The sequence below is a fragment of the Ovis aries genome, chromosome 7 (assembly GCF_016772045.2).
Source record: "Ovis aries strain OAR_USU_Benz2616 breed Rambouillet chromosome 7, ARS-UI_Ramb_v3.0, whole genome shotgun sequence".
Classification (NCBI taxonomy): Eukaryota; Metazoa; Chordata; class Mammalia; order Artiodactyla; family Bovidae; genus Ovis; species Ovis aries.
This window is the reverse complement of record NC_056060.1, coordinates 4,567,023-4,849,155: the sequence shown is the minus strand read 5'-3', so window position 1 is coordinate 4,849,155 and position 282,133 is coordinate 4,567,023. Positions and strand designations below refer to the sequence as shown.

At 41.7% G+C, this 282,133-nt stretch overlaps 3 protein-coding genes and 1 long non-coding RNA gene across 8 annotated transcripts; 2 read left to right on the top strand and 2 right to left on the bottom strand.

Moving 5' to 3' along the window:
* Positions 1-78,453: 78,453 nt before the first annotated feature.
* AP3S1 (adaptor related protein complex 3 subunit sigma 1) lies at positions 78,454-149,716 on the bottom strand. Of its 3 annotated transcripts, XM_042251977.2 has the most exons (7): positions 149,552-149,716; positions 120,532-120,623; positions 117,069-117,180; positions 106,128-106,199; positions 88,298-88,405; positions 85,165-85,205; positions 80,438-80,486 (listed from the first exon to the last, which is right to left on the bottom strand). In XM_042251977.2, exons 1-6 carry the CDS (start codon positions 149,618-149,620, stop codon positions 85,170-85,172), a joined length of 489 nt encoding a protein of 162 aa, XP_042107911.1. In that variant the 5' UTR covers positions 149,621-149,716; the 3' UTR covers positions 80,438-80,486; positions 85,165-85,169. The 3 variants fall into 3 exon arrangements, with proteins under 3 accessions (XP_042107910.1, XP_014952264.1, XP_042107911.1); XM_042251976.2 differs by having other exon boundaries at positions 78,454-85,205; XM_015096778.4 differs by lacking the exons at positions 80,438-80,486; positions 85,165-85,205 and adding an exon at positions 78,454-79,170.
* A 382-nt stretch (positions 149,717-150,098) lies between these two features.
* ATG12 (autophagy related 12) lies at positions 150,099-170,114 on the top strand. Of its 3 annotated transcripts, none has more exons than XM_004010186.6 (4): positions 150,099-150,269; positions 159,454-159,590; positions 167,697-167,759; positions 168,408-170,114. In XM_004010186.6, exons 1-4 carry the CDS (start codon positions 150,107-150,109, stop codon positions 168,465-168,467), a joined length of 423 nt encoding a protein of 140 aa, XP_004010235.2. In that variant the 5' UTR covers positions 150,099-150,106; the 3' UTR covers positions 168,468-170,114. The 3 variants fall into 3 exon arrangements, with proteins under 3 accessions (XP_004010235.2, XP_060274725.1, XP_060274724.1); XM_060418742.1 differs by lacking the exon at positions 168,408-170,114 and adding an exon at positions 164,594-164,774 and having other exon boundaries at positions 167,697-167,746; XM_060418741.1 differs by lacking the exons at positions 167,697-167,759; positions 168,408-170,114 and adding an exon at positions 164,594-164,801.
* Positions 170,115-178,647: 8,533 nt separating this feature from the next.
* CDO1 (cysteine dioxygenase type 1) lies at positions 178,648-189,931 on the top strand. The gene is made up of 5 exons (XM_015096777.3): positions 178,648-179,041; positions 181,686-181,763; positions 183,308-183,462; positions 188,206-188,375; positions 189,217-189,931. The coding sequence occupies exons 1-5, from the start codon at positions 178,872-178,874 to the stop codon at positions 189,244-189,246; spliced, it is 603 nt and encodes a 200-aa protein (XP_014952263.2). The 5' UTR covers positions 178,648-178,871; the 3' UTR covers positions 189,247-189,931.
* Positions 189,932-254,044: 64,113 nt separating this feature from the next.
* On the bottom strand, positions 254,045-272,920 carry LOC132660150 (uncharacterized). Its single transcript, XR_009601398.1, has 2 exons — positions 272,751-272,920; positions 254,045-259,741 (listed from the first exon to the last, which is right to left on the bottom strand). It is a non-coding gene; the product is annotated as an uncharacterized LOC132660150 (long non-coding RNA).
* Between the last annotated feature and the right edge of the window lie 9,213 nt (positions 272,921-282,133).

Below are 282,133 nucleotides of genomic sequence, written 5' to 3'. Positions count from 1 at the left end.
CTGGTTTCAAGTACAGGGAACGGCACAGTGCGGCGGTTAGCCTTTCCACTTGAAAACAGCCGGCTGGAACTCGTTTCCAGGCGGAGCCTTGGTCAGCGAGGTCTTTGGCGTCCTGGGCATCTGTTTGCTATTTACCGGATGCTTCCGGGGGAGTTCCGCGTGCTGTGAGCCGGGTTCCCACCTACGTGACTCGCACTCGAGTGAACTGGGAAGACCCAGGAGGCGCTGGGGAAGAAGGGGGAGAGGTGGGTGAAGATTCTGCTCCGGACATACCCCATCTTTAGACTCCTTCAATGTTTTTGTGTTTTCAGAATGAAGAGTTTTTTTCTTCGCAGCCATTAAAAAGTCTTCGCTTTTCTGCTTGGAACCGTATCTCCATTCCAATGAGGAAGCCCTTTCACCAGAGGTCAGAGTCGGGGTAACCCGAAGTGATTCTCCTGGGCCTTGTGATCGTCACAGTTACTCGAACTGAAATTAATCACATTAACAAAAAGACCTCTGGAACAAGAGGGGGGACTTAACACCAAGCTTGTGCAATGGTTGTGCTGTGATTACAGGTGGGGTTTGCTTTCTTCAGAGAGGGAATAATCATATTTAAAAATAATTAGGATCACGCACACCATTCTCAGAAGATTCTGGGAAGCGGTGAGGGAGAAGCTCCGTTCCTTACCCTGGACAGGACCTAGCGCCATCAGGCTGTCAGAATTGCGAGCTACTGAGCTAGGAAGTGATGGGACCAGATGCCATGATCTTCGTTTTCTGAATGTTGAGCTTTAAGCCAACTTTTTCACTCTCCTCTTTCACTTTCATCAAGAGGCTTTTTAGTTCCTCTTAACTTTCTGCCATAAGGGCGGTGTCATCTGCATATCTGAGGTTACTGATATTTCTCCTGGCAATCTTGATTCCAGCTTGTGCTTCTTCCAGCCCAGTGTTTCTCATGATGGACCTTAGTTTGAGTGAACTCCGGAAGTTGGTGATGGACAGGAAGGCCTGGTGTGCTGCGATTCATGGGGTCGCAAAGAGTCGGACACAACTGAGCGACTGAACTGAACTGAGCTAGGAAGGCCCTCTGGGTGTAGGTCATGGCCAGATGGGGATCGCCACAGATATGGAGCTGATTAATTACTGGCCTTACCACTCACTGGACAATTTCTTGAAGCATTTTGATGGATTCCAGACTTCCAAGGAAAGATTAAGAAACAAAGGATAGAAAAGAGAAGAAAGGAAATGGAAAGAGTAGAAAGAAAAAGAAAAAGAGTCAGGAACAGAATTACTTAACATTAGAGCTATCCCTCCCCTCATTTTTAAATTAAAAACCCTACTGAAAAGTGTCTACCTGGATCTGATTATTTATTTCCAATCCTCTAATATCATTGAAGAAACAGAGATTGGCTACCACACAAAAAGCCTAAAAGTCATAAAATCATGTCAGGTGGTTGAGCAATTTAAATATCTTATTAAAGGGAAAATAGTTCTGATAAACCATTAATGTCACTAAAAAGAAGTTGCAAAATAACATACTGATTGAGTCATGCTTATGTTAATTTTTAAAGGACTGGAAAATACTATTATATGCAATATTTGACATTTCCATGAAAGAGCAGTTTTGGAACCCAGATCAACTGCTGGGAAAACAGTTACTAGAAAATTACAAAAAAAAAAAAAGTTTTAATGAGTTGCTCAGAAAATCAGCTAAATCAGATCAGCTAAAGCAGTCATTCACAACTGGGGGTGCTTCTGGTGTCCCCCTTCCCTGGACATTCGGCAATGTTTAGAGGCATATTTGGTTGTCACGATGTTTCAGGGATGGTGCTACTGGTAGCTAGTGGGTAGAGGCCAGCGATTCTGCTAAACTTCCTAGGCACAGGACAGTCTCCTCCAATGAAGAAATACTCCACCTAAAATATTGTCAGTGCTGCCCTTCAGAAATCCTAAGCTAAGCAAGAATCCAAGCCTTTTCTATGCCACCCAAGTGAAACTTCTCCCTTGTATCTGTGTCTGTTCACTTTCGTTATTTACGTTTATTGTTTGGCATGTCAATTATTTTTCCATCTTTTTTTCTTGGTATTTATTATAGGCCTCTGTAATACTTTATTATCCCCCTTGGGTCACATGTTCAGTTCAGTTCAGTTCAGTCACTCAGTCGTGTCCGACTCTTCGTGACCCCATGAATCGCAGCACACCAGGCCTCCCTGTCCATCACCAACTCCTGGAGTTCACTCAGACTCACGTCCATCGAGTCAGTGATGCCATCCAGCCATCTCATCCTCTGTCGTCCCCTTCTCCTCCTGCCCCCAATCCCTCCCAGCATCAGAGTCTTTTCGAATGAGTCAATTCTTCGCATGAGGTGGCCAAAGTACTGGAGTTTCAGCTTCAGCATCATTCCTGACCTAGTTTTTATTTTCCTTTTTTCTTTATTTACTTTGAAATTTTAATTTTTTGAATGGGAATATTCATAAGTTTCAAAATCAAAACAATATGAAAATTGTATCTTGCTTCCATTACTTCCATAGTTACTCATTTAAATAGGTTTTTTGTATTCTTTCATTATTTCCTTATGCAAATCAAGCAAATACAGTTATATACCCTTGTATGTCTCCTCTTTACTACATAAAAAGGTAGTATACCAGATATACAGTTCTGCACCTTGCATTTTCATTTAGCAATATATCCTGGATGTCTTTTCATATCAGTCCGCAGATACCTTTCATGTTCCTTTCCATAGCTGCATGCTGTTGTACTGTATGTCCATACCATTGCCAATATCTCCCAGTTAGGTCATTTGAAAGGATTCACCAGCTTTCACAGAGTACTTTCATTTAAGCTTTTATTTAAATGAAAAATAATATGGTGCAGGAAGAGAAAGACAAGACAGGCAAGCATAGGAAGTCTGATAGACCTCCCATCTGCAAGCTCCTCCAGGGCCCTTATTTGCCTAAGTGGGCCATGCCATGTCACCAGCTAGAACCACTAAGGTCTGTGAAAGGAATCTTGTTTACAGAGGGCTCAAAGGAGAAACTCTTTGGGAAGCTCTTGAAATAATCAAGCTAGGTTAGTCAGACCATAAATCCAGTTGTAAACTGTCAGTAAAGAAACTGACCCTAAGGGTCTCCCAGGAAAATTTTAGACCTTAATCAACACATCATAAATTGATTAAGAGTCAAAAATCAGATATCCAGAAAGAAGGCAGGGCCAGGATCACTGAAAGTCTCCTCCATGAAACCAATGTGAACACTGGAAACATGGTCAGAATTAACTATTTCAGAACTCAAGAAAGTAGCCAAAAGCTTGCAACCATTAAGAGAGGGTTTGTTCAAGAAAAACGGCCGAATTTCAGTTAAAAAAAAAAAAATCAGTAACCTTTATGGCATTTTAACTTGCTTTATTCTCATTCTCCTCTCTTCAGTTCTGCAGTAGACTTAAAAATCAACCTGGCATCATGGTGAAAACCAGCAGTCTGGCAGCCATCAATGTTAAATTCCTTTAAAGCCTCATTCTAAGAGAATTGTCATTTATTTGAATCATCTGGTGATTCCCTGGAAGACTCTACTGTCACGGCTGTCTTTATTGACCTGACTCGGGGCTGATTCAGTGCAAACAGCCTTTCCCCAGGGGCGGTGGTTGACAATAAAAATAGGCGATTGTTTAACATTGCAACTGCCCGGGTGGGCAAACAATTGAGGCAAACATTAAGCTCAATAGAAAGCCTAAAAGAAAAATTCAGGAATTAGGCACCTATAGGGGGCTCTGAAAGCTCCAGCATATTCCCGAAAATCTAGAGGGCACATGGGCGTATTCAGCTGTGCACATGACCATGTTCAGACAGGCAATGGAAAGGCCCTAAACACTCACATCTGGCTAATCTGGAGGCACGGCTCTCGGCAGATGTGATGGCTGTGGCAGAACTGCCGACTCTGCCTGAGTGTTAAAGGGATGCCTCGACACACGCAGAGAACCCCTTGGCAAAAAACTGGGGAACGCACCGATTCTAGCTTTTCAAGGAAACCTCTGTCCAGCTATCAGCTGACCAAAAAGCTAACTGAACATAGATGTCAGTGGCTACTTTAACAAAGAATACAGACTTTACTGAATTAGTTTAGAAAAGTCTTTAAGCAAACAAATGACAACAACAACAGCAAACCCTGAGGAAGCAAGAAAATATTTTTTTTCAGAGCTTTCACATTATTTAAAATATATTTCCAACAAAAAAGTTATGAGAAATCCAAAGAAATAAGAAAATATGCCCATACACAGGGGTGAAAATGGTCAATAGAAAATGTTCCTAAGGACTTTTAAACTTTGGCCTTAAGAGACAAATACTTTAAATTAGCTATTTTAAATATATTAAAAGAACCAAAGGAAACCATGTTTGAAAAACTAGAGGAAAGTATGGAAATGATATCTCATCAGATAGAGAATGTCAGAAATGAGATAGAAATTCTTAAAAAACACAAAATAGAAACTTTGAAGTTAGAAGTATAATAACTAAAATAATAAAAATTTCACTGGAGGAGTTCAAGAGCAGTTTTTAACCAGGAAGGAGAAAGAATCAGTGAAATTAAAGATAGGTCAAATTAGATTATCCAGTCTGAATAAAAAAAGAAGAAAAATAAACAGGGCCTAAGAGCCCTGTGGGATACCATCAAGAAGGCCAGCATACAGACTGTGAAATACCAAAAGGAAAAGAGGGGGAAAGGGACAAAGAGATTACTTGAAGATATAATATATAAAAACTGCCCCAAATTTTTACAAGATATATCTCTATAAATTTAACATGCTCAACAGAGTCCAAATAGGGTAAACTCAAAGAAATTCACATCAACATGTATTATAATCAAACTGTCAACAGCCAAGGACAAAGAGAGAATCTTGCAAACTACAAGAAAGAAGTGCTTCGTCACATACCAAGGATTTCCAGTAGGACTCTCACCTGACTTCTCATCAGAAATCTTGGCGACTAGAAAACAGTAGGTTGACATATTCAAAGTACTGGGGGGAAAAAAAAAAAGTCTTTGTGGATATAGACAACAAAAACTCTGGCGGTAGACAACAAAAACTATCTATATCAATGAAAACTTTTGATGTGGACAACAGAAGCTGTCTATACCAACAAAAACTGTCCATCAAAACTGAAGAAGAAATTAAACATTCCCAGATAAACGGAAGCTGAAGGAGTATGCTGCCATTATGTGTGCCTGTAAGAAATGCTAACAGGAGCCCAAGTTAAGATGAAAGAACAGCAGGCAGTAACTCAAAGCCATTTGAAGAAATCAAGGTCTCTCAGAAAAAGTGAACACATGGGCAATTACAAAAGCTGATATTATTGTAATTTTGGCTCGTGCCTCCGCTTTTTATTTCCTATGTGATTATGGCCACACAGTATATAAAGATGTCGCATCAATAACAGGAAGGTAGGGGGAACAGAATCAAGCTGTATAGGAAGAGAGTCTTTGTATGCTTTTGAAATTAAGTTGGTATAAATTCAAATTGGATTGCTATAACTTAAACGTAACCTCTTTTGAGATTTGTAATCAGTTTTTTTTTTTACTTTAATAACGTTTCATAGACTTCTGTTTTTAATTATTGCTTCTTCTGTTTCATTTTTTTCCTCCTTTATCAGATACATCCATAATTCTTGCGTTGAATCTCTGTCATTTTTTTCTTCTTGAACTATTATGCTCTTTCTGTTTATTTTATCTTAAGTCATTTTTCTCTTGAGTTCTTGGAGAATCTATCAAGTATTTCCTCCTCACGATAAAGATGCACAAAAGGAAAAATTGATCCACTCTTGGGACTTGGACAAGCTGCCAGCTGAGTACTGAGGAAGTCATTTGCCCGAGAGTCCTACACACCGTGGATGATGAGAGTGGCTGGAACGCAGGGATTCACAGGGCTTAAGTGAGGCCTCCGCTCTCTGCCTCCCCTACCAGTAGCCCCGCTACCTTCTCCGTCGCTGCGTATCAGCTCAGGAAACTCTAGTGCCCAAAGGCTTCGCTGCCGCTTGTCTCTGTTCCCACTTGAAAAGCTTTATCTGTGGCAATAATACTACCTCAGACGCAACATGTCACTCGTTCCCTGCATAACTTCCTCAGCTCGTTAAATCCAATGTCGGAAAGACTTTCTCCAAGGCTTTCTTCAATGAGTCTCATGTTTTTATGAGATGAAATGGGTTTAGGAAATGAATGAGTTTCATTTTTCTTCTGTTTATGTCTTTGATGCATCTTGAGGGCTTTTTTTTTTTTTTTTTTATGTTGTCAGGTAAGAGTCTCATTTTGTCCTGTTTGCACATGGATCTCTAGGCAGAGCAGAGGGCTTCTGGTGTGTTTCCAGGCAATGAGAGTTGCCCTGTTTCTGACGTCATGGAACGAGTCACTAGAAACTCCTCCAAATGCTATCAGTAGTCGTTACTCCCAGTTTTTGGTGGTGCTATATTTAACCTTTTCAAAGCTCTCCTGAGAGGCTGGTTTAAAGAAGCCTTAACTCCATTATTCATAGCTTTATATAAGACAAGTGCAAAGAGCTCTCTTCCCTTCTATATATTAAAGGCCTTTCTCATAGAAACTATGGCCCGAGTGTTAAAGAAACATTGAGTCCACTACCCTCACAGCACAATATAGTCAATAAATGTTTGTGGAATGAACAATGGAATTCAAATGATCAGTTCCCAAGCATTTTATTTCTTCTACTCTGTCATATCAGATATCATATTTTAGTCACTTTCACTAAGCTAAGGTGTTTAAAATGAAAATCAACTGTATGTAAACCAACCCTCTTGCCTATGGGGAGGTGTACACGCCACACGTGTACACCCGTGGCGGATTCATGTTGATGTATGGCAAAACCAATACAATATTGTAAAGTAATTAGCCTCCCGTTAAAATAAATAAATTTATATTAAAAAATAATAATAAACACTAAAAAAACAGAAAATACCCTTCCTGACTTTGACAATTCATGTAGAATAGCTGAGAACATCTAAGAAGAGGAGGATAAAGATGTGTGTTTTCTTCTCTGTAGTCTCTTGCACACAACGTAGTGTGGGAACCATACATATGAAAAATAGTGATTTTTTCAAAGGAGAGGAAAAAAACACATGAATGAAAAAGCACACGAATGAGAAAACTGTCCTAGAAATAATACCAAAAAACACACATTAAAATAAATGTTCATTTCTGTTTTCAGCTATCCATTTAAGCACATAAAACTAATACAAAACCTCCTTTTCAATAAAATATTTTGTTTGATCGCTTGTTCACTTAGATGGGAAGCTAGGGCTTACAGGAGAGTTTCTCAGACAAGTTTGCACAGAACAGCCCATTGTCATGTGTAACTTTTGGAAAAACCCTGATGTATCATCACTTAAGGTTCAGGCTAAACTGCTAATAACAAGGGAATTCAAAAACACAGTGGCTCAGCAAGGCAGAGATTTATTTCTTCACATGACAGCCAGTGGTAAGGCTGGGACCCTTGGGAACCTAGGTGGGCAGGTGGTTCTCTCCCACGGCGTCATCCATCCCCTGAGGGGTGGCCTTTGTCCACTTGCTCTCACGGCCTCACCAGCTCCACAACTGCACCCTGGCCCTGACCAAGGAAAAGGCAGAAAGTGGAGGGCAAGTGTTTCTATCTAGGAAAATGATACAGATGGGTTGCACATGTATGTTTTGTCCATATTCCAGTGGTAAGGAAGTCATGTGGCCATATCCGGCTCTAAGGAAAACTAGATTTGTTTCTAATATGCTAGGTGGTGATTTCTAGGACTAAAAGGAAGAAAGAATGGACATTGGAAGACAATTACTAGTCTTTTCCATTCTTGAAAAAAGAAGTTTAGTATAGTCATTCTTGCCTCAAAATTAAATTAAATAAGAAGGAAGCTACCACAAAGCTAAACCTCAGGGAGAGTGTTGTGTATGGCCAAACGTTAATACTTAAGGATGCACAGAAGGGTCTCTCAGGGTAGTTATTATTTGTCACACCGTTTCTGAGCCAATGAAGCTCACCTGAAAATGGGCCTCAGACCTGCCAAGAGCACCTTTAATTTTCCAGGGTTCCCTCTAAAAGTACAGCTCCGTTTCCTGCGCCTTGAGGAGGTGGGGGCTTCCCTGAGCCCCGCCCTGTTACTGGCATCTTGCTCAGCCTGCCCAGAGGCCACAAGCCTCCCACTGGCATCCAGTGAAGCTCAGCCTCTGCGTAAATCACCACGCAAAAGGAAGGGTGGGGGGGGGAGTTGTGAAGGTCAGGTACAGAGCTGAACAGCAGGTAGGAGCTGGAAAATTCCACTTCCTTTCCTGTTTCTGCTTCTACCTCCCTGAGAAGCTTTCCCGTGGACTGACAGTACAAAAGTAAGATCAGGAATTTTTTTTTTAAATTCCCACATCCTGGGAGCATCCCACCAGTCATCGTCCTTGCTGTTCAGTCATTAGGTGGTGTCCCAGGGCCCACAGGCTGCGGTCGGAGCTCTGTGTCTATCTGACCCAGCGAGGAGAGCCCGCAGCGGGAGGCGCGGCCCCCCTTGGTGACAGCTTTTAAGCAAAGCAACTGGGGCCTGGGCTTACAGGGTGGCTCTGGGACTCCCAACAGCCTTATCAACCCTTCCACCAGCCACAGGGCAGTCCAGGAAACCTGTACCCAACTTTCTTTCCCTCTCTCCTTCACTCAAGGTCAGATTTACGTTGAGGTCTAATGACTCTCCCATTTTCCTCCCAACTTGCCTCCCATTTTCTTCCCCACAGGCATTTCCCCTAATAAAACCCTGGCACATTTCATCTCTTCTTGGCATTTGGTGTCTGCTCCTGAAGGGTGCAGACTGAACACAGAGCTGTGACTTTGTTCCGACAGACAGATAACTTACTTGTCAAGTCAGCTGGAACATCTGAGGCTTGTTTTTAGGCTTAGGTGGGCCAGGTCTCAAATAGCCTTTTCTTCTAAGGTTAGTCAGCCCTAAAGCCAAGGAGTTTCCTTTCTGGGGTTTCTGATTAAGTGCCTCGAAGTACAGCAAGGACTCTTCACTCTGACTGGCTGGAACCTGAATATCCTCCAGAGTTTTATAAACTCTGGAATCAATCTTCTTACAGCTTCCTGTTTTTTGTTTTGTTCTGTTTTCTGGCCAGCTTCATGGCCTTTTAGCCTGTGCACGTGCAGCTAAGTATGCGGCAGTTGACCCAAGGGAGTCCTGTGCTGAAAGGACAAGAGGAAATGGTTTTGCTGACTCAGTGGTAAAGAGTCTGTCTGCCAGGACAGGAGACACAGGTTCGATCCCTGGTCTAGGAAGATACCATGCAGAAGGAAATGGCAGCCCGCTCCAGTATTCTTGCCTGCGACATCCCTTGCACAGAGGCACCGCTTCTCTCCAGGAACCACATCTCTGCCATTTCCTATTGGCCTCTTTTTCTGCAGGGAAACTAAGAGCAAGTACGTTAGCGGGATGTCCTGTAGTTCCTGACCTGGCAGTTGATCTCAAGGCCACAGCTGAAACTCAGCCCCTCCCTCCTCCACCATTTATGCTGAATTCCCTTCACCCTCAGCAGGTCTAGTGGCTTATCTGATAGCAGGAACCAAACCTTCATTCCCAAGGTTGACCGTGTGACGATCACTCGATCGCCACACCTTTCTCAGTCTTGGGTTGGTGTGCATGTTCACTCACAGTTACAACGGGGCAAGGAAGTACCTCAAGGTGCCCAGCTGGATCATGACACTGTTCTCACTGTGTAAAAGCATCCGCCTCTCCCCACCGATCAGGGTCAGCTAGCCCTGCCAGCACTGTAGCGCCTCTGTTTGCTGGCGACCCCCGAGCACAGTGAGTCCAAAGTGCTCTGTAGCCACCATAGCAATGGTTCAACGGTACCCTTGCTGGGTCCTCCAGGAAGAGTATACCCACTTAGGGCACTGGGACTTCCAACCACACATAGAACCCAGATTGCAGAGATGAGAAATACAAATTTCCCCATGAGATCCTGGAAGGAATAGTAGGTAGGGCCATCCTGGTTTTGTTGTTTTCCATACTGAACCCTTCCAACTGCAGAAGCAGCACATTAGAGGGTCTCTGATTTAGCAACTCAACCGCACTCTGAAGGGTGAGACCCCATTCTTCCAAAGTTTCCTTCAAGGCAGCAGCTGAATTACGCCTTAGATGGCCTCTTCCGCATCCTATTATAAGGGATATTATATATCCTAAAGCAAGGTCAGGATATTCTATATTCTCAAACAAGGTCAGCTGCCTCTGGATGTTGCAGTATGGGCTACAACCAGGGAATCCCATAGGCAGAGGCACCTGCCACGATCTTGTTACTGTAAAGTGGGTCCCCACATTAGACGCTACACTGTATGGGATTCTGTGTCTATGGATCAAGCGTTCCCACAGCCCCTTGATAATGGTTCTAGCCAAGGCTTTGTGCAGCAAAGGCAAACCCATACTTCAAACAGGTCACCTATCCTTGTGAGAATGGGCCTTTTCAAAATAATTGTTCACGAATGCCATTGGTGCTACTTGGTCAAATCTGCAGTACTCTAGTCATTCTCTAGGGTTCATCTGGTTTCCGTAGGAGCCAGACTGGAATTAAATGAAGATATGATAGGAACCACCATCCCTGCATCTTTCAGGTCTTTAGCGGTGGCATCACTCCCTGCCATTCTCCTTGGGGTACAGGATTGTTCTGATTTACTATTGAACTGGGGAGGGAGGTACAGATTCAGAGGCTCCCGTTTGGTCTTTCCCCCTGTGATGCTCTTTACTTCACAGACAAGGGTCTCAATATTAGGGTTATCCCAACTACCAAGTGTAACCATGCCAGCTGTGTGCACTCAGGGACTGTGAACCAGACTTTAGCCAGGACTCCATTTATTAGACTCCAAGGCTCCAGTCTAACAACCATCCATGAAGACACTTGGTCTCTAGTATTTTGTCAGCTCAGATTCTGTGTCCAGTACCCTTCAAAATTGGTGATTTCCCTTTTCCCAGTGTAAAGTCACCGAAGTAAAGGGTCACGTATCTCTTTGCAGGACAGGAAGCATCCTGTCTGTAGACACTAGAGAACATCATGGTACTCCGTCTATAATTACTTCTCCAGTCAGTGTGCTTCAGATCTAAAACTGGCTTGAGCCTGGAAACAGAACGAGGACTTGTGAGTTTTCAGTGGGATGACCACCCTAAGCCTCCTGGTCTTCAACTCTAATTTGCTGTTCAATAGATGTGAAGGAGCAACCCTGCTGGCTGCCAGTATATTTCGATCCTAGAGACACTATATTCTCATAACCGTCTCTGTAACTCCTGGGCCTCACAGGTGGCACTAGTGGTAAGAACCCACTTGCAAATGCAGGAGACATGAGACACAGGTTCGATCCCTGGGTCTGGAAGATCCCCTGGAGGAGGGTATGGCAACCCTTCTCCAGTGTTCCTTCCTGGAGAATCCCGTGCACAGAGGAGCCTGGTGGGCTACAGCCCATAGGGCTGCAAAAAGTAACACGCAGCTGAAGCGACTTAGCACATGCACGCACACACAACGGCTGGTGGGTTAAGCCCCCTCATCTACAAACAGTAAGCAAAGCCCTGTGGAGACTCAGGTGGAGTCATCGATAGTGAGGTTTCTAGAAGAGCTCTCTTTAGAAGGGTTGAAAGGGCAAGTGGAACTCAGAAGGGTGGATGCAGGGGCAGCTCCTAAGTAGCCAAGCTTTGATCCAAGTTCCAGAAAAACAAACCGTGAAGTCAAACAAAATTTAAAGGATAAGTAAAAAAGAGAAAAGATCTACAGTTAATACGGAATCAACATTTGAGAAATGATTGACTCAAAATTCAGAATAAAAAGAAATTTAAAAGAAAAAGGAGAAAAGATAAAATTCTAACCAAAGAAAAGAATCTTGTTAGTTTAAATTAAGAATATAAAATAATGGAAATTTAAAACAAAAATAAATCATAATATTCTTAAAGACAAAATATTAGAAAAACAGAAGGATTTAAAAGAAATAAATGACGAGATCATGAATAAACATCTAAAACTGTCATTAGTAAGATAGAAATAAAAATAAATTTATAAATATAAGAATTTTAACCTATAAAGGAAAATAATCTGAAAAGGAATATATTTATATATATGTGTGTACATATTTTCCACAGGACTGGAAAATATAAATATATTTTATATTTATAAATATAATAATTAAACTTATAAATTTATATGTTTATATGCCCACACACAGATATGTTTAACTGAAACACTTTGTCTTATACCTGAAACTAACAAAACATTGTAAATCAACTATACTTCAATTTAAAAAATACAAGAGTTTAAATGTAAAGATTAAGTATACAAAAATAAAGGAAAACAAGGCAGAACCAGGAAGACAAAGATTAAAGTGATAGATATTAAGTTAGGAATGAATGGAGCGAAGGATGACTCGTATGAACTACCACAAAACCTCCAGAAGCAGTACAGATATAGTCTTCGCTAGTTGCTTTGATAGCAAGCAGTCTGTTATCTCCATAATAAAGCTTTCCTCTATGCGGCACCACCCAAACTGTCCCACACTCCCAAAGAATACAGGAGTGGTAACTTGTTTAAAAATTGTGTCAAGTGACTCTATCTCCAGCCACCTTTTTCTGAAAATTCTCAGTGATGGAAGGTGGGTAGGGAGGTCACACCCCAAGAGGAGAGAGACAGAGGTCTAATTAATTCTACGACTGGCATTGCTTTCACTGTTGTATGAAGCTGCTTTTAAAAACTGCTCCTGGTATATATACTGCCCATTCTCCCAAGATGTCCTATTTATTTAGATCCTTGCACAGGCCTCTCTGGTTCTTGAAGAGTGGAGGAGCTCAGCCAGGCCCCGTGCTGGGAATCCCAAGACTGCAACTCTCAGGGGTCAGCTCTTTCTCCTCCCACACAAGGCACCCTCAGGCACCCCAGTAGCACTGGGTCGAGCACAGCCAGTGACTCCAGGAAGCCATGCCACACGTCTTCTAAAGAAGACCACTCTGCTTGATTCCAACATGCCACACACATCCTTCCAGAGGATGGCTGATGTTTGGGCATTTCTTTCTCCAGAGAAGAGGTAACTAAAGCAGGAGTTGAATCCATATTCAGGTGCCTTGACAGAATATCCATTCCATTAATATAATGGAATATATTCTAAGATATTGAAACACACAACACACACCAGATAAGGCCTTAATATAAGAATATAATATAACGTAAGCCCTTCAGTTCAGTTCAGTTCAGTTGCTCAGTTGTGTCCAACTCTTCCCAACCCCATGGACTTCAGCACGTCAGGCTTCCCTGTCCATAACCAACTCCTGGAGCTTGCTCAAACTCATGTCCTTCGAGCCATCCAACCATCTCATCTTCTGTCGGCCCCTTCTCCTCCTGCCTTTAATCTTTCTCAGCATCAGGGTCTTTTCCAATCAGTCAGTTCTTCGCATCAGGTGGCCAAAGTATTGGAGTTTCAGCTTCAGCATCAGTCCTTCCAATGAATATTCAGGACTGATTTCCTTTAGGATGGACTGGTTGGATCTCCTTGAAGTCCAAGGGACTCTCAAGAGTCTTCTCCAATACCACAGTTCAAAAGTATCAATTCTTCAGTGCTCAGCCTTCTTTATAGCCCAACTTTCACATTCATATATGACTACTGGAAATTGTGACTAGACTTTGTCAGCAAAGTAATGTCTCTGCTTTTTAATATTCTGTCTAGATTGGTCATATTTCTTTCAAGAAGTAAGTATCTTTTAATTTCATGGCTGCAGTCACCATCTGCAGTGATTTTGGAGCCCCCCAAAATAAAGTCTGTCACTATTTCCATTGTTTCCCCATCTATTTGCCTTGAAGTGATGGGACCAGATGCCATGACCTTAATATAATATAAAAGCAGAATAGAAAAAGAAAATCTAAAACATAATTAATGAAACCCAACTATAAACAGGCCAAGAGTCATCTCCTCTGAAATTCCTACTTTACTATTTCTCCCTATTTGGGGACCTTGAACAGAAAGGAAGGGGCAGAAAAGAAAGCTGCCTTCCCTGGAGCCCATGCCGAGGGACATGGCATCCTTATGATTGGAGTGGTAGGGCCGCATGCCGCCCACACACAACTCAGCATCATTCGATTGGCGGGTCATCACGTCACAGAATCCAAACCCAGATAACAAAGCACGGTTCTCATTACCTGCTGAGGTGCTGAGCGTCACAAATTACATTAATGGAAAATCAGCGATTTGTACTATGTCTCACAAGGGGGTGCTATTTATTTTCCACTGATTGTACTTGGACACGCTGAGGAGATTCTGAAGAAACACTGACGAGCCATTCGCCTCACGTGTGTCTAGAGCAGTAGGCTTATTTCGTACCTCCATCGTATATTTCCAGAAGACTAAGATGGACTGAGAAAAATAAATGTAGCAAAGCAAAATGGCAGTCTGAGAAGGCCTTACAAATAGCTGAGAACAGAAGAGAAGTAAAAGGCAAAGGAGAAAAGGAAAGCTATACCCATTTGAATGCAGAGTTCCAAAGAATAGCAAGGATAGATAAGAAAGACTTCTTAAGTGAACATGAAAAGAAATAGAGGCAAACAACAGAATGGGAAAGACTAGAGATCTCTTCAAGAAAATTAGAGATACCAAGGGAACATTTCATGCAAAGATGGGCTCGATAAAGGACAGAAATGGTATGGACCTAACAGAAGCAGAGATTTTAAGAAGATGTGGCAAGAATACACAGAAGAACTGTACAAAAAAGATCTTCATGACCCAGATAACCACGATGGTGTGATCACTCATCTAGAGCCAGACATCCTGGAATGCGAAGTCAAGTGGGCCTTAGGAAGCATCACTATGAACAAAGCTAGTGGAAGTGATGGAATTCCAGTTGAGCTATTTCAAATCCTGAAAGATGATGCTGTGAAAGTGCTGCACTCAATGTGCCAGCAAATTTGGAAAACTCAGCAGTGGCCACAGGACTGGAAAAGGTCAATTTTCATTCCAATTCCAAAGAAAGGCAATGCCAAAGAATGTTCAGACTACAGCACAATGGTACTCATCTCACACACTAGTAAAGTACTAGCCTGTAAAGTACAGCACAATTGTGCTCATATCATATGCTAGCAAGGCAACACTCAAAATCCTTCAAGCTAGGCTTCAACAGTACCTGAACCAAGAACTTCCAGATGTACAAGTTGGATTCAGAAAAGGCAGAGGAACCAGAGATCAAATTGCCAAAATCTATTGGACCGTCAAAAAAGCAAGAGAGTTCCAGAAAACATCTATTTCTGCTTTATTGAGTATACCAAAGCCTTTGACTGTGTGGACCACAACAAACTCTGAAAAATTCTGAAAGAGATGGGAATACCAGATCACCTAACCTGCCTCTTGAGAAATCTGTATGCAGGTCAGGAGGCAACAGTTAGAACAAGACATGGAACAACAGACTGGTTCCAAATAGGTAAAGGAGTACGTCAAGGCTGTATATTGTCACCCTGCTTATTTAACTTATATGCAGTGTACATCATGAGAAATGCTAGGCTGGAAGAAGCACAAGCTGGAATGAAGATTGCCGGGAGAAATATCAATAACCTCAGATATGCAGATAACACCACCCTTATGGCAGAAAGTGAAGAGGAACTAAAAGCCTCTTGATGAAAATGAAAGAGGAGAGTGAAAAATTTGGCTTAAAGCTCAACATTCAGAAAACTAAGATCATGGCATCTGGTCCCATCACTTCATAGCAAATAGATGGGGAAACAGGGACAGACTTTATTTTGGGGCTCTAAAATCACTGCAGATGGTGACTGCAGCCATGAAATTTAAAAACGCTTGCTCCTTGGAAGTAAAGTTATGACTAACTTAGACAGCATATTAAAAAGCAGAGTCATTACTTTACCAACAAAGGTCCATCTAGTCAAAGCTATGGTTTCTCTAATAGTCATGTATGGACGTGAGATTTGGACTATAAAGAAAGCTGAGTGCCAAAGAATTGATGCTTTTGAAGTGTGGTGTTGGAAAAGACTCTTGAGAGCCTCTTGGACTGCAAGGAGATCCAACCAGTCCATCCTAAAGGAAATCAGTCCTGAATATTCATTGGAAGGACTGATGCTAAAGCTGAAACTCCAATACTTTGGCCACCTGATGTGAAGAACTGACTGATTGGAAAAGACCCTGATGCTGAGAAAGATTGAAGGCAGGAGGATAAGGGGTGACAGAGGAAGAGATGGTCGGATGGCATCACCGACTCAATGGACATGAGTTTGGGTGATCTCTGGGAGTTGGCAATGGACAGGGAAGCCTGGTGTGCTGCAGTCCATGGGGTTACAAAGAGTCAAACATGACTGAGCGACTGAACTGAACTGATTGGATCATAGAGAAAGCAAGGGAATTCCAGAAAAAGAACTACTTCTTCTCCACTGGCTATGCTAAAGCCTTTGACTGTGTGGATCTCATCAAACTTTGGAAAATTCTGAAAGAAATGGGGATACCAGACCACATTACCTGCCTCCTGAAAAATCTGTATACAGGTCAAGAAGTAACAGTTAGAACCGGACATGGGACAATGAACCAGTTTCAACTTGGGAAAGGAGTACATCAAGGCTGTATATTGTCACCCTGCTTATTTAACTTCTGTGCAGAGTACATCATCTGAAACGCTGGGCTGGATGAAGCACAAGCTGGAATCAAGATTGCTGGGAGAAATATCAATAACCTCAGATATATGGATGACCCTAACCTAATGGCAGAATGTGAGGAGGAACTAAAGAGCCTCTTGATGAAAGTAAAAGAGGAGAATTAAAAAGTTGGCTTAAAGCTCAACATTCAAAAAACTAAAATCATGGCATCCAGTCTATTGCCGCTTCATGGCAAATAGATGGGGAAACAATGGAAACAGTCACAGACTTTATTATCTTGGGCTCCAAAAGTCACTGTGGACAGTGACTGTAGCCATGAAAGTAAAAGATGCTTGCTCCTAGGAAAAAAAGCTATGACAAACCTAGATAGCATATTATAAAGCAGAGACATTACTTTGCCGACAAAGGTCCATATAGTCAAAGCTATGGTTTTTCCAGTAGTCATGTATGGATGTGAAAGTTGGACCATAAAGAAGGCTGAACACCAATTGATGTTTTCCAACTGTGGTGTTAGAGAAGACTCTTGAGAGTCCCTTGAACTGCAAAGAGATCTAATCAGTCGATCTTAAAGGAAATCAACTCTGAATATTCATTGGAAGGACTGATGCCGAAGCTGAAGCTCCAATAATCTGGCTACCTGATGCGAAGAACTGACTCATTGGAAGAAACCCTGATGCTGGGAAAGATTGAAATCAGGAGGAGAAGGGGATGACAGAGGATGAGATGGTTGGATGGTATCATTGACTCAATGGACATGAGTTTGAGCAAGCTCTGTGAGGTGGTGATGGACAGGGAGGCCTGGTGTGGTGCAGTCTCTGGAGTCGCAGAGACTCAGCAGCTGAACAGCATTCTCTTTCTTCGGAAGCCGGTGAAAGATGTGCTTCTCCACACACTGAAGACAGATGATGACGTGGGGCTAGTCATCCATGAGCCCTGGGGATGAAAGCCATTTGACAGACCTAGAAAGAATCTGTCTAAGAGGGTGAAGGGCCATATTATTTCCAGGCTAGGGGAGGTGTGGGAGTGATGGTGGGATGATCTGAGATGTTCTGTTTTTTGAGAAACTTTTTTGCTGAAAGTTTGACTGATCATTGGACCCTTTACAGAAAACTGCAATGCATACGTGGAAATAAATGGATACAAACAAGTGAAGTCCCTTGGACTGAAAGGGGATCCAACCAGTTCATCCTAAAGGAGATCAGTCCTGGGTGTTCATTGGAAGGACTGATGTTGAAGCTGAAACTCCAATCCTTTGGCCACCTGATGTGAAGAGCTGAGTCATTTGAAAAGACCCTGATGCTGGGAAATATTGAGGGCAGGAGGAAAAGGGGATGACAGAGGATGAGATGGCTGGATGACATCACCGACTCAATGGACATGGATTTGGGTGGACTCTGGGAGTTGGTGATGGACTGGAAGGCCCGGCGTGCTGCGGTTCATGGGGTCGCAAAGAGTCGGACACACCTAAGCGACTGAACTGAACAAGTGAAAAAACAAGATAATTACTAACTCCAAGAAGTAGGAAAAAATTGTCTCAGAACAGAAATATACTCACAGCTACATTATTGGTTTATCAGTGAATAATGGGCATTTCAGTCATTATTGATATGAATTAAACTGTGACAAAACTATTAGGAGGATGGGAAGAAAGAGATGGAAAGGTGATGCTATAGAAGACAGCTTAATTCATAATTTTGATTTAATAGAATGTCAAAAGATACTTTCTAAAAATGACAGTGAAAAATATCTGTCTGTGCATAGTATTTTGAAATATGGAAGTATATAGTCAAGGAAAAATTGAAGTAGGTACAGGGATATGTGGAGAGGGGTATGGTAATAGATTGCTATTTTTTATTATACATTTTTTAGCATTGTTTGGTTTTCATTTAAATGTGTACATATTGCTGCTGCTGCTAAGTCACTTCAGTCGTGTCCAACTCTGTGCGACCCCATAGACGGCAGCCCACCAGGCTTCCCCGTCCCTGAGATTCTCCAGGCAAGAACACTGGAGTGGGTTGCCATTTCCTTCTCCAATGCATGAAAGTGAAAAGTGAAAGTGAAGTCGCTCAGTCGTGTCCGACTCTTAGTGACCCCCATGGACTGCAGCCTACCAGGGTCCTCCGTCCATGGGATTTTCCAGGCAAGAGTACTGGAGTGGGGTGCCATTGCTTTCTCCGGTGTGCCTATTACTCTGATGAAAATATAAATTCATTTCAGAAGTAAGTATGTAGATGAACACATATAAATGACACATGCTCATTAAGAAAAATATATAAAGGGGCTTCTCTTGTGGTCCAGTGGTTAAGAATCAGCTGCCAGTGCAGGGGACATGGGTCCGATCCCCGATCTGGGAAAATCCCACATGTTGTGGGACGACTGCGCCCACGGGCCCGTGAGCCCTGGAGCCCATGCTCTGCAACAAGAGAGGCCACTGCAATGAGAAGCCTGCATCCCACAGCGAGAGAGCAGCCCCTGCTCACCGCAGCGAAGACCCAGCGCAGCCAAAAGTAAAAATAAATAATAAAATTTTAAAAAGTAGTTTAAAAAAGAAAAATTTAGAAAATAACAGCAAAAAAGGGGGGGCAGGGGAATCAACCAGTTTCATAACCCAAATCAACTACTGTTGATTTTATAACAATGGTATTGTAACTAAAATTTTTGAACAATTTAAATCCTGTGTTTTTTAAAAAACTTTATATCATTCCAAAGCATTTTCGTCAACCATTTGACAAACACTCCCCTGATCTGCCTCTCTTTTGATTCTTTGTCCTCACATGCAAAGGATCTCCAAAGAAGAGAGGACTGAGGAAGTAGGGGTCTCCTTTTAAAAACTGAAATCTTGCATCAGGGAAAAGCCCTTTTGAAACCTCAGTCCAAACTACCTCAAGGAAAAAGGGAAACTTACTGGCTTCTGGAACTGGAAAGGGCAGGGTATCATTCCAGACATCACTAGGTCCAGGGATCAAACAACATTGCCAGGAAAACCTCTCTCTCTCTCTCCATCCTCAGCAACATTTGCTCACTTAGTGAGCTTTTAATTGGTTCTTCGTTATGGTGGCAAGATGGCAGCAGTAGTTTCAGCCTTTCTGTCTCCCAGGAAGGCCTCTTTCCCTGGCCGCCGCCGCCGCCCCCCAGGCACAGAGACAGCTAATGGATAAATTTATGATAGTGGGAACTCAGGAGTGTACCCAGGGTGATGGACAGTGAAAGAAACACCCTAGCACTCATGGCTGATTCCTATTTTCTTCTTCATACTTCTCTCTGTCTTACTTTTGCTGTTAGGCAAAGCGAAACAGGAGAAGGTAATACGACCGGGCAGGCTGGTGACAGTATAAACCCATGGGGACCAGCCTCTGCTGGGTCCTCAGCTCTACCACTTATTTGGAGCCAAGATGCTTAAAAAAGCTGGGCACTCTATTTTCTCTCCTGTTACTCAACTCTCCAAATAACCGCATTTGAAATTCCAAACTCATCTGCTGGAACTGCCCACTCTGTGGTCACTAATATGTGCGTAGCACTGAGTCGAAAGTCCTGACCTCACTTGGCCTCTCTGCAGCAGTGGTCACAGTCAGCCACTCTCTTCTCTTTGACCTCTGGGACCTAGCCGGCTCTCCTTGGTTTCTTCCTCTCTGGCCCTTCTTGATACCTTTACCCAACCTTCTCTTCCCTCCAAATATTAAATATAGCAGTTTCCTCAAGGCTTGGTCCTGGGTCCTATTTTCTCACTCTGCTGACGGACCCTGCATCTGTGTCCAGTGTCTGTGGTCTTGACCCATGTCCCCCTCTGCTCCATCTTCACTGTCTCACAGGCCCCTCAGGCTGAACTGGACTCATCCTTTCTCCCACCGTCTTGTCCCACATCTGCTCCTCTTCCAGAGTTTCCCTCTGGGAAATGATATCACCACTCCCAGCCCTAGTTGTTGAAGCCAGAAAATCGGGAGTTAGGCACACTTCCTCCTTCCTCCTCACTTCTTGCATTCAATCAATCAGCAGATTTAGGAAGTAATCTATGTTTCCCCTTCGTCTCTACTACTTACAGCCAAAAAATTGCCAAGTTGCCTCCAAAACATCTCTCTAGTTTTCTCTCTATACACTTCCAGGCTGACATCACGCTTGACCTGCAGAATTGCAAAAGCTTTTTAGTGGTCACTTGCGTGCAGCTGCTTGTTTGAGGTCTATTGTGTCTACTGGACTGTCTACTCCATACAGGCAAAGATAAGGACTGTCTCACGCACCACTTCGTTTATAATTCCTATTTTACTATTTGGCATAGTATAAGCCTAATAAATCTTCTATAAAAACTAGTGAAGAAATATAAGATTCTTGAATTCCAATCAACTACTATATTACTTTGAGCAAACATCTTTCACTCAGCCCCAAATCCAAATGTAAGAAAAATATCCTGCCAGCTGTGATAGAAATAGATGTCACAAATTCAGATACTCTGCTCACCAGCAGCCCTAGGACAATATCTTCAAGACCTAGAGACAGAGGGGGGATGGGAATCCATGTGCTTCACCCCCACCACACAGCTGGGTGGTAGAGTAGTAAGCTACTACTTACTAAATAACCTACTGCTTATTTACTTACTAAGTAGTAAGTAGTAAACTACAGCTCCCAGCTTCTGGCTCCCATTCTAGCTTCACATGGCCACAGTCAAGACCTATTAAAGCAGCAACATACATAAAAATTAATCTCACTGCCCTAACATTTACTTATCTAGCTTCCCTTGGAAACCTTGGAATTTTTGTAGGTTATAACCATAGTTCATAAGGAGCAGCTGATTATAAAAAGCTAGGAGTGGAAATGGAAATTCACACCCTGAGAAGTAAGGCGATTACAGAGCCATCAAACATTGTGCCCACTAATATTCTGGAAGTTACATGTAAACAGTCCAACACTTTCACAGTTCATTCGACAAACAGTTAGCTCTTACTGCATGCCAGGCATTGTTATAGTTCCTAGGGATGTGGCAGTGAACAGAACTGCCAAAGTCCTGCCCTCAAGAAGGAGCTATTCGAGTCGGGGAAACAGTAAACAAGAAAACAGATCAATAATATTGGGGTGAAATAAATGTTTTAGAGAAGTAGAAAGTCAATAAAGGAAGAGAGTCATGGAAGTGGGAGCAACTGCCATTTTAGACAGAACAGCTAGAGATCTCTCTGAAGAAGGGACATTTAGACAAGTGAGAGAGCAAACCACGCAAAGACCTGGGAAGAAAGCACTCCAGGAAGAAGGAGCAGTATGGACCCTGAGGCAAGCGTGCGCTGAGTTTCAGAAACAGCAAGGGATGTGGCTGGCACGGCGTGAACAGTGAGGGCAGGTGAGGCCAGGGCTGGACCATCCAGGGCCAAGTGAGGACTCAGGCTTTCCTTCTCCGTGTGATGGGAAGCCAGCGCAAGGTTGTGAGCCGGGGAGGAATACAATCAGGATGACCCTGCTGCTGATGGAGACCAGTTAGGAGACAATCTCAAGGCAACATATGATGGTGTCTTGGACCTTGATAGTATCAAGTTGAAAGTGTTGAGAAGTGCTTAGATTTTGGTTATATTCTGAAAGTAGAGTCAAAAAGAATCTGCTAATGGAAAACACATGGAATATGAGTGAAAGAGCCGAGCCAAGACTGACTCCAAAGCTTTGACTCTTGTGAGAAACAGGATAAGTGGAAGTGTCATTTATTGCCATCTAGAATTTTTGGCAAGGATTAGGCTTGTGGTGGAAAATCAAAGTTCTGTTTAAATCATTGATTTTTACATGTCTGTTGGATATTCAAATGGAGATAATAAGTAGGCTGCCTGGAATCTAGGAGAAGCATGAGGACTGTCCGTGTAAATCTGGAAGTTATCAATAGTTGGGATCTTTTTATGGCTTTGGCCATACACTTAAGTGAAGTAATCTAGGAAAGATGTATGCATGGAGAGGAGATTGTGCATGCCAAGATTTAGATTTCAGTACAATGAGGAAGGACAGAGGACGCAGAAACGAGGATGCCAGTGAAGGGAAAAGCAAGATGAGTGCAAAGTCTTGGAACCCAAGTAATGACATGTTTTGAGGAGGAGAGAGTGATCAGTTGTGTTGAATGTGCTAAAGAGGTAAGGCAGGTGAGGACATGGATTTAGCTATAGCACAAGCTTTTGAGCAGAATCCCACAGTTGACTAGAAGTAAAGGATTTCATTTCTTGAAGAACCTTAGAAACCCATCCCTAATTTTAAATGTGAGAAAATAGAGACTCGGATAAAGTGATTTGTCCAAGTACTAGAAGTAGTTATAAATAGATCTCCTGATCCTGTGTTTTTTCTATTATATCACTGCTCTACTTTCCAGATATTCTAAATGATCACCCTGAGTTACCCATATCCAAGTCAAAAAAGGTTTAGCTATATTCTGTTTACTTTGCTTACTGCTACTGCTGCTGCTAAGTCGCTTCAGTCATCTCCGACTCTGTGCAACCCCATAGATGGCAGCCCACCAGGCTTCCCTGTCCTTGGGATTCTCCAGGCAAGAACACTGGAGTGGGTTGCCATTTTCTTCTCCAATGCATGAAAGTGAAAAGTGAAAAATGAAAGTGAAGTCGCTCAGTCATGTCTGACCATCTGCTATCTCATGGACTGCAGCCCACCAGGCTCCTCTACCCATGGGATTTTCCAGGCAAGAGTACTGGAGTGGGGTGCCATTGCCTGGAAGCTGAAAATGTAATAGTGCCTCACAGAAATAAAGTTTTTTTTTTTAAGTTTTCTTGGTTCTTGCCTACAGAATCTATATGGGTATGGCAGCTTGTTCTCTGGAAATACCTGATAAATTACAAGTTATTGTTTAAAGAAAAAGGTTGCAAATTTGGTGAACAATTTTAAACAGTTCTGATTTTCCCTCTATGTTCCACTCTGTTTCCATGGAAGTTACATTCACTAGCACAGAATCAGCATCAAGGATGTTACTACTAAGGCCAAGAATCATTTGCAAAAACTAGAAAGCTGTGGAGGATGAAATTATTGCATATAATTTAAACATTCAAATCCAAACTAAATCTGCCTTTCAAGATGAAATCAATGGTCTATGATTTCCGGTGTATTTTGACTATGGCTACGTAACCAGTTTTCCAACTCTTATCCAGTGGCTTTATACTTACATTATACAACTGGCTGTTGATTTTTATTGCAGGCTGTTAAAGCTTGTTGGTTTAGATCACAGGGTTCATTTTACCCCATCCCTTTTATTTTCTGCATAATATAAATTCACCATTGCTTCAAACAGTCTTTTGCTTTCTGGGACACAGTTAGCTTTCCTGACTTCAGATAGGCTTCAGTTAGCCAGAATTAAAACCGTTAGAACTGTTTTGAGGTCATACAGTACCTACAGCCTGGGCAGTCTTTACTTTACTTGATGTACTTCGTCTGCAACTCTCTTTGAAAGTGGCAGCTGCAGCCAATCTTACAAAAGATGCTTCTGCACTGCCATGAACACTTAATTTAAAAAAAGATGCTACCTTTAAAAATGTGTTTTGTCATAGAAGCCCTTCTCCCTAATCTTTTAACTTCCTCTACCATCTCTCTTTGCATCAGACATACTAAATCTGTCTTATTCACTTCAGTTCAGTTCAGTTCGGTCACTCACTCAAGTCCGACTCTTTGCGACACCATGAATCGCAGCACGCCAGGCCTCCCTGTCTATCACCAACTCCCAGAGTTCACTCAGACTCACGTCCATCGAGTCGGTGATGCCATCCAGCCATCTCATCCTCTGTCGTCCCCTTCTCCTCCTGCCCCCAATCCCTCCCAGCATCAGAGACTTTTCCAATGAGTCAACACTTTGCATGAGGTGGCCAAAGTACTGGAGTTTCAGCTTCAGCATCATTGCTTCCAAAGAAATCCCAGGGCTGATCTCCTTCAGAATGGACTGGTTGGATCTCCTTGCAGTCCAAGGGACTCTCAAGAGTCTTCTCCCACACCACAGTTCAAAAGCATCAATTCTTCGGCGCTCAGCTTTCTTCACAGTCTAACTCTCACATCCATACATGACCACTGGAAAAACCATAGCCTAGACTAGATGGACCTTAGTCGGCAAGTAATGTCTCTGCTTTTGAATATGCTATCTAGGTTGGTCATAACTTTTCTTCCGAGGAGTAAGCGTCTTTTAATTTCATGGCTGCAATCACTATCTGCAGTGATTTTGGAGCCCAAAAAAATAAAGTCTGACACTGTTTCCACTGTTTCCCCATCTATTTCCCATGAAGTGATGAGACCCGATGCCATGATCTTCATTTTCTGAATGTTGAGCTTTAAGCCAACTTTTTCACTCTCCTCTTTCACTTTCATCAAGAGGCTTTTTAGCTCCTCTTCACTTTCTGCCATAAGGGTGGTGTCATCTGCATATCTGAGGTTATTGATATTTCTCCCGGCAATCTTGATTCCAGCTTGTGTTTCTTCCAGCCCAGCATTTCTCATGATGTACTCTGCGTATAAGTTAAATAAGCACAGTGAAAATATACAGCCTTGACGTACTCCTTTTCCTATTTGGAACCAGTCTGTTGTTCCACGTCCTGTTCTAACTGTTGCTTCCTGACCTGCATACAGGTTTCTCAAGAGGCAGGTCAGGTGGTCTGGTATTCCCATCTCTTTCAGAATTTTCCACAGTTTGTTGTGATCCACACAGTCAAAGGCTTTGGCATAGTCAATAAAGCAGAAATAGATGTTTTTCTGGAACTCTCTTGCTTTTTCCATGATCCAGCAGATGTTGGCAATTTTATGTCTGGTTCCTCTGCCTTTTCTAAAACCAGCTTGAACATCTGGAAGTTCATGGTTCACGAATTGCTGAAGCTTGGCTTGGAGAATTTTGAGCATTACTTTGCTAGCATGTGAGATGAGTGTAATTGTATGGTAGTTTGAGCATTGTTTGGCATAGCCTTTCTTAAGGATTGGAATGAAAACTGACCTTTTCCAGTCCTGTGGCTACTGCTGAGTTTTCCAAATTTGCTGGCATATTGAGTGCGGCACTTTCATAGCATCATCTTTCAGGATTTGAAACAACTCAACTGGAATTCCATCACCTCCACTAGCTTTGTTCATAGTGATGCTTTCTAAGACCCACTTGACTTCACATTCCAGGATGTCTGGCTCTAGGTGAGTGATCACACCATCATGATTATCTGGGTTGTGAAGATCTTTTTTGTACAGTTCTCCCGTGTATTCTTGCCACTTCTTCTTCTTAATATCTTCTTCTTCTGTTAGGTCCAGACCATTTCTGTCCTTTATCGAGCCCATCTTTGCATGAAATGTTCCCTTGGTATCTCTAATTTTCTTGAAGAGATCTCTAGTCTTTCCCATTCTGTTGTTTGCCTCTATTTCTTTGCATTGATCACTGAGGAAGGCTTTCTTATCTATCCTTGCTATTCTTTGGAACTCTGCATTCAGATGCTTATATCTTTCCTTTTTTCCTTTGCTTTTCACAGCTGTTTGCAAGGCCTCCCCAGACAGCCATTTTGCTTTTTTGCATTTCTTTTCCATGGGGATGGTCTTAATCCCTGCTCTGTACAATGTCACGAACCTCATTCCATAGTTCATCAGGCACTCTATCAGATCTACTCCCTTAAATCTATTTCTCACTTCCACTGTATAATCATAAGGGATTTGATTTAGGTCATACCTGAATGGTCTAGTGGTTTTCCCTACTTTCTTCATTTAAGTCTGAATTTGGCAATAAGGAGTTCATGATCTGAGCCACAGTCAGCTCCTAATCTTGTTTTTGTTGACTATATAGAGCTTCTCCATCTTTGGCTGCAAAGAATATAATCAATCTGATTTCGGTGTTGACCATCTGGTGATGTCCATGTACAGAGTCTTCTCTTGTGTTGTTGGAAGAGGGTGTTTGCTATGACCAGTGCATTTTCTTGGCAAAACTCCATTAATCTTTGTCCTGCTTCATTCCGCATTCCAAGGCCAAATTTGCCTGTTACTCCAGGTGTTTCTTGACTTCCTACTTTTGCATTCCAGTCCCCTATAATGAAAAGGACATCTTTCTGGGGTGTTATTTCTAAAAGGTCTTGTAGGTCTTCATAGAACCATTCAACTTCAGCTTTTTCAGCATTACTAGTTGGGGCATAGACTTGGATTACTGTGATATTGAATGGTTTGCCTTGGAAATGAACAGAGATCATTCTGTCATTTTTGAGACTGTATCCAAGTACTGCATTTCGGACTCTTCTGTTGACCATGATGGCTACTCCATTTCTTCTAAGGGATTCCTGCCTGCAGTAGCAGATATAATGGTCATTTGAGTTAAATTCACCCATTTCAGTCCTTTTTAGTTCTCTGATTCCTAGAATATCGATGTTCACTCTTGCCATCTCTTGTTTGACCACTTCCAATTTGCCTTGATTCATGGACTTGACATTCCAGGTTCCTATGCAATATTGCTCTTTATAGCATCAGACCTTGCTTCTATCACCAGTCACATCCAGAACTGGGTATTGTTTTTGCTTTAGCTCCATCCCTTCATTCTTTCTGGAGTTACTTCTCCACTGATCTCCAGTAGCATATTAGACTCCTGACTTGGGGAGTTCCTCTTTCAGTATCCTATCATTTTGCCTTTTCATACTGTTCATGGGGTTCTCAAGGCAAGAATACTGACGTGGTTTGCCATTTCCTTCTCCAGTGGACCACATTCTGTCAGACCTCTCCACCATGACCCGCCCATCTTGGGTGGCCCCTCGGGCATGGCTTAGTTTCATTGAGTTAGACAAGACTGTGGTCCTAGTGTGATTAGACTGACTAGTTTTCTGTGAGTATGGTTTCAGCGTGTCTGCCCTCTGATGCCCTCTTGCAACACCTACTGTCTTACTTGGGTTTCTCTTACCTTGGTCATGGGGTATCTCTTCACGGCTGCTCCAGCAAAGTGCAGCTGCTGCTCCTTACCGTGGATGAGGGGTATCCCCTCACTGCCACCCCTCCTGACCTTGAACGTGGAGTAGCTCCTCTAGGCCTTCCTGCACCCGCACAGCCACCGCTCCTTGGACGTGGGGTAACTCCTCTTGGCCGCCGTCCCTCGGGCGTGGGGTCCTCCCGGCTTCTGCCCCTGACCTCGGATGTGGGGTAGCTCCTCTCAGCCGCGCTCTGAGTGCCGTTGCAGCTGCCCGCGCTCTTACTCACTTCACTGGTCGTGAAAAAGAAGGTTATTGATCAGGTAAACACACTGGGTGGTGGAGGAGCACATATACTGCTTATCATATGTTGAAGTAACCACTATGTGATCAAACAGGAGATGGCAAGAGTGAACGTCAACATTTTAGGAATCAGCGAACTAAAATGGACTGGAATGGGTGAATTTAACTCAGATGACCATTAGATCTACTACTGCGGGCAGGAATCCCTTAGAAGAAATGGAGTAGCCATCGTAGTCAACAAAAGAGTCCGAAACGCAGTGCTTGGATACAGTCTCAAAAATGACAGAATGATCTCTGTTCATTTCCAAGGCAAACCATTCCATATCACAGTAATCCAAGTCTATGCCCCAATTAGTAAGGCTGAAGAAGCTCAAGTTGAACAGCTCCATGAAGACCGACAAGACCTTTTAGAATTAACACCCCAAGAGATGTCCTTTTCATTATAGGGGACTAGAATATGAAAGTAGGAAGTCAAGAAACTTCTGGAGTAACAGGCAAATTTGGCCTTGGAATACGGAATGAAGCAGAGCAAAGATTAATAGAGTTTTGCCAAGAGAATGCACTGGTCATAGCAAACACCCTCTTCCAACAACACAAGAGAAGACTCTACGCGTGGACATCACCAGATGGTCAACACCGAAATCAGATTGATTGTATTCTTGTAGGCAAAGATAGAGATGCTCTATACAGTCAGCAAAAACAAGACCAGGAGCTGACTGTGGCTCAGATCATGAACTCCTTATTGCCAAATTCAGACTTAGATGAAGAAAGTAGGGAAAACCACTAGACCATTCATGTATGATCTAAATCAAATCCCTTTTGATTATACAGTGGAAGTGAGAAATAGATTTAAGGGAGTAGATCTGATAGACAGAGTGCCTGATGAACTGTGGACGGAGGTTGGTGATATTGTGCAGGAGACAGGGATTAAGACTATCCCCATGGAAAAAAAATGCAAAAAAGCAAAATGGCTTTCTGAGGAGGCCTTACAAATAGCTGTGAAAAGAAGAGAAGTGAAAAGCAAAGGAAAAAAGGAAAGATATAAGCATCTGAATGCAGAGTCCCAAAGAATAGCAAGGATAGATAAGAAAGCCTTCCTCAGTGAACAATGCAAAGAAATAGAGGCAAACAACAGAATGGGAAAGACTAGAGATCTCTTCAAGAAAATTAGAGATACCAAGGGAACATTTCATACAAAGATGGGTTTGATAAAGGACAGAAATGGTATGGACCTAAATGAAGCTGAAGATATTAAGAAGTGGCAAGAATACACAGAAGAACTGTACAAAAAAGATCTTCACAATTCAGATAATCACGATGAACAAAGCTAGTGGAGGTGATGGAATTCCAGTTGAGCTATTTTAAATCCTGAAAGATGATGCTGTGAAAGTACTGCACTCAATATGCCAGCAAATTTGGAAAACTCAGCAGTGGCCACAGGACTGGAAAAGGTCAATTTTCATTCCAATCCCTAAGAAAGGCAATGCCAAAGATTGCTCAAACTACTGCACCATTGCACTCATCTCACATGCTAGCAAAGTAATGCTCAAAATTTTCCAAGCCAGGCTTCAATAGTACACGAACCATTAACTTCCAGATGTTCAAGCTGGTTTTAGAAAAGGCAGAGGAACCAGACATCAAATTGCCAACATGCTCTGGATCATGGAAAAAGCAAGAGAGTTCCAGAAAAACATCTATTTCTGCTTTATTGACTATGCTAAAGCCTTTGACTGTGTGGATCACAACAAACTGTGGAAAATTCTGAAAGAGATGGGAATACCAGACCACCTGACCTGCCTCTTGTGAAACCTGTATGCAGGTCAGGAAGCAACAGTTAGAACAACATGGAACAACAGACTGGTTCCAAATAGGAAAAGGAGTACATCAAGGCTGTATATTTTCACTGTGCTTATTTAACTTATATGAAGAGTACATCATGAGAAATGCTAGACTGGATGAAGCACAAACTGGAATCAAGATTGCTGTGAAAAACATCAATAACCTCAGATATGCAGATGACACCACCCTTATGGCAGAAAGTGAAGAACTAAAGAGCCTCTTGATGATAGTGAAAGAGGAGAGTGAAAAAGTTGGCTTAAAGCTCAACATTCAGAAAACTAAGATCATGGCATCTGGTCCCATCACTTCATGGGAAATAGATGGGGAAACAGTGGAAACAGTGTCAGACTTTATTTTGGGGGGCTTAAAAATCATTGCTATTCTTGCCTGGAGAATCCCAGGGACGGGGGAGCCTGGTGGGCTGCCGTCTGTGGGGTCGCACAAAGTCGGACACGACTGAAGCGACTTAGCAGCAGCAGCAGCAGCAGCAGCAGCAGCAGAATCACTGCAGATGGTGGCTGCAGCCGTGAAATAAAAAGCCTTTTACTCCTTGGAAGAAAAGTTATGCCCAACCTAGACAGCATATTGGAGAAGGAAATGGCAACCCACTCCAGTATTCTTGCCTGTAGAAACCAGGGACAGAGGAGTCTGGTGGGCTGACGTCTATGGGGTTTCACAGAATCAGACACGACTAGAGCAACTTAGCAGCAGCAATAGCAGCAGACATCATATTAAAAAGCAGAGACATTACTTTGCCAACAAAGGTCTGTCTAGTCAAGGCTATGATTTTTCCAGTGGTCATGTATGGATGTGAGAGTTGGACTATAAGGAAAGCTGAGCACTGAAGAACTGATGCTTTTGAACTGTGGTGTTGGAGAAGACTCTTGAGAGTCCCTTGGACAGCAAGGAGATCCAACCAGTCCATCTTAAAGCAAATCAGTCCTGAATGTTCATTGGAAGGAGTGATGTTGAAGCTGAAACTCCAATACTTTGTCCACCTGATAGGAAGAACTGATTCATTTGAAAAGACCTTGATGCTGGGAAAGATTGAAGGCAGGAGGAGAAGGGGACGACAGAGGATGAGATGGTTGGATGGCATCAGCGACTCAATGGACATGAGTTTGAGTGAACTCCGGGAGTTGGTGATGGACAGGGAGGCCTGGCGTGCTGCAGTCCATGGGGTCGCAAAGAGTATGACACGACTGAGCCACTGAACTGAACTGAACCATTGTGTATCACTTGCTATGTTGATGTTGTTGTTTAGTTGCTGAGTCATGTCTGACTCTTCAACTCCATGCACTTTAGCCCACCAGGCTCCTCTGTCCATGAGATTTCTCAGGCAAAAATACGTTAGTGGGTTGCCCTCTCCTCCAGGAGATCTTCTCCACCCAGGAACTGAAGCTATTGGCAGGTGAGTTTTTTACCACTAAGCCACAAGGGAAGCCCCTTTGCTCACTCTAGCAAGTACTTTATACACACATATCTCATTTACCCTTTACGATAGCCTGCAGGCAGTTGTTTTATCTCCGCTGTATAAACGTGGAAGCTGAGGCTCACTGAGCTTGAGTGGTTTCTCAAGAACACAGAGCTGAGAAGCAGCAGAGCTGGGATTTAAATCCAGGTCTGTGCCCTGAATGCATTGTTTAGCATGCTTCTCTTCAGAACCATTCTGCTTATTTATTAATGTTGTGAAAGAACATTTCCATGAAACAAAATCTTTTCAAGTGTGTAGAATATATTCACTTTTAGAAATGAAGATGACTTCTTGCCATTTTCAATTCTGTCATCCTACGTATTGATCTTCTTAAGCTCGTCTCATCCTTCCTTGAAGTGACATGATTGCATGGTCTATCTCAGGCTTTCTCCCCCGTCTCCAGTCACAGTAACAGCTCCTCTTTCCCGTATGTGCAGGGGTCTAGTTGGTTTTCTGCCACATAGTTCATAGGATAGGGGCAGCCTAAAATATTCTATATTACCAAAGAGGCCCACAAATGTTGTGTTCAATAGCCCTCGTAAGGGGGACAGTAGTCTTAAACCGCTGACCCCTGGATAGCAAATAGTATCTGATGATATTTACAATAAAACTTAGATTTTGCATCTTTTCTGTGGAAGCTTCAAAAAATTGCCTCACTAAGACAACCCATGCAGTTTGTGGAGACACGACAGTGTTATTACTGACGTCATTGGCGCTGGTCTTTGCCATCCTGCTTAACTCTGCCCAGGATCAGTCAGCCAGCCTGACATCTTTCTGTCCCAGCAAGGCTGCTCCCCTCCCTCTGTTCCTACCAATCCCCCTGCCAACAGCTGCTATGTGAAAAACTGCTTCTCTTCCAGTTCCTTCCAGGATTTAACATGAAGGTTACAAGGTGAGGGGCAGCTGGTTCGGCTGGGCCATAATGAAAGTCTAGGAGAAGCAAGATGAAAATAAAGAAAATTTTTGAAAAATTTTAAAGAAAAGAAGGAGAAAATATCTCAGGGGAGAGGCCCTGGTAAAAAGCAGTTTGCTCCACTGGCCAGCAGTACAGCTTGAGAGGAATTTTGCCACAAGTATTCGCTAATTATTGAATTTAATTAAAGTAACCTTGGTGACCAAAACCACAACTTACTGTTAAAGGTTTGTGTGTAAAGTACTGGAAAGGAGATCAGTATTTTACAGTAAACATACTTAGTAAAGAGGAAATTATAAATATGGGGAAAGGGTAGTTGCTGCCACCTCTACCAGGGTGAGGTTCCTCTACTAACCCTGCTAAAGTGTTTTCCTTTTTTCATTAGAATTGGAAATTTCACTTGATCTTCTTTAGATGCAACTATACATTCATTTGCCTTCCCTGCTGGCTCAGATGGTAAAACATCTGCCTGCAATGCAGGAGACCCTGGGTTGGGAAGATCTCCCGGAGAAGGAAATGGCAACCCACTCCAGTATTCCTGCCTGGAGAATCCCAGGGACGGAGGAGTCTGGTAGGCTACAGTCCATGGGGTCGCAAAGAGTCGGACACGACTGAGCAACTTCACTTCGTACATTCATTTATCCATTCAGGAATACTCACTGTTTATTTCTTATATATACTATGTCCTGGGCTAAGGAAGTTAACACAAACACATACACAAATAATCACAAGAAGGTGATTAAGTGCCATCAGAAAATGTGAACTGTTCTCTAACCAAAGAATGTACAAATGTCTAAGGCCCTCAGTGGAGCAGAGTCGTCATGGGCTGCCAGACAGCTGCCATGAGAGGCCTTCAGTTCAGTTCAGTTCAGTCGCTCAGTCGTGTCTGACTCTTTGCAGCCCCATGAATCGCAGCACGCCAGGCCTCCCTGTCCATCACCATCTCCTGGAGAGGCCTTACTGCATAATAGCTAAGGGCACATGCTCAGAACCAAGTATTAACCTAGTGCCTCCATTAGTCAGCTTGTCATCTGGGATGGTTTTCTGCCTTATTAAAGATATAATTTCCTCATGCATAAAAAGGAGACAAAATGCTACTTACTTCAGAGGGTGGTGGCAAAGCTTAACTGAAGTCACCCAGGTGAAGAAATGGGCACAGCACCTGGTCCAGGGCAAGTGCTGAAGACATACGCATACTAGGACTATTGTGCTTGATGTATCCATCAGGATGATCAGGCTTAAGCAATAAAGTATGGCTTTAGCTAGTATAGGCAGATAAAAAGGAACATGGTAATTTAAGGGGATAGCTTAGAGACTTAAGAGGTAAAGAATTAGATCGTGGAAGGGATGGAAATCAGGGATCTGCATAAGAGCAGGAAGAGTCTTTGTAGGGGACCGCTGTCTCTGTTTTCACCCTGAATATCACTGGGCTCAGACTCACATTCCAGGGAGAAAGTAGGTGATTGGCTTACATGCTGGACCCATGATTAGCCCACCCACCTCTTGGAAAGATAAAGATGCAGAGAAAACTCCTTAGAAGCTGTGGTATTTTTGGTCAAGGGGAAGAGAAAAGGGGATGTTTGCAGGGAGAAGTCTAAGGCCAAGCAGCAGTGTCACTACTGGTAGGAGGGTGGAATCTGCCGATGTGGTCAGGGAGAGAGAAGATTGTGGTGACGCGCATAAGGAGGGCCAGACTTTTCCAGGAGTTTCTGGAAGGCCAGCAAGAGGGGCTCAGAGTTGGTGTGTTAGGAATTTAGGAGGCAATGAAGGGATTAAACATAGATTAACATAGATTAAACATAGATTAACGTATGTTTCACATATAGAGTTTGGCAGGGTTGGGTAGTATAATTTGGAAAGGGGAGAAAGAAAGCAGTTTAGACTCCAGAACACTGCATAATTCTGCATTTCTGTATTGAACTAGATGGGGATGTTGGGAAAGGACAAAAAAGGTCTAGATGAGAAAGATGTTGCCTTTTTTCAGAAAAAAATAATTTTTCAAAAATCAACAGGATAGCTAACATCAAAATGTCAGATAAGAACAAGAGTTAGAGAGTATGTAAAGAAAATGGTAACCTCATACCTTACTAGTGGAAATGGAAAGTGGTACAGCTTTTGTACTTTGGAAAACAGTCTGACCACTTCTCAAATGATCCATCTCAGGGTTACTATACGACCCAGCAATTCTATTCCTTGGTGTATGCCCAAGTAAAATTAAAACATATGTACACATAAGCAGCTGTGCATGAATGTCCATAACATCCTTATTCATGGTAACCAAAAAGTGGAAAAATCGAGATTCCCACCAGCTTATGAAGGGATAAATGAAACACGCTATATCTAGACAATGGAATATTATTTGACCATAAAAAGGAATACTGCTGCTGCTAAGTCACTTCAGTCATGTCCGACTCTGCGTGACCCCATAGACAGCAGCCCACCAGGCTCCCCGTCCCTGGGATTCTCCAGGCAAGAACACTGGAGTGGGTTGCCATTTCCTTCTCCAGTGCATGAAAGTGAAAAGTGAAAGTGAAGTCGCTCAGTCGTGTCTGACTCTTCACAACCCCACAGACTGCAGCTCACCAGGCTCCTCCGTCCATGGGATTTTCCAGGCAAGAGGACTGGAGTGGAGTGCCATTGCCTTCTCCAAGAAAGGAATGAAGCACTGATATAAACTACAGCACATACGGAGCTTGAAAGCATTAAGCCAAGTGAAAGGAGACTGCATGATTTATTCATATGAAAGTCCAGAACAGGTACATCTATAGAGACACAAAGTGGAGTAGAGGGCTGGAGGAGGGAAGGACTAGAATGGGGGGGGGGGGCGTGCAGAGTGCGGGGGGATAGCTTGAGAGAGCACATTTTCTTTTTGAGATGTTGCAAGTGCTCTAAAATTGACTGTGATGATGGTCACACACATATACAACTGTCCTAAAAACCCACTGACCTGTGCAATTTAAATGGGAAAAATGGCATGATATGTGACCTATGTCTCAATAAAATGCTTTGAAAAAAGCCATCAGGATGTGGCAACTTAGGATGATGGGGAATGAAGCAGAGGAATAAATCTATGATAGTCATAATGCAAACTACTTGGGTCAGTGGGAGACTACAGGATAATGACGAAAAGAAGGTAGAGAGAAGGAACCTGACTGGGCGGCAGAAAGAAATATACACAGGCGCACCTGTGTACCTGATACACAGGCAGTGAGTCCACAGTGGAAGAGCCGTGCCAAGTGCTGAAGAACTGATGCTTTCTAACTGTGGTGCTGACTCCTGAGAGCCCCTTGGACTACAAGGAGATCCAGTCAATCCTAAAGGAAATCAACCCTGAATATTCATTGAAAGGACTGATGCTGCAGCTGAATCTCCAATATTTTGACCAACATCATGATGTGAAAAGCTGACTCATTGGAAAAGACCCTGATGCTGGGAAAGATTGAAGGCAAAAGGAGAAGAGGGCAGCATAGGATAAGATGACCGGATGGCATCATTGACTCAATGGACATGAGTTTGAGCAAACCCCAAAAGAGAGTGAAGGAGAGGGAAGCCTGGTGTGCTATAGTCCATGGGGTTGCAAAGAGTTAGACACGACTTTGTTACTGAACAACAATAACAAAAAAGTTTTACAAGTGACCAAGAAACAAAGGATGTGAGAATGCTCTTGGGTCAGCTAAAGTTCCTCTTCCTGGAGACGTGGGCTTGTTTTATAATGACAGAGGAATGCATCAGACCAGATTTCAAAAAGGTTGTACAAGTTTAGATGTAGAAGAAAGATGTTCATTTTCTTCACAGGGCTAGGTGGCAAGTTATTAAACAATACAGTGTTTCTGTTACTACAATACTGTCTTCAATTCTGTGTGTTGACTTCAGATCCTGGCTGGCTCACCTCAGTGTGCCCCTCCCCAGCTAGTTCACTGTCCTGCCCCTAAGGACTACTCAATAATTCTTAGTAATCTCAATTTTAGATTTTCACTTTCACTAACCTACCCAACATTGGAGATACGAAGATAGCCCATACGATCAGCCCATACCCGCCCCCTCCCCCCCAGCTCCATCTGCATCCTCCCACAACTCCGCACAGATATTTTGATTGCCTCTCTGTGATTCTGTGCCCTCTATAAGATTGTTCTTGTTGATTCTAAGACATGAGTGAAACAATGCCCTGCAGATGACTTCATCCTATTTCTGGCATTTCTTCCCTCCTTGTTTCTGATTTACAAAAATCCAAGGAAAACCAATAATGGATTATACCTAGAGAGAATGGTGGTAAGCCCCACCTGCTGATCTGAAGATGTTTTTAAAATCAGATCACTGACCAGTCTCTATACACCGTGAAAACACACACCTATGTCAGATTGGGCCTAATACATGAAAGGCTAAGGTCTCTCTCTCGCAGTGATGAAAATTGATTTTTCTCTCTACTGAGGAATCAAATAAATCTCTGGTCATGAATATTTCAGGTCTGAACTTGGCACTTCATGGACAATGTCTTTTTTAATGTTCACCGAGATGAGAAAACAGGCCCAGAAAAGCAAAGTGATTTGCCCTCAATCACTTAGGCAGGATTTCTGCTTACGAAGACTAGCTGGTAGCTAATATACTACAATGGTTTGGAATGTTTAATGCCCACCATTCAATAATGCCTTTGGATAGTGGCGGCTTCTCAATTCCAACCCAGTTGCGTTGCTCGGCCGTCTCCCAGCTGGGACCAGCCTCAGCAGAACCAAATTCAGAAGCTCCCGGCTGCTCAGGGATCGAGGAGCCTGAAGCAGGCCTGGTGTTCTCCCTCACTGTTCAGACACTTTGATACTGACCACCTCTCAACTAAATATTGCCAAATAATTCATTCCCACCCTTCATTTTAAAGACCACGCTCATCTAAAAGGAAATGTAATCCGTATGTTTCCAGTTCTTTTACATTCAAGTCACTAACAATATATGCTTTTGCAATGGCTACTTCATGTCCAAATGTCTTTGGAGACTTTTTTTTTTTTTTTTCACGAGGGCAGGAAGCTGTATTTTGGACAAGAGTAATCACCAAAAGGTTTAAGTTCACAACTTGAAAATTCAAACCCATAAGGTTTAAATTGTAAACTTGCCCACTTTGTATTCTGAAAGGGCTCTAAAGAGCAATAATAGCAAGGATCTGGCAAGTATTAATACATGAACATCTGGAAAAGGGAGGTGAGGTGCAATAAGAGGGGAGGACAATGACCGATGTGGATGCCCTCAGGAAGCCAGGCCAGGGCAGGGTGCTTGGACGGACCCAGAAGACACTGCGTGCTTGTACTGCTGATGTTCCTGTTATGAAATCAGCAGCGGCGGTGGCCAGGAGAATGCACCAGGAGCCACAGGGGAATCAGGGTCGAAAACAGAGCGAGTGCCTGGATCTGTGTTTTACACAAAGCTGAAAAATCCGAGGCTGGGCTCTGAGGCCCCTATTTGTTCAGATGTCCTAGGAAAGGGTCTCTCTTTCTGCTGCGTTACAGGTTAAAAAAAGTATGGAAAGCTAACTTTTCAGTCTGTGGATTAAACAGTAACTCTCTTGATGAGCTCTATACACTGCAGTGCCTTATTATGTGTTTCTTTTTATCTTGATTTAGATAGGACCAAGGATTTTCTCAATTGTGATGAACATCACAAAATGGAAATAAAATTTGACTAGCTTGGGACTTCCCTGGTGGTATAGTGGAAAAGAATCTGCCTGCCAATGCAGGGGACACAGGTTTGATCCCTGGTCTGGGAAGATTCCATACGCCTCGGGGCAACTAGGCCCGAGAGCCACAACTACTGATCTTGCATACTGCAGCTATGCGCCGCAGCAAGAGAACCACTGCAACAGGAAGCCCATGCATGGCAACAAAGAGTAGCCCCCACTCGCTGCAACTAGGGAAAGCCTGCACATAGCAGCAAAGACCCAGCACAGAAAAAAGTAAACCTATAATTTTTTTAAAAAGCACTGTTTCTTTAAAAAATAAAATTGACTGGCTTGAAAAGAAAAGAATAAATAAATTCTTCCTAAAATTGTTGACATGTAAATATTTTCTATTATTAATTGTAGAGAATAGAAAACGAAGACTGAGGGCTGTATGAAATCTGACCAGATGGGCATTTTCTTGGAGAAAAATTAAAATTACATGATTCCTAGCTAAAGGACTAGCAATGGAAGTTAACGATTTAAAAAAACGCATGACGGGTTTCTCCCATGACATCATGGGCCTCACGGAGAAATAGGGAGCACAGGAGAACGTGAAATGGCAGTCTCACAAAGTCCACACTGACGAGCTCCACCTCCTTCTGCCATGAGCAGCCGTCTTACCCACATCTGCACCGAGTCTCCCTTTGGGTCTCCTTGGCCTAGTTTCTTGTCTACTCATGGAGTTAAGACAACGAGCTCCTGCAGCTGCTGCTGCTGCTAAGCCGCTTCAGTCGTGTCCGACTCTGTGAGACCCCAGAGACAGCAGCCCACCAGGCTCCTCCATCCCTGGGATTCTCCAGGCAAGAACACTGGAGTGGGGTGCCAGTTCCTTCTCCAATGCATGAAAGTGAAAAGTGAAAGTGAAGTTGCTCAGTTGTGCCTGACTCTTAGCGACCCCATGGACTGCAGCCCACCAGGCTCCTCCATCCATGGGATTTGCCAGGCAAGAGTACTGGAGTGGGGTGCCATTGCCTTCTCCGAATGAGCTCCTAACAGTCCTCAATTCCACAAAAGGAGCCAACAGTTAGGGCAGGACATGGAAGGAATTTTCAGCACTGGAAGTACACACACCCCATCAGGTCTGAGCTCTCATACGGAGCGAATGGGGAGCTAGCTTCCTGTCAGTGTCTCTGCATCATTCACCCTGTTTCTGGATCAAGCAACACAGAAATTGAAAGGAGATGGTTCTAACCACCACTAAATTCTCCATCACCACTTCTCTTGAAAGAAGGAAAAATTATATTGATTGGGAAAGAAGACTTGTAAAGAGGCTCCAGGTAAATTGGATGGAAGAAAGAGTGAATCTCCTAAGGAGAAGGTCCCAGGGCATCTGTCCACACCCTACATGTCCTGCGTGTCTCAGGCAGCCCGTGACACTGCACAGGCCAACCTCTGACGCTGCCCTACAGTGGCCAACATGAGCAACAGAATTTGGAATCATCAGGAAAAATATTCTATTGCTGCCTAGCTCTTCAGCCTTTACCCTAAAACTTCCCATGACTCCCTAAACTGCTGTAGTTGTTTACTTGCTCAGTCATGTCTGACTCTGGGACCCCATGGACTATAGCCCACCAGGCTCCTCTGTCCATGAGATTTCTTGCCATGAGGCAAGAATACTGGAGCAGGTTGTCATTTTCTTCTCCAGGGGATCTTCCTGACCTAGGGACCAAACCCATGTCTCCTGCATTATAGGCAGATTCCTTACCACTGAGCCACCAGGGAAACCTACCCCTAAGCTACTGTAATGCTAAATGGGGCCACACTGAAGAAGCAAAGATGGGGGCAGAAAGAAGGATATGGAGCTCTCTGCCTCCTACCTGGCCTGATACATACGGAAGCCACGGCATCGGTAAGCAACTCAGACAGGAAATACAAGGGCACAGGTATTCTGCAACCATCAAACAATGAATATAAATGTGCCTATATGTCCTGACCTTTGGATAGAGCCAATCTTTAGAAACAAATGAGGTCACATGTATGGTACTGCCCCAAAGAAACTGGCACACTAAGAAGCAGAAATTGCAGCGCTTTCTGTCCAAGAGTTCTTTGGGCCCCGACAGCTTCATACGGTGTTACCAATAAGCACTGGAAATGTACTGCTGTCCCCATACCGCTGCTCTTGGAAGAGATTAGGACTAGGCCTCTGGAGACCAGTGGCGGCCAGATGTAGAAGACAAGCTGCACATTCTTGAATGGCCTAACTGTTCTAGTTCATTATACACATTTGACACATTCTGGGCGTGCAGTATTGGAAGCTGGGTGGGCCGCTCCTCCAGGAGCAGATGCTGAGATGAAGTTCGGAATATGAGATGTTTACTAGGAATCAAAACCTGTGACAGGAGGCAGGATAAAGCAGGAATGAGCTGAGGGCGAAGTCAAGCTGTGGCATAGGCCAAACCAGTGCGGAAATCTGGGCTGAAAACAGCCCTTCAAGACCTACCCAAAGCAAAGATCTGAGAATTTATACCCCTGAAATAAATGGCCAGCCCATGTTCAGTTACCAGACGTAGACTACTGCCCTAGAATGGATGTGGCCTTGGGCAAAGGCAAGTTCTCTGCAGGTGAGGTAGAGTCTAACGCAGATGATGGCTAGAGGCTGTTTGCTGATTGCACATCTCACTGCTCGTTAGCAAATGCTTCCTTGAAGAGAGATCTCCATGGTGCCTATCACTGTCTACCATACGGATGGGTTAGTCCAAACCAGGGAGGAGGGGAAAGAGATGAAAAGAGCAGTTCAGTTCAGTCGCTCAGTCGTGTCCGACTCTGCGACCCCATGGACTGCAGCACAGAAGATAAAAATATATAAATGGGACAAGGAGTGAAGAAGCTGGGGCCACTGTGTGCGTGTGTGTGTGTGTGTGTGTGTGTGTGTATCTGTTAGTTGCTCAGTCATGCATGATTCTTTATGACCTCATGGGCTATAGCCTGCCAGGCTCCTCTGTCCATGGAATTCTCCAGACGAGAATACTGGAGTGGGGAGCCATTCTCTTCTCCAGGGAATCTTCTGAACCCAGGGATCAAACCTGGGTCTCCTGCATTATAGGAAGATTCTTTACCATCTGAGCCACCAGGGAAGCCCAGAGCGACCTAGACTTGAGGTCAAACCTGCTCCCAGTCCTTGGCCTGGGAAGACCTGGAGTCAGAGGCCACTTTCAGCCTCCACTGTAACAACCCCCACCATGGAGCCTCCAAAGACCCGACAGGCTTGCCGATTACAACTTGATCCTCTTGGCTTAGGCGTCAATCTCCTCAGTGATGATGAGGCATGGGACCACTCAGTGCCCACATTTGTACAACCCAAAAGGGGGAGTGGTTAAGGAGGTGGGCAGTTAAGGTCTTATTCGACAATCAGTTCAGTTCAGTTGCTCAGTTGTGTCTGACTCTGTGATCCCATGGACTGCGGCACGTCAGGCCTCCCTGTCCATCACCATTTCCCAGTGTTTGTCAAACTCATGTCCATCGAGTCAGTGATGCCATCCAGCCATCTCGTTCTCTGTTGTCCCCTTCTCCTCCTGCCTTCAATCTTTCCCAGCATCAGGGTCTTTTCTAATGAGTTGGTTTTTCACATAAGTTTTTAAAGTATTGGAACTTCATCTTCAACATCAGTCCTTCCAATGAATATTCAGGGTTGATTTCCTTTAGGATTGACTGGTTTGATCTCCTTGCAGTCCAAGGGACTCTCAGGAGTCTTCTCTAGCACCACAGTTCAAAGGCATCAATTCTTGAGTGCTCAGCCTTTTTTATTGTTGAACTCTCACATCCATACATGACTACTGGAAAAACCATAGCTTTGACTACACAGATCTTTGTCAGCAGAGTGATGTCTTTGTTTTTAATACACTGTCTAGGTTTGTCTTTGCTTTTCTTCCAAGGAGCAAGCATCTTTTAATTTCATGGCTGCAGTCACCATCCACAGTGATTTTGGAGCCCAAGAAAATAAACTTTCTCACTGTTTCCATTGTTTCCCCATCTATTTGCCATGAAGTGATGGCACCGGATACCATGATCTTCATCTTCTGAATGTTGAGTTTTAAGCTAGTTTTTTCGCTCTCCTCTTTCACCTTCATCAAGAGGCTCTTTTAGTTCCTCTGCTTTCTGCCAGTAGGGTGGCGTCATCTGCATATCTGAGGCTATTGAGATTTCTCCCTGCAATCTTGATTCCAGCTTGTGCTTCATCCAGTCTGGCACTTCGCATGATGTATACTCTGCATAGAAATTAAATAAGCAGGGTGACAAATATACAGCCTTGATGTACTCCCTTCCCAATTTGGAACCAGTTGGTAGTTCCATGTCCGGTTCTAACTGTTGCTTCTTGACCTGCATACAGGTTTCTCAGGAGGTAGGTAAGGTGGTCTGGTATTCCTATCTCTTTCTTTCAGAATTTTCCACAGTTTTTTGTGATTCACACAGTCAAAGGCTTTAGCATAGTCAGTGAAGCAATCTCACTCCTGGGTATATATCCAGTTCAGTTCAGTCGCTCAGTCGTGTCTGACTGTTTGCACCCTCATGGACTGCAGCACGCCAGGCCTCCCTGTCCATCACCGACTCCCAGAGTTCACTCAAACTCATGTCCATTGAGTCAGTGATGCCATCCAGCCATCTCATCCTCTGTCGTCCCCTTCTCCTCCTGCCTTCAATCTTTCCCAGAATCAGGGTCTTTTCAAATGAGTCAGCTTTTCACATCAGGTGGCCAAAGTACTGGAGTTTCAGCTTCAGCATCAGTGCTTTCAATGTATATTCAGGACTGATTTCCTTTAGGATGGACTGGTTGGATCTTCTTGCAGTCCAAGGGCCTCTCAATATATCCAGGCAAAACTGTAACTAAAAAAGGAACATGCACCCAAATGTTCATTACAACACTATTCCCAACAGCCAAGATATCGAAGCAACCTATATGTCCATCGCCAGATGAATGGATAAACATGTGGTACAAATATACAATGCAATATTAGCCACAAAAATATAAAATAATGCCACTTGCAGCAACATGGATGGATTTAGAGATTACCATACCAAGTGAAGGAAGTCAGAAAAAGAAAGGCAAATACCATATGATATCACTTACATGTGGAACCTAAAAATATGACACAAATAAACATATCTATGAAATAGAAACAGACTCACAGCATAGAAAACTGACTTGTGGTTTCCAGTGGGGAGGAGGGATGGTGGAGGAAAGGACTGGGAGTTTGTGATTAGCAGATGTAAACTATTATATATAGAATGGATGAACAGCAAGGTCCTACTCTAGAGCACACGGAACTGTATTCAATATACTGTAATAAAGCATAATGGAAAAGATTATGAAAAAGAATATATATATATATATTTATACATATATAACTGAATCACATTGCTGTATAGTACAAATTAGCACAGCATTGTCAATCAACTATATGTCACTAAAATTTTAAAATATTTCCCCTCCCCACCCCACCACCCATCAAAGGAAAAAAAATCTACATTCTAACTTTGCCCCTTCCCCACTTCCCCTTGTAATTAGAGCTTTAATGCATGCAAGTTTCCCCCAATCTCTTGCCTTTCACTATGACCAAAAATTCAGGGAAGTACTTATATCATTTTTTCCCCCAGCTTAGGAGGCTGGGACTATTAAGTATACTTGTATTTCTTCTTTGAAGGTGAAAAGTGAAAGTGAAGTTGCTCAGTCGTGTCTGACTCTGTGCGACCCCATGGACTGTAGCCTACCAGGCTCCTCTGTCCATGGGATTTTCCAGGCAAGAGGACTGGAGTGGGCTGCCATTTCCTTCTGCAGGGGATCACCCTGAGTCTTTGAATGTAGGGAACTCAAACCAAGAACATAGAGTCAGAAACAGTTCTATGACCTGAACCTTCATCTGGTATCTGGTGTCCAATACAGAAACATTGTTCCCATTGTTCAGACATACGCCTGGCCTTTGACACACCTACAAGAGGCACATTTCAGGTGTGCTTTTATGAGGCATTGCTTAGGGCCGTAGTTGAACAGGGGCAAAGAAAAACTGCAGTGCATTATACCAAGCAGTATCATTTGTAATTTCCAAAGAAATTATCACCAGACTAATGTGGTACGTCAACTGAATCCTCTTGGCGATGGGACTTATGTTCATAGTTCCCAGCTGACTTGCACCTAAAAATACAATAATATGGCAGAAACCACCTGCTGGAGATGGACTACACTGAGTTCCCTGCATAGGAGCCTTCAAGTTGTGAACTTTCAACGTGCAAGCACGTGCTCACATGTCCAATCACACGCGTTAGTTCACGTGTCTGGCACACACTGCCACGTGCGCTTCCTCTACAGGGAGTCGCGTTTTCCTGGGCAGTTGTTTGTGATGTCTGTGGATCTGAGAAGGCAGATGAGGAGTCCAAAACGCAACTTACTGACCCTCAGCGAGAACCTAGAGGTGGGTCTGCAAAGGGACGATTTCGCTGAACTTGTGGTGCAACACGAGACGCTTACCAGTGAGGACCTGATGGAATCGGAGGCCCAGAGAGGATGAGGAGAGACAAGAGGAAGAACTCACTGAACAACTGAAGAGATTCGCAGCCCAGGGAATAGCAAGGGGGTTTCCTTCATTTGAGGAGGCACTTTTAGCTTTTTGAGGCACAGGATCTGAACATAGAATGGCGCACGAAGGCCATAGCAGCCATCCAGGACGCAATCCAGGGCTGCCGTGTTATCTAAAAGGGCTACTACCCAGACGTCCCTGGATCATTTCTTCAAGAGCGTAGATATGTTGCTGGTGAATTTGAGGTTTTTTCTTCATAGTAAAAGAATTTGGAGATGAAGCAGAGAGGTTAAGAAAGTAAACTAAAAGTTTACTTAAGTAAGAATACACCCTTATTGGAAGGATGGAAGCTGAAGCTCCAATACTTAGGCCACCTGATGCAAAGAGCTGACTCATTGGAAAAGACCCTGATGCTTGGAAAGATTGAGGGCAGGAGGAGAAGGGGGCGACAGAGGATGAGAGGGTTGGGTGGCATCACCGACTCATCAGGCAGAGTTTGAGCAAACTCCAGGAGACAGTGAAGGACAGGGAAGCCTGGCATGCTGCAGTGCATGGGCTCTCAACTGAACACCACCATCCTCAGAGGGAGAGCAGGCAGACAGTGAAGGACAGGGAAGCCTGGCGTGCTGCGGTCCATGGGGTCGCAACTGAACACCACCACCCTCAGAGGGAGAGCAGGCAGACAGTGAAGAGCTGCCACTTGGACCTCCTGGCAAGCCAGTTATGAGGGGCATAAAAATGAAGGGGCAGAGTATTCGCTGGGGAAGTAGGAGTCTGGGGGCTGACTTCCGTGACTTTCATCCCAGCTCCATTTTCCCAAGAGGAGGAGGGATTTCTGTTGCTACTCAGCCTAGATCAGAAGGTCATGTTGTTGGCACAAGATGAGTAAGATCTGTAAGGCTAACCTTCTGGTAATGAGAGCACAATGAGCAATAGTTTGCATTGGGATGCAGGGGGGGAGATTGCCACCTTTCCACCTTTCTTTGCTACTTGAACCTGTCACACCCCAAATGTTTGGTGTCCCATCAGTACGAAGATTCCTGCTTTCCTTTGTCTGCCTATGTTGCTGTTCTGTAATTAATTTGTGTCTGACTCTTAGCGACCCCGTGGACTGCAGCACATCAGGCTTCCCTGTCCTTCACTGTTGCCCAGAGTTTGGCCAGACTCATTTCCATTGAGTTGGTGATGCCATCCAGCCATCTCATCCTCTGTCGTCCCCTTCTCCTCCTGCCTTCAATCTTTCCCAGCACTGGGGGCTTTTCCAGTGAGTCGGCTCTTCGCATCAGGTGGCCAAAGTACTGGAGCTTCAGCTTCAGCATGTCTGGCTGTGGACCCCCGTACTTACAAGATGCATGATTTCCTGCCCCTGCCTCCATTTCTCTGCTCATACCTAGCTACCTGCCTGGTAGCAACAGATAGAATCCAACCCAGCAGGAAACCAGAACCCGTGTCGTCAACGTCAGGCATGAGTGAAATTGCAGCTTGCCCTCCATCTCCTACTGCTGATGACCCTTCGGCTCTCCCATCTCCCATACCCTCTCCCTCCTCCGGTCGGTAGCTCTTCTTGCCTGCTCACTAGGCTGTGAATATTTTTTGACACCCTGTATGCCAGCTGTTGTACTGTACTACTGCCCTTTTTAAGGTACCGTACTGTAAGATTAAAAAGGTTTCCTCTATTTTTTGTGTGTTTGTTTTATATATTATTTGTGTGACAAGTATTATAAACCTATTACAGTACAGTACTATATAGTTAATAGTGTTAGTTGGGTGCTGTTGACTTAAAAAAATTATTCACCACCTTATGTCTGAAGTGATGTTTCATTTGGCGGGAATTTTTAGGACTTTAAGCCCAGGAGACAGCAACTCAACCCTGAGAGAAGTGCTCCAAGGACATGGGGGGAGGAGCCAGGTTACAGAGAAGATTTGCAACAAAAGGCAGATAGTCTGAACGTCAAAATATTGTTATTAATTAAAGAAAGTTATTCCTTAACTCAAGTTAAGGAATTTAGCACTTTCTATGTATGGGAAAATGCAAGAGTCTGGGTTCACTGGAATCATTCCTTTGATACGTACCTCAGCTGTCTGGGGCTAATCTCCCGTATTTTCACGCCCTGAGCTTACTTTGCTCCGGTTTCACCGTGGGGAGTAGCTGTAGTCTGACGGCTGCTAGGTAGCCAGTTCCCTTGGCGCTCACTGGCTCACACTGGAGGGCTGCGATCTCATTGCTGACTGTGATACCCTTGTTTCCTGATACAGTAGGAAAGACTCCATTCCTTAGTACCTAGGCCAACTTTGCTGGAGTTTGCTCTCAGAATGAAACTCATTCATATATAGGGGATTTACTGTGATTTTTCCCTCTTCAACTTCGAAACGGGGAGGCAGGGGATGCTTGGGGCAGCCCTTGTTGGAATAGCACGAGGGTCCTGTTGTTGAGAAACAGGGCGGGGTTGGGCTTCGGGTATCCCTGCTTGTTACACTCCCAGAACACCCCGGCCGCCTGCAGGTGCCGTGGGCTCGGGAGGTACCTGGACACTAGGGTGTTGCTCAGAACCTGTGGCTCCCCTCCCTGGAGGTGGGGAGCCTGTTCTGCAGGGATGAGCTAGGAGCCTGAGGGACAGAGAGCAGGACCTGTCAGGACCCCAAAGCTATGCAAGCCTTCAGCTCTGTGACGCCCTCCCCCAGTCCTCCAACAGTACAGAAGCAGACGCTTCACCAAAGAATATAGCAGGAGCCCCGGAAGAAATAATAAGCGATCCAGAGAGCTTATCGAAATTCAGGCCGTCACTGCAAGGAGGCAGAGGCCTGAGACAGCTGTCCAGACGTTACACCTCGGCCGTCTCTCTCCTCTGCGTTCCCAGCGCTCTCTTCTTCTGCAGCCACAGCTCCGTGCAGAAGCCTGTGAGCCCGGTGTTGAAGGGACAGTGCTCCCGAACAGGTAGAAAAAATCAAAGAATAGGGGAAGTAGCTCCATCTGAATTAAGCATCAGGGGCTGGAATAAGAGAGGGTGTGGCATGGGAGCAAGAGCTCTGGGCTAAGAAAGAGGCCGCTTGACTCCCGTCCCTCACCCACCCAAGAGAGACGTCCACGAGTGCCCCAGTAGGGCCCTAGCCCCTTGGAACCACAGAGGTCTCACCTCTGAGGAGGTTGGCTGTTCGCCTGTATGAGAGATTTTCAAGCTTGTTGTGAAGCGGAACACTCTTTATTCAAAACAGATTTTTTATTTTATTTTTTTCAGGAACTGCTCTGGTTAAACTTGGAAAGGAAACAGTTGAGAATTCCTGGTCTCAAGGATTGAAAAGGAGTCGTGAGCACGACTCCCTCACGCCCTGCGCCCTCCCCCGACACAGATGATGTCTTGCCCTCCACATTCACGCAGCAAGACCCTCTAAAAGGACTCTTAAAGTTGCTAAGTGATATTCAAAGATGAGAACTGTTATTATGTTCTAGCAGAAAAGAGGGAAGATGAAAGATGATCTGGGCCCCACTCTGTGACAGTTAGTTGTAAATACAACCACAACGGGAACAGCTCTCCACAAACTGGAGAAGAAAGCATACTGAGGAATTTTGTCCTGGCTGGTAGATCCTGAATGTGCATGGGAAGAAATGGGGACCCAATAAATGTGTCCAGAATTGAGATCCTGTTTGCTCAACGCTTTGCGGGTTACCAGTCTTCCCTGCTCTGCAAGAGAGTTCCTCAGTCCCTGCAGGCCTCCTTTCTACCAGTAAGGACACCCTGGTTCCATCCTGGCTCGTCCCAACACATCAAGAATTCAGAGGCCATTGGCTGGATGCCAAACATCTCTAGCCTAAGAATCTCCTTCAGCATGCTGTCATTAGCTTCTGAGGATCTCTATTTTCCAGAGACCCTCATGCACCAGCTGGTAAAAAGTAAAGGTGGCATTCTAAGCCTGCAGTTGGCTTGGAAGCCCTCATAGACTGATCTGTAGCATTCCCAGTATTTTCCAAATGTGGAACAAAAATTGTACACACACCTCTTAGGAAGTCAATCGATCCATCAGCACTGAATGTACTTCTTGAGAGCAAGGAAATATTCAAAATATGAACCAAGTTCTACACCACATGAGTGGACAAATGAGAATGGATGAGAATGTAGTGGGCCTTGGAGACCTCCTGTTGGGCCAGGTGTTGACTTTATTTGATAAATTATGTTATAGGTTGAATTGTGTCCTTCTCAAAATTCATATGTTTAATTCCTAACCCCCAGTACCTCAGACTGTGACCTTATTTGGAAATAGAGTCATTATAGAGGTAATTAGTTAAAATGAGATTACGCTGGAGGATGGCAGGCTCCTAATCCAATATGAAAAGGGGACATTTGAACAGAGACACCCACACAGAGAGGACACCGTCTAACATGAAGGCAGAGATAATCAGACCAACATGTCTATAAGGCAAGGGCACCAAAGACGGGCAGCAAGCTCCAGGCAGCTGGGGAAGAGGTCTGGAATAGACCCTTCCCTGAGCTGAAACTCCAGTAATCTGGCCACCTGATGAGAAGACTGGAAAAGACCCTGATGTTGCAAAAGATTGAAGGCAGGAGGAGAAGGGGACGACAGAGGATGAGATGGTTGGATGGCATCACCGACTCAATAGACATGAGTTTGAGCAAGTTCCGGGAGTGGGTGATGGACAGGGAGGCCTGGCGTGCTGCAGTCCATGGGGTGGCAAAGAGTCAGACACAATTTAGGGACTGAGCTGAACTGAACTTGGCATCTTCAGAGGGAGTATAACCCTGCCAACATCTTGATGTCAGATTTCAAATCGAGCCTCCAGCACCATGAGACAGTAAATTTCTCTCGTTGAGGCCACCCAGTGTGTGGTCGTCTGTTACAGCAGTCCTAGCAAGCCAGCATGGATAGGGAGTGGGGTCTGGGAGTCCTGGGGCAGAGCCTGGGTGGCAGAGGGAGAACCTTCCGAGGCTTATGGCAGTGTGTATTTTCCAACAGGTATGAAAGCATATCAGTACTTGAGCAATCAGCTCGGCTATGCATCAGTTTATATACAAACTGATTACCTGGCCAGACTCTGCGGTGGGGGCTCACAGTCTGTCTCTTCCAAGGATGTGTAAGAGGAAACAGAATTATGTTTTCAGGAGAGTTAGACAAGGCACCTGCTTTAACGGGGGTTAGAGAAGAAGATGCTTATTCGGGTCTATTTTAGCTGTGTGAGTGCCTCCAGCTCCATTCTGAGTTACACACCTACTACAAGCCACTTACGCTTCCCAGGTGGCTCAGGAGTAGAGAATCCACCTGCCAACACACAAAACATGGGTTGGGTCCTAGGGTGAGGAAGATCTCCTGGAGGACGAAATGGCACCCCACTTACTGCAGTAGTCTTGCCTGGAGAATCCCATGGACAGAGGAGCCTGGGGCATACAGTCCATGGGGTCGCACAGAGCTGGACACGACTGAGCGACTAAGCATGCTCTCATCAGTTGCTTACATGGCCCAGGCACCCACAGAGGACACAGAGGCTAAGACTCAGCCTCTGACCTCCTATAATTTGCATTAGTTGGAAAGACAAGATTATGTCATTCAAAAAAGAAGCTTATATAAACCCATCAAAGCTTGAGTTCAATATAACTCATACACGTTGTTGCTATTACTGTAAGAACCCACTCAGATGACTACACTGAATTAAACATTCCCATCACTCTAAGAGCTCTTCCGTGAGATGAATGGCTATGAAAGGCTCAAGCCAACGGTTCACACCTTGTCTCTCAGATTGGGGGCTCTTTCTAAACAAATCAGAACAGATCCATCAGCTTTCCACGTATGATCTCAATGTTCCCCTCACAAAGTTTTATAGTCGCGTTCTTGACGTTTGAATTCATTTTACATTTGGTTTCTGTGAATCCATCCTGGTTGTGAAATGTTAGGGGGCCTAGCTTGTGTTTCATTGACTTGCCTTCAAGCCTGCTGAGATTTCTAGTCTGCTTAGGGCATGTGGATGTGGGCCAGACACACAGATAAGAGCTGTGTACTGACCCTTTCTTGGAGAAGGCAAGGGCACCCCACTCCAGTCCTCTTGCCTGGAAAATCCCATGGACGGAGGAGCCTGGTAGGCTGCAGTCCATGGGGTCGCTAAGAGTCAGACATGACTGAGCGACTTCACTTTCACTTTCACTCACTGACCCTTTCTAGAGAAAACCCAGGGAGCATTCTCCATGCGGTGAGGAAGGCAGGTCTGACCGATAGGAAGAAGGAAGGGGTGGGTGAGGCTGAACAGCAACAGGAGAATTTGTCAAGGGCCTTCCTGGGACCCACGGCCCACCAGGAACATGGTGCTCTTTTTAGCCCCATTTATACCGGGAGAGCACACAGCCTCAGCATCATTCCCTCTGAATGAGAATGTGCGGGAACGGAGAGGATATGGACGAGTTCCCATCTCTCAGAGAACTGTTGTTGGAGATTCCATGGGATATAATCCTGGCCACACAATCCAGGAGAAAGCTCTACCATCTGCTCCCTTTGTCTCTGGGCCCAGTCTGGATTCCGTGAAGCCAACTGGCAAAATGTGTCCTTTCCTCTGGCCAGAAACACAGCGTCTTTTGAAATCTGAACTCACCTTGACTCTTCTTCCCTCTTTTTGTTCTTGGGCTTTGCTTTCCTTCCAGTCCGATTTTCCTCGTTAACTACTTCAAATCTGAAACCTGGACACCCACTAAACAAGGAAAACACTGTCACTGCAGATTCTGTGAGGCTGGGAGACAGGAGCTCCAGGAATAGAACTGGGAACAGATGCATTTTGAATATCTATTATTTAGAAACGTACCTGGATGTTTTCTAAACATCTGAATCGACTCTCCACAAAACTCCTGTTAGATCTGCCTGGATCCCTCCATCACCATCACAGGCCCAGCGGTAGCACTGCTGCGGTGTAAGTGGCGCTTTACTTTCATCATCACAACCCCAATTATCAGCCCTTTACAAATGATCACAGTCACGTGCACGTGGTGTGTTGCTGCTATAAACAAAGGATAAATTACGATATCTTTTCATTTTAGTCCTAGCCCTAGAGTTGGTCTGTTGGTTACAAATTCTCCAGGAACTGTGTCAGCCTAGGATTGTCTGCAGGCAAATACCTTCTCAGGGTGGAGGCTTCAGAAGAGTGTTCATTGACACTTAGGTGGGCTTTAACACCCTGCTAGTAAAATCTTAACCTACTCCTAAGAAGACAAACAGCAGTCATATCTAAACCCAGAATGTATCAGTTTCAGTAATCTGGGTGAATTAAAGCACTAAGACACACAATCACTAAAAAGTCCAAAATAAAGGCCAATTGGAAAGTAAAAGATTTAGAAGCATTTTAATATTTTCTACTTTCGAATTCATTTCTGTGTAGGTTGGCTTATTTCCTTGGAAATCTACATAAGCAAACACTTGACTTGTTCTAGCCAGACGTTTGTGGGCTCTTGGCCTGATGTACAGACAGCCACGATGGGAAGGAAGATGGGGACGCCAGAGAGTGGAGGTGACACTCACATCCTGGTGGTTGCTCCTTGTTGATGGATTCTGACGATGTCTAGACATTGTATCGATCTGTTTGCAGAATCAGTGTTTTCTCCAGGGTCTCCTATTAGTTCACAATGGAGCTGGAGTCTGCTTCTACCGTGCTCGGCGTGCCTAGCGCAGAGCCGTGTCCACAGGAGACATTCAGGGATGAATCCTAAAGGCTGTGGGTGAATTCCACTTTTATAAGTTGAATTATGCGTTAAGAACATATGCAGGGCGAGAACATACGGGGAACACATTTAAAGGAATACTGCATTGGACCATTCTGTAAAGTTAGAATAACTTCCTGATTTATTTGTTTTGTAAGCAGAATTGGGTTTATCAGGTTTCCTTAAAACCGACACGCAGAACACTCTGTTCCTCCATTTCTAAAGTAAGGGGATCAGGCTCAATGATTTCCGATATTTTTCTTTTTGTTGAATATTTCTTTCCGTGCTAAAATTTTAAGGTTTTAGAACCCTCCTTCAAATAGCATTGAAGTTTAGAAATTGAGAATCTTGGCTGCCTTTTCTGCTTTGAGGGATAGAGAGAAGAAAATTGAGTGGCTCTTCTCAAGTTTTGTCTTCACTTATTCACAATCAACTCCTTATTGCAATTATATCCTCCTGAAATAATTATTTGTATTATATCAGCCCTACCTGTCCTATTAGGCAGAGCTGTACTCTGGATTAGGCAGAGCTGTACTCTGGATTTGGAGAAGGCAGTGGCACCCCACTCCAGTACTCTTGCCTGGAAAATCCCATGGACGGAGGAGCCTGGTAGGCTGCAGTCCATGGGGTTGCCAAGAATCGGACACGACTGAGTGACTTCACTTTCACTTTTCACTTTCATGCATTGGAGAAGAAAATGGCAACCCACTCTGGTGTTCTTGCCTGGAGAATCCCAGGGACGGGGGAGCCTGGTGGGCTGCAGTCTATGGGGTCGCACAGAGTTGGACACGACTTAGCAGCAGCAGCAGTACTCTGGATTAAATGTATTGTTTGCGTTTAGATATGCTTTACTTCTTGACTGCAAAAGAAATGAACCCTACTGGATTGAAGCAGCAACAACAGAGCACACCCCCCCCCCCCCCCACCCCTCACCCCCGCCTCTGCCCCATAGTGGCTGACTGTAAAGGTCATGTATCTTGGAAGCAAAAATCACACAATTAAGACCCTTTGTGTGTGTGTGTGAGGGAGTTTTCACAGGAAAAATGTTTAAATGCTTTTTGTTTTTTTAGATTATGAAAGTAACAACAAAAAAGTAACACCATGTAAAGGTACCGATGGACTATGATAATTTAGCAAGCTCTCTCTTGAGCCAAGTGTCCTATAAATCCTTACAGAAGGAAACTATGTTGGTTCCTTTCCTGCCGTAACTAGGATAGCATCGGGTTCTGGATGATTGGCCCTTCTCTCTCCAATGCCTTTATTTAAAAAACATAGTGACTTCAATGCTTTGATAAAAATAACATGGTTATTAAAAATAATTCAAGTAGTTCAGAACATCACCACAAATTTCATTAGTTAGAAACAGTAGTCCTTACAATGTGGCAGACAAACCCTTGCGCACTCTTGGAGAGAGCGTGAACTGGTGCAGCCATCATGGAAACCAGTATGGAGGCGCCTCAAAATTTGCAGACAGAAATACCATACAATCTAGCAATCCCACTTCAGGGTATTTATCCAGAGAAAATGAAAACACTCATTTAAAAAGTACATATATGCACCACCACCCCCCCTTCACAGCGGCTCTGTTTACAATAGGCAAGGTATGGACGCAACTTGTATCCCTCGACAGACGAACGGATAAAGAAAAACAGATCACACACACCAAAATGAAATACTACTCAACCATATAAAAGGGCGAAATTTTGCCATTTGCGGCAACATGGATGGACCTAGAAGATATTATTATGCTTAGTGAAATAAGTCAGAGAAAGACAGATACTGTGTGTATTCACTTATATGGGGAATCTAAATACCTAAACGAAACAGAAACACACATACAGAGAATTATACATACAAACTCATACAAACTTCCTTCTGCGGCTGCCAGAGGGAAGAGGGGTGGAGAGAGGGGCAAAATGTGAGTGGAATCAAAAGGTACAAACTGCTAGCTATAAAATAGCTGTTACAAGGATGTCATGCATAACACAGGGAATGTATCGATCTTTTATAGTAACTTTTTATATGGGATATAGTCTATAAAGTCATCAAATTAGTGTGTGAATACCTGAAACACATGTAGTATTGTCAACTATAGTTCAGTGTTTTAAAGTGTCATTCAGTACATCCGTGGCTGGTTCATGTCAATGTACGGCAAAACCAATACAGTATTGTAAAGCAAAATAAAGTAAAAGTAAAAATTTAAAAAAAAAAAAAACAAAAAACAAACAAACAAAAAAAACCAAAAAAGTGTCTTTCACTGGTCAGAAGGGTCAAAATCAATAAGTTTACAATAAATGCTGGAGAGGGTGTGGAGAAAATGACTCCTCCTATACTGTTGGTATGAATGTGAAGTGATGCGCTGATGGAGAACATTATGGAGCTTCCTTAAGATACTAAAAATAGAGTTACCATACGACCCAGCAGTCCCACTCCTGGGCATAGAGCTGGTGAAAAGGGAAACTCTAATTTGAAAAGACACATGTACCTGAGTGTTCACAGCGGCACTATTCACAATAGCCAAGACGTGAAAGCAACCTAAATGCCCAGTGACAGATGAATGGATAAGGAAGATGGGCTATGTATGAACAGTAAAATATTACTCAGCCATAAAAATGACACAAAATAGTGCCGTGGGCAGCAATACGGATGGACCTATGGACCTAGAAAGACAGGTATATGTCACCTATTTGTGGAATCTAAAACAGACATGAATGACTTCTTACAAGACAGAAACTAGTCACAGATGCAGGAAACAATCTTGCAGTACCAACGGGGAAGGCTGGGAGGGATAAATAAGGAGTTTGGGGTCAGCCACTATATGTGAAATAGATACACACTGCAATACACACTGGGCTTCCCTGATGCCTCAGTGGTCAAGAATCTGCTTGTTATGCAGAAGACGCAGGTTCGATCCCTGGGTCAGGAAGATCCCCCGGAGAAGGAAATGGCTACCCGCTCCAGTGTTCTTGCCTGGAGAATTCCATGGACAGAGGAGCCTGGTGGGCTACAGTCCATGGGGTCGCAAAGAGTTGTACACAACTTGGCAACTGAACAAAAATAACAAGCAAGGGTTGTATAGGGGGTTCCCTTATGCCCAGCTATCCTGTCTCCAGTCATCCCCATTGTTAATAGTCCCCATTAGTCCCATACTCCGTTAGTATCCCCCATTAGTAGGATGCTGTTGATGAGGGGGAATTTCCCCCCTATCTTTCTTAAGTTCTTTCAGCTGGTCTGGCAATTAAATTGATACAAGACAGAAAAAAACAGGAGGAAAAAACAATTTAATGTGTACGCATGGAGGTCCCATAGAACCAGAATCCCCAAAGTGACCAAAGCAAGCTGTTTATGAATCATATTTAGACAAAGAAACAGTTATTTGTGAAGACTTGACAAAACAAAGGGGCTTGCGCTTGGAGTAGCAGGCTGAATGAAGAAGCAACCGTTTGTTGACACAGCTTTCCCAGCCCCGAATTCCCTCACTGGTGACCAGGATGCTTTCTATCCTCCTGGTGGGAGGACACCTTCACTTGGGAGATTTATTTCCTGTTTTCAGGGGGAAAGACCAGGTCAGAGTCGGTTTAAAAAAAAATTTTTTTTTTCACCAGCAGCTTCTCAAGTAACTTTAGTCCAAAGCAATCAATATGCCATTGAGGCATGGTTTTAAACAGCCCTGTGTGGTAACTGCGCTCAGTTATGCCCGACTCTCTGCGACACCCTGGACTGTAGCCCGCCAGGCTCCTCTGTCCGTGGAATTCTCCAGGCAGGAATACTGGAGTGGGTGCCATTTCTTTCTCCAGAGGATCTTCCCAACCCAGGATTGAACTCAGATCTCCTGCACATCGCTTCTTGGCCTTTTGGCTAAGATCAAGTGGTGGCTCAGACGGAAAGCGTCTGTCTACAATGTGGGAGACCTGGGTTCGATCCCTGGGTTGGGAAGTTCCCTGGAGAAGGAAACGACACCCCACTCCAGTACTCTGCCTAGAAAATCCCATGGTCGGAGGAGCCTGGTATCCATGGGGTCGCAAAGAATTGGACACAACTGAGCGACTTCACTTTCTCCTGCACTGCAGGATTCTTTACCGTCTGACCTACCAGGGGACAGCCCTGGACCTCAACAATACGTTTGTCAAATCTAATGAACTAATTTGTCAAGGCTAATGAACATTATTACTGACAAAATTCCATACTTTATTCAAACTTCCTTCGTTTTCACTCGATGTCCTTTTCCTGCCCCTGGGACTCCTCTGTTGATCGGACACCACGTTACATGAAGTCATCACTTCTCTCAGCTTGTCCGGTCTGTAACAGTTTCAGATTTTTCTGTTTTTTTTTTTTAAGAACTTGGGAATTCTGAAGAACATGGGTCAGAATACTTCGTAGCTTGGCCCTCCGTTTGGGTCTGTCTGGTGTTTTTCTCATGATTGGAGTCAGCATGCTTGGGAGGAAGACTGCAAAGATAAAGTGCCATTCTCATGCACCATGTCCCCAGGGTATATGGTATCAACATCAACGAGGATGTTAAACTTGACTGTACCTCTGCGGCAGTGTTTGTGGTGTTTGCCAGATTTTTTTCCACCCTTGTCCTCCTTTCCAAACTGTACCCTTTGGAGGGAAGTCACTCTAGGCAGCCCATATTTAAGGGATAGAGAGTTATGCTCTATTAATTTCAGAATATAGCCCCTACATAAATTATTTGAAATTGGTTTTTGTTTTTTGCCACAATGCTCAGCTTGTGGGATCTTTGTTCCTCAGCCAGGAATTGAACCCAGGCCTTTTGCAGTGGGAGTGAGGCACCCTAAGCACTAGAATGCTAAGGAATTCCTGGAAATTCTTTTGTACAGAAAATTTGTCTATTCTTATTTATTTACCTACTCATTCATTTGTGTCAGTATGGACTCAAAGGTATTCATTTTGTACTTTGGGTTATAATCCAATACTACATTGTCTACTTTGCTGTTCCAGTTGTTTCTGCTTTGGCCGTGGATAGCGCTTTCAGATTGTCCTTGAGTCCCTTTGACATACACCCACTGTCTTTATTTTTTTTTTTTAAGGATAATTGCTTTACAGAATTTTGTTGTTTTCTGTCAAATGTCACCATGAATCAGCCATAGATACACATATATCCTCTCCCTTTTGAACCTCCCTCCCATCTCCCTCCGCAGCCCACCCCTCTAGGTTGATACAGAGCCCCTGTTTGAGTTTCCTGAGACATACAGCAAATTCCCTTTGGCTGTCTATTTCACATATGGTGATGTAAGTTTCCATGTTACTCTCTGCATACATCTCTCCTCCTAAGTCAGAAAGAGAAAGATAAATATCGTATTCTAATGCATATATACGGAATCTAGAAAAATGGTACTGAAGAATTTATTTACAGGGCAACAATGGAGAAACAGACATAGAGAACAGACTTATGGACTGTCTTGTGTTTTTGAGCGTTTCTTTACTTTCTGGCACCATAAGATGCTCCAGGTTCATCTTGTATATTCCCGTCCCAGCCCTAGGATCAGGCATTTCTCCAGTGAGTCCTGTTCCCCTTTATTGAAAGATGGTATTTAGAATCCAAGATCTGGTGCTGGGTGTTCTCTCTGTCATTGGAATCTAGCACGTTTTTCCTTTTTATTTCTTCTAGACCCTCTCAGCTGACAGAGTAGAGAATTTTTTCTGTGTATATATATCCACATATCCCTTGGACTACAAGGAGATCAAACTAGTCAACCCTAAAGGAAATCAACTCTGAATATTCATTGGAAGGACTGATGCTGAAGCTGAAACTTCAGTATTTGGACACCTGATGCGAAGAGCTGACTCACTGGAAAAGACCCTGATGCTGGGGAAGACTGAAGGCGGAAGGAGAAGGGGACAGCAGAGGATGAGATGGTTAGATAGCATCACCAACTCAATGGACGTGAGTCTGAGCAAACTCCAGGAGACAGTGGAGGACAGAGGAGCCTGGTGTGCTGCAGTCCGTGGGGTCACAATGATTTGAACATGACTTAGCAACTGAACAACAACAAAAATATACATATCTATAAATATTCCTTATGCATCTGTCTATATATTATGATAAACATGAGTCCATACTAATGTCTGCAAGTCTAATCCATTACCATACACTTAAAAAATACTGTGACAGTAGAGAAAGATAAAGCCAATGTGATTTTTTTCTCTGCTTTTATTTAATTCACTTTTCGTAGCAATTTTATCTTTGGCATTCAGTAACTTTACCAGGCCCTGCATTAGAGTTGACCATTTTAACTGAACGCGGGCTCCATGAGCGGGACAGGAGTGTTCAGAGGACAAGACAAGGAGAGCACCTCCTCCACGACTTCCAGGCTAAGCTCTTCCGTGGTCGCTCCATTCCTGGCACGAAGATTTCTCTTTGGCTTCTCGTATTGTTCAACCAGGGTAAAAACTCTTCTAGGGCAAGTAACTTAAAGTAAGGAATTGTAGTTCACTTAGTTTTAAAATATATGCTCACATTTGTGCAGAGTAAAAGTCACTGCTTGTGATCTGCAATTCCATGTCTTTTCGCAAACGTGTAGAGATGTGTATCTATCACAACAGTCATGAGACAGAGCAGCTCATTCACCCCCTAAACTGCCCTATTTCCCTTCACGGTCAACCTCCTTCCCTTCTTGCCAGCATTTGATAACCACAGCCCTATAGTTTCCTCTTCTTCAAAATGTCATATAGCATGAGTCTTTTGGATCTGGTATTTCACTTTGCAAAAAATGCATTTGAGGTTCCTTGACATTATTACATAAAATCTCATAATTTTAATATTAATATCTAGGTACTATATCAGCATAGCTTAGGTTTTTGCTCTAGTGAAACCCTAGAATACCTTTTCTAGTTTTCTTTTGCTACATAACAAATCAGTGCAGTCTTAGGAAGTTTAAACATCAGTTTGGACTTCCCTAGTGGTGCAGTGGATAAGAGTCTGCCTGCCAGTGCGGGGGACATGGGTTTGATCCTGGTCCAGGAAGATCCCACATGCCGTGGGGCAGCGAGCCCAAGCTCTAGAGCCCGCTAGCTGCAACGACTGAACGCTGCCTACCTAGAGCCCAAGGGCTGCAACGAGGGAAGCCACAGCGGTGAGAAGTCTGCGCACGGCCACGAAGAGCAGTCCCTGCTCATCACAGCGAAAGACTGAGCAAAGCAACGGAGACTCAGCGCAATCATAAAAAAGAAAAAAGCCCAATAAAAGTATATTACAAAAACCCCCACCAGTTTATTAACTCACAGTTCCCATGGGTCTGGAGTCCAGGCACAGTGGATTCCTCTGCTCAGGGTCCACAAGGCTGCAGCCAACATGTCAGTCTGGGTTGCCATCTCACCTGAGGCTCACAACCCTCTTCTAAGTTCACCTCCGGCGGAACTTCAGTTCATTGCAGCTACAGGACTGAGGTCCTTGCCCTGTCAACACTTTGACTTCAGTGCTGTGAACTGATTTTGGATTTCTGACCTCCCAAATTGTAAGAGAAGAAACATGTGTGTTTCAAGCTACTAAACTGTGGTCATTTGTTACAGCATCTCTGAGAGCCTAAAGCTGCACATCAGGAGAGAAGGGTATGGCCAGGGGAATCGCAACCAGAACAGGGGCTCTCAGGCTCTTCTGACGGCCAACTCGTGGCAAGAAATATGGTTTATATTATTCCCAATATGAGCAAACATACACAGTGGGACGCAAATACGTAATGCAAAATTTTACAAATCAACATTTATTCCACAAAGCATTACTGTGACATTTTCAGAACTATTTTATTCTATTCCATTTTTTTTTTTTTTTTGTTTTAAATGCTGGTTGAAAGTGAAAGTCGAAGTCGTTCAGTCGTGTCCAAGTCTTTACAGTCCATGGAACTCTCCAGGCCAGAATACTGGAGAGGGTAGCTGTTCCCTTCTCTAGGGATCTTCCCAACCCAGGGATCAAACCCAGGTCTCCCGCATTGCAGGTGGTCTATTTACCGTCGGAGCCACCAGGATAGCCCAAGAATACTGGAGTGGGTGGCCTGTCCCTTCTCCAGGGGATCTTCCTGACCCAGGACTTGAACCAGGGTCTCCTGCATTGCAGGTGGATTCTTCACCAGAAGCCACTAAATAGATTTCATAATCTCCTGAGTATCTTGAAAAACACTCCTGTTCAGGGAAGAGACTACCACGTAGGAAACATAGACTAGAACCTAACTGAGATGGGCTTTAAATGTCAACCTCTTGGGAATTCCTTGGGTGTCGAATGGTTAGGACATCACGCTTCCACTAGAGGGGGCCCAGGCTGGAGAGCTAAGATCTCAGAAGCTGCACGGCACAGCTGAATTAGAGAGAAATGCCAACCTCTTGACAGCACAGGACAAATGCTTATAGTTGGTGCTTATAGTAGCTTATAGTTGGTGCCACTGCCATCTGGGGCCTAGACAAACTACAGACTTTGTTTAGCTTTTCTCTGGAATTCCAAATGAATTCTCTTCTCCAGTGGTTCTCAACTGAGGGTGATTCTGTAGCCCTGGGGACACTGGGCAAATATGTCTGGAGACATTTTTGTTGTTACAACTAGGAGAAAGACTGCTATTGGCATAAAGTGGGTAGATGCCAGGGCGGACACTGCCAATCATTCCACAACCCGCATGACAGCCCCCACGACAATGAATTATCCCGGCCTCGTGTCTATGTTGAGGTTGAGAAGCCACGCTCCGCCTGTGCCTTCTCTTGGTCTAGGGTGTCCAAATCAGCTGCGTCTGTCTCCTCAGAAGCCCTTTCCAGGCCCATCTTCCCTTACTATGCCCTATGGTCTAGAATGTTGCCTTTTCTAGCTGGCTGAAGACAGTCACAAGCTCTTAAGAATTATGTGTGTGTTTCAGTCCATGAGGGCCGCTGTAACAAACACCACAAACTGGGGTGCTTAGACACAAATGCGCTTCTCAGTTTGGGAGGCTGGGAGTCCAAATCGAGGTGCCAGCGTCATGGAGGGAGGTGGTCCTCTTCCGGCTTGAGACTTTCCAGCAATCCTGGGTGGTGGAAGAGGAGAGCAAGCCCCAGGGTGCCACCTTTATAAAGGCATGGGTCCCATTTGGGAAGGCTCTGCCCTCATGACTAAGTGCCTCTCAAAGGCCCCATCTCCTGATAACATCACCTTGGGGGGGGGTTAGTTTTCAACATATTAACTTTGGGGGAGCACATTCAGACCACAACAGCTTGTGATAAATGGTAGCTGCCTTTAGAAGGGCTTACACATGGAAAGCAGGGACCGGTGAAAAGTGCGCGAGCTCTTCTCGGCTCACAGAGGCTTACTCCAGACTGCAGCCCTCAGGGAATTACACCACCACACCTACAGACTGTTTCAGACTTGCCAAAAGACAAAATAGCTCATCTGGCCACCGTTTTGCTTTATTAGATTTTACTACAGTCAGACTCAGGGGCTTCCCTGGTGGCTCAGATGGTAAAGAATCTGCCTGCAATGCAGGAGACCCAGGTTCAGTCCCTGGGTTGGGAAGATCCCCAGGAGAAGGCAATGGCAACCCACTCCAGTATTCTTGCCTGGAAAATCCCATGCACAGAGAAGCCTGGCAGGCTACAGTCCATGGGGTCACAAAGAGTCAGACACAACCGAGCAATGAGCACACGCAGTCAGACTGTACAGTTGAAAGCCATCTGAATGGGAGACAAGCAGCATTGGCCCACTGAAAACTGAAAAGATAATGACTTCCATATTAGAAAGCTGTTTAAGAGGTTTCTCACTCTAAAAATAACTTTAGTGTCCCTAATTCTGTATGTTCCATGGGCAGGGCGCTAGAAAGCAGTTTAAGAGTAGAAGGGAACAGTCGATAACCACCTTCCGTTGTTGCTGCAAGTAACTGCTATAAAATATACCATATGTTTAGGAAGTGACATCTCATTAGAGCTGATGGGGGACAACTTTCTAAGGGAGGCGCAGGCCACAATCGCAGGGCCAGATCCTTGGGAGACGTCAGGAGTGACATGCATAGAGGAGGGCGTGGTGGTGCCTAGTGCAAAGGGTGGATTGTGAAAATGAGCTATTTCAGCCTTCATATTTGGGGTGGTCTTTAGGGAAAAAATACCACATGTATTGTTAATTCTAGAATGAATGCTTCTGTGGTTTAAGTCTGACTGTCTCCTCTAGTTTCAGAGAAACATGAAAGCACCTATAAAAATAAACTCCAGGAAGTGGAAGATACATTACAAAGAGGGTTTAAACATAATAATTAGAATTCCTGCCTTCTGAAACTAAGATAGCTTTACTGCGGAAAATACTCCGGCCTTAATTTCTGTGTTGCGGTATGCAGCCCTCCCCCAACCCCAGGGGAATCTGGAATAGTAGTCTTGGCAAACCAAAAGTCAGGAGCTTAAATGGTTAAGGAAGTGTCTGAAAGGGAAAGTTCCAGAAGTGCACTGTTCCAAGCAGAACAATCCTTTGAAAGTGAAAAATATTCTTTACTAGCCAGCCAGGATCCTTCTGCACTTGAATGTATTTCCGCCCCAATCCCTCACCCCCCCCCCCCCCCCCGGAGCAAAAACACTTTTTTTTTTTTTAAGCAACCATTTCATTAAATGCCAGTCTTCTGTTTGGCATTGTGCTAGGCACATTACATAGATTATTCATGGAGTTTTCTACTGTGTAGTCAAGTCACGTCCGACTCTTTTGCAACCCCATGGATGGTAGCCCACCAGGCTCCTCTCTCCATGGGACATCTTGGGCAAGAATACTGGAGTGGGCTGCCATTGTCTTCTCCAGGGGCTCTTCCTGACCTGGGATCAGATGGAAACCACGTCTTCAGTAGCTCCGGCATTCTCAGGCATACCCACTGAGCTACTACGTAAGTCCAGTTCATATAGTCATCCCAGTAATTCTATGAGATAAGTACCATTGGCATATTCTACTTACATGCAAGAAAACTTAGCTGCCTTGCGTATTTGGTTTAACACAGACAAGCTAGAATTAAAAATCTGGTGATTTGCAAGGAAACCAGAATTGAAAGAGACACATGTACCCCAACGTTCATCAAAGAACTGTTTCTAATAGCCAGGACATGGAAGCAACCTAGATGTCCATCAGCAGACGAATGGATAAGAAAGCTGTGGTACATATACACAATGGAGTATTACTCAGCCATTAAAAAGAATACATTTGAATCAGTTCTAATGAGGTGGATGAAACTGGAACCTATTATACAGAGTAGCGTAAGTCAGAAAGAAAAACACCAATTCAGTATACTAACACACACATATGGAATTTAGAAAGATCGAGACGGCAAAAGAGACACAGATGTAAAGAACAAACTTTTGGACTCCGTGGGAGAAGGCGAGGGCGGGATGATCTGAGAGAATAGCACTGAAACATGATGCGCATGAGTCTGAGTGAACTCCGGGCGATGGTGATGGACAGGGAGGCCTGGCGTGCTGCGATTCGTGGGGTCGCAAAGAGTCGGACACGACTGAGCGACTGAACTGAACTGATGTATATTACCATATGTGAAACAGATCGCCAGTCCAGGTTTGATGCATGAGGCAGGGCGCTCAGGGCTGGTGCACTGGGATGACCCTGGGGGATGGGATGGGGAGGGAGGTGGGCGGGAGGTTCAGGGTGGGGGACACATGTCCACCCATGGCTGATTCTTGTTAATGTATGGCAGAAACCACTACAATATTGTAAAGCAATTAGCCTCCAATTAAAATAAATAAATTAAATTAACAAATAGATAAAAATCAGGTGATTTGAATCTAGAGATCATGAAATTAATCATTGTGGTACCTGCAATCTTTCCCCGGTGGCTCTCCTGCAAAGCAGGAGCTGCCAGAGGCACGGGTTCGATCCCTGGATTGGGACGATCCCCTGGAGGAGGTCATGGCAACCCACTCCAGTATTCTTGCCTGGAGAATCCCATGGACAGAGGAGCTTGGCGGGCTATAGTCCATGGGGTCACAAAGAGTTGGACGTGACTTTTTACCCTAAAACGACGTCTCCCACTCCGTCAACCCCCAGCACCTGGTAAGCACCATTTCACTCTGTGTTTTAGTGAATTCTGCTTTTTTAGATCCCATACTCAGGTGCTGTCATACCTACTATTTATCTTTCTCTATCTGGGCTTCCCTTGTGGCTCAGCTGGTAAAGAACCCTTCTGCAATGCGGGAGACCTGGGTCTGATCCTTAGCATGACGCCTCAAGATCCACGTGGCTGTAAATAGCAGGATGTTCTTCTTTCTCATGGATAATACTCCACTGGGTGTGTATGCGTTTCTTTTTTTCCCATGTCCTCACGGACACATACCTCTTGTTGTCTTCGGAACAGCCATTCTAACAGATATGAGTTGATATCTCACTGTGATTTTTTTTTAACCTTTTGAAAACTGTAGTTAACTTACAATGTTGTATCAGTTTCAGAGGTACAGCAAGTGATTCAGTTATATACATACATATACAAACGTATTTTTCTCAGATTCTTTTCCATTATAGATTATGAGCTATTGAATATATTAATAGTTCCCTGTGCTACACAGTAAGTAGATCCTTGTTGCTGATCCATTTTATGTACAGTAGTGTGTATCTGTTAATTCAAAACTTGTTGATCCTATCCCTTTCCCTTTGGTAATATAAGATTGTTTTCTATGTCTGAGTTCGTTTGGTAAATAAATTTCTTTGTATCACTTTTTAAGATTCCACAAGTGATCTGACACTGGCCTCTGTCTGACTCACTTCGCTTAGTGCGAGAATCTCTGGGCCCACCCTCGTTGCTGCAGATGGCACCATTTCATTGCTCTTTATGGCTGAGTGCGTGTGTCTGTGCTTGCCACGTCTTCATCCAGTCGTCTCTTGATGGACACGTACAGTGCTTCCGTGACTTGGCTATTGTAAACAGGGCTGCTATGAACACTGGGGTGTGAGTATCTTTTTGAATGAGAGTTTTCACCCTTTCTGGATATATGCCCAGGCGTGGGGTTGCTGGATCAGATGGTAACTCTATTCTGTGGAAGATGTCACTGGAACTTTCACAGGGGTCAAGCTGAATCTATGGGTGGCTTTGGGAATCGGAGGGTGGCGGTTGCTGTCAGCATCAGGGCGGCATGAGCTGTTCCTTTTCCTCTCCCCTTTTATGTGCAGCAGGTTGGTCATTCACAAGCAAACAAAAGGGCCTCTTTACATTACTCCAGAAAACAGAGAGTGCGGTGGGAGAGGGGAGGTGAAACCCGTGAGGCAGACAGCAAGGGAAACAGAGACCCACGGCAGTCCAGAGAGGCCGTCAGGAGAATCAGGCATGCTACTGGAACGGGAGAGAGTCGAGCTTGGAAACAGAGGAGAATCTCAGCAAGGCAGCCGTCCTTCCTGGGGTAACAGCACCTGCTCTGGGCTTTCCCTGCATTGACGATGGTGAATCCCTCACAGTTCAGTTCAGTCGCTCAGTCGTGTCTGACTCTTTGCAACCCCATGAATTGCAGCACGCCAGGCCTCCCTGTCCATCACCAACTCCCGGAGTTCACTCAGACTCACGTCCATCGAGTTGGTGATGCCATCCAGCCATCTCATCCTCTGTCGTCCCCTTCTGCTTCTGTCCCCAATCCCTCCCAGCATCAGTCTTTTCCAATGAGTCAACTCTTCACATGAGGTGGCCAAAGTACTGGAGTTTCAGCTTTAGCATCATTCCTTCCAAAAGAACACCCAGGGCTGATCTCCTTTCAAATGGACTGGTTGGATCTCCTTGCAGTCCAAGGGACTCAGCAGTGGCCACAGGACTGGAAAAGGTCAGTTTTCATTCCAATCCCTAAGAAAGGCAATGCCAAAGAATGCTCAAAGTACCGTACAATTGCACTCATCTCACACGCTAGTAAAGTCATGCTCAAAATTCTCCAAGCCAGGCTTCAGCAATACGCAAACCATTAACTTCCAGATGGTGAAGCTGGTTTTAGAAAAGGCAGAGGAACCAGAGATCAAATTGCCAACATCTGCTGGATCATGGAAAAAGCTAGGGAGATCCAGAAAAACATCTATTTCTGCTTTATTGACTATGCCAAAGCCATTGACTGTGTGGATCACAATAAACTGTGGAAAATTCTGAAAGATGGGAATCCCAGACCACCTGACCTGCCTCTTGAGAAATCTGTATGCAGGTCAGGAAGCAACAGTTAGAACTGGACATGGAACAACAGACTGGTTCCAAATAGGAAAAGGAGTACGTCAAGGCTGCATATTGTCACCCTGCTTATTTAACTTATATGCAGAGTACATCATGAGAAACGCTGGGCTGGAAGAAGCACAAGCTGGAATCAAGATTGCTGGGAGAAATATCAATAACCTCAGATATGCAGATGACACCACCCTTATGGCAGAAAGTGAGCCTCTTGATGAAAGTGAAAGAGGAGAGTGAAAAAGCTGGCTTAAAGTTCAACATTCAGAAAACGAAGATTATGGCATCTGGTCCCATTACTTCATGGCAAACAGATGGGGAAACAGTGGAAACAGTGTCAGACTTTATTTTTTGGGGCTCCAAAATCACTGCAGATGGTGATTGCAGCCGTCAAATTAAAAGACGCTTACTCCTTGGAAGGAAACTTATGACCAACCTAGATAGCATATTGAAAAGCAGAGACATTACTTTGCCAACAAAGGTCCGTCTAGTCAAGGCTATGGTTTTTCCAGTGGTCATGTATGGATGTGAGAGTTGGACTGTGAAGAAAGCTGAGGGCCGAAGAATTGATTCCCTCACAGGGGAGATGGAAATAAAAGGGTGAGTGGCTAACCAGTGGGCTGCCCGGTCACAGGAGGATGGACCTGCTTCTCCAGCAGCATGGATTTCTGAGGCAGGCTCTGTGACTGAGGGGGAAAGTGCGTGGCAGACAAGCATAAGCAATGGCCTTACAGGTACAAGTGCCCTGCGATCTGCTTCAAGATTTTAGCAGGAGGTCTAACCCGCAATCAAGGAACTGCCTACTGTGTAATGGGCATCCACTCAGCTCCAGGTGCTAAGCCCGCACTTCCCCACAGTGCGCTGCTAGCTTTTTCCATGTCAGGTTCTACTCTACCAGGAGCTCCGAAGTGCAGCCCCAGCGCTATTTAGGTTAAGTGGAGCCGAAAGTTTGGCCTATAGCGCCACCGTGTGGAAAACAAAAGTTTCGAATTGCCCATCTGCTAAACGGAACAAAGGAAACGAAAGGTGTGTGGTATTTCAAAGGCACATTTCATCAAACACTATTAAAAAATCATGGTAATATGGTATAAGAAAAAGAAAACAATAATTCTGTAGCAACGGAACCCACAGGTACAGAATACTGCAATCTGATAAAGAATTCAAAACAGTTGTTATGAAGAGATTCAATGAGTTACAAAAAAAACTCAGAACAACAATTAAAAGAACTCAAGAGTAAAATTAGTGAACAGAAGTCATTTACCAAAGAGACTAAATTTTTTTTTTTTAACAAAGAAACAGACAAAAATTCTGGAGCTGAAAAAGTCAATGACTGTGATAGAGAATACATTAGAGAAGTCAGGAAAAGAGGCAGAAAGATAAAAATAGGGAATTATGACCCAGAGGATAAGAGCGTGGAAATGACTCTGAAGAGTAAAGAGAAGCTAAGATGTTTAAAAAGTAAAGAAACCCCATGAGAACTATGAGATATGACGGGAAAAACAAATAAAAGAACAATTGGTCTACCAGGAGAAGAACAGTGAAAGAGGGAGCAGGGAGTGTATTCAGAGAAATAATAGCTGAGAATTTGCAAACCCTGGGGAAGGAACTAGACAAACAAGGCCAAGAAACTAGTAGAACATCCTATTATCTCCATGAAAGAAAGAGCTTCCCAAGACACATTATGATGGAATTGTTGAGAATTAGTAAGAAAGAAAGACTCTTAAAGGCAGCCAGGGGAAAAGAGGAAGTAACCTACAAAAGAAATCCATTAGGCTATCAGCAGATTTCTCATCAGAAATGCTACGGGACAGGAGAAGGGGACATACATACTCAGAGTGCTGAAAGATGAAAACTGCCAGCCAAGAACACGTTATCCAGCAGTTATCCTTCACATATGAAGAGAGAGGCATTCTCAGACAAACAAAAACTGGGGGAGTTCATCTCCACGAGACCTGCCTGGCAAGAGAGGCTGAAAGGAGCTCTTCAAGTTGAAATGAAAAGATGCTAATTAGCGACATAAAAGTAAATCAAAGTGTGCTATACTCTAGCAATGGTGAAAAATAAACAGACTACAGATGACATTTTAAAGTTTTAATTCTTTAATTAAAATTTATTAATTCAACTTATTAAATAATTAAACAATTCTTTAAAGATTAACTTTTAAAATTTAATTTAAAAATAATTCTTTAAATTAATTAAAGAATTAATTACTCCAATCCATAAATTTCCATTTGTCTGTGCCTTCTTCAGTTTCTTTCAACAGTCTTGTAGTTTTCATTCTAGAGATCTTTCACTTTTTTGATTAAATTTATTTCTAGGTATTTTTCTGGTTTTGAAGCTATTGTGAAAGGGACAGTTTTTTCAGATCTTTTGATTGTTTCTGTATAAAAGCACCTGACTTCTGTATGTTAATTTTGTGTCCTGCAACTTAGCTGAATTTGTTGATTAGTTCAAACAGTTTTTTATTGAGTCTCTGGGATTTTCTATATTTAAAATCATAGCATATATTCTGCAAACAATGTCAATTTTATTTCTTCCTCTCAAATTTGGATGATTTTATGCCTTTATCTTGCTTAACTGCTCCAGCTAGGACTTTCAGTACTACATTGAACAAGAGGTGAGCGTGAACTTACGTGTCTTGCTCCTGATCTTAGGAAAAAAGCTTTCAATTTTTCTCCATTGAGTATATTGTTATAATGTTACCTGTGGATTTCTCATTTTGATTTTGCTGAAGTATGTTCCTTCTATACCAATCTATTGAAGGTTTTTATCATGAAAAGATGTTATATTTTGTCAAGAGCATCCTCTGAATTTATTGGTTACTCTTCAGTTTTCTCTCTCATCTATATTTAATATCTGGTTTTGGAGTCACACTGAATGAGCTGTGTTAACTCAGCAACTGCAACGCTAGCAACAGAGTCCTAATGAAACTTGTCCTCAAAATAGCTGTGATTTTGAATCACTAGACAAAACATGATTGCTATTATTTTTGGTGTCCTGAAATATGCTTTTTTGGGGGTCAGACTTCAATGAGCTGAGGAGAAACGGAGGATGGGAACTCTTTGCCAACAAGATGTCCTGAAATGAATGCAGGGCTGCTGTAGATGAAAGAGGAATACAGCCGTGTTGCACTCCTAGAGGAAGCGTTTCTGGGATCCAAGACCTCTAGACCATAAGAAACCCCAGAGTTGTGGCGGCAGGAAGCACACATCCCCCGGCAGGTCACTGGGAGTGGGGTGAGTTTGGCGGCTCCGACTTCTGCCCCGTGGCTCACCTGCTGGGAGCAGAGCAGCATGTGCCCCGTGGCTCACCTGCTGGGAGCAGAGCAGCACGTGATGACTGCTGCCTGAGGCACCCAGTGCCCCAGCTGTGCTTTAAGAAGGCCACGCCGAGGCCCTGGCAGTCCAGCAGCTCGAGCCACGGTTCTGCATTCGCTGCAGCACCTCCTTTGCGGGAAGGCAGATGCTTGGGTGCTTTGTGATGCTCTGTGGGCCTCCCATGTGAGCTGATGAAACTGCAAGTCCTTCAGTAGTGATGCTGGTTGAGGACATGCAGCTGGAAACAAAAGCCCATATCCAGAAGGCGTGTCCTTTCTGTCAGGATTCACTCTGCTTTCTAAAACGGCAGGGGCAAAAATTACTTGCCACAAGCGGCTGCTGGGTTTCCTCAAGGGAAGGTGCTGCATCGGGGGCTCAGCTTTGATCTCTGGTGGACATCTGACACAATCAGTGGCTAAGTTAGCCTTGATGAGGCAGGTCACTGGGAGTGGGGTGAGTTTGGCGGCTCCGACTTCTGCCCCGTGGCTCACCTGCTGGGCCCACATGTGGCCTCAACCCCTGGATACCCCGTTTAAGTGCCACTGTACCAACCCTGAGGCCAATGGCAGAAACACAGGAACACTTTGCTGAGTCATTCTGTCTGTATTTGGCAGGACAGCATCTCTTCAGATGATTCTATGGGTAACATACGATTCAAAAATCTTCACATTTTCATGCTCATTCCGATATAAATCTATCCACATGCCTCCTCCCCAAGCTTCCTTCCTCTGATCTTCCAATCTGTGTCCTTCCGGGACTCTGGCTAGCCCCTGTATGCTCCCACCGTAATGGGGACAGAGGCACATGGTGAGGTTAGATGGCTAGCTGTCAGTGTCAGCTTGGGAACCGTGCCCAATAATCCTCAAAAGGTTGGGTATTTTCCATTTCCCAGTGTCTGGTTAGTCAAGTAAGTCCCTTTAAAGGAAGTTGTGGGAAAAGAATTCATCTATGCCCTTGCCATGGTGTGCTGGGTTGTCCTCCTGGAGACTTGATCTTTCTGTGAATCAATGAGTTCTGGGTCTGAGAACCGGCTCAGGATCAGAAACTGGACTGCGAGTCATGCCTTTTTATTGTGGTGGTTACCCTCAACCTGATCATCCGTTTTTTATTCCGATTATGCAGATTGGGCAACGCCCTCACTGGCTGACCATCTATCTTGTACCTACTGAAGCCCTGTTCCATTAACCATCTCTATAGCCCTCTGCGAATCAAGACCTGTGGCTGCCATTTCATTAAGATGATTAATCCAGGCCATCCCCAGTGGCTCAGTGCTAAAGAATCCCGCCTGCCAATGCAGGAGACGTGGGTTTGATTCCTGATCCAGGAAGATCCCACATGCCACGGAGCAACGAAGCCACGGCTCACAACTACTGAGTCTGTGCTCTAGAGCACGGGAGCTGCAACTGCTGAGCCCACGGGCCACCACTGCTGAAGCCCTCGCACCACAGAGCCTGTGCTCCCCAACAAGAGGAACCGCTGCCGAGCCAGGCACTGCAGCTACAGCAGCCCCCACTTATCACAACTAGAGAAAAGCCTGCATAGCAACGGAGACCCAGCACAGCACCCCCCCCCCCACAAAAAAATTAATCCATTTGCCACAATCCCTTATTTCAGGATCTCAACATCCCTATTGTTTTCAGGGTACCCAGCTCTTTAACAGCATTTCCTACCATCAGCCCTGGCCTTCAGAAGACAGCCACTAATGAGCTCCTAGACGATGCCAGTGTCCCTATAGATGGCATATTCCTTATTGCTTTAATAAACGGAGGAACTTCCGGGCTGTCTTGCTTTACACAGTATATTCACTTTAGCTCACATGCTTCTCTAAGGTTTTTAATGTCTTCTTCCTCCTCCTGTCAAAGAAAAGCTATGACCAACCTAGACAGCACATTAACAAGCAGAGACATTACTTTGCCAACAAAGGTTTATCTAGTCAAGGCTATGGTTTTTCCAGTAGTCACGTATGGGTGTGAGAGTTGGATTATAAAGGAAGCTGAGGGCCTAAGAATGGATGCTTTTGAAGCGTGCTGTTGGAGAAGACTCTTGAGAGTCCCTTGGACTGCAAGGAGATCCAACCAGTCCATCCTAAAGGAAATCAGTCCTGAATATTCATTGGAAGGACTGATGCTGAAGCTGAAACTCCAATACTTTGGCCACCTGATGCCAAGAACCAACTCACTGGAAAAGACCCTGATGCTGGGAAAGATTGAAGGCAGGAGAAGGGGACGACAGAGGATGAGATGGTCGGATGGCATCACCAACTCCATGGACACGAGTTTGAGCAGGCTCCGGGAGCTGATGATGGACAGGGAGGACTGGCACGCTGTGGTCCGTGGGGTCGCAGAGTCGGACACGCCTGAGCGCCTGGACTCTACCTGTCTGCTTGTACATTCTGCTATACTTCACTTAGCTGGGCCAAACAAGTGGCTCAGCCTTTCTCCAAGCTTTCAAGAAATACCCTAGCAGTGTAACAGCACTGTCTCCCAAGGTCCTGACCAATTAGTTAAATCTTCTGTCACTGGAGAGCTTACATATAAAACTCTCTTCCTCACCCAACTTTACATTCCTTCCGCCTTAAGCCAGAAGTGTCGTGATGCAGGTCCGTATATTAACACACTCTCTTGGCTCCTCCAGGTTTACTCTGGCAAGGTTCTGCAACAACTCTGGCACACCTAGCACTTCCCTGGCCTGATTATGCTGCGTCTTGACTCTAGTTATTGGCTTGGTGATCGGAGCAAGGGAGGCGGACCCTAAGGAGGATTCATCTTACCCTGCGAGGTAGATGCTTCTGCATCTTCTTCAACAAGGAGGACATGAGTGAGGGGCAGCTTAATGGGAAGAAGTGGGCTACTTCTGTAGGTCGATATCCAAGATTTTTGTCCCTGATCTTGGCTTAGCAGACACGATGAGCCTGGAATCCCTTGAACTTTGCCTATCTTACAGCTAAGTCTGGGCCTGATGCTTAGCTTTTTCTGTCACCCAGCTGAACAAGAGATGAAAGTACCTTCATAGGCTGTTAAGGCGGCCTTCTGCTCTTCATTGCTATTGTTCAGTTACTCAGTCCCTCTTCCCCTCCTGCCCTCATTCTTTCCCAGCATCAGGGTCTTTTCCAATGAGTCAGCTCTTTGCATTGGATAGCCAAGTACTGGAGCTCCAGCTTCAACATTAGTCCTTCCAATCAATCGGTTCAGTTCAGTCGCTCAGTCGTGTCTGACTCTTTGCGACCCCATGAATCGCAGCACGCCAGGCCTCCCTGTCCATCACCAACTTCCAGAGTTCACTCAGACTCACGTCCATCGAGTCCGTGATGCCATCCAGCCATCTCATCCTCTGTCGTCCCCTTCTCCTCCTGCCCCCAATCCCTCCCAGCATCAGAGTCTTTTCCAATGAGTCAACTCTTCTCATGAGGTGGCCAAAGTACTGGAGTTTCAGCTTTAGCATCATTCCTTCCAAAGAAATCCCAGGGCTGATCTCCTTCAGAATGGACTGGTTGGATCTCCTTGCAGCCCAAGGGACTCTCAAGAGTCTTCTCCAACACCACAGTTCAAAAACATCAATTCTTTGCTGCTCAGCCTTCTTCACAGTCCAACTCTCACATCCATACATGACTACTGGAATATTCATTCCAATGAATATTCAGGACCAATTTCCTTTAGGATGGACTGGTTGGATCTCCTTGCACTCCGACAGACTCTCAAGAATCTCTCCAACACCGCAGTTCAAAAGCATCAATTTTTCAGTGCTCAGCCTTTTTTATTGTCCAGCTCTCACATCCATACATGACTACTGGAAAAACCATAGCGTTGACTATATAGATCTTTGTCAGCAAAAGTAACATCTCTGCTTTTTAATACACTGTGTAGGTTTGTCATTGCTTTTCTTCCAAGGAGCAAGCGTCTTTTAATTTCATGGCTGCAGTCACCATCTGCAGTGATTTTGGAGCACAAGAAAATAAAGTCTGTCACTGTTTCCACTGTTTCCCCATCTATTTGCCATGAAGGGATGGGGCTGGAGGCCATGATCTTCGTTTTTTTGAAAATTGAGTTTTAAGGCAGCTTTGTCACTCTCCTCCTTCACCTTCATCAAGAGGCTCTTTACTTCCTCTTTGTTTAAGGGTGGTGTCATCTGCATCTCTGAGGTTATTGGTATTTCTCCCTGCGATCTTGATTCCAGCTTGTGCTTCATCCAGCCCAGCGTTTCACATAATGTACTCTGCGTATGAGTTAAATAAGTGGGGTGACAATATACAGCCTTGACATACTCCTTTCCCAATTTTGAACCTGCTCTCAACACATAGCCTTTAATTAGTAATTAATCACACTCAGCATTTCTCTAATGGATTGATGGCCTGGAATAACAGTCATCCAATTCTATACTCTTCATGATTATTAGTTCTCACGCATTTCTCAAAGGCCTGAGACCCTGTCCCTACCAGGGCATTCCAAGTTCACCATCAGTGCCAGCTGCAACAATTACGCTGCTGTGGCATACTACTGGTGAACCACGCTCCACTTGCTGTCAGTAACAGGTCTTTTAATGCTAGCCTGTCAGGAGGCAGTCAAGTTTCAAAATCTCATTTTAGAATGTGCTTCCTCAGATCATTCTAGGCTATAATTTGCTGAAAACCAGGCTGAGATAGAGATTTGCATGCAAGTCAATCACTGGGATCAAAGCCTGAAGTCTCAAGGACGTAGGATGAGCCAGAGGGAAGAGTTAAATGGCAGTGCAGTCCCTACAAAGGCTGGAGCTGATCCCATGGGCAGCACTGGAGCTGGGGCTGTCCTGCCTTAGCCACGTGGGCTGCATTTTTATAACTTGGTTGGAGGATGTCTTGGTGGAGTCACGACTTGAGGTGAAGTAGCTCCCTGCAGCTGGTGGCAATCCTCAGCAACGCAGCAGAGTGCCCTCAGCCACCAACCTGGCCAGCAGCTGAGGAAGTGTGTGCTCCAGGCCTACAGAAGGCACGCCAAGGCGCCCGCTTCAGGCACTGATGCACTCTCTCCCCTGCTCTACCTCATCGTCCCCATGCAGAGACCCCGCGGAATTCTAAAATATCACAGATACCAGGGTTAAAGAAAACAATTTAATTTCAGAGGCGGGTAGTTCAGTTCAGTTCAGTTGCTCAGTTGTGTCCGACTCTTTGCAACCCCATGAATCGCAACATGCCAGGCCTCCCTCTCCATCACCAACTCCCGGAGTCACTCAAACTCATGTCCATTGAGTCAGTGATGCCATCCAGCCATCTCATCCTCTGTCATCCCCTTCTCCTCCTGCCCCCAATCCCTCCCAGCATCAGAATCTTTTCCAATGAGTCAACTCTTCGCATGAGGTGGCCAAAGTACTGGAGCTTCAGCTTTAGCATCATTCCTTCCAAAGAAATCCCAGGGCTGATCTCCTTCAGACCAGGGTTAAAGAAAACAATTTAATTTTGGAGGCAGGCAGGGCAGGTCTTTTTGTCTTTAATGGTATTAAGAGTTTAAAAGCTGCCCTTTGGGGTCAGGCTTCATAGGTGGTTTAGTGGTGAAGAATCCTTCTGCCAAAGTAGGAGACACAGGGGATGCAGGAGACGGCATTTTGACTTCTGGGTTAGGAAGATCCCCTGGAGGAGGAAATGGCAACTCACTCTGGTATTCTTGCCTAGGAAATCCCATGGACAGAGGAGCCTGATGGGCTGCAGTCTGTGGAGTTGCAGAGTTGGACACGACTTAGTGACTGAGCAATGCACGTATGCCACCAACTCATCACAGAGTTCAATTTATTTGCTTTGCTTTTAATTTTTAGGGGTTTAAAATTTTAAGTTTGATTACTAACTACATAAAACATTTACACAGTTTCAAAACAAGATACACTTCAAGAAGTCCAGGCCTCTGCCGTTTCTCCTTCTCAGTGTGTGTGTGTGTGTGTGTGTGTGTGTGTGTGTGTGTGCATCCTTTCATTTAAAAGTGCACACACATCACTCACTCTCCCTTTTTCTTGGGTAACTGATAACATACTGTGATGGTTAATTTTATGTGTCAACTTAATTGGGCCATGGGGTTTCCCAGACATTTGGTCAAACATTCTGGGTATTTCTGTGAGGGTGTTTTGGGTTGAGATTCACATTTAAATCAGTAAACTGAGTGAAGTATATTGCCCTCCCTTGTGTGAATGAGCCTCACCCAAACAGTTGAAAGCATCAACAGAACTTAAAAGGCTGATCCTTTTCATTGCTCCTGTCAGACTGCCTTCAAGCTACGACATCAGCCTTCTTTTCCTTGCTTTCTCATTTAGAAATGATCACCAACATGATGATCTCGTTTAAAAATATTTATCACAAGGAACGGGCCTACATGAGTCCCATTCATTGTAAGTCCCAAGGTCTGCAGGGTGAGTTGATAAGCTGGAGACCCAGAGAGCCTAAGGTGGAGCTCCAGTCTGAAAGCTGGCAAGATTGAGACCCAGGATGAACCCTTGTTTTATTTCAACTCTGAAGGCAGAAAAAAGCCAAGTCCCAGTCTGAAGGCAGTAAGCAGGGGGAATTAAGAGGCAGCCTTTTCATTCTACTCATGCTTTCAACCGACTGGGGAAGGCCTGTTCACATCAGGGAGAGCAACATGCTTCCCTCAGTCTACTGATACAGTGTGGACCTATCACACACACACACTCACATCCTACTGGTTCCAGAGAACCCTAACTAACACACATGCCGTCGATACAGATACCCTTCTTTTTATCTAGATTTTTCTCACTTAACATTATATTCTAGGAATCAATGTTATCAGCGTTTAGCACTACAGAGGGATATCTCATTGTGATAACTCCACAAGACACCGTAATGTGGATGCAACCCAGCTTCTCAACCAGTCTCCTTACAAAGGACATTTGGGTCACTCCAGCCTTTTGCTATTAAAACTGGTATGACAGTTACCATTATTTATTCAACCATTTCCTTACTGGTGGGCACTGAAGATATTTCCAGTTTATTATATAATTATTTTTAAAAGGCGATGAAATAATTACCTTTCTATATAAAGATATTCAGCAGTGCTCCAACTGCTCCACTTTGAAAATCTACAAAGTGAGGCACAGGGTATGTAGGATATGTGTATTTTTAAGTTTTAAAAATTTTCACAGAACTTGGCATATTGTTTTTTAAGTTACCGTAAATTACATTCCCACCAGCAATATATGACAGTTTTCATTCCTCACATTCTCTCCAGCACTGGATATTGTCACCTCTCCTAATTTTTGCTAGTATGACAGAAGAAGTGAAAGTGAAAGCGTTAGTCGCTCAGTTTAGTTCAGTTCAGTTGCTCAGTCGTGTCCGACTCTTTGCGACCCCATGAATCGCAGCACGCCAGGCCTCCCTGTCCATCACCACCCCCCAGAGTTCACTCAGACTCACGTCCATCGAGTCCGTGATGCCATCCAGCCATCTCATCCTCTGTCGTCCCCTTCTCCTCCTGCCCCCAATCCCTCCCAGCATCAGGGTCTTTTCCAATGAGTCAACTCTTCTCATGAGGTGGCCAAAGTACTGGAGTTTTAGCTTTAGCATCATTCCTTCCAAAGAAATCCCAGGGCTGATCTCCTTCAGAATGGACTGGTTGGATCTCCTTGCAGTCCAAGGGACTCTCAAGAGTCTTCTCCAACATGACAGTTCAAAAGCATCAATTCTTCGGCGCTCAGCCTTCTTCACAGTCCAACTCTCACATCCATACGTGACCACAGGAAAAACCACAGCCTTGACTAGACGAACCTTAGTCAGCAAAGTAATGTCTCTGCTTTTGAATATGCTATCTAGGTTGGTCGTAACTTTTCTTTCAAGGAGTAAGCGTCTTTTAATTTCATGGCTGCAGTCACCATCTGCAGTGATTTTGGAGCCCCAAAAAATAAAGTCTGACACTGTTTCCACTGTTTCCCCATCTATTTCCCATGAAGTGATGGGACCCGATGCCATGATCTTCGTTTTCTGAATGTTGAGCTTTAAGCCAACTTTTTCACTCTCCTCTTTCACTTTCATCAAGAGGCTTTTGAGTTCCTCTTCACTTTCTGCCATAAGGGTGGTGTCATCTGCATATCTGAGGTTATTGATATTTCTCCCAGCAATCAGTCATGTCCAACTCTTTGCGACCCCATGGACTGCAGCCGCCAGGCTCCTCTGTTCATGGTATTCTCCAGGCAAGAATACTGGAGTGGGTTGCCATTCCCTTCTCCAGGGGATCTTCCCGATCTAGGGATCAAACTCAGGCCTCCTAAATCACAGGCAGATTCTTTACTGTTTGAGCCACCAGGGAAACTCATGCCAGGTGAAAGTAAAATCTAATTGTTCTTTAAACTTGCATTCCTAGGTTACTAATGAGATTAAGCATCTTTACATATTAAGTGATCACTGAGACTTCGTTTTCTATGACTTGCTTATTCTTGTCCTTTGCACATGACTGGGTTTCTTTCTCATACTAGAATACAGTGAGAGATAAAACCCTTTCCCCTATTTAGGTTGAAGCATAATCTGGCCTGGAAGTTTCCTTAATTTTGGTACATTCTAACCAAACAAAAACTTAAATTTTTCCATAATTCACACCTCTCCCCCAGAAAAATGAAAAAGAGAAAACATACACATTGCCAGGCACTCTTGTGTGGTACTGTGCCCCATTAGGACAGGGACTAACCTGGCAAATTTGTCAAATGACTGAAACATTTGTCACATGACTGAAGAGCAGGGACTTCCCTGCATGTTCTGCTTTGCATAACTTTCTTCAAGGACTTTGATACACCTCTGAACTGATGGAAATCCCAATAATCACAGACTGGATTTCCTGGATGGGGCTTAGAGTCAGATTAATTTTATTTAAAAAAAAAAATAGTGACTTTTCTTATACCCCAGACCTTGGAGTAAAATTCACACATGCCACAGATGTAAGGAAATGTTTCAAAAAAGAACATTTGGGGAGAAAGGACTAGAACTACAGGGAAAACCTGAGTCTAACAGGAAGAGGAACCTCACTGAAGGATCACAAGGTAAGACTAAATATGAAAAGGTGGGCAAATTATGTGATACACTGGTCTTGACTTGTGAAATAATTTAATTTTACAATAATGAGCTTCTGAATGTTAAAAATATAAATTGAATAAATCAACATTAACAGCTGCTTAACAGTGATAAAATATACTTTTATTTATTTTGTTGAGTCAGAGGGTCGTAAAAAAAATTATTGCTAAAGTAGATATCAGGCAAACAGAACAGTGCTTTATAAGTCTGGTTACCTTGAAGTTTATTTAAACTAAGAGAAATAGGTCATAATGTTTTCATGCAATACATACTTCGTTCTTTAAATTACAACTGTGACAAATAACAGAAATTATTAAGGAATGCTGCACTTGTGATCCATACAAAACACCAACATTTTGGGTTGTACACAATTTAAAGAAATGTCCTGAACACTTTTCAAAATACTGTAATAGTCAATACATACAGGCATGCCTTACGTGGCCACAGGAATGCAGTTTAGAAAATAAAAAAAAAAATCACACTGGAACTACTTAATTTCTTCGAAACCACTGAGCAAGAAAAGCAACATTGAACTTCCATACTGATTTTATATAACGTCTATACAGTACCTTGACTTAAATCCAAGAGTAAAAGTTAAGACTCTCCTCCTTTATTTTTGGTAAACAACTGCATGGTAAACCTGGATGACTTTCCCCTGGATTTTACCTGGGAGTGGCCTTTTTAGTTTTTTATTTAAAAGAGGGCAGGTTTGGCACTTTTATACTGATGTCACCAATGTTAATATTTCTTGGGATCTCAGGAAGGTTCATATTCTTTACAGCTGATACAGCACGGGCTGGAGCTCCTGCTAAGCCAGCCTGTATACAGAAGCAAATAAAAGAAAAAGAAAATGAACAACTCAGGTGTATTTCATCAAAAACCACTACAACTGGAGGACAATGGTAAAAGATTTTCATATAACAAGCTTAGAGACCAGATGGTAGTTTGAATTGGTATGGAATGGTTACTTTGAAATACTAATCTATAAAGAGAAAACAGTCGACACATTAAAAAATACAGTGAATACATGCAATGATAACAATGTAAAGATTTAAATACAAATTAACTTGTACTATGGAAACATCACATAAAATATTTAAATTGCATAGCTAGATCTTCACCTTTATCTTGATTTAACTGACTTATGATATAAACATGAAGCATATTTTACATTACTTTCCTATTAGACACCTCTTGCAACAACTGTGATAGGTGATTTTGGGTTTTTGTTTTTAAACTGTCATTTATTAGTAGTGCATTTGAAAGTAATAAATCATGTTTAGTTTCTTAGGGCTAAACCCTTAAAACATTTCAATACAATAAAGCTTTTTAAAATAATTTTTTACAACTGTAGAGGTTCTTCTAAACTTTTCTAGGAAAGCTCCAGAACATTAAAAAACAAAATCAGGCTTTTAAAGTGAAGCCTCAATCCAAAGAGAATGGTTCTGTCAAAAAATGAAACTGTAAGAAGAGGATCAATCCAACCCTTCAATGCATTAGTGAAAATATAATGATTAAAAATATTTTGTCATATAAAGTAGATTCAACATACGTTCAGTTTATAATATACAAATTTAGAGAAAGAAATAGCATAAATGCAAAAGGTAGGATATATATGAATACATGAATTTAACAATTTCTTAGGCCATTAGTGTACAATATCTGGCTTTCATCTTAGAAGGACAATTTATAATTTGTGAAAAATTTTGAGAGAAATTTTGAGAGAAAACATGCTTAAAATTCTAAGAAAAATGCATTTACATCACTTTTCTCAAAAAACTACATCAATCGTCATTATGTTTTTAAGGTTTAATTTATATATTAATTAGATTTCATCAATTTTTATTCAGGTTATATAAAAAAGTCAACAAACATATGGGAATTCAGTATCATACATTATCTTGCACAAAAGCAATTAAGTAACAGAAACAAATCTTCCACTTTGCTTAGATTTCACATATGAGACAGTGTCCACGTTATTAGAAAGATGAGTTTTAATGTCCCTTTTTGTAATTTAGTTTGTTTTTTCTCTTATGTAATCCTACCTCTTTTGTTAATTAAAAAATAATAATAATAAAGCTGTTACCTGAGAAAAATCTTGACTGATACAAAATAGGCCAGTGTAAACTATTAGCTGAATAAAGGATACAAACATTGTTAAGCAATGAAATAAAAGCCATGGATTATCAAGTCAGAATTGGAAATAATAGAAAAATCAGCAAAATAGTATTAATAATATATATGGTCCACACAGGCAATGATAAGGGTGATATGGATGAAAAACTCCATACCCAATTAAAAACTAAATAGGGCCGGAGAATTCAATTTTTATAATTTAATGGAGGTTAGTTGTTTTTGATGTATAACTAAAAATTTGATTGACCTCTACATTTATACCTACCTGAAATAATGCAGTTTTTGTTATACCCCACTTCTCTCCAACTGCCCCCCAAAAGATGTTGGAGATACAGATGAGTATTATTTGGGCTTCCCAGGTGGCGTTAGTGGTAAAGAACCCGTCTGCCAATACAAGAGACATGGGTTTGATCCCTGGGTCTGGAAGATCCCCTGGAGGAGGGCATGGCAACCCACTCCGGTATTCTTGCCTGGAGAATCCCATGGACACAGGAGCCTGGCGGGCTGCAGTCCACAGAGTCGCAGAGTCGGACATGACTGAAGCGACTTAGCACACATGCCAACTGGATATTTTCAAGTTCAGTGTTTAGCTACCAAAATTTAGAATGGTTTAGAATCAGAGAAGACTCCAATTCAAAGAGCTTTACCATGTTGTAGGCTTTCTTCCTTTTACTAGAAAGTATGTTGTTTTCTGAGGGAACAAAAATTATTTACCAAAATTACAGACAACCTGGAAATAGTTATCATTTTTCCAGGTAAAAAGATTTTATAATTTTTCTAATTAAATACGCAACTTGCTCCTATTTCTACTCTGGAATTTATATACCAGGTGCCAGTTATGAGTTGGCTATAGCAAAGCACTGACAGAGTATTTAACTCTAAACATTTTAACAGGCATGGATTATTAGAGGATTTTTATTATTGAGAGAGAAAAGGTAGGGGTGCAGGTGTGTGTGTGTGTCCATCTGTTTTACTGGATGCTATGCTTAACATTTATAAGCAGGAAAAATACATTTTTGTGGTATTAAATGTCATTGTCAAGAAGCTTTCTTTCCCCATAATACCCTGTACCATAAGCAGCTAAACTAGAGAATAAAATTGCATCCTGTTAAATTTCATTAGATTAAGTTGTTTCTTTGTGACCACAGACGGTGTTGACTGTTGGCTGCTAATAAGAATACATAAAGTCAATACAGCAATTGATTTAAATAGCATATATGTGCCAAATTCATATTATGTAAAACCAAAAAGTTTCTAAGTCAACAAACTACAATTCCTCTAAACATAAGCAGCGAGCCATAGACATGCAAAGGGTGGTAACTACTCAGAACACGCAAATGAATTTAGAGAAGCAAATTATTTCTCAAGCATGTTCAATACTTCTGTGTAGTATGTCACAAATTTAAATGATAAAAAACTTAAAAATTGTAATGTGTACTTCAACTAAATTTTAATTAAACTAACATTTTAAGAAATCAGATTTTATAGAATATAAAATGGAAAGAAAAACATGAGAAGGACTGTTGATCAGTAAGTAGACGCTTAAATGAGCTGTTAATGTTAAAGTACAAAAATTCAGACTTTAAAAAATAGTAGACTTCATGTCACTCAGATAGTTAACAACAGAACTGCTATAAACACATTTCAGTTTCAGACTTCCATGAACGTGAAGTCTGAAACATTTTTATTAAAGAATAAAATGTAAAAAGGTAATTTGCCATTAAGTTTGCCAACAAAAAGGTATAAAGGAATTTTCATCTGAGTTGAGCTTTTTTAGATATACTCAAAACAAGATAACATTTACTGACACAATTTTTTAACACTGAAATTTACAGAAACTAAGTTTACCTGTCTTGTTAGTAGTATGTACAGTTAAAAATGTCAAAATAAGATACTTCTGACAGTACAACATAGTTCTTATAGATTTAAGATTACACAGTTGACACAAAGCAGAAATAAAAAGAATGAAACCCTACTGGAGAAATAACTTGTTCCCATCTAAGCTGTTATACTCGAGCACCACCATGGCAGGTAGACTGCAGCAACTTCACTAACAAAACCAAATACATGAATCCAAAGCAGTCAAGAGGATGAACCGGATGGAAGAACGAAGTACAGTATATAAAAGAATGGTCATGTTTTCTCTCCCATGAGATTAAATAAATTAACAGAATTAAGAGAAAGAAAACAAAATGAAGTCTGCAAGTATACCAAAATGAGGCCAAACAGATAGAAGACTTATACAGACATACTCTCAGAAATTTCAAGCACTTGAATCACAAAGATAGTAATGGATGGATATGATTCATTTTTGATTTTTTTTTAAATTGCCAGACCCAAAAATAAACAAAATGTGTGCAAGCAAAACTGAAAAAAGCAGCATTATAAAATATACTTCATTCAAAGACTCTGAAGGCTCCCTTTTCCTCATGCAATAAGCAATTAGCTTTCTCCAAGGGAAAGGGAAATAACCTAGATGTTTACTTCATCTAACACATTAAATATTCTACCATCTTAAAATATTTTTTCAAGCTTGAAATAGACCATAATAAGATGGTAGTGGAATAATATTCACATACTAAAACCTTTACCCGCCCATCCTGGAAGTTGCTATATGCACAACTCATAATTTTGACCTAACAGCAAAGTGAAAGAACAGCAACATTAATAAACACAGTAGTAAATGGTTTCAGACTCAAAATCATTAACAAAATAATGGCAGGTTTTGAAAGCATGTGTTGAGCAGAATGGAAAATGTCAATATTTTAATTTCTGATTTTAAGGCAGAATAACTTTTAAACTGGGGACAGGCTTGCTCTTTGCTTTAAAGGCAGTGTTTTAAAACTGCAATTATAAACAGATTAGAAATGCTGCTGACAGTCCTCTAGTGAGCAAGAACAATGGCACTTTATGAAAACTTTTATCAAAATGAGAATATTTAAAAATTGTAAACCTTTCAGGTCTAGTAATTTTATGTAACCTTAAATTATAGTTTTAATTTCTAGCACAGGATTTACCTGTGTGAAATAAATACAGCAGGCTGATATAATTTATGGATTTAATATAAATAGTTTTGACCATTACATGTGACCTCCAGGGTCTTCACCATAATTCTGAAGGGGAGAGTAACTGGGCATGTCAAGGCAGAGGGGCAGAACCAACTCACAAGCTGACTTTCCAACATCTATATCTGAGGGCCACTTTTCTTGTCCTTTATTCTTTGAAAATAGATACTTGATTAAAAAAAAAAAAAGCAAATCAGTAGTTTTAGTGATAGATGTTATAAGACCCAAATTACTGATGCTAGAAAAAACAATTTAACATAAATTAAAGACTGGAATGTAGAAACTGGCAGTGATTTGAGATCAATGGAATAAATGAGACCGATTATATATTTTCTGTTCCTGGGATACAGTACTACAGATCTGGGGTTCAAAAGTGTGTCCCCAGCTTCATGATACAAGGCCCACAGACTCAGGATAAGAAATTATAAAACCACCTATAAGGTGCTGCTTTCTAAACATATCCAGAAAGTAATAATCTAGTGTCTAAAAAATGGTGCCAAATTCTCAGTGGTATTTTTCTAATTACTAAAGTGGCTAACCTAACCTAAGTTTATATATTTTTCCCTGCATGAGACTCAATAAAGTATTTTCATTTGAAAATTTAAATGGAGGTATGTAAACATTTTCATTTTTCCTGAAATGGCTCTGTACAAAAAGATGTTCATCATCATCTCTACATGGAAATTATTAATAGTAATTCACACAGGTAACTTGCGGTGTGAAAAATTCACAGGAAATAGCAGAGAAAATTTAGTTTTGTAGGGCTACGAGTCTATTTAAAACATTTTCAATTTTTGCCAATATGCTTTGCAAAAATTTTCAAGGTTTACAATATCTTATTGAGTCATATTATGGTATATTTAGATATCAGAAGCTTGCTGTAGTAGAAATCCAATTTAGTTTGGTCAATATATTTAATTCCATGTTTTAGAACATTTAGTTCAATTTTAGAAAATTTCTGATCTTATTTTGCCGGCCACTTTCAATATTCATCTGTCAGTCAAAACTGTAAAAGCAATTCTGTTAAGACTTTGGAACTGAAAACCATTAAGTGGGAGGAAAGGGACTATTTAACAGTCACTATAAGCCTTTGTGGGTTCCCACTTTGTATCCAAATCTCTAAAGGTGCAGCTTTTGGTTTTTAAATTCAGAGCTTCTAAAACCCAGCAGGCAATTTTATGTTATTAATAGAATCCTAATTTAGAAAGATGAGGGAAAAGTATCTGTGAGAGTTAAATTAAGATCGGTTCTGCCATATGGTGCTCAAAATAAACTAATTTATATGCACAAAGTAAATTGTCATTTCTAGAAATGTAATTAGTCAGTTAAATGACAATGTTTTTGAAAAAAGAACAAAAAATTTAAACTCTCCTTCACAATGCAGGCAGACAAAACGGAACAAAGATGACATCAATGATACACTAATAAAATACACTAAGTCCAATAAAAGATGAGCAACTACAGGGAGAAACGAGAATGGAAAATAGCTACAGGGACTATATGGGCTCATTAACACAAAGAATTTTTGAGTCTGGCCTAAATAATTAATTGCCTTTGACATCATTTTGCTTTCCCTTTGTTAAAGTACATTTTTCTCAAAGTCAGCAATACCTTGTCTACCTGTCCTGTCTGGGAGATTGAAAGATAAAGGTCTGTAAGAGAGAAGAATGGAAAGAGCTAGAAAGATCAGGATGTTCGGAAAAAAGAGGACTGACTTTTAAAAAGTAGTGACTAAATTCAGACCCATTTTATCCATCTTGAAAGTCACATGAAACACATGTCTTCCCCAGCCCCGCCCCCCACCTCCACACCTAGGCAGATCCTGAGCGCCTCTTCCCAAGCCCCAGCAGCCTCCCAGCTTAAACCCTCCTTTCCCAAGATCCCAACCTTATAGTAAACCACTTATCTATTAAAGAAGGGTAGAGGAAAATCTATTCAGAGCATTATCTTTGATTCCCATCTTTTAAAAGATCTGAGTCATCTTTGCTTCTACTTGTCTAGCTAATGGGAATTAAACTGGCTCACTTTGACTGTTACTGGAAATACACTACTTTTAAAATAATGAAATCTTTTTATTTCTGACAAAGTTAAAGGGACCTTGAAACATCCATGTTATATTTTAAAAGCTGTACCGTAACTACACTCAGGCTTTTTAAAAGACATGATATTCTAAACAATACTTAATTTTAAGAATATGATAAATAAGTCTTTTCATCAATCATGGTTTTCTGAACTTTAAGATTTTCTTTGGAAATTTTTGCTTACATAATACATTTTAACTAAAATTTTGTAAGAGTAAGATTAATAAAAGCTTACAGTTTGCTCACAAATAATTTTGGATTATTCTGCAGTCATATATTAGGTAGATATAACCAACTTAAATAATATGGAAATGAAACCCATATGAAAATCTTTAACATTTCCCTGTGTCTGGAATAAAGCTGGCAGCCTTCCAAACACATTTAACATATATGATAATTACTGGAAAATTACACGAAGTCAATGTTGCTTCAACACAGTTTCTTAAAATGTGATCAGAACTAAACTATGGCTTCACTATGACTCAGAATTCTATCTTGTGAGTAAAATATTAGCAGACATCACATATAGGGAAATGCTTGATAAACACATAACGTTAGTTTATCCCATAAGATTTAAAACACATTTCTCTGTAAAGAAGAAAAAGAAAACTAATTTGGCAACAGACAACAATTGATTATACATGTTAAAAAATGATCAGTGGATGAAAAACGGAAGTATTCATTCCCTAGGATTCAAAACCAGTTTAAATAGCACTGTTTTGGTGAAAGGACATTTTAAAAGTTGTAATATTCTTATAACTATTTCCACTGAAAACATCAATTCTGTATTTTACTGCTCTTTATAGATAAGAAAAATTGGCTTATTAACAAAGTTTTATTGGACAATCAAAAAGCAAATATCCATTATGGAATAATAATAGGTCTCCCACGACTTCTATCAATATTACAGATAGCAAACTAAGGAGGAAGAGGGGTGAAGTGCACCACCAAAGGAAAGGAATTAAATACCTGGAAAGGTGAAAATTCCAGACAAGAGGTTGATATGTTTTTACAGATGATTATACAGAATTTATAAATTACCACATATCCACTCATTTTGGACTAATTGTTAAGGGACTGTATCACTGTCTGTGTCTTAGCATTTAAAATCTATATCCATACAGTTTTGCAAAGCAAAGTTTAACAGATTACATAAATTATCATCTTAAGACCTTAAAAACTATAGCTTAGAGCTTATAGTAAATCTTTTGCCATATTGAAAAATTTATTGCAAGCCAACTCTAAATATTCTAAATATTCTGAGCCCTTTTCCTTGTCCTAAAATGAAATTTTCTCTATTAATCTAGTTTGTTTTCCCTTTTCAAAAACCAGTATTTAAAAAACTTAAACTTATACAATTACTTAAGTGAGTCAGAATTTTAAGTTCTTTCCCATTTCAAGCCCTTCCTTTGGGAAACCAAGAAGGATAATAGACTGAGGTAAGGAGGAATGTAGGACTTATTTTAATTTAAAATAGAACATTGGAAAAGGCTTTTATACAAAACTTCAACTGTTTCTAACCCTCAGATTTCCGATTTATCCACCATCCTGTATTTCATTTAATTACAATGAGCACAGCATTTTGTTATGCTGATCCTTTAAAGAGCCAACAAGATAAAAATTCTTCACAACTCACCTGTTATAAATCAATACTAGCATATTTTTAATATCTCTCTGCTTTTATAGTAATATTTACTTTAGATTATCCAAACACCTGTACTAATAATTATAAATAAAATTAGTTTCCTACTCTGAGTTATGACTATACATATCAAAGGTAAGGGTATCCTCAAACATGTATAGTGTTAAATGAGGTATCAAGACTATTCATCTTTCTAAATTTCTTCTACAGCAATAAGAAACCACTAAAATAATGCCCACATGAGTGGTTCAGCTTCAGCACCCGTTATATTCAGCTTTGTTATTGATATTCAGCCTTGTTATTGAGGGAAGAAGCATGCAATTATAAAGTAGAGTTTTACACAAGGCTAAAGTGCTGGTTGGTCCTCATTCACTCAGCCTAACAGCACAAAGTCAGCTGTTTATCACCAAATCTTGCTCTTCTAGAATCCAACAAAAGCCATGAAGACATGGGCCACTGTATGAAGTATATATGATTTAGCTAACGTGTCCGTGACCTTTGACAAGGATCCAGAAATAAAAGATTAGAGTGCTGAATGTCTTTTTTTTCAATGTGCATTCAGGCCTACTAAGCACCTATTATTGATATTACTTCCTTATGAGAGTTCCATTTTCTCTCCCTTCCTTTTTCAGAAATAGTTTTATAAAACATTAAATTCATGTATCTTTGAAAACCAGTTCTAAGATTTCTTGGATAATTAATGACTAAGAATGTAACAAATACTGATTCCACTATTCAAGTAAATAACTTCTTTTTTAAGCAATAAGAATTGGGAATTTTATTTATTACTCAAAGCAATTATGACTGTGGCTAAAAGAATACACAAAACTATTTGGTGGATAGTGGTCACAGAACATTTAACATACTAAAATGTGTATATTCCATTTATTTTCAAAACCGAATAAGCCTACCAACTGTACTAAAGGGTGATACTGAAGGACAGACGGTGAAAGCCGCAAACCATGCATAATTTATGATCATGCTTCCTCCCTTCATTAACTAGAGCACTTGCCATTCTTACCTCAGACTTCTCCAGTTTATTTTGTGCATCAATTTGTGTAACAATCTCATTCATGTTGGTCTCCAATACCATTCCCCCCATCACCATTTCTGCAAGAATATTGTGAACCTAAAGGAAAATATAATACACATCCATAAGGAAAACTATGTTTCGTGATTCCAGTAATTTTTCTTTCAAATACTGCTGTGTCTTGTTTTATGAGCTGTAAAATAAAAATAATTTGGAGTGAGAGTTCATAATACACTTATGTCACTGCTGTGAAGCCTTAGGTAATTATACAAACCTCTTTAAATCTTAGTTTAATGAGCTGTAGAACAGGGATGATAATAATAATATCTCCTTCCTAGAGGGCTGAGAAGATTAAGTGAGGTCAACCACCTTGGAAGCACCCCCAAAATAAATAATCTATAAACATTAGCTACCATGATTATAGTATCCAAATTAAAGCTAAAAAAAATGACCTATTAGGGCCTTTTATACCAGACTCTTCATCAATAATTATTAAGCTGTTTTATGCTCAAGGTACTTAATAAGGCTATGTGGCTTTACTACTAGCTCTGGATTTAAAATGAAGTAATTTTTTTTTCATATTGTGCTCATTTGCTCAGTCATGTCTGACTCTTTGCAATCTCATGGACTGTAGCCCACCAGGCTCCTCTGTCCACGGAATTTTCCAGGCAAGAATACTGGAGTGGAGTGCCATTTCTTTCTCCAGGGGATCTTCCAGATCCAGGTATCAAACTGCTGTCTCTCCTATCCCCTGCACTGGCAGGCAGACTCTTTGGCGTTAGTGAGAAAGAACCTGCCTGCCAGTGCAGGAGATACAAGTGGCGCAGGTTTGATCCCCATATTGGGAAGATTCCTCTGGAGAAGGGCATGGCAACCCACTCCAGTATCCTTGCCTGGAGAATCCCATGGACAGAGGAGCCTGGCGTGCTACAGTCCAAAGGGGTGCACAGAGTCGGACAAGACTGAAATGACTTAGCATCCTTGTTAGTAGAGTGCTGAGTATTTCCGCCTGTCATATGGGAGACTGGGATTTGATTCCCGACGGGAGGCAACAAGGCCTTTTTGAGTTCCTGGTGGCTCAGATGGTAAAGAGTCTGCTTGCTATGCAAAAGACCCCGGTTTTGCTTCCCTGATGGCTCAGAGGTTAAAGTGTCTGCCTCCAATGCGGGAGACCCAGGTCCGATCCCTGGGTCGGGAAGATCCCCTGGAGAAGGAAATGGCAATCCACTCCAGTATTCTTGTCTGGAGAATCCCATGGACGGAGAAGCCTAGTAGGTTACAGTCCACGGGGTCGCAAAGAGTCGGACATGACTGAGCGACTTCACCTTCACCTTCACCTTCACTCCCTGGGTCAGGAAGATCCCCTGGAGAAGGAAATGGCAACCCACTCCAGTACTCCTGCCTGGAAAATCCCACGGATGGAGGAGCCTGGTAGGTCCACGGGGTCACAAAGGGTCTGACATGACTGGGCGACTTCACTTACTTTTCTTTCTAGCATAGCATAGCGCCACCTGGGAAGTGACGCTTTTGTTATATTATAGGAAGTGGTGCTTTCTTTATATTATAGGTACTTTAATAATACTTTTGGGCTCAGTTGATAAAGAATCCACCTGCAATGCAGGAGACCCTAGTTTGATTCCTGGGTCGGGAAAATCTGCTGGAGAAGGGATAAGCTACCCACTCCAGTATTCTTGGGCTTCCCTTGTAGTTTAACTGGTAAAGAATTCTCCTGCAATGCAGGAGACCTGGGTTTGATCTCTGGGTTGGGAAGATCCCTTGGAGAAGCAACAGGCTACCCACTTCAGTATTCTGCCTAGGAGAATATACAGTCCATGGGGTCACAAAGAGTTGGAAAGAGTGAGCGACTTTTACCTTTAATAATACTTTTACCCCAAAGCTCTCTCTACATATCTAATTACTCAGATTTTTCATTATCAAAAACATTACAATGACAAAAATATCATTTTCCATTGGGGAGAAAAACTATAACCCAGGTGTTTTATCAAAAGGAATTTACTGAATCAAAAATCACCAATTCAGAGCTGAAGTGGGTGTCAAAGAGCAGTATACTGTGCTACAATATGCAATTTTAAAATGACGTGGCAGCATGGAGACTGGAGACTGTGGAATTAGATGGGTGTGAATGCTGACTCTGCAGCTTATTAGCTGCACTCCCTTCAGCAGTTACCTGACCTCTCTGATTGTTATCTGCGAAACAGAGGCAGAACAGTACAGGTGCCTCACAGAGTCATCGTAAGGATTAAACAAATTCATGAAAGGTACTGTAGCACAGTACCTTACAGGTTTTTTTTTTTTTAAACAAAAGCTTTTAAAAAGTTAAATATAGAATTAAGCTATTCAATTTTCATTCTTTTAGGATTTCATGCAAATATATTCATGATTTTTAAAATATCTTATCATTATTTACTAATGTTTCATTTTGGAAACTTGGACACTTCATACTCCAATTCTGAAAAATTCTAGAAATTATTCTTCCTTAACAAACAAAATAAAAGCAGAAACTACAGAAGCTTTAAAAAATAGTACTAAATATCATCACTTCGACTAATATCCTTTCCGTTACTAGATAAAATTTATTAAAACTCTGTTTTGATGCTGCTGGACTTATAGTATCTGATTTAATTCTCACATTAACCTGTTACACTGAGAGAATAAACCAGCTTACTCAAGATACATAAGCTAACACATAGCAAATTAATGACTCAAACCTAAATCTGATTGATCCAAGTCCAATACTTTGTTTTCTTCTGTTAATAATAATAAATGAAATAATTTATTCATAATAAGCACAGCTAGTTATTTTTTAGTCTTAATCTATGAAAATCTAGTTAAAGGTCAAGAAGGTAACCAGGTGATAAAATTACCTTATAATAGCTATTAAGAACTGTATGTGTAAAAAGTGTTCAGAAAGAAAAGTCATGGCAGGGAGAAATATCAATAACCTCAGATATGCAGATGACACCACCCTTATGGCAGAAAGTGAAGAGGAACTAAAAAGCTTCTTAATGAAAGTGAAAGAGAAGAATGAAAAAGCTGGCTTAAAACTCAACATTCAAAAAATGAAGATCATGGCATCTGGTCTCATCACTTCATGGAAAATAGATGGGGAAAAAACAAACAGTGACAGACTTTTATTTTCTTGGGCTCCAAAATCACTGCAGATGGTGAGTGCAGCCATGAAATTAAAAGACACTTGCTCCTTGGAAGTAAAGCTATGACCTAGACAGCTTATTAAAAAGCAGAGACATTACTCTACCAACAAAAGTCCGTCTAGTCAAAGCTATGGTTTTTCCTGTAGTCATGGATGGATGTGAGAGTTGGACTCTAAAGAAAGCTGAGCACCAAAGAACTGATGCTTTTGAACTGTGGTGTTGGAGAAGACTCTTGGGGGTCCCTTGGACTGAAAGGAGATCAAACCAGTCAATCCTAAAGAAAATCAGTCCTGAATATTCATTGGAAGGACTGATGCTGAAACTGAAACTCCAACACTTTGGCCACCTGATGCTAAGAGCTCACTCACTGGAAAAGATCCGGATGATGGGAAAGACTGAAGGCAGGAGGAGATGGGGATGACAGCAGTAGCTGGATGGCGTCACTGATGTGATGGACATGAGTTTGAGTAGGCTCCGGGAGTTGGTGATGGACAGGGAAGCCTGGCATGCTGCAGTCCATGGGGTTGCAAAGAATTGGACTGGACTTAGCGACTGAACTGAACTGAGGGGAAAGAGATTCATTAAAACCTCTCTTTTAGCAGTAGAAATTCCTCTCTTCTTTGTAAAACAAATTCTCATGAGATAGCATGACTTGTAACACTGATAGATGTGTAGCAATTCCACCAGCCCTGATTTGCTCAGGCTTTCTTGTGGCTTCATCCCTACACACACATCCCTACACACTGTTCTACTGCCTTTTGAAACATCTCAGAACACAAGCACTAGATTGATAGAACTGTAGATTTCAGTAATACTGAAATGTCTGCCAAGTTTAGAGGTATCAAAATATTAGCAGCCTACCAGTGTGAGTTGTAAGCAACAAATTCTAAGAATGTACGCAAATTTGTTCTCAAAGTTAAAAAAAATCCCTATGAAAGCAAATTTAGATCCTGAAGAGACAGAAAATATGAGCTAAATTCCTAATCATAATCTCAGTCATTATAAAGATAATAAATGCCTAAAGACGGTATTCTCAGTGAGGAGGTACCATAAGTTATGTAGAAATCCAAGGAGATGAACAGTTTGAGAAAGAGAACTATCAACTGGGAGGCTACTCCAATACTACCCAGGTTGCTGTTGTTCGGTTGCTAAGTCGTGTCCGATTCTTTGTAACCCCCCGTGGACTGAGCAGGCCGGATGTCCAAAGTAAGGTATGGCACATGAGGAGAGGAAGTTTAGAAGGTGAACATGTCCAGTGACAGAAAAACTCATGTTCCAAGAATTGAGAAGAATTTTGGCAGACTTAGTAAAAGAAAGAGGATAAGCTCTGCTTTCAGCCTAGCCCTAACTCATGTGGATGACATATTTCAGTACTTTGTTTTATAAATCTTACTAAAAACAGATTTTTATGGAAATAAAAGGGTAACAATATGCTTATAATACACAACTCATCTACTAAACTGCTTTGATGTTCACCTAAAAGTTCAATAAGCTTTCACTGTCTTTTATGAATTTTTTTAAGTATTTAAAAAGTGGCAAATACCACATTAATGATATATTTTTGCTTTTAAAAAAAAATGCCCTATCTACCCAACCACACTGCTTCTTCTGGACATAGACCATAACTTTTAAATTTCATTTTTACTTTTTTAAAAATTCAGCATATAAGAAAAACAGAAACATATATAGAAATAGTCTCTACCACCCTCTGCTTCTGTTATTAGGTCCCTCTATCCAAAGATAATCACAGTTACTTGTATCTTATATATCCTTCCAGAAAACTGACCCACATACTTGTTATATGTGTGTGCATATCTAATGTACACAAATGAGATTACACTGTACACACTATTCTCATAGTTCTACAAGAAAATAAAAATCGAATTGAAAGTTACAGGCAAGAGAAAATGAGCCTGTCAGTTAATAAAGTAATAAGTCACTGGAGCCAGATACATGTACAAAAACGATCAGCGAAACTGTTGGTAAGAGCAAACAAAAATATAAAATTAAAATGGTGAATCTACCATATTAATTATCACACATCCAAAAATGAGAGACATATACAGATTCTTCAGGATATAGGTAAGTTATTAAATGGACAAATGAGTGGGCAGAACAGTATCTACCATGTAGTCCCATTGAGGTTCACTAAAAAAGTTACACACATTCACACGCTTGGATATATCCAGAAAAATTCTGGAAAGGCACATAAATAATTTTTAAAATACGACTTTATCTTTTAAGAGCTGTTTTAGGTTCACAACAAAATTCAGAGGAAGGTGCAGAGACTACCCCACACAAGCAGCCCTGGCCTCTGACACACACTGCCTGCTGAGAGTGGCAACTTTGTTAAAGGCAATGAACCTGTACGGAGACAAGATCACCCGACGTCACGGTCGCTCTCAGAGCTCTCTTCTGCTGTCTACATTCCATGATGCACAGCCATCACTGCTGCGCTATGGCCCATGTATTCATCCCTTCCCCTCCTTCCCCAACGCTGACAACCACTAATCCCTTCAGTATTTGCACAGCTTTGCCTTTTCCATAATGCCATACCTTTGGAATGGCATTCTTTCTTCCTCAGCCCCCCAGTCCCATTCCTTAGGTAACTACTACCTATTAAAAAATATCTGTAACACATTGCACACCTATTGGAACGGCTAAAGCCCTTTGGAATCATGCAGTTCACAGCCTTCTCTGATTGGTTTCCTATACTTAGCAATATGCATGTTTAGGTTCACCAGTGTCTTTTCATAGTTTGATAATTTGTTTTTAGCACTGAATAAAATTCCCCCGATTGAATATAACACAGCTTGTTTTTCCATTCACCACTGAAGGACATCTCGGTCACTTTCAAGTTTTGGCAGCTGTGAAGAGAGCTGCTTCAATCTCCATGCGCATGCTACTGTATGGACACAAGTCTTCAACTCTTTCGGGCAAACATCAAGGAGTACAGTTGCCGGACTGCATGATAACAGGCTGACTACTTTTTTAAAAGAAACTGCCAAACTGTTGTCCACAGTGACTACCATTTTGCATTCCCACCGGAAATGAGTGAGAATTCCTGTTGCTCCACATCCTTACCAGAATTTGATGTTATCGACGCTCTGGACTTTAGCCATCCCAATAGGTGTACAACGTGTTACAAATATGTTTTAATAGATAGTAGTTATCTAAGGAATGGGACTGGGGGACTGAGGAAGAAAGGAGAATTACTTTATTCTATAGTTTTTGTTCATTCGTTTTGAAAACTTTTAACACAGTATATATTGCTAAAGAAGAAAAAAAAAAGCTTCCAAAAAGAGTTCAGAGGAACAATTTTAAAGACAACAGACACGTATGTATTTGAGTAATTTAAGAGGTAACTCAAAGGTGCTGAATATTTGTGAGTGATAAGAGAAGACAAGCATGCCAGCTTCTACACTGTTGAACAATAACTCTTTTTATGGGTCAATGAAGAACATGAGACTTCTGCTTAAAACTACTGTAACATAAAAGTTTAAGCGGTCTCTGTATTATTTTATTATTATTTATACAGCATTATAATGTCCACTGTTGGCCTCTAATAAGCGCATCTAATAGGAATTAGATGACAATATGATACTTTTTTTCCTTCAAAATCATTTATCTCAATTATATTAAAATTAAAAAGTTAAAAAAACACATGGCATTCTTTTTATACCTAACAGTTTACCCCATCAGTAAACCACACTTATTAGGTATTTATATACAGTGCTACAGCCAGCAGCATTTTGGTTGAGTAAAGCCTATATAATCATTGGAGAGTAAATGAAGATTAAATCAAACACATTTCACTTTTTAACAGTTACAAGTCAACCAGGTAGAAACAAGCATCTAAAATCAAAGAAATGGAAGGAGGTCAAATTACAGAGTCCTTTCTATGGACTGTTACTTGTTTTCAAAACATAAAAGCTACTTTGCTGTAATTTATGCTAGAAATGAGGTCCTTGGCACCAAACGTCTTTTAATTTGCCTACACTAATATCTTACTACAGGGGTAGTCAAGCAAAACATGGCGTATACAATATTTCACTTAAGAATGAAGCTGATACATATATATTGATATGGAAGGATCTAAGGAGATGAAGACAAAAGCAAGGCATAGAACATTATGTGAAATAAAAACATAATCATTCACTGAACCAAGAGAACTACGCATATCCTTGAAAATACATACAAAGTCCAGAGGCCTCCCAAGCTGCACTATTACGAGGACTGACTTCTAGGAGCACCGTGCGGCAGGGGTGAGTTGGTGCACCAGGGGGATGAGGGAAGAAGAGCTTTCATGTTTAATCATATAGCCTTCAGTGTTATCTGACTTGTTTCTAAAGGAGGTAAGTATTATTATTTTAATTGTAAAATAATAAAACATAGGAGTAACACTGCAATGTTAATGGCTGTCTGTGTACCTGTGAGAAAAAGACAGAGGCACACAGATATCACATGTCCTCCTAAAACAAGTGTGAGCTACTTGAGGACTGGGGTAAGGAGAGAGTTTCCACATAATCCTGCAGAGTGTGAAGGACTCAATAAATATTCTGTAAAATCCGTTTTACAAAGAACACCTTCCTCTTCTCCTCCTGCAAAAAGAGCAGGAGTTTTGAAAAGGGGTGAAGAGGAGGCAAAGCAGAGTTACAAGCCTACTCTAAAAACTATAGTGCTGTTAAGATATGATTTCTTATTAGGACAGAAAAGCCAATTATGATGAAATGACATTATTTAAGTACAGCTCAGCTCAGTTCAATCACTCAGTCATGTCCGACTCTTCCAACCCCATGGACTGCAGCATGCCAGGCTTCCCTGTCCATCACCAACTCCTGGAGTCCACCCAAACTAAGGCCCATCGCGTCAGTGATGCCATCCAACCATCTCATCCTCTGTCATCCCTTTCTACTCCCTCCTTCAATCTTTCCCAGCATCAGGGTCTTCTTCAGTGAGTCAGTTCTTTGCATCAGGTGGCCGAAGCACTGGAGTATCAGCTTCAGTATCAGTCCTTCCAATGAACACCTAGGATTGATTTCCTTTAGGATTAACCGGTTTTATCTCCTTGCAGTCCAAGGGACTCTCAAAAGTCTTCCGCAACATCACAGTTCAAAGCATCAATTCTTCGGCGCTCAGCTTCCTTTAGAGTTCAACTCTCACATCCATACGTGACTACTGGAAAAACCATAGCTTTGACTAGATGGTCCTTTGTTCGTAATGTCTCTGCTTTTTAGCATGCTGTCTAGGTTGGTCATAGCTTTTCTTTCTACGAGCAAATGTCTTTTAATTTCATGGCTGCAGTCACCATCTGCAGTGACTTGGAGCCCCCAAAATAAAGTCTGTCACTGTTGCCACTGTTTCCTCATCTATTGGCCATGAAGTGATGGGACCGGATGCCATGATCTTAGTTTTCTGAATGTTGAGTTTTAAGGCAATGCTTTCACTCTCCTCTTTCACTTTCACCAAGAGGCTCTTTAGCTCTTCTTCACTTTCTGCCATAAGGGTGGTGTCATCTGCATATCTGAGCTTTCTGATACTTCTCCTGGCAATCTTGATTCCAGCTTGTGCTTCACCCAGCCTGGCATTTCATATGATGTACTCTGCATTTAAATTAAATAAGCAGGGTGACAATATACTCCTTTCCTGATTTGGAATCAGTCTGTTGTTCCACGTCCTGTTCTAACTGTTGCTTCTTGACCTGCATACATATTTCTCAGGAGACAGGTCAGGTGGTCTGGTATTCCCATCTCTTTCAGAATTTTCCAGTTTGTTGTGATCCACACAGTCAAAACTTTGGCGTAGTCAACAAATCAAAAAGATGTTTTTCTGGAACTCTTGTTTTTTTGATGATCCAGCGGATATTGGCAATTTGATCTCTGGTTCCTCTGCCTTTTCAAAATCCACGTTGAATATCTGTAAGTTCATGGTTCATGTACTGCTGAACCTGGCTTGGAGAATTTTGAGCATTACTTTGCTAGTGTGCAAGATTAGTGCAATTGTGTAGTCGTTTGAACATTCTTTGGCATTGTCTTTCTTTGGGATTGGAATGAAAACTGACCTTTTCTAGTCCTGTGGCCACTGCTGAGTTTTCCAGATTTGCTGGCACATTGAGTGTAGCACTTTCATAGCATCTTCTTTTAGGATTTGGGAATAGCTCAACTGGAATCCATCCCATCACCTCCACTAGCTTTACATTTGATCACTAAAAACATTATTATGAACCACTGAAAAGGAAAAATGCTGCCAATTAAATTATGACAATCTATAGAACTGTAAATATATACTGATCTAAATTAAAAGACACTTGCTCCTTGGAAGAAAAGCTACGACCAACCTTGACAGCATACTAAAAAGCAGAGACATTACTTAACTGACAAAAGTCCGTCTAGTCAAACCTATGGTTTTTCCAGTAGTCATGTGTGGATGTGAGACTTGGACCACAAAGAAAGTTGAGTGCCGAAGAATTGATGCTTTTGAACTATGGTGCTAGAGGAGATTCCTGAGCATCCCTTGGACAGCAAGGATATCAAACTAATCAATCCTAAAGGAAATCAGTCCTGAATATTCATTGGAAGGACTGATGCTGAAACTGAAGCTCCAATACTTTGGACACCTGATGGAAATAACTGACTCATTAGAAAAGACTCTGATGCTGGGAAAGACTGAAGGCAGGAGGAGAAGGGGATGACAGAAGATGAGATGGATGGCATCATGGACTCAATGGACATCAGTTTGAGCAAGCTTCCGGAGTTGGTGATGGACAGGGAAGCCTGGAGTGCTGCAGTCCATGGGGCTGCAAAAATCGGACACAACTGAGTGACTGAACTGAATTGATCTCAAAAATGTTAAATAGGTGAAAGAAAATCAGCATTTTAGAATCAATGAAATATAATATTTTCTTATCATGCTTTAGCTTCACAAGTATTTATAAATAAAAAAGCTATAATGAAAAATTTTAAGTAAGAAAATGGATGTCTCTGAGTTTTACTGGAGTCACACCAACATTAAAAAAAGAGCTTACCTTCAGAAATATATCTTCTCAAAACGTACTTATCAGAACTTCCTCAAATCTAAAAATATGTTAAATTTTTGTATAATAATTTTCCAACAGGTTAGCTGACGTGTCAAAGTGTTATACAAATCAAAGCTTTCACTTGGTAATGTCCTTAACCTGAAGAAAGTACTTGCTTGTTTGCTAAGGAAGTACCTGGTTCTATAGGTGTGTGTTTAACATTGAGATTGATGCAACTGAGCAGGTTCTGCTGCTCCAGAGCACAATCTCCACATGAACTTCTCTCTTCTTTAATACTACATCATGAAAGAAAAGTCTAAACTATGACAACTCTGAAAATGATTTTGAAAGGAATTAAGAGTATATTTTGCTAGTCCATCAAAATTTTGATAACATTTTCAAGACAAATGGAAAGGGAAAGCATACAACATACTTTCAGTTCAGTCGCTCAGTCGTGTCCCACTCTTTGCGACCCCATGAACTGCAGCATGCCAGGCCTCCCTGTCCATTACCAACTCCCGAAGTTTACCCAAACACATATCCATTGAGTCGGTGATGCCATCTAACCATCTCATCCTCTGTCATCCCCTTCTCCTCCTGCCTTCAATCTTTCCCAACATCAGGGTCTTTTCAAATGAGTCAGCTCTTCGCATCAGGTGGCCAAGATATTGGAGTAGCAGCTTCAACATCAGTCCTTCCAATGAACACCCAGGACTGATTTCCTTTAGGATGGACTGGTTGGATCTCCTTGCAGTCCAAGGGACTCTCAAGAGTCTTCTTCAACACGACAGTTCAAAAGCATCAGTTCTTCTGTGCTCAGTTTTCTTTACAGCCTCACATCCATGCATGACCACTGGAAAAACCATAGTCTTGACTAGACAGACCTTTGTTGGCAAAGTAATGTCTCTGCTTTTTAATATGCTGTCTAGGTTGGTCATAACTTTTCTTCCAAGGAGTAAGCGTCTTTTAATTTCATGGCTGCAGTCACCATCTGCAGTTATTTTGGAGCCCAAAAAATAAAGTCTGACACTGTTTCCACTGTTTCCCCATCTATTTCCCATGAAGTGATGGGACCCGATGCCATGATCTTCGTTTTCTGAATGTTGAGCTTTAAGCCAACTTTTTCACTCTCCACTTTCACTTTCATCAAGAGGCTTTTTAGTTCTTCTCCACTTTCTGCCATAAGGGTGGTGTCCTCTGCATATCTGAGGTTATTGATATTTCTCCCGGCAATCTTGATCCCAGCTTGTGCTTCTTCCAGCCCAGCATTTCTCATGATGTACTCTGCATATAAGTTAAATAAGCAGGGTGACAATATACAGCCTTGACGTACTCCTTTTCCTATTTGGAATCAGTCTGTTGTTCCATGTCCAGTTCTAACTGTTGCTTCCTGACCTGCATACAGATTTCTCAAGAGGCAGGTCAGGTGGTCTGGTATTCCCATCTCTTGAAGAATTTTCCACAGTTTATTGTGATCCACACAATCAAAGGCTTTGGCATAGTCAATAAAGCAGAAATAGATGTTTTCTGGAACTCTCTTGCCTTTTCCATGATCCAGCAAATGTTGGCAATTTGATCTCTAGTTCCTCTGCCTTTTCTAAAATCAGCTTGAACATCTGGAAGTTCATGGTTCACATATTGTTGAAGCCTAGCTTGCAGAATTTTGAGCATTACTTTACTAGCCTGTGAGATGGAGTGCAATTGTGCAATAGTTTGAGCATTCTTTTGCATGGAATTAAAACTGACCTTTTCCAGTCCTGTAACCACTGCTGAATTTTCAAATTTGCTGACATATTGAGTACAGCACTTTCACAGCATCATCTTTTAGGATTTTAAATAGCTCAACTGGAATTCCATCATCTCCACTAGCTTTGTTTGTAGTGACGATTCCTAAGGCCCACTTGACTTCACATTCCAGGATGTCTGGCTCTAGGTGAGTGATCATACCATCATGATTATCTCGGTCATGAAGATCTTTTTTGTACAGTCCTTCTGTGTATTCTTGCCACCTCTTAATATCTTCTGCTTCTGTTAGGTCCATTTCTGTCTTTTATTGATCCCATCTTTGCATGAAATGTTCTCTTGGTATCTCTAATTTTCTTGAAGAGATCTCTAGTCTTTCCTATTCTATTGTTTTCCTTTATTTCTTTGCATTGATCACTGAGGAAGGCTTTCTAATCTCTCCTTGCTATTCTTTGGAACTAGGCATTTAAATGGGTATATCTTCCTTTTCTCCTTTGCTTTTTCGCTTGTTTTCTTTTCACAGCTATTTGTAAGGCCTCCTCAGACAGTCATTTTGCTTTTTTGCATTTCTTTTTCTTGGAGATGGTCTTGATCCCTGTCTCCTGTACAATATCACGAAGCTCGGTCCATAGTTCATCAGGCACTCTATCAGATCTAGTCCCTTAAATCTATTTCTCACTTCTATTGTATAATCATAAGGGATTTGATTTGGCAACATACTTTAATACACTATAATATACTAATAAGAATTAATATTTTTAAAATTGCTGAATATGCCTCAGTCTTTCTCTCTTCTATATTAGACATTTCTTGTTCCATTTGCCTTGGCCTGTAAACTAGCTTTCCATTTTCAATCTCTTTATCTCTCAAAATATATTTATTAGAACTTCATTAAGTCTAAAAACACATTAAATCTTTGTGTAATTATTCTTCAGGAGGATAGCTGACATATCAAAGTCCTACACAAATCAAAACTTTCACCTGATAATGTCATGAACCTGAAGACAGTCTTTGCTGAGGAAGCAACTGGTTCTATAGTATGCAGCTCATATTAACCACATATATCTTTTAACCACGAACATACAACATTAACCACAAATAACACTTTCAGTCTTTCTTGACTTTTTATGCTACAATATGGACAATGTGTTCTACCTTTCTGTTTACTCAGATGTGTCTGTTTAAATTTATCCCCTGAAAATTTTAATTTTGACATTTTTTTCCTTTTCCAGAAATTCCACCAACTCCTCTAGTAGTTACATACGCTTTCTCATGGAGCATATGTACTGATTGTTCAGCCTATTTTTCATTTCTCTTGTTGAGATGGCTTTTTTAAAAAGAAAACAAGCAATGGACATCAGTATAAGATTTGAGCAAAATCTGTATTTTAGTTAATAAAATTGCATCATTTGTTAATTTCCTATTTTTTTTATAACGCAGTACTTCTATATATACATTTTTTTCTCTGCTTACTCACTGGTACTTAGGTGTGGTTGCTGAGATCTCTTAAAGGTTCATTTCTTCCGTTGGTGGAAGGTAAAGGAGACTCTTACCCTATGTCCTGTGGTTTAAGGACTGGCTATCAAACTCCCTAAGTGAGAGTGGGCTAGAGGAAACCACCTCAGCTCTTAATTCTTCATTCTCTTGGCCCGAAGGGCAGGAAAGATACTGAGGCCTCCAATTAGATATCCCTTACTCTGGTCTTTTACTGGGGGGATGGGGGAAGAAGCAGGGAAAAATAGAGCACATTATAGCTGTCATTGTCAAAGTCATACATGCTCCAAACCAAGCTCTTTATAAATCTTTAGCTCTATCATCTTTGCCCTGGGATTTGATGGTGTGTTGCAGTAGTAGCAACAACCTGGGGCTGCTCAATTAGAGCCAGGGTGTGCAGGAAATGGGCAGGTAACACAACTGAGCAAATAAGCAGACCTTCCCAGTAAACCGGCAATGGCCATGTAAGCGGGAAGTAAACCACGTTACTCACAGTTTAGATCTTATGACTGTAACGTATCTGCACTGTGATAGAGAGTTTGACTCTATGTGTGATGTCTGCCTGCTGACAGTTTACAAGCCCCACTGATCTCCCTTCCTCTCCTGCCCACATCTGGCAGAACTGATAAGAAAGTCCATGTGCTCCTTCCTTTTCACTGCCAGGAAATTCAGACTATGCAAGACCTGAGCTACATGTGGAAACCCTCATTCCAGTCCCAACCACAGGAACCCCCACGATAGTCACTGTTCTTGTTCTCCCCTAAACGCCGATTCTGTGACTGGTAAACCGTCTCATATCAGATCTTCTTGGAGTACATGTGGTATCTTCAGTCTCTACATCCAAATAAGTTTTGGGTTGGGGGTACTGTTCCATTCTTCAGGGTGACTACAAATATTAGCTTATGTGACTGATAAAGAAACTGTTACGTAAAGGCTGGTAATGAGAAGCTCAACAACAATCACAATAAAGGAAAAGACAATGGCTTAGGGGTTGGTTAGTAGGCCACATGGAAATTACTGTATTGGAGATGAGAAAGTTAGTTTGTAGTGGTAAAACACTGGCAAAAAGGCAGATAAATTTACCCATGAAAACTCATTTCTCTCTAACATAAAAACTGATGATTTTCCAGATACTATCAGCTTTGTTACCATGGATCCCAGAGAGATAGCATACTGCATAAATTAGGAATAATCTGGTATTTGTTACTGTAGCATAAACTAATCCATCTTGACTGATAACAGAACGGGCATTCTTTACAACTTCCTTCTTTCCTTTACCGAAGTGTGGTCTAACAGCACTCAGAGAATTGTGCAGAACACCATATTTGCCCCTAAGAAGAAATGTGCTAAGATATTTAGGAGATCCCTGACTGCTAGAAGGTCCAGGGTTGCTTGGAAGGTGAAAACAAGCCTGTTTTCACAGAAGGGGTAAAAATAAGACGAGCACTGTTTTAGATAGAGAGTATAGGGACAGAAAAAGACCCTGATGCTGGGAAAGACTGTAAACAAAAGGAGAAGGGGGCAGCAGAGGATGAGATGGTTGGATGGCATCACCGATTAAATGGACATGAGTCTGGGCAAATTTCGGGAGACAGTGGAGGACAGAGGAGCCTGGAGTGCTGTAGTTCATGGGGCTGCAAAGAGCTGGACATGACTTAGCAGCTGAACATCAACAACTAACAGGGACAAGAAATGTCTATTTGACTGGTCTGTAACTTCTGTTAAACTGAAGCTTTTTTCTCATTGCATTGAAGAAAAATTAAAACAAGATTTGAGGCCATAAAGAAGAGGCACTGCTAATTTTGGCAGGTTCCAAAACAGTGATATATGGTTGTGTGATATGAACAGGCTATGTACACTATATGTATGATCCTATAAAGACATATTTGCCTGTGTACTTAATTGTACCCCAAAATCTAGAAATACACATACTCTAAAATGCTAACACTAGTGCCAATTAAACAAGGAGGTGATTAGACCAAGGTAGTTCTAATACATTAACAGTCTGCATGAGCAAAGTGAAACCTAAGCCTGAAATGCCTCAAGGTTAAGAAATCAAAACCTAAGAACCACCAACATACACAGCCAACCTGGCTTTCCCAAATAATGTAACTGCTTAAGCAACAGCCAGGGCTTCCCTGATAGCCCAGTTGGTAAAGAACCTGCCTGCAATGCGGGAGACCTGGGTTCGATCCCTGGGTTGGAAAGACCCACTGGAGAAGGCAAAGGCTACCCACTCCAGTATTCTGGCCTGGAGAATTCCATATAGTCCATGGGGTCACAAAGAGTTGGATACAACTGAGCAACTTTCACTTTCATGCAATAGCCACTCACTTTCACTTTCAAGCAACTTTCACTTTTTCACTTTCATCAGATAATTCCCTTGCTTTGCTTCTGCTGCTTCTCTATAAACGTCTTTCATTTAGCTTGCATCAGTGGAGTACGCATAACCACTTCTGGTTTGGTGTTGACCAATCTGAATCCATTTTTATGCATATAAACTTAAAATGTTTAATGTGCCTCAATCTATCTTTTAATACTGGACAATCTCTGAAATTGAGATGGCTTCTATTTATTTTCTTATTTGTTTTTTCTGATTTTTCTAAAATGAATGTATATTAATGTAAAATAGAAGTTATAAAAACACATGTGTCATGTATGGAAGGTATATATATATGCTGAATTTAATTTTTCTATTAAGGAAAATTTTTCTATTACAAGTGCAACAACTTTACTCTTACTGCAACATTTTACAATAGAATCCTTGATTTTCTAAAAAAATTGCTACATGTAACATAAAAGCCAATGATCTTTGAGCAGTCATTTTAAAAATAGAACTTTAAACATTTTAGTGTCCGACTCTGTGCGGCCCCATAGACGGCAGCCCACCAGGCTCCACCGTCCCTGGGAGTCTCCAGGCAAGAACACTGGAGTGGGTTGCCAGTTCCTTCCCCAATGCATGAAAGTGAAAAGTGAAAGTGAAGTTGCTCAGTGGTGTCAGACTCTTAGCGACCCCATGCACTGCAGCCTACCAGGCTCCTCCATCCATGGGATTTTCCAGGCAAGAGTACTGGAGTGGGGTGCCATTGCCTTCTCTGTTAAACATTTTAACCATGTACCAAAACATACTTTAGAATACTGTGAACCCTAAGGCCTAAAAAAAACAGGTGTCTTTGTAAGTGCAAATAGTATAAGACAGATAATAGAAAAAAGCAATAGAAAACCAAAAAGAATTCTCTTAAAAATGTCAACCTTGACATTCTTTGCGCAAAATGAGTCAATATATGAAATTAAATCACTTAGTAGATGAGAAATGTGACCTAAAGGACTGGCTAATGGTAAATGTATTCTTCTGATGTTCACAAATAATAAAATGCATTCTTTTTGTTATGTTTTGATTGTGTTAGTATACATAACTAAATGCATTTGCCAAAACTTAGTAAAATGTATGCTTAAAGCTGCTGAATTTTATGTATGTGAATTACATTTCAATGAAGCTGACTTTTAAAAATCACAATTTTTTGTTAAAATTTTCATATTATTTCCCAACAATTTTACTCAATGATTTAGCCATTCAAAACAATGTTACATTTTATCAACTTAACAGAGAAAAAAATCCATGTATAGTAGAAGTGGAATCTCTCATAAATTCCCTATCCCCAATAGCCAGTAACACTGAAGAATTCCGTCATTCAGGCTACAGAATTCAGTAATTCTTCCTTGCCCTCACCTCCTTTCAACAGACCATCAAGTCCTATCAATTTTACCTTCTTTCATCTCAACTCCTCTGCCTTAGTTCATTTCTTCCTGGACTACTGCAGTACACTTCTAACTTATTTCCTTGTCTTTACTCTCCCACCTACCAATCCACCATCCTTAAAGCACAAAATTATTTTGTTTTGTCCTCCTCAAAAATGAACAAACAAAGCAACAACAATGCCAAAAAACACTTGTTTTAAGAAATTAAATTGGTTCAGAATGAAGTCCCAAATCCATGGCAGTAAAGGTACTTTAAAATTAGGTTTCATGATCAATATCAAATCTTCCCCTCACAAAACGCATGTATTTTATATCTCTGCCTGTAGAGTCATCCTCTCCTTTTCTGTCTGTGAAATATCTATGACCCCTTTAACCTTTTTTTATATATTAAAAAAAATCCAGTTTAAATGTAATTTCCTCCATTCCCATCTCATCCTCTAGATGTGAATTCCTCTAGGTCGGGGTGTGAAGCTTCTTCACTAAACACAGTATCTGGCTCATAGTAAACACAACTAACGAACCAAATAAAGGATTAGAAATAGCATTATTCACTAAATTTATTTTTACTTTGACAAATGCAAATTAACATTTTTCTAAGATAAAAAGCTTAGAAAATTTGATAACATAGAAGCTGTACCTTGTCTACATGGAAAATTAAATCCAGTTCACAGACGTTTTCAAAACACTTGTCTAATGTTTCCACAAATACCTAAAGAAAAGAAAAAAGGTTAAAAGCGTTTGAGAACTATACAAGGTCATTCAGATCTATTACCTACAAGGCGGACAATTTGTAACTGAGAACTAAAATGTCTAACTCCATATCACATTTCTCTTTTTTAAATTGAAAACTGTATTAAGTACCAAAGGAATAATTATAGACTACGCTTCTAAACTAATTTTCAATATGGTAACAACCAAAATAAACTTCTCTGAAAATTATTAAGAACCAGAAATTGTTAGCACCATTACTTACAAAAACTACTGACAAATACTCAAATCAGGCTCCCTTTCTTGACATGAGGAAAAGAGAAAGTGTGTCATAAGCGTCTGTCAAGCTGGACAGGCACGGTCCAGGTCTCAACCACATCTAACAGAGATAGCAGTTTTTAATTAGCAAACCAGGATAAAAGATCATTAAAATTCAAACTCACAGACAGAGCACAGGTTTTAGAATCAGACTGACCTGGACTCAAACTCTGGCTAGAATTTCCTGTATGACCTTGTATGGGAAAAGGGTAACCCAGTAAGCCTGGCTTGTTCAACCCTCCCCATTCCCCAAAATGGACTGCTTATGGACTAGTCTCTGACTAGTTCCTGGGAACCCAGCTCTGAGCCCTTGGAAGGTTCTGTCTGATAAGAGTGTTTCTGCATGCCTGAGAACCTGGGCCACACTGTACCAGCGTGACCAGACAGTTTATGCTGACAATGTCATTTACGATGAACACATTTTTTTCTCTCAGGTTCTGAAGCTTAAGCAGTTCAGTCACAGAGGTATCACCTGCCTATGTGACTGACCCCTAATAGAGTGCCTAACACTGCCCAAAACACATCTGCTAGCCAAAGCCACTACTATTTATCTGGTTGTTTAACATATATGATGATTACAAGTTAAAACAAAAATAGAAAATTCTAATTCTGCTAATAAACACTGATATAAAAGAAAGGAAATTATGTGGTTGCCAAAACTTTGGAAGTTAGGAAAAAAGTTGTCAATATTTAAACCAGAGTAATACCACCTATGAAAAATGTAAATACTTTTTTTTAAAGTGCCTTGCTGCAAAATATCATTATAACTACATGCTCTTAACTTAGGAAAAGAATTTTTAATATTTGAGGTGTTCAAATGCTAAGTTTAGTTGAAAACTTAAAAACCTGCTTCAAAAAACTCTTAACTTTCAAGTTAGCAAGAATTACTTATAATTAGAATCGAAAGCCCCAAGGCAGATACACACTACCAATCTGTTACATGGATAAGGTCAATACAAAACTAATAATCTACAAACTGAAATTAAGAAATTAAAAAAAAAACAAATTAATGGGCTTTGGGAACAGTCAAAAAATAACACAGTTGTTGCTGCATTGTATTTCACAAAGAGGAAGATAAAAAGTAAAAAACCAGAAGTGGCATGGTAAATGGCACCCTCTTGTATTTCATTTTTAATGATAAAAGTTTAAAAGTCAATTTCAAGGTAACTGTTATCTTCTAAGTAGCTACTCATTAATCTCTGGCCTTAGAAATTCAAAGGCTTGTGGGAGAAAAATTACTTTTAATTTACTAAGAATAATTTTTTAGGTTTTCCTGCATTTTAATACTTATATAGCGTTCTAAAAATAAATATAAACATAAAGATATTCAGAAAAAATGCCACATTCACGTAATAGTAAACTGAGTCTCCCTTACCAGTGCCCTTCTAACAACAAAACTTCCTTGGGTCTCCTCTCTCTTTAATTACAAACTTATATGCCTGGGTCTGTATTTCTTGGGCTCTAAAATCACAGCAGATGTTGACTGTAGCCATGAAATCAGAACACATCTGCTTCTTGGCAGGAAAGCTATGACAAACCTAGACAGTGTCCTGAAAGCAGAAGCGTTACTCTACAGACAAAGATCTGTATAGTCAAGGCTATGGTCTTCCCAGTAATCACAAACAATTTTAACAGCTGGACGGTAAAGACGACGGAGCGCCAAAAAAATGATGCTTTCAAACTATGGTTCCGGAGAAGACTCCTGAGAGTCCCATGGACAGCAAGGAGATCAAACCAGTCAATCTTAAGGGAAATCAACACTGAATATTCATTGGAAGGACTGATGCTAAAGCTGAAGCTCCAGTAATTTGGTCATCTGATGCAAACTGTTGACTCACTGGAAAAGTCTCTGATGCTAGGAAAGATTGAGGGCAGAAGGCGAAGAGGGTGTCAGAGGATGAGACGGCTGGATGGCATCACTGATGCTGTGGACATGAACTTGGGCAAATTTAGGAATATGGTAAGGGACAGAGAGGCCTGGCGTGCTGCAGTCCATGGGGTCGCAAAGAGTGGGACACGACTAGGTAACTGAACAGTAACAATAATGCCTGGGTCACAGGAATCTATCACAAGCTTAGTACCTAAGAGTACTTAGTAGGCTACCAAAATTACAGCTTAGCCTCTAACAATGAAAACTAGGGCAACTTATTTAACTCCAAGCCTCATTTGGGCATAATAATGGTACCTATGCCACAGAGTTGTTTTAATAATTAAAAGAATAAGTATAGAGGGCTTAGAACAGTATCTCACCAAAAAAAGTATTCAATATATGTTAGCAAGGATTAAAATATGATACACAGATGCAGAAATAAAAATGTGCACTAGATAAAATAAATGTCATGAAAATTTCCCTAAGCAATATCACTGATTTGGCAGGCCCTTCTTTAGACTATCTAGATAAAAATATAAAGAATTTCTGGGCTTACAGACTTCTACTAAATTTCAGGAGCAACCAATCCTACTGTTTCTAATCTATAATATTAAATAAAGTACATGAGTGTTAAACTGACATGTTATAAGACAAGAAATGCCTTAAACCCAAGAATAGAGGGCATAAGTTTAAAAATAGGCCGAGATCAAAAAAATAATAATTTTGTTTAGTCAGCAGCGAGATGTTCTAGAGAAACACTGGCTTAGCACAAATAAAGAATCAAAAAACATCAATAAAAATGTACTAACAAAGCGAGGGAAGACAGACTGAACTTAAAATCTGACCAATTACCTTTGAGGAACAACTATGAAAACAGTTGCACATAAGATCCAGACTATAGAAAGCGTGACGTTTAAAGCACATAAATAGCACTTGAGTCAGCATATGATTGGATTCTGGAGTGGACTTCCATTAAACCTGACCTAGACACTAACGTGCCAATGATTACAGATATGTTTTCTATCAGTAAAAATGAGACATTTATTGTGCATTTACCATGTAGCAGTTAATTGAAACAAATTAAATTCTTGACTTCAATATGAAAAAACTGAGTTGATGAAAGGGCTGTTTTCTGTATTCATGTCATAATGATTCTTTAAGAATTCTTAAAGAACTCAGTGATTCTTACTGTGTGATTAATTTCTATTTTTTAAAATAAAAATGAAAAAAATTTAAAGGCTAATGATGGTAATAGCACACAGCGGCAAAGAATCCACCTGCAATGCAGGAAATGGAGGATACAGAACGCAGGTTTGATCCTGGGTTGGGAAGATCTGCTGGAGGAGGAAATGGCAGCCCACTGCAGTGTTCCTGCCCTGGAGAGTCCCGTGGACAGAGGAACCTGGTGGGCTACAGCCCATGGGGTCGCAAAGAGTCGGACACAACTGGTATTTTTTAAAATATGTATTTACGTATTTACTTATGTGGCTGCGTCAGGACTTAGTTGTGGCCCATGGGCCTAGCTGTCTCGCAGTATGTGGGATCTTTTCAGTTCCCTGAAGTGAAGTGAAATGAAATTGCTCAGTCGTGTCTGACTCTTTGCGACCCCATGGACTGTAGCCTACCAGGCTCCCCTGTTCATGGGATTTTCCAGGCAATAGTACAGTATCAAATCGGTAACCCCTGCATTGGAAGGCAAATTCTTAACCACTGGACCACCAGGGAGGTCTCTACAATTGGTATTTTGAGCCCTGACTTAAAATAAAATGAATAAAAATCGTAGCTTTTCCTTACAGAATATCAACAAATAAATAGAAAAATCATGAAAAAAAATCACCATTTGGCAAACACCACAATAATTCAGGCAGGAATCATGAAAAGATGCTAAAAACTAATGACCAAATTATGATTCGAAAAAATATTATGTATATACTATCAAAATTATTCTCCATAAGATAATCCTAAGTACAAAGGGGCAAGAGGAGTTTCAGCAGGCAAACCTGGCAGGCACTTCATCACAAGTAACGGGACAGAATGGCATCATGCGCGTCCTGATATGCTGCACTTGAGAAGGACATAGCACTGCTTGCGATATTCAAGAACATATAGCCCAAATTCAACCGTAAAGAAACATCAAATCCAAACTGAGGAATCCTCTGTGAAACAACTGGCTAGCACGCTTCAAAGGATCAAGGCACAAAAGGCATGAGATGAACGGCAGACAACGGTGAAGAACTATTACGAGCTAACAGAGCAAAGGAGGCCTGGAGGACAGGAGAAGGAGCTCAATGCACGACCTCACCTGTGCACCCAACGAGAAAAGTCACGTTAATGGCACAGCTGGCAAATTCTGCATGCACTCTGCAGATGACAGTATTCTATAAGTGTAAATTTCCTGATTTTAATTACCTACTTGAAGTTATGGAACATGTTAAATTTGAAGAATCTGGTTGAAGATATGGTATTGAAAATTCTTTGTATTGTATTAATATTTATCACTCTTTTAAGTCTAAAATAATCTCAACCTGAAAACAATTTTTTTTTCAATTTTAAAGAAAAAAATTTTTGAAAAACCAAGTTGGAAAGGTACTCTTCTCCTGTATACCCAATCCCCCCTGAAATCTACTATTCTGTGCTGACAAATAAAGAAATCACATTATTTCAAGGAAAAATATTAACATAAGCTGAGTTTTTCTCTCTCAATCCTACTGTGAAGGGGAAAAAAAAAATTTTAACTTCTAGCTCTAAAATTCTGACTTTACATACTTGAGTTCTTCACCACTACAAAGTAATAACAATGTGTCTGCTACATTCCAGGCCTTGGGCTGACTACTTTATATACAGTATCTCTAATTCTTATCACAACGCTGGCAAGGCAGGTATGGATATTAGCATTTACAGACAAGAAAATTTGAGATGGATAAGACTAAGTAATTTACTCAAAGTTACAGAACTGTTAGATGGCATAACCAATACTTAAGTCCATACCATCAAACTCCAAACACCGACCTGACACTATAATGCGTCCCAGGGGACTGCTGAGAGGCCAATAAAACGTGTAGATTAGAATAGGGAAAGGGACAGTGAAGCCGCTCAGTCGTGTCCAGCTCTTTGCGACCCCATGGACTGTAGCCTATCACGCTCCTCTGTCCAAGGGCTTTTCCAGGCAAGGGTACTGGAGTGGGTTGCCATTTCCTTCTCCATAGACTAAGGAGCATCAACAAATTTGACACCTGGATTTATCATGAAGAAGCAGCAGGAAATAACTGAAAAGTGCATTACTTCAATTATTATATTGAAGTAATTTCAATATTTCAACAATGAAAATAAGATAGGAAAAAGATTTTAGGAATGCTGAATCACCCTATCAGTGTCAATTCAAACTGTTTACAGAACTACTTTTTGGTTTCCTACATACATAAAAAAACAAGTCTTAAATTTCTAATACTCTGGTAACACAGTCTGGTGGAACAAGTAGAATTTTCCTAAAATGATCCTGGGTGTGCCTGGATCACTGTGGAGTGCCCAGAAAAGATACAAATCGCGCCACAGCTCCCTCTTCCTCCAGCAGGAGGAACTGCACCAGAATTCATCGCTCTGGAACCAGGGGCTCATCCTTCTCAGTCCCCAGCAGGGAAGCCGCAACTTCCCACAGTTCTCGAGAGCTGGCCAGTTAGGTTCCCAGACAATTCTTAAGAACAGGTGGCACCTCCACATGTACAGCTCAAAGCTTAAGTAATGTATATGCCACCCGATGGAGAAGGAAATGGCAACCCACGCCAGTGTTCTTGCCTGGAGAACCCCAGAACGGGGGAGCCTGGTGGGCTTCCGTCTATGGGGTCACACAGAGTCGGACATGACTGAAGCGACTTAGCAGCAGCAGCAGCAGCATGGACTAGGATGCTTCCAGTGAAGCTGACCTTTGTAGTAAGAGAAAAACGATGTGGTGGAAGGTGTGAGCCCTCCGCTGGCACACTAGTCCATGTGTAGTGGTATCTACATCAGCACAGCTTCCTACCCGATAGTGCAAAGACCAGAGAATCTTCAGCTGAGTGTTCTTGGCTTATAAGTTTCTTCAGTTACGCCTAACCCTACCACATAACTCTATCACAAAGCAGAATTCCTCCTAAGACTTCATCTAAGACCATACAGGATAAAAAGAAGCCCAAATTCTTGTAAAAATGAAAAAGAAAAATAAGACTGCTTTACCCAACTCAGTCTGTGTATTAATGAATAATACTTTATACATTATCCTCATAAATACATGCTTTAACGATAATGTCAGCTAAAAAAATTGACTGCTATAAGCCAGTCATTTAGCAACAGGCTTCACGTACACTATATATTTTTTAATGCTTTCACCTATTGTATGAGCTATTGTTATTATTATTATTGCCCCCATTTTGCAGACAAGCAAAATCAGGGTTGAAAGTGAAAGTGAAGTCATGTCCTACTCTTTGCGACCCTGTAGACTGTAGCCCACCAGGCTTCTCCGCCCATGGGATTCTCCAGGCAAGAATACTGGAGTGGGTTGCCATTTCCTTCTCCAAGGGATCTTCCCAACCCAGGGACTGAACCCAGGTCTCCCACATTGCAGGCAGACGCTTTAACCTCTGAGCCACCAGGGAAGCCCCAGAGGTTAAATAACTTGCCCAAAGTACATGCAGGGCCTGAATGGTTTTAATCACTAGTACTCTTGCCTGGAAAATCCCATGGATGGAGGAGCCTGGTAGGCTGCAGTCCACGGGGTCGCGCAGAGGGTCGCACAGAGTCAGACACGACTGAAGCGACTTACCAGCAGCAGCAGTAGCAGCATGCTTTAATTGACTGATATTTCTAACAACTCATGAAGTCGATAGGTAGTATACTGAAATAGGCATACTTTACAACTGAAAAAAACTCAAGGTCTGTAAGCATTAAATGACTGGCTCACTATCATATTAAATGAACATTAATAGCAATAAGTAAAATAACTTCACAAAAGTCAGTGTAAGAGTCAGTACTACAGATCTGACAGATGCTATATATATATATATAAGAACTCTAGTTTATATACGTATTATAACACTAAGGTCAAAACATATCTTTCTAAATTTAGAGAAAAGTTTAGCAGTTTATTCTCCATTTCTTCCTAACTATAACTGAACAAGATTGACACTGCATAACTACTACATGCGACATCGTGTAGCAGAAAGCGGTTACAAAATTTGGAATTACTGAGTAAACTTTTATGCCTCCCTTATCAGCGTGGCATACTAAATTAATTGAGGACACTCTGCTTATAAATAACTCAAACAACCAACATGAATATTTAATCAAGTGCTATTCTCACTCTGTGTAAATATTTCAACACTTCCAATGAAGATATGCTACAACAGAAAGGACTTCAAAAAGGCTAGCTTACAACTCTGAAACTGGATTACACTGCAGTCCATTTCACACTAAAATAGCACACACAAGAAAGAAAAAAAGGCCACCTTTTCCCCCTGACTAACAAAGAATTAAAAGAAAATAAAAGCTGATTATTCAGCTTGGTGGCATGCTCGTATAAATCTCACATGGAAGGTATTAACAAGTCCTTCTTTCAGATCTTACATAAGATAAAAAGTCAAATCTGACACAACACACTGGTACCTTAGAAACACAAAATCTTTGCACAAAAGTACTAATATAAGTGCCCAATGACCATTTGAATTGTATTGTTTTTAACATTCAAAAAACCACAATGAAACATGTATTTAGTCATCACATACTGATGTTGATTAAGTTTTCTTGACCCATTCTCTAACAAAAATATAAAACCAAGAGGTTTTGATCTAAACTCTCTTGATTTATATAATTTTCCACTTTTACTTGTACTACACGTGCCTTTCTCAAAACTACAGGATGAACAAGGCCGGAAAATCAGTTCTAAATAAGCTCTGAAAAGCTGTTTGTTTCATGAGACAGAAGCAGACAATAAGCTACTCCCTTCCATTCTGTTCACTCAACCAATTTTTTTTTAATGACTAACTTGTGCATGCTGAACAGTATCACCCTGGCTGTTCTACTAAGAAAAGACAAAAGGGAGAAGATGGTGGGAGCAGGAAGACCAGTCAGAAAGCTACTGAAATAACCCAAGCAAGAGCTGACGGCGGCATGGACCCTGTGGAGGCAGTGCAGAGGGTACTAAGTGGATTCTGTATACTCAACAGAGTTTTTGCCAAAGAAGATGTGAGAGAGATCAAGAAACTAAAATGAAGCAACTAAGAGTAGGAGGATGCAAACCAGACAAGCAAGGTGTCCTAGAAGCCAAGTGAAGAAGATATTTCATGAAGAAGAGAGTGCTAAATAATCTTGACCAAGTAAAGGAAGGCTGAGAAGCACCTTTAGATTTAGCAATAGCGGAGCTGAAAAACCTGATTGGAAGGTATTCAAGAAAGAATGAGAGAAGGAAAATTTAAGACACTGCATATAGAAAATATTTTTAAAGTGTTTTGCTATAAAGAGAGGGAAAGAAATAAGGCAGTGGCTAGAGAAGGAGGGAGGGACAGGATTTTTAAGATGGAAGAACATATTAACACATTACAGACTAGTGGGAATAATCTAGAAGAGAAGAAAAAATGATGTAGAAGAGAGAAAATGCTAGAGCAATGAGGAGGAAGTAGACGAGTATATAAGTGGGGGAGCGGGCCTTAGCTAGGAACAAAGTTCACTCTTCTCTTACAGAAAGGACAGAGTGCAGGGAAGCAGATACAGAGTCTGTGGAAGTTCCCTTCTGGTTGCCTAACAAACTAGGGAAGCTACATGCTGGAGAAGTGCTAGGGGTTTGAGAAAGGAGGAGAATGTATCAGCCATTGTCTAGGAGTGTGGGAGAGTGAAATGACCGGGGAAATACAATATGATTACTGGGTGGCATTAAGGACTCCCTAAGGTTTGGGACCATGAATTAAAAGTGAGGCCAGCATGTATGGTTATCTTTTTTTACTCAGATGTGTGGGTACAGGCAAAAAGCTGAGTATATGCAAGCCTGTGAGTATCAGGATTGACCATGGAATTCAAGCTGGCCGAGGAAAGTAAGCTATCAGGAAGATCAGGGAAAGTGAGAAAAACATAGATTTAAAAGACAGAAGACCCCAAAGATCCACTGAAAAGACAAAAAACACAGGAAGAGAATACAGGATCCTAGAAATATCTGTTTTTCTAAAATTGCCATTTATTTATTAATAAACATTGAATAGTTTAGAATATATAACTATTGCTAGAAAACTGTCAATAAATATTTTTATCCTTAAAAAAAAAAAAAACCAAAGAAAAGAACTGAGGGTCCAAACAGGCTCAAAGAACCGTTGGAGTAATAGAAACTGTGATATGAAAAGGTAAGAGGCGGTAGCAGAGAGTGGAAACTGTGAGGGATCGAAGTCTGGATAAACACACGGTCTAGAAGTGAGTAGTGAAGTGGGATAATGGGCAAAATTCATTGGAGAAGAGGAATTTCAGTTTGAAGATACCAGTGTACTGAATGAATTACCCACATGAATGTGGAAATACCCAAGAATTATAACACAAGTAGTACCGGAGTGAATGTCATGGAACTAAGAACTAGTATCTGTTGGAGACAATTCTCCATGGGTCTTCCATTCCTCTACAACATCTGAACAGAGATACTAACTACCTTTATTGTGGATTAACTTTCCAAGCAAACTTGTATAGCCAACAGCCTTGGAAAATAGACAGCGTTTCCCTCCGAAGCAAAGGATACGTTTCCTTTGCTTGGAAGAGGTTCTCTTCCTCTAGGACATGGGCAGACATGCCTGGTGTCTGTTATGAAAAGACACCTTACTGAGTCACACTTTAGGAAGTGGGACTTGAGTAACCAGTGAAAGCAAATGCTGTCACTCTGGCTACTGCTTTTGCTGTTCGTAACAAAGTCCTTTGTTTCTACACCAGAAACACCACTCCCTGCCCTCCGTCTTTTGTTAGCATCCATTAAACCGTGGTAGTTTTTGCTTGCAGGTAGAATAAAATCTCAGACCACTGAAAGTTTTTGACAAAGTGTCCCATGCATAGGGAGTGGGAGTGAGAGGGTACTGCATGGGTAGAAAGCATGGGTAGAAAGTGGTACAGTTTGAGAACATGAGATAAAGTTTGGAAATGTTCCAGAAGAGAAAAAAGTCTAGAAAAAGTAATGAAAAGCAAAGAGAACACCCTTCAGGGTCAATGAAGTGAAGAAAGGAGGAGAGAAAGCTACTGTTTAAGAAGAAGGTGGCAGGTATTATCATCAGGGAAGCCAGATTTAACTGACAGCAAAAAGATGAAGGCAATATTAATAGAAGAGGCTGAAGGAACTTGCTGATAACTGACCCTGAGTTTACAGGGACATTAAGGGAGACTTGCCGGAGACAGGAAGGGGCAGGTTTGGGTTAGATCTGGATACATGTGGTAAAGGGCTTCCTCTGGTGACTTATGTGAACAGGAAAACGGGCACAGAGATGTTAGCTGTCGTCAGTTCCCACCAGATTAAACCAGTCTGTGTGTTTCTACATCCCTCACCCCTCTCTGCCCCACTCAGCATCTACTATGGGATACTTTATTTCTTACCAGACAAAACATCACTATAGAAAATTTAAGAACATAGAAGTTTTATAAAACAAAAATGCCAAAGTTGTTGTTTAAGACAGGAAGAGGCAAGGGTTAACTTACTTGAATTAGATCTAAAATGCCAAGTTCACTTTCTGAAGAATCCACACAGAAGACAAAATATAATGTTGCATAATGTCTATAAATCAGTTTGTTGTCAGATCCTCCGATTAATCTAAATGACAAAACAAAACAATTGGAATGTTATAGAAACAAACTGGAAAACATTTTCGTTAACTCAAGCAAACTGATGAATTTTTTTTAAACTTTCTATAAAATGAAAGGTAACAATGACACCACATTCAAGGGAACTAGGGGGCTGTTATCCTCAGAGAAGTCAAGTAGAAGATGCCAGTGCTTCATCTTAGCTCCTTCACTCAGTTATTTACTGAGCACTTGCCATGTGTCAGGCACTGAGCGCGGGTCAGAAGCAACGGACAAATAAGAAAAAGTGAACTACGTAGGTGGAAGGAACTACTTAGAGAACCAAAACAGGACAATGCCACACCGACAGATTTGCTACTTTCGATGGGGAGTTAAAAGAGTTGATGTTTCGGCTGACATTTACTGACAAGAAAAATTTCAAGATGAACATTTCAGATACAGGTAAACTAATAAAAAAGCAAATTCATCAAGAATGAAATATCTATGTTCAAGAAAGAAAAAGAAAGCTTCAATCAATGAAAGATATACATGATTAGGCCAGAGAAGTAGGCAGAAATGAGTCCACAGGGCATTTTTAAGTGCTTTCTAGATTTAATCCCATAGGTCACAGTAAGTTACATAGCTTGAGACTGATTATCAACTAGGAGAAAAAAAAAGAAGGACATTTCTTCTTCAGTTTTGGATAGACTTACTATCAAGTTCTTTTCCAAAAGCACATTGTGTTTTAGAGTAGAAGCACAAGAAAACTGAGCTAAGAGATACTCAAATCTTTTGCCAAATAGTTTTTTTTATGGATTGGAGTTTTAGCATTTTAAAAATATGTAATCATTATAAACACATTTTTCTAAATATAGTTTAGCTATTCCATAGTTAAGTTTACAAAAATCAAAGCTAAACACAATGAGAGCTAACTGAACATTCAAAGATGACCCAGGAAAATAACAACTATTTCTTTCCTTTGGGCTCACTTTGAGGCTTGTGGGGTCTCAGTTCCCCAGCTAGGGATCAAACCCATGCCCGCAGCACACGGACCTCCAGGGAAGTCCCTATTTCTTACTCAGTAAAAGTAATACTAAATTCACAAGTTTGCAGAAACAACTTCCTTAAGTATACACTCATTAATTATTTTACATCCTTTAATACCAAAAATGAAAATTATCTTGGACAAGAATGAAAACTCCTACTATCTAGACAAGATATGCAATGTAAAAATATGTACAAGTACTTCAAAGGTTCCCTGTGTATTTACTATGCACTGTCCTTGCACCTGACCCTTGAAAGGGACAAAGAGAGCACAGAGAGCAGGCCTCCTCCTGAATCTGCAGTGTAGTCATTTATCTTACATTTCTGTCTGGCTCTGCTGTAAAAGAAGACCGAATATTTTAAAACTATAAGTTTTAAAATGGCAATTAAAATTTTTGAAAGAAAATAAAAATATTGATATAAACACACTTTATTATAATTTCATCTTTAAGCTATACAGTACAATACTGATTCAAATTCTTGTATAGAATGTAACACACAATATAAAAAGCACAGAATTCTAGAAATCCTTAGTCCAAATATCTCATTTAACGTAAGAGGCGAAAACTGAGGTACAAAGAATTTTAGTGACCTAACCAGGAAAAGCAGCTTGTTAGCAACAACACTAGTATTAAATCAGATGTGCAGCCCCATTTCGGATGCAGTACTTGCTTTCTACTTTTTATAAGGCTGAAAAGAATAATCACAAATTCAAACCATATTTTCTGGATCACACAGTGCCCTGGTTAGCTCAATCAACTTCTTGCACATGCACCACAGGCAGTACACTGTGCTGGGTGATAAACTTCCTACGAGATTAGAAGATCAGGAGACTGGAAGAGAGGGAAATGATGGTACTGGCAAACACAAGTCAACTACAGAAGTTTAAGCAACATAAGTGAACTACAATTAAAATACGAAAACAGAAAGCAGGTTCATCTATCAACTATGGAATTGGAGGCCTTGAGTTAACAGCAAAATTTACAAATCATATGTGTATTTGCAAATTTAAGTGCAACATGATATAACCTTTTAAGAAACGCAAGAAACTTTCTACATGATAAAAAGTAATTTATGGTCAGGTATGAATGAATTCTCTATTATGAAAACTATTCTTTATAATATACATCATCTACCTTAAAAATACAGAAAAGTGTAGGTTTCTCTGACTAATTTCCAATTATTCACAGTGAAGTTCAGTTAAAGTTGAGTTTTTTGAATTGTCAGTGAGAAAATATCCTGGTAAGAAATTAAAGATATAAGCATGGAAGGGAACATCTATGAAACCATTTGAGAACAAACTGTTTTCATGACACCCATTAATTTAAATTTATAACAGCTGGGAAACTAATTATATGCAATTTTTATTTATTCATTTTAAAAACAGAAAAGTCTGTTATCTGAATTTAAACTTATTTTATCTAGACACATACATATATAATATCTGAAAAGTAGACTTCAGAATTGTTCATAATATAAAATAAAAGATGCTATCTAAATTTTTACGAAAGCAGGTTCATTCACCCTAAGGAGTACTCTGTAGTCATTAAAAAGAATAAGATTGCTCTAAATGGGTTTATATGCAAAGCTTTTAAAAATGTAAGTACAAACAAGCAACAGGATAAGCAAAACACATGTGTGATCCCATAAGTATGTTCTATTTTAATGTGCTGTGTTTAGTCGCTCAGTAGTGTCCAACTCTTTGTGACCCCATGGATTGTAGCCTGTCAGGCTCCTCTGTCCATGGGATTTTCCAAGCAAGAATACTGGAGTGGGTTGCCATTCCCTCCTCCAGGGGATCTTCCCAGCCCAGAGATTGAACCCAGGTCACTCACATTGCAGATGGATTCTTTACCATCTGAGCCACCAGGGAAGCCGAAGAATACTAGAGTGGGTAGCCTATCCCTTCTCCAGGAGATCTTCCCAGCAATTCAGCCGGGGTCTCCTGCATTGAAGGTGGATTCTTTACCAGCTGAACTACTGGGGAAGCCTTACATTCTTATATGTTAGTGCAAAACTAATTTTCTAGAAGGATACACAAGAAACTAGGAAGAAGGACTAAAGTTGGAGGAGGGAGACTTGGTTTATGTTTTATATTTCTGTTTGAATTTTTGCCATATGAACATATTATCTTTATATAAAATGCCTTTATAAAAATTTTAAAAGAAAAAGATTAAGTATCTTAAAAATTATTTAAGTTAGATTTATAGCTAATATGAGGCAATTAATTCCCCGATCCAATTGATCAAATTAGGAAATTTTACAATAAAACAATTAAACAGTGATACTCTACTCATACAGTCAAAGATTAGAAATGTCCATGAAATGTTTTACTTACAATCCTCCTTCTAGGAAATTACAAACATTTTCATCTCTCTTAGATACCAAATGGAATGTCTCCCTGATGATTTGCTGTTGTGTATCTTCACTCTGAGAAAGAATAATTCATATATGTTAGAATCCAATTTTTAGGTTTAACAGTTTTATAAAAATTTGAAAATAAAAGACAGTAATCTGTCTTGGAAATTCATCTAAGAGAATAGTCCTTGGAGAACTAACCTATTATATCTTAATAGAAACAAACCCCAACATTTCAAAATTTTTTTTAAAAAAAGCAAAAGCATAATAAAAAAAGCAGCACTTAATATTTTCCAGTGTAATAAAATTTATTTCTCAGCTTTAAAAACCAACAAGAAAAATATAAGACACATGAATTGTAGACACTGGTAAAAGGGAAACTAGATATCAACTAGTCAAAGTACATTGTACAAATGGGTAAACTGAAACAAAGAGATAGTGTTATAAACAATTCATGGAGCTAATCTATATTTTAAAAGAAAGAACAGAAGTTTGGTGCTCTCAATTAAGTCAGTTTAAGTGCAAACTGAGGTAAGAGCTTATCCAGCTTACTTATCTTTATGTAAGCACAGCTTAAAACCAAGAATTGACTCAACAAATATTTACTAAAGTCACCAAGCAGTTCATGTCCCAGTAAAAAAAAGAATCAGCTTCTCAAACACTGCAATATAAAATTGGGCAAAATCATGAACAAGAAATTTCCCAGGAAAGAATATATGATGGTCCATAAACAAATGAAAAGATGCTAAACCTCATTAGTTATGAAGTGAAATACAAATTAAAGTAACAATGAAATAACTCGACACGTACCGTATGAGCAAAAATATAAAAGTATGACAATATCAAATGTTGACAAAGATATGGAGCCACAGAAATTCTCGTGGTAGCAGTGGAAAGGCAAATGGTAAAATCACTCAGGCAAGAAGTTTTACAATTCAGCACTCTACTCCTAGGCACAATGCTAACCCATATGAAACCACTGTTCCTGAAGCTCAAAAACAGCAGAATATTGACAACTACATATCCATAACAAAGTCTTAACCTGTACACCAAGAAACACACAAGAATGCTCACAAAGGCACCACCAACAATCACAACAAAAAAAGCTGGAAATAACCCAAATGCTCACCAATCACGTAAGTTACAGTATGCTTGTACAGCGGAATCCTATAAGAAGTAAAAATTAAGTAAATTATACCCACCAATATGAACGATTCTCAAAAAATTAATGTGGGAAAAAGGAGTTACCAGAGCTCAAGTTGCCATTAAAAAAAAACAAAAACCCACAAACAGATGACTTAACTAACAGAAACATATTTTCTCACAATTCTGGAGGCTAGAGGTTCAAGACCGAGGTGGCAGGATAGCTGGTTTCTGGTGAGTGGCATCTTTTTGGCTTGAAGACAACCACCTGCTCATTGCATTCTTGCACGTCCTTATGGGGAGAAACAGCAAGAACAGGCTCTCTGGTTTCTCTTCTGGAAAGGGCACTAAGCACACCATGAGGGCCCCATGGTCATCATCTCGTCTAAACCTAATTAGGTTCCAAAGTCCTAACCCCAAATCAAATTGAGGGTTTGGGCCTCAACAAGTAAATGCGGGGGTACACAATTCAGTCTACACTAGGGGCGAAAAGCAAGTACCAGGATAATATGGAATCACTCCATTAGTATAAAATTCAAACACATGGAAAACTACACATTGTGTCTGACAAAAATTTGGGGGTGATAAAGATATAACTATAAAGAAAACCATGGACATGATTAACAGATTTCAAAGGCCTATTTTCACAGGAAGAAACACAACTGTCATTCATAGATAAAAAGATTTTCCCCACAGAAAATCTAACATCATTTACATAGAAGTGATACAACTAATAAACAGTTAAAATAAGAACACAAAGACATTACATAAAAATCATACTGCCATTCTAAACTTCTGCAAGAATGAGTTGCAAAATGTAATTTTAAAAAGATACCATCAAAAACCATGCATTAAAGGAAACAAAAAAATTGCAAGAAAAAATGTAAAACTTTACTGGAAAAAGTTAAAGAATATCTAAGTAAATGAAAATATGTATAATGTTTACAGACTGAATGATCCAATATTATACAGATGCTCAAACTCCCCAAAATGCTCCAAAGACTTCAGTTCAGTTCAGTTCAGTTGCTCAGTCATGTCCGACTCTTTGCGACCCCATGAATCGCAGCACGCCAGGCCTCCCGGTCCATCACCAACTCCCAGAGTTCACTCAGACTCACGTCCATCGAGTCAGTGATGCCATCCAGCCATCTCATCCTCGGTCGTCCCCTTCTCCTCCTGCCCCCAATCCCTCCCAGCATCAGAGTCTTTTCCAATGAGTCAACTCTTCGCATGAGGTGGCCAAAGTACTGGAGTTTGACTTAAGGTAATTCTAACCAAAATTTCAACATGGGTGTGGGAGATAAACTTGAAAACCTGATTATGACTCAAAATATGATTTATATATGAGAACAGAGGGCTAGAATAACCAGACACTCAAGTAGAATACAAGAGGACCTGCTGACCAGGTGAGAATTATTATAAAGCCACAGTAATTAAGATAACATATTGGTGCAGAAATAGGGAAAATGACTGATGGAGCCAGAAGCACACCCACACATAAGTATAATAATTTAACTTTAAACATAATACGCATGCAGATTAGCAGGGATGGAAGGGCATTTTCATAAATGGTCCCAGGATGAAAATTTTCGGTTTTGTTCTAATATAATGAACTTCTAGCTCTCATGTTATACTCAAAAATCAGTCCCAGATTGATTAAATGTCAGTGCAACCTAAAAGTTCATCCACAGAGGGATGGATGAAGATGTGGTACAGATACACAATGGAATATTACTCAGCCATTAAAAAGAATGAAATGCCCCTTGCAGCAGCATGGATGGACCTAGAGTGTGACACTGAGTGAAGTCAGACAGAGGGCAAAAATATTATATGACATTCCTGATATGTGGAATCTATAAGAAACGATACCAATGAACTTACTTACAAAACAGAAAGAGACTTACAAACTTAGAAAATGAAATTAAGGTTGAAGGGAAGGAAGGCAGGGAGAAAGGGATAATTAGGGAGTTTGGGAAGGTCATGTACACACTGCTATATTTAAAATGGATACCAACAAGGACCTGTTGTATAGCACATGGAACTCTGCTCAATGTTATATGCCAGTACAGATGGAAGGGGGTTTCAAAGGAGTAGATACATGTATATGCATGGCTGAGTCCCTCGCTGTTCACTTGAACCTACCACAACATTGTTAATTGGCTATACCCCAACACAAAGGAAAAAGTTTTAAGTTAAAAAAAAATGTCAATGATGAAGCTACAAAAATCTAAAAATATAATACAGAAGAATATCTTTATAACATTGTAATAGTGTTGGACTTTTAAACAAGACACAAATGATAACTATAAAGGAAATGGTAACTATAAAGGAAAAGGTTTGCAAATTTGATCGCATCGAAAGTAGGCATTTTTAATGCTGAAGTGACATCACAAGAAGAATTAAGAGAGCTACAAACATGACAGACATGCCTACAATACATAAAACTCACAAGAGGAACAGTATCTAGCACACAAAAAAACTTAACTGCCAGCAAGAGAAAGATAAACATTCCAACAGAAAAATTACTTGGTGAAAATAAGACTTGGAATACAACAAACTAAAAAGTTTCTCTATAGCCACGAAAACCATCAACAAAATAGGTAACCCACTGAATGGAAGAAAATGTCTGCAAGCCATATATCTGATTAGAGGTTAATATTCAAAGATATAAAGACTCCATACAGCTGAATAGTAAAAAAAAAAAAAAAAAAAAATCCAAACAATCCTTAGGACAGAAGATCTAAATAGACTTTTCCAAAGAAGACATACAGATGGCCACAAGGTACATAAAAAGATGCTCAATATCAGTAATCATCAGGGAAATACAAAGTGAAACCACAATGAAGTACCACTTCACACTTGTCAGAATGACTATAACAAAGATGCTCAAGTGGGGGTGGGCAGGTGGAGAGAAGGGAACCACGGTGCACGGTCGATGAGATTGTAAATTGCTGCAGCTGCTGTGAAAACCAGTATGGAGGTTCCTCAAAAAGTAAAAACAGAACCACCACATGATCCAGCAACTTCACGTCCAAGTTTTTATCTGAAGAAAATGAAAATACTAATGTGAGAAGATAAAAGCATTCTCCTGTTCATCTGAACATTATACACAATAACCAACATATGGAAGGCGCCTGAGCGTCCACGCATAAAGGACATAAACGTGCATATAAAGGCATACCCTGGAAATACTGAAGGTCTGCGTCCAGACCACAGTACAGCGATAAAAGGAGTTACACAAAACTTTTGGTTGCCCTGTTCATAAAAAAGTTATGTTTATTCTATAATGTGGGCTACTAAGATTCAACAGGATTATGTATAAAAAAAGTACATACCTTAATTAAAGAAAACTTTATTGCTAAAAAAATGTTAACCATCATCTGAGCTTTCCCTGAATCATAATCTTTTCACTGGTGGAAGGTCTTGCCTCAGTGGCTGCTGACTGATCAGGGTGGTGGTTGCTGAAGGTTGGGCTGACTACAGCAATTTCTTAATATGAAACAACAATGCAGTTTGCCACATCGATGGACTCTTCCTTTCATAACGGAGGAATCATGCAGTGCTGCTTGACAGTATTTTACCCACAGGAAAATTTCTTTCAAAACTGGAGCCAGTCCTCTCAAAGCCTACAACTGCTTTATCAACTGAATTTATGAATTGTTCTAAGTCCTTTGTTGTCCTAACAACACTCTTTACAGCATCCCCATCAGGAGTAGATTCTGTCTCAAAATACCATTTCTTTGCTTATCATTATGAAGCAACTCCTCATCTGTTCAAGTTTTATCATATTGTTGCTGTTCAGTCGCTCAGTCCTGTCCAACTCTTTGCAACCCCATGGACTGCAGCATGCTAGGCTTCCCCGTCCTTCACCATCTCCCAGAGCTTGCTCAAACTCATGTCCATTGAGTCTGTGATGCCATCTAACCATCTAGTCCTCCGTTATGCCCTTCTCTTCCTGTCTTCAATCTTTCCCAGCATCAGGGTCTTTTCCAATGAGTCGGCTCTTCACATCAGGTGGCCAAAGTACTGGAGTTTCAGCTTCAGCATCAGTCCTTCCAATGAATATTCAGGATTGATTTAATTTAGGATTGATCTCCCTGCAGTCCAAGGGACTCTCAAGAGTCTTCTCCAACACCACAATTCGAAAGCATCAGTTCTTTGGTGGTCAGCCTTCTTTACGTCCAACTCTCACATCCACACATGACTACTGTAAAAACCATAGCTTTGACTACACAGACCTTTGTTGGTAAAGCAATGTCTCTGCTTTTAATACTGTCTAGGTTTGTCACAGCTTTTCTTCAAAGGGGCAAGCATTTTTTAAATTTCATGGCTGCAGTCACTGTCCCCAGTTATTTCGGAGCCCAAGAAAATAAAAGTCTGTCATTGTTTTCCCATCTAATAGCCATGAAGTGATGGGACCAGATGTCATGATCTTCATTTTTTGAATGCTGAGTTTTAAGCCAGCATTTTCATTCTCCTCTTTCACCTTCATCAAGAAGTAAAAATATTTCCTCTTTGCTTTCTGCCATAAGGGTGGTGTCATCTGCCTATCTGGCGTTGTTGATATTTCTCCTGGCAATCTTGATTCCAGTTTGTGCTTCAACCAGCCCAGCATTTTGCATATGTACTCTGCATATGAGTTATATAAGCAGGTGACAATATGCAGCCTTGACGTACTCCTTTCCCAATTTGGAAACAGTCTGTTGTTCCATGTCCAGTTCTAACTGTTGCTTCTTGACCTGCATACAGATTTCTTAAGAGGCAGGTAAGGTGGTCTGGTATACCCATCTCTTTAAGAATTTTCCACAGTTTGTTGTGATCCACACAGTCAAAGGCTTTAGTGCAGTCAATGAAGTGGAAGTAGATGTTTTTCTGGAATTCTCTTGCTTTTTCCGTGATCCAACAGATGTTGGCAATTTGATCTCTGGTTCCTCTGACTTTTCTAAATCCAGTTGGTACATCTGGAAGTTCTTGGTTCCAGTACTGCTGAAGCCTAGTTTGGAGGATTTTGAGCACTACTTTGCTAGTGTGTGAAATGAGTGCAATTGTGTGGTAGTTTGGACATTCTTTGGCACTGGAATGAAAACGGACCTTTTCCGGTCTTATGTTCACTGTTGAGTTTTCCCAATTTGCTGGGATACTGAGTGCAGCACTTTAACAGCATCATCTTTCAGGATTTGAAACAGCTTAGGTGGAATTCTATCGCCTCCACTAGCTTTGTTCACAGTGATGCTGCCTAAGGCCCTCTCGACTTCACATTCCAGGATGTCAGGCTCTAGGTAAGTGATCACACCATCATGGTAATCCAGGTCGTCAAGATCTTTTTTGTATAGTTCTGTGTAATCTTGCCACTTCTTAATAGCTCTGCTTCTGTTGCTGCTGCTACTGCTAAGTCGCATCAGCTGTGTCCAACTCCATGTGACCCTATAGACGCAGCCCACCAGGCTCCTCTGTCCCCGGGATTCTCCAGGCAAGAACACTGGAGTGCCATTTCCTTCTCCAGTGCATGAAAATGAAAAGTGAAAGTGAAGTCGCTCAGTCGTGTCCGACTATAGCCTACCAGGCTCCTCCGTCCATGGGATTCTCTAGGCAAGAGTTCTGCTTCTGTTAAGTCCATACGATTTCTGTCCTTTATTGTTTCCCTCTTTGTATGAAATGTTCCCTTGGTATCTCTAATTTTCTTGAAGAGATCTCTAGTCTTTCCCATTCTATTGTTTTCCCCTATTTCTTTGCACTGTTCACTTAGGAAGACTTCCTTATCTCTCTTGCTATTCTTTGGAACTCTGCATTCAACATCCTCAGGCTCTGCTCCTAATTCTAGTTCTCTTGCTATATCTACCACATATGCAATTACTTCCTCCACTGGAGTCTTGAATCCCTCCCCTGCAAGTCATTCACAAAGGCTGGAATCAACTTCTTCTAACTCCTGTGAATGTTGATATTATCACCTCTTCTCATGAATCATAAATGCTCTTAACAGCATTTAGAATGGTGAGTTCAGTTCAGTCACTCAGTTGTGTCCGACTCTTTACGACCCCATGAACCGCAGCACGCCAGGCCTCCCTGTCCATCACCATCTCCCAGAGTTCACTCAGACTCATGTCCATCGAGTCAGTGATGCCATCCAGCCATCTCATCCTCGGTCGTCCCCTTCTCCTCCTGCCCCCAATCCCTCTCAGCATCAGAGTCTTTTCCAATGAGTCAACTCTTCGCATGAGGTGGCCAAAGTACTGGAGCTTCAGCTTTAGCATCATTCCTTCCAAAGAAATCCCAGGGCTGATCTCCTTTAGGATGGACTGGTTGGATCTCCTTGCAGTCCAAGGGACTCTCAAGAGTCTTCTCCAACACCACAGTTCAAAAGCATCAACTCTTCGGTGCTCAGCCTTCTTCACAGTCCAACTCTCACATCCATATATGACCACAGGAAAAACCATAGCCTTGACTAGACGGACCTTAGTCAGCAAAGTAATGTCTCTGCTTTTGAATATACTATCTAGGTTGGTCATAACTTTTCTTCCAAGGAGTACCCTTCCCTAAAGGTTTCCAATTGACTGCCCACATCCATCAGAGGAATCACTGTCTGTGACCGCTATAGCCTCACAAAATATCTTTTTTAAAGTAGAAGACTTGAAAGTCAAAATGAGTTCTTGATCTGTGGCCTGTATACTGTATTAGCAAGCATGAAAATGACATGAATCTCGTACATCTTCACCATAGCTTTGGGTGACCACCTGCATTGTCAATGAGCAATAATATTTTGAAAGGAATCTTTTAATTTTTTTTTCTATGAGCAGGAGGTCTTAACAGTGGGCTTAAAATAAATTCAGTAAACCATGTTGTAAATAGATGTGCTGTCATCCGGCTTTGTCGTTCCATTTACAGAGCACAAGCAGAGTAGCACAATTTTAGCATAATATTAGCATAATTCTTAAGGGCCCTGGGAACGGAAAATGAGCAACAGCTTCAAATGAAAGTCACCAGCTGCACTAGCCCTTAACAAGAGTCAGCCTAGACTTTGAATCACCGATGTCAGGCCCATCCTGGATGGCTTCTTCTTCCAACAGAAGGATGTTCTGTCTACACGGAAAATCTGTTGTTTAGCACAGTCACCTTCATTCATCATCTCGATTCTTCCGAATCACTCACTGCAGTCTCTGTATCGGCACTTGCTGATCCACCTTGCACTTTCATGTCACGAAGGTCTCTTTCCTTAAACATCATGAATGAACCTCTGCCAGTTTCAAACGTATCTTCTGCAGCATCCTCACCTCTGCCAGCCTTCACAGAGCTGAAGAATTAGTCATGCTCTGGACTAGGCTTTGGCTTAAGGGAATGCTGTGGCTGGTTTCACCTTCTGTCCAGACCACAGAAACTTCCTCCACATCAGCAGTTAGGCCACTTCACTTTCTCATCATTCGTGTGCTGACTGCAGTAGTACTGTTAATTTCCTTCAAGAACGTTTCCTTTGCGCTCACAGCTTGGCTATCTGTTTGGTGCAAGAGACCAAGCGTTTAGCCCACCTTAGCTTTCAACATGCCTTCCTCACTAAGCCTAACCACATCTTGCTTTTGATTTAAAGTGAGAGATGTGGGACTCCTCCTTTCATTTGAACAACTTACAGACTACTATCAGGTCATTAACTGCTCTAATTTCAAAGCTGTTATGTCTCAGGAAACAGGGAGGCCCAGGAAGTGGGGGAGAGAAGGGGACTGGCTGGTCAGTGGGGCAGTCAGAACATACACATTTGGTTCGCTCCCATATATGCCTGTGGTTTGCGGCACCCCTAAAAATTTATAACAGTGACATCAATGATCCCTCACAGACCATTATAGCAAAGAAAATAATAATGAAAATATCTGAAATATTGCAAGAATTACCAAAATGTGACACAGAGACACAAGTGAGCAAATGCTGTTAGAAAAACTGGTGCAAACAGTCTTGCTTGAGGTAGGGTTGCCACAAACCTTCAATCTGTAAAAAATGCAAAATCTGGGTTAAAGTGTGATAAAACAAAGGGCAATAAAATGAGGTGTACCTGTAAATCTGTGTTATTTTTAAGTCACTAAGTTTGTGGTCATTTCTTAGGGCAGCAATAAAAGTAAGTACCTGCCATACGGAAACAGGAGGATAAAGAAAATGTCAACAAGCCAGATGCTGAAATTCCTAGTTCTTTACTTCGGTCAGCTCCCAGAATTCCATGCCAGAGGTGGCACAACTGAAAGTCAACTGTGCATATCTCTTCCACATTCTGCACGCCGTCACACGATGTCACTACACCATGCTGAGAGCCTGAAGCTGACCATAACGGAGCACTTATACCATGCAGCAGATACTACAAAATAGGGCTCTTTCCTCCCAGCTAAGCCAGTGGTTACAAAAAAACACTGGCCATCTGTATGTCTTCCTTAAATGCAAATCAAAACTTCAAAGAGGTATCATTTCACACTGGTGAGAACGGCTACCGTTAAAAAGTCTACAAATAATAAATGCTGGGGAGGGTATGGAGAAAAGGGAATCTTCCTACACTGTTGATGGGAATGTAAGTTGGTGCAGTCAACTTATGGGAGGTTCCTCAGAAAACGAAAAACAGAATTACCATATGATCCAGCAATCTCACTCCTGGTATACACCCAGACAAAACTATAATTTGAAAAGATACATGCATCCTTATGTTCATCAGGTCAGTTCAGTTGCTCAGCTGTGTCCAACTATTTGCAAGCCCATGAATCACAGCACGCCAGGCCTCCCTGTCCATCACCAACTCCCGGAGTTCACTCAAACTCATGTCCATCGAGTCCATGATGCCATCCAGCCATCTCATCCTCTGTTGATCCCTTCTCCTCCTGCCCTCAATCCCTCCCAGCATCAGGGTCTTTTCCAATGAGTCAACTCTTCGCATGAGGTGACCAAAGTATTGGAGTTTCAGCTTCAGCTTCAGTCCTTCCAATGAATATTCAGGACTGATTTCCTTAGGATGGACTAGTTGGATCTCCTTGCAGTCCAAGGGACTCTCAAGAGTCTTCTCCAACACCACAGTTCAAAAGCATCAATTCTTCGGCACTCAGCTTTCTTCACAGTCCAACTCTCACATCCATACATGACCACTGGAAAAACTATAGCCTTGACAAGATGGACCTTTGTTGGCAAATATCTCTGCTTTTCAATATACTATCTAGATTGGTCATAACTTTCCTTCCAAGGAGTAAGCATCTTTTAATTTCATGGCTGCAATCACCATCTGCAGTGATTTTGGAGCCCAGACACTGACATTGTTTCCCATCTATTTCCCATGAAGTGATGGGACCAGATGCCATGATCTTCATTTTCTGAACGTTGAGCTTTAAGCCAACTTTTTCACTCTCCTCTTTCACTCTCATCAAGGGGCTTTTTAGTTCCTCTTCACTTTCTGCCATAAGGGTGGTGTCACCTGTATATCTGAGGTTATTGATATTTCTCCCGGCAATCTTAATTTCAGCCTGTGCTTCATCCAGCTCAGCGTTTCTCATGATGTACTCTGCATATAAGTTAAATAAGCAGGGTGACAATATACAACCTTGACGTACTCCTTTTCCTATTTGCAGCACTATTTACCATAGCTAGGACACAAACAGATGAATGGATAAAAATGTGGTGCATATATACAATAGAATACTACTCAGCCATAAAAATGAATGAAACACAGATGTGACTGAAAATTATCATGGGGCTGATAGCTCAGTTCCAATGCAGGAGACCTGGGTTTGATCCCTGGGTTGGGAAGATCCCCTGGAGAAGGATAAGGCTACCCATTCTGGTATTCTGGCCTGGAGAATTCCAAGGACTGTATAATCCATGGGGTCACAAAAGAGTCAGACACAACTGAGCAACTTTCACTTCACCAAGATTATCACAGTAAGTGAAGTCAGAAAGAGAATGACAAATAGCATATGATACCACTTATATGTGGAATTTAAAATATGGCGCAAATAAACCTATCTACAAATCAGAAACATACTCACAGATATAGAGAGCAGACTTGTGCTTGTCAAGGGGAAAGGATATAGTGGGGAGAACTACTGGGAGTTTGGGATTAGTAGAGGTAAAGGATTCCATGTAGGATGGATAAACAACAAACTCCTACTGCGTAGCACAGGGAACTATACTCAGTATCTCGTGATAAACAATAATGGAAAAGAATATTTTTTAAAAAGAATGCATGTGTATTACTGAGTCACTTTGCTGTATAGCAGAAATTGGCATTACACTGTAAATCAACTATATGTCAATAAAATTCTCAGCCACAAAAATCCCTATCCTATCTTCCATGGTAACTAGATGTAGAAGTTCCTTTGGCACCATCTCAAGAATGACAAATAAATGCCCACAAAGAAGGTTCTAGCTGATCAGGAACATTAATACTAGACTTAATGTGAGTGAAAGATAAATCTTCATTGTGTTAAGCACAAAGACTTGGGGAGACTGCTGTTATAGCTGTTTCTATTGTTACACTAGTGAGACTGCCTAGGCTGACCATCTCAAGTAAAGCTCATATAGACAACCTCTATTCATGGATTCAGTAGTCATGTATGGATGTGAGAGCTCAACAATGAAAAAGCGGTGCCAAAGAACCAATGCCTTCAAACTATGGTGCTGGAGAAGACTCCTGAGAGTCTCTTGGACTGCAAGGAGATCCAACCAGTTAATCCTAAAGGAAATCAGTCCTGAATATTCATTGGAAGGACTGATGCTGAACCTGAAGCTCCAATACTTTGTCTACCTGATGCAAAGAGCTAAGTCATTGGAAAAGACCCTGATGCTGGGAAAGACTGAAGGCAGGAGGAGAAGGGGATGACAGAGGATGAGATGGCTGGCTGTCATCACTGACTCAGTGGACACGAGTTTGAGCAAACTCCGGGAGATGGTGAAGGACAGGGAAGCCTGGTGTGCTGCAGTCCTGGGGTCACAAAGAGTCGGACATGACTGAGCGACTGAACAACAGCAACAGGGAGTCAGAGTCTCCAGTTAGCTTTTCGTATCCCACTTTTACAAAGAAGTCAACCAAAGATTAGTGGACACCTGATGAAAGCTCTAAATAAAAGCTAAGGACAAAACTAGAGGTGAAGAGCAACCAAAAGGAAATAAACCAAGAAGAGAGAAGAAAGTATATGTCATTAATACTAGTGAGGTAAGAAAAGATAATCCAACTGTGAACAGGAACAGCATAACATAAAACAGTAACAGTAACATTGTTTAGAAAGAGTTCATGTAAACTAAAAATATGAGGAGAAATTTTAAAATTCAGGGGAAAGACTGGAAAATAAAGTGAGAAAACTATTCAAAAAATTGGACCAAAGGGCAGAAAAATAGGTGAGAAAGAATAGCAGAAGTAGAACAACAATCCAGAGGAATGCTGAATAAAAGGAGATTCGAAAAAAAGAACTGAGAAATTTTTCAAGGAGAGAAAACAAGAATTTCCAGAATTAAAGGGCCCATCAAGAACCCAGCACAACTAGTGAAAACAGATCCATAGCAAGGGTCTGTGAAACTTACGAAACTGCAGACAAACAGGAGCCTACATATTTTCTGGAGAGTAAAAAGAGGTCAGTACACAAAGAATAGATAATTAGAATTTCATCAGGCTTTTTGACAACAATACTGGAAACTAAAAGGTAATAGAGCAATGCCATCAAAATTCTGAGGAAAGGTTATTTCCAGCAAGAATTCTATAGGCGGTCAATGTAAAGTTACAGCCTCTTCAGACTTGCAAAGTCTCAAATAAATTTATTAATATCTCCCATGATCTTTCTTTCTCAAGAAGTTACTGGGAGATATGTTCCACCATGGTAAGGTAATAAACCAAAAAAAAAAACAAGCAAGAGGAGACCCAGCACACGAACAGGATAAAGGAATACCTACAATAACAAAGACTCTAACATGACTGCCATAAAGGATTTCAGGAAAGAGTCCCCCCTTTTTTTCTTTTTGGTGAGTTCCAGAGTCCCCCTGCGGATAGCTGTTCAACAGCTGGTTGTATTCTGGTACTCTTACATGAAGAGATGAGCGCATGTCTTTCTGCTCTGCCATCTGGAATCAATCTCTCCAGGACAGATTTCCTCCAGAATAAGAAACTGATAGAAAATGTATATAACTGAGACAACGGACAGAGACATGAATTAGGGGTAAGTAAACAAAAGATTAGATCAAAGGAAAAGGCGACTGCATCTTCAAGGAAAAGGGAATGTCAGGAAAAACTAAGCAATTTATAATATGGTTCAGATGAGGATGGTGTTCACAAAAGAAACTAATGTAAACATCAAATACTGATCTAACCAAAATTATGAAATAACTATAAAAGGATTGGAAGGATACAGATGCTGAGTGGGAGGGGTGGACAATAGCTAAATAATCATTTTCAATAGCAGAAGTCAACAGATCATGCCTACAAGTGAAAAATGCCCATTGCCTACAGGCAACAAAACCACCATGTTATTTAATAAACACGTAATAAACACCAAGTTATCAGATAAATGTATGTGCCTACAGGAGGGGGGAATAAGAGCATGCTATTTTTCATGATAAATCCTAGAGAACTATATAATAGTTCTTTATGTGTGTGCGTTCAGTCGGTTAGTCATATCCGACTCTTTAGGACTCTTTACGACCCTGTTAGGGTCCTCTGTCCATGGGATTTTCCCAGCAAGAATAATGGAATAGGTTGCCATTTCCTCCTCCAAAGAGTCTTCCTGGCCCAGGGATGGAATTCCCATCTCCTGCACTGCAGGCAGATTCTTTACTGCTGAGCCAGTGGGGAATCCAGTTACATTCTATACCCTATGTTTATGTATACAACTTTGATAAGCATGCTAAAAATAAAGAAGGGAGGAAAGAGAGTATGGATTCTGCAACCAGCCTACCTGGGTTTATTCCTGAATATGGTCTTTATTAACTGTGCAACTTTGAGCAAATTGCTTTATTTGCCTGAGTTTTCCTCTGGTAGCAAGAATAATAATATTTACCTCACAGAGTTATTGTGAGGATTGAATTAATACACATAATGCTCTAAAAAACAACAGCTGGCACATAATAAGCATGGATTAACACTGACTTACTTTAGAATATTCATTTCGAGGCGTTGTCATCATCCATTAAATAGCTCTAGAATTCTAATGATAGTATAAAGGTCTTATAGGAGTTTTAAGAAAAGTTATCTTTTTGCATTACATTATTGTTTATAAACAAATAACAGGCTAAATATGTTAAACTTTAATTACGTTTCACTGTTTTAACAGTGAAAAGAATTTCTCATACAAACTTCAAGACCGCTACTTGGAATCATCTTTCTTAAAATACCAAGCAATACTCAACTAAGAAAATCAATACTAGAAAGAAGCCCTGAAATTTTATTCAAGCAACCGAAGACTAAGTTAAGATTAAACAAATCAAATCTCTGCTGACAAAAGAAAATTTCCCATTCTTTAAAAATCAGTTTAATTTAACAGCTTTCATAAAGAAGCCTGGAGGTTGCTTTAGGCTGATCATATTTCCTAACGCTACAGTCTCATAACAGAAGTCAGAAGATACACACACATTTCAGTCAGTCACGTCTCCTGGATTACATCAGTCTAAAGACAAGTAGAATTACATAAAGGCAACAATGCTTATTATTTTTAATACTTCTTAATCCACACTGAAAACTAAATTTTAAAAATCCTCCAGTAGCCCACTAATAAAACCTTACCTTTTTCTATGTTCCTTCCTTGATTCTAAACATATATCCTAAACAAAAGGGGACTTTAAAACCCAAACTTTCCTCTAATCAGACAGTAAATATACCATTATCCGCTTCCCTGCCTCCCACAAGTAAATTTTTTCTTAAGGTGCATTCATTTACTCCACTGAACATCAGAATATCAACAATCACCAACACAAAAAGAAAGTTTCTTTTCCAAAAGAGCTTAAAACAAGAAATAAAATGAATATATCTACTTAGTATTTTTATTTCATATTCTATATTTTGCCTGTTTTATTGTTCAAAAAAGAAATAGACATCTTTACGATAAAAGGGGTAACCTCTGACATAAGAACAACACAAAAAATATATTCAATACTGTAAGAAGCCAAGGGGAACACATGATTTTCAGCAGCAAGATTATCTTCAAAGAAAAGTGACATATATCTAGGGATGGATTTACAGAACAGACAGAATTCAGGAATGCAGAGGAGGAGGAATGTGATGCTACATGATATTGGAGGCAGAAGGAAAAGTTTGGGCCAAAGCACGGACCAAAGCATGACCAAAGTGAGCAGCATATATGAGGAATAATAGCTAGTTTACTTTGCATTAAGATGCAGAAGGGAGAGAAAGACTGTCTTTTTCCTAAAGGGAACAGAAGTTTGCAAACTAAGCCACAGAGCACTCCAACATTTAGAAAACATGAAAAAGAGAAGCCCTCAACAGAAAAAATTCAGTTAGCGTGGGGTTTTTTTTGCCAGATCTCGCCCAAGTTGGAAGTCTGCCTGGAAACTGGGTATATATGAGTAGGCTTCACTTTTAGCCTGAGTGTATAAAGAACAAGCAGTCACCATTGGGCTACCCCTAAATCCCAACCAACAAGGAGAGAAGACAGCACCTGCAACAGAAATTATACTAGCACTTGCCCAGTTTATTAAATTTCTTTGAGTTCAATGGTGTTTCCCCCTACAACATATAAAAATGTATTAATAATGCTTAGCACAACAAAGTACTCAATGTGTGAAAGCTATTATCAACACTCTAAAATTAACATCTATCACACTAAGAAGTTTGCCACTTTCCGTGGCAAAAACCCTATTATTTAATTTAAGTAACAAACAGCTGAGAAGGTGATAGACTGAGTCTGAAATATTTAGAGAGAGAGCCTGAACTGTGGTGGAAGCTGACAGGTCTGAGAACTAACAAACAAAGTAAAATTTGGGGAGGAAAGTTGGAGTAAGGTACCCAGACAATTCAATGGGAAAAGAATAGTCTTTTCCACAAATGGTGAGAGGAAAACTGGATAGCTACCTGCAAAAAATGACATTAAGCTTTACCCCACACCATACGCAGAGCTAACTCAAAAAAAGATCACAGACCTAAATGTAAGAAAACTACAAAACTCCTGAAAGGAAATATAACCTATATGATCTTGGATTAGACAAAGTTTTCTTAGATATGCCAAAAAAAAAAACAAAAAACAAAAAACCACAGGTAAAGGGGCGGGGGAAAGGATAAATTGGACAAAATCAAAATAAGAAACCTTTACGGACTTCCCCTGTGGTCTGCTGGTTAAGAATCTGCCTTCCAGGGCAGGGGATGTGGGTTCGATCCCTGGTCAGGGAACTAAGTTCTCACACGTCACAGGGTGACAAAGGCTGTGCACCGCAACAAAGAGCTGATGTGGCCAAATAAATACAGACTTTAAAAATCACAAACCTCTGTGCCGCAGATGACACTGGCAGGAAAGCGGAAGCAACAACAAAGATGTGCAACTCATGTGTCTGCAAGGTGTCTGCATCCAGAGTGCATCAAGAACTCTTACAGACTCAATAACCAAAAGACATATAACCCAGCTTAAAAAGGGGTTAAGGACTTGAACAGACTTTTTCTCCAAAGGTACACAAATGGCCAACAAGCACATGAAAAGATGCTCACTGTCACTGTCATTAGGAAAATATAAATGAAAATCACAATGAGATACCATCTGACATCCACCACATTAACTAGAATCAAAAAGACGTGTAATAAAATAAGAGTTAATGAAGATATGAAGAAATTGGAGCCTTCATACATTGCTGATGGGTATTTAAATTGGAATAGACAGTCTGGAGAACGATCTGGCAGTTCTTTAAACAATTAATAAACATAGTTACCATTCTGCTCCTAGATACACAACCAAAAGATACGAAAATATATGTCCACATAAAAATTTGTACATGAATGTTCAGAGCAACACTATTCACAGTAGTCAAAAAGTAGAAACAGTTCAAACATCCATCAACTGATAAAGGGACAAACAAATGTGGTATGTCTATACAATGGAATATTATTTGGCCATAAAGATGCAGTACTGATACGTGCTACTACATGGGTGAATCCTGAAAATATGCTAAGTGAAAAGACGTCAGCCACAAAAGACTACATATTTCATGATTTCATTTATATGAGATGTCTAGAATAGGCAAATCTAAATACACAGAAAATAGATTAGTAGTTGCCAAAGGCTGTGGGGAGTAGAGATTAGGGATTGACTGTTAATGGGTATGAGGTTTCATTTGGTTTGATAAAAATGTTCTAAATATACATTATGCTGATAGTTGCATTAATACAGCCATGAATAAAAAAACTTTTTTAATCACTGAATTATATATTTTAAATGGGTAAATTTTATAGTATGTGAATTATAAATTATACCTTAAAGATTTTTTTAAAGGTTAGTTAATTCTTTAAAATTTAAAAAAAAAAAATGCCAGGGCAAGTTTTTTTTTTAGCTTTCTGTTTAAAATACCTCCCAATGAAACCCTTCTGGAAGAATCTTGTATAACTTTGCATTTTGTAATAAGAAGGAAGTTCACTCCAAAACAAGATCTACAAAGAGACGATTCATTTTGAGGAAATAGAAAGAACATCCAAGAACAATCTCTGGACTGTTCTATAGTCCCTTAGCTATATAACTTTCCAACCAAGGATAGGAAGTAACAAGAAGTAGTAATAATAAAAGTAGCAATGAAAGTTATTATTAATTTAGGTAACAAGTACTGAGTTTTTATTATACATCAGGTTTTGAAAGTATTTTCTTACCCAATATTCACTTTAAAAAACCGTATTCAAAGTAAAAGTCCACAGCAGAAGACTGGTTAAATAAATTATGATATATTATACAATAAACTATTATATAGTCATTAAAAAATCATTTTCTGGATATGATACCAAAAGCACAGGAGAAAAAAAAAGATGGACCTCACCAAAATCAAAAATTTTGTGCATCAAAAGACACTATCCTTTGAAAAGGGATACCACTCCTTGGGTGAATAAGCAACCCACTGATTGGGAGAAAATATCTGCAGATCATGTATCTGATAAGAAGCAACTCAACAACAAAGAAACCAAATAGCCTGACTATAAAATGGGCAAAGTACTTAGATATTTCTCCAAAGAAGATAAACAAACGATCAGTAAACACTCGAAATGACGCTCAACATCACTAGTTAACAGGGAAGTGTAACCTAACACCCAGGTTCACAGCAGCGTTATTCACAATAGTCAAAGAGTGGAACTCAAGCATCCATTAACAGACAAACGGACAAATAATGCATGGCACGTGCATGTATACATGTTATTCAGCCTTGAAAAAGAGGAAAAAGTTGACACACGCAACAGCACCGGTAAATCTTTGAAGACGCCATGCCACGTGAAGGGCTTCCCAGGGGGCACTAGTGGTGAAGAGCCCACCTGCCAGGGCAGGAAAATAAGACACACAGGTTCAGTCCCTGGGTCAGGAAGATCCCCTGGAGGAGGGCATGGTATCCAATTCCAGTACTCTTGCCTGGAGAATCCCATGGACAAAGGAGCCTGGTGGGCTACAGTCCACGGGGTCACAAAGAGTCAGACACGACTGAAGCGCCTTAGCATACATGCATAGCACGTGCCTGCTAAGTGAAAGACGCCAGTCACGAAAGGACAAACATCGCGTGATTTCTCTTTCATGAGATCCTAACCAAATTCATTGAGACAGAAAGTAGAACGGTGGTTGCCAGTGGCTTTCCAGGGGGAAGGGGACCATGGGGGGTTAAGTGTTTACCAGGGTACAAAGTTTCAAGTGGGGAAGATGAAGAAGTTCTCCAGATGGATGGCACTGATGGTTACACAACACTTTACTTAAGGCCACAGAGCTATATACTTAAAATGGTAAACCTGTTACAAACGTTTTATCACCATAAACACCATTTTATAACAATCACACTAAGAATTATCAGTGACAGGTAATGGCAGAATACATGTGTGGTGGGATGAACTGGCAATCTTTCCCACTTAATTGCCTAGCACACAGTCATCAAAACAATATAGTGGGTCTGACACACTGATCAAGAGCCCTTTCCTCCTGGCTAACAAAGAGAACAGTGACTGACAGCTATGGATTCCTGCATTGGAGGCTCCAAGCAAAGCAGAAAAGATGTACATGCTTCCTGGCACGATAACAGAGCTGGTCTAGTAGGCATCACATGAACTTTGCTCATCTATAATTAAGGCTGTGAGATGTCTGAGAAAGATAAAAGCTTTTCTTCTTGAGCTGTGTTACTTCACAGGTTACTTAGGAAACGAAACCAGCTTGATCACTGGTCTCATTAACACAGAGGCTGCACAGAATGGAGCGCTCACTTTTACCTTCATTTGCTGGGCGAGCTCTCCTACCTCTCCAAACCAGGTAGAGGAGAAAATAATTGAGCAGAGGAGAGCATCACTGCCTCTCCTGCAGAGGCGAGAGGCAGTGTTCAACCATGCAAAATACAAGTGGGATTCAAGGAGAAACGCCGCTTCCTGTGGAGAGCATGACAGGGATGATGTCATCTGACTGAAAGGCCTGAAGAAGAGAAGGCGCGGTCTGACACAGGCATGAGTCCCTCTCTTTCTCTCTGACTTCATCTCCGGTCACTCTTCCCTGCGATCACTCCGCTTGCCTTCTCGCTGTTTCTCCACACCAACTGTGCACCCGTCTGAGGGATCCTACACCTCTTTCTGCCTGAAATGTTCCTTCCTCAGTTTTTCTCAAACACTCCCTCACTTCATTCGGTTCATCTTCTCCAACGTCAGGTTTGCAAAGAGTCTTTCCTTGATGATTTTATTTAAGATAGCTTCTCCCCATCATTCTTTATCTGCCTACACAGTTTCATTGTTTTTCATAAACTAATCACAATTTGACATAATTCATTTATTGTTCATTTATTGTCACTGGAAAGTATTAATAAACCCACAGGGCAGGAAGGCAGTCAGTCTTACTCATCACAATATTATCAGAGCTTAGAACAGGGGCGTACAAAACAACAAATAAATGTGTGTTGAAGGAATATGGGCAGGGAGGAGAGAAAGGAGGGTGCAATGGACAGGTCAGAGAGTATCCAGAAAGGACGCTCTGCATCTGAAGGCAGAGCTCCCAAGGACAGCAAGGAGAGATAAGAAAGCCTTCCTCAGCGATCAGTGCGAAGAAATAGAGGAAAAGAACAGAATGGGAAAGACTAGAGATCTCTTCAAGAAACTTAGAGATACCAAGGGAACATTTCATGCAAAGATGGGCTCAATAAAGGACAGAAATGGTATGGACTTAACAGAAGCAGAAGATACTAAGAAGAGGTGGCAAGAATACACGGAAGAACTGTACAAAAAAGATCTTCACGACCCAGATAGTCATGATGATGTGATCACTAATCTAGAACCAGACATCTTGGAATGTGAAGTCAAGTGGGCCTTAGAAAGCATCACTACGAACAAAGCTAGTGGAGGTGATGGAATTTCAACTGAGCTGTTTCAAATCCTGAAAGATGATGCTGTGAAAGTGCTGCACTCAATATGACAACAAATTTGGAAAACTCAGCAGTGGCCACAGGACTGGAAAAGGTCAGTTTTCACTCCAATTCCAAAGAAAGGCAATGCCAAAGAATGCTCAAACTACCGCACAATTGCACTCATCTCACACGCTAGTAAAGTAATGCTCAAAATTCTCCAAGCCAGGCTTCAGCAATACGTGAACTGTGAACTCCCTGATGTTCAAGCTGGTTTTAGAAAAGGCAGAGGAACCAGAGATCAAATTGCCAACATCCGCTGGATCATGGAAAAGGCAAGAGAGTTCCAGAAAGACATCTATTTCTGCTTTATTGACTATGCCAAAGCCTTTGACTGTGTGGATCACAAGAAACTGTGGAAAATTCTGAAAGAGATGGGAATCCCAGACCACCTGACCTGCCTCTTGAGAAATCTGTATGCAGGTCAAGAAGCAACAGTTAGAACTGGACATGGAACAACAGACTGGTTCCAAATAGGAAACGGAGTACATCAAGGCTGTATATTGTCACCCTGCTTATTTAACTTCTATGCAGAGTACATCATGAGAAACACTGGACTGGAAGAAACACAAGCTGGAATCAAAATTGCCGAGAGAAATATCAATAACCTCAGATATGCAGATGACACCACCCTTATGGCAGAAAGTGAAGAGGAACTAAAGAGCCTCTTGATGAAAGCAAAAGAGGAGAGCGAAAAAGTTGGCCTAAAGCTCAACATTCAGAAAACGAAGATCATGGCATCTGGTCCCATTACTTCATGGGAAATAGATGGGGAAACAGTGTCAGACTTTATTTTTTTGGGCTCCAGAATCACTGCAGATGGTGACTGCAGCCATGAAATTAAAAGACGCTTACTCCTTGGAAGGAAAGTTATGACCAACCTAGATAGCATATTCAAAAGCAGAGACATTACTTTGCTGACTAAGGTCCGTCTAGTCAAGGCTATGGTTTTTCCAGTGGTCATGTATGGATGTGAGAGTTGGACTGTGAAGAAGGCTGAGCGCCGAAGAACTGATGCTTTTGAACTGTGGTGTTGGAGAAGACTCTTGAGAGTCCCTTGGACTGCAAGGAGATCCAACCAGTCCATTCTGAGGGAGATCAGCCCTGGGATTTCTTCGGAAGGAATGATGCTGAAGCTGAAACTCCAGTACTTTGGCCACCTCATGCGAAGAGTTGACTCATTGGAAAAGACTCTGATGCTGGGGGGGATTGGGGGCAGGAGGAGAAGGGGACGACGGAGGATGAGATGGCTGGATGGCATCAAGGACTTGATGGACGTGAGTCTGAGCGAACTCCGGGAGATGGTGATGAACAGGGAGGCCTGGCGTGCTGCGATTCATGGGGTTGCAAAGAGTCGGACACGACTGAGCGACTGAACTGAACTACTTTCAAAAGACTGAACCTGGAAGTGTCTCCCCTTGGAGTCTTAAGAATTTAACACCTGATAGCTAGAATGTTGGCCTTTACTCCTCCTACATAGCTTGAGAGTTTCCTGACCCCTTAGCAAAGAAAGCTGTATATCAGTATTGCAGTTCAGATGAGTTGGTGAGAGGAAGGCTGACAGGGCCAGAACTGCCTTGGCTTAGCACCAGCAGCAGTGAAGAAATCAGTAACCCCAAAGTACAAAGACAATTTCAAGTGCTAAAGAAGGAATCCTTTGACTTTATCACAAAAATTAGCAAAGATTTCCCTTCAGAATCAAAAAAGGGAAGGACCCTGATACACTCAGGTTACTTACATAAGTTCAGTTCTATGGGGGGAGGGTGGGAGATACATATGGAGAAAAAAAATACATGCAAGTTATTAAAATGCAATTAATATACATTATGCATTTTTAAATATTTAATAACCAAACAGCTAGACATGAGATGATTGGATAGCATCACCAACTCGATGAACATGAATTTGAGCAAACATTGGGAGATGGTGAAGGACAAGGAAGCCTGGCACGCTGCAGTCCATGGGGTTGCAAAGAGGTGGACATGACTTAGTGACATGACATTAACAGCAAGACATTAAAATATTTGGTTATCTTAAAGCCACAAGTGTTCTATAAATCCGATGACAGCATCAATGCGTTCTTTGTGCTATTAGTGCTTAAAAGGGATATACTCTTCGTTGGGATATTCTAGAGCAAAAATTTAAGAAGACATAGAGAAGAAGTACATTAAATAGCAACAGTTATCCATGGGTGGTGAAATCAAGGATGACCTTAGTGATCTTAATACTTACATATTTTTCATGTAATCACAATAAATTTATTTAAAAATTAATAAATAATTTAGCAATCAGCTTAACTAAAGAAATATAATACTGCCACCCAATACAAGGCCTTTTTCTGTTCTGAAAGGCAGAGGAGTGGACTATAACATTTTCCTATTTATAACCTTTTCCCCCAAACCCAAAATCACTGTGATGGTGAACATTTTATTTCTTCCTTTCAACACAATTGGCAATAGGTTTATTAATCTTAATTTTTAAAAGAGCAAGTCTTTAAGCATACTACCTACAAAAATTGTGATTATATTAGAATTTGAATTTTTCAATATTCCACTGGTATAAGGAGTACCTTGAACTGAGTAATAAGTAAGATTTTTTCTGTCATGTGTTCAGAACCACATAGCATCAAGAACTAGTCTTGAGAGTAACATCCTCAATCTAAAATTACCGAGAATGGGGCTTCCCTGGTGGTCCAGTGGTTCTGAATCTGCTTTGCAATGCAAGGAACACAGGTTTTCCCCTAGTCCAGGAAGCTCCCAGATGCTGCACAGCAACTAAGCCCATGCTCCACGACGACTGGGCTGCACTCTAGAGCCCGTGAGCCACCGCTGCTGAGCCCACGTGCTGCAGCCACTAAAGGCCCTGCACCTGGAGCCTGTGTTCCTCAGCAGGCGACGCCACTGCAGTGAGCAGCCAGCACACTACAGCAAAGGGAAGCTCCCGCTCACCGCAACTAGAGAAAGCCTGCTATGGCAATGAAGACCCTGCAACCAAAAAATAAAACAAATCTTAAAAAATAAATAAATAAAATTACAGAGAAGAAGAAAATATCTATTCAAAAGAAATAACATGAGCTAATGAAGAGGGAATAGTGGATACTTTTTTGCCTACCCACATCCACTCCTCTCTTCCACCTTTCCAACAGAATACCAAGTTTCTTCATATTTCCACTCTCATCCTCAGCTGCCAGTGAAAGTGTGAAAGTCCCTCAGTCGTGTCTGACTCTTTGCAACCACATGGACTATACACTCCATAGAATTCTCCAGGCCAGAATACTGGAGTGGGTAGTCTTTCCCTTCTCCGGGGATCCTCCCAACCCAGGGATCGAACCCAGGTCTCCTGCATTGCGGGTGGGTTCTTTACCAGCTGAGCCACAAGGGAAGCCCGAGCTGTAAGGGTGGATCCCAATTACTCTAACCAGAATGGGTAGAATCACCCAGACTGAAGTGAAAGACATAGTCTAAGATTATAGGAACAGATCACTCTCTCCTTGTTGATTTTATTAATTAAAACTGATTTCAAGGAGGAAATCAACCTTTCAATATCAACTCTGTGAAGTGCAGGGCAGAGAAAGAGAAAGAAACTGGATTTATAGTGAAGCAATTGATTTGCTGAATCAAATAATTTTGGAGTTTGTCTATTAGTCTGCATTTCCTATTCTATATCCTAACAAAGTTCCTTTTAAAGCAAATTGGAGTCGAGTTACATAAAACGCAATTTGTATAGCCAAAAGTGTCCTAACTCATGTGGAAGGAAATAAAACAATTTTGAATTATCTTGTTAACAAAACAGTCAAATACTATGTGTTAATATGTGTTAATACCTAAATTTAAACTTAGAATTGTTGACATCTCAATCATAAAAATAAGCTTAACTATCCCACTTGCCACAATGTCTTAATAGCTGCAAAAAAAGACATCAGTCAACACCAATGCATCTTTCTCAAAAAAATTTTTGAAAGAAAAATAGTTATATATACTTATACTTTATATTTTTTATGTAAACAAATTCAAAAAAAGGAAAGAAGAATATGAGCCTTCTATCTAGGGCTTGCATTTGGCTGAAAAACAGCTTAATAATCAGATATAGTTTATAAGAATGTTGAGACAACTCATGTCTGTAATAGTCTGAAGCTTTCCTATTTGTACTTTGTGTACACCCTTACACATACACAATTGCTTAAATCTGTAGACACAATTACCGTAATTCATATAAAAGGAAAACACTTTTATTTTATTACAGATATTCACCAAAGGATATGCCATGGTGCATTAATAACGTGAGAATCATAACCCAAGGGTTTTTGTCCTTGTTGATGACTATATAAAATGTACATCTGGCTTATGAAATATAAATCTCTTTAGTGATTTATAGTAATATACAAATATTGCCAGGCAAATATTAAAACACTGAAGTTTACTGTTGCCAAGTCGCTGTGGCTAAATGTCAATTAAAGAAGTAAAGCAAGAAAAACATTTGAATTTCTGCAGTCAAGTTCAAGGATGTGCTTGCATGCTAAGTCGCTTCAGTCGGTCTGACTCTTTGCAACCCTATGGACTGTAGCCTGCCAGGTTCCTCTGTCCATGGGATTCTCTAGGCAAGAATACTGGAGTGGGTTGCCATGCCCTCCTCCAGGGGATCTTCCTGACCCAGGGACAGAACCCGCATCTCTTACGTCTCCTTCACTGGCAGGTAGGCTCTTTATCACTAGCAACACCTGGGAAGCCCAGCTCAAGAATACAGGAGGGAAAAACAGAAGTGAATGAATTCTGAGTCCACTCTTGAAATCTTACATGTCTGATTCTAGCAGAATGAACCAAAAACATCAGTTTAGAAAACCGAGGGTGACTTCCTATGCCCCAAACATTGAACAGCAGGTTGGAGGCACAATCAAATCTAAACATTTATTACAGCAAGAACTGGACATCTGTACTATTAAAGGGTAAATACAAACTGTTGTATCATAAGGGAGAATAAATGAGAAATGGAAATCCAATGCAGCAAGGGAAACTGGTTGGCATGGTTAAACAGTTTTCAAACTCTTCAGTGTCAATCATTATTGTTGGACTCAAACCTCAGCATCTAATCAGAGTACAGGAATGGTACCCAAACCACACCCCTAGATATCCCTCAATAAATTAAACTCAAAACTGTCAATGTTATTGGATATATACTTCTTAAAGCCTTCTTTCAACTAAAAACCAAAACAGTTGCAGTAACAGCTGTTTCATTACTTCCGTCCTAAAGACATGGATTCTTAAAACTTTCAGTTAATAAAAAGACTAAATTTCAAGAGTTGGAAGGAACCTTGGGAAATCATTTCTAAACACATTCCATCTCAAGCTAGGAAACTCTGATGAATGTGTTTAGCAAAGAAATACAGAGTTCTTTATATTTAAGGCTTAATGTTGATTGCTGAGGGTAACACAAATATGTTTAAAAACTGATACCTTCCGTTAAGGAATGTATAGGATGCCCCAAGGAATTATGCAATCTGAAACAGAATAGTATACCATCATAAAATAAAAACAAAATCCTAAGAACCAAGAGGAATCTTTAAGCAAGACAAAAAGGCTTCAGTGGATGCTCAAGTGATGAGTTACACTCGGAATCTGGACTTCTGGCAATGGTAGGGAAGGACACTGCAAGCAGTGAGAACAGAGTAAACTCTGTTGCCCCCATAGATGCCGGCCTTGCTTCCTCCTTCCGCAGGCAGTCTGTTCTTGCCATGCCAGTCCTGATGTTCTTCCAACAGGACAGGTTCTTCCATTCCCTCCTGAGGGCCTTTGCAGCTACTGCTCCCTTTGCCTGGAAAGAATTTCCCCCAGATAATTGCAATGCTGCCTTCTCACCTCTTTCAAGTCTTTGCTCAAGGATCACCATCTCAGCGGAAACTTACCTGACTATTCTAAAGTGTCACCTTGGCCTTCCCTATCACCCTCCCTGCTCTATGTTCCCCGCAGCACCTATTACTACCCGGCATGGTATATATCCTACTCACTAGCTCTGTCTATGTCCCAGCTGAAAAAGCATAAGTTATCTGTTTGTTCACCTCCAAATTTTAAAACACTGTCTGCACATGGTAGGCATGAAATCAGTATTTGTTGACAAACTGACTGATGGTATAAAAACTGAATAAATGAACTGATTGAATGAAAAGGATTCCTGCCTTCAAATAGGCAAGCAAATATATAAATAATCTCAAATTATTCCTGAATGACAAAAATAAACAAACAGCTGGCAAAACTTGATTTATGAAAGAGTAATAACATCTCCTGGCATCCGCCACTTGCTCATGTTCAGTGACCACTAGATTCTTCTTTCACATCTCTTAGCAACCTACTCCACACCAGTCATTTAGCAACAGACATGAGTTTGAGCAAATTCCTCGAGATAGTGAAGGACAGGAAAACCTGGAGTGCTGCAGTTCACAGAGTGGCAAAGAGTTGGACATTTCTTCACGGCTGAACAACAAAATGACACCAGAGCTGCCACTGTTCCACGTTAACCTTAGTGCCACCTACTGAATAAAGGTGAAAGACATTTCTGTGGCCAGCACTGGACAAGAGAAAAGAGGTATTTCTGCATTTCAAATCTGACACATTTTTCTGCACATAGTTAAAGTATACGCTACAGGAGTGGTTACAGTGATACGATGGATTAGCCACAAAACCTTCTACTTTGAATAGTGCTTAATTATTAAGTGGAGATATGGAGAAACACATGTTAAAATTCTGTTTTACAACTGGAACATACTGTTTCTACACTGCAGATGGATGGCAGGGTAAAATGGCTCAAAGAAAGATACCTTCAGGAAAGGCCAGCACAGCAATGTATTTAAGGCAAATGGGTAATTATGTAAAATCAAGGATATTTTTTTCCATTCAGAAAAATCAACTAGGATTTTATCCTGGATTAAAGAATGATGTAGAATTCTTAAACATATTAGGATCGAAATTATACTACACTAAAACGAAACAGGAGTAGTACAAAATATTCTTTTCTATTTATCGCCAGCAAAAGCAAAATTACTTACGGATACGAGAAATGAGCTCAAGATTTCTCACTTCAACTAATACCTCTACACAGACTGCATTATCATTTCAGGCAAAGTGAAATTGTCACATTTAATTTTTAAAGGCAGGAATGACTTCCATCTGGGATTTATCTGCATAAAAGTGTTAGCCGTGGCACAGTTTCAATATTTAATTGAAAGTTCATTTTCTGGCTCTAAGGAAAATGTCCAATACAAAGTTATACACAACAATAAATAATGCAACAATAAACAAAAGTTATATGTCCACATTAATCCTATCACTGAGAGCCTAATTTTGTGTTTCCACAGTAGTAAATTTTGCCCTCAGATAGGCACACTGGTCTATAACCCTCCATCAAACAGTGATAAATTACTTGTAAACTACTGACGGAAAACCTGCGTTTTCCCACAATATTTACACTTCTGAAACGGTGTAACAAATATTACTATTCTTTGTAAGCAGAAGAAAAACTATAAATTAGGGCAAACTCCCTTAGGTAGAAAAATGACAAACCAGTCGCTGAAATGGTCACTTTCAGGTACAGCATCACCGTTCTACTTGATCAAACAACAATCGTCGCCAGCTACTGCAGGAGTAAATAAAATACAGCCGCTAGGGGAAAAGCCACAGAGAAACGTTAGGTCCTCACTCATCTTTGTCGTTAAAAAGGAGACACCGGAAAGTCACACTGAGCACTCGATCACGTATGGCAACCTACGGGAGCGACTACAGAGCGTGCAGGTCTCTCCAAACGCAGGAAGCCAAAGTTCCTGCGCGACAAGAGGATTACAGCGGGGAAAAAAAACAACACTAGCCCATCTGTCCACACAGGAGAAGAGAAAGAAGTCAGGCAGGAAAGGCTGGGAGTCGGGGAGGTGGGGCTGCCAGACCAGCCGGCTCCGCGCCGTCTCCCTCGGCTGCTAACAGGAGCGGGCTGCAAACCCGGGTGGGCTCGCGCGCGCAGGTGGGGTGCAGCCGCCGGCCCCGCTTCGGCCCCGCACCGGGAAGTCTCCAGGGCCTCGCCCGCACAGCCGGGAAGCCACCCAGCCCACAGACAAGCGGAGGAGCCGCCTGAGAAGAGCCACGTCGGAGGAAGGGAGCGCGGCGGGAGGTGGACACCCGGCACACCCACCCAGAGGCTGACAGCCCCGAGCGCGCGGCGGCCGGGGCGCCAGAAGGGCCGCGGCGCGCCCGAGGGGGTCGCCGGGAGGGCGCCGCCGGCCGCCAACGACTCCCCCTTCGCCCCGATCGGCGGCGGCGGGCACTCACGTAGGGCTGGTAGAACTTGGAGAGCCGCGGCTTCCCGTGGTTGTTAAAGATGAGGATCGCCTTGATCATGGCTGAGCCGGGCGGACCGGGTGGGAACTGGGGGCCAGGGCGGGGGCGGGCGCGCGAGCCTCGCCTCGGGATCTCGCCGGCTGTCCTTCCCCACCCGCCCCCTCCCGCACACGCGCGCGCGCGCGCCCCCGAGATTCGGGGCGGGGCTTGCACGGGGCGGGGCTTGGGAGGGGTCGGCACGGGGGGAAGCGGAAACAGCTCCAGGGCCGGGGCGCGGCGCTTAGGGGCGCCTGCGCACTCGGCGGCTGACGGAGCCGTCTCCCAGAGACTTTTTCCGGAAGCGTGCTAGAGTGAAATAGTTGCTCTGTCAGCGGTTTGGGGACCACGCAGAGTCGACGCAGAGGACCAACCTACGATTCCGAGTCAGGGTTGGGTTGGGTTCTCCCCCGCCCCGACCCCGGAGCCTCTCGAGATGCGCTTTGGCGCAAGGCCCGCCCACTGCACTCGCTGAGCCACCGCTTCCGCCCTCCCTTCCCTCGAAGCAAGATGGCTGAGGAGCAGGAGTCTACGCTGCTGCTCCCTCCCTCAACTGCTCCCGAAGCTGAAGTGCCTGCCGAGGTCTCCCCAGAAACAGCCACTCCGGAGCCCCCTTCTTCTGCTGCAGTCTCTCCGGGAACAGAGGAACCTGTCGGTGACACCAAGAAAAAAAGTAATTTTCAGAGCACTGTCTCTCTGGGCAGAGGCGGGAGGTTGAGGTTGTGTTCGAAAACGGATGGCGGCCGGTAAGAAGCAAAAGTAGGGTAGGGCGGGTTCCAGACGAGGTTCTTGACCAGTCAGGAGAAAGGAAGTATACTTTTCGGCTTTCAAGACGTTTGAGTTGAGTGCCTCGAAAGAAAAGCTATCCCCAGAGGCGCTGTGTTTTAGCTGTGTTTTACCTAGCGATGTGGCACTGGGTTTTAAAACCGTGTATTCTAATCTTCCTTTGAAATAGCCACACTGCGGGCTCTGTGAAGGTGGGAGCACTGTGGGATCTTGGTAGCTCCGAGTGCTTAATGCGAGATCTAATTGTTTGAATAGTGACTTTAGCTGATACGGATTGTTGTTCAGTCGCTCAGTCGTTTAGGACTCTGTGCGACCCCATGGACTGCAGGCTTCCCTGACCTTCACCGTCTCCCGGAGTCTGCTCAAACTCATGTCCGTTGAGTCGGTGATGCCATCCAACCATCTAGGTGGTAAGGATAGTCTGGAGCAGATCTGAAGTAGAATCCACACCTTCCAACTAGGTCACCGGTGTTTTTATACCAAATCGTGTGAGCTCATCTTGGACCAAAAAACGGGTTTTGAACACTGCTAAGGGAAAACCGAAAACACTAGCATCGCCTTAAAAAAAAAAGCAACACCATTTTGGAATCTTTGTAACGAATTACATTCGATACAAGTCATTTCATTGCTTGAACTGGCTGTCCTCAACCCTTTATTGCTTGAGAATTAGTTCGCCATTGTGAAATACAGAAATTCCTTTGTAAAACGCAGCAATTCCTAAGTGGAGCGCTCTGTGTAGAGTTGCCTATGAGAAAAGCAGGAAATCATTTTCTGTCCCGAGTCTTAAAGTATAGGTATGGCATTTTGTGCTTACTGATCTCTAGTCCTTTCATCCAGCTTCATTTTCTGCTGCTTGTGGAGTATAATTGTCTGTCCCAGCATTGTCCCTCTTTTAAGTCAGACTGACTCTACATTTGAGGGAAGTCTCTTCTGTCATTTCCAGCTGATGCACCAGTAGAGGAACAAAACTCTGTAATTATTTCTGTAGATAACCACTAAAATCGTCCTAGATGAATCCCTTGAGTTTTTCAGATCCGCTTATTTGTTTGGAGTCGTCGTGTTAGTTTCAGCTGTACAGTGAAGTGAGTCAGTTATACATATATCTACTCTTTAAGATTCATTTCCCGTGTTGGTGATTACAGAGTATTGAGTAGCATGCCTTGTGCTATACAGTAGGTCCCTATTGGTTATCTGTTTTATATATAGTTGTGGTGTTCCCTTTTTTCCCCTTCCAATTTACTGTAAGCCAAAACAGACTTTGAAAGGGTTTGTCTTAATATCTAGCAGTCTCAGTCAGCAGTTTACTACGTACTTGACCTTGGAGATCGCTGTGAGAACTGTTGCTAAAAAGTAACTGCTCACAACCTAGATATGGTCTGTTTTCTTGGGTCTGCTCAATTTATTATTTTTAACCATCCTTTTAAAATCAAATTTTCATCTTCTGGCTCCTGTGAATATTTGAGTTAGCGTCTCTGATGTCACATTTACTTTCTAGCCATTGAATTTCTACCCTGAAATTGTCATCCTTTTTTGAGGACCTTTTTGATAGAAAAAAGCTTAAATATTTCATATATTCCACATTTGGTTTAATCTAGAGCTTATTGAAGCAGACCCAGATTGTTCTTGTGGCCCTTTAGGATCATCTGAGGGAGCTTTTGAACTACCAGTGCCAAGGCCCTACTTCCAGAAGACTCTGATTCAATTGATGTAGGCATCTGTATTCTTGTAAATGTTCTCCCAGTTGAGTCTTATGTGTAGCTATGGTTGAGAACTACAAGCAAATTACCTTTTATAATTTTTTTAAATATATAGCTTTAATTATAAATATTTTTCCTCTGTAGCTTCTTGCCCTTGCCTTCTTCAGTAATACAGCTTACTATTGTCTGCTTCACATTCTTGGAATGAGCCGTTGCAGTTGACTGATTGATAGCCCCAGGGAGTTTAGGGAACAGGGACCAGGCTGTGGAAGATCAGTTAATGGAAATCCCCTTAGTTATCTCCCAGTTCATCTTTTTTCCTTGGATAACTGAGATTAGAATTACCAAGTGGAAGAAGGAAGATAAACTTTAGTAGAAAGATAAACAGTGCATTATGGGTTCTAGATGGCTTCATTCCAGGGATAAACTTGAATGAATTGATCTCAATAACCTGATAGTGACCCAATTTTTTAATACCTAGGAGTGGGACAAGAAGGATGTAATAGAATAGAGTTGATTTTAGGGGGCAGCAGAACACTTCTGCTTTCAGTCTTTCTTTTGATTTAATTTTTAATTTTTTTTAAATTGAAATATAGTTAATTTGGGCTTCTCAGGTGTTGCTCTGGGTAAAGAACCTGCCTGCCAATGCAGGAGACTTAAGAGACTGGAGTTTGATCCCTGGGTCGGGAAGATCCCCTGGAGGAGGGCTTGGCAACCCACGCCAGTACTCTTGCCTGGAGAATCCCATGGACAGAGGAGGCTGGAGGACTACGGTGTGTAGGGTTGCGGAGTCAGACACGACTGAATCAGCCTAGCAAGCATACCCATAGTTAATTTACAGTGTTGTGTTAGTTTCACGTGTCCAGCAAAGTGATTCAGTTACACGTGTGTGTATTGCTCAATCATGTCCAACTCTGTAACCCTATGGACCGTAGGCCACCAGGCTTCTCTGTCCATGGGATTTTCCAGGTGAGAATACTGAAGTGGGTTGCTATTTCCTACTCCAGGAGATCTTCCTGACCCACAGATCCAACACAAGTCTCTTATCTCCTGCATTGCCATGTGGATTCTTTACTTCTGCACCACCTGGGAAGCCCCAATTCAGCTATACATATATGTATAGATTCTTTGTCATATTTTTTTCCATTGTACATTATCGCAAGATAATCGAGTATAGTCCTGTTCACCTGTTTCATATCTAGTACTCCAGTACTCTTGCCTGGAAAATCCCATGGACGGAGGAGCCTGGTAGGCTGCAGTCCATGGGGTCGCTGAGGGTCGGACTCGACTGAGTGACTTCACTTTCACTTTTCACTTTCATACATTGGAGAAGGAAATGGTAACCCACTTCAGTGTTCTTGCCTGCAGAATCCCAGGGACGGTGGAACCTGGTAGGTTGCCGTCTATGGGGTCACACAGAGTCGGACACGACTGAAGCGACTTAGCAGGAGCAGCAGCAGCAGCAGTGGTATATATTAATCCCAAACTCCTAATATATTCCTCTCCCCATTGCTGCTCTGTCCCTGTGATTCTCTAGGCAAGAACACTGAAGTGGGTAGCCATTTCCTTTTTCACCTCTCCCCTTTGGTAACTATAAATTTTGTTTTTTATGTTTGTGACTCTGTTTCAATTTTGTAAATAAGTTCGTTTGTATCATTTTTTTAGATTCCACATATAAGTTGTATCATATGATAATTATCTTTCTCTGTCTGACTTAATATGATCTCTAGATCTATCCATGTTGCTGCAAGTGGCATTATTTTGTTCTATTTTTTGGCTGAGTGATACTCCACATCTTTTTTCCCATCTATCTGTTGATGAATACTTAGGTTTCTTCCATATCTTGGCTATTTTAATAGTGCTGCTGTGAACATTTGGGTGTGTTATGGTTTTCTCCAGATACATGCCCAGGAGTGGGATTGCAGAGTTTTATGGTAACTATTTTTGGTTTTTTAAGGCACCTCGTTTGTAGTAGATTACTTGACCTTAAGTGTGTGGTTTCATTTCTCGGCTTTCTCTCCTGTTTTATGGATCTGTGTGTCTGTCTCTGTGTCAGTACTGTATTGTTTTGATGACTGAAGCATTGTAGTATAGTCTAAAGGCAAGGAGTGTGATTCCTCCAGCTCTGTTCTTTCTCAAGGTTGTTAAAATACTTGTTTTAGCTCTGTGAAAAATGCCATTGGTAATTTGGTAGGAATTAAATTGAATCTGTAGATTGTCTTGGGCTTCCCTGGTGGCTCAGAGGGTAAAGCGTCTGCCTGTACTGCAGGAGACCTGGGTTTGATCCCTGGGTCGGGAAGATCCCCTGGAGAAGGAAATGGCAACCCACTCCAGTATTCTTGCCTGGAAAATCCCAGGGATGGAGCCTGGTAGGCTACAGTCCATGGGGTAGCAAAGAGTCGGATATGACTGAGCGACTTCACTTCACTTCAGATTGTCTTGGGTGGTGTAGTCATTTTAACTATCCTGATTCATCCAATCCAAGAACACAGTGGATTGTTATCGTTCTTTTGTGTTGTCTTTGGTTTCTTTCATCAGTGTCTTACAGTTTTTGGAATACAAGGTTTTTGCCTCCTTATTTAGATTAATTCCTAGCTATTTGATTGTTTTTCATTCGATGGTGAGATTGTTTCCCTAATTTCTCTTTCTGATATCTTGTTAGTCTGTGGAAATACAGCAGATTACTGTACACTAATTTTGTATCCAGTAACTTAAGGGAATTCATTGATGAGCTTTATTAGCTTAGTATCACTGATTGATTTGCAGATGCTGAAAACTCATCATACCCCGGGGTAAAACCCACTTGATCATGGTGTATGGTCCTTTTAATGTATTGTTGGAATTAATTTGCTAGTATTTTGTTGAGGATTTTTGCATCTGTGTTCACCAGTGATGTGTGTTAGTCGCTCAATCGTGCGCGACTCTTTGCGACCCCATGGACTGCAGTCCACCAGGTTCCTCTGGCCATGAGGTTTTCCAGGCAAGCTTACTGGAGTGGGTTGCCATTTCCTTCTCCAGGGGATCGTCCCAACCCAGGGATCAAACCTGGGTGTCCTGCACTGCAGGCAGATTCTTTACCAACTGAGCTACAAGGGAAGCCCTGTTTACCAGTGATCCTGGCCTGTAATTTTCTGTTTTTGTGGTACCTTTTTCTGGTTTTCCAACAGGGTGACCTCATAGAACAAGTTAGTAAGTGTTATTTCCCCTGCGATTTTTGGGAATAGTTTCAGAAGAATAAGCATTAAATCTTATAAATATTTGGTAGAATTCACCTGTGAAGCCGTCTGCTCCTGGCCTTTAGTTTATTGGCAGTTTTCGAATTCCTGATTCAGTTTTAGTACTGGTAATTGATTGATCTGTTCATATTTTCTATTTCTTCCTGGTTCAGTCTTGAAGATTGTACCTTTCTTAAAATTTTTCCATTTTTTCTCAGTTGGCCATTTTGTTGGCATATAGTTGCTCAGAGTAGTCTCTCATGATCCTTTGTATTTCTGTGGTGTCTATTGTAACTTCTTTTTCGTTTCTGATTTTATTGATTTGGGCCCTCTTCCTTTTTTTCTTGATGAGTCTGACTAAAAGTTTATCAAGTTTGTTTATCTTTTCAAAGAACGAGCTTTCAGTTTACTTGATCTTTGTCTTTATTTCATTGACTTCTGCTCTGGTCTTTATTTTTCTTCCTACTAACTTTGGATTTTGTTTGTTGTTCTTTCTCCAGTTGCTTTAGATCTAAGGTAAGGTTGTTTGAGATTTTTCTTGTTCCCAAAGTAAATCTGTATCACTGTCAACTTTACTTTTAGAACTGCTTTTGCTGTGTTTCATAGGTTTTGGATCATCGTTCATTTTCATTTGTCTCTAGGTATTTTTTATTTCCTCTTTGATTTCCTCAGTGATGCATTGATTGTTTAGGTTCCATGTGTTTGTGTTTTTTGCAGTTTTTTTCCAGTAGTTGATTTCTAGCCTTGTATTGTTGTGGTCAGAAAAGATGCTTGATACGAATTCAGTTTTCTTCAGTTTACCAAAGCTGGCTATGTGGCACAGCATGTGATCCATCCTAAAGAATGTTCCCCGTGAATTTGAGAAGAATGTGTATTCTGGTGCTTTTGGATGGAACGCTCTATAAATATCAGTTGAGTCAATCCAGTTTAATGTGTCATTTAAGACCTATATTTCCTTATTGATTTTTCTGTCTGGATAATCTGCCCCTTAATGTAAGAGGGGTGTTAAAAGTTGCCAACTATTGTTGTGTTACTGTTATTTACTCCTTTTATATCTGTTAACATTTGCCTTATATGTTGAGGTGTTTCTCTGTTGGGTGCATATATATTTACAATTGTTATGTTATATCTTCTTGGAGTGATCCTTTCATTATTTTGTAGTGTCTGTCTTTGTCTCTTATAACAGTCTTTAGTGTATATTGTCTGATACAACTGTTGCAGCTGTGGCTTTCATTTGATTTCCATTTGTGTGGAATACCTTTTTCCATTCTCCACACTTTCTGTCTATATGTATGTTTAGATCTGAAGGGTTTCCCTGGCAACTATACAGATTTTGTTTTTGTATCCGTTTAGCCAGTCTTGTTTGGTTGGAGCATTTAGTCTATTTTCTCTTAAAGTAATTATTGATATCTGTGTTCCTATTGCCATGAAATTAAAAGACGCTTACTCCTTGGAAGGAAAGTTATGCCCAACCTAGATAGCATATTGAAAAGCAGAGACATTACTTTGCCAACAAAGGTCCATCTAGTCAAGGCTATGGTTTTTCCAGTGGTCATGTATGGATGTGAGAGTTGGACTGTGAAGAAAGCTGAGAGCCAAAGAATTGATGCTTTTGAACTGTGGTGTTGGAGAAGACTCTTGAGAGTCCCTTGGACTGCAAGGAGAGTGAGTGAACTCTGGGAGCTGGTGATGAACAGGGAGGCCTGGCATGCTGTGATTCATGGGGTCGCAGAGTTGGACACTGAGCGACTGACCTGAAGTGATTGCCATTTTATTAATTATTTTGGGTTCATTATTGTAGGTCTTTTTGTTTGCCTTCGTTCATTCTCGTGATTTGATGAGTATCTTTAGAGTTAAGTTTGGATTCCTCTTTTTTGGTATGAATGTCTGTTAATAGATTTCTGTTTTGCAGTTACCTTGAGGTGTTTATGTAGGAGCCTATATGTATAGGTACTTGTTTTAAGTTGCTGATCTCTTCATTTTAAATGCACTTTAGATACTTTGCAGTTATACTTTCCTCTTCTCATAGTTACTGTTTTGTGTATCAGTTTAAACTGCCTATTATGGATACAGGTGATTTTACTATTTTTGTCTTTAAATTTCCCTGCTAGCTTTGTGTACAAATGATTTCCTGCCTTTATTGCATGTTTGCCTTTACCAGTGAGCTTGTCTATGTCATAATTTTCTTATTTCTAGTTGAGGCCTTTTCTTTTCCACCTATAAAAGTTTCTTTAGCATTTTTTGTAACGCTGGTGGTACTGAGTTCTTCCAGCTTTTTTTTTTTTTTTTAATCTTTAAAGTTTTTTATTTCCTCATCATATCTGAATGAGAGCCTTGCTGGGTAGTGTGTTCTTGGTTGTAAGTTTTTCTGTCATCACTTCAAGTATATAATGCCACTCCCTTCTGACCTGAAGAGTTTTTGTTAAAAAATCAGCTAGTAGCTTTATGGAAGTTCCCTTGTATGTTTTATACATACAAGTATTTTCTGTTTATCTTCAATTTTCGTCATTTTGATTACAATATGTTGTTGTATATTTCTCTGTGAAGTAATCCTGTATGGAGCTTTCTTCATTTCCTAGACTTTGGTGACCATTTGCTTCCCTAGTTTAGGGAAATTTTCAGCTAATATCTCTTCAGATATTTTCTCAGGCTCTCTCTCTCTTCCCCTTCCAGGGTATAATGTGAATATTACACCTTTAATGTTGTCCCAGAAGTCTCTTAAACTGTCCTCATTTCTTTTCATTCTTTTTTCTGTTTGGCAGCAGTGATTTCCACTATTTTGTCAGAACTAATCCATTCTTCCACCTCATTGTTAAAAAAAACTTCTAATTTTTTTGTTAAGTGAAGTAACTTCTGGAGACAAATTCATAGACTTTCTATTTGCATCTTTCTACTTTGAATTATTGAAACATTTGATTTCTCTGAAACCTTTTTGGCCCTAGTTGATATATTTTCTGTTTAATAATTTGTATTGTTTTCCTTCATTAAAAAGTTTATTGTAGAAAACTTGGTAATTACAAAAAGCACAAGTAATATCAGGTAATAATCACCTATAATACTCCTACTAGGAAATACTATTTTGGAGAATAACATGAATATGTGCCTGTGATGGTTTTAATGAAATTGAAATCATATTCAGTTTTATATATAATTATGCCCTTTTATATGTAATACTTTTGATAACTTTTTCATACTATGAAATATGCTTTTATAATACTTATCTTTAATGGCAGCTTAATTATCTTATGGTTTAATGAGTGAGTTATATGATACTGCTGTAAATAAACACTCTATACATAATCATTTAATCTTTATAACAGTCTTACCAGGTTTCTGCTATTATCCTCATTTTACAAGTGGAGAAACTGTAGTATGGAGAGATTAAAGGGCTTACCTAAATACATGTATACATACCTGGCAAGTGGCAGAGCCAAGACTTTGAACTCAGGGAGCTCAGAGTGTGTGTTCTTTGGTATATAACTTCTGTCATAGCTTTTATTTAACCAATCCCCTCTAAATATCTTTTTGGAAATTTAGATTTACCTTTTTGTAATTAAAAATAAATGTTTCAATGAAAGTGAAATTCTTCTGAATGAATCTGTTCATACCTTGTATTTTTAATCTCAGGCATGCCTCCAGGCTCATGCGGACATAACCTGTGTATTGATTGACGGTTTAAGCTTTCTAACGCCTTTTGTATCGCATCCTCTGTAGGCGTGTCAGCATGTTGGTCAGTATAGTTGACCATTGAACAGCATGAGTTTGAACTAAGCAGGTCTGTTTATGTCTTCACGTGTGGCTCAGTGGTGAAGACTCTGCCTGCTGATGCAGGAGATGCTGGTTCAATCCCTGGGTCGGAAAGATCTCTGGTTGAGGAAATGGCAGCCCACTCTAGTATCCTTGCCTGGAAAATCCCATGGACAGAGGAGTCTAGTGGGTCCATGGACTTGCAAACAGTCAGATGACTTGGCAACTGAGCAGCAAGTCTACTTATACATAGATTGTTTTCAATAAATACCTACCAGAATAACAGATAATCCATTGTAGGTTGAATCTGTGGATGCATAAGTTATAGGTAGATTTTCGACTGTATGGACATTGATGCCCTGAGTTCTGTTTTGACCAGGGTCAACTGTTGTTGTTTTTTTTTCCTTTACAGTTGACATTCTGCTAAAGGCTGTGGGAGACACTCCTATAATGAAAACAAAGAAATGGGCTGTGGAGCGAACCCGAACCATCCAAGGACTCATTGACTTCATCAAAAAGTTCCTTAAACTTGTGGCTTCAGAACAGTTGGTATGAAACCAATGGTGGTCATTTCCCTACAGAAATTCACAGAGCATGCATCTCTCAGTATCCGGGGTGGGATTGATTCCAGGACCATCTTCTGTAGATGCTCAGGTTCCTTATATAAAATGGCATATATGCGTATAGTCTGCACATGTTCTCCCATATACTTTAAATCACTTTTAGATCCCTTATGCTACCTTAATACTATGTAAATAGTTACCAGTACCCAACAAATTAAAGTTTGGCCTTTTGGAACTTTCTGGAATTTTTTTCTCCAAATGTTTTTTCATCACAGTTGGGTGAATCTGAGGGAGCATTCAGAGCCCACGGATTCAGAGGGGGAACTATAGTTCCTAGGTGACAATGAATAACTTTTGTATAGAAATACATATGGAGACACATATGTTACCTCAGTAACGTCCTTTTATTTCTTTTGTTAGTGGAATTTCTGTGCTTTATTGAAGGATTCTCTGGTGAACCCTGAAATGAAATGAATTTTTTTAGCCTACTGTATTGGTTTTCCTCCAAAAGTCACTGAATGCCCGTGCAGAAAGATCTGTCCTAGAATATTGGTACATAAAGTTCTGAGTTCTCTTTGTTCTGGTGTCAATATTGCATTCTTCCCGTTCTTCTCAAGGTAAGCAGTGTTCCTTTGCCCCGCGCTGTGGAAGAACTAAGCGATGCACACTCCTTCCTTCATGAGTTTGAACTGCAGATACCTGCTTATACACGGCCCTTGAACAACATGGGTTTGAACTGCAGAAATCCACACTACATAGTGTACCACTGCACAACCAACAGTTGGTTGAATCTGCCTTCTGTACCTAGGTTTTTGACTGCTCAGAGGGTTGGCATCCCAACCCCCTTGTTTCTAAGGGTCAGCTGTATTCATTCCATACTGTGGTACATGTTAAGCATTTCATGCCAGATTGTTAGGATTAAAATTCTCAATGCCACTGGTTTTGAATTTGGTATTTGACCACAGAAACTTAAATGTCTACATGGATTTGACTTTTTGTCACAATAAAATGCCTTTATTTTCAGATCACAATCTTGGTCCATGTTAACACATAATGTATAGGTGGATGGATAATTGAAGAATCATTAACTTTTTTGAATACAATTATGTATATGGATTGGGAAGGGATATAGTTGCTGAGAACACAGGAATGAGAACTGGTAAAATGAATGAAGTGATTATTAAGTGAGGTTTGTTGGAATTTATCTCTTTTTGGTTAATGTAGAAGAAGAAACTACTCTGATCTAAGATTTTGGTGGTAATTGGTTTTCACGGAAGTGTCATGTCATGAGTACAAAAGTTAAGTGCAAGATAGGTTGATCACTACAAGTTACTTGAGATAAGGATAGCATAAAGCCAGGGATTCCTCCAAAGGAAGTTGCAAGGGGAAAGTGTTGGAGATTTTTGAGTTTTACAGGTGAACATCCCCATTTGTGATTACTTGGAATGAGAAAATCATGTTTTCTAAAGAGTGCCATAAAGAATTTGATTAAATTTCAGAGATGGGCAAGAAGATTATAGTGTCATCCGCTTGCATATGGTAGCTAAAACCTGAGGAACGCAGGACCTTGCCTAGAGGCCAAGTCTAAATGGAATAGTTAGGGGGATAAGGACCTACACTTAAGAGATTACTGAGGGTAGAGCATGAAGAGTTGGCGGTAACTAGAGGAGAGCCAAGTCATTCAGGCATTACTTTTAGAAATTTGTAGATAGAAGAAAAGACGAAACAATGGTCTGTTCTATGTTAATGTTAGAATTTTGACAGTTTGTATTGCCTATATTCAGCAATCTGAAGGGACTTGGTTGCATTTTGTATTGCCTATATTCAGTAATCTGAAAGGACTTGGTTGATGTCAACATGTATTTGGTTGAACCATGTAAAATTTTCATCTGTGAATCGTTTGGACCAAAAAACCCCCAGCAGTTTCATAAGGTCCAGTTTTAAGCTTCTGTAGTGAGTATGACTATCTCTTCCCTGTTAAGCAATAGAAAGCATAAAAGTCATCTTTGTATCACTTGTCTAGGTTAAACTAGAACTAACGTCTTCTAGCTTCACGGAGCTGCTGCTGTCGTTCAGTTGCTGTTGTCTCTTACTATTTGCGACCCCGTGGACTGCAGGATGCCAGGCTTCCCTGTCCCTCACTATCTCTTGGAGTTTGCTCAAACTCATATCCACTGAGTCAGTGGCACCATCCAACCATCTCATCCTCTGTCGCCCCGTTTTGCTGCCCTCAGTCTTTCCCAGCATCAGGATCTTTTCCAATAAGTCAGCTGTTCACATCAAGTGGCCAAAATATTGGAGCTTCAGCTTCAGTATCAGTCGTTCCAGTGAATATTCAGGGTTGATTTCCTTTAGGGTGGACTGGTTGGATCTCCTTGCAGTCCAAGAGATTCTCAAGCGTCTTCTCCAACACCACAGTTTGAAAGCATCAAATCTTTTGGCTCTCAGCCTTCTTTATGGTCCAACTCTCACATCCATTCATGACTACTGGAAAAACTATAGCTTTGACTATATGGACCTTTGTTGGCAAAGTGATGTCTTGCTTTTTTAATATGGTGTGTAGGTTTATCATAGCTTTTCTTCAAAGAAGTAAATGTCTTTTAATTTCATGGCTGCAGTCACCATCTGTATCCTACATTATTTTGGCAAAATAAATGTCAAAAGAAAAAGTAATACTGGGGATTCTGGGAAGATAGCAGTAGTGTCAGAAGGCATGAATTCCCACTAAAACAGTCAACTAGAAAGTAAAACCAAATCCCCATAGTCAGTATACTTAAGACTCAGATGACAGTATCCTCGTGAACCTTTAGATTCAAGTTGGTAGAAATTCCCAACAACTACAGGATCTGTGTCTTACTAGCAGATGTGCTGCCAAGACACGCAAGCAGCCAGTCAATAGATAAGTGGATAGAAGATGTATACACACACACAGCACAGTGGAATACTTGTTCAGTCGCCAAGTTGTGTCCAACTCTTCACAACCCCATGGATTGCAACACGCCAGGCTTCTCTGTCCCTCACCATCTCCCTGAGTTTTCCCAAGTTCATGTCCATTGCATCAGTGATGCCATCCAACCATCTCATCCTCTGTTGTCCTCTTCTTCTGCCTTCACTCTTTACCAGCATCAGGGCCTGATGAGTCAGCTGTTCATATCAGGTGACCAAAGTATTGGAGCTTCAGCATCAGTCCTTGCCAAACATGGAAAAGGTGTATACAGTCAGCAAAAAGAAGACCTGAAGTGACTGTAGCTCAGATCAGCAGCTTCTCCTAGCAAAATTCAGGCTTAACCTAAAGGAAGCAGGGAAAACCAGTATGCCGGCCAGGTATGACTTAAATCCCCTGTGAATATACAGTGGAAATGATGAATAGATTCAAGGGATTAGATCTAGTAAATAGTGCCTGAAGAACTATGGACGGAGGTCCATAATATTGTATTCAGTTCAGTTATGTCCAACTCTTCGCGACCCCATAAATCGCAGCATGCCAGGCATTCCTGTCCATCACCAACTCCCGGAGTTCACTGAAACTCATGTCCACCGAGTCGGTGATGCCATCCAGCCATCTCATCCTCTGTCGCCCCCTTCTCCTCCTACGCCAAATCCCTCCCAGCATCAGAGTCTTTTCCAATGAGTCAACTCTTCGCATGAGGTGGCCAAAGTATTGGAGTTTCAGCTTCAACATCAGTCCTTCCAATGAACACCCAGGACTGATCTCCTTTAGGATGGACTGGTTGGATCTCCTTGCAGTCCAAGGGACTCTCAAGAGTCTTCTCCAACACCACAGTTCAAAAGCATCAATTCTTCGGCACTCAGCCTTCTTCACAGTCCAACTCTCACATCCATACATGACCACAGGAAGAACCATAGCCTTGACTAAACGGACCTTTGTTGGCAAAGTAATGTCTCTGCTTTTGAATATGCTATCTAGGTTGTTCATTACTTTCCTTCCAAGGAATAAGCATCTTTTAATTTCATGGCTGCAATCACCATCTGCAGTGATTTTGGAGCCCCCCAAAATAAAATCTGACACTATTTCCACTGTTTCCCCATCTATTTGCCATGAAGTGATGGGACCGGATGCCATGATCTTTGTTTTCTGAATGTTGAGCTTTAAGCCAACTTTTTCACTCCACTCTTTCACTTTCATCAAGAGGCTTTTGAGTTCCTCTTCACTTTCTGCCATAAGGGTGATGTCATCTGCATCTCTCAGGTTATTGATATTTCTCCCGGCAATCTTGATTCCAGCTTGTGTTTCTTCCAGCCCAGTGTTTCTCATGATGTCCTTTGCATAGAAGTTAAATAAGCAGGGTGACAATATACAGCCTTGACGTACTCCTTTTCCTGTTTGGAACCAGCCTGTTGTTCCTTGTCCAGTTCTAACTGTTGCTTCCTGACCTGCATGTAGGCAGCAAACAAAACCATCCCAAAGAAAAAGAAAGAAGGCAAAATTGTCTGAGGAAGCTTTACAGATACCTGAATAGAGTGCTACTGAGCCATTAGAAAGAAAATTTGCCATTTGCAGCAACATGGATGGACTTGAAAAGCATTATGCTAAGTGAAATAAGTAAGAGAACAACAAATACTGTATGATATCACCTGTTCATGGAAACCTTTTAAAAACAGTGAATATAACAAGAAGGAGACTTAACAGATACAGAGAACGAACTAATGGTTTCCGGTGTTGGGAGTAGGGTACAATATAGGGCTGGAGAAGTGGGATGTAAGACTGTTGGGTGCAAGATAGGATGAAGGGATGTATTGTACAACACGGGGCACATAGCCTATATTTTGTAATAACTGTAAATAGAAAGTAACCCTTAAGAATTGTATTAAAAAATTTTTTTTTAACTTAAAAAAACAACTTCAGCCTGGAGTGTTGGGTTGCTCAGGCTCTGCGATGTGTCTTGGGGAGAGGTGGAATGAAATGTTGAAAGAATTTGAGGGACTTCCCGGGTGGTCCAGCAGTTAAGAATCTGCCTTGCAATGCAGGGAACATGGTTCAGATCCCTGGCTGGGGACCTAGGGTCCTACCTGCCGTGGAGCAGCTACGGCTGTGTGATGCAACTACGGAGCGTGTGCACCAGAACCAGAGAGCTCCGTGCCCCACAGGGAGGAACAGAATGAGAAGACAGTGAATACTGAGCACGAACAAAGGAGAGTGAACGTACAGGTAACAGGAGTCCCTGAGGAAGAAAAAGCAAAAGAACAAGACAAATACTTAGAACTATAATTCAAGAGAAATTTCTTCTAAAAAGATTTGAAACTACATATTGAAAAAACTTACCAAGATCCTGAGAATGCCAACCCAGTGCAACCATCACCAAGACACATTCTAGTAAGATGACTAGATGTGAAATAAAAGGAAAAATCCTTTGGACATCTAGGGGGAAAAGGTCATGGCTTAGGATATTAGGTTACCTCCAAATTTGGCTAGCAGAGATACAAAGAAAGTGTTGAGATAATGGATTTTATATGCTGTTAATGCAAAACTGGCTTTTAAGGCAGCAACTATTAGCAGTGTGCAAGAACTCAAGAGTATGCCGTTCCATGAACTCTTCCTACATAATCTAATCGAGAGGTTATAACAACCAAAACGACTGAAGAGACATGACTTAAATCATTAGTCTTTAAAATTTTATCCTCCCACATTCTAGCGTTTAGTTAAAGATTGCATTTTGAAAATTTTACCTCCATGTATCACCCATATAAACTGGTTTAATTGCTTTTTATATTAAAGTCACTTTCAGTTGCTAACTCCTGCTACAGAGTTACATAGGTTTCTTACAGTTCTCTACTGTATCTGCTGCATTGTCCCTTCGCCACTCACGACATCTTTTGTTGCTTTTGCCTACAGAGTCCTAATTATTACTCTCTCTACCTAGATAAGTCCAAATTTGGTCCTCAACTTTTTTCTTCGAGAAAGTCTTTCCTAACCAAACGGCTAGGCTGAACTAATGCCACATACCTTCTCAGTTGCATCTTTCCCAAGTATATATTCTTATCTGAGAGTGTTTGCTTATGGAAGGTAGGGATCATGTTAATCCTCACTTTCGTTCCACACCTTGGGCATTTCCTAGCACATAATAGACACTCAAGAGTTTGTCTACTGAAGTAAACTAAATTGTCACCCAGAGTCCTTTTCCTAATTTAAAGTGTACCAAAAAGTGATAAAATCTGTGTTCACTCATAGTTGAACTGCCAGGAACTAAACACAAATTATTATGTCTCGATCATAGGAAATCTATGTTAAAATGCACACTGATTTCTGAAATTATGTTAGAACTCTACTCAGCCTTAATAGTGAATTGATATTTAAGAATGAATTATTTTAAATAGTTAAATAAGTGTAATTACTAGTCTGTTGAATACATCTACCAAGAGTTTATACTTGATGTGTACGATCTCATTTTTTTGTTCCTAGCAGCTTCAAGAAGTATAGGTCCTATTAGTTTCGTATTTACAAACAAGTACACAATTTGAAAAAAGTTACTTGGATTTAGAGCCAGAATTCAAACCTGGATCTCAGTAGAACCCCTCCTCTTTCTTGTACTTAGTCACTCAGTCGAGTCTGACTCTTTGCCAGGACTGTAGCCCGCCAGGTTCCTATGTCCATGGGGATTCTCCAGGCAAGAACGCTGGAGTGGGTTGCCATGCCCTCCTCCAGGGGATATTCCCAACCGAGAGGTCAAACCCATTGTGCTTGGATTCTTTACCTTTTGAGCCACGAGGGAAGCCCAAGAATACCGGAGTGGGTAGCCTATCCCTTCTCCAGGGAAATTCCTGAACCAGAAATCAAGCTGGGGTCTCATTGCAGGCAGATCTTAACCAGCTGAGCTACCCAGGAAGCCCTCTCTTCCTTACTTAAGAAGTACTGTTACCACTCTGTATTGTCTGAAGGAGAAATGTATGTGATATTTATTCTTCTAGCTGGTATCCCAAATAGTATCTAGTAACCAACTATTTGTGTGTGTGTGTGTGTGTGTGTGTGTGTGTGTGTGTAGACATATATATATATTGAAGGACTAAAAGATGAATACCACAGTTAAAACCACTGGGACAAGCTATCATTAAATGATAGGATTGAAAAGAGTTAGATGACTCATTTGTATGGAATTTGTAAAATTATTTGTTTCCCAATAAAACAAACTGAAACCACAAATTTTCTCTAAAGCCATATACTGTGAGCATATTTCTTTCATATTTCTTTGTAGAATATGCTCATATGTGAAACCCAGGAAATTTTAGTCTTAGAATTTAATATAGACAAAGGAAAATTGTGTTAAGCTTCAGTGTTTTGTTTTCTAAAAAGGAAGTTATGAAAAGTCACTTAGACACTCTGATCTTTTGCTTCAGTATCTTCAGGAATTTAAAGACTAAAATGTTTTAGTAGAAACAGACTAGACTGCAACATATAACAGTGAATCCTTTAAGGAACAACAAGATTGAAAGGATATTAGGTTTCAATTTTGTTACATTTTTTTTCTGTGTCATTTGGCCCCAAGTGACTTTAGGTGATGCAGTGGTTAAGAATCCGCCTACCAGTGCAGGAGACAAAATACACAGGTTCGAGCCCTGGGTCGGGAAGATCCTTTGGAGTAGAAAATGGCAACTCACTCCAGTATTCTTGCGTGAAAAATTGCACGGGCAGGGGAACCTGGCAGCTACAGTCCATAGGGTCCCAAAGAATCGGACGCAGCTGAGCGCACAGCACACAATCACATGTTTTGATTTGCGGCTGTGTGTGTAAAACTTTGTTAAGAGAAACTTTCTCTATAATTATGAATAAATGAGAGTATTGGTATTTTTTACAAATGTAATTTCTTGAATAAGTAAAAGCTATTGGTGAAAACAAAAGTTTCTTCGTTATAAAAAGCTGAAAACAAAAACTCTGTTACTCCTCCAAGGGAAAAAAATACTGTTCCGAAAGATCTTATTAATTACTAATTTATGAGAATTAGAAAGAAGGAGTTTAGGGACACTGTTCACTTTTGAAGACAAAGAATTTGAGGTAGCTGGCTGGGAACCAGAAACATGCAGATTAATCTGAATACCTTTAAAAATGACTCACCATAAATGTTCTTCTTTCTTGCAGTTTATTTACGTGAATCAGTCCTTTGCCCCCTCCCCAGACCAGGAAGTTGGGACCCTCTATGAGGTAAAACATTGCTGCTTTATTGTCTTCATGGAATATGCTCATCTGTGTATAGTGTGATCATTAATTCACATCATTTAAGAGAAGGAAATGGCAACCCACTCCAGTATGCTTGCCTGGAAAATCCCATGGACAGAGGAGCTTGGTGGGCTACAGGGGGTCACAAAAGTCTGACATGACTTAGCGACTAAACAACAAGTTCATAATTGTCTATCAAGAAAAAGAGATTACTTTGTTGTGTCTCGTAACCCCTAGAACATAGTTGTGTCTCAATAAATGACGCAGTGATTGAAAAAGTAAGGAATGAGTAATGTGGATAGAAGATGGCTGAAATGTGACCAGAAAGAGAGATCCCCTTGTTTACCTGCAGGGAGTATCCTCCAGATCTCCCTTCGTATAATCAGTGACCCAGATCTCCCTCCAGGAAACTGAAAAGGAGACTGTGTAAGAATTATTTTATTTAGCGTCTTTGACGTTTATGATTACTAGCATTCGTCCAACAGCAGCTTGTAACTGTTGAAGGAAATAGCCTTTATAGGTACATGTACAAGGATATTTATGATACTATCACATAACAATTCTTTCTTGGTTTCATCTAAAGATAACAGAAATTGAGCTCAATTTTCATTGCATTTTTTTTTCTTTTTGTAGTGTTTTGGCAGTGATGGTAAACTGGTCCTGCATTACTGCAAATCTCAAGCATGGGGATGAACTATAGCGGAAAAGATCTTGCTAACCTAAAAGGAATCTTCACAAAGGAAACTGCTCTGAAAAGTTTTCATCTTGTGGCAAGAGACTTGTGGTTGTGGTCTGTTCAGCATGTATCTACTGTGACCCATGTTGATTTAAAATACCCACAGATTAGATGGACTTACAAAAATGTGATTTGTGTTAATACAAAAATCATCGTAAAAGATTGACATTAGTATATACCGATTACTACAGTTATTCCTTCAGAGGTATCTTCAAGGTATTGAAAAGGAGACTAAGATGATATAAAGCTGCTTTTGTACTACTTCTCAAAATAACTGAAATTGTTTACTTGAATTAGCACTCTACTGATTTTTTTCCCCCCTCCACTCTAAAAGTCAATTTACTAAAAGATTCTTTGGGGGCATATTCAGGGGAGTCCAATTTGTTTGTGGCAGTGATGGGCTTTTTCTCATTTTCATTTCTGTCAACTGTTACCTCGTGAAACAGATTTGCATTGACCTGCTGGCTTTATTACCTTAGTCAGTCAGTAGAGGGCAACCCAGCTGCCAGGAAGAGTGGCGCAGCTTGGTTCTACATCTTCACCAGAAGATAATAGCTATTCCTGCTAATTTCTAGCAAACATCTAGCCAAGAGAGCAGAGGTGTTGACACACTGGAAAACTGCTTTAGAGAAGAGTCGTGGTTTTGGTTTGTTCTATTGGGAAACAGAAGTAATTTTATAAATTCCAGACAAATGGTCATTGAACGCTTTCAGTCCTATCATTTAATGATTCTTGAGTCCCAGTGGTTATAACTGTGGTATTAATCTCTCTTTTGTTTCTATAGTGTCAAAAACAGTGAGTAAGCTTGGAAGCATCTCTCAGTTTTTTATAATGTATTTTCCAACTTGAAAATGCTCAAAGAATAATTGGAAAATAGCTAGATTTTATGCCATGAATAAAACTATTTTTTTTTTTTACTGATGCTGTTAAACTGATAATTGCTTTAATAAGATTTAACTTTTTCTTCATTCTGTATTATATTTGTGATGCAGCATTTTTATAAAACATTCTAATAAATTGAATGGAATGTTCAAACAGGATCTAAGGTGTGTACAAGAAATCTAAGTGTTCATTTTCAAAGATAATGAGAATGATATGATTTTGTCAAAGACAAAGTCCTTTGAGTCCCAGAATGTACTTTATGGTTAATGATCTGCCATACATTATCGTTAGGGAATGCCAAGGAACAATTCAGTTTAAGGTGATAAAATCATGTTCAGTTCTCATTTTCCAGTTGAGAACAAATTTCTAAGCCCCCTTACAAATGATGTCCCTGTTTAATAAATTAAAGCAACTAGTATTTAGCCCTGAAATAATACAGGTTGAATTGTGTAAATTTATTTTGTAAGGTGAATTAAGAAATCAGTATATGTGTTGAAAGTTGGAAAGTATATTATTTTCAGATCAAATAAGTTGAATATGGTGAAGATCTGTTGTCTAGTTTTGTGCTCTTACAGTTTACTGAAGGATGTAAATATATTTATCTATATGCATTTATATTTAACAGATGGCGAGAATGTGTTTAGCCTGTGTGTATATTATGTTTGCTGCTAAGGTTTCAAAATGATAGACTGTTTACTTAATTAAAACTACTTGAGTTTGAATTGTGTCATCAACTTATTCTTTTTTGATCTGAATAATTGATTAATTTATTAAATCTGAGGTTAGCTAAATACAATACTTTTTCTTCCCTCACAACCTTTAAAAATAGGACTCAAGTTTTTCAAACTATATTTGCAACTCTTACTTGGAAGCCTAGATCCCCTGAGTTATTTGCTTACTAGAACCTAGAATGCAATTCACAAAAATATTTTTGCAGAGGTTTGAACTCTTGATTGACATGAGCTTGGGGTGTTGGGGGGGACCTGAACCCTCAGGTTATATTTTAGTTTTCCATATTTAGGAGAAAATCAGTGTCAGTAATGTCATGCTTTATCTTACTGTACAGAGATTACAGTGCATGTAATGTTAGAATATGGGGCTTCCCATATTCTAAAGAATCCCGCCAGTGCAGGAGGTGCTGAGACTCGGGTTCGTTCCCTGGTTCAGGAAGATCCCCTGGAGAGGGGAAGTATTCTTGCCTGGAGAGTCCCATGGACCACGGAGCCTACTGGGCTACAGTGGGAGTTACACAGGTTCGAACACAGCTAAACAGCTGAGCACACACACAACACAGTGTTACAGTACTCTGCTTTATCTTTGAAGCTGCGTATGCCAAGGACTTCACAATTTCTCCGTATTTAGGGTATAAGGTAAGCTTAAGAGTGTCTATCTATCTGGAATCAAAATAAGATGGAATAGTTTCTGGAATAACCAGTGTTTTGGATATGGGGGGGGGGGGGGCAGAGTTTTAGCCCTGAAGGGACCTTTAATATCTATTCTGATAAGATTAGAAAACTCAAGGAGAAATGCAGACCCAGCTGAGATCACATAGCATTAGATTACACTTGCTTTAGATTACACAGCCGGTTTAGTTGTGAGTAACCCCACACTGGGAAAGTGCAGTATTCAGGGGTATAATAATGAAAACCACCTTTTGTGCAGCTTCTGCTTCATTTTCCAAGGATTATAAATATACTTAGTGCAATATGCCTTAGTAAGGCATAAGGGAATTCAGCTACAGACCACATAATGGAAGGAAAGTATTCAGAAACCAGTACAGCAGATTTAGTTTCACAAATAACTCTTTTCCTTCAAAATTGTTTAGCCTACACTAGATTATTCGCTATTTCCTGAACAGGCATTGTTTGTTCTCGGTTCCCTGCCCTTCAGTCCCTTCAAATATGACCTCTCTGCCTAATTCATTTTTTATCTTTCTTAAAGATTACCTGAATCTCAGAAGGAGGAGATACTCAAATAAGAACACAGCAAACTACCACGCTTACAGCCGTTACTGCACTTACTACCTTATAAGCATGTTGAGCACCCTTTGATCATTGTAATATCCCTAAAAATGGGATTTTGGGGGGCTTTTATTTGGTACCCACTATGTAATACTTAGTACATTGCCTTACACTTAATCAGTAATTCGTCATATATTGAGTTTATGAAATTAAGTGTGGTTTGCAAAATGATTTAACTTAAAGCAACAAGTAAAGTAATTTGTTTTTAATTTTTATGGCAGAAGATAAAAATGCAACATGACAGTTTTGATGTCCAATAATTGAAGAGCTCATTTCAGTTGATAAAGACCATTGAAAAATGGGCAAAATACATTAAAATGCAGTTCACAAGAATAAAAATATTGATGGCTAATGGAGCATGAAAAGTACTGGGCATCACTAGTTATAAAAAGTACAAGTATAATCTATGAGATGCTGATTATCACCTCTTGTATTATCAGTAGTTAAAAACAGTTACCAATATTGACAACACTGGGGGGAAATAAGCCCTATCATACTCTTGGCAAATGGAATATGAATTAGTACTGCATATTTAGGGGACATTTTGGCAATCTATCAAAAGTCTTGAAGTTATAAATTTTCATTTGTTTATTTTGTTTATTCACCTATAGAGTGCCTACTATGCCCTTAGCATTGGAATAAAGCATAAGATCCCTATTCTGGAACTTTCTAATAGGGAAGTAGATTGTCAGGTATGAATTTAATTCTTGAAATTTTAAATTGATTTTTTAAAATAATAGATACTTGATACCAAATATTAGATTTACCTTTTTTTAAAAAAAAAAAATTTTTGGTCATGCCACTCAGCTTGTGGGGTCTAAGTTCCCTGACTAGGGATTGAAACTGGGCTCTCAGCAGTGAGAGGGCCAAGTCCTAACCACTGGCCTGCCAGAGAATTCCCTTTGCTTTCTTCTGTGAGATTGATGAAGGAAAGATAAAACAGGTATGTATATGAATATGATTAGAATCTTGAGTTAGAGGAATCCTTACAAATCAGCTCCCATGTTTCCCTATATGTTCTCATATGAAGCAGATATACCTGAAACTCATTGGTTATTTACAGTGACACTCTATCCATTTTTAGCTGAATCTATTTTTACAGAACTCTCTTCCCTACTGCCTTCCTCCCTACCTCTTAAAACTGTCTCTTCCCAATTGTACTATATACGAAGTATATCTTTTCCCCTTTCCCACCTCAATTCTGCCCAGTCCTCTAATTTAATCAAGGCAAATCCATTCCTTCTGATTCTTTAGCTAAATTACTAATTCCTCTCTAACAACCCACTTCCAGGCTGTCGGCACATCTTGGCAACTTTACCAAAAACACGTTCAGAATTCAGCCATCTTTCATCTCTTCTCTGACTCTAGCCAAGGCCACCATGACCTTTCAATGTGAAATAAAATAGCCAGCTAATTGGCTTCCCTTCATCTGCTCTGTAGCCAAAATCCCCAAGTGGCTTCCCGTTTCTGAGTAAAAGCCCTAAGTGATCTAAAGTCCCCATTTCTACAGCTTGCCACCCACATCCGTGTTCATCTGTGTTATTCACACACTGGGCTTGCTTCCATGCCAAGGCTTTCTGCTTACCATGTCCTCCACCTGGAAACTTCCCCCAGACAGCCACATTTCTCACTAACATCCTTCAGTTCCTGCTCAGTTATCACTTCATCAAGGAAGTGTTCCCCTGAGCTCCCTCTAAAATGACACCTCCTCACTACTCTCTTTATCTTCTTTCCCCTGCTGAATTTTGCTCCGTGTGTGTTGTATATAGTACCATGTGTCCATTTCTCCATGTATGCTGTATGTAGTAGTAGTTGCTGTAGCTACCCCCATGAACCTTAGAACATAAGTCTTCTGAGGGCAGTCTTAAGTTTTATAAGCCATACCTGGTGTATAGTATATGCTTTTAAATATGTGTTGAATGGATGGATAGGTCAATATTGTAAACCTCGAATAACTCTGGATATCTACCACATGTCAATGTCTTTCTTACGTGACCTTAAATCTTAAACGTGATGATCATTGCCCTGGGCCATGCACAGTGCAGTAGAACTACCACCTCTGAGTCTAGGTATTCTGCTCACGTCCATAGAGCCTGTGCTGGCAGTCACTTGGGGTAGGGGGCATGAGGGATGCTACCATTACAATGTGCAGTTCTTTGTGGAAGAATATGGGTGTTCTTTGCAAAAAAATTAAAAGCCTGCAAAGAAGTCTACTGCATTTGAATGTACAGCCGCAAGGATCCTTAAAGAAAAAACCAACAGTTGTTCCTCTAATCCATTACCGGTATGCTTTTACTGAGGTCACCAATCATGCATATTCAAAGCACTGTGTGCTAGGCACAGAGGAGAGGATACAAAAATAACATGTAAGTGAAGTGTATCCCAAAGGTTCTCATTGTCAAAATAATCCATATAAGTAACTACAGATACCTGCTCCAACGTGGTGTGTACCATAAGAAAGATCCTGATTATTGCTCTAGTTGTTCAAGAGGAGACATGAGAAGAAAGCATTTGAGCCAAGACCTTAAGGTAGGATTTGGACATATTAAAATGTCTTTCTAGTATCTGGGCAGAAGGAAAAGCTTAAGCAGAAGAATGGATTTGGTAACCACAAGACATACTAACTAGTACGATCTGGCTGGAAGACATCTGGTAAATGAGAAGAGTAAAGGTGAGAGATGAAAAAGGTACTGTACAACCAAAACATGGAGAGTTTTAAGTGTCAGACTGACAAACCTAGTGTGTAGAGTCACTGAAAGTTTCTGACCAGGAGACATAATCAGTCTGGAGTTTGAAGGACAGTTAGTGTGTATAATAAAGGATCCACAGTGGGAAAGGCCAGCCCAATAATCCACCCAAAATTATAGCAGAGGCTTGAACAAGCGGAGTAGCAATAGAAATAGAAAGGTGGGAAACCCATAAAGATATTCTGGAGATTTTAAAACGTTATCTGTTGGTTGAAAAGGCTTGAGAACGACGCAATGAGATCAAACCAGTGAATCCTAAAGGAAATCAGTCCTGAATACTCATTGAAAGGACTGATGCTGAAGCCGAAACGCCAATACTTTGGCCACCTGATGCAGAGAACTGACTCATGGGAAAAGACCCTGATGCTGCGAAAGAAAGAGTCGGAGGCAACTGAACTGAACTGAATTGCGAATGAAGTTGAAAAGAGTAGGCAGTGGTGAATGAGGTTCTTGAACTTTGGTAGCCTCATTGTGGAAATAGAACCTCCAGGAAATGAAAAGCATGTTTGAAAGGTGTTTTAAATATCGTATATTTCATTTGTGGTACTAAAAGGTGTTAGAGATTGCTCTCAGTGTGTGCGATTAGGGAGATGTAGGAGACATCCACATAGAGGGGATCAATCGTGATTTTAGGGGGAGAGTTTAGAGAGGCAATGAATATGAATGTGTGGATATAGCTATATTATATAGATAGATCTTTGATTAGAGATACATATAATATTTTATATATACATGTTGTGTGTATCAGTTCAGTTCAGTTCAGTCGCTCAGTTCAGTTCAGTCGCTCAGTCATGTCCCGACTCTTTGTGACCCCATGAATTGCAGCATGACAGGCCTCCCTGTTCATCACCATCTCCCAGAGTTCACTCAGACTCACGTCCATCGAGTCAGTGATGCCATCCAGCCATCTCATCCTCTGTCGTCCCCTTCTCCTCCTGCCCCCAATCCCTCCCAGCATCAGAGTCTTTTCCAATGAGTCAACTCTTCGCATAAGGTGTCCAAAGTACTGGAGCTTCAGCTTTAGCATCATTCCTTCCAAAGAAATCCCAGGGTTGATCTCCTTCAGAATGGACTGGTTGGATCTCCTTGCAGTCCAAGCGACTCTCAAGAGTCTTCTCCAACACCACAGTTCAAAAGCATCAATTCTTCGGCGCTCAGCCTTCTTCACAGTCCAACTCTCACATCCATACATGACCACTGGAAAAACCATAGCCTTGACTAGATGGACCTTAGTTGGCAAAGTAATGTCTCTGCTTTTGAATATACTATCTAGATTGGTCATAACTTTCCTTCCAAGGAGTAAGCGTTTTTTAATTTCATGGCTGCAGTCACCATCTGCAGTGATTTTGGAGCCCCAAAAAATAAAGTCTGACACTGTTTCCACTGTTTCCCCATCTATTTCCCATGAAGTGATGGGACCAGATGCCATGAGTATACATATATATATATATGTATACATATATACATATACATATATATATATATACATATATATATATATCCTTGAGGTCTCTGAATGTCAAGAGGAGCTAGAAAAAGAAAATACTGTCTGAAAAATTAAGGGAAGTGTAATCCACTATGAAATGCAGGGAAGTTAAGCTTGTATTTGATTTTTGTTTTTCATTCCCAATATTTGTGAGTTAAAATGGCTGAAAAGAGGTATTCAGTAATGAAGAGACTCAACAGGAAGTTCAGTAATAGCCACAGGACTGGAAAAGGTCAATTGTCATTCCAATCCCAAGGAAAGGCAATGCCAAAGAATGTTCAAACTACCATACAGTTGCGCTCATTTCGCATGCTAGCAAGGTAATCCTCAAAATCCTTCAAGGTAGGCTTCAACAGTACGTGAACCAAGAACTTCCAGATGTACAAGCTGGATTTAGAAAAGGCAGAAGAACCAGAGGTCAAATTGCCAACATCTGTTGTATCAAAGGAAAAGCAAGGGAATAATTTTTTTTTTAAATCTATTTCTGCTTCTTTGACTATGCTAAAGTTTTTGACTGTGTAAGTCACAACAAAAAGTGGAAAATTCTTAAAGGAGATGGGAATACCAGACCACCTTACCTGTCTCCCGAGAAACCTGTATACAGGTCAAGAAGCAACAGAACGACATGGAACAACTGACTGGTTCAAAATTGGGAAAGGAGTACGTCAAGGCTGTATATTGTCACCATGCTTATTTAACTTATATACAGAGTATATCATGTGAAAGGCTGGGCTGGATGAAGCACAAGCTGGAATCAAGGTTGCCGGGAGAAATATCAACAACCTCAGATATGTGGATGATACCACTCTAATGGCAAAAAGCGAAGAGCAAGTAAAGAGCCTTTTGATGAGGGTGAAAGAGGAAAGCAAAAAACCTGACTTAAAACTAAACATTCAAAAACTAAGATTATGGCATCTGATCCCATCACTTCATGGCAAATAGAAGGGGGAAAAGTGGAAACAGTGACAGATTTTACTTTCTTGGGCTTCCAAATCACTGCAGACAATGACTGCTACCACGAAATTAAAAGACGCATGCTCCTTGGAAGAGACATCACTTTGCCAATAAAGGTCTGTATAGTCAAAGCTATGTGTTTTCCAGTAGTTGTGTAAGGATGTGAAAGTTGGACCATAAAGAAGGCTGAGTGCCAAAGAATTGATGCTTTAGAATTGTGGTGTTAGAGAAGACTCTTGAGAGTCCCCTGGACTGCAAGGAGATCAAACCAGTCAATCCTAAAGGAAATCAACCCTGCATATTCATTGAAAGGACTGATGCTGAAGCTGAAGCTCCAATACTTTGGCCACCTGATGCGAAGAACTGACTGATTGGAAAAGACCCTGATGCTGGGAAGGATTGAGAGCAAGAGAAGGGGGCAACAGAGGATGAGATGGTTGGATGGCATCATCAGTTCAATGGACATGAGTTTGAGCAAACTCAGGAAGATAGTGAGGGACAGGAAAGCCTGGTGTGCCGCATTTCGTGGGGTTGCAAAGAGTAGGACTTAGCAACTGAACAACAACAGGAAACATAAGAATAAAAAATTTTGAGCAAATGACTAAAAGGGTACAAATTTTTAGTACTTTGTCCTATAATTCTTTAACCACCTCTGCAACACACACCACAAAAGGTTGGCTTCTGGAGTACTAACATGTATAACAATATATACAGATATTCGTACATATGTGCTACTGCTGAGTCACTTCAGCCGCGTCTGATTCTGCGCAACCCCATAGACGGCAGCCCACCAAGCTCCCTCCTCCCTGGGATTCTCCAGGCAAGAACACTGGAGTGGGTTGCCATTTCCTTCTCCAATGCGCGAGAGTGAAAAGTGAAAGTGAAGTCGCTCAGTCGTGTCCCACTCTTAGCGACCCCATGGACTGCGGCCTTCCAGGCCCCTCCGCCCATGGGATTTTCCAGGCAAGAGTCCTGGAGTGGGGTGCTATTGCCTTCTCTGTCATACATATGTACATACATATAAATACCTTGGAGCAAAATCTAGGAAAAACAAACCAGTCTTCCAGAAGTCTAGACTTTTAATAAACCCTAATCTATCTATAGTAAGAAAGAAGGATTCTCTACTTGACTTTTTTCTGTCCTTCACTTTTATTTTCATTCATACCTAATTTGTGTTCATCTCAAAGCTTGCTGTGTGCTATGCAGAACATAGAAATGCATTTTCTTGTGTGTATTACTGGTACCAACAAGTGCCAGTGGTATTATCCTTTAAGCACAAGCCTAAAATTGAGATATTGAAGTAACTAGAACGCTTTAAATTTCTTTGACCCATTACTGGAAACATCAGGTCTTTGCATTGAATATATTATTAAGGAACTGTTTTATTTTAAAAATCAGAGGGATACCCGGCCTTCTATTGTTTCACTAGGTTGCCCTAGACACAAGCTTCCCTTGTCAAACTGTAATTTAAAGTACAACACATTCAAATTTTTTTAAAGAAGATTTTGATTTATTTTCACCTAGCCTTGAAGCACATTATCGATGGTTTCAATCGGCAGAACAGTCGCTCTCCAGCCTTAGGTGTGCAATCCATCCTCAACCTTTGCGAACTGTTCACAATCCCTCGGCTCCATTTAGAAGAAAATCCCCTTTCTTTCCCGTTTCTTCCTCCCAATCGCCCTCCCCTTCTCCGGACCCCTTCTGTCGACGTCCAAGCACTGTGAACCGAGGCTGCAGAGCGGAGCCTCAGGGAGCTGGGCGGGGGAGAAGGGTTTGGATGCGCCGCCAAAAGGCGCCTTGCTCCGGGGGGTTGTGCAGAGACTGCGCGAAGCCCACCGCAAGCGCTGCGACCCGCGAGGACAGCGTTCCGCCAGGGCGAGGGTGCCGAGAGAGCCTGGGCCGTCTGCGTGGGCCTTACCCGCACACTTCTCTCCGCTTTAAGCCCTCTTCTCAGGTCGCTTCCCGCTTCTCCCCACCCTCCGAGGGACGTTGGTACATTCCCGCCGATTCCGAGAGCTTTAAAAGGGCCCTGGGAGGCTGAACCTACGAGGTTGGGTCCGGATTTGTGTGCGCAGCGCGTACCCAGACCCGCCAGGGCGGGTATCTTGGCACGGGCTTCTTTACGCCGTGGCCCTCGTGCACTCGGGGGCTTTGTGTCGCGTGTAACTGTCTAGCTAGCGCCTAGGAACTCTCGCCTCCGGCTCCTCGGCTCGCTCAGCTCCTCCTTCTTCGCAGCCCGGCAGCGAGCCGCGCGCCGCCAGTTACTCGGGGATGGAGCGGACCGAGGTGCTGAAGCCCCGCACCCTGGCTGATCTGATCCGCGTCCTGCACCAGCTCTTCGCCGGCGAGGAGATCAACGTGGAGGAGGTGCAGGCCGTCTTGGAAGCCTACGAGAGCAACCCCGCCGAGTGGGCGGTGTACGCCAAGTTCGACCAGTACAGGTGAGCGCGTTCTCGCCCGGGTCTCCGAGGCTCCGCGGCGCCGGCCTCCCGGCCCAACGGCGAACGGCGCGGGAGGAGGGGGTTCGACCGCCGCGGAGCGCCCACCCTCGCGGTGCTCCCAGCCGGCTCCCGCACCCCGGCCCCGCGCCTCCATGCCCGCGAGCCCTGGGGCCTGCGCTCGGCGCTTCGGGCCGAAGGTGGGTCCCACCGGCCCGAGACTGCGACAGGCTCCCGGAGGGGAGGACACCGCTGCAAGTTTTCTCTTCTCTTCTCGTTGATCAACCCCTCGGTTTCCGAACAGCCACTCCTCCCAACCTTGGCGTCCAGAGCAGTAGCCCTCCACCCGCCCCCCACCCCGCTCTGGAGCCTTCGCTCGCCTAGCCCGCGGAGAAGATGCGGGGAGCCCCAGGGGGCTGGACGCCCTCAGGCTCGGACTGGCTGGACTAACCCGGGGTGCTCCTAGGAGAAGGTCCAACAGCGGTCCGGAGAAAGGGGTGACTGTGGCAGACGCAATTAAGCGACATTAATTCTCACCACTTCTCCCTCGATCGCCTGCAACCAGGCGTCCGCCGGCAAGCATTTTTGCTAATATAAAATAACGACCTGGGGTTGTCAGCTGTTTTTCAGTCTATGCTGATCCCTCTCCCAAAGCAATGTGTCTCCCCCGACTGCAGGTTTATTTAAAACCACTGTTTGGTTCTCAAATGAGTGCTTCTCTTTCAGCCCCCAAGCCATATGCTGTTTCTTATCCTTTAGATCTGAGAGTCTGGAATGTAAATTGAAGACCCCTCCCCCGCCCCCCGCCGCCGCTCCTCAGCTGTGCTAGAGTGAGATGAACCGGGTGGCTGCTCATTGCAGCCCTGGCTCGGAGATTGAGTAAAATTGAAACGTGAAGCACCACCAATCCTCTGGGGAGAGAAGTAAAATTTAATCACCCGGAAGAGTGAGGATTGCTTTTTCCGAAGGGTAGCCAGCGCTTGGGTCATAATGGTTGGTTGTGTTGAGGGCGGGGAGGGCTCTGGTACTCTTCCGATGACTTGACTCCTGAGCTAACTTATTACCTCACAACGGTTCTGTGACATAGGTGCCATTCTTATCCCTGTTTTACAGGGGAGGAGGAGGAGGTAATGAGAGGGTTGATTACCTGCATAAGAACTAATGTCCAGGATTCAAATTAGCATTCTTGTTCCCGAGCCTACACTCTAAACCACTACTAAACTTCTTACAGACATAAGGTGCCATCATAGTTTTCTTCTACCTAGATTTATTATTGACCAAGTGAAATCAGTTAACCAGGATAGCTTGTAAGAGCTTTTAATCTGTAGAACAAGGGCATTTCCAAGGCCTTGAATTTACCTTGATCGACAAGCTGGAAACCACTTGATACCTTTGGATTGACCTATTCCACAGGTTTCTGAAGCACGCCTCAGTAAGATGATGGGTACTGTAGCTGGAGGAGGGAGGGAGATGGGAGAACAGAAATCAATGCCATATTTTGTGCATGTATCAAGTGTCCCAGTACAGTGAAGGAGTTTGATCTCTGGCCTTGGGATGGCCAGTGCGGAAGAAGCAACGCAGAGAAAGTGCTAGGCAGTAAATTCTCTGCAAGAAGCGCCAGCAAGAGGAGGCCCCTAGGACGGGGGAAGGAGAATAGGATCGCTAGTACAGAAACCGTTTCCCAGGGTCAAGGGCCACGCGCACGGCCCCTGGCAGATCATAAAGGGCTGCAAAGTAAGGATAACTGTCCTCGAATCCACTAATCAATCTCAGGGATCCTGCTCTGCCAGCACCTGGCCGCTAGCCGAGGGGAGGAGGGGGCGTGTGGGGCACAGTGAGCAGATGAGCTTGTGAACAAACAAAATGGGATAAGGATTTCTTTCCTTAAAAATGAGTTTAAATAAATGTCTTAATTACCTAACTTTGTTAATTGGAGGGCATCAAGAGAACCCGCTAGACCAACAGAAACTTTAAAGTTGATTTTTTGAGGTGGGGTGGTGTGGGTGGGGTTGTTTTGAAATTTTTGGAGGCCAATTGCTAGTTTCTCTTCACTGTAAAAGGTTTAGGGTATTATTTTACTTCACAAGTATAGTGACTTTTGTCCTGGTACTTAGGTCCCTCAGTGGAGGATTTTTCATTATGACGCTTTTGAATGTGCCTGTCGGTTGTGTCTTGGCTGTAGTAAAACTAAGGAGAATTCTAGAACAGCTATTTAATAAAACCTTGGTTCTCAAATTCTGGTGTAGCTACAGGGAAGAGGAAAAAAGACAATAGCAGCATTCTTGCTTAGAGCAGTAATGTACTTTGAAAATGCTTTCTGTGAGAAACTTTTATTTTTGTTTTTATCAGTTTGAGGCTGTCACCTGAAAAATCAAGGAATTTGAGGGTTTTTTGGTTACCTTTTTCATGCCACTGATTGAAACTGAGTAGCTGTCTGTGAACAATGATTCAAAATACAAAAATGTCTAAAATGAGCCATAGAAAAATATTCGCTTTCATTTGTGCTCAATCTCTAACTAGACAACCACATTTAAAGTCGCTGAGAGGTAAAAACATTAGCATTTGTAAATTAATGATGCTGTATGGCATTTTTCTCCCAGTGCTTGTCTCATTAAACAAATTCCAACTTCCTAAATGTTCTTTTTAGGTATACTCGAAATCTTGTGGATCAAGGAAATGGAAAATTTAACCTCATGGTTCTATGCTGGGGTGAAGGACACGGCAGGTAAGACAACTGCTCGTCTGGATATCGATTACAGTGCTTAGTCCAGCATATGAAAAGTGCCGAGTGGAGGAGCTGCGTGTCTGTGAGCACTAATGCATCCCAGATTGCTCACAGTGCTCCCTGACCCCAGCAAAACTCCTCATGGGAATTAGCATGAGGTTTAGCATATACCATGTATGAGAGACCTGCCCCTCAAATGAGTGGTGAATCAAAGGAGGTGGTGGGAAGTAACCGGCTTAATTTGAACCTCTGTGTTCTCTGGAGTTAAACTTTCTATGGAATTATGCTAAAACTTGACCTTTGTGGTGCTTTGAAGTGTGTAAACAATTGTCGGGCCAAAGACCAAAGCATCCAGATGTGAAACTAGAAAAACAATTTGGAAAATTGCTTTCTACTTCAAGCTGATTGTTTCTTTTCTTTATATAGAAATGAGGTAACTTAGACTAATACCAGTTCTTGGTTCTGTAATTTTTCCTCAGCTTATGCATTTGCAAGTCTTACTACCAGTCAAGGATAATTACCTCTTTAAGCAGGTCCTCCTCAGTCTTTTGAAAATGGTAAAACAAACAAGCAATAATCCAGACCCATTTTTGGTACAAGAAAGGAAACATGAGTTTATAAGATTTTGGAAAGTTAGGTTTATAGAGTGCATTTGCTTATCTGTCTAGAATGAAGTTGTTTTCATCCTCTCAAAATTTTTTGAAAGCAGATTATATATTAGGAGTAGGATGATGCTCTGTGACTTAGGAAGCAAGTTCTTATGGTACATATATGGGTTAACAGGATTCAACATACGAAATGAATGCTGTAGTGTATACAAATTCGTACCTTTTAATCAACCCTATAGCTAATACTACTTAATAAACTTAAATACTATTTACAGGAATAAACTCTTTCCCCAAATCCAATTTGCTTTTTTATTCTCCCATCAATATTGGGAAGCAATCACAGGTAGGATACTCTGAAGTCTATAAAATGTTAACACTTTATATACTTTACAGTGTAATTTTCAGTGGGTAACACACACGCTCATTCCTTTGTCCTCCAGAGGAAAGGGAGAGAAGCCTGAGGGGGAAACACTGTCACACGACTTTCAGCCTTCTCAATGTGATGCAGTTATTACAGTTATTATCGTTATTATCCTTTCTAAAATTAATGTAGTGTTTAAATCAAGTTCTAACCCAGCTTAATTGAGTTGTTAAAAGCTGTATCGTGGAAAAGATACATGGTTACTGGTTTTGTGTTTCTGTTATCAAAGTAGTTTTACCACAGGGTTTTAAAAAGTGAACTGTTCTTCAGTAGGGTTATGGATCAAAACTATACCCCTTATATGCATCAACACGGGAAATGTAGTGTTGTATTACTTTGCCCTGAACAATGTTGAATTATAAACTGATGACATTTAAAAATCCAGCTGAAGTGCATATTGGCCTGGGAGATGCCCTTCTGACAGTTGGAGCTGTGAGCTCTGGACAGACTCATAGGTCTGAGTTATAGGTCTGAGTTCATCTACTGAGTTCAGTTGTTGTTTTCTGTAAATATAGCAGTATCCACGATCACACCGACTCGCACTGCTTTCTGAAGATGCTGCAGGGGAATCTAAAGGAGACATTGTTTGCCTGGCCTGACAAGAAATCCAATGAGATGATCAAGAAGTCTGAAAGAATCCTGAGGGAAAACCAGTGTGCCTACATCAACGGTAACATCCAATACATTTTTCTAGCAAGTGGGGAAAACCTTGCACACCCATGTGAAATGTTGCTCTCTTACATTTGTGCAGTAGAGCATGGATCCTGGAGGCATGATCTCATCTGCTTAGGAAGTAACCTAAAAGCAGTGGGTTTTGCTTTCTTTTCTTAAAGCTTTGCATGTGGATGGTTACAAAGAGTTGGACACGACTGAGTAACCAAACCATCCCCATGTGAGGATGGGAATCTCTTATTAAAAACATATGCATGCAGGCTAACATCCAATGAAGAGTCATTTACCTACCAAGTCTTAGGACAGTTAGAATCAAATAGGAATTTACATAAGGAGAGTCTTCTAATAAAGATGAGAGGCCAAGTTGGAAGTATTAGTCTTTGGTTAGAAAATGGAAAGAAATGTTCTGGAAGTGATTAAGAATGCTGGCTAGTCCCTGTTTTCCTAAAGTGCATACAGCTTACTTCCAAAGAGTATTCTCAGGAGAAACTTGATGAAGCACATTATTTAGCAATGATTTCTAGATCTCTGACAATTCATTCTTTCTCCTGAATGTAATATGGGAGAGCTGAATGCTCTTCAGTAGAGGCAATGATTAACATCTGTGTTCCTAAAGGGCTTAGTAACTGCAAAAAGCTCCTCAAAGCTTCTGTGAGATAACTTTTTTATTCCCATTTACAGATGAAATGGCCAACACATAGGAAGATTAAGGTCACTCAGGATTTTAACCCAAAGAATTTGATGCCAAAGCCCACACTCTTAGTTGGGATGCTATCCCACATATCTAAAAGTATTACAGAGGTTTTTCTGGCAAAGCAGTTTCTTTCTTCTTAGATCTTAAAGTTAAGTATTGCTTGGTACATAGCTTAATTTTGTTCATTAGTTTAAGAATGCAAGTCACTTACAAAGGTCAGATTGTGTAGGAACTTTTCCCCCATTCACATAACACAAGGGAGTTAGTTCCTCAAGTGGCAGGAAACTCTTATTTGAGGTGGACTTCCCAAGTGGCACTAAAGAAACTGCCTGCCAATGCAGGAGACGTAAGAGCTGTGGGTTCAATCCCTGGGTCAAGAAGATCCCCTGGAGGAGTGCGTGGCAACCCACTTCAGTATTCTTGCCTGGAGAATCACATCGACAGAGGAGCCTGGTGGGCTACAGCCCATAGGGTCGCACAGAGTCAGACACGACTGAAGCGATTCAACACCCACATAAATAGCAGGCACGCGAGACTCCCGAGAACAAGATTACTAGTACTCTTCACAATAGAGCCCAAGCCTTTCAGAATAATTACTTTCCGCTAGAATCGCAGAGTCATTGTGAAGCTACATTAGGTCTTGGAGAACACTTAAGATTTTTTTCAAGGGTCTTCAATGCAAGAGACAGTGGGAACTGGTGTGCAAGCGGTCCTGTCTAAAGGGGCAACGTGACTACAGCACCAGTGAGATTATCCTGACTTTCCCATAGAAGTGGGGCATTCTGATTGTTTTTTGCTGTACCTCATGGCATGCCGGACTGCCCTGCCCAGGGATTGAACCCATGTCCTGTGTACTGGAAGCTCACCATCTTTACCAGTGGACCATCAGAGAGGTCCTGGGAAATTCTGATTTTTATGGGAAATTTTGCTAACCAGCAAAATACTGGATAAGATAAGCTAAATATTTCTGTAGTAGTAGTAAAGCCACAAACTTTTAACCTTTGATTTTTATGTGCAGGGGGAATGTTAGATATGGGTAGTGAGCAGAGGAAAGATGTTTCAAGTACAGGAAGGAGCGTGAGTGAAGGCACAACCATTGCAAAGAATGAAAACTATGCGGGGATGGTCCAGCTGGAAGGGAAGAAGAATGGACTTGGATAGGAGGAGTAGAGTAAAGCCAGATCAGGGCCTTAGCCTCCAAGACAAGCTTCAAGCAAGAGCTTTCTTTGGTCAGCAGAATTTTACTGGGAATGTCTTGATCAAGCAGTATGCATCACAGGGTGAAGAAGAGGGAAAATGGGGCAAGGAAATCAAGTTACCTGTCTTAATAGGCAGAAGGTGGACATTGCCTCGAACAAGCTAGCATCCATAAGTTTCACCAAGAACGGTCCGGTATTAGTGTGACAGAGGGTATATCATTGGCAAAAAGGAAAGGAGGGAAAGACTAATAATAATAATAATGCTGGAATCACATCAGGGATCAGATATGAGCATCTGGGGCTTCTAAAGAATGGGTGAGCTGTTTTTGTGGGATCTTTGCTTGCACTGGGTGGTTTATGCACTTGCAATTGGAGGGGAAAGGCAGTCAGTTCTTCAGAATGTTTAACTTTTGTTCAAAATTAAGCCAGTGTATTATAAAAGCTTAGGCTATAAAATGGAAGGGTTTGCCTATCTGAGAACTACGCCCCATTTTTTTAAATGAGGAAGATCCTGGAAGTTCTGAGTTGTTCAAAGGTAGTCAGTCTAACTGGGAGTAGAACCAAAGTCTTCTGTTTCTGGGCTATGTTGTTCTTGTCATGCAAGCTCCTGGAGCTAGATGATAAGGCGTAAGGCCAAATTAAGTGCCCAAGGAGAAGAGGGCGATGGAGGAGGAGGTGGTCAGATAGCATCACCGACTCAATGGACATGAACTTGAGCAAACTCCAGGAGACAGTGGGGGACAGAGAAGCCTGGTGTGCTGTAGTTCACGGGGTCACAAAGACTCAGACATGACTTAGCAACTGAACAACAGCTGACTTCACTAACGCTGAGCTCCTTCCTCGATTCACCTTCCAACTGCCTCTCTACTATATAAATTTCTGTATCCACATAGTTATACAAATACGTTGTTTTGTTTATTTCTGTCTTCTTGCAGACACCTCCCCCAGGCCTTTTGACCTCCTTCAGTGTGGACTGGCTGGGCAGGGCCCCCCAGATCCCCTCACCCCCCAGGCTTTCCCTTTCCTCTCTCAGGGCGCCTATCCCCTCATTCCCTGAGCTCACGCCTGCTTTCTCTTGGGTTCACGTGCTTGTTTTGGTAGCACATGTCTTCCAACGGCCCTGTGAGAAGAGGTACATGGGAGATACATTTTTGAGACCTCTTATATCTAAAAATCTCTGTCCGACCCTTATGAAATCATAACCTGGCAGCCACTTTTTCTCAGAACTATAAAGGTAATCCCTTGCTTCTAGTTTCCATCCTTCTTGTTGAAAGCCTGGTTCCTTTCTGATTCTTGAATGTTTCTATGAATCCCATTCTTTCTTTCTGGGAACTCTTGAGGCCTTCTCTTTGCGGGTCTTTTGATGCACTTTGTTTCATGACACTCATTATGCTGGGAGCTCAGGAGGGCCTTATGATCTAGGAACTCGTGTTCTTCAAAATAATATTCTCAAGTTGTTTCTTTGATTTTGCTGCTGTTGAGTTTCTGTTTCTGAAATCACTGTGGATCAGATATTAAACCTTCTGAACTAGTCCTCTGGTGTTTGGGGTTTTTTTTAATCTTCCCTGTGTTCTATCTTTGGCCCTTTGTTCCTTGAAAAATCTTACAGGTTTTTCTTCTAGTGCTTCTGTTCATATTGTTATTTCTTCTCTTCATATCTATGAAAGCTCTTTTTACTCTCTAGCCCTTTAAATGGTATCCTCCCCTTATCTCTGTCTCTCTCTGGCCACACCAGGTGGCTTACGGGATCTGAGTTCGACCAGGGGTTGAACTCCGCTCATCACAGTGAAAGCGCTGAGTCCTAACCCCTGGGCCACCAGGGAACTCCCTTTCTCTTATTTCTATGAGGATATTGATGGTTTTGGTTTTGTTTTTTTAAGCCTTCTCGTGAGTCGTGTCTTTCATGTTGCCTTTTTTCTATTACACTAGAGGCTCTGCTCACAAGTCTGGTGGCCTTGACCGTGCGCTAGCATTTAAAAACCAGGGACACAAAAGTTAATTGGAAGCTTTCACACATGGATGGTGTCTGTCAACTGGATCATCTCATAAAACTTTTCCTTGAGGAACAACCAAAGGCCATCTTCAGGACCTTTTTCTTGAGCTGATCAGATTCTCAAAGAAACTATTTCCCACCTCTTGTCTGGAGACAAGAGAAGGAACTACCGTTTGGCAGCATTTTGGCAATTTTGTGATGAAGAAAGTGGAGATCGTACCACTCAACGTGTAAATTTTCACTTTAGTGACCAGTTTTTCACTGAGTATCCCCCAGTCCTGAGTTCATCTGCTGCACTCTTTCTAGAGAATAAGTAGATCTCAGACTTCCACCAGGGTTAGAGGGGAGGTGAGGGAAACATGATGAAAAGGGTTTGAGGCTAAAAAGATAGACTTCAACTAGTTCTTATGTCTGAAGCTCGTCTTTACCTTCATTTCAGGAAGTGTCTGTGCTGCCGGTTTCTGGGCTATTTGTCAGTTTCAGGATATAAATCAGGGTATTTCTTGGCCACGTCCAAGCATAACTGAGGATTTAGCTTTCTCTGCAAAGCCATCCGTCTACTTCTGTACTTTCAGTTTTTTTAAGAGTTGTGGTTTTTTTTACTCTAATAAAGAAGTTTTTTCTTTTCCTTTTATCTTTATATGCTGATGCCTTTTTAATTCTTCCACTTCAAGAAAGTGTCTTCAGGAAAAAGCAGAGTGTCGTTTATTCTTTAACTGGAAGTTCAGTCATAACTAATTTTTAATAATTCCATATGTATTGGTTGATTTAAGGTCTTGGGTGATTAGCAAAATTTTTCCTTAAGTCTATCATCTAAGCCCCTTCATCTCTCCATCCCTCTTGGATATTGTTTAGATTCCATTGGCTTACATCGAGTAGAGAATATTAGCCATACAGAGCCTGCTGTGAGCCTTCACTTGTATAGTCCGCCTTTTGACACATGCCACGCCTTTGATCAAAGAACAGGACATAAAAACAAAGTCACCATGACATTCCATAGCAAATTTGGAATCAAGACTCCATTTGTAAGTATGATTTCTCTCTCCTATGTTTAAATGCTTTGTAGGTTGACAGCATTACATGGATACATTGCTTTTTTTGTTCTAGATATTATTTGAATATCTTAAGTATTCTCAAGTTGAAGGATAAGATGAGCCTTAACTTGGGGGAAAGGCCCTCTATATATTCTCTTATTTTCTTTAATTTCAGAGACTATACTTCCATTTATTAAAAAGGAAAAGCTTAAATTAGATGCAAAGAATTGACTATTGAAAGATTTCAGAATTTATACTTCTTACTAAAGAAAATATCTTGTCTTCATTAGGGAAATAAGAGTGAGAACTATATTGATAAATCTGCCGCTGCCATGACTTAATGTTTGTGGCCTGATCTGCTGAGACAGCATAAATAACTTGCATAGTTAACCTTGGCGCAGTTGAGACCCTGTTCTGGTAGCGTGAATGAGGAAACTTGCCTGTTCTGGTTCCCAAGTCGCTTTGTCTCTGAGTATGTTGGCAACCCGCGGAAACATGGTATGGCAGTCTCCCACCTCTGAAGCCAATGGGCCATGTAGGCGAGTGGTCTTTAGTGAGTCATGGGAATGCTCAGAAATGCATGGTGCATGAAAAGACTGAATACCCTTATCCATCGTAAGAAAGTACAGCCTTTGCGAGAAGCCAGGGCAGAATTTTCTCAACTGATTGCCCTGCTTTATTTCCTGCATTCCGATCCCCAGGAGATAAATAACTCTTATCACAGGAGCAAAACAGCAGAAGCCCCATTGCCATATACTGAATTTTCAAACACTGCTAGAGAAGCAGAAATGTCTCCTGTAAAGATCTTACCCTGCTTCTTTCTTTCTTGCAGACAACTTCAGGATCCCTGGAGAACAACTAAGGGGCACCAGGCCCTCTGAGGTTTAAGGTCCAGCGAAGTTCCGCCTTGGCCAGGAAGGTTTGCTACCACTTGCCTGTCCAGTAATACACTTTACAAGGCCAATATTAGATCTACCATAAGGCAGATGCTAATTATAAGGCATTAAGTAAGCAAATAGTGCCCTGAGCTACTAGAGAAGAAAAATACCACTAAAGATAAAAAGGCTTATGATTTTAAAGGTCAAATCAAGCTCCACTGCTAAACCCATCAGAACCATACTAGGAATGTCAATGATGGTTTTTATAGTTTTTAGAAACACTTTGGTCTCTGGATTGTAATTAGCAATAAATAAAAGCAAGATATCAAACCACCCGCCTTGTTACTTGGAAGGCTAAATGTAGATGTCTTCAATATACTTTGTATGTTCTTAATATTTGAGGAGAACTTTTTGAATCTGTGCATTTTATTTTTTCAATCTTATTTTACAAATTCCTGTTCTATAAATAATAGGTTAGTAGATAGAGAAACTTAAGGCACTTTGCCATTTGGTAATTAAATGAAGGGCAGAAGATTTCAAAAAGTACATGTACCCAAACCCACAACAAACTAAAACTATGAACTCAATGTCTAAGTATCCAGCGGTTGGAGACTTTGTACTGCTGCCAGAATTGCCAAATAATTTTAATAAAGTTGGGTTTGAACATAATTCAAAGTTGTCTTTCTCTTTAGCGTGATCAGACTTTTGTATAATTCATGGCTTCTTAGATTTAGGTAGATTACCAAAAGCACTGCAGAAGATGCTTTTATGATATAAGAATATAAGAAGACCAAAAACTGCATTCAAGAGGAACTTACCTTTGGGGGTTTTTATATGTGTTCACCAACTGGCTAGAGATAGCAACCCAAGGGTCTCTGGCCCTAGCGCAGCTCATAGACATGATCAGTTGTGCCTGAAAATTGTCTGTGGGGTCTGTATGTGTTTATATATGAATTGGATTACAACAGTTAAAAACCGGAGGTTTCACGGAAGGAGGAATGGACTTTGAAGTATCTGGCAAGACTGGACCTGCGCTGCATTTTCACTGATAGCAGTTAGCCGGCTGGGATCTGCCCCTTGGATGGGGCCACCTCCCCGATCTGTGGCAATCCCCATTTTGCCTGTTCCTCTCTGTGTGTTTCCTGCAAAGCCCACTCATGCCTTTGAGTTGGCTGCCCCCACTTTAGGCAATTTTCTTAGGAATAGCTGTCATAATCTTGGGTTGTGTTATCTCTGGTGACTGAATTAGAAAGTAAACTCCTTTGAAGATACTTCTGGTTAGGCCACTGATTGTGGAATCTCATAGAATTATTTACATCTTTATACCTTTGCTTCCTCTCACTTTTGAGAAGGACATCAATGCTTACTGAGTTTCTAGTTGGTGCTAGTGGTAAAGAGTTCACCTGCCGACGCAAGGGTTACTGGTTCGATCCCTGGGTTGGGAAGATTCCCTGGAGGAGGAAATGGCACCCCACTGCAGTATTCTTGCCTGAAAATACCATGGGCAGAGGAGCCTGGTGGGCTGCAGTCCATGGGGCCACAGAGTCAGATGGGACTGAGCATTTAAAACATACTTGGTGCTATTGTAAGTTGTTAAGATGTACTAACAAGCTGAATTCCAGAAAATTTCCTTAGCAATTAGATACTGTGTTGATTTCATTCGGCTGCTATAACACTACCACAAACTTGTTTTCCTACAGCTCTGTTGGTCAGAAGTCAGAAGCTTCCTGGCATCAACATGCAAGGCCCATGTCAGAGGCTTATCTTTTGGTGTGGGTTCATTGATCATGTACTTGGACGATCTGGTTGACAAATGAAGGGCTTTTACCTGTGTTTCATGCGAAGGGATATCATTACATTTAGTAATGGTGCTTAGTCTTTTTTTTTTTGACTCCTACCGCTTTGAAATCTCAAACGCTAAAGAAGTCTCCAGAAAGGCCAGCACACAACAGATTTGCTTACAATTTCAGAAAAGATTCCTAGACCCTGTGAAGGCCCTTAGAAGCCCCAGCTAAGAGCTTTCCCAAGGCTCGTGGCAAATGGTGGCTATTTCACTTCTTTTTCTGAGCAAGCTGGGTGGCTAGTTAACCTGTTAAAGTTTAGGGAGGTTTCTAGGAATCACCAGAGGTTGATGCTACCTTATCTGAGGCATGTACGCGCAGCTCACACGGTTAGTTCTCTCTAAAGACATGAAAGACTCTGCAGTCTTTCACAACTTCAGTTATCTAGTTGGTAGGCGTTTTCTTTAAAGTGCACGTGGGAGAGTGAAATAAGTTAGACACGGAAGGACAAACTGCATGATTCCGCTTATACAAACCACCTAGAAAAGGCCAACTTACGTAGACAGAAAAGGTAGCCTAGAGGTAACCAGAGGCTAAGGGGTGGGGGAGGGTGGCAGGGCATGGGAGTTACTGTTTAATGGGTCCAGAGTTTCTGGTGGGGGTAATGAAAATGACTTGGGTATAGATGGTGGTGGTGCGGACAGAGCGTTGTGAATGTATTTGGTATCACTGGACTGAACATTTATGTATAGTTAAAATAGTGAAAGAGCGTATGTGGAAGAAAAGTGTGTGTGTGTTGGGATAGGTAAGACTTCCTGTCACAGAGAATGCAAATGATAGGAAAGGCGTGTGGTGGAAAGTATCTTTTTCACCCCATCCTCAGGCTCTCAGTTTTCCTCTCTCAGTGTAACCTCGCCCATATTGCCACGCTCCCGGGCTTCCTCATTTACTTTTCCCCATTATTTAGACACAGGGCAGCATTCTGAAGTCCATGTGGTGCATTTACAAGACTTCCATATCCAGATACAAGCAGTTCCCTCACTTTCTACTGATGGTTGCCCGTATGGTATTACACTGTGTGAATGTACCATGGTTTACTCCACCGGCCCTCTGCTCGTGGACTTTGAGGTGATTTGTAACCTTTTACCATCACAAACAATTCTGCAATGAGTAACCATGTGTGTGATGTCATTTCACAAATATCGGTGGACATGTCTTCATTACAAAACAATCCCAGTAACTCAGCCCCAAGAAATGAGGTAACAGTGGAAGGTCATGGCAAGCCACCCTAACTTGAGAGGACCCCTCAAGTGTAGAACCTGACGTCATCACTATGCAATTCAGCCACTTCCACATATTCACTGATCGAGTGTATTCACATTAAGCCTCCAACTGTCAGAAGCTTGACACTCAGGGAGCTTACTTATCACGAGCAGGAAAACCTGTGCTTTTGTGAGAAAACTGATGATCAATTTAGGCTTCTGCCCACGCAGATGGGAGAGCTGACACATTCCTGATGGTTGGCTTTTGTTTGCTTCTATCACTCACTCACCTTGATGAATGCGTGAAGATGTGATGGCTTTAGGTGCTTTTGAAAACATCCTTCTTGAGTAATTCACAAAGAGATGTAAAGGACCTCAGAGACTGAGATCTGAATGTGATTTTGAGCGCTCATTTAGGCCTCAGTAGCCTGAGGGGACATCCTTATACCACCTCAAGGAGATGGCCATCTGTTTGACATATTTATTTCTGTATATCATATGATACAGTGGGATGTATATTTACCTAAAAATGCAACCAGAAAAATTCCTCGCACATGAGGGGTAAAAATATAGAACTAGAAAGTCACTGCAACTGAAAAGATTGATTAGCCTTCCATTCCAAGGGCCCTCCTGGGCATGTCATAAGAAGAAAAAGTATCATTGCAACAATAGATCACTGCCATACACCTTTTCACAAATGAAAGGATGATTTTAACAAATTTATGCAGGGTTCATCTGACCGATAAACATGAAATAATGCTAACATGAAATTACGAAGATGAAAAGACTGCCAAACAAATCTTTTGATAGATGAAGAAGCTGAGGCAGGTGAAGTTAGGATTAACCACTGCCCAGAGCAGCTTTGTGAACCTTCACACAGCCCCATGGGAGATGATATGGAGAAATTTCACAAGCTGACTGATGATAGATTAAAATTAATAATGGGAATATTTACACTGTGTCAATCTGTCATTACTACAAGTCAGAGTAGGTAGTTCTCTATCTTAAGAGAGTCTGTTCAATATTTGAGAGCATACCACTATATCTAAACCTATTCAGTCAATTCAAAATAAAGACAAGGTTTGCCTGGACTATTTAAATATACACTTTAATCCTTTCATTGTTCCTGGATTCTTGCATACATAGAAAAATGTCACTTCGGAGAAATCCTTTAAATTGAGACAGAGATATTGTTTCTCCCCTCCCCATGTCAAAGATGGGGACATATAAGGAGACGTAGATAAAATAGTTTACCCAAGGACACACGGCTAGGTAATGGAAAAAACAAAATAGACGTTGGCTCTGCCCAGGACACGATGAACCTTTGGCAGAAGAGCAAAACTATTAAGCAGGAACAGAAAGTTAATATGCAATGGTGATTTTGTGGCTTTCCTATCTGTCAACTGGTTCTTGACTTCATAGCTAAAAAAACAAAACAAAACAAAACTCAGAAGGTGCTCAGGCTGAAAGGGACAGTGAAAAATGAAAAAGTGAAAGTGTTAGTCACTCAGCTGTGTCCGACTCTTTGTGACCCCACGGACTGTAGCCCATCAGGCTCCTCTGTTCATGGAATTCTCCAAGCAAGAAGAATACTGGAGTGGGTAGCCATTCCCTTCTCTAGGGGATCTTCATGACCCAGGGAAAGGGACAATCTTTCCATGTAAGTGGATCTGAATTAATTATCCTGTCATAATAAAGTTTGGGCGTGAGCTGTGCCTCACTCCTCCTTACTCGATAGAGTGCGGTTATCATCACTGGGACTGTCCATAGTCATGCCCTGTGACACCAGACCAGTATTCCAGGTTGTCTTCATTAGGACTCATTCAATTGCCAGTGACAACATGTGACCCAGCTGACTTGAGCAGAATGAGGTCATATAACTGTCAAGACCAGCAGGCTCTTAGGCAAAGGTGGGCCAAAGGGTTCAAACAACTTTTTAGGACTCTTACCTTGCTCTAGCATGTCCTGACTCTGGAGTCTAATCCTTGTATAAGATGATTCCCAGTAACACCAGGCTCACAATTTCAATTCAGTTTTGGCAAAATAAGGTATTTATTTATAATCTATCTATAGAAGTTTAGGAAGTTAGCCGTGTGGGCTCTGATTGCATCGTATACCCGTCTCCAACCTGTTCACTATGAGCAGCTGCGTATGAACTCAGCCCTGGCTTGAGTCATCTGGTTGCCTCTGGAGTCAGGTGGAGCCAGTTCCATCGAATCAAATGGGTTAGTGTGGGGCATAAGGTCAGCCAGAGGAGTCAGAAGGGGAGACTAGAGGCTAGGCAGACAAAATCAACAGATTTTTACTAGTAGTACTTGGGAGGTCAACAGATACTTGTTGAAGGAAGGAAGGAAGGAAAGAACGATCATAGCAACTAAACCACCACCACCTTTTTATCCCTGGTAACACTGATTTAGGGCTTCCCAGGTGGTGCTAGTGGTAAAGAACCTGCCTGCCAATGCAGGAGATGTAAGAGACGTGGGTGCGATCCCCGGGTTGGGAAGATCCCCTGGGGGAGGAAATGGCTGCCCACTCCAGTATTCTTGCTTGGAGAATCCCGTGGCAGGCTACAGTTCATGGAGTCTCAGAGAGTCGACATGACTGAGCGACTGACAATACTACACTGCTACTAACAGCAATTTAAACAGTTCAGTGCTAGCTGTGTTTCTTTCACTTACTAAGGAAATTTATAAAACACCCCATCACTCCAAAGACAGGAATTAACAGGTAGACTCCTGACTATGGGCCCAAAGAAAGCTCCAATATATGAGTATTCTCCATCAGTTCTAACCCATGAATAACCTTTTCCCACCAGAACTGCAGCCTTATGTGATAGGAGGCAAGTGGACTTTTTTCGCTGTCCCAGAATCTCGCCGGAGAAGGCAATGACAACCCACTCCAGGACTCTTGCCTGTAAAATCCTATGGACGGAGGAGCCTGGTAGGCTGCAGTCCATGGGGTCGCTAAGAGTCGGACATGACTGAGCAACTTCACTTTCACTTTTCACTTTCATGCATTGGAGAAGGAAATGGCAACCCACCCCAATGTTCTTGCCTGGAGAATCCCAAGGACGGGGGAGCCTGGTGGGCTGCTGTCTCTGGGGTCGCACAGAGTCGGACACGACTGAAGCAATTTAGCAGCAGCAGCAGCAGCAGAATCTCGCTACATCTTAAAGCTGAAAACGAGCATTGTCAAAAATGTCATGCACTAAAGTGAACAGAAAAAGTCGCTAGGAGGCAGGATCAGGCATTTCTCCTCAGGGCTTGTGAGTTGTTGTGTCTCCCAGCAGTAGCACCACCCCATCACCCCTTCCCCAGCCTCATGAGGAGCTGCAGTCTTGGCATTGCCTTTGAGAGTTCCTCAAATCCCTCTTTATGTTCATTCCTAAATCTCTCTTCTCTCTTTAGTTGCTAAGTCGTGTCCAACTCTAGTGACCCCATGGACTGTAGCCCGTCAGGCTCCTCTGTCGGGATTCTCCAGGCAGCAATACTGGAGTGGGTTGAAGTTTCCTCCTTCAGGGGGTCTTCCCAACCCAGGGATCGAACCCAGGTCTCCTGTATCTCAGGCAGACTCTTTACCAACTGAGCTACGCGGAAAGCCCATTCCTACATCTATCTACATGGGTGCTTAAGTCTGTTAGGACAGCGCTCCAGCTGCCGCTGCGCCCACATCTCAGGTCTCTCTTCCCCATCCCTCCTCGAGCTCCCCCTTCCCCTCCCCAGATGTTTCATTCAGATCTTAGGCTCCCCTGCACTCTGGTCAAACATCACTTTCCTGCCTCGCTGGCTTTGTTCTCTTGTCTCCTGCCTAAAATGCATCTGTCTCAGTACCCTGCCTTCTGAGGGAGCAGCAGCTCCTCAGGCCCAGCTCAAATACCAGTTCTTTCAGAAGTACCATGGGCATGCGTGCCGTGCTAAGTCTCTTAGGCCGTGTCTGACTCTGTGTGACCCCATGGACTGTAGCCCACCAGGCTCCTCTGTCCCTGGGATTCTCCAGGCAGGAACACTGGAGTGGGCTGCCACACCCCTGCTCCAGGGGATCTTCCCCAGCCAGGGACTGAACCCGAGTCTCCTGCGGCCCCCTGGGCTCCAGCACTGCAGGGCGGGTTTTCTACCGCGGAGCCACCAGAGAAGGCCCAGAAGCGCTGCAGTGAGAGAGAATCTCTTTCTGGGCTTCCACAGAATGTCATTTTCATTTTCTTGTAGCTGTGAAATAAAATTCACACTTTATAGCAAGACATGAAACATTTAAATGGGAAAAATGCTCTCTACCCTTTGCTCTCCTCTCTCCCCACCACTGTGCATTGCATATCTGAATTGTGCATCAGCCAAACCTCCCCTACCGGCAGAAATATCTGCTCAAAGAGCCACATTCTCCTAGCATCAGCAAGACAGCTGTAAAGATAACATTTCTTCTTGATTTTGTAAGGGGCCTCAATGAAGCTTAGCTCTGGATTGTATAAACTCAATAACACATCATTTAAGTATAGCCCTCTGTCTCAGAAAAACTTATCTGACTGTGTCTTGACTTCCAATGGATGGAACAGTTCTCTGAGCTTTCTGAGATGTTTCCAGGTTATAATCACATATGGTGCAAATAAAATTTGCCATTTCTTCCGTAGGTTGACTGATAATTTTTTCCTCAACATAGCATTACTACACTGTGCTCTAGGTTATAGGAATTCATTTGTGTCCTTCCTACCACCAGATAGCAGACTTTCAAGGTGCTGTGCAGTCAGTTAGACAGAGTTCCCTTCACTGGGCCCAGCTAATTCTTGTTGCATTAAGCTGGAGCAAGACAATCTTTTCTTTTTTACAGAATATAATTTGTGTCTTGTTTTGCTATTGTACCGAAGTGAGAAGGAATATAGGCCATTGAGTTTCTTTTTTTTTTCCCTCTGATTGTGCCTGCCTTTGAATTCTCTTGCTTCAGGGGATAAAGAGGTGACTTCAGACAACTTCTCCTGGATTTTTTCCCCCCCAAAGCCTAAATTGATGCAGAGATTATGCTGAGTATTCAGGAGTTGGGTATGACGGGGATTGTGGGTGGTAGCTGAATGGAAAAGGACATGATTTCTTTTAGAAAGACTTGTTCCTTATCCCCTGGAAGTTTTTTAGAGTGAATTTATGGTGCACTTAGAAAGGCTGGAGTCTGAGGAGCACAAAGCAGGCTCTCTCCAGGCACTATACAAACTTAAGCAATGAGCTTATCAGTGTCGACAAAGATAAACTGAAACCTAGAAGTATCTACTTTCTCAGCAGCACAGAAGCTTCCTGAATTCTTGTGTAATTCTGAAAGGGGGAAGGAATTGCTTCTAGTCAAAACCTAAGAGTGAGCTTCTCACCAGCCTGGCACAATATTGGCCAAGAGTTGGAATTAATTTGATTCACAGAAAAATAAAGTAATAGAGCTTCCAGTGTTGGATAAGAGCCTGGCTGCTGTGACCTGAATGCTGAGTCAAAAGGATTTTCTTTCAAGATGGGTTCAGATTCATAGACTTTCAGTGCACTGGACCCTGGGGCAAGAATCTGCTATAAACACCTGGGTTTCTAACTCAGGAAGAGCCCACATTATGAGCAAAAAGAGCAGGAATTGTATAAGAACCGAGAGTGATCGATTTATCTAGAGAGATTGCTGTTGTTTACTTGCTGTCATGTCCAACTCTTTGTAACACCGTGGACTGCCAGGCTCCCTCTGTCCGCAGGATTTTCCAGGCAAGAATACTGGAGTGGGTTGCCATGCCCTCTTCCAGTGGATCTTCCTGACCCAGGGATTGAACCCATCTCCTGCACTGGTGGGTGGATTCTTTTACTGCTGAGCTACCAGGGAAGCCCATTTAGAGATACACACATTCCATAAGGGCTTCCCGGGAGGCGCTAGTGGTGAAGAACAGTCCTGCCAATGCAAGAGATGCAGGTTTGATCCCTGGGTTGGGAAGACCCCCTGCAGAAGGGCATGGCAACCCATTCTAGTATTTTTGCCTGGAGAATCCCGTGGACAGAGGAGCCTTGCAGGTTACAGTCCATAGGGTCACACAGAGTCAGACACGACAGAAGCAACTTAGGACACACGCACATTCCATAAACAAAATGTGGTTCGTCTCAAAAGACGAGAGCAACCCCAGGGCATGGGGTCGTCCAAGAAAGTGAGAGCTGTCAAGAGAGAAACAAACTCCTCAGGAAGAGTGTGAGCCATCTCAGGGGATGAGACTCTGAAATATTGGGTGGCTGGTTTTAATGGGCTTGGTGATTTCCTAGGCTAATGAGTGGGATCCTTATTCCAACTATTTCAGGGAAGGAACAGGGTTTTCCAGGAATTAGGCTGCCGCCCACTTTTTGGCCTTTTATGGCTTCCCAGCTGGCGCTAGTGGTAAAGAACCTGCCTGCCTATGCAGGAGATGTAAGAGATGCAGGTTCTTGGGGCGGGAAGATCCCCTGAAGGAGGGCATGGTACCCTACTCCCAATGCACAGAGGAGCCCGGCAGGCTACAGTCCATGGAGCTGCATAGAGTCGGACACAACTGGAGCAACTTAGCAGCAGCAACAGCAGTGGTAAAAGAACCTGCCAGCTAATGGAGGAGATGCAGGAGACCCAGGTTTGATCCCTGGGTCAGGAAGATCCCCTGGAGAAGGAAATGGCAACCCACTCCAGTATTCTTGCCTGGAAGATTCCATGGACAGAGGAGCCTGGCAGGCTACAGTCCAAGGGGTCGCAAAGAGTTGGACACGACTGAGCATACAGTCCTTGGTAATGGTCAGCCTCAGAACTGTCATGGCGCTGCTGGACGTGTCCTTCATCATATGCTAAGGTATTACAATGAGCATACAATGAGGCTCAGGGTCTGCAGGGAATCACATCTTCTGCCATCTTGGGTCTAGTAGGTTGTATTAGGTTGGAACAAACGTAATTACGGTCTCAGACCATGAATTTTAAATCATTATAACTTACGGTCAAACACATCTTTATTAATCAAAATAGGAACCATTGCAATCAGCACATTTTTGCCAACGAGAAATAAGTTGGCTTATTCCTGAAGCATAAAAATGTGTGCTTCAGAATTCGACGAACTTTTAGAAAGCATTTTCTGCCTCCTGCTGGTTGTTTTCCCTCCAAAAACTTCTTGAGATGCTTGAAGAAGTGGTAGTCGGTTGGCAAGAGAGCGAGTGAGTATGGCAGATGAGGCGAAACTTTGTAGCCCAATTCATTCAACTTTTGAAGCGCTCGTCAGGCATTGTCGGGGAGAAGAGTCGGGCCCTTTCTGCTGACCAGTGCCAGCTACAGGCATTGCAGTTTTTGGTGCATCTCATTGATTTGCTGAGCATACTTCTCGGATGTAATGGTTTCACTGGGATTCAGAAAACTGTAGTGGATCAGACCAGCAGAAAACCACCAGACAGTGGCCAAGACCATTTCTTGGTGCAGCTTTGGCTTTGGGAAGTGTTCTGGAGCTTCTTCCTGGTCCAGTTACTGAGCTAATTGTCACTGGTTGTCACATTACATCCATTTTTCGTCACACATCACAATCCGATGGAGAAATGGTTGTTGTTAGAGTAAGAGAAAAATGGCACTTTAAAGCAATTTTTAAAATTTTCAGTCAGCTCACGAGGCACCCACATATCGAGCTTTTTCACCTCTACAATTTGCTTCAAGTGCTGAACAACCCTCAAACGCTTGACGTTGGGGTTTTGGCAGTTTTTCATGTAAGAGGATCAGCTTCGATGATGCTCTCAGCTGCTCATTGTCATCTTCCGTTGGCCAGACACTATGCTCCTCATCTTCAAGGCTCTCGTCTCCTTTGCAAAACTTGTTAAACCACCACTGCACTGTACGGTCGTTAGCAGTTCCTAGGCCAAATGCGTTATTGATGTTGTGAATTGTCATCGCTGCTTTACAACCCATTTTGAACTTGAACAAGAAAACACTCGAATTTGCTTTTTGTCTAACATTATCTAATATCAAATCAGCAGCAAGTAATGTCATTAGCAAAAAAGCTAAAGTGAGAAATGTGCGTTAAAATGATGTATAACCACATTTATTTAAGGATGTATTCCAATATCAAATGGCAAATTTCAGCAATGCAAAACCGTGATGACTGTTGCACCAGCCTAATAACCAGTTTACACCATATCCACAAGGACTCTGTTATTCTGAAAGGGTCGTGCCCTGCCCACTTCCACCCTGTTTCACAGGGATCAGGTGAGCCTCTGCGGACTATGGAGCTGAGAGATGCACTTAGTTTTATCTCCTTAAATACTTTTGCCACCTGAAAATATGCACTTCCTTGTTATGGCAGTTTATATAGTAGTCATTCTTGGTCCCTGATGACAGGCACTTATCAGAGGTTCAAAATGCCCATCATCATCAACAAATACAGAAGTCAGCTATCAACTATAAACGTGTGAATTATGGGAAGCCTTCAAGCCTTTGTCAGGAAGAAGATATTTGAGGAACAATACCAGAAACTTTGAGGACAATAGAAAATTGGGAGAAACTATGACATGAAAATTATTAGAATTTCCCAAATTTTCTTTTCTGAAATACTGTCAGAAAAGTTAGCTATCAACTATAAATGTGTGAATTATGGGAAGCCTTCAAGCCATTGTCAGGAAGAAGATAAACAGATGTCATGAAATATCCTGGTATTTGAGGAACAATACCAGAAACTTTGAGGACAACAGAAAATTGGGGGAAACTATGACATAAAAATTATTAGAATTTCCCAAATTTTCTTTTCTGAAATACTAACTTTTTGTTCTTGGAAAGTATTTTCAGACAGTCCTTTAGTAACATAAATACAATCAAGTATTCAAGGACCACTCCCACACACACACACCTTTGCTTTTGGGAAAACTGTGGTGTTATCATTTATCTCTCTACAAGTGTTGAAATAAAAAAGCTAAACGTTCTGGGTGTCATATAAATTAGTTTAGTGTCTCTGCAGACTTTGTAATGTGTGTGTGCTCAGTTGTGTCCGACTCTTTGTGACCCTGTGGACCTCAGCCCACCAGGCTCCTCTGTCCATGGGATATTCCAGGCAAGAATGCTGGAGTGGGTTGCCATTTCCTCCTCCAGGGGATCTTCCCGACCCAGGGATCCAACCCACAGCTCCTGTGTCTCCTGTATTGGCATGCGTGTTCTTTACCACTGAGCCCCCTGGGAAGCCGACTTTGCTGTTCAGTTCAGTTCAGTCGCTCAGTCGTGTCTGACTCTTTGCGACCCCATGAATCGCAGCACGCCAGGCCTCCCTGTCCATCACCAACTCCCTGAGTTCACGCAAACTCATGTCCATCGAGTCGGTGATGCCATCCAGCCATCTCATCCTCTGTCATCCCCTTCTCCTGCCCCTAATCCCTCCCAGCATCAGAGTCTTTTTCAATGAGTCAGCTCTTCGCATGAGGTGGCCAAAGTACTGGAGTTTCAGCTTTAGCATCAGTCCTTCCAATGGACACCCAGGACCGATCTTCTTTAGGATGGACTGGTTGGATCTCCTTGCAGTCCAAGGGACTCTCAAGAGTCTTCTCCAACACCGCAGTTCCAAAGCATCAATTCTTCAGTGCTCAGCTTTCTTCACAGTACAACTCTCACATCCATGCATGACCAGTGGAAAAACCATAGCCTTGACTAGACGGACTTTGCTGTTACTCTGGAGTAAATGGGTCTTTGGTCTCTATAACATGTGTGGTCTGGCTGAGCCTGCCAGAAACTCCCTGCAGAGACCTACAGGAGAAACAGGACAGCCGCATGGTCGTGGTCGCTGCCCTCTGCGGGGGATGGTGGAAAGGACTGGACTGGCTGGGAGTCACTCTGCAGGCGTTCCTCTCCAGGTGGACGGCACCAGACTTTGGCAAGGTATTTCGGTGGGACTGTTTGCTGTTGTGGGTATCCAGCTGAAGCCAGAGGGCTGGGTCATATCTGGAGACAGGGGTGAGAACAGGGTGGGGCAGGCTTTTCCTGAAGGGAGTGTCTGTTTTTCCTCAGTCATTTTGGGGAGAGGTAGATTTTGGCTGAAAGAAAGAGACCTCAGACTAAAAGGGGGTGAAAAATTCCTTTTCCCCAGTCAGACAATGTAAAGTGTGGCACGAGTCTGGGGATTTTTGTAGGAGGGCAAGGCTGTTCCTTCCAGGTAGAGGCGGGAGGCAGCTCTTCAGGGGACCTTAGAGCAGATCTGAGCCTGAGGGCTCAGGAAACCACATCCCTCAGGACTATGAGGCTCTGTGCTGCGCGCAGTCCATTTCCCTCAGCCCAAGCCCTCAGTCATGTCTTATCCATTTCGACTTAGCTTTTGCTGTGCCATGAGAGATCAAAGGAAGATTTGGGTTGGATCTGCAAAGAGTCTCTGGCAGCCTCTCCCTGAGGCCACAGCTGGGGGTGCAGCAATGGGCCCAGTGCTCAGTAAACTTCAAGAATCATCGGCAGCATCAGTTGGTGAGGCAGCAAAGAGAAATAAAAGCAATTCATTGCACACACACAAGAAAGCATCTTGCACGTTCTCAGAAATACCCAGGTGTCATTTTGCAAGAGTTAGGGTCCAATATCGTGCTAGTAGGGTCTGGAAGCCTCATCATGAATACATGTTACAGAATGTGGTGATCTAAGGTTACAGCTGCAGACTGGTGAGAGGTTTATTTTGGACCTAATGCATGGGCAGCATCCCAGGAGAGGCAGGGCAGCAGGCCAAGTAAGGTCTTCTGTGCCCTCAAGTCTTGCCTTTCTGTGAGATGCTTCCATTCCAGCTTCTGCTGCTGCCACCCAGCTTGGTCCCCAGGAATGCTGCTCCCTCTTCAACACTTTGGCCTGAGCAAGGATATAAAGCTCAAATTTCTTGAATATGGTGCTATTAATATTTCAGTGCCAGATAAGTTAACTCATACTAAAATAAATAAATTAAAATTTTTACCTCAAAGAAGATCTGTAAGCAAATATTGAATTCTAATTAATTACAAATTACAGATAAATAATTAGAAATTATTTTAGATTATGTATTTGTAATTATTCATAATAAAATATCAGCCAAAAATACTTTATTAGAAACAGCATTGCGTGCAGTGCAGTTTTTGAGTATGAAGATACAGATCCTACAATAACTTCACAATCATGCAAATGCAATCTCACTGACATCTCTGAATTTTTCTTTTCTACATTCCAGCTTGTCCCCACAGGCCAAATACCATCATATTCTCTACTACAGGGCAGTGGTGTTCTGAAAGGTTTATTCTCTTTCTCATCCTAGTCATCCACAGTGCCCACCCCAACCCCTTCCTTATTTATGTGTTAAAAAAACAGAACTTCTTCAGAGTTGATGAACAATTCAGAGGGATGGCTATGTAGACCCACATCATAAGCAATGACCTAACTGTGGCATATTCTTACAACAGCAACTGTGCAAATTTAGTAAGAAGGAGACAACTTCTCTTGCACCCTGCTTCTCTGTGTGGCAGTTTATATTTTCTAAAATGGTTCCAACAGTACCTCTGGGCCCACACGCTCTTCCAGACACTACCTGTTTCCTCTCCCCAAACCTGGTTCAGTGAATAGAATGCGGCAGAAGTATTAATGTTGCCTGGTGTCAAAGACTAGACTATCATTTTCTACCTGTTCTTAATCTCACTCTCTCAACTCTCTCTCAGCATGCTTACTCTTGGAACCCAGCCACAATGCTTCAAGAAGCCCAAACCAGCTCATGCAGAAAGATCACATGGAGAGGCCCATGAGAACAGGGAATGAGGTCTTCAGCCAACATCCAGCCTAAACTGCCAGCCATGTGAGTAAATGAGCTTTCAGAGGATCCCAGATATCACAGTGCAGAGAAAAGCCATCTCCTCTCGGCCCTGTTTGAATTCATAACCCTCAAAGTTACGAGCATAACAAATAGATGCTTTGCACCATTATATTAGGCGGGTAATTTGTTACCCAGAATAAACGGAGTGTGCTGGGAGATTAGACATACAGATACCAAATGAATCATGATCACTGTCTTCATGGAGTTTATACTCATATTTCTGAGATTCCTTTCACAGCTGCACACACTGTGGGAGTTTGGGGCGGCCTGAGTGTGAACAAGTTTAGAGATATACTTAGGAGTCAGATTTATAGAGCCGAAAATATCAACTTTGTTACTGATCCTGTCCGGTGCCTGAGGCTTCAGGGCTGTAGCCAAGTGCGTTTGCTAATATCTCACTCCTAGATTAGGTTTAGTCACTCATCCAGGCGCTGGTCCAGCTGGAAAACTTCAGGCCTCCTCCCTAACTCCTTTCCCTTCGCCCACCTTTCCCCAGGAGCAGAGAAGTGGAGGCCAGTCTGTAACGCCGCGGATGGAGCTAAGTGCGCATGCTCAGCTGCTTCTCCCAACCTCTAATCCGGACTCCCTCCTCCTTCAAACAGAATGAGGGCCTGGAAAAGGCTTGCACAGTGTTAGTGCTGCTGAGCGACTTCCACCAGGAAACAGGAACGGCATACCTCCCACCACATTATTATTAAAGATGTATTATGTTTCTTTAACTTTTTTCTACTTTAACCGTGTCCTAAGCAAAAATTCTCATGAGACTGGGGATTTGATTAACTAATTATACATTTTTCTGCTATACATGAAAATAAGTAGTTTTAATCAACTATGAAAAGTTGTTGGTCAGTGTACCATTTTAAATAATTGCACATGTATCAGTGGATGTATATCACACTTGGGGAAATTATGCTATGAGATATTGATTGATGTCACCACACAAAAGGAGTAAGGTCCACCTCAGCAGATAAACCATTCCATGTTTGGTCAAAAGCAAATATAAGCCGTGAAAATTGATATTAAATGAAGAAAAAGTTAAAGAAGATCACATTTTACTGTTTCTTTTCTGCGGTATAATCCTTGGATGTTTCTGGAATGGTAAAAGATTCATGATACCGGAACTAGAAATCATATGTCATTATAATGAAGTCTCCTGATTTTTCCAATAATTCTAGCACTGTGGGCATGATTCAGGATGATTGTGTTGTTCTTGATTCTGAATCTTAGTGCGTTTCCCAACTGCCCTTCTCTGAGCCTTTGAAGCAAAGTTTTGTCGCCTTGCATGTCCTTAACTTTGGTGACAGAGGCTGTTGCTCCATTTCTCTCTCCCCTAGTTCTTCCTTTTCTTGCTCCCGAAAATCACTTCAGATAAGCGAGGGGCGGGTGCCAGCCTAGTGTGCTGGCAGGGAACTGCAGCGGGTGGGAATTATCGCGCTCTTGGTGTCTAACTGTGGTCTCTTAGGGCTGCCTCCATGTATGATCTCAAAATAAGCTTTAAAAATTGGGGAATAAGTGCTGTGGGCCTTCCCTGGTGGCTCAGCTGGTAAAGAATCCATCCGTAATGCAGGAGACCCCGGTTCGGTTCCTGGATGGGGAAGATCCCCTGGAGAAGGGATAAGCTCCCCGCTCCAGTATTCTTGCCTGGAGAATCCCCATGGACAGAGGAGCCTGGCGGGCTGCAGTCCATGGGTTTGCAAAGAGTCAGACACAACTGCGAACCCAGCGCAGCCGCACAGGTGATGGACACTGTTACATGAGTTTCAGGTGCAGACAGTGATTCACGGATTTTAAGGGTCATACTCCAATCACAGTTGTAAAATGTGGGCTGTATTCCCTGTGCTGTACAGTATATCCTTATGGCTTGTTTTATACATAGCTGTTCTTACCTCTTAATCCCCTACCCCCTGTCTTCTTCCTCCCCTTCCCTCTCCCCACTGGTAATCATTGTTTTCTATATGTGTGAGTCTATTTCTGTGTTATATTCACTAGTCAGCTGTATTTTTCAGATTTCCCCATGTAATGATATGATATAGTATTTGTCTTTCTCTGTCTGACTTAGTTCACTTAGTATAATACCCTCCGAGTTCATCTGCGCTGCTGCAAATGGCAAAATTGCATTCTTTCTTATGACAGAGTAATATTCCTTGTGTGTGTGTGTGTGTGTGTGTGTACATACATATGAAAATATATATATACATCACCTTTATCCATTCATCTGTCTATGGACACTCAGGTTGCTTCAATATCATTCAGTTCAGTTCAGTTCAGTCGCTCAGTCGTGTCCGACTCTTCGCGACCCCATGAATCGCAGCACACCAGGCCTCCCTGTCCATCACCAACTCCCAGAGTTCACTCAGACTCATGTCCATCGAGTCCGTGATGCCATCCAGCCATCTCATCCTCTGTTGTCCCCTTCTCCTCCTGCCCCCAATCCCTCCCAGCATCAGAGTCTTTTCCAGAGTCAACTCTTCACATGAGGTGGCCAAAGTACTGGAGTTTCAGCTTCAGCATCATTCCTTCTGAAGAAATCCCAGGGCTGATCTCCTTCAGAATGGACTGGTTAGATCTCCTTGCAGTCCAAGGGACTCTCAAGAGTCTTCTCCAACACCACAGTTTAAATGCATCAATTCTTTGGTGCTCAGCTTTCTTCACAGTCCAACTCTCACATCCATACATGACCACTGGAAAACCGTAGCCTTGACTAGACGGACCTTTGTTGGCAAAGTAATGTCTCTGCTTTTGAATATGCTATCTAGGTTGGTCATAACTTTTCTTCCAAGGAGTAAGTGCCTTTTAATTTCATGGCTGCAGTCACCATCTGCAATGATTTTGGAGCCCCAAAAAATAAAGTCTGACACTGTTTCCACTGTTTCCCATCTATTTCCCATGAAGTGATGGACCAGATGCCGTGATCTTCATTTTCTGAATGTTGAGCTTTAAGCCAGCTTTTCACTCTCCTCTTTCACTTTAAGAGGCTCTTTAGTTCTTCTTCATTTTCTGTCATAAGGGTGGTGTCATCTGCATATCTGAGGTTATTGACATTTCTTCTGGCAATCTTGATTCCAGCTTGTGCTTCTTCCAGCCCAGCGTTTCTCATGATGTACTCTGCATAGAAGTTAAATCAGCAGGGTGACAATATACAGACTTGACGTACTCCTCTTCCTATTTGGAACCAGTCTGTTGTTCCATGTCCAGTTCTAACTGTGGCTTCCTGAGCTGCATATAGGTTTCTCAAGAGGCAGGTCAGGTGGTCTGGTATTCCCATCTCTTTCAGAATTTTCCAGAGTTTATTGTGATCCACACAGTCAAAGGCTTTGGCATAGTTAATAAAGCAGAAATAGATGTTTTTCTGGAACTCTCTTGCTTTTCGATGATCCAGCGGATGTTGGCAATTTAATCTGTGGTTCCTCTGCCTTTTCTAAAATCAGCTTAAACATCTGGAAGTTCACGGTTCACGTACCGCTGAAGCCTGGCTTCAGTGGAAGTGAGAAATAGATTTAAGGGACTAGATCTGATAGATAGAGTGCCTGATGAACTATGGACGGAGGTTCGTGACATTGTACAGGAAACAGGGATCAAGACCATCCCCATGGAAAAGAAATGCATAAAAGCAAAATGGCTGTCTGAGGAGGCCTTACAAATAGCTGTGAAAAGAAGAGAAGTGAAAAGCAAAGGAGAAAAGGAAAGATATAAGCATCTGAATGCAGAGTTCCAAAGAATAGCAAGGAGAGATAAGAAAGCCTTCCTCAGCGATCAGTGCAAAGAAATAGAGGAAAACAACAGAAGGGGAAAGACTAGAGATCTCTTCAAGAAAATTAGAGATACCAAGGGAACATTTCATGCAAAGATGGGCTCGGTAAAGGACAGAAATGGTATGGACCTAACAGAAGAAGAATATATTAAGAAGAGGTGGCAGGAATACACAGAAGAACTGTACAAAAAAGATCTTCACGACCAAGATAATCACGATGGTGTGATCACTCAGCTAGAGCCAGACATCCTGGAATGTGAAGTCAACTGGGCCTTAGGAAGCATCACTACGAACAAAGCTAGTGGAGGGGATGGAATTCCAGTTGAGCTATTTCAAATCCTCAAAGATGATGCTATGAAAGTGCTGCACTCAATATGCCAGCAAATTTGGAAAACTCAGCAGTGGCCACAGGACTGGAAGAGGTCAGTTTTCATTCCAATCCCTAAGAAAGGCAATGCCAAAGAATGCTCAAACTACCGCACCATTGCATTCATCTCATACGCTAGTAAAGTAATGCTCAAAATTCTATATTATGGCTATAGTAAATAGTGCTGCAATCAACACTGGGGTGTATGCATCTTTTCAAGTTAGAGTTCCCTCTTTTCTGGATATATGCCCAGGAGTGAGATTGCTGCATCACATATATTGTAGATTGCTCTACTTTGACATTTTTAAAGGAACTTCCATACTTTTCTCGACAGAGGCTGTACTGATTTACACAGAAATCTACACGTAACAGCTTTCCCCAGAAACCCAGAGCGTTCTGATGCACAAGGTCTACACAGCACACTTGAAGAAACACCAGTCTTGTTACCACTGTTGCGACTGTCTTCAGCTGTGACGCATATGCCTAAACTATTTCTTTTTCTAACTGAAGGATAATTGCTTTACAGAATTGTGTTGCTTTCTGTCAAGTGTCAATGCGAAGCAGCCATAGGTATGCACAGGTCCCCTCCCTCTGGAGCCTCCCTCCCCTCCCTCCCCAGCCCACCCCTCTAGGTTGATACACAGAAACTATTTCTTAATAGCTCTTCTGAAGTTTAGTCTGTTTCTCATTCGACTTTGTTTTCCTATCACAGCCCTGTGCTAGGAGGAATGGAAAGGATACTCAGTCAAGAGATATGGGCTTCTGACCTTGCTCTGTTACCAGCTTGTACTGGGCTTTTAACTTCTTTGGGTCCTGGTTTCTTCATCTTTCAGTTAGAAGAATTTTTAAGTGCTGAGTTCCATTAAACCCTGGAATACTTGGATTTTTTCCCCAGACCCAAAGATTTAATGAAGGATAAAGGATAGACTAATAGTCTGGGATTAAGCCACCACCCCTCAACCCCCAACTCCTTCAGCAACCAAACCAGCTAGGTTTTGAATTTTTGCTTTATAACTTGAAATTCCAATACTAGTTTTGTTTCACCGGAGGAGAGACCTCGCTACTGATTTTGAATTTGTTTTTATCTGCAGGATTTAAAGTGATCTTTAAAGATTCCCTTAAACTCTGGTGTCTGTGATACCAGAAAATCCTGGCTCAAATACCTAGCACAAACCCTTCCTCGTGGAATTATCTGTCCCATCTCATGCTCCTTCGGTGGTGGCTAGCTTTATTAGCGTGGGGAGGACTCACTCCCGGGAAGTACGCTGTAGTAAGAGCTGGAGGTGGAAATAGATGACACTGGCATTGTGACTGCCGGTGCTTACGGGGGTCAACTCAAGGGTCACCAAGCCTGATCACCAGGGGACAGCGCCCCGCCCACTCCTGCTTCTCCGCCAGAGTCACTGCTTCGCTCCAGGTTGCCCCCCTCATAGTGATGCCCCTGATAAGCTGTCTGCAAGTCGTGCGGACAGTGACAGAGACTGTCCAGAGGGCACTCAGAACACTCAAAAGGCACAGTTCCACTCGGAGAGACATCATGTCGTCGCAAGATGAGATAACATGCTTCCTCTGAGTTCTTTCTGTTCAAGGACAGAATGATATCACCCCAGCAGAAATCCCCTGGGACTGACTGCAAACAAGGGAGGCAACCCCCAGTTAGAGCATGTTCAGTCATGGGCGAAAGCAATGGAGAGTGAGCCAAACAAAAGAGTCGCGTCATCAGAACTAGGTTTTAGGATGGTTTACCCAGTTCTTGGTGTGAGTCGGGCTGGGGAAGGAGAGAAGTAAAGACAAGGAAGTCATTTTAGAGGCCTCTGCAGGAGTCTTGACACGGAGATCTGGACTAGGAGTTGACGTTTGAAAAGACAGAAGCTAAGGAAGAGAGGAGCTGTTGGCCAGACTGAATCCTCCATGGACTGGCTGGACGGAGAAGGAATCAAAGATGACCTTGACATCTCCACCAGGCTCCAGGGAGGAGGAATAATTCATATTTACCATAGACAAGTCAGGAAGAAATATATCTTGTAAAGATAAAATTGTTTAATTGTTTAATTTTGGGTATTTTCATACAGACACAGAATTAGAGCTGATCTGCTTTATATTAATTCTCTTATCAAGTTGACTTGTACTGCCCTCAGCAGAATCTGCAGAGGAACGTGAGTGAGGTAGAGGAAGGAAAATGAATGAAGTCAGTGAAGACGCTTTACAGGGACAGCCGATTCTGTGTGAATCACCAAGAATTCAGCATGTAGGTTCACTTCATTTCATTCTATCAATGACTTTGCAACTTTATGGAAGTAAAATCATAACGTCTTTAATACGTAGCACGTGATGATTTGATATATCTGAACACTGTGAAAGAATTCCCACCATTGAGTTAACACATCCATCATCTCGCTTATTTGCCTTTTCTTTTGGTGGAGGTGGCATGGAGGTAAGAACAATTCAGTTCTACTCTCCTAGCAAATTGCAGTTGTATAATCCAGTGTTGTTAGCTGTAGTCACCATGTTATGCATTAGATCCTCAGATATTATTCATCGACAAGTGAAAGTTTGTATCCTTTTACCAGCCTTTTTCTATCTCTCCCACCCCCAGCCCTTGGCAACCACTTTCCTACGCTGTTTCCATGAGTTCAACTTAAAAAATTCCACATATAAGATTCTCTTAATTTACTTGGGTAAATAGGTTATTGCACTAAATATAACCGAGTCTAATTCTTAGGCAGGTGATGGAAAGAATTGTCAAACTAATTTCTTTCGGAAAAAAAAATAATTCCTATGCAAGTCATAAAAGGCACTTTTAAGGCTGCCTGAAAAGCTAACTCTACTTAACTTTCTATGATTTATAGTTCTCCAAGATACAAACTTCTCTGCATGCGTTAATTCATACCTTGTTTGCCAGACCATCAAGTTTTTTCCCCCATCTGCAATATTTTAAGTCCAGTTTTGAATCTGACGCATTCTTTCTTTATCCAGACCAAATATTGGCAGGAGTTTCCAGTGGTCCTAACACGGAAAAATTTTGACTCTAATTTGTGGGTTTTACTTTTAGGGTGGGCAGGTCAAATCCAACTTTGTGTTTTTTTATTTTTAACTTCAAAATCCAAGATGGTTGGAAATATAGAACTCTTCTACTTTAAAATTTTCAGATATTTTTATACCCGCATAGACTATTCTGAACAGTTACAGAATGATGTCTTTTGACTCCCTTTACTCTATCCTTGGGTTTGCCAGGCAGCTCAGTCGACATGGGTTTGATCCCTGGGTCAAGAATATCTCCTGGAGAAGGAAATGGCAACCCACTCCAGTATTCTTGCCTGAGAAATCCCATGGACAGAGGAACCTGACAGGCTATAGTCCATAGGGTTGCAGAAGAGTCAGACACGATTTAGCGACTAAACAACAACCCTATCCTTGCTTCACAAAATTTAAAGAAACTGATCAAAATCATCTAAAGATAATAATTCAAAGATTCAAGTTAACAGAGGTCCAAAAAGCCAGTCCAGTCTACCTCCAGGCAGGAGGTTTAATCCGGAAAATGTTCTGGGTCTCAGCATGAGAGGGTGGTTTTGAAATTACAAAGCAAAGTCACACGAGAAAGAGCTAAAATGGGGGTCAGGGTGTTGAAACTGATGTCTGTTACCAGCTGAGTCCAGCTGGCCCCTGGCCTCCAGAGCATCTGCACAGGCTGAGCTAATCCCTTCAAAAAATGAGAACAATAATAAAAAGTAAAAATCACTACTGCAGCGTAGCTACTTATAGTAGGCACTGCATGAGTATCCACATGTAACTTCACCCCATTTCACAACAGCCTTGTGAAGGGCGGTTTTATCCTCCCTTTACAGATAAGGACAAGCTATATAGTGACAGACTTCTGAATGGGATCAAGTTCTGGCTGCCTCCAAAGTTCATGCTGCATGTATCCTGCCGCTCTGCCTTGCCAGCAGGTTTTTCTCACACTCTTGAGCTGGAGGCCAGATGAGCGTCCTGGCTTCAGGCTGAGCCATTCATATGCTGAGAGCCAAGAAACTGAGCCTTTGGGCATAAAACTGAGACTCTGTCCAAATTCTCCTGGCAAATGGCCCTCATTTTAGTTCTTACTTACGTTTCCATTTCACTGAACGTTGTTTGCTAATTTCTCCTACTCATAAAATATATAGTTTTCTATATATATTCTACTTTATATAAAAACAAGATGCTAAAGAGTTGCATTGCACTTCTACTCATCCTCATGGTTTTGCTTCCTCATTCACTAAAGGAGAACTTCAGGGTGCAAATAATTCCCTTGCTTGGCCCTTTTGCCTAATTCCTATTGGCCGAGATCCTTTGCTATTTTAATTCTAAATCATTTTTAGATTTTTCACTTGCCATATGTGTCTTCAGTGTCTTCAGTTTTGAGACGTTGTATTTGCCACTTACATTTGTAACCTTTGTGCCACTATTTATTTAAACTATAACAATATGAGACTTTTCTAGCAGTCCAGTGGGTAAGATTCTGCCTTTCCAGTGCAGGGGGCACAGGTTCAATCCCTGGTTTGGGAACTAAAATTCTGCATGCTGCAAGGCAAGGCCAAAACAAATAAATAAAATATAACAATATGTATGTCAAGGTTCATTGCTCATCACTCTTAAATCTTCTCTTGAGCTTCCTTTAGCTTGAAACATTCTTAGTATTTTCCTCAGCTGAGGATACACAAGGGATATGTAAATCTTCCTATATTCACCAACAGGTTTCATTTCACTCTGGCAGGTGGATGGCATCTTAGCTGAGAGTTGGCTTTTGAAACTGCCTTCCTTTCTTTCCATGCCCTGTAGTTATTATTCTATCATCTCCTGGCTTCCACCGCTGCTGTTGTTACTTTGTCTTTTGTCTGGAAGCAAGTTAAGATTTTCTGTTTGCCCTTGCACTTGAAAAAGTTCACCAGGATATTTCCGGGAATAGATATATTATTTATTTTTCTCAACCTGCCCAGAACTCAGTAAACTTTTTCAAGGTGATGGCTTCAGTCTTTATTTAAACCAGAATTTTTGTTCTTTGTTTTAAGACATGTCTTGATTAAAATCCCCCTTTAGCCCAGTTGGTAAAGAATCCACCTGCAATGCAGGAGACCCCAGTTTGATTCCTGGGCTGGGAAGATTCCCTGGAGAAGAACTAGGTTACTCATCCCAGTATTCTTGGGCTTTCTTTGTGGCTCAGCTGGTAAAGAATCCTCCTGCAATGCGGGAGACCTGGGTTCAATCCCTGGATTGGGAAGATCCCCTGGAGTTGGAGAAGGGAAAGGCTACCCACTAGAGTATTTTGGCCTGGAGAATTCCGAAGTCTTATCTGGAAGAGATTTCATTCACAATGACCTTGGGAGCAAGTCTTTTTCACATAAAGGAGAAACAGGAAAAAAATTGTTCTGGTTATGGTTATTTGTGGCTATGCTGCAAAAAGATGAGGAAACATTTAGATTGCTGATAACCTGTGGTAGTAAATGCAGTAACACTTTATTATGGCCATAGATTTTGTCCCAGCCCTTGAGTATGTACTGGCAGTGTTGGAATCAGAAAATCCTCCTGGTAGCAGTACATGTAAACATTCAAGCTAAAATGCAGCTGATAATATAGACTGTGAAGGCCATTATAACTTCTGCTATGATTATTTTATCTTCATGTGAATTTCTCTCGATTAAAAAATTTTAATATTTTATCATTTTCTTTAGTACTAGATGAAGAAATCATACATCTCTTATGCTCAGCTGTTATTATATGCTGGTTTATACCTGACAGTTTTTATATTGAATAAACTGTTGTGTACTAAACAAAGGCTTCAAATGAAATTTTTTCTCATTTAATACATGTCCACTGTTGGAAATTCATCAGAAAATTACTCTGTGTTTTGGCATTTGAAGTTTCAAATATACACAAATTTAGAAATTATTGATTTGTTATTAGCAATCACTGCAAAATCTGAGACAATTGAACTTGATAATCTTATGGCCACATCAATTCCATTGGTCACTCGCAAATCTGAAATCATAAGGAGCTATGAAAAGAGTTGCAAGGTTGCTGACTAGCAATACACTGAATTCCGTATCTGATGCAAAGTAGATAATCGTTCTGCTTGCCTGCAAGGGAGAGCTGCACTTGTAAGACAGTTTCCATGAGCAAAACCAGAGCTGACCTTACATAAGGTCTTGGGAAACTTGACATTCAGAGACCCAAACTTTCAGAAGTAAGAGTGTACAGAGACTGAAGGGCTTCCAGCTGCGTTGGTACGGTCGCTGGAAGAAAGTGGCGGTTGGTCAGCTGACCGTGACCTCCAGGAGTGAGGCTCCTGCTGACTGGTGTTGTACAGAGAAGCACAGTCTAGCACAGAGCACTGACCTTCAGGACTGGGGATTTGTCACCGATCGGCTGGCCTTCAGAAACCAGGGCTGTTACTAATTTGCCTGCTTTTAGATGCTTGCAGTGAGGCTGTTGACTGGCCAGTTTCCAGAAGTAGGGCTATGGGAGTGAGGCAATAGCTATTTGGCTGATATTCAGAGCATATAAACTGGTACCAAATTATCGCGAATTAACAGTGATTACTTGTTCACAGCTTGGCAGTTTGGCCAAAGAAGAATGTTCTCTTTTCTTGAATATGAAAAGTAAATATTTTTAATTCTCAGTTTCCCCTTTTTCTCTACCCTCAACCAAACCTGTAGGAGCAACAGTAAGAGATTGCCCAGATGTTTGTTTATAGAGGTATGGTTTTCTATGCCTCTATATAGAAATGCCTAAGATTGCCATTTAAGCAACAATCATTGTGACAGAAAAATAGCTATAACTGGTAAATATTTGTAATTTCTCAAAAAAAAAAAAAAAAAGCCGACTACAAGGCATTTAATGGGTTCTAACAAAATCTATACAGGGTGTAAGCCATGATTAAATACAGAGCTTGTGCCATATATATAGGATGCCTGACAACCCTGTTTACTATAATATTCTAACATTAAACATTTTACATAATAGTAAAAAGATTTGCTTTCTAAAATTAAAAATATATATATCATTATTGACCTGAGTATCTTTAAAAACAGCAACTTAAACTGAGCTTATGCCTTTTTCTCTCTCATTTAATCTCCTCAAACTATCAGAGATATTTAAAATCTATTCTATTAACGTATGTATGTGTGTGTTAGTCGCTCAATTGTGTCCAACTCTTTGTAACCTCTTGGACTATAGCCCACCAAGCTCCTTTGTGCATGGAATTTTCCAGGCAAGAATACTGGAGTGGGTTGCCGTTCCTTTCTCCAGGAAATCTTCCAAACTCAGGGATCAAACCCAGGTCTCCTGAACTGCAAGCAGATTCTTTACCATCTGAGCCACCAGGGAAGCCCCTATTATATTAAAGGAGGTGTTCAATTTTTTTTTTTTTTTGATGTTGATGGTAATAGTTTCCTACTAAAAATTTCTTAAAATAAGATCTGAGTTTGCATGTAACTATTTTGCTTTTGCTTACCTCTTTGCTTTATCCGAAGCTATAATTCTACTTTCTAGAGAGAAAGATACACCAATAAATAAGAGATCAGTAAATACAACCAAGAAAGTGATTCATGGCTAGTGTTGCCTTTTTAAAACAGCAGTCTGAGAGTTTTATATTTCTTTAGAAATTTTTAAAAACAATTTATGTAGGTAATAAAGCAAAAGATATTTTGCTTGTTTGTTTCTGGCCATATGGCTTACAGCATCTTTGTTCCCAGGGATTGAACCTGGGCCCTCAGAAGTGAAAGTGCGGAGTCCTAACCTCCAGGGAATTCCCTAGCAAGAGCATTTTTAAAGAGACTTCAAGAAATCTCGTAGATCTCTCACTTCAGTTCAGTTGCTCAGTCATGTCCGACTCTTTGTGGCCCCATGAACCGCAGCACGCCAGGCTTCCTGTCCATCACCAACTCCCAGAGTCCACCCAAACCCATGTCCATCAAGTCGGTGATGCCATCCAACCATCTCATCCTCTGTCGTCCCCTTCTCCTCCTGCCCTCAATCTTTCCCAGCATCAGGGCCTTTTCAAATGAATCAACTCTTCGCACCAGGTGGCCAAAGTATTGGAATTTCAGCTTCAACATCAGTCCTTCCAATGAACACCCAGGACTCATCTCCTTTAGGATGGACTGGTTGGATCTCCTTGCAGTCCAAGGGACTCTCAAGCATCTTTTCCAACACCACAGTTCAAAAGCATCAATTCTTCAGTGCTCAGCTTTCTTTATAGTCCAACTCTCACATCCATACATGACCACAGGAAAAACCATAGCCTTGACAAGATGGACCTTTGTTGGCAAATATCTCTGCTTTTCAATATACTATCTAGGTTGGTCATAACTTTCCTTCCAAGGAGTAAGAGTCTTTTAATTTCATGGCTGCAATCACCATCTGCAGTGATTTTGGAGCACAGAAAAAATAAAATCAGCCACTGTTTCCACTGTTTCCCCATCTATTTGCCATGAGGTGATGGGACCTGATGCCATGATCTTAGCTTTTGGAATGTTGAGCTTTAAGCCAACTTTTTCACTCTCCTCTTTCACTTTCATCAAGAGGCTTTTTAGTTCCTCTTCACTTTCTGCCATAAGGGTGGTGTCTTCTGCATATCTGAGGTTATTGATATTTCTCCCGGCAATCTTGATCCCAGCTTGTGCTTCCTCCAGCTCAGCGTTTCTCACGATGTACTCTGTATATAAGTTAAATGAGCAGGGTGACAATATACAGCCTTGACGTACTCCTTTTCCTATTTGGAACCAGTCTGTTTTTCCATGTACAGTTCTTTTTTTTTTTTTTTTTTTAAATTTTTTTTAATTTATTTTTTTTTTAGTTTTTTATTTTTTAAATTTTAAAATCTTTATTCTTACATGCATTCCCAAACATGAACCCCCCTCCCACCTCCCTCCCCATAACATCTTTCTGGGTCATCCCCATGCACCAGCCCCAAGCATGCTGCATCCTGCGTCAGACATAGACTGGCGATTCAATTCACATGATAGTATACATGTTAGAATGTCATTCTCCCAAATCATCCCACCCTCTCCCTCTCCCTCTGAGTCCAAAAGTCCGTTGTACACATCTGTGTCTCTTTCCCTGTCTTGCATACAGGGTCGTCATTGCCATCTTCCTAAATTCCATATATATGTGTTAGTATACTGTATTGGTGTTTTTCTTTCTGGCTTACTTCACTCTGTATAATCGGCTCCAGTTTCATCCATCTCATCAGAACTGATTCAAATGAATTCTTTTTAACGGCTGAGTAATACTCCATTGTGTATATGTACCACAGCTTTCTTATCCATTCATCTGCTGATGGACATCTAGGTTGTTTCCATGTCCTGGCTATTATAAACAGTGCTGCGATGAACATTGGGGTACATGTGTCTCTTTCAATTCTGGTTTCCTCGGTGTGTATGCCCAGAAGTGGGATTGCTGGGTCATAAGGTAGTTCTATTTGCAATTTTTTAAGGAATCTCCACACTGTTTTCCATAGTGGCTGTACTAGTTTGCATTCCCACCAACAGTGTAGGAGGGTTCCCTTTTCTCCACACCCTCGCCAGCATTTATTGCTTGCAGATTTTTGGATCGCAGCCATTCTGACTGGTGTGAAGTGGTACCTCATTGTGGTTTTGATTTGCATTTCTCTAATAATGAGTGATGTTGAGCATCTTTTCATGTGTTTGTTAGCCATCCGTATGTCTTCTTTGGAGAAATGTCTATTTAGTTCTTTGGCCCATTTTTTGGATTGGGTCGTTTATTTTTCTGGAGTTGAGCTGCAGAAGTTGCTTGTATATTTTTGAGATTAGTTGTTTGTCAGTTGCTTCATTTGCTATTATTTTCTCCCCATTCAGAAGGCTGTCTTTTCACCTTGCTTATATTTTCCTTTGTTGTGCAGAAGCTTTTAATTTTAATTAGATCCCATTTGTTTATTTTTGCTTTTATTTCCAGAATTCTGGGAGGTGGATCATAGAGGATCCTGCTGTGATTTATGTCTGAGAGTGTTTTGCCTATGTTCTCCTCTAGGAGTTTTATAGTTTCTGATCTTACATTTAGATCTTTAATCCATTTTGAGTTTATTTTTGTGTGCGGTGTTAGAAAGTGATCTAGTTTCATTCTTTTACAAGTGGTTGACCAGTTTTCCCAGCACCACTTGTTAAAGAGATTGTCTTTACTCCATTGTATATTCTTGCCTCCTTTGTCAAAGATAAGGTGTCCATATGTGTGTGGATTTATCTCTGGGCTTTCTATTTTGTTCCATTGATCTATAAGTCTGTCTTTGTGCCAGTACCATACTGTCTTGATGACTGTGGCTTTGTAGTAGAGCCTGAAGTCAGGCAAGTTGATTCCTCCAGTTCCATTCTTCTTTCTCAAGATTGCTTTGGCTATTCGAGGTTTTTTGTATTTCCATACAAATCTTGAAATTATTTGTTCTAGTTCTGTGAAAAATGTGGCTGGTAGCTTGATAGGGATTGCATTGAATTTGTAAATTGCTTTAGGTAGTATACTCATTTTCACTATATTGATTCTTCCAATCCATGAACATGGTATATTTCTCCATGTATTAGTGTCCTCTTTGATTTCTTTCATCAGTGTTTTATAGTTTTCTATATATAGGTCTTTAGTTTCTTTAGGTAGATATATTCCTAAGTATTTTATTCTTTTCGTTGCAATGGTGAATGGAATTGTTTCCTTAACTTCTTTTTCTACTTTCTCATTATTAGTGTATAGGAATGCAAGGGATTTCTGTGTGTTGATTTTATATCCTGCAACTTTACTATATTCATTGATGAGCTCTAGTAATTTTCCATGTACAGTTCTAACTGTTGCTTCCTGAGCTGCATATAGGTTTCTCAAGGGGCAGGTCAGGTGGTCTGGGATTCCCATTTCTTTCAGAATTTTCCACAGTTTATTGTGATCCACACAGTCAAAGGCTTTGGCATAGTTAATAAAGCAGAAATAGATGTTTTTCTGGAACTCTCTTGCTTTTTTGATGATCCAGTGGATGTTGGCAATGTGATCTCTGGTTCCTCTGCCTTTTCTAAAATCAGCTTGAACATCTCGAAGTTCACGGTTCACGTATTGCTGAAGTCTGGCTTGGAGAATTTTAAGTATTACTTTACTAGCGTGTGAGATGAGTGCAATTGTGCGGTAGTTCGAGCATTCTTTGGCATTGCCTTTCTTTGGGATTGGAATGAAAACTGACCTTTTCCAGGCTTGTGGCCACTGCTGAGTTTTCCAAATTTGCTGGCATATTGAGTGCAACACTTTCACAGTATCATCTTTCAAGATTTGAAATAGCTCAACTGGAATTCCATCACCTCCGCTAGCTTTGTTTGTAGCGATGATTCCTAAGGCCCACCTGACTTCACATTCCAGGATGTCGGGCTCTAGGTGAGTGATCACACCATCGTGATTATCTGGATCTCTCAATGGTGATCAAATCATAATAATACTGATATAAAAGTGCTTGATTTTATGCAATGTGTAAATTCTCTAGAATAATAGTTGCTGTTTAAAGGCAATCTGTTATAAGTAACTGTGAAATCCAACTGTGGTTCCAGGAACCTCTAAGCCCATCCAACAGATGCCATTAAGCAGAGAGAGGCCACAGATGTTAATTAGGAAATCCTATGCAGAGCACACGGGCAGGCCAGCCCCTCTTCCTTCTCCCTACGGCAGTGGCGGCAGCAGTTCGGTGCTCACAGTGAACCCTGGGGATAACACAGCACAACAGAGCCCCACAGACCTGCTGACTTGGTGAGGCACAGAAAGACTCTTACACCAAAGACATCTATTGGGATTTCTCCTCCTAGCCACATATCCCGTCTCACCCACAATCCCTGGAAGCAGGTTGTAGAAAACAGAAGTAAAATCCACAAACAGGTTTATACACAGAGCCATAGATACAAAGATGAGCACACAATTAAGAATCACTACTTGATTCTGTATTTCTTTGGAGGGAATGATGCTGAAGCTGAAACTCCAGTACTTTGGCCACCTCATGCGAAGAGTTGACTCTTTGGAAAAGACTCTGATGCTGGGAGGGATTGGGGGCAGGAGGAGAAGGGGACGACAGAGGATGAGATGGCTGGATGGCATCATGGACTCGATGGACATGAGTCTGAGTGAACTCTGGAAGATGGTGATAGACAGAGAAGCCTGGCGTGCTGCGATTCATGGGGTTGCAAACAGTTGGACACAACTGAGCAACTGAACTGAACTGAACTGATTTGAATACTGTGAAAGAGAGGCACCAACGTTAAAGAAACAGAGTTAAGAGAACAAATAGAAAAGACTTAAAAATAATTATAATTAATGTATACAATAAGATAGACAATTATTTGAAAACTCCAAAATTCTTAGAGATTAAAAATATGATCATAGAAAAATGTTAAAGCTCAGTGAATAAACTTAATAGAAGAATTGACAAAACTGAAGATTAAATATTGGTTAGAAGACCTGGTTGAATAATTGACTTACTAATTAGTACCATCTAGAAATTCTGATGTCCACCTTGGAGGAGGGGTAGACAGAGGGGAATGGGGGGAGTGGTAGGGACTCTAAAAATATAATGTATTTTTAAAAAAGATTAAGTAAGGAATTAATAAAAATAAAGTAACAAAATAACAGATCTTTAATGGATATTTGTAAATATTCACACATTCAGTGTATATATTCATAGACTTCATTGTAATACAACATTTTTTTTTTCTCAGCTGAATAGAGAAGCAGGTCAGATAACTAGGCTTATATGGGCTAATTTAGACTATAGAAAGCATTCCAGGCATACATAAAGATGACGTTTCCCACCTCATTCTATTAGGCTCAAATACTACCACCACCACCACAAACAACAAGCAAACAAATAAAACTCATAGGCCAACCTCAATTGGGAACCCAGCTGAGGTTACCCAAAAAAAGCATAAATACAATATTAACAAATGAAGCTCACTGATGTATTAGCAAGTAGAGTTTATCCCAGCGAAGCAGGATGATTCCATGTTAAAACACACCCTAATGTTATTTACAATAGTAAGATGCATAAAGAAAAAATTTTATGATCTTGATGTGAGAAAGACATCACTTAAACAAGATTCAGTCAAAGCTTAGAAACCAGGAAGGTTAAAAAGAAAATTATATTTAAACTGTAAATATTTTTAAATTCTATAGTACAGAAGTTACCATAAGCATGTAGAAGATAGCAACCAACAGAATTTTTAGAAAATATCTGGAACATACCCGAAAGAATTGATATATCAAATATATAAAGAGTTCATAGAATACATATGAAAAGGATGAAGATCCAATGGTGGAATTAAATTAGCAAGTCACAGAAGAAATTCAAGTGACTAAGAGCAAATGAAAAGATTCTTCATCAGTAATCCACAAACTGAATATTAAAACATATTCTTCACTCCCAACACCAGTAGAAAGGTGGAGAAAGGGCCATTTTGGCAAGCACGTGAATAAAAAGTATTCTCATCCTTTTGGTGAGAGTTCAAATTGAGTGAGGTTGTATTCTCTTGTAGTGGTGGTAGTGGCTGTTGTTGCTTTTAGGGTAATTAAGCTGAATCTATTAACATATTAAATGTGCACACATTTTAAACCAGAAACTGTATTTACAAGAAAGATTCCTAAAGAAATTCTAGGTGCACAGATTCTCAAAGGTGTAGTTCTGTGAGGTGACAGTTTGAGAACTAGGACATTTTGGTTCACTTTCCAAAATCCATTTCATTTCTCTATTCATGGAAGCTGCCCGGCGGTGTGGGGAAATGAAGTCAGCATGGGTGGTGGGTCTGAAGAGTGTAAGGAACCCCAGCCTCGCCGCCATTGACTGGTCCAGAAATAAGCAAATTCAGCCAGTGGAATATGAGGGACCTTTAGTAAAGGTTTCTGAAAAAGCTCTTTTTCACTCTTAAAAGAGAACTGTGAGAAGCAAATCTTTTCCCATTTGGCGTGCAAATTAGAAAGCATATAGCTCTGGCCATTGTTATCAGCTATTTTATATCCATAGGTGAGCCAGCCTTGAGATGAAGTGAATGCTGAGACTGGCAGGGTAGCAAGATAGAAAGGACCTGCCTCCATGATGGTGTCTTTTGTTTTTCAAAATTTATTTTATTTAAATATAGGTGATTTATAATGTATTATTTTCTGCAATGCAGCAAAGTAAAAATTTAGTTATACATATATATCCATTCTTTTTCATGTTCTTTTCCACTGCGGTTTATCACAAGATAGTGAATATAATTCCTGGTATAGGACCTTGTTTATCCATTCAGTGTACAATAGTTTTTTGCTTCTGCTAATTCCACACTCTCAGTCCCCCTTGACAACCGCAAACCTATTCTCTGCGTCTGTGAGTCTGTCTCTGTTTTGTAAATAAGTTCATTTATGCCATTTTAGATCCCATATATAAATAATATCATGTGGAATTTGTCTTTTTCCTCTGACTTACTTCACTTAATATACTAATCTTTAGGTCCATCCATGTCACTGCAAGTGACATTATTCCATTCTGTCTTAGAGCTGAGTAGTGTTCTGTTTGTATTTGTACCAGATCTTCCTTATCCATTCATCTGTCTTGGGACATTTAGGTTGCTTTCATGTCTTGGCTATTGTGAATAGTGCTGCTATGAACATAGGGATGCATGTACCCTTTCAAATTATGGTTTTGTCTGGATATGTGCCCAGGAGTGGGCTTGCTGGATCATATGGTAATTCTATTTTTAGTTTTTTGAGGAATCTCCATATTGTTTTCCATAATGGCTGCACCAATTTATACTCCCACCAACAGTGTAGGACGGCTTCCTTTTCAACAGCACTTGTTATCTGTACGCTTTTTAAGGATGACCATTCTGACTGGTGTAAGGTGGTACCTCATTATAGTTTTGACTCGCATTTTCCTAATAATTAGTGATGCTGAACATCTTTTCATGTGCCTGCTAACCATCTGTATGTCTCCTTTGGAAAGATGTCTACTTAGGTCTTCTGCCCATTTTCCAATTGGGTTGTTTGTTTTTTTTGTTGAGTTATATGAGCTGTTTGTATGGTTTGGAAATTAAGCCCTTGTCGGTCGCATCATTTGAAATTATTTTCTCCTAGTCTGTAGGTTATCGTTCTATTTTGATTATGATTTCCTTTGCTATATAAAAGTCTGTAAGTTTGGCCAAGTCACATTTGTTTATTTTTGCTTTCTTTTCTATTGCCTAGGGAGACGGACCCAAGAAAACGTACCTATGTGTGATTTATATCACAGAATGTTTTGCCTATGTTCTCGTCTAGGAGTTATTTGGTGCCATGTCTTTTGTGCAAGTCTTTAAGCCATTTTGAATTTATTTTTGTGTATGTTGTGAGAAAGTGTTCTAATTTCACTGATATACATATCACTGTCCACCTTCCCCAACACCACTTGCTGAAGAGACTGTGTGTTCTCCATTGTATATTCTTGCCTTTTTTGCTGAAGGTTAATTGACCATAGGTGTGTGGGTTTATTTCTGGGCTCTCTGTCTTGTTCCATTGATCAATATGTCTGTTTCTGTGCCGGTATCATGCTGTTTTGGTCCCTGTAGCTTTGTAGTATTGTCTGAAGTCTGGGAGGGTTATGCTTCCTCCTTTGTTCTTTTTTCTCAGGATTGCTTTGGCAATTCTAGATCTTTTGTTGTTCTGTATACATTTTAGGATTATTTGTTCCGTGTGTGTGGGCTTAGTCACTTAGACATGTGCAACTCTTTTCAACCCCATGGACTTAGCCTGCCAGTCTCCTCTGTCCATGAGATTTTCCAGGCAAGAACACTGGAGTGAGTTGCCATTTCTTTCTCCAGGGGATCTTCCCAACCTAGGGACTGAACCCAGGTCTCCCACATTGCAGGCAGATGTGAAAAATATCAAGGGTATTTTTGATAGCAATTGCATTCAATCTGTAGATTGCTTTGGACAGTATGGCCACTTTTACGATATTAATTCTTCCAGTCCAAGAGCATGTGATTCACAACGGCATTGTTGTGCCAATATATCAACCAACAATAAAGTTTGCTTAATCTCTTTAATCCCAGTTATGTGAGCTAAAAATTTATTTACTGTTAAAGCAGTTTGAGTTAGAGTTTCTATTATTTTCAGCCAAATGCCTCCTAACTGATGTAATGTAGTAGTAATAGAGTAGTAATAGAGAAAAATAGCCAAACAACCTAAATGATTATAAGCAGCAGGATGGATAAATAGATATAGCACATCCTATTGTGGAATATTAGGCAGCCACTGAAATGAAAAAGGTAGATCTGCATGCATGGATTTGCAAAATTCTTCAAGAGCTTGATAAGTGAAAAAAGCAAATGGTGAAATGTATACACACTGTATAATCCCTTTGATGTTTTAAAAAGTATATATGTAAACATTTGCAGTCATCTGCATAAGAAAAGAACTAGAAGGATACACAGCACTGCAGAATAAAGTGGGAGTGTGGGGTTGGAAGTTAGACAGCCCAGTTTTATCTATTTTTCATAATTTTGTATGTATTGAATATTTTACAGTGTAATAAAGCCATATATTAGTATTAATCTTATGTTTAAAAAATGCAAAATTCATAGTACTACACAAAGCTGCATGATTGATCCTTCTTTTATAGCTTCCACAGACCTCATAGGTTTGTAAGAAATAATATTTATTTTTTCCTTTATTTTATAAGTGCTAACAGGCAGCACCTCGAAGATGTTCAACATAGTTGACAATCACTATTGCTTGTCTCCAAGACAGATTCTGTAGTTTCTATAAACACTAGCCTCTGATTATAAGCTCTGTCTTTTCATTGGCTATGCCTCTAATATATAATATCATAGGCCTAAGGAAGATTTGGCTTTCCTATGGATTCTTTCACTGGTTAATTGTGTGAATAAACCCTGAAAACACCATCAACCAGAATTATCCTAGACAATATTTCAGAGCAAATGGAAAGTCTCCAGCTAATTCCAGGAATAAATGAATTCCATATTTCCCTAATGCTAGTGGAGGTTTTTGTTAATCTCATGGCTAGTTACAACAAGAATGAAAACTTGCAGCTTCAACATATGTAACTTCTTTGGTCACTGTTCAGGATGCCTGTGGCACCTGAGGGGACGTGCTGTTGCCTTGCTGTCTCGTAACTGTCTATTTACACGTGCATCTCTTTTGCTAGCCTGTTTGTTCCCTGAAAACAGGGACCCTTTTACTAACACTTCACTTACTTTTACTCATCCACTAAATACTTATTGCTCGTTGTGATGATTCGTTTTATGTGTCAGCTTGAATAGGCCATAGTACTCCGCCGTTTAATCAAATATAAATCCAGGTGCTGCTATGAAGGTATTTTGTGAATGTGATTAACATATACGATCACCTGACCTTAAATCAAGGGGAATATCCTAAATAATATGGGTGCATATCGTCCAGTCAGTTGAAAGACCTCAAGAGCAAAACCAAAGCTTCCCTGAGGGGAAAAAAAATTCTACTTAAGGGCTGCAGCTTTAGTGCCCGGCTGAGGCTTTCCTGTCTGGCTTCCTACCTTACGGATTTCAGAACTACTTCAGCAGCCCTCAGAGGGCATAAGCCAATAAGTCTCACGCCCATGTATGATGTATGCTCTTCGACAGAACCTTGACTGGACCACAAGGCCACTGAGTGATGGGCAGTAAGTGCTCAACGGCAAACAAGACAGAGGTGAAATTTACAGCTTAGTATGGGCAGAAGTGACAAACGCACCAGTAACGTATATTTGCAAGTTGTGGTATGTACCAAGAAGTAAAATAAATAGGTGTTACTCAAGAGGAAGTGAGAGGAGGAACCTGATTTAAATCAGGTGATCAGGGACAGGCTCCTGAGGAAGGTGATATATGTGTGAGGTGTGAGGAAGGATCAGTCTTGAAAAATGTAAGGCGAATACAGTCCCAAGCAGAGGGAACCGTATGTACAAAGGGCTTGGGAGCAAATGAGTGGGCTGTTCCTGGAATTTCCAGAAGACTGAAATAAAATGTGTCCTGACCTCTCCTCCAAAATCCTGTCACTAACCCAATTATCTCTTTGGCTTACCCACATTTAATTGAACGGTTGGTTTTTGGTCTGTCTCCCCATTACTAAAATTAAAGTTCCATAAAGGCAGGGATTTATCTGTTTTGTTTCTCTGCTCCATCTTCAGGGATGACAAGTTCCTGATACTTTAGCAGCTGCTCATAAATATTGAACGAATAAATGAGTTAGTAATAACTGCAGGAGTCCAGGCATAAGATATTGTTGGCTTGGTTAAAGTGGAGGTGATGGAGGTTGAGAAGGGCCAAGAAGCTTGAGATATCTTTTGGAGTTACAGTCAATAGCACTGGTTGATAGATGAGAGGTGAGGAGTAAAAGAAAAGAAGTCAAGTGGCTCACAGGTTTCCAACCTGAACAAATAGGTAGATGATGGTGGTGCCAGTGGCAGAATGAGAGAGCCAACTGGTAAATAAGCTGACATTCCCAGGACCTTGCTTGCAAGCTTTTAACTGTTTGATAAGTGAATGAATGAAATGATGACTCGCCACACTATGTAAAGATAAAAGGAGCTACCTTAATGTTCACAAAAAACTGTTTATTTTTTCTTAAAAATGTTAATAAGCTTTAATGATATCTTCAGCTCCTTCTAGAAGATAGCACTTTAGTTTTGTACTTTCATAATATAAAGTAAATATCCTACTAGGAGACTGAAGAACTGTGTTTAGAAAACCTTAAAAGACTTTAAGCTATAACGAAATCCAGTGGACAGGAAAACTCTACGTGCCACATGCTGCCAAGAATACATGTTTCTGTTGCAATAATCACAGAACAGGCCCATATATATCCCAACAAATGGGTTTCCCTTTTCTTGGTACCTCCTTTTATTTTAGGTATTTGCTTTCATTTCAAATTTTAAAATTTCATCTCACTGAAATGTGTTTACATTTTGCAAACTACCTAAACTATTTTTTTCCCTCTAAAATAAATTTCTCAAATAATCTACCATAGATTAGTACTACCTGCAGGCAAAGGAACAGGAGTGGAGACCTGCTAAAAAGTGCATATTCCTAGATCTCAGTTGAATTGAGTGTATCAGCCAATTTGGGGATGGGGGCCCAGAATCAGTATTTTAAATATGCCTCCTAAATGATTCTTAAGCACATGCAGCAAGAATAGAGGACCATCGTTATAAGAATATGAAAACATGTAGGTTTCTAGGGAAGAAAACCCTCAAAAGATAGTTTAATTTCATTTCCTGGTTTGTTTTTCAATGCAGATTTATGGCTCTTGAAACTAGCAGTCTTCAGTGTGGTCCAGGGACCCCCTGAAACCTTTCTGTGGAGTCCACAGATGGAAACAACTTTTATAATAATACACATTACTTGACTTTTTCATATGCATTCTTCTTTAAAAAATGTTTTCGGCATGTACACATTGCTATATTTATTTGTTTTGGCTGTGCTGGGTCTTCCTTGCTGCATGCGGGCTTCCTCTAGTTGCAGAGAGTGGGGTCTGTTCTCCATCTGTGATCCAAGGGCTTCTGGCTGCAGCGGCTTCTCTTCTTGCAGAGCACAGTCTCTAGGGTGCTGGGGCATCAATCAGTAGTTGCTGTTCCCAGGCTCTAGAGCACAGGCTTAATGGTTGCGGTGCCCGGGCTGAGTTGCTCCGTGGCGTGTGGGATCTTCCTGGACCAGGGATTGGAACCTGTGTCCCCTGCATTGGCAGGCAATTCCTATACACTGCGCCGCCAGGGAAGGCCTTCATGCACAGTCTTTCATGGATATGCAGTGGAGTTTCCCAGAGGCTAACACTGAAACTCCAATACTTTGGCCACCTGATGCGAAGAACTGACTCATTTCTGACTCATTTGAAAAGACCCTGATGCTGGGAAAGATTGAGGGCAGGAGGAGAAGGGGAAGACAGAGGATGAGATGGTTGGATGGCATCCCTGACTCGATGGACCTGAGTTTGAGCAGGCTCTGGGAGTTGGTGATGGACAGGGAAGGCTGGGGTGCTGCAGTCCATGAGGTCACAAAGAGTCGGACAGACTGAGCAACTGAACTGAACTGAACTGAAATGGTGAGTGGTATCACATCAAACTGAATGCAGAAGCAGAGAGGAGAATCTAGTCTTTCTCTGTTATACTAGATAGATACTAAAGAGATTTTTTAAAAATGTAAAACAATGCCACACATTATTTTTTGTTTGGAAAAAATTTTATTTTTCTATAAAATCATGTTATTCATGTTAACATGGGATGCAAGTTTTATTATTTTAAAATAAGTTAATAAATGTTTTTAAATTACCTAATTTTAATTTCAAATACAGTAAATACAAGTAGATACAGGTTCCCTTGGAGAAGGCAATGGCACCCCACTCCAGTACTCTTGCCTGGAAAATCCCACAGACGGAGGAGTCTGGTGGGCTGTAGTCCATGGAGTCGCTAAGAGTCAGACATGACTGAGCGACTTCACTTTTACTCTTCACTTTCATGCATTGGAGAAGGAAATGGCAACCCACTCCAGTGTTCTTGCCTGGAGAATCCCAGGGACGGGGGAGCCTGGGGGACTGCCGTCTCTGGGGTTGCACAGAGTCGGACACGACTGAAGCGACTTAGCAGCAACAGCATAGATTCCCTGGTGGCTCAGAGGGTAAAGAATCTGCCTGCAGTGCAAGAAACATGAGTTTGATCCCTGGGTTTGAAAGATCCCCTGGAGAAGGGAATGGCTACTCATTCCAGTATTCTTGCCTGGAGAATTCCATGGACAGAGGGGCCTGGCAGGCTATAGTCCATGGGGTCACAAAGAGTCTGGACAGGACTGAGCAACTAACACTTTCATTTTTCATAATTAACATAAACAAAAGCTGTTCAGGATGTTCAATAATTTTTAAGAGACTAAAGTTGTCCTGAGCCAAAATTTTGAAATAGCTATTGACCCAAATTTATTTTTCTTCTATAAAAGCATCCAAGGGGATCTCAATGGAAACTCTTTCCTGGTCCCTGATCCACTTTGCTTTCTGAACCCTTGTGATTGATGGCCAATCAACTGCTTGACCAGGTGAACAAATATACTGTAGGGACTTGAGTGAAGCCCTTTGTCTATTCGAGAGTAAACAGTGGATGTTTTCCATGAAGACTAAGTTAAAAGCTAGAAAAACCAGCTCTCAGAATACCATTCAAGTAGCCAGCTCCGGTCAAATGCGGAAAGAGGAACAGATGAGACACTACTAAAACAAAGATGTTTTAGGCATTCATAATATGACGCAGTAAAAACAGCATTGTCCTTTGAAGCAAGCATTCTTGGAAGTTAAGACTTTATTTCTTGCTCTTCTACAGATCAAACCTCTCTGGGACTCAGTTTCTGCGTCTGTGGTTTACACTAGAATCTAATATTCCTTCATGCATACATCTATTTATTCATTCTTTCTTTAGCTCAACAGATATTGATTAAAGATCTCCTTGGTTCCAGATACATAAGTATTGGCGATTTATAGGCCAATGAGCTAATATCTGACTCTGACAGTCTATGAGGAAGATGAATTACTTAAATTTCTCTGACTAAAATAGCTCCCCATGTTCACAACTATTAATCTTTTCACCGTGCTAGGTATTTCTTCATAGTGCTTATCATCACATGGTGTGTTATACATATTTTAGGGGAGGGGTACTCATGCCTTTGCTTCCCTGGTGGCTCAGAGGTGAAGAATCCGCCTTCCATTGCAGGAGATGCAGGTTCAGTCTCTGGGTTGAGAAGATACCCTGGAGTTGGAAATGACAACCCACTCCAGTATTCTTGTCTGGGAAATCTCACAGACAGAGGAGCCTGGCAGAGTACAGTCCATGGGGTCAAACACGAGTTAGACATGACTTTAAGCAACTAAACTCATCCCTATGCTTTTCATCAAACTATAAGTCCCAGGAAGACAGCAACTTAGTTTTGTTGATCAAGGCTTTCCTGGCACATGGTTGATATTCAGTAACTGTTTGTTGAATGAATAAAAGAAGAAAGGAGTAAAAAAAGAGTATAAATATGGGGGAAAGAAACAAAAAAAGTGCAAGAGAGAAAGAGAATGCCTAGGAAAACATATCAGTATGTTTATTAAGGAAATAAGGATGAGTTAAAATTCAGTGATGTATTGGAGAGACAGAAAGCATTTCAGGCAGGGGAGGAGCATGCATGAAGACTTAAAATGTGGAGTAACATGAAATTGAAAGTCACTCAATGCAGTGAGCTGAAGTGTGTGATCTGCAGGGCAGGAGGGGGCCCGTGAGAGCCATGGATTTATGAAGGAGCCAGCAACGCAGGCCAGGCTTCCACTTCCTCACCTGGGCAATGTGGGTTTCTCTGTGAACTGGACTGGCAGATACATGGTTTTATTGTGGAAGGCTTTTAGGCTTTGAGAGGAAAAAGATATTGTTTTCCTTCTCTCCACACACACTACACTTAAGACTTCACTTCTGGCCTCCAAATGTGTGGAGGCCTCCCCTTACACCGACCAATTCTCTAGCAACAACAATTTAACTCAATTTTGACACTATCTACCTAGAGTTAGCATCAAATGCCACAGATTAAAGGGATCACTCCCACTCAATGAACATGAATTTAAGCAAACTCCGGGAGATAGTGGAGGACAAAGGAGCCTTGTGTGCTGCAGTCTATGGGGTCACAAAGAGTTGGACACGACTTAGTCACCAAACAACAACAATCCCTAAGACTAATCTCTCACTTCAGATACCAGTTGCAAGTCTGGGTTGTCACTCGTGCTTCTTATTGACTGACCGTAAATCAGAAGTTCCCAAGACCTCCTCTTCCCATTTGTTAATTTGTAAGAATAGCTCAAGGGGTTCAGAGAAACAGTTTACATCCTAGGTTATTGTTTTATTATGAAAGAATACAACTCAGGAACAGCCAAATGGAAGAGATGCATTTGGGAAGGAGCACAGAGCTTCCAAGCCCTCTCCAGGCACACCGCCCTCCTAGCATCTCCACATGCTCACCAACCTGGAAGCTCTCTGACCCCCAAGCTCCATGCGTGCCTGCAAGGTTGCTCAGTCATGTCTGACTCTGTGTAACCCTATAGACTGTAGTCTGCCAGGATCTTCTGTCCATAGGAGTCTCCAGGCAAGAATACTGGAGTGGGTTGCCGTGTCCTCCTCCAGGGGATCTTCCTGACCCAGGGATAGAACCCACGTCTGTTATATTTCCTGCACTGGCAGGTGGGTTCTTTACCATTGGCACTACCTACGAAGCTTAGGAGCTTTTAGGAAAGCTTCATTATGTAGGCATGGTTGGTTAAATTATTGGCCATTAGTGATTAATCTAACCTCCAGTCCTTCTCTCCCTGAAGGGTGGAGGGTGAGGCTGAAATTTTAACCTTTAATCACTTGGTTGGTTTCCTTGGCAACTGGCCCCGATATCAGTAGTTATCTAGGGGCTTTCCAAAATTCACTTCAAGAGTGGTTGAAAGGAGCTCTTCGTAAATAACAAAATATACCTCTTTCATCTTGATTGCTCTAGAGCTATTTCAGGAACCAGGGCGTGAGAAACAAAAGATGCTTCCATTTTTCTTATTGCTTAGGCAATTACAAGAGAGGAAGACCAAATTTATATTTCTTATTATAAATCATAGTATCACAGCCATCATCTAACAATGTAGATGATAGTATTATTATGATTATGTTTAATGTGTACTGGATTCCTACTAAGTGAAGAGCACATATATATCACCTCCTCTTTAAACAATTTAAGAATTAGAGAGTATTACTGCTGCTGCTGCTGCTGCTAAGTCGCTTCAGTCGTGTCCGACTCTGTGCAATCCCATAGATGGCAGCCCACCAGGCTCCGCCGTCCCTGGGATTCTCCAGGCAAGAACACTGGAGTGGGTTGCCATTTCCTTCTCCAATGCATGAAAGTGAAAAGTGAAAGTGAAGTCACTGAGTCGTGTGTCCAACTCTCGGTGACCCCATGGACTGCAGCCCACCAGGCTCTTCTGTCCATGGGATTTTCCAGGCAAGAGTACTGGAGTGGGGTACCATTGCCTTCTCTGAGAGAGCATTACTAAATCCCACGTTGATATGTACATTGGTGCTCAGAAGGTTTAGAGAATCTTCCCAAAATAGTGACAGAGCCAAACTACTGTAGCAGTCTCTAAGGTGGCCCTCCATGAGGTTACCTCAATCTCAGATTACCTCCTGAGATTCCCGTCCATGGGCTTCCCAGCTGGCATTAGTGGTAAAGAACCTGCCTGCCAATGCAAGAAAAGTAAGGGACACAGATTGACCCCTGGGTCAGGAAGATCCCCTAGGAAAGGGCATGGCAGCCTACTCCAGTATTCACACCTGGAGAATCCTAAGGACAGAGGAGAACCTGTGGGCTACAGTCCACGGGGTCACACAGAGTCAGACACAACTCAGCACTTGGCATGCACACACGCGTTCCCATTCACGTGTCATCTACTCTCACACCGAAGTCAGAGCTGGTCTGTGCGTCCAACAAAATGCAGCACCAGTGATGGTATAGGATTCAGAAGCTAGGTTATAAGGATATGGAGCTTCGACCTTACTTTTGAGTTGTGAATTATGAAGACACTCCAGCAGCTCTGTGGAGAAGTCCATGAGGACTGAAGCTTCCCATGAAGAGCCAGCAGCATTGGATTCTCCAGTCCCCATCAGGCCTTCAGAAGACTTAAGTCCCAGCCAACATCTGACAGCAACTTCATGAGGGAACTCAAGCCAGACTGCCCACTCCAGCTGAGCCTGAATTTCTGATCCATGGGAACTGTGTGTGTGTGAGTCACTAGTCAGTCTGTCCATGGCGTTCTCCAGGCAAGAATACTGGAGTGGGTAGCCGTTCCCTTCTCCAGGGGATCTTCCCAAGCCAGGGATCAAGTCTGAGGCTCCTTTATTGCAGACGGATTCTTTACCCTCTGAGCCACCATGGAAGCCCAATAGGAACCATAGGAGATAAAAAATGATTTTGGCCGTATTAAGTCACTAAATTTGGGGTTAATTTATTGTATAGAAATAAATCATTAATGCAGTTGGGATTAGAAGTCAGGTTTGTCTGAGTTGAGAACCAGACCTCTTCATCTTTTTTTCTCTCACTGTGTTTGCTTAGTTGCTCAGTCATGTCTGACTCTTTGCAATCCTGTGGACTGTAGCCCGCCAGGCTCCTCTGTCCGTGGGGACTCTCCAGGCAAGAATACTGAGTGGGTTCTCATGCCCTCCTCCAGGGGATCTTCCCAGCCCAGGAATTGAACCAGGGTCTCCCACATTGTGGTGGATTCATTACCGTCTGAGTCTCCAGAGAAGCCCAGAATACAGCACTGGGTAACCAGGTAACCTAGTCCCTTCTCTAAGGGAACTTCCCAACCCAGGAATCAAACCGGGCTCTCCTGCATTGCAGGCAGATTCTGGATTCTTTACCATTCTTTCCTCTCATTACCTCTGATTTTTAAAATGGCTTGTCTTATTGAGTGTGACCTAGATGATGGCCCCAGGAGTTATCAAATCCAGGAGAGTTATAGGACATGATGTTGTTGCTGTTTAGTTGCTAAGTCATGTCCAGTTCTTATGACCTCGTGGACTATAGCCTACCAGGTTCCTTTGTTCATGAGATTTTCCAGGCAAGAATGTGGAGCAGATAGCCAATTCCTGTTCCAGGGAATCGAACTTGAGTCTCCTGGATTGGCAGGTGGGTTCTTTATCACTGAACCACCAGGGAAACCCTATAGGACATGATACAAGATTCCAAAAGCACTCAATATGTCCAGATAAAAAGCAACTACAAATAAAAGCTGTTTTCCTAATTCCTCATTTTTTTAAAAGTTTCAAGGGGCCGTCTTGAATATGAAAACTTTTACTGAAGTAGATGAAATTTTGAAATGATTACTAAACCATGTTGCTTAATAAATCTGTTATACAAATTTTAAATTACATATTAGAGAAAATACTGTTCTAATTTAGAAATTTTATCCCCCCCCACTCTAACATATCAATAAGCCATTTTACTCATAATCTTTATATGCATCTTTTACACCCTTGCTACAAATATCCATGGATTAACAGCATTGGCATCTTGGAGCTTGTTAGATACACGGAATCTCAAGCTCTCTAGACCTATTGAATCAAAGTATGCGTTTTAACTAGATGCCCAGGTGATCGGAACACATCTTGTGCAGCATCTGCTTTGTGCCAAGCATCATGAAGGCACGGTCACACACACATTCACCTGCATGTAACTGTCCACTCCACAGAGGTTTACTTGACTCATCTGGTCAGAATATTGGGTTGGCTAAAAAGTTTTTCAGTTTTTCCGTAAGATGGCTCAGTAGAGCTTAGTTGTCTTTAACTTCTTTTGAAACAATTTTGTTAGATTGCATGGTGATGGCTGTCATGTCAGCACCGCATTAAAAAAAGCTTATCAAAATTTATGAATTTTTGTGTAGCCACTTTAATACTGAAGATGGAAGGAAAAAAGCAATATTTTTGGCATACTATGCTTCATTACTTCAAGGAAGGTAAAAACTCTTCTGAGATGTAAAAAAAATAAAATAAAACAAGATTTGTGCAGTGCATGGAGAAGTTGCTGTGACTGATCAAATGTGTCAGAAGTGGTTTGCGAAGTTTCAGGCTGGAAATTTCTTGCTGGATGATGCTCCACAGGCGGTAGACCTTTTGAAGTTGATAGTGATCAAGTCAAGACAGTAACTGAGAATGATGAATGGTATACTATGTGGGAGATAGCCAACATACTCAAAATATCCAAATCAAGCATTGAAGATAATTTGCACCCGCTTGGTTATATTAATTGCTTTGATGTTTGGGTTCCACATGGGTTTTCCTCATGGCTCAACGGTAAAGAATCCTGCCAATGCAGGAGACGTGGGTTTGATTCCTGGGTTGGGAAGATCCCTGGAGAAGGGCATGGCAACCCACTCCAGTATTCTTGCTTGGAGAATTCCAGGGACAGAGGAGCCTGGTGAACATGTAATCACAAAGAGTCAGACACTTTCGCTTTTCACTTGGGTTTTCTCTTGGCTTCCACATAAGCTAAGCAAAAAAACAAAAAAAAAACAACAAAAAAAACAAACCTTTATTAACTGCATTTCTGTATGCGATTCTCTATTTAAACATAATGAAGATGTTTGGTTTTTAAAACATATTGTGACAATGAAACAATTGTGGTGATGAACAGTGGACACTGTATAATAACAGAGAACAGAAGAGATCATCAGACAACTGAAGTGAAACTCTACCAACCACATCAAAAGCCAGTCTTCATCCAAAGATGGTGAGGTTGTGTATACGGTGGAATTGGAAGAGAATCCTCTATTATGAGCTCCTTCTGGAAAACCAAAAGATTAATTCCAACAAGGACTGCTCCCAGTTAGACCAACTGAAAGCAGCACTTCATGAAAAGCACCCAGACTTAGTCAACAGAAAACACATAATCTTCTATCAGGATAATGATAACATAGGACCATGTGTTTCTTTGGTGACCAGGCAGAAACCGTTACAGCTTGGCTGGGCAGTTCTGATTCATCCACCGTATCCACCAGACACTGCACCTTCAGACTGCTCTTTATTTCAGTCTTCACAAAATTCTCTTAATGCAGAGTATTTCAATTCCCTGGAAGACTGTAAAAGGAACCTGGAATAGTTCTTTGCTCTAAAAGATCAAATGTCTTGGGAAAATGGAATTCTAAAATTGCCTGAAAAATGACAGAAGGTAGCGGAACAAAATGGTGAATACGTTGGTCAATAAAGTTCTTGGTGAAAATGAAAAATGTGTCTTTTATTTTTACTTGAAAAGCAAGGAACTTTCTGGCCAGCCCATAGGAGCCCCGCTGCGGCTCTGCCCATGCGGTAGGTCTTGTGCCAGTCATGCCCAGGAGGCTCCATCCCAGAGGAGGAGGAGCCAGAGGAGCCACGAGCCACCCGCTGGCTTTGAGAACCTGTCCCATTGTCGCCTTCGCCCCCATAGGGCTTCTGGGTAAGAATGAATGTTTTTTCTTTCTGTAGAGTGCCTTTCATTACTATTCCAGAACTATCAGTTCAGTTCAGTTCAGTTCAGTCGCTCAGTCGTGTCCGACTCTTCGCGACCCCATGAATCACAGCATGCCTGGCCTCCCTGTCCATCACCAACTCCCGGAGTTCACTCAGACTCACATCCGTCGAGTCAGTGATGCCATCCAGCCATCTCATCCTCGGTCGTCCCCTTCTCCTCCTGCCCCCAATCCCTCCCAGCATCAGAGTCTTTTCCAATGAGTCAACTCTTCGCATGAAGTGGCCAAGTACTGGAGTTTCAGCTTTAGCATCATTCCTTCCAAAGAAATCCCAGGGCTGATCTCCTTCAGAATGGACTGGTTGGATCTCCTTGCAGTCCAAGGGACTCTCAAGAGTCTTCTCCAACACCACAGTTCAAAAGCATCAATTCTTCGGCGCTCAGCCTTCTTCACAGTCCAACTCTCGCATCCATACATGACCACAGGAAAAACCATAGCCTTGACTAGATGGACCTTAGTTGGCAAAGTAATGTCTCTGCTTTTGAATGTGCTATCTAGGTTGGTCATCACTTCTCCTCCAAGGAGCAAGCGTCTTTTAATTCCATGGCTGCATCAGTGCCCTTCATTAAATCCATATCTTTCCACTGAGAGATCTATTGCCCATTAATTCCATGTTGTTTTTAGTCGCTCGGTCGTGTCTGAGTCTCTGTGACCCCATGGACTATAGCCCGCCAGGCTCCTCTGTCCATGGGGTTCGCCGGGCAAGAATATTGGAGTGGGCTGCCATTCCCTTCTCCAGGAGATCTTCCCGACCCAGGGATCAGATCTGCCTCTCCTGCATTGGCAGGTGGGTTCCTTACCGCTGAGCCACCAGAGAATATTACCTTAACCTGACTTTACATCTCATTTAAGGGAACGAGTAAGAAGTCATGTAACAGAGAAATGGAAATAAAGAGGAATCTCAACTGTAGTTTGATCCCAAATCATAATGAGGTATTGGAGTTTTTAAAAAATATTTTTTTAACATACCAGACCAATATTTCTCAAATTTGAGAGCTATGTTAACCTTTTCAAGGAACAAACCTTCTCATAAAATCCCAAGAATATGTTGACTTCAGTGGGAAAAACATTCCCTTAAGAAACAAAAGTTTTATTTTACAGAAAGACTTTCTCTGGATATGAATTATCACTGCAGATGCATGCTCTCTTTATAACAAGATGATTTTAGGCTATTTTTAAAATAAAAAATTCAGCATTTAAAACTCCTCACAAAACTCCCAAGCCTCAAAGAAATAGCAAGTCCCTCTCACCTTCTGCCTAGTTTGAGAAAACCTATACCAGCCCCAAGTCTATTTCTATACAAAACCATTCCCAATCACATACAGGGTCTTGGGAGGCTTAAACAGTGAAAGGAGCTGTGCTTTTCCCTTGTGTGTGGTTTCAGGGGAATATATCACAGCCTAATGCTTTCATTTGTTTCTGTAGACTGTTGCTAATCTGCCTTCCGTTGGTCTGGATTTGCTGGCGGTGTGACTGCTGCTGTCACAGGCACAGGCAAAATCTTCAACTTTGTTTTGCAGAAGCTTTTAAGCCCCACCTGCATTCCCAAGTGTCAGACAGCCCTCTGGGATGGGTTCTCTGACCTGGAGATACCCGTTCCAACCAGTCAGCGGTGTTGCAAGCACTCCAGGGCCTTGGAGGAGCTTTGTCCTCTGAGGCTGTTGGCTGCCTGGAAATCTGAGTCATGCTTTTATGATGACATCTGGTTGCTTGCCATACGGTATCTCAAGGGGTCTGTGAGCATTTTCTGCAAGAATTCAGCAGAATCATGTTACAGCGTCCAGGGTCTAAGGAAGGCATTTGGCACTGATACGAGAAACATTACTGGGTGACCTTCTTAGACACCATATGGAAAAGGGGCAAACCTTGGGAAAGCTTGGGTTAACCCAGTAAGGGATGAAGCAAGAAGAGGAATGGCTGGGCTGCCCAACAAAATTTCTGTAGTTCAAAGGGCTCATGGTCGATTTATTCTAAAATGTTGGACAGAAATTTCAGGGTGATACTTATTAATATGTAAATATATAGCTCCATTTGGTTCCTCTACACACTATTGCTTAAAAAATACTGATCATTAAAAATCACATGGACAATGTATTGTGATTTTTATGACTGGAAGGAACAGTGTCAGATCTGGATGTTGCCTTTCAGCAATAGGATGACAAGTGACTTTTTTGTTGGTTCTGTGTATTTTATGTAATTTCCAGATGAGCTGCGATGATGCAGGAGCAGGAATTTAGACTCAGACATTTGGTTCCACAAACACCTATGTGGCCTTGGGCAAGTTACTAACTCACTCTGCTTTCATTTCCTTTTGTAAAAAGTGGAATAATAACACTAATAATATCTGCCTTCATGAAGCTCTTGTGAGGGCTGAATGAGACAATGCAAATAAAGAACTCAAACAGTGCCTGGCACATAGGAACTACACACAAGTTTTAGCTTGTGTTACTATTATTACTGTATGCCATTGATTCCAAGATTCACTTTTTCTTGCTCCAATGTGTAGTTTCTTTCTAATTGGGATTTATCTTACATTAGACGGTGTGACATTGCTTAAAGGACAGTTCCTTTTTCCTATCTTGGTAATACATGAGACAAAAACTCACCTTATGAAGTACTTGGTGTTAGCTGAGTAGTTATTTCTGACTCTGTATTTCCTGTGATGGATGTGATGGGATAGCATTTAGCTCTGATTCTTTTGGCCTGTCTCCACCCACTCCCTTCCTGCCTCCCCAGCTGGAGAGCATGGTGGAGGCTGGGCTGCAGGGACCCACCGCTTCCTTGCCTGGTTCTCTTGGACTGAGTGTGGAGAGGTGAGTTGAATCTAGGGGAATGCTGGGCTTTGGGGCATTTTCAGAGAAGCTGGAGAAATATATAAGGAGCAGAATTGATTTGGATGCCAAAATAGCCATCTAAGATAGAAGGTTTAGGTGAGGCCACGTCACACAGATTTTTTGACCATAGGGTTTGATGCAGTCTGCATAGCTGTACAAATAACCCCTAAGTGCTGTAGCCTGGACCAGAGTCTCTTTCCCTTGGGCCATGTGGCATTTTGAACTTGCTGGTTACTGCTGCTTATGAGGTTTTAGTCAAAGGCCTGTGGTTGTCTTTTATGAAAGAGGAGACACAGTAAATGGAGGGGGTCCATGATTGGCCTCAGCCGACAGGCGTGAGGGGGGCTGGAGAGCAACCCAACCCTGGCCTTGCTGTCCTCCACGGAGGTGCTGTCCCCAGGTGGTGGCTTTGGTATCCGGGCTGCAGTTCCTTGGATTACAAAGGCACACATGCTTCAGCCTCCTGGGCTTCCTGCAATACCAGTGAGCTTCAGAAGGATTGATAGTGGAGGGGCTGAGGCACTCATCCACTTACAGGGGAAAGAAATTGTTTTGGACACACTTATAAAGCAGCGTTCTTTTGCTGCTTTTAGAATGTGATGTGGCTGGGTGTGTGTGTGTGTGTGTGTGACAGAGGGAGGGGAGCATTAGCTGAGCTGTCTCAATTCCCTTCGCCTCCAGACCAGAGTCAAGAATCACTCCCCACCATGTGATATTAATGAGGCTCAGGTTACAAGGCAGGACTTTTAGTGAACCCACAGCAAGAGGTGGTAGAAACAGCATCTACGGCCAAAGAAGCGAAAGATCTGCTCACAGAAAAATGTAAATGCTATGTATTATAGCAAACTGGGGTCTACATTCAAATTAATATTGGGGTGCTAGTGAGGTAAAAGGTGTGCTCTGATCAAAAATTATGTAACCTTGTCCCATTTAGACTAACACACGCCCTTTGTGGTTATCCAATTCTGATTTTGCGGAGCTATTTTACAGCTCTGTAAGTTGAAAATAACTGATAGCAATGCAAAATAACTGTTGTCTACTGACATGGAAATGATTCCTTCCCTGAGGGACAACACCTACCCCTCCATCCTATGCAGAAGCCAATTTTGAATCTGTTTGCATATTCACTTCAACATTCCTTACCCCATAAGAATTTGTGCTTCTTTGCCTTCCCCTTGAACCGGTTGCTTATCTCTGGTTTACTCAGTGAGTTAAATAAAATCTTTACCTTGTATTCATTTCATATCTGTGTTTGAGTTATGATTTTGCATCTTTCAAAAATATCTTTTAACACTAGACACATGGAGTTTAAAGGCAAAATTGAAACTTAGGAAATGTTACATACCTTAGGTAGATGAAAGTCCCCTCAAATAAGACTGGGGTTGCCGCTAAGTCAAATTTTTAGACTTTGCTCAAAGCAGCAATGGTTTAAATGGTCTTCTCTGAGAAAAGACAGTAGACATGGGTTTCTCTCCCAATCTAGAAAATTGATAGTTCCAAAAATAATCTCTTGCCAGGAGATATTTCCCAATTGATTTAAAGTTCACAGGTCATGGTCTCTGGACAACTGATAAAAGCTCTGGTGCACGGGCACAGCTCAAAACAAACTCGTACTTTTCTGTCAATGTTGTTGAATCTCTGTTGTCTTCTTGCCAACTCTTTTTGGTTTGGACTAGGTGCTAGGTTCCAGGAATATAATTTTGTTCCAGGCTAACTGCCCAAGGAACTAGGAATTGAGTCATTTTCTAAATTTGGTAGCTGTGGGCCAGTGCTCTCATAATCTTGTATGTCCTGCTAGCAATTAACTCTGGACTTCTTTCAAGGGTGGTTTGTAAAGATTTGGCAATCAATAATACAGTTCTTATGAACTACATTGACTACGGTACAAGGCAGCTTACGCTATAGCTGCTGCAAAAATCACTTTACCCAAGATGGAGAATCCCTCTGTTACAGCTGAACAAGATAAGAAATTAGGAAGGGTGCATTTTGAATGTTAATATCTTTTTAATTCTGAAAGGCAAGGGAAATTGATTTTCAACTTTTCATTTCTTTTGACTATAATGGCTCTAGATTCACTTTATAAGTAGGGCTTAATTTATGGACCTCAATTCCTCTTTGAGAATGAAAGGGAGTTTATAGTCATATTTCTATGTTGACCGTTCTTTGTTGGACTAACTATATTGCTTGCTGTCATGGTGAACCTGTAACAAACTATGTTGGATGATGAGGTTGCTCAGGATTTGTGATGGGAAGCAAAAGGGTTAGTAAACATCTATAATTGGGGAGAAAGCAGCTTTGCCCTTAGTCTACCTAATGTATTGTTCCGAGCCACTGGAGGCAAAAGCGAAACTCCCACCAGTGGTTCCAGGATGCTCTTCAAAGGGGAAGGCATCGGCATTGAGAAGCAGTGATGGGGGGAGAGCACGGAATGGTACTGGCCAACAGCTGATATTTTCCCTCAAGGGAGTGGCCACACCCCAGGATGAGTGGTTAATAGGACACAAAATTAGAGACTATGTTTCTTCCCAAGCACACTGGATGTTTCCTTGCACGTACGTGAAGCACATTCATTCGGCGCCACTTTCTCCACCCTCTGTCTTATCACACCCTTGAGTTGAGAGATAGGAAGTGAGCATGGGTGGCCTCTACTCTTCATCTGAGCCTCCCTCCCGAGAGTGAGCTCCCCCAGAGAGAGCACATGTGCGCCTTCCTCCTCCCTGCGCAGAGCCCTGCCGGTGCCGTTGAAAGAGGGCCTAATTCCAGGTCCAGGGCCAGCGAGCTTTCTGTCCACAAATACAGACCCGCCTTCTCCAGAATCAGTTTTTTCAGTAAGAAAAGAGGTAATGGATCTCACATCTGGGTTTTGGTTGTTTGTTGGTTCCCTAACAACATGTCATTAATCTCAGAGCTAATGAGTGAGCACAGGTTGAGCTGACTGTAAATCTGCTCTATCAGCGGTGTTATAGCTTATGAGCTACTTTCTGTGAGTGAATGTTGAGCTCGTCGTGGGTCGGGCTGGTAGAGATCACATGCTTTTGAGCCCTGTGTGTCCCGTGCACTCACGCAATGTCATCCATTTATGAACACTTTTGCCAGCTTGAGTGGCTCTGGACATTTTTTAACATCTTTTTGGTTTGGAAGCCCCTCTCTCCCTCCCAGTAAAAGGAGGAGGGAGAACATCATGTTACTTATTTAAACTTTATATTAGAGAAAAGGCTTTGTAGGTGTGTTGTCTATTTCTGCTTCCTCCTTTGTGCATTGTCTCTTCCTTCTTCTTCCCCTTTCTGTTTGATGTGGCATTTGGTATATCTATTTTATAGTAAAGATCTACCCCCGTTGTTATAAATACTCAAAATATTTATATCTATTTCTTTTAAATGTTATTTAAAAACTCAAGGAGAAAAAAGGTATCATTTTGTAACTATCTTTGAATCCCAGTACTGTGCATTGTTATTTTAAATGGCACATATATTTTATTTAAAATTATCTTTTAATTATTCAAAATAATCACTTTCCAAATCAGTTGTTTATATCTAAAATTAGCCCCTGAACTCGTGTGTGTTCATATATGCATACACACACACACTATACATTCATTTTCAATATTTGAATGAGAACTAATTTATCTAAGGAGATATTTTAATAATTCATTCAAGAAACGACAGCTTTGTAGAAAAATAAACCTTTATCTAAGGTCCCAGGATAAGGATTTAACCAAAACTCATCCACATTATAGCAGTTTTGTTACAGTCTAGTCTCCAAATATATTATTGACCAAATAACTTATCTTATAGTGAGATACAAAAAAACTGAACATTCACATATAATCACACAAGTGCACATGTAAGAAAATTGAATAACAGATTTCTCACATTGTAACCAGCTTTTAAGACCCTGTTATCCCTGTTTTTATTTTTTTCAGCTATTTGCTCCACTTTTATCTTCCTCCATTTCCCCTTATTACTTCAGAGTATATATATAATATACATAAATATATGTACCTACATATTACATATATACATTATGTATATGCATACACACATATGTATATTTATATTTTCTTCTTTCTTCACAGTTGATATTATGATACTACTTTTATTTCAAGTAGTAGTAGATAAATTCCTTTTATCATCTGCAGAAGAGTTTAGGTGTCAAATCTTCAAGTGTTGCCAGCGTGAAAAACAACAGTGGGTATTCCCTGGTGTTCCATTGATGAGGACTCTGCTTTCACTGCCGAGGGCTTGGGTTTGTTCCTGTTTGGGGAAAAAAGATAACACAAGGTGTGGCCAAAACCAACCAACAACCAAACCAACACCAAGAAAAACAACAGCATGGAGGAAATAGAATCCATTTGACAACGCACGGTAAAACCCTCAGCTTTCCCAAAGGGGTCTGAGACCCATTTAACTCAGGAGTTTCTGGCCCTTTCCAAACCGCTAGCGGGTCTCCTGGGCTGCCCACACCCAGCGCTTTCAGCTCCCGGGGCCCTCCACTCTCCAGGGCACTTCTCAGGCCTGCCGATAGGCGGCAGTGTGGAGGATCAGCCGGGGGCAGGGGGCGGGGCTGGGGGAGGAGAACCACAGCCTCTCAGGACGCCCCTTCTCTCATTCAGACACCTCGTTCCAGCACCTTCTTTTGCAGGTGCTCCCTTTTCCTGCAGGGAGTCTTTTTTTCCCTCTGGGAGCCCTAGAGGCCTCTCCACGGGCCTGTCTTCTCATGATCATATAGCTCTGAGCCCTAGGTCAGGCTTAGCTGGAGCTCAATCTAAGCCTCCTATTGTTTCCTAATTGGTTGAGGTGTAAATAGTGAAACATGTATTCATTGGAAAACATAAATCAAAAAAGTTTTAGGTGGAAATGCAGTTCAGTCTTCACTAATGTCTCAGTGTAATCTGAGCATGAGTCAAGGTCAACATTATAAACATGATTTCTGGCACTGTTTTATAATGTAGCTCTTTCCTGCCTGTTGAAGGGTGCAGCTGTTTGTCTCCACTCCTAAACTGCTATGCTATTGAGTGTCCTGTTTGTCTTATTCATGGTTATATTGCCTCCCTTGCATCCTTTCTATCAGTTGTCATGTCTTGTAATCAACATCCTTAGGAATTAGAAACTAGAAAAGAAATCTTAATGAACTAGGTGTAAAATAAGAAATGCACGCATCTCCCATGCTAGTAAGGTCATGCTTAAAATCTTGCAGGCTAGGCTTCAGCACTGTGCAAACCAAGAACTTCCAGATGTCCAAGCTGTGTTTAGAAAAGGAAGAGGAACTAGACATCAACTTACCAACATTCACTGGATTGTAGAGAAAGCAAGGGAATTTCAGAAAACATCTATCTCTGTTTCATTGACTATGCTAAAGCCTTTGACTGTGTAGATCGTGACAAACCATGGAAAGCTCTTAGAGAGATGGAAATATCAGACCATCTGACCTGTTTCCTGAGAAACCTGTATGAGGGTCAAGATGCAACAGTTAGAACCCTGTATGGAACAACAGATTGGTTCAAGGTCAAGTAAGGAGTACGACAGGGCTGTCTGCTATCACCCTGTTTGTTTTATCTATACTGTGAGCACATCATGAGGCATGTTGGGCTGGATGAGTTACAAGCTGGAATGAAGATAAGCAGGAGAAACATCAGCAACCTCAGATATGTGGATGATACCACTCTGATAGCAGAAAGCGAAGAGGAACCAAAGATCTTCTTGAAGAGGGTGAAGGAGGAGAGTGAAAGAGCCAGCTTAAGACTAAATATTAAAAAAAAACTAAGATCATGGCATCTGGCCCCACTACTGCATGGCAAATAGAAGGGGAAAAGGTGGAAGCAGTGACAGATTTCCTCCTCTTGGGCTCCCAAATCACCACAGATGGCGACTTTAGCCGTGAAACCAGAAGACAGTTGCTTCTTGTCAGGAAAGCAATGACAAACCTAGACAATGTGTTGAAAAGCAGAGGCATTACTCTGCTGACAAAGGTCCATATAGTCAAGGCTACGGTATTCCCAGTCAAGGTTGCAGTCTTCCCAGTGGTCATGTAGAATTGATGCCTTCAAACTGTGGTGCTGGAGAAGACTCTTGAAAGTTCCTTGGACAGCAAAGAGATCAAATCAGTCAATCTTAAGGGAGATCAACCATGAATATTCACTGGAAGGATTGATGCTGAAGCTGAAGCTCCAGTGTTTTGGTCATCTGATGAGAACAGACGACTTGTTGGAAAAATCCCTGATGCTGGGAAAGATTGAGGGCAGAAGGAGAAGAGTGTGTCAGAGATGGCTGGATGGCATCACCGATGCAATGAACATGAACTTGAGCAAACTCCAGGAGATGGCGAGGGACAGGGAGGCCTGGCGTGCTGCAGTCCATGGGGTTGCAAAGAGTTGGACACGACTGGGTGGCTGAACACCACCAACAACAAAATAAGATTAAATGGGCTCTGGTGAAAACTATTAGATCTTCCCCATAAATGCTATGCATGGCCTCGAGTGAATTTGTGGAGCCTTCATTTTGAGGTCTTCACTCTGGCTGCCCTGCTGCCTTTGTGGTTTAGTGTTTGGATCATAGCTAAATCTCTGACCTGTGACTATATATCCAGCTTTTTCCATGAGAGTCCTGATGCCCTAGGGTAATGTATTAACGGTGTCCCGTTTCATTCTCAACAGTGTTCTAGATACGATCACAGATTCAGTAGTCACCCTAAACATGAGTGATAGCATCAGCATGATTAAATGCTCTAGGAATTTCTTCTCTGAGTGATCTGTATATCAAGATTATACTCAGGTTCACGAAAGAAAAATTAAAAAGAAAACATGAAAATCTATACTGGAGCTCCATTCTAAAGATTTCTAGATTTGTCCACCCAACAGAAAACTGAGATGGAAGAAGGAGAGCTCATATTAGTTACCTCCTGTTTACTTTGGTCTACATTAGATACATTCACATTTACCAAACTTGTTTAATCCTCAAAGTAGATATAATTTCCTTTTACGTGACAGAAGAATTAGCTCACAAACCTTAGAGATGACGGAAGGAAAGAAAAGATTAGCATTGCACCAGAGATGGACTTATGCTGAGTTCTTTCATTCTGTCTGCAGTCACGACATATGTTGATGTTATACAGCCAGCTGGAGTACTTCTCCATGGTAGCTTTATAGGGTTGTCCTTACTCTTAGGTAAGGGGCGGAGGTAGGGTAGGAAAAAAAGGTTTAATTTAATTCTGAAATATCTGGAAAGCCTTAGTTTGGAGGACGTGCCGAATATTAGATCATAGCTTTAGGTAATTGTGAATCCTGCCCGACTGATTACTGCTTTAGTTTCTGAGGTCTGTGGTTTGAAGAACATTTTAAAGTTTTTTGTGTGTCAAACGAATGGGAAATCATGAGGGAAAATGTGACCTCAACTATGCTGGATATATCTGAAAATGCAAGCCTTCATTTTAACAAATGAAGGTTTAGAGCACAAACTAATAGTACTCTGAAGAATATGGGATGGCAGTATATCCATAATCATGTTTTAATGCATTAATATATTAGAGCTTAACTAAGCCATCTGGGGGGGTTTTGTTCGTTTTTTAAATTTTTGTTGGGTATAGCCCACGTCAGTATTCTTGCCTGGAAACTTCCATGGACAGAGGAGCCTGGTGGGCTACAGTCCTTGGGGTTGCGAAGAGTCAGACAGGACTGAACACAAATGCCCACATTGTCCATTTCCAATGTTGTATCAGTTTCAGGTGAACAGAAAAGTGACTCTGTTACAGCAATCGCTTCTTTACCCGTTTTTAGATTCTTCTCCCATATAGGTCATTACGGAGTATTGAGTAGAGGCCCCTGCGCTGCACAGCAGGTCCTTATTAGTTACCTATTTTCTATACAGTAGTGTGTATGTGACGATCCCAGTCTCCCAATGTATCCCTTCCCCCTTTGCCCCCAGTAACCGTAAGTTTGGTTTCTACATTTATAACTCTGTTTTGTTCACTTGTTTTAAGTTCATTTGTAGCCTTTTTTTTTCAGATTCCACATGTAAGTGGTATTACAAGATATTTGTTTCTCTCCGACTTACTTCCCTCTGTATGACAATCTCTCGGCTGCTGCAAATGACATTATTTTGTTCCTTTTTATCCCATCGTGTATGTGCACTGCATCTTCTTTGTCCACTCCTCTGCTGATAGACGTTTAGGCTGTTTCCATGTCCTGGCTATTGTGAATAGTGCTGTAGTGAACACTGAGGTGAAGGTGTCTTTTTGAATTGTGGTTTTCTTTGGATATATGCCCAGGAGTGGGATTGTTGAATCATATGGCAGCTCCATTTTTAATTTGTTGAGGAACCTCCATACTATTCTCCACAGTGTCTGTACCATACATTCCCACCAACAGTGTAGGAGGGTTCCCTTTCTCCACATCATCTCCAGCATTAATTGTTCATAGATCTTTTGATGATGCCCATTCTTAGGTTCTGGGTTGACAGTCCTTTTAGCACTTGACAAATGTGAGTCACATCCTTCTGGCTTCTATGGTTTCTGATGAGAAATCTATTATCGGTCAAACAGTTTTATTCTTATTAGTGAAGTATAGTTTCTCTCTGGTTTTCTAAAGGTTTTCCCTATCTTTAGCTTTGAGAAGCTTGATGATGAGGTCTTGGTGGGAATTTCTTTAGGTTTATGCAATCTGAAATTCATTTAGCTTCTTAAATATGTGCATTTTTGCCTCTTGCCAAATTTTGGAAAATTTTCAACCATTATTTCTTTGAATGCTTTTTTCCCCCCATTTTTTCCTCCTCTCATTCCAGAACGTCAATGATATAAACACTGGAATTTTTGTTATGGTCCCATAGGTGCTCGAGGCTCTGTTGATCTTTTTTTCCAGTTTATTTTCAATTTCATTGTGCTATCTCCAGGTTCACGGATTCCTTCCTCTTTCTGCTTCAGGGTGCTATTGAGCCCATCAGTTGAGGTTTTCATTTTGGTTATTGTATTTTTCAGCTCTGAAATTTCCTTTTGATTCTTTATGTCTTCTTCCTCTTTTTGTCTATTTTTTTATCAGACTTTTTTTCCATTTGTTTCAAGTGTGATGGTGAATCTTGTTGGAGTAATGTTATGATAGCTGTTTTAAACTGTTCATCAGATAATTCTAATAACATATGTGTCATCTCAGTATTGGCATTCTTTTGCTTCCCTTGCTCATTCAAGTTGAGATTTTCCTGGTTTTTGTTATGACATGATTTTTTTTTAATTGTATCTGGACATGTTGAGTATTAAGCTGTAAAACTATGGGTCTTATTGAAATCTCCTGCTTTGGCAGGCCTCCTCCAGCATCACAGTGGCAGAGGAAGGCACTGGTTCCCAGTTCCAGTCTCCACTGATAACCCCCAAGGGGGAGAGGGCCCTTCCCAGTGAGCTGGGTGGGGGTGAAGATCTGAGCTCCCCACTGGAACTTTGCCGACAGGGGTGAGGGTAGGGTTAGTTTTCCCCATGGTGTTGAGCTGGAGCTGGGTGGTTTTCGTGAAAAATGTTCTGGCTTGCTAGGCTGACTTAGCTAGAGAGAACAAGACTTTAGCCAGAGAGAATAGGCTTTTCTTACTGCGTTTTTTGCCTGCTTCTGTTGGGGTTTCTGGGTTTCAGGCTTCTTCAGCGCCTAGTCCAGAATATAGAAGGCAAAAGAAAATCCTAAGGATTCACTGCCATGCTTCTCAGGTTCCAAGGTCTCTAGCTGGTCTGTCTTCTCTCAGCCTTTCAAGGTTCTCATGATTTGTTTATACATGATACATGTACAGGGATCTGGCTATACCTGGAGGAAGGAATAGGAAGAAATGCATCCACTCCAGCTTCCAGTCATACTCTTTTAACTCTTTTGGTGTACTCTCGGGGTCCAAATATTTTGAAATAACTTAGCTCCAGAAAGTTCTATAAACAAGGTAAAATATGAGGATTCCTGTTCAGCTGGTTCCATCAACTAGTCACATGTTTGAGTTGTCATTTGTAACTGCGAATAGTAATGTAGGAGCAAATTTACATTGACTGACTTACCTTGGTCTAATTTGCTTTTTCACACTGCATTCAGCCAGATACTATTGGTCAACGTTATTTCTTTTCCAAAATCATATATAACTTTTTAGGCTAAGTTCCTAGCTTCTAATCTCCTGAGTGAATATAAACTTTTTTCCTCATTGGTGAATGAATTTCAGAGAAGTTTGCTTTGGCTGTAGAAGTGAAACTACTTCCTCTAATCTCAAAGCACATTTCAAATAAGGGCTCCATTTGTAGAGTTTACCTGTGGGGTGTGGTTGCTAAGTAAATTTCAGGGTGTTACAAGTTCCTTTTCAAGAGATTATAAATTTTGCTGTCAATGATGTGAGAGTCCTAAAGTAGGGCAGCGCCAGGTTGGGGACCTAGAATGTATACCTGATTGGAGCCTCCAGAGTGGTGGTTTTTGCAAAAGGAATTAGGGAAGACCCCAGGTGATGTGGGAGCTAAGGGATGACAAGCAAAGGAAAAGAAGTGCATGCTACAAGGAGTGAGAGAGTACAGTGGTGCGGATGAAGCTCCTAAGGGTAGAGAGGAAACCACCAACGGTAGCATATCTCGGAAAGTTAGTCAGTATGACTGGCTTTGCCTATCAGGGTGGAGAAAGCCACATATTTTGTCCTGTCTTACGATATTCCTATGAACTATCACAGGAATTGCAAACTCAGATGTCTACAGGGACCAAGAAGGGGACATGGCTATACAAAATACTTCCTTTTCTTCTTAGCTTGACTACAATAAAGTCAACAACTTTAGTGTGATTATTATTAGCAAAACCTTTCAATGGCTTCCCATCTTACCCAGTAAATGACAGTAGTCTACAGGACCCATACCGTTTATACCTTATAATCTCTCTAATCTCTCACTTTATGTACTTCATTCAGTTCAGTTCAGTCACTCAGTCGTGTCTGACTCTTTGGGACCCCATGGACTGCAGCACGCCTGTCTTCCCTGTCCATCACCAACTCCCGGAGGTTACTCAAACTCATGTCCATCAAGTTGGGGATGCCATCCGACCATCTCATCCTCTGCCATCCCCTTCTCCTCCTGCCTTCAATCTCTCCCAGAATTAGAGTCTTTTCCAGTGAGTCAGTTCTTTGCATCAGGTGACCAAACTATTGGAGTTTCAGCTTCAGCATCAGTCCTTCCAATGAATATTCAGGACTGATTCCTTTAGGATTGACTGGTTGGATCTCCTTGAAGTCCAAGGGACTCTCAAGAGTCTTCTCCAAAACCACAGTTCAAAAGCATCAACTCTTTGGCACTCAGCTTTCTTTATAGTCCAACTCTCACATCCATACATGACTACTGAAAAAAACCATAGCTTTGACTAGACGGACCTTTGTTGGCAAGGTAATGTCTCTGCTTTTTAATATGCTGTCTAGGTTGGTCATAGATTTTCTTCCAAGGAGCAAGCATCTTTTAATTTCATGGCTGCAGTCACCATCTGCAGTGACTTTGGAGCCCCCAAAATAAAGTCTGACACTGTTTCCACTCTTTCCCATCTAGTTGCCATGAAGTGATGGGACTGGATGCCATGATCTTACTTTTCAGAATGTTGAGCTTTAAGCCAACTTTTTCACTTTCATCAAGAAGCTCTTTAGTTCTTCTTCACTTTCTGCCATAAGGATGGTGTCATCTGCATATCTGAGGTTATTGATATTTCTCCCAGCAATCTTGATTCCAGCTTGTGCTTCTTCCAGCCCAACATTTCTCATAATGTACTCTGCATATAAGTTAAATAAGCAGGGTGACAATATACAGCCTTGACATACTCCTTTCCCAATTTGAAACCAGTCTGTTGTTTTATGTCCAGTGCTAACTATTGCTTCCTGACCTGCATACAGATTTCTCAGGAGGCAGTTAAGATGGTCTGGTATTCCCATCTCTTGAAGAATTTTCTAGTTTGTTGTGATCCACATAAAGGCTTTGGCATAGTCAATAAAACAGACGTGGATGTTTTTCTGGAACTCTCTTGCTTTTTCAATGATCCAGCTGATGTTGGCAATTTGATCTCTTGTTCCTCTGCCATTTCTAAACCCAGCTTGAACATCTGGAAGTTCACGGTTCACGTACTGATGAAGCCTGGCTTGGAGAATTTTGAGCATTACTTTACTAGCGTGTGAGATGAGTGCAATTGTGTGGTAGTTTGAGCATTCTTTGGCTTTGCCTTTCTTTGGGATTGGAATGAAAACTGACCTTTTCCAGTCCTGTGGCCACTGCTGAGTTTTCCAAATTTGCTAGCATATTGAGGGCAGGACTTTCATAGCCTCATCTTTTAGGATTTGAAATAACTCCAGTGGAATTCCATCACCTCCACTAGCTTTGTTCATTGTAATGCTTCCTAAGGTCCACTTGACTTCACATTCCAGGATGTCTGGCTCTGGGTGAGTGATCACACCATCATGATTATCTGGGTCATGAAGACCTTTTTTTGTACAGTTCTTCTGTGTATTCTTGCCACCTCTTCTTAATATCTTCTGCTTCTGTAGGTCCATACCATTTCTGTCCTTTATTGTGCCCATCTTTGGTATCTCTAATTTTCTTGAGAAGATCTCTAGTCCTTTCCATTCTATTGTTTTCCTCTATTTCTTTGCGTTGATCCCTGACGAAGGCTTTCTTAGCTCTCAGCTATTCTTTGGAACTCTGCATTCAGATGCCTATATCTTTCCTTTGTGTACTTAGTCTGCACCAAACCACATTAGATTTTTTTATATATGTAGTTTCAATTTAACTTTATGAATTCATGTTATTCTTGGCGTGTTGGGTCTTTGTTGCCGCGCAGGCTTTCTCTGTTTGCAGCTCAGTGGGGGCTACTCCCTAGTTGCAGTGTTGTGGCTTCTCACTGAAGCGGCTCCTCTTGCTGCAGAGCGCGGGCTCCAGGGCTCGCGGCCGCGATAGCTGCAGCACTCAGGCTTAGTTGCTCTGCGCATGCGGAATCTTCCTGCATGAGGGATCAGACCCATGTCTCCTGTACTGGCAGGTGGATTCTTTACCACTGAGCCGCTAAGGAACCCAAACCACATGAGCTTTTGTTGAAGACACTGGGCAACCTCCGTTGCTAAGAATCTTCTGCTGGGCTATTTCCTGTGCCTAGAATGTTCTTCCCTGGGATATAGCCATAGTCATTCTCTCACCCCTTCAAGTGAGTGTTGTTGTTCAGTCACTAAATGGTGTCTGACTCTTGGCAACTCCATGGACTGCAGCACGTCAGGTCTCCCTGTCCAGCCGATTTTCCCAACTCAGGGATCAGATCTGAGTTTCCAGCATTGCAGGCATATTCTTGACCATCTGAGCCACCAGGGAAGCCCCATATAAATGCTAGATCATATTATTAATAAAATATTATTCAGGTGAGTGGCCTAAAATAAAGCATAACCGCAAGCCTAATCTAGCCTGGGGCAAGCCAGTTTGTCTGAGATCCTGAGATTCTTTTTCTGTCTGGAAACCTATGTATTTAGTGTGGTTTTTCCCCTACCTGGGCCCTTTGAGACTTGACCCCAGATTTTGTATATTCCCCATCCTGAGGCTGTGAAGCCATGTGGAGACCATTACAGGAGGCCATAACTTGCGGCCTTGGTAGTGCTCTTCACCCACGCATCCTCTGCAGAGGGGTGGGCTGTGAAGGCTGACCCTTCCACAGCAAGGTTCAGCCTTGGTGAGAGAGTATATTGGCACAGCTCCATGGACTGGCGCTGGTGGGACGGTCATTCATAGTCTACTTGGGGTGCTCACTTGGGGTACTTCCGCCTGGTCTCCCACCGCTCCGCCAAACAAGCACACTGAGAGCCAGAGAGGTTTCTGCCATTTCTGTGTGGGCAGCCCAGCCAGTCCCTCAGCTGCTCCAGGCAGCCTCTGACCGGGCCTCGCAGTGAGACTTCCAGGAAGGCAGCAATGCAGGCCTCTTTTGTTCTCTGTAGCCTGAGAAGGAGGGAAAACTGCCCGACTGCTCTGGACATTAATCCCTGTTTATTTCTCATCTTTCCTTTCTACCAAAGGTAGAAAAGGGAGGGGGAAAGCCACTATTGGCTCTGGAATGTACCAGCATCCTTTGCAGTAGCTGCAAAAAAGCAAGTCAGTAGAAGGTCAGTTTGGGCAAAGATAGGGGATGGTGGCCTTGGGAGACCTCTGGTCCTTTGGCTGAGGTGCTGGAGGGCATTGACCAGCAGGAGTGTGGGGCTCTTTGAGGAGGGTGTGGAGGAGGGATGAGGAGGGATGTCCTTTGGGCTCCTGGTGAGGCATGTCGCCGCAGGACAGACAACCAGTGGGAGACCAATGTGGTACCCAGGATGGCTGGTTTTAGGGTGCCTGTGGGATGCCTCTTGCAGGCTCCTTAAACAATTTGGGGTACGTTGGAAGGGGCTGGGTTGCTGCAAGTCAGGTGTGAACGAATGCAGAGAAAAACTGCTTTGTTGTTAGTACTATACCTCTCCCCTTTAAAATAAAAATAAGTTAAAAATTTTCCCTCTTATTCTAATAATAGTACATGCTTTAAAAAATTCAGAAAATTTAGAAAAGTATGAAGAATATAAAAGTCATTTGAACTCCCAAAGTAGTGATAAGTAAGTAGTGATAGCCCCTGCTGACTTTTGAATTATTGCTTTCTGGATTTTTAAATATCCAGGGAGTCAGAGGATATTGTGTATATATATATATATGTATACATATATTATTATATATGCACACACATACATGTACATATACAATACACATATATGATACACACATATATATATGCATATATGCACACATATCTAATGATAAAGAGAGAATCTTAGTCTATTACCTTCCTTTTGGGGCCAGATATTGGGTGGCACCAAAGCTTCCCAGGGATCAATCAGGAGAATGGCTAGAGAGCTGTTGAGAAAGGAGTCCAAGTGATCACCACTGTTCTCCTTAAAACTTCAATAAAGTCAGCAGAAACTCAACAGAGGCTTAGTGTGAGTGGATTTATTGTGAAAAGACTAAGATTCACATCTGAGTTTTATGAGGTGAAACAAGACAGAGGCAATTGGAATCACAAAGAAGTAAACTTCAGGGGAGGGTGCTGAACACTCAAAGACCTTGAAGTTCATGTTAATCTAGTACATGTTTCTAATATTGGCTCCTCAAAGGCATTGGGGTTGAACTGTCTGGCTCATTTTTTCTCTCTGTCTCCATGTGTATGTATGTATCAATACATATACGCATATGTGTGAATGTATTTTGCAACCCTGTGGACTATACAGTCCATGGACTTCTCCAGGCCAGAGTACTGGAGTGGGTCGCTGTTCCCTTCTCCAGGTGATCTTCCCAACCCAGGGATCAAACCCAGGTCTCCCGCATTGCAGATGGATTCTTTACCAGCTGAGCCATCAGGGAAGTCCAAGAATCCTGGAGTAGATAGGCTATCCTTTCTCCAGCAGATCTTCCCAACCCAGGAATGGAACGGGGGTCTCCTGCATTGCAGGCAGATTCTTTACCAGCTGAGCTACCAGGGGAGCTCATTAGCACACACATATGTGTATAAATATTCATATATATCTAAATAAATGTAAAATAAGTTATTATACATGTGTTGTCTGCTATCCTTTCTAATTTTTATTTAATTTTAAGATTTTTACTGAAATATAGATGATTTACAATGTTGTGTTAGTTTCAAGTATATAGCAAAGTGATCCAGTTATACATACATACTCTTTTTTTACATTCTCCTCCGTTATAGGTTACTGCAAGGTATTGAGTATTGTTCCCTATGCTATACAGTAGATCCATGTTGGTTATTTTATATATAGTAGTGTGTGTATTTTAACCCCAAACTCTCAATTTATTCCTCTAGGCCCTTTCCTCTTTGGTAATCATAAATTTGTTTGTTATGTCTGTGATCTATTTCTGTTTTGTAAATAAGTTTATCTGTATCGTTGTTTTAGATTCCACATATAAACATGATATTCTTTTTATAAAAAGAAATTATTATACAAATTGTTGTGTAATGGGATTTTCTGTAGCTTGTTGTTGTTCAGTCACTCAGGCATGTCTTACTCTTTGCAACCCCATGGACTGCAGCACCCCAGGCTTCCCTGTCCCTCACCATCTCCTGGAACTTGCTCAAACTCATGTGAGTCAGTGATGCCATTGAACCATCTCATCCTCTGTTGTCCCCTTCTCCTCCTGCCTTCAATCTTCCCCAGCATCAGGGTCTTTTCTAGTGAGTCAACTCTTTGTATCAGGTGGCCAAAGTATTGGAGCTTCAGCTTAAATAGCTTTCTGTGTCAGTAAAAGCATATTCACATTGTGATCTTTTTAATAGCAGCAGGATATTCTGCTATATGATTGGATCATCGTATATTTAATACATCCATGATTCAACATTTAGATGATTTAAGTTTTCACTATTATAAATAATGCCACAATAAATGTTTTGGACATAAATTGATTTATATTTTTCTAATAGTTTTCTAGGATTAATTCCTACAAGTAGAATCCTGGGTCTATTTTGCAGGTTTTGTGGTACAAATTACCAAAGTGTCCTTCACAAAATGGTAGCAATTATTCTCTCACTGATCCTACATGAAGTTCATTTTCCTATTAAGCTTGCTGTAACTAAATATGATGAGGCTTATACTTTTTGGCCATCTGTTTAGCTGAGAAACTGGAACTTTTTAAAAAATTATTTTGCTTCTCTCTTTATAGCAAGGATGTATTTCCTCCTTTTTTTTTTAACTGAATGACTATGTCTCATACTTTAAAACATATTCTAGTTTTTAATTTTGACATTGTTTTATTACACCTTTTGGCAATATGGAAGTTTTCTTTTTTCATTCTTAAGTATCCTTAAATGTAATCCTGTGCTTCATGGTTCTGCCTTTGTGTCATGCTGAAAGACCTTTATTTACCTATGGGTGGAAAATGATCCACCTATTCCACACTTTTTCTACCATTTACATAGGTTAAAATTTTACTTAAAATTTTAAGCACACCTGTTGTATTTTTTTCATGGAAGGTTAAGGCAATGATTTAACTACCCCCCCCCCCACCCAATTAGATAGCCAGTTGTCCCAACACCATTATTCCCTCTGTTCTGAAATGTTTGCTTTATGAAAATCTTTGGCCTTGAACTGGTACAAACTGAGAAATGTAAGAAACACATGTGGAACCAACTTGTCCATGGCTAATGCTTCAGTTCAGTTCAGTCGCTCAGTCGTGTCTGACTCTTTGCGACCCCATGAATGGCAGCACGCCAGGCCTCCCTGTCCATCCCTTATGATATTAAACGTTTGCATTCCAGAGCTGCACTACACACTAACCCCACTATAATGCCTACTTATTTGCTGTTTGAGTTCTACCCTAGTAAGCTTGTGTGATTTTGAACATACTACCCAGTCATTCTCTTCCCTAAGCAACCAGAAGGACTTGCCCAATTTTCCTTCTGAAAATCAAATACTTTTGAGATAAACCATCTGAAAATGAAAAATTACAACAGAGACCTACACGGTGTGTCTGCTCTAGGTTTGGGAAAAAAAAATAATTAATTTTCTCTCTCTTCCGGGCCTCAGAGAAATTTCTTCTTTTGTACCAACTTGTAGAATACTTGTAGACAATAAGCTGGCAGCAAGTTTAAATGACACTGTTTCTGCTCTTGGCAGCCAGCAGTTAAGACTTGCTGCTAAGCACCTTGAATCTGGTTTTAGGCTGAGAACTACAATGGAATCTCCATGAACTTGGGCCTGTGGATCTGACATGTGAGGGAAAGTCCTCTATGCTTGAATTTCAAGACTCTTATCCTTAGTCATGTCAACCACAAAGCTCCAGGGAATAAGAGAGCCTTCCATCTGAACACTGTTTACGAACTACTTTATTCTGTCACACTCTAAAATTATTTACCAAGAAAGTAGGTACTCATCCAATCTTTTTAGAAAATGTGAACTCATGATTATACTCTACTTTATATTACAGTTATTTTTGTATTTCACTTCCTTGCTAAATTATATACTTCTTAGAGGGCAGAGCCTTTGTCTTGTATGCATTTGTCTCCTCCTGGGGCACCTACTACAGAGCTGGGGATACAGAAAGGTGGTGTCCTTTTTAAAACAAATTTTTTTTTACTGTAGTATAGTTGCTTTACAATGTTGTATTAGCTTCTGCTGGGCCACAAAGTGAATCAGCCATGTGTGTACATATATCCCCTCCTTTCTGGACTTCCTTCCCATTTAGGTCACCACAGACCACTGAGTAGGCTTCCTGGAGCCATCTAGTAGGTTCCCATTAGTAATCTATTTTATACGTAGTATTAATAGTTTATACATGTCAATCCCCATCTTCTAATTCATCCCGTCCCTGTCCCCGCTTGCTATCATGCATTTGTTCTCTGTGTCTCTGTTTCTGCTTTGTAAATAAGATCTTCTGAAGCAGTGTCCTTAACACAGGCTTTAGCTTCAGACAGGATAGACATAGCAAACCGTCTCCATCATCAGTTAGGTGTATGCCCGTAGACAAGTTGCTGTAGCTCTTGGAGCCCTAGTTACTTATCTGACAAACGAGGATCGCATTCTTTCTCTTCCCCCTTGCCTTCTCTTCCCTCTTTTCCTCCTTTCACCAGCACTTACTAAGCACTTCATGTCAGACACCAAGGGGATACAGACAAAATAATAACGGAGGAATGGTCTTTGTTCTCCTGGAACAGTTTTAAGATTCTGAAGGATGACTGGAATGAGTATGGTGAGGAAATGAAATGTGCGATGGCTAGATGAGAGGTGGGTAGGACTGCAAAGATATTATTCACTAACTGAGTTCTAAGTGAGAGAGGCTAAGGGAATGTGATCGCCTTTATTTCATTTACTTTGGCCTGAATTGAGTCTTCATTGCTGTGCATGGGCTTTCTCTAACGGCAGCGAGCAGGGCCTGCTCTTCATTGCGGGGCACAGCCTTCTCACGACAGTGGCGTCTCTCGTTTGGCATGTGGGCTCACGGCACACACGGACTCAGGAGTCGTGGCTCTCGTGCTCAGGAGTTGTGGCACACAGGCTTTGCTGCTCCATGGCATGTGGGATCTTCCTGGACCAGGGATGGGGCCCATGTTCCCTGCAGTGGTAGGTGGATTCTTATCCACTGTACCATGAGAGAAGGCGTGATTCCTTTGAAAATGTCTGATTGATTACCAATGGAAGAGAAAGAGAAAAAGAAAGAATGAGACAGGAGAGGAATGAAAAGGAAATAAGGGATGTGAATGCAAATGAAAAGAGAGAGTAGAAAACAGGGGAGATGAAAAACAGACTGGTGGGTTTAAGCTGGTGAGTTAGCTGAGCTGTATGTAGACTTATCATCAGGATATAAAGGTGTCACTAAACTGTAGCTGGAAATGTGGTCAGTAAACCTCCCAGTCCAGTACTCTCAATTCACTCATTGCTGGACCCTGTGAACCGTCTTCCCTGTCCTTCTGGCTTAGAATTTCTGATAGAATATAAAGGGACAGGAAAACCAGGGATAACGCAGAGGTTGGGGGCTTGTGTGACCAGGGTAATAATGGTATCACTCATAGAAACAGAAAAGTGAGCCACAGAAATTAGGTCTCGAGTTTGGTTTAAAACCTGTTTCAGGTCTGAGCAGCTTGTCCAGGTGGAGTTGGAGGTTGGAATGCGATTTGGGGCAAAGGTCCCTCTAGAAACCTGCATCTGAAAAATGCACTTTGCGGTCATGAAATCGGATAGTTCCTGAGGGAAAGAACAGAGACAAAGGTAAACCAAAGAGCAAATACTGAATTGGAGGGTCGTCACTGGGGGGGGGGGGTGACTAGGTTCCTTCAGGTCACAGGAGGAGGAAGGGCTACAATCAATGGAAACTGGAGCTGCCCATGAAAGAAGAGTCAAAGGAGTATCGTATCAGTGAATCCAAGAGAAGAAATTTCAAGAGAAGGATGGCAAGTGACCACTTGTGAAAAATGATAGTGTGGACGGATTAAAGATGCTAAGGACAAAGGGAAGAGCCATTGGATATGAGGGTAAGAAGATCAGCGGTGATTTTTAGGAACCATTCAGGGAGGTGGAAGAAATGGTGAACAGTTAAGCGTGAATGCGTTGACTGGAGAGTCCTCCACGTGGGCATTGCCCGAGGCCTTGTTAGAAATGCAGGTTCTCTGGCCTGCACTGACTCAAAGTCTGCCTCCGAGTGCAGAGGCACTCGGGGTGACTTTCCTGCAAGCAGTGTTGGAGCAGCTGTAGGGTCTTTGCTCAGGGTGACTGGTGGGAAAAGAATGTTGACAGTCATCTTGTGGTGACAGCACAGTGTCAGGAGGGTCTCAGAACAGGGGAGATGGCTGCAAGTTTTTAGCCCTTTAGGGGAAGATGGTCCAAAGGAGAAAAGAGAGACTTCCCTGGTGGGCCCGTGGTTAAGCATCTGTGAATCTGCCTTCCAGTGCGGGGGACACAGGCTCGGTCCTTGGTTGGGGAACTAAGAGCCCGTGGAACCAGGAGTCAGAAGAGAGAAGCTCTTCCTCTATAGGAAGGAAAAAGATGCCAGGGGTGGAGAGGGAGGGATGGTCCCAGAAAGTGGAGAAATGATAGTGGTTTCCTGATACCATGCATGGCCTTGAGGACAGGGGCTGGCCTCCGTCATCTGTTTGTGAACATCTGAGACACTGCTGCACCTTAGTAATGACTCCTGAAAGGAAAACAGGTAAGCGGGTTGAATCTCAGGAAAAGCAGAATTATTCACCAGTGTTGTGATCTTTAGGTCACTGCAAAGAGACTGGTACCCAACATTTTTGTTCCTTAGTCTTTTTCAAAAATGTGTTTCTTGTTAAATGGCTGTATTGCATCTTAAGGAATATTTTAAAATAATCTCTCTCTCATATGTGGTTTCTTGAAGTGGAGGGTCAAACTAAAATTAAATTTTCCTGCAGTTAATATGGATTTAGTGTTCAAGCTTTGGGTTTGGGTCAGTAGTTATTTGCAAGTTTGTCTAACAAGTAAAACAATAAGTGAATGAAAAGGGATACAGGCTGGCTATAAAAGAACTCTGAGGATTTATTTTCATGGAAAAATTAAAATTCAGTTTCTTTTGGTATTCCTTTTGCTAAGTCCCAGATGCTGCTGCTTAATGTTTGATTCCCAAAGGAAACTACAAAAACCTTCCATTGTAAAAATGGTTGCATCTTTTGAAAAAAATGTGCTCCAGAGAAGAAATAAGTCATAAGAATTTGTAAGGAGGCACAGTCTTTCTTCCCTTGACCTTTTTTGCCTCGTGTTCTTAAAATCAGTAGCAATTTTTGAACCAGAGCTTTTTAAAAAAGATTTTTGCAAGTTTCTTGCGCCTTCCCATTGGGCCCTGCTTTGACAGGGGGAGGCTGAAGTGTGGAGGAGAGTTTGATTACGAGAACTGTGTGGGGAGTGGTGGGCAGGACAGGCTGATAAAGATGGACAGTATTGAGAAAAGAAAGTTTGTACCCAAAGAGAGATTTCTCCTATTTCACAGATTTTCTTTGGGTCACCCTAAAATGTTTCCTCTCAATTCATCTGCATTTAATATTCATTTTATGTGAGTGGCCTGCTAGTTATTTGCAAACTTGGCTTTAAAATAATTCTAATTGTTTATCCATGGTTTTCGTTTTTACTAACATGAAAGTTCAATATCCCAATACCCAACTTGGAGTTAAGATTGGAAATATGCTCCCCTTCCCTAGTTTTTCTTTCTTCTTTACTGATTGTGAAATAAAGCAGAGATGTAATGTGCTCTGCACCCTAGGCGGGGTTTGAGAGTTTTTAATCCAGTGTAAACAGAGAGAGTTAATTGAAATACATCCACAATCTTAAATCGTTTGTCAAACAAACATGCTGTATCCGACTCAGAGTCACGGTGGTCCCAGCTATTTTCATTTTATAACAAAACTAGTTTCATGCAATTTCACAGTAGAGATTATTTTTTAGTATTTTTTAAACTTTTAAAAATATTATTGAAATATAGTTGATTTACAATGTTGTGTGAATTTCTGCTGTACAGCAGATATATACACATCCTTTTCCATTGCAATTTATCACAGGATACTGAATATAGTTCCCTGTCTATGCAGTAGGATCTAGTTGTTATCCTGCTGCTGCTGCTGCTGCTAAGTCGCTTCAGTCGTGTCCGACTCTGTGTGACCCCAGAGACGGCAGCCCACCAGGCCCCGTCCCTGGGATTCTCCAGGCAAGAACGCTGGAGTGGGTTGCCATTTCCTTCTCCAATGCATGAAAGTGAAAAGTGAAAGTGAAGTCGCTCAGTCGTGTCCGACTCTTAGTGACCCCATGGACTGAAGCCTACCAGGGTCCTCCGTCCATGGGATTTTCCAGGCAAGAGTACTGGAGTGGGGTGCCATCACCTTCTTCAGTTGTTATCCTGACTTCGCTCTTTTCTTTCTTTCTTTTTCCACAGTGGAGATTATTACATAAATTGAAATCAAGAAATCTTAACTTGTTCTCACCTATTTGGCCTCAGTTTAAAATCTTGTAATAGAGGCAGTGCGTGCGTGCTCAGTTGCTTCAATCATGTCCGACTCTTTGTGCCCCCAAGGACTCTAGCCTGCCAGCTTCTTCGTCCTTGGGATTCTCCAGGCAAGAATGCTGGAGTGGATTTGCCATGCCCTCCTCCAGGGGATCTTCCTGACCCAGGGATAGAACCTAAGTTTCCTGCACCTCCTGCATCGCAGGCAGATTCTTTACCGCTGAGCCACTGGGGAAGCGCAGTTTAGCAGGGAGTTGTGGAAACAAAATCCCAGCTAAAGCGTGTACGGATACGTGATAGCTGTGATGGCAGTGTGCCCTCTCTTCTCCTGGCTGTGAGGATGGGGGCCTGTCGTCACTTCACAGAAGCATCTCTCAGTGCTATCTGTCACCGCACATCTCTTCCTCAGGGTAGTTTCAGTGATCGCACAGGCGTCTCACCCAAGTGGAAAATTCCTGTGCCTGACATGTGCCAGCAGGTAGGTGGGGGGTCAGAGACCTGCAACTGCTTGTATTAAAATTCTGCTGAGACAGAAACCCATGCATTGCACACCCCAGAATATTTTTTTTCTTTTGCTCCTAGAAAAGGACTAGTTGAAAGTTCGAACGTGTGTGAACTAGGGTAGCAGGGTTTTAACGAAGTTCTAGTTTTGCCAGTCACTGTGCAAGAGGACAACCCAGCAGCACCTTCTCCCCTCGGCTGGAGGCAACTAAGTAAACACCCTCATCTCTGGAGTCCAGAGTCAAGGCCACCTGGCCTCATTAGTGGACTGACTTTACTGGGGTCTGCTGAACAGACCCTCTCACCTCCAGAGCCATCAAGACTCCAAATCACTACTTGGAGGGAGGCTGGCAGCACTTGAGTTCTCTCTTAAGGATTCTTGCCAAAGTTTGCAAACTCAGATTCTGCAAGGGACAGACAAGTGATGTAATAGAGCAAGGCAGGCAGACGGAGAGCTGGAGAACCAGAAAGCTTTTTGTCCCATACAAGGCCCCAGCATGGTTCAGAGAGCCCAGCCCTCTCAGCTCGTCTTGTTGTTGCACAGGGAGGGGGCTTCATGTTGCCAGATCTTTGGATATGTCAAGAGAAGCCAGATATTTTTTTAAAATATATTCATCATAAACTATTGGCAACAAATTCAGAAAATATGTTGAGCAGTTTAGTAAGTGTTCAAAAACTTTTTACCTCTTTCAATTCCTTGCTCAAATATTACCTTCTCAATAAGGATTTCCCTGACCACCCTATTGTAAATGACATCCCCTACCCCACTCTGGCACTTCCTTATTCCCTTTCTCTGCTTTACCTTCCTCCACGGCACTTGCTACTATCCAGTAAGGGCATAAACTTTTGCCTGACTGCTCTCCTTCTGATGTCCACAATCAGGAACAGTGCTTGGCTCACAGAAGAGTCTCAAGATTATTACTGAGTAAATGCAGATCGGATACATAGAGACAGGACTAGGATAAGGTGAGTGAGGCACCCCGGGTGCAAAATTTAAGACACTGAGAGCTTCAGTGACCACGGAAGTAAGAACCTCCTTAAATTTTTTTATGTTAGATGCCATACTCTCCTTACCCTAGTCACTGTCATGGCAATGCAGTTGCTACAATGGCCTCTGATATAATTCTGGGGGCAGAGTGAGAGAGAGGGAAAGGGATTAGAGTGTTTAAAAATGAACACGCTACTGTTATTTTAAACAGTATAGCTCCAATGAATTTCTAATAAGTGCATCAGCAGCACAGGTGATATTGACCAAGAATGGTGCAGTGATCTGCCGTTAAGATGCAGATCGTCTGGGGATTAGGAATTTGAGTTTATGCCTTCATCTGCATTCTTACATACAGAAATGTAAAAAACATGATGAGCTCATAGGAAAATTTTCCATCAACAAGGAGAGACAGAATTGGTTTCAGGTCCAAGCATAGGATGAACAGAGTTAAGAGTTCTTATTTACTGAAAACCACCAAAATGTGGAACAAATGGAAAAAAGAATAAATTTCTGTGGAAGAGGCATTACAATCCATTTTCAAATTGTAGTCAAAACTTTGAGAGAATTCCCTAGAGGTCCAGTGGTTATCACTCAGTGCTTTCACTGCTAGAGCCCAGGTTCCATCCTTAATCAGGGAACTAAGATCCTGCAAGCCGTGCATTACAACAACAACAAAAAATTGAATGAAAGGGAATAAATATGAGAAATTTTCCGGGTACTGTAACAGGGCCAGACATCATTTTTAATATACAGTTTTCCTGGCTGAGAGGCATGTCGTTCTACACTTATACTCAAAGTATATGTCCAAGTGACACAGAACCATAGTATGTAGGTGTTATGTAACAGTGAATATTATAGGCTGCTAAATAAGAAATGTGCACTGAGATTCTGAAATAGAATATCTATCAGGTACCAAAAAGGATGATGAGACAGATCAAAATGGAAGTTGTTGAAATTTAATGAGAAGCTGTTGATTGCTCAAGCAGAGTTGCAGTGGGAGGGACCTACCAAGGGAACTTCCAAGGAATCCACAGTGATCCCTATGGGAGAGTCAGCTTTAAGCACCTCCCATACCAGATAACACAAAGCCCTTTAGCATGACGCCAGTCAAGGAAGAACTTTCTACTCCTTTCCCTCTTCCCTCTAACCCCAAGGACCTACAAGCATTACTTAGCAGGTTGGTAGTAAGAAAAGGCCCACCACCACTCTTGCTTGAACTCTGCCCTTGCTGGGAGAGGGAAAAGATCTAATGCTAAATCAAAGAAAGAGTTCTCTGCATTGCATGGAACGGGGCATTCTCATTATTGCGTGGAGACTGTTCTGTGACATACAGTGACCTGAGATGGCCTGTTTCCCAAGAGTGAGCAGTAAAGTCATGGAACATGCTGGATTTCATTCAGGGGAAACTGAACAAATTTTAAAGGGACAGTTGGAGTCAAAGCTTGAGTTTCCTTTTGGTGACCTCTCATGAATGTGTTTGTTGACTGCACAATCCTGAGAGTTACAGCAGGCCCTGCAGTAGTTCTAGCACCGTTCTCTGCCATTATTGTTGAATTACCTAAAAAACATGCTCTTAGGAAGAATAACTAAAAATAGCTCAAACAGAGTGAAAAGAAGATGATCATGTATAGTCTTTAGGTGCACTTGTATGGCTGTGCAGTAGCTGGGAATCAAGTTTCTTAGTTCAGGCAACTGTAACAGAATACAATCCACAAAGTGTATTAAGCAACAGACATTTATTTCTCACAGTCTGGAGACTGGGAAATCCAAAATCAAGACATCTGATGTCTGGTGGGGGATTCCTTCTGGTTTGCAGAATATTATCTACTAGTCATATCCTCATACAGCAGAGAGACCAGAGGGGAAGCAAATTCGCTCATGCTGTGAACTCCCTGATGTTCAAGCTGGTTTTAGAAAAGGCAGAGAAACCAGAGATCAAATTGCCAACATCCACTGGATCATCGAAAAAGCAAGAGAGTTCCAGAAAAAACATCTATTTCTGTTTTATTGACTATGCCAAAGCCTTTGACTGTGTGGATCACAATAAACTGTGGAAAATTCTGAAAGAGATGGGAATACCAGACCACCTGACCTGCCTCTTGAGAAACCTATATGCAGCTCAGGAAGCAACAGTTAGAACTGGACATGAAACAACAGACTGGTTCCAAATAGGAAAAGGAGTACATCAAGTCTGTATATTGTCACCCTGCTTATTTAACTTATATACAGAGTACATCATGAGAAACCCTGGGCTGGAAGAAGCACAAGCTGGAATGAAGACTGCCGGGAGAAATATCAGTAACCTCAGATATGCAGATGACACCACCCTTATGGCAGAAAGTGAAGAACTAAAGAGCCTCTTGATGAAAGTGAAAGAGGAGACTGAAAAAGTTGGCTTAAAGCTCAACATTGAGAAAAGTAAGATCATAGCATCCAGTCCCATCACCTCATGGCAAATAGATGGGGAAACAGTGGCTGACTTTATTTTTCTGGGCTCCAAAATCACTGCAGATGGTGACTGCAGCCATGAAATTAAAGGATGCTTACTCTTTGGAAGGAAAGTTATGACCAACCTAGACAGCATATTAAAAAGCAGAGACATTACTTTGCCAACAAAGGTCTGTCTAGTCAAGGCTATGGTTTTTCAGGTGGTCATGTATGGATGTGAGAGTTGGACTATAAAGAAAGCTGAGCACTGAAGAATTGATGCTTTTGAACTGTGGTGTTGGAAAAGACGCTTGAGAGTCCCTTGGACTGCAAGGAGATCCAACCAGTCCACCCTAAAGGAGATGAGTCCTGGGTGTTCATTGGAAGGACTGATGTTGAAGCTGAATCTCCAATACTTTGGCTACCTGATGTGAAGAGCGGACTCATTGGAAAAGACCCTGATGCTGGGAAAGATTGAGGGCAGGAGGAGAAGGGAACAGCAGAGGATGAGATGATTGGATGGCATCACTGACTCAATGGATGTGGGTTTGGGTAGACTCCGGGAGTTGGTGATGGACAGGGAGGGCTGGCGTGCTGCAGTTCATGGGATTGCAAAGAGTTGGACATGACTGAGTGACTGAACTGAACTCCTCTTAAAAACTCTCTAGTCCCATCTAGGATTCCACCCTCATGACCTAATTGCCTCCCGAAGTCCTCATCTCCAAATACCATTAAACTGGGGATTAGGGTTTCAACACATGAGTTTTGGGGGGCCCACAAACATTCAATCTATAGTAGCAAATGAAGGAGCTCAGAGTAGAGGTCTTGGAGGGAAGAATGAAGCCAGCTAGACCTGGGAGCTTGGTGGTGGGGTCCTCTCCTTAAGAATTCACTCCTCACCAGTTACAAAAGATGAGAGTCTCCCTTGTAAAACAGAATCCATCACTCTTGGTTCATACCTTTCAATTCAGGTGTTGTAAAGTGAGATTTTGAAGCACCATGAACAAACTCTAGAAAGTAAGATAGTAAGTAAATATATTGCTGGGTAAGATAAGGAAGTGGAAGGAATAGAATTTTGGAAGACAGAGTCAGATCCACCTCTTAGGGCTCTGTGCTTCTTAGTTTCCTCACTGGTAAAAAGTATGGACATTAATACTGTTTTTAGGATTGTTAGGTGGATTAAAGGAGAACATATATGTAAATAAATTGTGTTATACTATATTGGTTCACAGCAGCATCCAACGAATGAGAACTGTTATTATTAAATGCTAGAAGACTCACCATCTACATTGGGAAAAATTATTTCTATCACTTGTATATTACTTACCTCTGTTGTCATCAACATTATGCAAAGGCAGACTTATGAACATTCTTGCAAAAAGCTAATATTGGAACAAATGTGTTTCCTTCATGTAATTTGCTTTCCTTACATGAGTAATACAAAATACCTGTATAATAGTCAAGGAAAGCCCCCCAAATACACTCTCCTAGAAAATTAGCTCTTTTCAATTTTATTTCACACACCAAAAAAAAAATATTTGAAGTGTTTCAGTAATAACTTCAGCATTCCTTAAGAAGATTGAAGTGAAGTGAAGTGAAAGTCTTTCAGTTGTGTCTGACTCTCTGTGACCCCAAGGACTGAACAGTCCATGGAAGTCTCCAGGCCAGAATACTGGAATGGGTAGCCTATCCCTTCTCCAGCAGATCCTCCCAACCCAGGGATCGAACTCAGATCTCCCGCATTTCAGGTGGATTCTTTACCAGCTGAGCTACCAGGGAAGCCCTTTAAAAATATTAGGAGAGCTGTTCTAAAATGATTGATTTTTATGTCTTTAAAAGGGAAAAGCCTAGTTTATTTTTGGAGTGTGGAAACCTACCTTAATGCAGCTAATGTAATAACTTCTAATGCAAACAGTCTTGTGACTTTGTTTTGTCTCATGCCATCTAAGTAAATATTTGTGAGGCCTGGCAAACTAAATTGTGCTGATTTCCCAGAGTCCCAGGAGATAATGGGAGACTTTTTTTTTTTTTAATGAGTTTCAATAAAATATAACATAAGTTGTGGGTAATATAAAACAGCTATCCTCAACCCATGTACCAGTAGGTTAGCAGCATTGCATGCTATCAGCCAATAAGAACGGACATTCAGAGTCTGGCCCCTTCTTAACCAGAGTAATGTTGTGATCATGGTAGAGGTTACATAAATTGTTACAGGCAGATATGTGAGGACTGGACATTAGGCTGTTCATGTACGTACCCCATGAATACATAAGTCCCTTATGATCAATAAGCCATCCCTTTGTGAACCTGCATTGTTCTGGGCACTGTTCTCCTGTAAAGCTCAGGTTCTGGGTCCCTCAGAGCAGATCTAGTGCCTTTGTGAGCCCAGAGTGGGGACCCTTTGCGAATGCAAGAGCAGAACATACAGTTTTGCAATTTTGCTTTCTAGAACCCAAATTGTATTTTGATTTCAGTGGTAGTGACGTGTGTATCTGCACATTTGTCAAAACTCACTGAATTTCTAAAGATATACGCTTTATTAGAATTATAAGGACCTCCTAGGTGGCTCAGTGGTAAAGAATCTGTGTGCCAATGCAGGAGATGCAGGTTTGGTCCCTGGGTCAGGAAAACCCCCTGGAGAAGGAAATGGCAACCCACTCTAGCATTGTTGCCTGGTAGATTCCATGCATAAAACAGCCTGGCTGGCTACAGTCCATGGGGTTGCAGAGTCAGGTAAGGCTTTGCGACTAAACAACAATACCTCAATAACATTGATTAAAAGTAATTATGCTGCAATTAGATTATTGAAAAGTAATAATTGACATAGGAAAAAAAACCACCTTCAGTGGCTCCCATTGGACTATGAGATTAAATTCACACTGCTGAAGATATTTAAAGCTCTCTGTTACATGGTTGAAGATCCCCTGGAGGAGGGGGTGGCAACCCACTCCAGTATTCTTGCCTGGAGAATCCTATGGACAGAGGATCCTGGCAAGCTACAGTCCGTGGGGTCACACAGAGTCAGACATGACTGAAGTGACAGTATGTTATTTATGTATGTATGTTGTATGGCTGCAAGCTACCTTCAGCAAAGGTTTTTAACCTATTTGGTGTCATGACCACTTTTGATGATCTGGTGAAAACTATGGGCTCCTTCTCAGAATAATGTTTTAAAACGTGTAAATAAAACATGTAAGAGTATAAGGAAACCAATTAGATGGAATTTACATCAAAATATGTACCAGATTTTTTGTATAGTAGGATATGTACTTCTTTACTAGCTCATTAAATGACTAGAGCTGGCTTAAGTCTCATAACTAATGTAATGTCAAAGTATTGAACATAGACAGTAGTTTAAGATTGATATGTGAAATCTGCGACAACTATTGATATGTGGGATCATCTGTGAGTTTTATTGGTGACAAAATCACACATATGGCTCATACGATTGTGATTTGTTGTTCATTCAAATACAAAAGGGAAGGAAATGCTAAATTTCAGCTAGACGTTAGTGAAAATAAATGTGCGTTTTTCCCCCATCAAATTCCACCTTTTGCATACACAACTCCCCAGACTCTCTCTCTGCCTTAATTCCAGGTGGCGACCCCCTGCCTGTCCCCTTGTTCCCCAACAAGCCCTCAGACACTCTCTGCTTTAGTAAACAGGGCTCATCCCCTCCTAAAACCTATAGGGACAGCAGCTGACACGAGTATGCGAATGCGAAGTCAGACAGTGGAGAAGGATGATGGATACACAGTCCATGTCCTTCCTCAGGGCATTCGATACATTTGTTTTGGGGGAAAAAACCCAAAACACAATAATGTACCAGCCAAGGAGAGATTAGTGCAGAGCTGGCCGGTGTGCAACCGCTGCTTAATCAGGCGGAATGAACTGCCTGTTCTCCCCTGCCTGCGCTCCCACCACATCTCCAGGGAGCTTCACTTGGGTAGAAAGCCCTTCCCCGCTAATCTCTATCAATTAAAACACAGCTAGTTCAGAGGCTGGCAATTCCTGCTTCCCCTAGCTGCCATCATCTGACCTCTTTCTCTCCTCCCAGAACACTTGGTTCAAATCTTTTTTTTTTTTTCCAAACAGAGGTCCCATCTGGCCTTGCATTGTGGTGATTGACGTCCACGTCCATCTTCCGTTGTCCATCCTGAGCTTGAGGGCAGCACGCCCCGCTGAGCCTGCATCTCTCTTAGTACCCGTGCTTTGGTGCACACAAGGCCGCGGGGACCCAGTGGGTCAGACTGACCGTGCTGGGCCGGCCTCTGCCTCCCCGCCTCTCTGCCTCATGTCTTTGTGTCTTTTACTGATGGATTCTAATGCTTCCACTGCTAGAAACAAAGCCCTGACAAACTTCTCTTTCTTGGAAGGGCTTACCGTAGAGCCACAAAAGTCCCAGCCAGAAAAGTAATTGATGTCCTTGAAAGCCTTCCTCCAGAAATCCACTCAATCATTCATTCATGTCCTCTCTCATTCTCCTTAAAGGCCAGGTGAGAGCTTACTGTCTGAAATACATCAGGTGGGGACTGGCAGGATACACATATATGACCGCATGTTTGTGAGACTGTTTCTTAGTAGCCTAGAGACAAGGAGATTAATGCCTCTTCATGAAAGGCACGCATTCCTCCTCAGATGAGCTGGAGCTGTCAAAGCAGCATCCTTAAATAACATATTATTTATGTTTTATTTTTAAATTGAAGCAGTGAAGTGAAATGAAAGTCACTCAGTCATGTCCGATTCTTTGTGTGTGTGTGTGTGAGTGTGTGAAGTCGCTCAGTCGTGTCCAACTCTTTTCGACCCTGTGGACTGTAGCCCGCCAGGCTCCTCTCTCCATGGGATTCTCCAGGCCAGAATACTGGAGTGGGTAGCCTTTCCCTTCTCCAGGGGATCTTCCCAACCCAGGGATTGAACCCAGGTCTCCTGCATTGCAGGCAGATTCTTTACCAGCTGAGCCACAAGGGAAGCCCAAGAATACTGGAGTGGGTAGCCTATCTCTTCTCCAGCAGATCTTCCTGACCTAAGAATCAAACCAGGGTCTCCTGCATTGCAGGTGGATTCTTTACCAACTGAGCAATCAGGGAAGCCTCTTTAAATTGAAGTATAGTTAATTCACAATGTCATATTAGTTTCAAGTGTACAGTAAAGTGATTCAGTTATATATATATATTCTTTTTCAGATTATTTTCCATTATAGGTTATTACAAGATAACGAATATAGTTCCTTGTGCTATGTAGTAGGTCCTCCTTGTTTACCTATATTATATACAAATACATCCTTTAAATACATGTAAATACCTTAGGGCTTCCCTGGGGGCTTAGATAGTATAGAATCTGCCTGCAGTACAGGGAATCCAAGATCAATCCCTGGGTCAGGAAGATCTCCCAGAGAAGGGAATGGCTACTCACTCTAGTATTCTTGCCTGGAAAATTCCAAGAACAGAGAAGCCTGGGGCTACAGTCCATGGGGTCACAAAGAGTTGGACACAACTGAGTAACTAACACATAAACACAAACATGTTAAGCCCAAACTTCTAATTTGTCTTTCTCCTCACCCTGCTATCCTCTTTGGTAACCATAAGATTGTTTCCTATGTCTGTGAATCTATTGGTTTGTAAATAAGTTCATTTGTATCATTTTTTAGATTCCACAAGTAAGTGGTATCATATATTTGTCTTTCTCTGTTTGACTTCACTTAATGTGATTTCATTCTTTCATATGGCTGAGTAATATTCCATTGTATATGTATACCGCAAGTTGCATCCTATTAATTCGGTCACTCAGCAGTGCCCAAGGCCCCACAGAATATCCATAGTTATTGGTCTCTGTGAAGCTACATTTAAAACCATGAAAAACAATAAAATAGGAGTTTGTATCCTGGCTTTTAAAATTATTTGCAGTGTGACCTTGAGCAAACTATTGAAGATATTTAAGCCTCAGTTTTATCATCAATAAACATGGATGGTAAAAACATCTACCTCTTAGGGTTGTTCGATGGCAAAATGAATTAATATATGTACAACTCTCACACCAGTGCCTTGCACGTGATAAGTGCTCCATGAATCCCACAAGTGTTCACTAAAACAAAGCACCTCCCATGCATCTATTTTCTATTAAGCACTTGCTATTGGCTAAGCACTGGGTTAGCCATTAGGGATTTAAATCTAAATAAAACATTACTTTATCTTCAAGGAGCTCATAGCATAATGTAAGGTTTTTCAACCTGTAGACTGGAGATTCCTTAGGAAACCTTTTTCTGAGAATCTATTTGTTCATCTGACTGAGTAAATAATCTGCCTTAGATATATATGCTTTATTTTAAAAGTGTATGTAGTTACTTTAGGATTAATCATTGTTAAAATCATTTAGAAGGATTCGTTTCGTATTTTTTGTCATTACACATCATCTCAACCAACATGAAAGGAACAAATGTGACCATGTGATGGTGCCCGACACTTTTTAGAGGATATTAAAAATAGCTTCTTGTGGTCAAGTTGGCTGCATCTACTGAGTGGATAGCACGTTTTGATAGAAGCCCAAACCATCCTGTCTGCTTAGGCCTAAAGGGAATTCTGCCTCTGATGAGTGGCAGTCAGTGCTAAGATACTACGTGGGGGAGACTGATTCTCAGAGAATACTTAACCAAAAGTTTCCAGGTGCTCTCCCCCAAATTGGGAACACTTCACAAAGAAGAAAGTAGAGGGAAACTCGCAAACTGACTCTGCGAAAAGGGCTTCTGTTTAGGAGTTTCTGTTTCTCTGATCCAGCTGAAGTGGGAGAAGGTCTCCAAGATGACAAGGGGCGGCCCATAGTTGCTAGTGCTGGATTTCTGTGGATGCCTCTTGGATGTGGCTGCTGATGGAGTCCCTGCAAGCAGACAGAGGTTGCAGAGAGGCAAATTGCCTTCTTCACACTGCTGTTCTGCTACCATAGAAATTACAGAATTGTTCGTGGCAGTTGCTGACCATCAGGGTTAAGTTTTTAGATCACCTCTTTTCGTGATTGATCGTATAGGGAGGTGGAGAAGCATCAGTGAGTTGGACTCTGATCCGTGTCGCAGTTTGAATTTTCAGTCTTGGCAGTCCTCCTCAGTAAAGTCTTTAAAAGACTGCAATGACTATTCTGGCAAAATTAGTGGGAACTATTGCCAACACTAAGAAACTCCTACCAGCAGAGATTGGATGAGAACCTCCTACCTTGTTCTTTAGAGCCCCATGCCTTAAAGTAGTTACGGTGCAATGTTCCCTCAGAGAGGAGAGCATTAATACTTACTTTCTGGTCCAGAGCAGAAGATCAGTACACTTGGCTGCAGACAAGTCTGGGTGATCTTTTGGTAGTTATATCATTCTCAAGCCACAGGGTGATCTCCATGGAAAAAAAGAGACTCCCCACTATGGGTTGTTTTGCTTTGTTTGACTTTTGTTTTTCTTGTCTGGGAACTCACGTCTTTGGTTCCTCCCAGGAAAATTGTAATTCAGCACAAGTTTATTGGCTGACAGTAGCAGACACTCAGTTCAAATTTATTGACTGACTGAGAAATGCTTATTCACATAGCAGTTAAACCTCAACCTAAGTCAGCCTTCCTTAGTCACATTCCCATCCCTGAGGTGTTTTCCTCTAGGCCCTTAGGTTCCTTTACTGAAAAAGTTGTTGTGGGCCTGATGAACAGGTAGGATTGTTTAGTAGTTAAGAGCATCAGCTTTGCAGTCAAACAATACCTCAATGTGATTTTGGGCTCTGCAAATAACTAGATGGGTGATCTTGAACAACAAACTACTTGAGCCTCAGTTGCTTCTTTGTGAAAATGTGCTGAATAAAACTTGCCTCATAGAGCTGTTGATAGAATGAAATGAAATAAAGCAGATTTCCCCAGATTTCAGTCATTTGCAACTTACCCATACAAAAATGGCCTGCATGATCTTTGCCATATTTAAATACCACCTGTACTAGGATTCCTTTAATACTTTCTTTAAATTAACTTTGTTTTTAAGACAGATTAATTTTAAAATATATATGGATACTTATCACCTCCCTAGGGATAGAAAATAAATGTCATGGAGACTAACCAATACTAAGTTCCAGCTTAATATTTTTACCCGCTAAAGTCTCTGACCTAAGGTCTCTGTTAGGAAGATTCCTGTCATGTGTTAAAGACATCTTAGCCCCAAACTGACACTTTATTTTTCCTTTAATTGAAAGAACTAAAAAATGATCAAAACGGACTAGTGTTTTCACTGTTTGAGTCAATGTAACTTGATACCCTGCTTATTTTGTCTCAGATATTGCCAATGGCATGTCTATCACGTTGTAGAAAGCTGAGCTAAAATTTGTGAAGATGTTGTGTTTCCAAGTGAAATGATAGAGACCCCTTGAAAACGCAGCTGTACTGGGTCACGTGCAGGCGCAATATCCACTAAGAAAGCACAGTTTGGCCAGAGGAAAGAGAAAAGGAAAGTCTGCCGGGGGTTCCCTCTGACTATCGCATGAGTTTCTACGAAGGACTCTGAGGTCACATAGGAGACCCCACAGTGGCTCCTCAGATCAAGAAATCGCTGCTGCCCTTAGGGGAGACTGCGAACCTTTGCTCATCTACAGAGCTCACTGCCAGGAGTGGTGGTGTGCAGATAATGGGGACACTGGAGACGGAGAAGCATCTTTTGACAAGTCCCATCTTGGTCTCCACTTCCTTGGAGTCTGTTGTGGGCTGAATAATATGCACGCCTCAAAATGTGACTGTATTTGGAGAGGGGTATTTAAAGAGGTAATTAAGGCAAGATGAGGCAATTAGTCCCAATATGACTTGTGTCTTACAAGAAGAGTTTAGGACCCAGACATACACAGAGGGAAAGCCACGTGAAGACAGTCGTCTCCGAGCCAAGGACGGAGGCCGCAAAAGAAGCCAGCCCTGCTGGCCTCTTGGTCTTGGACTTATGGCTTCCAGAGCTGTGAGACGACGCATTTCTGTTGTTCAAACCACCCATTCTCTAGAACTTTGCAATAACAGCACTAGCGGACTAAAAGAGTCAGTGCTTCCCCTTTGGACGAGGGAATAAAGGCCGATTAGCTCATCACTCATAGACAGTGACCCAAGCTCATAGACTGGCTGGTGTGTCAGAGAGAGCCAGGCTTATTCGACTTTTTACATGTGTTTTCTAATTACTGTGCTCTCCATCCATCCATCCATCAGAATTCCTCTTTGGTAGGGTGGTCGGGTGGGGAGCAGGTAGTTTATAAAAGACTTGTTTTGTCAGCTTAGAGGACAAATTTTAGTGAAGTTTTTGGATTGTCTTAAATGTCAAAGTAGAATTCTGTTTCTAAGCCTGGTCAAGGTCCAGATAAACTGATTTTCCCTATTTTGACCTTTTCATTGCTTTTTATCCCTTAAGCACAAAAACAGCATTTCAGCATTGTTGCAACGATGTCTGGCGCATCAGTTCTGATGTGCCATTTACCCGTTTATCATGTTTGTGTCCCCTCCCCTATCCCGCTATATCCTCGCGCAATGTCCTCGCTCGTTTTTATCATCATTGTATCAAGCAAAGACTTTAATTCAAGTTCTTACACCATCTTCCCACCACTCCTGTGCATTTCTGAGTGTCCTTGGCATGGATAGAATTCAACTAAATTGTCGGCTCACGGTTGTGTTCATTAAGTTTGTTACATATTCTTTCGAGTCATGATGTACCCAAAGAGTGCGGCACAGCCAGGATCTCACAGAGTCTCCTACCTAGAGCAAAGCCGAGCTTCTCTTTGTGCCTGCATAGCTTTGTAAATAGCTCCAAGAATTCTGACTGTCCCTAATTAACTTGTAAAATGTTTCCCCTTGTACATTCTGTCTTTTGAGAAAAGCTCTCCTGCTTTCATGGGTTCAAACAAAGTTCAGTTATGACTTCTTTGAATATCATCTGTAATCACCAGAAGGACCAGTGATTAGAAAGGCTTTAAATGCCTCCAGCTCCCTACTTGGTGAGTAGGAAGATGTTTGAACATTTTATGGAAGAGTAACAAAAGTGTTTTGAGGCCCTTCATCCAACCAGTTTATCTAGAAGTAATGTGTGAGCGTTGGAGATAAGTGACGTGTCTCATCATTAGCCACATAGCACGTACTGGAGGAAAGGAGCAAGACGAAGAAAGTCCTAAGACCCCTAGGTAAATAGTGGGTCACTCACATCCTTAGAGCCTGTGGTGAGCGAGTGTGGCCTGCTAGTGACAAGAAGATGAGGCCTGCATGTTAGAAACCCCTAGTGTAAACAGCATCTGGGAAAGGAGATGCTGATTGTTCATGGTTCTTCTGTGTTTTGTTTTATGTGGTCACTGTTTCTTCTTTGGGAATAAATCCCTCCCTCTTAGAGTTTTTCCTGGCCTGATTTCAGGGCCTACCTCTTAGTTATACAGTATGTTGTGATTTGTAAGGTTTTGTGAAGGATCAGCCTGTGAATAGATCTCTTATCCTGTTTGAAAATTTCTGTGCAGTTAGAATTTAGAAAATCTGCTAGAGAGGAGGCCAAAGGCAGTCTCTGAGTTCTGATCCCTGTATTTTTCATGCATCTTGGGTTCTTGTTGTTGTTCAGTCACCCAGTCGTGTCCGACTCTGTGACCCTATGGGCTGCAGCATGCCAGGCCTCCCTGTCCCTCACCATGTCCCGAGTTTACCCAAGTTCATGTTCATTGCATCAGTGATACTGTCCAACCAACTCATCTTCTGTCGCCCTCTTCTCCTTCTGCCCTGTCTTTCCCAGCATCAGGGACTTTTCCACTACATTGGCTTCACATCAGATGACCAAAATACCAGAGCTTCAGCTTCAGCATCAGTCTTTCCAGTGAATATTCAGAGTCGATCTCCCTTAAGATTGACTGGTCTGATCTCTTTGCTGCCCAAGGGAACTGCAGGAGTCTTCTCCAGCACCACCATTTGAAGGCATCAATGCTTTGGCATTCTGCCTCCTCCCAGCCATGTGTGACCACTGGGAAGACCGGATCCTTGACTACGTGGACCTTTGTTGACTGAGTAATGTCTCTGCTTTCAACACACTGTCTAGGTCACCGTGAAGGAAAAGGCTAATGTTTTTCTTCCCTCTTAACTCCTCATTTCTCCCCTTCATAACAGTGTGATTTATAGAAAGTGAGACTGGGTGTGCCTTCCCGAATGCCTGCGTCTACCCTTGTGCACAACCGCACTAGTTTATGAACACAGCCACCACCAGCGTTTTCCGTGCTGACTTTGTCTAGCATGTGACCATCTGTCAATCAAACTCTGCTCTGTTTCTACGCATTTTAAATTCATGGTGAAGGTCACATCCTGAGTGTCTGCTGTGCTCTCAGCCTCATGTCCCTGCTTCTGCAAGTTTACTTGCCCACAGCCTCACAACCTGGGTCAGACTTAGTGCAACGAGACAGGCCTCACGGGAAACACTTTAGGAAGAACAGTCAAGTCCTCGGTGGCTCCAAGCCACATCTGGTCTTAATCTTTGGCTGGATCTCCGAGCTGTGTTAATGCTAAAATTTTCCTCATCATTTCAGTCTCTCTGTCTTTCCATCTGTTTTCTCTTTGTGTCCAGTGTTGCTACCAGGAGAATGAGACTCAAAGAAAACTCTACCTGAGGATTTATAAGTTATAAATACTATAAAAAAGAAAGAAAGACAGGCACCCTTGTTAATGTTTTTATAGTGCTTTCAAAGCTTATGAGAAACAGAGCCACCCAGAACAACTTGGGAACCTGGGCTCTAAGCCCTCCTGAGAGCAGGTTGGGTTTCTGTCTACCGAAAAAGGAGACTTTTCCCCTCCTCTCGTATCTCCAGGCTCAATTTTCTAAACAGTTTCTTCACCTATAACCTTCTGTTGTAGAAGACAGACTGGTTAGCTAGGAGTAAAGAGACATCTTTACACATCAGATGTGTAAAGCCTCATTCTTGCTCAGCACGTTTATTCCTTTTCTTCATCACATGCGTGATACCAGACGTTGTTCACTCACGACAGACATTCACTGAGGAAGCGCACTATTTTGGACTCCAGATACCTTCATGAACAGCTCAGACAGGGTTCCTGATCTCACCCATTCACAGATGAGGTGAATTCAGTGCACCTAACAGTCCTGTGTAGTGTCATGGGGCTTCCTTCAAGAGAGTCCTGAGAGACTCGAAGGTGGCCTGTCACAATGCCACGGTCTGGAACTCATGCCCTCTGCTTGAATACCGGCTGACCTGTGACTGCCAACAATGGAATGTGGCAAAGGTGACAGAATGACACCTTCTAAGCAAATGGGGTAGGGGTTCCCCAGAGCAACAGAATCAGGCAAGACTTTCTTGACATAAGAGAAGCCATTTTTGTCCTAAGCCATTATGTGATCTAAGCTTGAACACAGTGCTTGCCCTCGGACAGACATTTAATGATCTTAAGGGAAAAAGCAGGTTCTCAAGTGGTGCTAGTGGTAAAGAATCTGCCTGTTAATGCAGGAGATTCAATCCCTGGGTCAGGAAGATCCCCTGGAGAAGGAAATGGCAACCCATTCCAGTATTCTTGCCTGAAAAATTCCATGGACAGAGGAGCCTGGCAGGCTACAGTCCATGTGGTCACAAAGTGTTGGACAACTGGAACCTAAGAGGTGATGTATTGACCTCTTCTGGCCCTTGTAACTTCATTAACTAAAGCTTAAACTCCATGGACTGCCCAAGCCCCTTCATGAATATGCATACGCCCTTAGCTTAAAACTTCCCCAGTTTTGCTCTGGGAAAGATCCCCAGTGTTCTCCTTCCTTGTTTCAAGTAATAAATCCTTCTTTCTCCCCACCTTTGGCTTGGTAGTGTCTTTTAATTTAGTATCCAACAAGAGACAAACCCAGCATTTCAGGTAACAACTTCAGTGATCACAATAAGATGTATAAGATTCTGTCTTGCTTGGAGGGCCCTCCTGGGTACAATAGCCTCTCCATTTCCCCCATTTCTTGTTTGTAGAAAATAGGATTTAGTCTTCTAGGCCTTCCCTGAGTTTCAAAAAGGAAAATAGGCAACTACTAAATAGGGAAGGAAAGGAATGCAGAAACAAAGGAAAAGTCGTTACACAAGAGAAGTTCAGCAGTTAAACAGTCCTCTTTTTCCACAGGAACTAAGATACCCTACCCGGCTACCCCGCCAACCCCAGTGTTAGATGGTGACTACGTGCTGAGCATAAGCACACAGACTCCAGGTTGGTTGAACCAGAAGAATGGTTGAGATTCTTGAATCACCACCCTGTTGCTGCTGCTGCTGCTGCTAAGTCGCTTCAGTCGTGTCCGACTCTGTGCGACCCCATAGACGGCAGCCCACCAGGCTCCGCCATCCCTGGGATTCTCCAGGCAAGAGCACTGGAGTGGGTTGCCATTTCCTTCTCCAATGCATGAAAGTGAAAAGTGAAAGTGAAGTCACTCAGTCGTGTCCGACCCCTAGCGACGCCGTGGACTGCAGCCCACCAGGCTCCTCCGTCTATGGGATTTTCCAGGCAAGAGTACTGGAGTGGGGTGCCATTGCCTTCTCCGCACCACCCTGTTACTTCACCATTAACCAATCAGAAGAAAGTCATGCCTCTTGAAGCCCTCACTCCCAAATACTGCCTTTAAAAATGCTTTCCTGGGATGGGATGGTTAGGAAGTTTGGGACTGACATGCATGCTCTGCTCTATTTATTTTCTTAATTTATTTTTATTTTGTATGTATTTATTTCTGGCTGTACTGGGTTTCCTTGCTGCTCGGGCTTTTCTCTAGTTGCGGCGAGTGGGGGCTAGCCCTCTAGTTGCTGTGTGCAGGCTCCTCATTGCAGTGGCTTCTCTTGCTGTGAAGCACAGGCTTTAGGACACACAGATGTCTGTGGTTGTGGCTCTCAGGCTCTAGAGGACAGCCTCCATAGCTGTGGCACACGGACTTGGTTGCTCAGCAGCATGTGGGATCTTCCCGGATCGGGGATCGAACCCACGTCTCCTGCATTGGCAGGCAGACTCTTACCACTGAGCCACCAGGGAGGCCCGACACTCTGCTATATTTAAAATGAATAATCGACAAGGTCCTACTGTATAGCACATGGAAGTCCGCTCAGTGTTGTGTGGAAGTCTGGATGGGAGGGGAGTTTGGGGGAGAATGGATGCATGTATATGTATGGCTGAGTCCTTTCCTTCACCTGAAACTATCATAACATTCTTAATCAGCTATCCTCCAGTATAAACTAAAAAGTTAAAAAAAAAAAAGTTTCCCTGAAACCATCAAGGAGTTCGGGTCTTTTGAGCATGAAATAAACTCTGTACTTCCTTCCCCCACAAACTGGTGTCAGTCAGTTGGCTTTGTTGCATAGCAGGTGAGCAGATGTAGGTTCACTTTGGCAATGCATTCTCATTCTGGAGGGGCTTTTCTGATAGCTTAGTTGGTAAAGAATCCTCCTGCAATGCAGGAGGCCTGGGTTCAATCCCTGGGTAAGGAAGATACCCCGGAGAAGGGAACGGCTGCCGACTCCGGCATTCTGGCCTGGAGAATCCATGGACTGTATAGTCTATGGGGTTGCAAAGAGTCGGACACAACTGAGCGACTTTCACTTCACTCATTCTAGAAACTCTGTAGTTGACTTTGAAGAAATGAGGGGCTGTATTGTGAGGTTCACGAGACAAGGAACTGAGGCAGCTCCCAGTCAACAAGCAGCAAGTAGGCAAGGTCCTCAGGCCAATAGCTGCCAGCACCCTGAGTGAGCCGTCAGATGAGAACACAGGCAAAACTCTGACTGCAACCTTGTGAGATCCAGATAAACCGTTCATAGACTCCTGATCCACAGAATGGAGATGATGTGTGGTGTTAGCTTAAGCTCTTAAGAATGTGGTAATGTGTCAAGTAGATGGAAAACTAAAATAGAGACCCTGCATACAAGAGGAAGACCCCGGCCTAGGACTGATCCGCAGGCTTCTGTAGCTGTTTACACAGCTTTCTCTATTTATCTCTACTATTTTCCATGGGCTCCTTGGATTACAGAGCTGTGACTTCACCACGGAACTTGCCTAACCTGGGAAAACATGTTTACAACATCCCAACTCCTGGAACTCCTTAAAACTAGAAAAATGATGGAGCAGAGTCGTCTGAAGCAAGACCACAGACAAAGAGAGATTCCTGAAACACTACAAGCTGGACACTGTGTCACTGAAGGGATTTAAAAGACTTGTCCTCTTCTCCCACCCTGGACACCTTCACTGCCAAGTACCTTTCCAGACCCCAGATGGATCGTCTCAAGGTGATCCATTTAATTACATGTGGTAACTTTGCGTCTTTCATTCATTAGTTCAACTAACAGGTTTAATTTCCTCATCTGTAAAGTGAGTATAATATTAGTATCTACCTCAGAGAGTTGCCATGAGAGAAAATGAGTTAATACATGAAAATTGTATATATAGTCGCTTAGCACAAATTAAATACTATACAAATGCATGCTATTACTATTGACATGGTTTTGAGTGTGCTTATTTATTATTAGAGTGAGGCAGTGACCTAGATCTTGGGAATACAGATAGATATATAAGCTATAGACCCTACCCTGCTTCTGGTTCCTTATCTATCTACGAGAAAGCTAAGTTTTAAAAAGAGAGACAAACTGGACAGGAAGGTTTATAGAATGGGGGCTTAAAATCAGTAATACAAATTCCAGAGTCACATAATGCTCTCTGGAAAAGCACATTCTAGGTAGGTGAAGTCTGGAAATGACAGATGTAAAAGATGGATCCAATAGCATCCTATGTCCTCTTGGTATCATAGGAGTCAATTAGTGCTAAAAGAGAAGAAATGAGTGAGGACAAGCTCATTCAAGTTATCATTTTCACTAAGCCAGCCCTGCTAATGCAAAATAATAATAATAATAATAATAATAATTAAACTACAAATAGTTGGCATGGCTATAGCATTATTATTCATAGCAAATTATATACCTGGTAAACACACAGTACAATAAACACTCGTTTATGACTTCAGTAAAAGTGTAAGTCATAGAAAGGTTAGGTTGGATTGCTCTTTCAGGAAAGTTATGTAAGGGTTAGGGTTACATACACAAACAGCCTTTGGTGGGGGCAGGAACTGCAGTCTGGTCCCTGTTCTCCAGGATCATAGTTCCTTTTCATGGATGGTAGAACAAAAGGGAAATGTCCTGCCCTTCATGAGCCAGTTATTAAAAATGAATCTCTTTGGGACAAGACTAGGCTTCCAAACAAACAAGTCATTTAAAATTAAATCCATGTTTCCTTGGGGTTTCTTGATTAAGGTGTCATCCAAGATAAGGATAAAAAGGAGATTGTACCCTGATGAGAGCATGTCATATTTTAAATGCTGGCTGCTGAGTGTGTCTCAGTCAGTGGTTGAATTTTTTATTCCTCCATTTTATCTCTATAGCTACCATGGTGTCTGCAAATAGCAAAATATTCTATCTGTATTTATGAACAATGAGTCACAGAATGCTTATTAATCAAATGAGACAAAGAATGGTTAAATAATCAAAAGAGAGGGAAAATAACTCATTACTCAATTGTTCTTATTTCTGTTTGCAGATTCCCACATTAAGGGAGTGTTTTGACCAATTTCAATACAATTTTGGTAGAAATAGAATTTCAGTCTAGAAGTGAGGGGACTTTGTTCAAATATTGCATCTATAGAAATAGTTTCTTG

Bases quoted from the DNA above. Each gene is read 5' to 3' on its own strand.
- AP3S1 (XM_015096778.4), bottom strand. From the start codon at position 149,620: ATGATCAAGGCGATCCTCATCTTTAACAACCACGGGAAGCCGCGGCTC. The intron at 117,181-120,531 runs GTAAGTAAAACA...TTTGTCATTTAG, and splicing joins AATTTCCTAGAAGGAGGATT to ATTAATCGGAGGATCTGACA. The intron at 79,171-88,297 runs GTAAGAATGGCA...TTCTGTATACAG, and splicing joins ATAAACTGGAGAAGTCTGAG to GCTGGCTTAGCAGGAGCTCC.
- ATG12 (XM_060418742.1), top strand. From the start codon at position 150,107: ATGGCTGAGGAGCAGGAGTCTACGCTGCTGCTCCCTCCCTCAACTGCT. The intron at 150,270-159,453 runs GTAATTTTCAGA...TTTCCTTTACAG, and splicing joins CGGTGACACCAAGAAAAAAA to TTGACATTCTGCTAAAGGCT. The intron at 159,591-164,593 runs GTATGAAACCAA...CTTGCAATGCAG, and splicing joins TTGTGGCTTCAGAACAGTTG to GGAACATGGTTCAGATCCCT.
- CDO1 (XM_015096777.3), top strand. From the start codon at position 178,872: ATGGAGCGGACCGAGGTGCTGAAGCCCCGCACCCTGGCTGATCTGATC. The intron at 179,042-181,685 runs GTGAGCGCGTTC...TGTTCTTTTTAG, and splicing joins GCCAAGTTCGACCAGTACAG to GTATACTCGAAATCTTGTGG. The intron at 188,376-189,216 runs GTAAGTATGATT...TCTTTCTTGCAG, and splicing joins TTGGAATCAAGACTCCATTT to ACAACTTCAGGATCCCTGGA.